The sequence below is a fragment of the Cardiocondyla obscurior genome, linkage group LG05 (assembly GCF_019399895.1).
Source record: "Cardiocondyla obscurior isolate alpha-2009 linkage group LG05, Cobs3.1, whole genome shotgun sequence".
Lineage (NCBI taxonomy): Eukaryota > Metazoa > Arthropoda > Insecta > Hymenoptera > Formicidae > Cardiocondyla > Cardiocondyla obscurior.
In genome coordinates, this window is record NC_091868.1 from 497,324 (window position 1) to 746,373 (window position 249,050).

The window sequence follows — 249,050 nt, forward strand, 5'->3', positions numbered from 1 at the left end:
TTATTTTCTCCCGAACGTCAAACGTCACTCGTGTTTGCGTGCTTTCGCGGTGCATCGATCGAGACGAGGATGTTCGCAACGCGATAGATTCCTTCCTCGATTCCCTGCAAATCGTGCGTTTCTAACATATCCACGGACAACGTAATAAGCAAACGTTTTTACTTTGCGACTCGCGTTCCTTTATCAAGCGTTGCCACGCGTAATTAAAATGTATTTTATTTATTATAAGTATTTCTCGCAAAATAATGATGAAACGGGTACGACATTTTTCCTTTCGCGTTGTCGCAGACAAATCTCTCTTGTTTTAACGTAATTTAAGTTCTCGCGGGTCTATAATTTCGTCAACTTGAGGAGTAAGACGAAGTACAATATTCGCAGAAATGCGCGCTCTGAAAATTGGAACGCACTTCTCCAGATTAAAGAAGAAAACTAATAACAAAAATTCCTGACTGAGGAGAAAAATCAATCAGCAAGAAATACATTTAATAAATAAAACAGTTGAGAGGGAACGTCTGACGTGTATTAATTAAAAAATAAAATAAAATAAAATAAAATAAAAAACAATATCGAATATTTTGCTTATTAAATAAACTTAAAATTAAATAAAAAAATGATATTAATGTCTATCGGGTTGTTACGAGTGGCCTAATAATAATCGATTCATTTCCGAATACAATATAAATGTTTTCAGATTATAAACGGATTCCAAATTTAATCGAGCGATTATCGCAGAGCGTGAGACAGTATTATCGAAAACCGGTGTTTACCGTCTCGCATATCTTTACAGGAATACCCTGCCGCTTTCACGGATAAGACGAGAGAGTTACCTCGGCGAAGGCGAAGAAAACGGAGGCGGTAGAGTACCGACGGAATCCGAGGTGAATCGCCTTTAATCCCGCGCGATCCGTTCTCGTCGCGTCGAAGCCGCCCTCCCGATGGCGATTATCATTGTCACTCGTCGCAAATTGTGCAACACTAGAACCGCGAGAGTCGCGCGAACGGCATATTCTTTAATCGATGCAACTTCCGTTACCCGTTCGACAAAAATTTTATCAAACGCTTTTCCTACGACGCGATAGTTTAATTTTCCCCGATACCAAATACCTCGACGAGACCAAGCGTTAATCAGAATTATTGAAATAACTCGCGTGAATATTTAACACGAGCCTTCCTCCCCCCCCTCTCAAAAAAATATTCTAATATTAACTGCGTTATTAAGTTCGAAAGTTGCGAATCTGTTAATAAGAAACCTAACCCTTTGATCTTTTTCTACCGGCGAAAGGCGTAACGCTAGGCTTCCAGGGTGTCGCAGTGTCTACAGTAAAACAGTACAAAGAAAAGAAAACGGTGGTATTACCGCAAACGATGACGCCAACACCGTAAACTCGACGGCCCACGACGTGGTTCTTGGTTGCCGCTGCTCAGCAACCGAGGGGGGAAGCCGGTTGACGCAGTGGGAGACCCGGCCACCTGGGAAATACTTCTTAATGCCCGCAAAGCTGCCTCGCTCTCGTACATCTCTTCGCCGTGCTCTCGCGGTATTTCCATTCCCCGTTCTCTTCTCTCTTCGTTGTTCCCGCTTCCTGTTCGCGAGCTATTCCCGCGCCTCCCTTCCTCACACTTTGCGAGACATTTTTTTTCACTTTCTTTTTCATCCCCTGCCTTCGCCTGCCCTCTGCCGGCGATATATGCGCGTTTACACGTATCTAAGCGTTCTTGAATTCTCACTAAAATTTATATATAACAAGAATAAGCAATAACGTAAAAGAATAAATTATAATTTAATTTGTCAGACGGACGAATAATATATATTTATATATAATGGTATTACAGAGCACGCGGCTTGAGCACGTTGTTCACTCTCGGTTTTTCTACGTTTAAACTAACTTTAACATTTAATAATTTTCAACGTTAAACTAAAAAAGACAGGTGTCGCATTCGCTTCGGCGACGGTGGTTTGCGTACGTGACTTTAAAGTACTGTGCGTCGAGTCTCACCAGAGTGCGCGCGTGGATGTTCCGACGAGCGTCGACGATTGAGAACTGAGGGAGAACGCGGGCCCATCTACGTCACCGAGTGAGTGGGAACGAGTTCCTTCTCAGTTCTCGACGGCCGGCTGTCAACGAAATATCTATGCACGTTACACAATGGTTACGAAGGTCAGCCACCGTCGTCGAAGCAAGTGCCGATATCGGGGAACAGTTTAAAGTGCCGTGTAAAATATTTACGTACATTTGTAGTGAGGACCGCCCGCGGCGGCCGAGGGAAGGGGAGGCGAGAGGGAAGGAGTCACGTAGCCGCCGTTGTCGCTGCGTAGCGGGCGAGTGAGGAGCCAGAGGAGGAGGACGGCGAGTCTTGCGATGTTCCTGTCGCCGCTTCGCGCATGCAGACTGCCGGGTACGCAGCCAGGGTTACGAGATAGTCTGCCTTTCAACGTAGAACGGCGTCATCGCTGCGTAGCGGGCGAGTGAGGAGCCAGAGGAGGAGGACGGCGAGTCTTGCGATGTTCCTGTCGCCGCTTCGCGCATGGAGATTGTCGAGTACGCAGCCAGGGTTACGAGGTAGTCTGCCTTTCGACGTACAATGGCGTCATCGTTGCGTAGCGGGCGAGGGACGAGCCAGAGGAAGAGGAAGAGGACGGGAGTCATGCGATGTGACGTCACTTCGCGCATGGCAACTACTGCCGAGTGCGCAGCCACGTTCACGAGCCAGTCTGCCTCTCGACGTCCGGGTTACCGTTGCGCAGCAGGTGAGTCTTGCGATATTCATGTTGCGTCGTGCGTGGCGACTGCCGAGTATGCAGCTAAGGTGACGAGCTTAGTCTGCCTTTCAATGTACAATGTGTTATTATTGCGTAGCGGGCGAGTGACGAGCCAGAGGAGGAGGAGGAGGAGGACGGGGTGAGACGTGCTACGTTCGTGACGTCACATTGCTCATGACGACTGCCGAGTAAGCGGCCAAAGTTACGAGATAGCTGCCTTTCAACGTACACCGTGTTATTGGTGCGTAGCGGGCGAGTGACGAGCCAGAGGGGGAGGACGGTGGGTCTTGCTACGTTCGTGACGTCACATCGCTCATGACGACTGCCGAGTACGCAGCCAAGGTTACGAGCTAGCTGCCTTTCAACGTACACCGTGTTATTGGTGCGTAGCGGGCGAGTGACGAGCTAGAGGGGGAGGACGGCGAATCTTGCGATGTTCCTGTCGTCGCTCCGCATGTGGCGACTATCGAAATACGCAGCCAACCAAGGTCCCGAGCTACTCTGCCTTTCATCGTACACCGGCATCATCGCTGCGTAGCGGGCGAGCAACGAGCATGAGGACGGCGAGTCTTGCGATGTTCCTGTCGTCGCTCCGCATGTGGCGACTACCGAAATACGCAGCCAACCAAGGTCCCGAGCTACTCTGCCTTTTATCGCACAACCGCATCATCGCTGCGTAGCAGGCGAGCAACGGAGCCGAAGGACAAGGTGAGTCTTGTGATATTCATGTTGCTTCGTGCATGGCGACTGCCGAGTACGCAGCCAACGTCTCGAGCTAGTTTCGATACGCGTAAAATAAATTTTTAAATCTTGATACCTGACTTGCGATTAATCTAGCAAAATTCTTATTGTGTTTCAGATGGAATCTCAAAGAAACAACGTTATATTCTCATCGCCAATATTCAGTGAACGAACTATTGCCATTTCGTCGGGCATTTTTTCAAGAGTGTTCACGAAGTAATCGGCGATCTTTTTGTGCGAAGCTTAGAAAGTCGAATTATTTCCGTCCATGGTCGCGCGAGAAAATAGGAGTGATTTTTTTTTTTATTAGCTTTCGCGATAGAGTCACCGGTCGTGGATTTCGCGAGTGACAAGTTCGTGGAAGGATGGCTCGACACGTCCCATCTGAGTGGAGGAGGAGGCCTCGGGTTGGCTCTTGCTTCAGCGGAGCAACGTTAAGGTAAATGTAATTTTAATTACATAAAATTAATGATGGTATTTCGTATAATAACTTAAATCAATGGTAAATCTAAAAATCAGACAAGAAATAATTTTTACAATAAAAGAAATTTAATGTATGAAATTTTGGATAACTTTCTGTTTTATTATTTAATTAAAATATTAATTAGAAACGTATACAAGTTTTTTTAACAAAATATATTTTTTTTGTTACAGCATCATCACATCTGAATAACTCCGCTGCTGCGCATCGAACCGGTGAGTCGCATGATTTTTTTTTATAACAATGAAATGTTCGGATTTTCTTAAATAAAAGCGAAGGCCTAGGCACATTTACAAACTTTTTAAAGAACTTGTAAAGTAACGTTTCCATGTCGATATAGTAAAAATTATAAGAAATGTAACAATTGAGTACACCATTTCCTTGCACCAAAATTTGGGAGATTCGCGGCGAATAAAAAGGTGCGTGAGTACGTAGGGCATTAAAAAGTTTAACGATTACATTCGTATCGTTGAATGTCTAAGAGATGAAAGTAGAAAACAATATTATATAAACGTACCTCAAAAGTACTATATTAAGAAGATAACAATGACTTAATAAAACACACAGTTTTATTCATTATTTTATCTGCGGGTGGGTCAAACTATTATTAATATCTCTTATCGATACAAATCTCTGTTGAAACTGACGAAAACTTGATTATGATTTCTTAGCGAAGAACTTTTTACGACATGTTTGTAGGTGTAACATTTTATTTTATTTTTAAGTCTTACACCACCTGCGCGTTGTTTAGACGAGTTTTAGTTAACGGTTATTCTTGGATACCATAAAATACTGCAAACTATCCGAGGATTAAACGACTTTGCCCCACGCCAGTTTTAAGGTCCGCACCTCCCAGAAAAGAAATTGCCGATAACAATTAAGCTAAAACCAGCCAACACACGCGGGCTGTAACGTACTTCTCGGCTAACTTTACGTAGAAATATTGAAAAAGTATAAATATCCACGGTGGTAACATTCGAGTTGAGCGTCGCTGCAAAAGCGTGAAAAGATTTAATGATAAATTATTGCGAGAGTTTCTTTCATTAAAAAAACTTCCCAACAATTCAGGTTTTTTTTTGTCTAGTTATTTAACCGATTAACTGAGTATTGTTATTCGGCACTTGATTATTTCGTTTTCCCCGCTTCGTAATTTACTCGTGATCCGATTGACGACACGCGAAATAAATTCTCTGCCCTTTTTCATCTTTAAGACGGTTTTTTTTTTTTCGCGATATGGCAATGCGACGTCCCATCATCAGTCCTTCTTTTTCCACCTGTTCCGTTCCTCGGTTTGGCTTCCGGGCTTTCCTTTGACGGTACCGCGTAGCGACAGCAGCAGCTTGATCAGCCGGAAGAGTATGTAGATGAACGTTGCGGAGACGATAATCAAAACAAGCGCGACGTCGATGAAATGCCTCTGATACCAAAATACATCCGCGCCGTCGCTGCGGAAGTAAAATCTGCCATTGCCCCGGGCGATATATTCCGTCCACCATATCGCCGTCTTCAACGGCGTGGCAGGTCGATCACGATAAGCTTTCGAAAGCTTCTGGGCGTTCTCGCGGTAACTGAAAGCAAAGGAAGATACTTGGATGAAATACATACTTGATCGCGCGCACTTCTTTCCCCCCTTCGACGCGGAAAAGGAAATCCTTTCTATTTTTTTGTTATTTGTTCTTTTTATCCTGCATACGTTCGGATATGCAGAGCAAATATGATAGAGCGACAGGCGTGCGTTAAAAATAAAAAATAAAATAAAATAAAAAATTTTTTTTAAACTGCTGAAACCTTCAGAGAAAGCGAATATCTATTTTCATTCACGTCTAATTCGCGGAGGACAGCTGGACGTGTGAGCGCCGCGGTTGAAACATTGGATCGATCGATCAAACCAGATTGGTCGTTTAAATCGGGATGACGATTTCGGGTTTCCCATAGATAGACGCGGGGTTTGGCAAAGTGCATATCGCATCACCGAGCAAATACATGCGCGTAACAATCGTCGCGAGATGCGTCGCGATTGTCCGCGGGGAAAAAAAATTTCACGAGGGCGAAGAATGAAGGGTGGAGGATGAAGAGGCGGAATGGCGCGCGGACAGCGAACGAACGATGAGGGAGGACGGTCGCGCTCGTGCAACTACCCACGGCAAACCCGAGCACACAATTTACCGATCGGTACTCTCCATTATTCGTGTTTACAGCTGCAGCCCGCGAATCAACCTGATGCACGGCCGCGCCGCGTTCATTCCCCCGTGCGTAACCTACCGGCGCTTCCCTTTTCCAGCGTACCGGCACCCTGGCCCTCCCGTCACCCGTGCCGATCGTGCCCCGTTATTTGCCTCGGTTAAATTCAGTTCGAGCCCCCGCGGTGGTTTTGAATTAACCATCAATTTTGAGCGCGTCCGACGCTCTCTTCCGGTTCGGAGCCGCACCTGTCGACGATCGGCCCCAAGCCATCGCTTCAGGCCTGTCACAGATAGAATCTGATGTAGGGAACAAGGGAGGAGGGCAAGGGAGAAAGGGGAGGGTATTTATTCGTCACACCGACGGGACAAACTCGCGTAACTGCATCGGCCGTAAAATGCAGACGAATTCTCTTTTTTTTTTTCCTCGCCGTGAGCTAACGAGTGAAAGAATATACTTTTTTTCCGCGAACGAACAAGAGTGGCGGACCGGGTGGGGGGGGGTGGCACCGACGAGGTCGGAGGGCACGTAGAGCCGTCGCGTGAAATTTAACATCGCATAAAACATCCCACCTTCTGGCTGCACCCTCGGGAGCGTTTTCTCTGCCCGTGTTGTGCTTCTTTTTGCGTTTACAAATTATCCGCGAGTACGCGAGACGCCAGTACCGACCACCAACGCATCAATATTGAACGTGTGACGTTAACCACGGTTTCGTGTTACGCCAGCACTCTGCGACGCGGTAAACGCATTTTGCGCAATTGCGCCGTTCGTTCTTCTATGACAGTCTACAAGTTAATTGTTTAAACAAATCTCCCCGAGTCTAGAGTGAAATTTTACTTACATACATACATTATAAATATTACAAGAACGTTGACGTTAACGCTATCTCTAGAATTAATTTTAGTTAATGAACTAGAGACAATTATCTATTCGACAAATAATTCTAGACATGATACAAGTAGAAAAAAAATTTGCATTATTATCGTTGAACAATATTATGCGAGTGATTAGAATGCTAATAGCGTCGATCGAATCACGTTGTCCCACTATCGTCCGTCCAAACGCGTGCTTACAACGAAAAGTGTTCGCGTACAGAAGCTGGAATAGCGGCTTACGCCATCGTACAGTTAATACGGTTCTTATCTTAAAACGGAGATCAAATTACGACGATCTGAGTGTCCCGAGAAGCCATTACAATCGGAACACGCCATAATGGACGGAAAACGGCGGTGTTATCTTCGGTTCGATTAGAAGAAATGAGAGATATGATTTAAAGCGTTCTATATACGTTCAAATTTTTGAATTGGAACTGATTAAATTTTTATATTGCTCTTCGTTTTTTCTACGTTATATATAACTTTTCCGCTTTAAATGCAATTTGTTAAAAAATAATTATGTGACGAAACTTAAATATTTCTTCTTTAATTTTTTTAATTAATATTTTTAAAACGAAAACGTTTATTTTGCCGACATAAGCATTATTTATCGCGCAAATATCGTCTTTAAAAATTCATCGTAAAAGAAACATAATTTACTTATCGCTTAGATAATTCAAAAAATAAAGAATGTCGCGGTCGATGTGCGCTACTTGTAATTGCCGAGAAGCAGGTTTTTGCGACAGATACGCCGAGTTCGTTATCAGAGGTCGAGCAAATTATTTAGTCAGAAAAGTACCGAAGCCAATGTCGCGAAGTTGCATCTCCCGCCATCATCTCCGTTTCCGGAGGTCGGCTCATATCTCCGGGGAATCATAATTCCAACGATATCTCCCTCGGATCGTGGCCGTCCGTCGCGCGATGCGCTATGCGAACTTACTTTCCCGACTTACAACGCTATCACGAAGAAGCCCTCATTCCGTAACCCCTCTTGTTCATCACTTTTAGATGAAACTTACGTCTACGTTCAATTCGAAATATGTGCGACGTGCACTTCTCCCGAAAAGGAAAAAGACAAAAGGAAAAAAAAAAAAGAAAAGAACTGATATGCATTAATAAATAGTTAACTATAATTAAATATGTAGCGCGAAAGCTTTGATTTTAATAAGAACGTTTTTTACGCGACTGTAAGCCTTCTTGTGCGTTTTTGCTACGCGTTTTTAAGTCATATATTCAATAATAAATGTGGATGTCGCGTTTTATCATGCAAAAGTGTCAAGTTTTATTGGCATGTTAACCATATGCATGATAAATTCGTCCCTTTACGCATCGAACGCGTGACTCGCTGTTGCGATAGACGTAGGACGGACCAAGTTTTTCCACCCTCCGGTGGACGAAGTTTCGAAAATAGTTTTCCCTGCAACTCCGAATTGACGTAATAGAAACTTCGAAACACTGCGAAGTCTCATAAGTTACACGTATTTTCATACCTCGCGCGCAGACCGTCCGCCGGCGTGTTACAACTTACTTTTCCAACCGGCAATGCATTATGTTTACTACCACGACTGATCTCGTTCACTCTTCGAAAGAAGATTGACTTTTTGTAAAAAAAAGAAAGGAAAAAAAAAATTAAACACAAGCCACCGACAGAACGGAATGACTTGAATTGAGGAATAAAAGACGTGTCGAATGCACCAGTAAAATAAATAGCAGTTTCACTCGTGCTCTTAACTCTCGATGAGATTTACATCGGTTGAAAATCAAATAAAAAAAATTAATTAAAATTAATTAATTAAATAATAAAATTAAAAAGATTTGATCGCGCTCGTTTGTGTTTTCAAAGACAAATCTGCAAGAACCTTCGAAAATCGAACTAAATTGAGAATTATCAGCGCGGAATAAATTCGAACCGAGTCTCCTAGTTTATACCCGCGAATTTTGCGCCGCTTCAGAAAGCACCCCGAGTAACACAGGGTTAACGACCGTACACGGAGAATTATAATTGTAACGCGTTCTCTCGCATGGCGGGTACGAGTGGGCCTCCCGGATCCGCGCGTTAATTATATTTATCATTCGCAGGCCGCGCGCGCAGTTGACGCAGAATTCCGTGCGGCGCATTAAATAATAGTCGTAACGGTGCCAAATGTCAGATGTACTTCCGGCCGATAACAATTTCATCGCGTACGCGCGGCATCGCCCCGGCCCGGCGATATCGTATTACGAAATTACTTTTCGGCGTGTACACGACATTATTACAATACCACCGTGGCTGTAGAACGGCATCGCTCATTCTCGCAATCAGCGCGCGCAAACCGTAAACAGCTGCCGACGAAAACGGCGAAAAACGAGCCAGCCGAGTGATCGATCTCCGATTTCCGCCGGAAATACGTTCCCGAGCGATCCGACGAGCTTGATTCGGAGCGGTATCAGGCTTCCCGGCTTCCGGAAGGAAATCGACCGCGCCGCGTATCTCGTTCTATAATTTTTTTTTCTCCATTTTTTTTTTCTTCTAATATTTTTTTCAATACTCAAATTCGCCGAAACGCAATTTTTTGATGAGTCGAAAAATTGACAAATGATTCCGAAGTGATTTGTATTGGCGGAATTTAATCTCCGGTGTTGAACGTAAAAAATAAATACACCGAGTTCAAACTTCCTGGTACTTTAAATATCGGCGCGATTTAAACGAGATTTGGATGTTACAGCGAAAATAATAATTTATTAACGAAACGAGAATCAAAAATAAATTTTGAAACAGTTCATATAATAATAAGTTTGCATTCTGCACTTGAAGTAGGAGAACCGTTAAGTTTATCGGGAGAAAATATAAATTTGACGCAATTGTATAACTTATTAAAAAAATGTACACGTTTGAATCTTTCTCCCTCGTCAAATATCAAATTCTTTTCTGCGTGTAAAAATAACTCAAAATCGCGTTTTGGTGAAGTTAAACCGGTAAATTGAGAGGCAAACTGGGCGGGTAAACTGGCTACATTTTCGTTTTCGCGTTCGCTCGCGCGTTGATATTGCTTGCGAATCGCCGTAACTGTATACTCCCGCGGAACCCTCGCGGAAATTCGCGCGCGCATGACTGGCGGCAGTGCGCCAAACTAATTGGAAGACCAAAAATAGAAAAGACCAATACGTTATGCTTGCAGCTGACGCAAACAACATTCAAATCCGCGATTACAATATCGTGCCAACGGTACGACCCCCGGTTGACGTGTAACAACCCTGCGCTAGTTCCCCTAATGCGCGCGGCTGCACACGCGTTTATGCGTTTGACAAGCACCATCTTCCATTCACAAATTCTGAAGTAGAAATATCACCCCGGAAATAATCCTTGAAAAGCAGCATTAATTATCTCTACATAATTTCTCACTTCATAAATTATACGCCGGATTATCTTTAGACAATTTATTTCACGATTTCTGTAGAAAGTGAATAAAATGTCAATTTGAAATTTGCAATTTGGAATAAAATCTGCAGCTAAAACCATCAATTTTGCGCTATTTATTATCAAACTATTTTCGCAATTGGAAGTGTGTTTTGGTATAACGAATATTTAATTACAAAAAAAAAAAAAAAAAAAATAAAAAAGTAAACCTTGTCGCACACGTTATTTGAAACACAAATTTTAATACGTCACGGGATCATAATTATGCGTTATAATCAAGTAAACAGCTTTCGAAACAAAAAAAATACACACGAGATTAATCAATCGTTTAACGCGTTGAAGAAAGAAAAAATGTTTCCGCAGCAAACAATATTGAACCAGCCTTTCGTTAGTCTCGTGCTGCAAAACAATTAAAAACGGATGTTGCGTTGTTGGCTATGTTGTTAACGACAAATATTTACGATATTTACTCGCGTTTGTTTTACGCCAATTCACGTGAATTTTGCGCGACAGTTACCTGCCAATTTATATCGATTGAATCATGTTATGCAACAGTAACATTTCCAACAAACTGAGCGAAACAGCACGTAATACCTAAGAAAAATATTCGTTTCGATGAACAAGCGAATCGTTTCGATAAATAAACGACTATGCAGGATAATAATATATCATATAATTTATAATAATTTTGATTAAACAAAATAGTTTGCCCTCGTTTAAGTTCCACTTTTTGTTACTGGTAAAATAATGACAATTGATTAAAAAATTGTCTTTCACTAAAAAACAAGTTTTGCTATTTTCTTTTTTTTTTTTTACAAACGAGAAACGATGAGGGTGGAAGCAAAATGTTTTAGCGACAGATAGTTTTACTCTACATTAAGAATTAGGTCGTCGATTACTGAAAGATGTTATCGGACGCGATCGTGCGCGAGTATGTGAATTTTAATCTTAGCGGAGCGCGTCGCGGCCGGGTGTCCCGCGATTTCGTTGAAAGATGGAAATCGTACTTGAGATTAATGAGATGCGGCAGCAAGAATAAACGGGACCCAGGGTCGGCGCCAAAAAGTGTCGGAAGTTGGCCGACGGGGTTAAGAAGCCGCGACGGATTTACGGACGCTGTCCTCTTCAGATTCTACAAAGAGGACACATAGATTTTTCCCAACGTCTTCGGGGCGAATGGCCGCGGGCTCTCTGAATTTTCGCGAATGAGGTGAAGATCGTTTCATTATGGAGTAACGCTTTTTTTATTTTTTTTTTGCGCCGTGAAACATATTCGTGAATTTATATTCGTGAAAAAAAAATTACTCTTGTTTTTTTGTCATTTATTGCACCTCGCTGGTTCGTCTTTAAATCGGAAGAATTATATTACTTTCCAATGATAAATTTAAATTTCTAAAATTTCTTACTGCAAAATTCTCAGACGTTATTTTCATAAACATTTAAATATATTTTTTTTTAACTATAGTTTATACGGCATAGACAACCGAATAGTGACGTCGCGCGCGCACATTTTCTTTTTCACACGCTCACACATACTACGACGGCGGAGTGGCCCCCGGGTCCGAGTTCCGATCCAATTAGATTTTTAATAAAAGTTTACCCGTCCCGTCGCGAGTCACGTACTGGTACGTCCCTACGGGCTGAGAAAAAGATTAACTGGTTCCCGGAGTAACCAACCTTTTGACACCGGCCATCGACCGAATGTCTTTCCCATTGGATTAGCCGGGTTAAAAGGCTCTTCTCGCGGCCCTCAACTGCATCGCAATACGAAGTTATCGCTCCGCACCGGTCTGTATTATCGCACAATAATTTCGTCGTGCAGGCAATATTCTGTCGATATATTACTTTGACACTTGGAATGTCGCGACAAAATACCTCATCTTAGCTCCGAAGTTGATTTCGTTTTTAGATAAAATCAAATTTCGACTTGAACCTCCGGGCCTTTGGCTTCGCCCGATGGGTATCGAGTGTCCCTCGATAATGAAAATAATTGTACAGTTTCGACGGAGTACACCGGGCCAATGAAATTGTTGTAACTCTATCCGTTTAATTTCATAATTATGCGCACTGGTAGTATCTCGATTAATTAGCGTTCAATCATAATTAACGGCAACTGCACGGCGAGTCGTCAACGAACCGGCAACGATACGATTTCGTTCGGTCGCCGATGATCGCGTATTGTTATACTATTTATCAAAATCGCGATAACGCTGACTGGATCACGTCCAGTTAAATGATCGAGCAATTACCGCCGAGCTGCCATTTAATCGGGAGCTTTACTCCACGTGCGATTCGGTTCACAAATGCATCTCAATTGCGTACGAAGCTGGGGGAAGAAATAAACTTTGAATATCAAATTTTAAATATCGATTCTATTTGTAAAAAAAAAAAAAGAAAAAAAAAGGAAAAAAAAGAAAAATTATACCGAGATATAAATTTTTCTGGTTCACTCGACTTTTGTCATTTAACTAACCGCGATCTCAGCTACTCTTTCGACCGCGATAAACGCGCCATTGCATCCGCATTCTCTATTTCTTCTTCTTCGCTGAAGATTCGACCACCCGCGGCTCGGTAGCCACCATGTGCCGGGGTGCATAGGCGCTGCCAATGGTGCGGCAATCTTTATCGGCGATTCGTTCGCCAGAGACAGCCGGTGTGCGGTGCTCTTCTCCAAATAAGTATTTCCAGTTCGAAGATTGGGCGGGACACTTGGCAACGGTCGACGATGCATAAAGATCGAGTACCGCGCCGATTCTACTCTAAATTATCATGTGCCGAGACATAAGATCTACGTGTATGCCAACCGAATGCACACTGGGTGTCTTTGAGCTCTCATTTATTTGTTTCTTTCTAAGTATTTTCCAATTTGTATATATTAAATATAGTACAAAGATTTAATATAAAAATAATTAAGAAATCAAATAGCATCAAAATAACAATTCTAATAAATAAAATGGATGAGACATCGCTTTTTAAAATATCTTTGCTAAGACAATTTTTAAAAATAGCACGCACTACAATTATTAATTTATAAATATAAAAATATAATACGCTCATCATTTCTCTAAATATATAAATTTAAAATCTCTTCTCACGATTCAAAATACGTGATCGCTTTGTCGGCATTTGATTGACGTCGGACACCCGGTACACTCATGCACGCATATATATATATATAAAACCGATCTCGTTCCCCCGAGCCTTCTCCTTCGTCGGGTGCTAGACGGCGGTCGGGAAAATCCAATCGCTTCCCGGCGATATACGTCTTTGTAACTCGATAAGTCGCCCGGGTAATGCGACCGAGGGAACGGGCTGGGAAAAATTTCGTCGCGGGGGTGGCGGTCCTCACGGTATTATGTGGGACGAGATCAAAATCCGAAAATATATATCTTCTAACGTCGCGGAGACATTCTGCCCGCACCCCTGTGCGTTTAAACGACCGACGTCGTCTTGAGAAAGTCGGCGCGGATTTCGCGTTCAAGAAGGGAGAATAATCAAACTTCATAGATTCAATGCCCGTGCATCAAAGTTGCGCCCGTCGTTCGGAAAATGTTTCGTCGATAATAAATGCGGGAAAAAAAAATTAATGCGATTGTTGTAAATAACGGGTTGACGTGACGGCAAATCCAATGATTTTTCTGCACTATTTTTCATAATTGTCCTCGTTCTATCTTTTTTTTAATAAATACTTATATTTAATCATTATATAAATGATTAAAAAACGAATATATTTTATAATTGCACGTTATTATGAAATAAAATGTACGGTTTAGAATTTGAAGAAAGGCCACATTACGCATTAATAATTAGAGCATGAACACGTTAATTATCTGTTTTTACGCTGAGAATCCCTTGTGATGGAAATTATTTCTCGAATACTCACACAATTTGTACAACGCTAATACTTTGTAATCCGCTCCGGAATCACCAAATTTAGCCCGCAACGTTTTTCTACCTCCCTCCCCTATGCACGAGTTCTATCGTCGGTCGTATCTCCGTATTTCCCGTATTAATTTGCTCGTAGCACGGTAATCACGCAAACGTACTCGCCATTTCGATGCCGGGCTAGATAACGTGGTTTCGCTCTCGCACGTAATCGAACGGATAAATCCACAAGTAAAATGAACCTAATCTCTCGCAGCTCGCGCAATTCTCTTCGTACGACGTGCATACGTCCGCTATAATAATTCGGAAGTAAATCTGTAAGGAAACTAGCGAAGCTTAACCTTCGATTCTTTCAAGTTATCCATCAAGAAATTTAACAATGTATAAAAATAATTTAAATTATAAAAATACCATTAAATAATGAGCTATTGAACGGTAATTTAAAAAATGTATACGACGTATTAAAAAATTACACGATTAAAAAAAAAAAAAAAAAACTACATTTATTAATATATAAGAGTTAACATCCCCTTCTTTTCTCGTTTTGCGCTAGTGATCCGTGGATCAAACCCGCGTAATCTTTTATCAAAGGCGCGGTGCGAAGCGAAAAGCGAAAAATGTGATCCCGATACAGAGCCGGAAATGAATATGCCTTTAAAGGATGAAATCCGCGCAATCTTCGACAAGGAACCGAAAAAAGAAAAAATAGAGAAAAAGGAACAGAGGATGAATATTCCAAAGATAAAATCCGCGTGATCTTTTCGCCGAAATAAAGGAAGAAAGCGAGCTACCGCACAAAGGGAAAATGAATGTCCTTTGAAGCTGTTCGTGCGAACACGGCGAACGTATTTGACAGCAGATCGTATTGCGCGTTATATCGAATGTGTTCAATGTGACCATCCGATAATTATATCATCTAGTTTTAGACTAAAAGAATTAAATCTGAAGTTCAAAATTAACTACATAACACCCTATTTCTATATACTAAAACGCGAAGCGTGAGCATGCTTTCTTCTGGTAATTAATAAAAAAAAAAAAAAAGAAGGGTACTAAACATTCTTTGTCCTCAATTAAGTAAGTCAGCCCTTTACTACAAATATATTTTTTACATTAAAAATATCTGAACTCATTAACAAGTCTCAAATTAAAATGCTTAATAAATAAAATGCTGTTAATCCTAAAAATAATGATGCGTTTTTTATGAAACGTCATCTTTACCGTTTACTTCGTAATTTTAGTGTTTCTCGTTAAATGGCACGTAATAGATATTATAGTCCTTTAATGACTGAAGGATCGTAAATCAGTTAAAATGCCTCCGGATGTAACTCGCGCGAACACTGCCATCCGACATAAAATTACCGGTACAATTCGAAAGGGGAAGAGAGGGAGTACGTGTACGGGAGAAATAAGGGGATGTTACCACCGATGTGCAGCTTGTTCGGAACCCGCGTTCGGCACCGTAATAACGGGGTTACCGAATTACGGGCGTAGCGGCTGTAGTATGGAATTTCGTCAGGAGAGACCGTGCGAAATCATTTCGATCAGGCAATTACGCCGCACAATGTCCGCTAAACAACCGCGAGTGCGCTATTATTTGCGAGGGCGCGCGCTCTGTTCGTCGCACACCACAAACTTTGCAAGGCATTTCGTCCGCAAACTGTGCAATATTGCCGTACAAACGCACGGTCGCGATTATACGCCGAAAAGCTGAATAGGCTAACGCAAGTTTTCTAAAACTCGAATGATGGTAAAAAAAATTTTTTTACTTCACGACATTTGCGTAGGTATATAAAAATTTATTTCAACGAGAAATATAACGGTAGTACCTGATTTATTATGTTATAATAATAATAAATGTCGAACGACAAATTTTCTTTTATCCACGGCACTTTTCAAAATGGAATTACCGTGCTATATTTTCGGCCTTCGATGAATCCGCTTGTTCGAATCAGAAAATACGAGTAATGGACAAAGGAAATTTAATTACGAAATTTGTTGCATACATATCAGTCGTAATTAATTTTCACACAATTCGCTATCTTCCACCACTTCCTTTATTAATCTATGCATATTACGACGGCGCGAAAATAGGAGATTGATTGATAATGGATTAAACACACATTGGAGCATATGCGCGCGCGGATTTATCGGCAATCCGAAATATTGAAAACGCAGGCATTATCGTGTAAGATTCTTTCGCAGCGTCCCGCAAATATTTTATTGTTCAAAATGGAATAAAGTCAAGCTGCGCGTAAAAAGAAGAGCACCGTCGACTCTCGGGATCGACGGATGCGGCGCGTTTTTCGATGCGTGTCACGAATTTATATACCGGCGTGCCCTAAACGCGCATCCCCGCGGTATTGCACGCACGGTGGCCCGGTGCCTTTACGGGATATTATTCGGTCGCGTGTGCAATAAAATTTCTATGGTATCCTAAAAATAAAAAAGAATAAAAAAAATACCGATTTCACTGGCGACGGCTCTATAGAGAAGATCCTTGATGTTCCATGCATGACGCGCGCGCCTCGCGCCGCGATGAAGCTCGCAAGTTTTACATACGAAGCGACAACCGCCGCTGTCACCGTCATCGTCCCGACCTTTCATACGAAGGAAAGAATTAATTATCGCGAGACACGGATGCTCGCGAGTATACGATGTGGACGTGCAATTTACAAACGTGACTGAAGGGACGGCGGGGCGCGGCCGCAAATTTCTAAAGCGCCCGGCGACCGCGAAGACTTTGTTACGACCTATGGCACAATAAAAGTAACTAATGAATTCATTTAGTTGAAAAATGCAAAATTACGGCGCTTGAAGTAAAAATTTTTATCAAACATTTGCAAAACTGCTTTTCCCGGCCGCGACTGCGCATAAATTCGTACTCGCAATATTTAGCGAAAGAATATTTTCCCGCTTGTATTTCTCTTGATCACTTTCGAAATTGATTTCGCACTCTTTAATCAGAGCTTTAATATTTCAATGAGTTTTTTTCTTTTTTAACACAATTTTTGTCTTATACCGGCAAATTTAGGAGCGAGAAACGATTAAACAACATTCACCGCGCGGCAAAATAACGCGAAATGCATTTAGGATTAAATAACAAAGTACACGGGGCGCAGGTGTCTGGCGTACAGGAAATTCCCTATCGGAGTTGTGTGCGCGTTACACACGTATGTGTCTATTGTTGCGCATCGGAATAGCGTGTACTTGTAATATAAAATTATTTAAACAATGCAGCGTCGCATCGGCAATGTTGTCTCTTTGCCGCTACCGCCGGGCGGACCGATATAATTACGGACACACACGATCGAGCGAGCATTCGATATTCCAACAAATTCGTGAAACAGACGTGAATACAAATCGGCGGACGGCGGTGGCCGACAAAAATAAACATATCGCATAAAATAATAGGACACCGGCCGGCGTAGCGCGGCATTAATAACGCGAGGTTACCCGGCAAACGTGCCTGCGATCACCGTTAAATCGCTCGTATTTGGTCGTTCTTACTTGGGCCACGTACGTACAATCGAATTTTGTCGTTAGGCTGCGTGATTAAGTAAAATAAAAAAGTAATTGCAAAGACGACGTATACGTTGAACGCGTTAAACCGCTTGGACGGCCAAGGGCGGTATACTCTGATGGTTTCGCAAAGCGAAATGTACCAGCTTCTACGCGAAAATTTGTTGCTTCGTTGTGAAGTTCCTTCAGTCGCGTATTTTTAATTGAGCCCGATAAATTAACGATACTAATAACGAGAGGCAATAGGGAAATTAGTGATATAACTATCGTAATGGTCAGACACTGATTGGTTACCGATTAAATAAATCCGACTAATAACGTAATCCTCAATAACGTGTATTTTAGTGTAATATAATGGATTATTACTAAACGCGTATATACATTGCAATCGAAGTTATATATAATAATTATGATGCGCAATTATCATTTCCATAATGTTATCTGCGCACATCGTCGCTTTTATCTACACGCGACAATTATCTGATGTTTGTCTGGGAATGCATTGTCTCGTGTCTCGACTTTATCGATGCTACTATTTAAAAAGGGAAAAAAAAAAAGGAAGAAATACCACGCGAGGGAGGATCGCGATGGCGATTCAGACACGAGGACGACGAATTGTCAGTCCCAGCTATTACGAGTAAAATAATGAGCGATACGAAATACCTTCTCTCTCGGCTCTCTTCCGGTATTTCTTTCTTTCTCTCTTTTTGCCGTTAAAAAGACCACGGCTGCAAGCACGTCGTTTTAACGTCGCGTGAGTCGCCCCAATTGTCGAACGCAACAACGTTACATGCATGAGTAATGTAAAATTGTCGAGCGATTTGAAAGCGCCGCTTTCTCTCTCTCTTTTTCTCTCTTTCTCTGTCTCTCTTTCTTCCTTTCTCGTTTCCGCAAGCCACCTTAATTGCCGCCCCGGTGTTGATTTACGAGCGCGCTGTCTCTCCCGGCCCGACAAGTAGGCAACCCTTACTTTCGATAATATCAGAATATCGGTACGGCATCGATGCAGCACGTGAACTTTTAGTTTCACGATTTCCCTTGATCCTTAGAAGCAATGCTGCGTAAATAACGTTGTAATACGCCGCGTTTATAATTAATATACTTGATGACTTTTATCTGTGACGACAAAATATTATATTTAAATAATTCGGAATATAATCTGATAATTTTTCCGTTTACATTAACCTCTTCTGCAATATTAATATATTTTGTAGGATTAATACTTATTAGTATTTGTTAGTGGACAGTTGTCAATATCTAACTCGAAATTTTGATCGGACGTGAAAGTAATAGGATAAGCTGGATTTTAGCGCGCGCGTTCTCGTGTTCACAAACGATTGCGTCATGCGTGTAAATAGGTGATTTGTATCGCGTGTACATGATTTATGTGCCTGGGGCACGAATAAGCATTTTCAGCTTCTCGATGTCTGTTCGTCGGATTCTCTCGTAAAAAAAAAAAAATAAAATAAAAAATTTTGGTAAATTACTTATCGAGAAAAAAAAACTGTCAGACGTGTAAAAATAAAAAAAAATTATTTTTAACGAGTAAATATCGAATTAACTTTAATAACGTTAACAAAATTTCATGTACAATTATATTTAATTGCGATATATTCGAAATTTATTAGTTGCGTCAAATAATATTAGTCCGAAGGAATTAAATTACATATAATATCCAAGATACCATCGGTTATTCGTCTGAGATGCTTCGAGGATGCTTTCTATGCGGTGCACGCGAAAATCTTAGATAGAATCGATCAAAAGGCAGTTGCCGGAGCACAACGTTGCTATGAGACTTCCGAAGATAACGTCTGCGCGTTTCTACAAGTGATAAATATAATCAGCACGATCTTAAGACCGTATTACAGTAATACGCTCTCGAGTACGGTTTACGACTTCTCGAAAGAGCCGTGACCCGTGCCAACGCCATATAACTCTAAGGTAGTCCTTTGCCCTTTACGTCCCATTCTCCTAACTTTCGCTGGCCCCCGCAAATACGGGAACGCAAAGTGGCCGTTCAATCCCCGAAGATCACTGCGTACGATTGCGCCTGCAAGCCAAACTTGGACTTACAGCTCTCCGGTACTACATGCCGGAGATGTATAATATTTGTGTTGACATGATTCCGGACTCGCGAAGAAGATTCGCAAATTCACAACCTAAGTTTGCCAAATGACACTCCTCGAATGATTTTGAATATAAACGACGTTGAGTAAAGTTGTGAAAAATTCTCGCTCGGGCTATCGCGAAAAATCACGAAGAAAGATTCGCAAACTCATTATTTGCTTGCGAAAAGCTAGCTCGTCTTTGATTGTTAGGAAACTTGGTATAAATTCCTTATTCGCTTGCAACATTTTAAAAAATTAATTTTTTTTACGTTATACAAAGGTGTGAAATAATTATTTAATCAAATTAACATAACATGTAAATATTTATGACGATATTTAAATTCTATTAAGATTCTAATTTGTTTAATTAAGATTACTGTTTTAAAATACATTTTTAGGTAAAATTTTGTTGAATTTTGTATAACAATTTTATGCATAAATAGTAGAAGCGGTTTGAAACCTCGGTTCTTTTTAAAAAGACATTTAGTTCAAGAATGATTGAAAGTAGATCGAACCATATTAATATCAGATTCATTGAGAAGTTTGTTTTTTCTAGGACACGCGCTACTTTATCAAAACGAAATTTATATGCCAAATTAAAAAACGATCGAAGTCAGTTCAATAAAAATCTTTTTTAAATTCTCCTTTCTCTCGGCTGAACCCACCAAATTTCCAAATACTCAAAGACCTGTCTAGGAACTTTCTCTTTCTCGAGTCTTATTTGAATTTTAGATTCAGCTGAACTCTCCACCAAATTGGAGCAACAATTCGAACATAATTTTCACGCGGACATAATTTTATTACATTTGGAATAGATAAGAGACGTGACAAAAATAAAAGTACATCAATTTTTTTTTTTTCTGGTCCTCCGTCTAACTCATAAATTGCTATTGGAAAAAAATGAACTACGTATAGTAATAACTTACTTAGCTCAATACAAGCATAACGTACTAGAGAGTTAAACGAGAGTATCGCGTAATAGGAGATCAGTGCTTAACGTCACTTTCTCCCCCCTCTCTCTCTTTCTCTCTCTTTTTCTCTCTTTCTCTGCTTTTCCCTCCACCGCGAAGTACGAAAGTACTTTGGACCCATAATCAAATTCGACTCCAAACTACCCCCATTCACGGGGGTAGACCTCGCGCGATAACTCGCAGGCGTTACTTAAGCGCACTGTGCCGGGTGTGCTCCCGCGCGCATGAGCTCGCTCCTGCACACACTCGCATACGTCAGGCTTATATAATCTAACACGCACGCACGTACGGAACATCGACACACGCACGCACACCGCAAAAGCCGAGAGGGTAGTACGTACTTACGAGCACAAGCTGGCACGTAAGAGCGGCGGCAGTCAAAGTTTCGGCAGTTTGTAAGGAGGTAAGGCAGCACCCTTCGCCCTTCTTTACCCTCTCCTTTCTACCGTGTCCACCCATCCCTCAGACTCTCTGCGCTTCTTCTTCGGTTACGGCTCAGGGATAACGTAGTGCGGTTCCGTCGCCAAGTTAGCCCGACGTCTCTAACTCTCTCTTTCCGCTCGTCCACCCCTCGCCGCCCGCCCAGACATCTCTCTCGTGCTCCATTTCCCCTATCCCGCGTTACCGGCCTCACCTTGTCTACTTTATTGCCATGTTGTTCTCGTCCTTACTCTTTCTCGCGAGCGAGTAACCCTTTCGACTACTTCCACTTCCGACGATCCGCCATTCCCGCGCGATCTCCCTTTTCTTTCTCGTCTCCTCGCGCCGCATTTCTACCGTTGCTCACTCACGGCTCTTCCGGCCGGATTTATTCGAGAGGCAAAATGTGCTGGGAACTCTTATTTTTTGCGGAGAAGGCCAAGAGCGTAGGAGAAAAAGAGAGAAGGAAGGTGACTCTTTTTCTTAAAGGCAGAAACGAGAATTGTGCGGGTCCTATGAGTGCTTCGGCGCACCTGCTCGCCTGTAAGGGATGTAATGGTCGACGAAGGTGGACGAAGAAGTTGGACGAAAAAAAAAAAAAAAAAAAAAAAAATGAGGAGAACTACTCTGTGGAAAACGAGAAAGTGCGGCGTCGCGTAACAGCCCGATGGCCAAGAAGATGGCCAGACGAAATAATTGGATACACTCGGTATCGTTAATTTATTTCTGCAAAATAACTCCTCTCGCGCTGCAGTTTACAATCCTTCGGTGATAATACCCTCCGCTTTTATCTCTGAAACTTGACGATTTTTTTTTTTTTTAACGCATGGTAGCTAATTGTATTACGCGGCATTGATTATCCCAGATTCTACTTCTCGAGTTCCATCGTTTGTTTACGGGTCTTTTTCTCGACAACTTTTATACGTACATAAACATATATTTAACATAAATGCATAAAAAAAATTTTTTTTAAACCCCACTTTCAAATAATTCTGTGGCAACTTTTGAATATACATCGATTAAAAAGCCGCGTGGTTCATTAGCGTCACGAATGTTTACGATTTCTGCCGCATATCTAATTAATTTCGACGATTCTTCGCGCAAATTGTTTGCATATTTTAAACAAAATCAAGAGAAAATCGCTTCCCGTCAATTTATCCACGCTCATTATTGCGACGGTTCGACGCAACTATTTTATAAGTTAGTGGAAAATGTAAATGTTTCAATCTGTGAGTTACACTCTCTCGCCAAACATTTGCTTTTTCCCAAACGTTCTACATTAATTAATTCCTTTCATTATCGGCAACGCGTGCAGTCTATTATTTTAACCGTTACTCGAAGTGAACATCATTGTAATACAAAATTGCAACATTAAATCAATCCCAGTTAGGTTTTCCACAGAGCAATCTCCATTTTCAATCGCATTCTCATTCATATTTGTTTCATCGTGTGCTTCACATTGCGATTTAGAGATCTCGTGAAACAATGACGCCTCGTTTCTTTATGCTAGTCGTTTCTTACATTTAATCGTAAATAAAAACTTATTTCCAAATTTAACGTTGCATTGAAATCAATTTTGATTTCTTGAGCAATTTAGTTTTACTTTCGTTTATGAAATCTATTGAATCGGGTTCACTGACCGCCGCGGTAGTGTGAGTGCGTGCGTGTGTTTACATCGGCCGGCAGTCTTCTCGTTCCGAGCTCGCAAGGTGGAGGACGCGCGGGCGGCGGACGGCAAGAACCGGTTTGCCCTGCAATTTCGGCAGTCTAGCATGCGTTAGATAGGTCAGGACGCGTAGTAGGATAGTCGGGGCAAAAATTATTTAGATATCTATTTAGATACATGGACAGTCCGCGCTAGAAAGATTTTGTTTCTTTTTTTTTTTTAATGACAAATTAATTTTTTGAAGATAGGAAATATATTTAATCTGCGCGATCTAAACCACCAGCTGCAAAATCAGATCAGCTAGATAAGTTTCCGCTCGGGTAACTTTTTTATTGACGGTAAAAATAAAAGACAATGACGATTAGTAAAAGACGGATCGCATATCGCAGTTTCAGTCGCTTTGTATTCGTAAATCTGCGATATGTATTAACACGTTATGGATCCGTATGACCTGTGTATGTATGCGATGATACGACATCATTGGCGAAATGATGTTAGCAGCGCTTTCAAACTGTCCAATAATTCGGCAGCATTCTCTCCGCTCACATAATATCGCATTCGAATAATCGTACCGTATTTTCTAAAACAATGCAGACTCGCCATAGTGCGTACAATGGCATGACGCACATCTGATCCATTTCAATAATCATACTCGTATTGTCGGTATGTGGAATATTGAATGCACATCCAGTTAGAGAATCTACACAACTAGAATGGTAATCCGTATTACTCTTTTATTAACTAATAGTTATTTTATATATATATATATATAAAGCAGTACTTAATTATTTTCATTAATCTAACGATCGACTAAAAGAAGAATAATTTATTTGAGAAAAAAATTTTTTTACGCTTGGCTACAATTACGTAATTACAATTAAATCCGGTTTAGACACTTGCTGAATTAAAAAAATTGGATTCAAGATAACCAACCAAATACAATTCTGTAATTAAACATTGACGTAATTTTTTTAATTTTATCAAGTTAACGAATGTAGCATTATAATTAATTCTCGTGTTTATTTCGCGCCGGCACTTATTTCGCGAGGTATATTTTATTAAATAAAATTTTTTTTCTCTCCTCTCGCGAAATCTGTACCGAGAGACATAAGAAGCGAAATATTATAACTTAAAGGATCATCTTCCGGAGACCCAGACGCATCGTGCGTCCGTGAATAAATTTATGTCTGCGAATGATATTATAATGAAACTAGAATCGCACGTATATCGCCTTGACTTTAGCGAGTCCCCGGTTAGAGGTCCAAGGCGCTGGCTCGTAAATCCGACGACATCGTGATTACACTGACGTTAAGGAGTGTCGTACGACGCGAAAACGAGTAGTTGGGTGCAACAGTTTCATATCCACTCTGATTTATTAAACTGGTTTTATCGCGCCTCGGTTGAAACGCCCGCGTATGCAAACGAACACATTGTCGATTTAACTTTATGCGAAAAATTATTCATTTGCTCATTTATACCTGTCGACATGTGGCATATTAGTTACGCGATTTATAGCGATAATAATACAAATTATTATTATTTTATTCTTATTATTATTATTATTAAATTCTTGAGCAATTTAAATTATGCGCGTAAAACGATAGCTTTAACACATTTATTATTATAGCTCTGCTTAGAGCTGCAGCTCAGAAGTTACAAGAAAGTTTGTAATCTCGATATATTTGTCAGGCATAATCAAATTAGTTGACGGTCATTAACAAAAAGGAAAAGTGATTAATTTCTACGTAAACGGATTACGGAGAGGATGAAAGGAAGTAATCTTCTTATAAACTCATGATTACAATGGCCCATTTCCGTGGTAATTAGCAACTCGCGAATTTTTGCACGATGATGCACATCAGCACCGCCTCGTTTCGCCGAATTAAACGTACCATATTTTATAACGATTTCGCGGCAAAGTCGCAGGAGTGTCGTAAAAAACGATTGCCATTGGCGAACCGAGATACCGGAAATGGTAATTGAGCGGATGAGTCGTACGTGCTTATTACTTCTATAATTTTTTGCAATTTACTTTGTTTAACTGACGTCGTGCACGGTTATTCAACAGACAAATGGATATACATATGTATTACATGCGATCTAGGTTTTCTCGTACTTAATCGCAGATCTTGAATAAAACAAAAAGATACGCTCGACAGCGAGACAAGACTGCGAATAACTTTCGGCCCCCTCGCTTCGTCAATCAAAGTACAACTAGACTCAAGTTTTTGCCGAAGTAAGGATCTCATTAGAGTTTACAGTAGGGGGGTTCTTTATGCTGTCACTCCCTCTCTAACGCGCCCCAACATTTAACAATGAACTTCTCGCTCAAACGTAAATTTTAATTAAATTGAAAACGTCAAGTAAATTTACTAATTATTTTCCCGTACATATATAATCAACAATAGTAGGTTTTCCGCGTTTCCTTGCGTTACGCAAGCGAAAAAGTCTAGTACTTTCAACGCGTGGGTTCGTGAAACCTTTTATTGTTGCCGTTCGAGCTAACATTTCTTTAAACACACTGCATGGGACTGTAATTATAATGCTGTCATTCCTCGGCGCGCTCCTTGAATACAAATCTCTCTTTAAAGAAGGAAAAACCGTTACCGTAAGTCGAGGCCTCGAAAGAAACCGATGTTAGTGGCGATTACAATGATACCAGTCGTCGTAGTTAGAGTCACGCACGTGGACGCGCGACGAAATGAAAGTTTTACAGTGGAAAACACTGGCATGCAGCCCTAGGTACCGCTGGTTTAAAATTGTATAAATTTTCTTGTCGCGTCCGATTTTGTACGTTGCGGCATATTTAGCGGAATGTGTCACGCGGGCTCGAAATATTACACGTTTAAATTTAGAAATGTTGAACGAGACATTAAAATAAAATAAAGCAGGGTGAAATCTCGTGCACGAAAATGTCTATTAAATAAAACAAGCAGTTTAATAAAAATGTTTGCCTTCTTTTAAAATTAAGATACCAGAGGAGGTTAAACGCTTATCGCGCTATAAATAATCACAGGATAATTTAATTAATTTTAAAACCGCGATAATTAAAATATCAGAAGTAATAAAGAGAGCTCATATCAGTGCCTTTTCTCACCGATAAGCGCTCGTATTTTTTTCTACAATTTTAGAAGCAACGTGTATGTTAAATGTTGTAATATAAACGTTTCTTATACATTGATTTATTTAATTCAAAAGGGTTAACGTTGCTTTCTTTACATATTAATTCGAGTTATTTAAAAGTTGAAAGACCGTACGGGAAACCTTAGCCAAAACATAAAATATCGTTGTAAGAGTTCGAAGGAGAAGCCTAGTAAGGTACCTCAAATAACTAAGAAAAGTTTCTTTACCTAAACCAAAAGCAGACACCGAGCCTTTCAAGCCTCGGCGCGTTCAACATCCCCGTGAGCGTACCACGGGGGATGGTTATAGCTCTCGCGGTTGGCTCGGTAACGCGCGTGCGGTTAACAAGGTAACCGTACTTGGTCAGATGAGAGAGCGAAATAGGCGCGAGTGGAAGGGGTGGGACAACGTTGAATAATGCAAAATTTCATTTCGGCACGCTTCCGCGTCGTCATCGACGGCGTGCCGTTCACCCGATGCTCCCGTGAAACATTTAATGCCCCCAGAATTTCCCCTGCGATTTCGCTGCGCCGGATACTCTCCGAGCACATTTGTTCGTCGATCCCACGCGTCCGTCAATCGACGAAGGCCGGGGAATTAAGAGGAGACTGGAGAATCATTCGGGAACACGTCCGCTCTTTCCGCGATTCGTGCCTCGAATTCGCGACGAAGAGAGCGACGGCGTGTCGAAAGGGAGAGGAAAAAAAAGAAATAAAAAAATACCCGCCGGAGGGCTACACCAAGTGCTGAACACGCCGTACCCCGCTTAACAATTTCCACCCCCTCTCCTCCCCCTGTTCTCCAGCACGTCTCTGTCTATCTTCTTGGAGAACAGGAGGCAGCGATACGCCGTGTCGAAGGAAAAAAAAAGGGACGGGAAGAGAAAAGCTGATGCAAAGGATGGGAAAAGGAAGAAAAGGGGTTGGGAACGAGTTGGTAACGCCAGTGAGCCGCGTTACGGATTAACGAGGCGCCTCGCTGCAACGACGATGCACTTGCCGGATATCCGGTGCGTCCGGACGGCTCGTGAGATATTCAACGGAGCGAATATCCGGATAGATTATGCGATTCTCCTTTTTTCGTTGCGATCCCTTTCCGTTTCTACGTCGCCGTCCTCGTCGTGACAGTCTCGCGAGCGAGAGATTTTCACGCGACCGATACGTCGCGAGAGTAGCGGCCCGCTGCCAGTAGATAGTTTCACATCGGAAACGCACCGGCGGAACTCAACAACGAATTTACGAGATGCTAGAGAAGAAACAAATTTTGGATTTGTTCCTACGAAATGAGTTTAATTTATTCGTCCGCGCAACGTTGCCCTCCACTTCCCTGCTGATGAAAAACTTGATTGCTAAACGAATTCTGATAATATTAATCTCTTTGCATTTCGAAAGGGAATTGTCTTTCAAAGAAACGTAAACGTAATGAAAATGTGAAACGCGAGATTTTTCTCACTCTAAGCGTAAAATTAAGGGAGAAAGACGTACCTGGTATTGTTAAAAACTTCATTTAGAGCGTGTCTCAGTGATTGTTCGTTTAAATTATTGAACTCGAGCACCACCGCGGCACCCCTCGACTTCGCGGCGGCGGAATTGTGAAATTGATCACCGTACATTGGCATCAGCACCATCGGTAGACCCACGTAGACCCCTTCCGAGAGACCGAGGAGTCCGCCGTGACCAAAGTAACACTTTACGTTCGGATGATCTGAAAGCAAAAACACAATTGCAGCTGAAATAAATTCAGTTAATAATTCGAAATAGAGGAAACTAGTAACATTTCGAAATTGGATCGAGATAAGGGAAGTTATTTTTTATTTTTGAAACAAAATTTTTTGCGCAAATAAAGGTTAAATTAAACAAAAAAGGGATAAAAATTAATTTAGACTATTGCTCGAAATCAATGGCAACATTGTTTCATTCAATAGTGATATTGTTAGTATTCCGTGGAGTGGTAGCCTTTTCGACATCTCCGTTGCAAACAACGGTTCAATTTACAAAGCCGACCGCGGCCGCGCGCTGGAAATATTCAAATCGCAATTTGCACTAAAAATGTCAGGGTCAGAGAGGCTCGTGTAACATAACGCACGTAACAGGCCGTTATAAACGACTCCGGCCCTAAATGGAATTGCCGGCAGTACCTAATCTTCCGCGTACGCGCGCGCACAGAGGCACTTAATTGATTAATTACGCATACATTCGCGCTTGCACGCACGCTTATAACGAAGAATCTATAATTTACAATGCAATTAACGGGCGAATTACGGATTCGACGCGGTAATTCGTAATTGATTGTGACGTAAATTACAAGTTTAATTCATTAACAGCCACGTATTGCGCCGATAACAGCCGCGGCTCGAGCCATCCGAGGTGTCGTCACGGATAAACATTTCTTGGCAATTCCATATCTCGCTAATTGCTGTCGTCAAGTACGTAAGAAACTATCACCCTCTATTACAATATATGTATATGATAGAAATTATATACATATAATAATTATATTCAATAAAAAAATTTAATCTTTGAGCAACGTAACAAAAACATGTTGATAAGATACGCATAATTAAGTGATCAAAATTAGGTTAATTTGCAGATTTACTTTTTTTTTTTTTTTTTTAATTTACTTAAGACTTGTTACCGAAAAGTATTTACGCGACCCACATATGGATGTGCCACTTCGCTGAAATAATTTTTTTTCGGACCTTCGTGTTTTATGTACGGTACACGCCAAAATTATATTACATTTATAATTAGCGCTAATGCAGCTCTTCATAATTAATACGAAAGGAGTAATGCTCCTCTCCGACCTGGGTAATTAGCATTCGCCGATATCATACTCTGAGATTTTCTAAATTATGATTTATGAACGCCTACGTCAGAATTACACATAAGGACAAAGAGCAAAACATATCTGTCAACATGATTAATACTAAAAAATATATAAAAAAAAATAAAAATAAAAGAGGAACAATGAAGAAAACCATATAGCGTCCATTGTGGACTTTGTTTAGAACCACGCGGGTGAACGGTATTATCTATCGCAGTCAATATTGAATATATTCGCAGGGAATTTTCCACGACCGCCAATATTCGCGATAAAAGTCTCTTGTCCCCTTTTCGTGGCTCTCTGTATTCGTTCCTCTCGCACGAGAGCCAGCGGCGCATCTCCGGCGTCGATCCTAATGTCAAATTCCATTACCGCCAACGTTCGCCTATCGCCGTGAAAAAGGGGGGGTCAGGGGGACGGAGGATAGGGTTCACGAATATGCACGGATATTTGCGATGGGTTTACATTACATCCGCACAATGTGTACGCGCCCGCGAATATATCCACGCATCGTATCGAGAGGATGCGCTTCTTTTGGATGACAAGTGCCGCAGCATCTCGAGGCTTCGGCACCCTCGATGCATCTCGTCGTATCATCTCCCGGCGCGCGTCAATACGTGACAAGGGATATCTATCGGCGTGGAATTTTTGCAAGCGGCGTGCGCTCACGGGAAAAAGAGAGAGGAAATACAGAAGTGGGGTGACGAAAAATCGGAGAAGGAAGGATTCTCGCCGCGAGCCCCCGTGCTCCGAGATTTCCGCCGGCGCGTGGTAAATCACGTGCGATATAAAATCCCCTGTGCACCACCGCGACGCACGCGAATAAACGTTATTCGCTGTCATATGACGTGCGGTAAAAGATAACATTAACAAGAATCGAATGGATTCCTCTGGGTGTTCCCAGACAGATTTTTATAGCGACCGACCGGGAGAAGACAAAGAAACAATTGTCGGGAATATTACAATCGTTATATCGGCGTATCTTTGTTTGACGATTCTTTTAAGCTGCGCCCAAAAAATTCGATAGCGTTCGACAAGCCGTGGAGCGAACTTACGTATTTATTAAAAAAGTGCATACTTCGTAACGCGATCGATATCGCAATTAAGGCGCAAGTAAGAGGTGATTCTTCTCGTCCAAGAATTTTTTTATCTTCCCGGATGTAATGCACCTAACTTTATAGTGTTGCATAAAAGATTGAAAAAAGAAATTACGAGCACGATCTCGAAGGGTACGTGAAGGGAAAAAAAAAATTAAAAAAAAAAAAGCAGAGAAAAGAACACGGAAAGTACGGAAGTAGCTTCGAACCAGGCGGCAGAGAGTAAAAGGAAGGGGATCGGTCGGAATGAGAGGAGATCAAGGTACAGCAGTCACGAAGGGAGATAATAAAATTAAAGCGATCGATCGCGGGAGTCTGACCAACTTGCGACATAGTTTCAGCAAGATTACCTGAAATATTTGCGTCAGGAACGCCTGTCTGGAAGGATAAATAGGAGAACGGAAAATTTAGGGTTGCCCGTTGTGACAAACTCAGATTTAAACGAATAATTACAGCACAAATTAGAATACTAAAAAGCGATTACGTATAACGACATGAATTTCAAAAACGTGAAACTACTTAAATATTTCATTGATTTCTTTTTACGATTATCCTGTTTTATATTAAATATACCGGCGCGAGGGCGATTGATAACGAAGGCAAATTCTTTGCATTGAACCGCGCGATATAAGTTTGAAAATGTCGCATACGTCGATGACAGATTTCTAAATATGGGAGGGAATCAAAAAAGAAAAAAAAATACAGAACTATTCTCTTTACTTATCAATCTTCCTTCTTTTTCGGAGGAGGTTTTTTTAAAATCCACTCGTATTGCAAAGTGTACGCGCGGAAGCTCGGTAAGAAGACGATATCCCCTCGCCGTTGGTGAAATCACTGTTTACGCTCGAACGTGTACGGAAATACGCATCGCATCGAAATCGAAGACACGATGAGCGATTTTGCCCGAACTCATTCTAGGTTCGCCCCGGGATATGCGAGCAACTCCCGGGGATGTGGATGTAAAGCACATTCGCGAACGAAGAAAACACGGGCGATAAGATTAGAAATCGCGTATACTCGAGGGGAGGGGGGATCTCGATTGCGAATCTTTTTTGGCGCTCCCTTGGTTCGCGGATTTTTAGGTCGAAAATAAGAGAGACACGAGAAAACGCTTTCCATCGACTGGCAAATTAACGGAAGGTATGAGAGTAAAATGGTAATAAGGGATGACTGGCGTAAAGAAAGAGAAATAAAACGGGGAGAGAGAGCGAGAAAAATAATCTAGTCGTTAATCCGAAAGCACATATGAGTTTCGCAGTTGTAATTCTGGAGCTTAATAAAGGTAAGCTCATTTTTCATCTCGGGGAATATATTGCGGAGATGTAATTTTATAGTTCGTACGTATTCAAAGCGAGATACGAATAGAATAAAGATATGCAACGGTATAGGAGGTAAAAAAAAAAAAAAAATTTGTTAATCTAATAAACTTCTGTTCCGCGAAAGAAAATGATTCTTTTAATGCCAACTTAACTACCGAATTTTAATCCGAGGTCTGTCTACGAAAACATTGAAATACTTCGAGTGGAAATTTATCTCTCTAATTCTGATTTTGCAGCTAATAGTTAGATCGTGCTGATTAGATATATTAGCTAGATATATTTTTTAGCTAGTGATTAAGTTACTAGCTATAATTATTTAAAAAGTATTACTAAAAAAAATTGATAATTCCGACCCCTGCTCGGGATGTTTTATAATGTAAAACGAGAATGGACAAAAACCGAGTATCTCAAAAACTACAAATGTAAAAATAAATTAATTTAATTCGCAATATAAAATGTAACAACGATAAATTATATATCTACATATATATATTTTTTTTTATTCTAAAGAAAAGAAATGCGAATTATCGTTCTATAGTGTTGCTAAAGAAGTCATTCGCTCGCCGGACGTAATTCAAAGCGAGTAACGGAGTGACATAGTAGGAAACGCGCGCACGCTTGGGAAGAGAGGAGAGAGAAAGTGAGAGATCGAAACGAGAGGACGAGGGTGGTTCTTGGCGTAGCCGGGGAGGTTTAACGGTGATTTATGTTGCCGTCGGGTCGTTAGCGAGTTGCCTAATTAAAGTCGTTTCACTCGACAGAGGCCGAGCTGCAAAACTGCTTACGCGAAAATTCTCATGGCAGACTCTTCGCCTTCTACTCCGTTCTACATCAGCTTTCCCTCTTTTTCCCGCCAACCCTAAGATACTCACGGTAGGCGCACAGTCCGCTCAGGTAAATGATCCGAGGCATTAAAACTATCCAAATATTCAAGACACGTTATCGAATGAATAAATTTACACGGCCGACGAACGGTGATTCCTAGCTGAAGAAAATGAGTTAACAAAGAGTTCTTAATTGGCACGAATTGGAAACAAACGATACTAATCTCATCGATGGTTAGACAAGACGTGAATCATCATCTTGTGATAATTTGTTAACGTTATCTTTGATAAGATTTTTTTTTTTTCTTGTACATAAACTTCGTTAAACGTTATATTAGTACGACTCTACAACGAGTAGAGATATAGACACGCATTTATTTGCTTTGCACTCGATCAGCCACAATTTAATTTTTAATTGATAAGATAAAATGTTACTCATTTATCTTTGGCGGAACGAAATTAAATATACGTTGACCTATTATTTAATCAAATAATATTCTTAATAATCTGAATGCTTATCTCCGATTTTCACAAAAAGCAAATTAATTGCTGATAATTTTCCAAGCTTTCCACGTCGATCGTCGCCATCGACTAATTAACCTGCCATTCGTTTGCGTATCGCTATTCGTCAGATTGGCGCGAATCGTTTTCAGAAACACCGAAAGCTTCTCAAATATGCCGGGGCCGCTTTCCGATTTGGCTGTTCAAAACTATTTGACGCTCAACCCCGAGCTGAATAGCACATACCGTAGCTACCAAAATCCCGGGTTTCAGGGATTCGAAAGCCGCTTTCGATGTTTCGCGCACGTGGACCGATTTCGCCGCGATTCGGCGCAATTAGTTTGACCGCGCGCGCGCTGGCTGGGAATCCTAGCTCTTGCCGGAAGTATTCCAATTTCTCGCGTTTGTAATCGATAAACGTCGATGGATCGAATGCCCAATACATTCTATAGAAATAATAACAACCGAGCGTAAATTTTTTATTTGACTTGCATATTTCATAGTCATTCAACATAATTATCTCTCTTATAACTTTATTACTTGAAAACTTATCTTAAAAATAAAATACAAAAATGGATGACGGTGTAACTTTGTTTCCTTACGTAAGTCGATTATATAAGTGGAGATATTATTTTCAGAGAGCTGCAATTGCTACGCGCTTGCATAATATTGTTGCATTAGGATACACGCAGGGCTATAGTTCGCGATAGCAGGGCGATAGCAGAGCGATACTAATGACAGGAATACGCTTATAGACTGTAAAATGATCTGATTCAGCGTAGAATTACGACTAGCGATTGTATTACTCGGTCAAAAATCTAACGTAACTCGAGAGAAAATAGCGCTCGGCCTTTAATCGTTATAACAGGTAGAGAAAGTTTATTTATTCTTTATCTTTTAAATGAAATTATAAATATTTTACCTGATCGCACAAATTACGTCCGTGAATATTTGCGCAATTAAATACCGCAAATTTGATTATACAACTTTTCGCAAAAAGTTAAACTTTATTCGTTTACCCGAAGAGAAATATTTTTGAAAAATAATTACCGTATGCCAAATATTAATCAACGTAACCAGGGCAACGTAGATTAAAGAAGTGACCGTAACAAAGCGGCGGGTTATCAATTTCAAAGGGATAACCAATAAACTCCCATCAGAGGTGAAACTCTTGTGTTACGAAAACGTGCGAGACCGGCCGGGGAAATTATTATTATTAAACAAAGAGGAGAGTGAAACCGGAAGAGAGTGCAAACGAAGCGAAAACACGCGTTACGTCGGCGGGTGCAGTTTAACCGCGAACTGCGCGATAAAAAGGGCAGAAACGGCGAAAAAAATACAGAGGCAAAAATGAAAGCACGCGCAGGTGCGACCGTCGATCATCGGGCGCGGCGCGGCGGCAATAAAATATGTCAAACGGTGTCTAAAACGACCCGGTTGAAATTTTTAGCAAGGCATTACCATTGCAAATCCGCGCACGCCGGCCTGCACTGTAAAATCCGCGATCGCCGCCCGCGGAAACGCCTGTCGCAAAGCAAAATTATCCCGCGGCCGCAATCGACGCCGCGCAAATTTGTCATGCGATCGACGGGATTGTTGATGCAAGGACGCCTCATTTCCATCTCCACCACACGCACAAATTGCTGGACGAAACTTATTACTATTGGCCCGTTGGCAAAAAAATTTTGATTGCTACTTATAGACTTTTATTACTTCCGTATTCGATTTTTTTTCAGAGGTTTAGAAAAAATTAATTACAGACTGTGAAGACTTATTTATGTTAATATTATTTTTTTGTACTGCTTTTTAAGTATTTTTCATTACAAAATATGTATATATATTTCTTACTTTTAGATAGATTCATATGACATTTGATAGCAGATCAAAATTTTATTTGCTTATGGAAATATTTTTAAAAATATTCGATCGAGAAGTTGTTTTAACAAGAATATTTTATAAAATAATTTTCTTGCGAATATCAATTATTCGTAATGAATATGTAGAAATGTCATATATTTTTTAAAGCTACTTATCGTTACGAATAATTAATTAAGCAAATATTAAACTAAATATTAATACTTTTTTTTTACAATTAAGTTACGTCGAGCTATTAGAACGACTCAGAAAACATTTGAATTTATTAATTATTTTTGTATATTACTCGCATTCGTTAAAAAAGTCTTGTAAATGTTATTTTTTTTTTTTTTATATTGTGAAATAATTTATAATTTCAATAAGCTAATTTTATTGACGTATAACTGTCTGAACAGTATTTAATTCACTACCAGATAAATCTTGACTTAATTTTTTATGTTCCCGCATTTAATATCTTCACATCATGCATGAATAATTTATTCTGTATGCGTCATAATATTACCTGCAAAATCTGGTAATTATCATGCAAGTGACGTAACACATACTTCACTTTAATGCAATATACAGATCATTATACTTTTTTAATATTATATTACAACCTTCCCATTTTGCATCATACTGTCAAATCTATTTTCTCTTTCGCATCCGCGAGTTAACTTTAATTAATAAAATAACTTTGCGCGTTATGCGGCAGATAGATACGAAGAAAATTTATCCGCAAATCTTGAAAATAAATAACCTTATTTTTATTTTTTATATAATCTATTTTTTATTTATAAGACTTTTTTAAATCTCGGTAATTTATTTCATATTTTAATTAAAAAAATTTTAATTGTAAAAAAAAAACTAATTTATAGTCCGATTTGTGTCAATGTGGTCTTAGACTCGATGAAAGAAAGCTTTATTCTTTTACTCACTCAATACATCGAACTGAGGTAGCCATTTCCTGACCATAACGTTGTCTAGCTTGCGCGGTAGCTCATCAGCTTCATACTTCCAAAGCACTTTTCGCGGTATTGAGCCGAGCACATTCAATATCGCGTCCAGCTTTTTTTGCGGCATTGTATGCATTTTGATCATAGAGCCTAAACTAAAATATAACACTCCTTCGTGGGCGTTATTAAGAAATTCGGCTATGTCTTTTGGCAACGGATTAATTCTAGACGGAATGTGAAGACCACCGATTTCCACTACATTTGGCAAGTGCGGTCTACTGCCATGTAGACTACTGTGAGTGTTTACGAGTAATGCCTGCGATTGCTGAGCGATTTCATTTAACTTGGGAAGGTCCGAACCAAAGACTTGCTCGGCGATAACCTGATCTTTATATCGGAAATAATAGTCGTACGTCATTTTCGTCAACAATTGACATAATACGTTTGCCATTCGATTAATAAAATTTAAAGGTTTAGTAAGGCCGAGAAATATAACCGGAATGTAGCTCGGATCGTCCGAGTTGGCCATATCGTTGTTCGTCCAAGGCATAACTTGATGTGACGACAAACTTATGAAAGGCGCTTTGAATCGATGAATAAAGCCTAAATAACAATCGGTGTTAAAGTTCTCCGTGAGAATCACGTCGAATACCTCGTCGGATTGAAGGAATTCCTTAATCGCCGAATTCTGCAGACCGGTATTGCACGCGTGATCGGCCATATATCTAAGCATAGTGAGTTCCTTTAAAACACGAGACCACGTGTGCTCAATATTTTGTAGATCTATAACGTTGACGAAGACACCGACTGAGGAATTCACCAAACTAATATCTTTGTAACTTGGTAGCGGCTCTTTCGCCTTAGCGCTGTCGGTTCGTGGAAAAAACGAAATCACAGTGATCTCGTGGCCTTTGCGTGCTAATTCTTCCAGTAGAGGCTTGAACACGTCGAAATGGCTTTTGCCAAGATGCCCGAAGACACCAAGTATTTTGAGTTTCGGTTCGGTGCTATTTACGAACGTAGTTTGATTACTTGCCAAAGAATACGTAGATAACACCGCGGTCAAAAGAAAAATTAAGAGGTGATGCATTTTCTGCATTTTGCAAATGTGTCTAAGTAAATCTAGTTCACGCTAATTGGATACAAGTAGTCTATAGCTTCTCTAAGCAACGATCGATCGTCCACTGTGAACCGTCATCGACGAACTGGCAGTCAGTCAATTAAACCATCTATGTATATATTCCTCTGATGCAGGCAACGATACGTTTTAATACAGTGGTAGGGGTATCCCACGTGCACTTTGCATGTATTTCTTGACAATCTACTCTCTAAATGCGATAACGATCAGTAAAGATGCTAACGACGAGATCGGCGATAATAATTACTAGCATGATAATAAATATCATTTTATCGTTGGAAAAAAAAATTGGCAGTAACTAAGAATTAATTGAGACAATTCTTTAAGTTTAAAATAATTACATAATTATCTCTAGTTAATTAACTTATCAAAATGTTTTGTAAAATTATTATTATCGACATTACTGAGCTAACAATATTTTTATATTATTTATTAACTGATGAATCGTTAAATCTAAAGATGATTTTATTCGTGACAGCTGATAAATAATTCGTATAATTTTTTATTTCTTTTGCTATTTATTATTTATTTAATATTATTTAAAGTTTGAATAATGAACTAATAACATTGTATCTGTTTATTTACAATTAATGAGAAAAATTATTACATATCGCATATTATGTAAAGGCAATGAAATCACAATGTACAAAGATACTTTATACTGTAATTAATGCAACTGACTAAACGTCAAAAACATGTATTTTAGCAAACAAATTAACAACACGCAATATCTTACTTAGGATGTAACATTTTTTTTAGTCTACGTGAGTGAAAAAGTAGAACAATAAATTACAACACAATAAATTCAAAATAAAATAATCAATTTTAAGTAATGAGTAATTAAATACAAATTATCGTTTTAAATAATTTTTATTGGAGCGCTTATGTATTAAAATATTTTGCTACACGAGATACAGTATAACGAAAAAGTTGTGATATCGCTTCTTACATATATTCGATAAATATTTGATTTTTATTCGTATCTCTGAATTTATTTCGCAGCTGTAAATTTCGTTAACAAAAAAAGACATTGCAAGTCAAATAGGCAAAATAAGTAATTACGAAATTATCGTACGATGCTTACGTTATATACATTTTTTGCTTCAAAAATCTAAAGTGAAAAGGTAATAAATCGTTCAAAACTTACGATAACTTACGATAACATGTTTAATTTATCGAACAAAACATATTTTTTCTGTCTTTTTTTTTTTTTCTTTTATTCGAACTTTTATAAATGTTCAGGCGATATTATTACGACATGACATAATTCCGATAAGAGTATTGCCCAATATGGTCCACGTGTTGTCGCAGCTTTCTTTCTCGTTTATTCTAAACTCTCTTTTTCTCTTCACTTGCGAATTAAGCTATTACGATCTCAAGCGTCTCTCAAAGAAAGGGATGGGTCCAAGGGGGATTCTGTCATGCGCAATTGTGACCTTAATTGTATCCGGAAAATCGACACGTGACTAATGAAGGAGCGAGGACTACGATCGTCGAATACCGCACGGATGTTGAAACGACAAACTTTGGCACATCCTCCTCACGTGCGAGAGAATGACAACGACGCTGGGAAGAGATAAACCGCGACGTCATCCCCAAGTGTCATTAGAGTAATTACCACTCGACGCCTCTCTGTCTTCGCTCGCGTCTACGCTAAGCTGCAAAGTTTTTTGTAAAAAACAGAATTCTCTATGCATACGCATATAAAATTATGTTTTAATTCACTTCTTTACTCTTCAACGCAGACAACAGCCGCAAGAAAAATTTATTTTTATTAAAAACCGTCTACAACTTTATTCGTCTTATTTTGATAACAGAAAATCAGCTTAATTTAATTAGAAAAAAAGAAAAAAAAACACAAATTAGTTTGCGCACAAATATTTAAATAGAAATTAACATATTGAGGAAACAAAATGTAAATGTTAGCCGAATGTTGACACTCGCCCACGCTCGCTTGGAAGATTCTCTTTCGAGAGATTTAGGTTCTTCTCGGAAGAATTAATTCAGATTGCAATTACCAATATTGTTATCGATCATTTTCGCCGTTTCAATTAGGACAAATTGCGTCTCGCCGAATGTTTGTGAAATTGCAAGTATAATTTCCTACCTCCATACATTGTTCAAGTTCGTGGGCGGATCTCGAAGGCTCTCGCCGAGGAACGAGATGCTGTCTTGCGGTCGCACTGGCGTCTTGCCGATGTCGGTGCGCATCACAGCGGCCCAGAGTAAATTGACGAGACACAGTGTAGAGGTTGGCCGGTATAATATACGTACGCCATACAATGTGACGAGCGTTAGCCGAAATGGTCGACAATGTCTTGCGACAAAGTCCCGGCCAAAGTTATTCGGTGGCGGCTATTCGCCGCTAGCATCCTCCGGTTAGATAAGCGCGGACACTCGGCGGATTCCGGAAACTTTGCTCCGGCAGTGATATCCAGCCACCTCGGACCAAGTTCCGGCAAGTAATCGCTAATTAATTGCATTCTGTAATCAACGGGCCGCCGCGCTCACGTTTTCATACGACGTGTAAACCCCGTCTGTTTGCTCGCAGCGCGGACGGTGCAAGTAGAGTATTATTCCACGGGCGTTCATTTACACGGCGGGAATAAAAAATAGCCAGCCAGAATCCCCACCGAGAAGAGCGGAGCACTGGCAACATTTTGTTGAAGAACAACAAGAAATATTTCGAGAACATGTCGCGGGTTTATATAAGTTTCGCGGGGCCACTGTCGCCGAACGTTTGATTCGATTGCTAAATATTTTTTTAATCAATTATTTCGACGTTCCTCTGCAGCGGATGTACGCAGCTAAATGGTTTCCTTTTTCCCCCCCCAAAAAAAAGAAAAAAGAATACCTTTCCAATAATCGATTTTCGATTATCAATTGTGCATATAACAAATAAATTATCACGAAACCGATAGCACCCACCATCGTAAGTAATATACATGACGTTAAACTAATAAGAAGAAAAAGAATCAAAATAAAATACTTTAACGAAATATTTAGTTGTAGATATTATACATTTTTTTTTTAAAGAAAACTTTCAGTGGCATATTTGTGCTTTAAAGAAAAACAGTCGAATAAAGTTATAAAGTCGAGTATTAAAAAAAAAAATTGAAAGTTTATCTGTTAAAATACTTTATAAACTCATAAATTATAAAAAGGTATAATAATTAAATAAATCCAAGACTTGAATTTAAAAGATTAATAAATTTTGGATAAGATCGCGCAGACCCAGTCTCACGCGCAAACACACACGTGAGCACGTTGCAAACCTTGTGCATGTTATTTCATGTACATACATGGTTTACAACCAGGGTAATATCTCGAAATCCATTAGCGCCATTTCCGCGGACCGCAATCTTGATAATTCCGCGTGGACTCAGGGATTCGAGAGTGCGGCGAGCTGGCAAGAATCAACGTCGAATGCGGAATACACATCGGTCGGATGAGAGCACGGACGAGGGGGTCGGTTGGAGGACAGCAGGGGATGAAGAGGCCTGAGAGGAAAGCGCGAAAGCCAGGTGAGAAAGGGAGAAACGGAGACGGAGATTTCTCTCTCCACGGAAAGAGGCTGCGGAGGAAAGAAGGGTAGAGAGAGAAACGGGGATGGAGGAAACCGAGAGATGAATGACTCCCTGGGGAAATTTAGGTGCGACCTCCATGTATCATCGAACCCGCCATAAGTAGGTACGTAACCGACGTACGTACACCATATACGTGCTGACTGCACGATTGTGTACGCGAACGGATCTTGCGTCTTCTTTCGAAAGGCCAGAACAAGGGAAAAGCTTTGAAATTCTCGAACCCTCAATCCCTTCACCGAGCATGCAGTGTTACGATACAATTAGGCAGCCGAGCGTTTTTCAAAATTAGAAAGAACTTTTAGGTATTAAAAAGGTGGCTTCAATTTTTGATAACGTAAGTACATTTCTTTAAAAGATTTTAGTAAGAAAGAGAAACTGCAAGCGAGAATCTTTTAACGAGAAAAAGATTTGTCTCGGAGGGTGACTTGCGAAAAGCCACTCGCGAGGAAATACGCGTGGAAGATGAAACAATCACTCTTTCGCGAATTAGGATAAATGAAAAAAAGATTGATGCAAATAAATAAATATATATATTTTTTTTCTTTTAATTTAATATATCGTATCAATCTAATCTCCCAAAATTTGGAGTTTGGTGTACTCTGTGCTTGATTAACGATCGCTAAAATCAAATAATACTCCCGAAAGTCAATCCTATTATCGCCTTGGGAACTCTCCCTCTCTTTCTCTCTTTTCTTTTTTTTTTTTGCTCTTTTTTTTTTTTTTTTCTTTTTTTTTTCAAAGTGAGAAAAATCGGATCGTAGACGACGGAACGAATAGCAGCGGGATGGTAATAAAATCGATGCCCGGGATCTACTCCGGTTTGTAATTGAATCAAATTAATCACCTGGACCTCGAGTCCGCGTCCCGTTCGGCTCGTTCGTCGCCATCCCCCAATTAATAGCGATTGAGAGGCTGAAGAACGATAGGCAGAAGCGAAACGCAAGTGTGGAGAGTCATCTCGGCTCGTTTCGTTCCTCGGAACTTCATAAAACGAATCCAATTATCGGCGGTCGTTTGTCAAAGACTTCAAAGCTGCCGAAAAGTTTTCGGTCCCGGAAATGACGTCGTCCTGTCAGCCGTGTTTTTGGGTCGCCGTTTAACGCTGCCGGTGGTGAAAATAAACGGGCGAAGTGCCGACGAAACTTGTCGCACGGTCTCTTCGACATGCGGCAGAAATCCCACGTGAAATCGCGCGGCGCGAAAATCGACCGCGACGGAATTAAACGCAGAGGTAGATTTGCCCATCAAATTAATTACCTCGCATTGAGTAAGATAATATAAATAAAGCTCGCAAGCCTCGCTGACATATCGATACAAAATATTAATAACACATTTATAATCGTGATAAAAAAAAATTGTTTTATTTAATTTTCCACGAATACGCAACGCATACATGCAGTTATTATTATCGTTATCACTTCTATACAATACCGTATTTAACATGAATTTTTACGCGCGTATCAGCTGCGTTTTTGATATTTCAAATTTCTCGAGATATTTTTAAGTCTTCATCGACTCTGCTAATTCACGTGGCTAGCTGTGCTAGCGCTGGAATTTGCGTCCGGTCTAAAACACGTGCGCGATAAGATATAAGCAATACGCGCTGAATAATCCATTAAAACAGAACAGAATATTTACTGTAATTTTTTTGTTTCAGATAAATACTCTACCATTGAAGAAGAACCATCCCGACATCCCGCGGACATCCTGAGAGGAGGAGGAGGCCCAGGAAGGGTATCCTGCCCCGGCGGAGCAACCCATGGGTATATATCAATTTTTTCTTTGAATTTTTAATAACGTTTTTTAATTTTTTTTATTTAATTAAATTTTATATCTACTAAATAATTGTTTTATTTTTTTGTTTCAGGTCAAGAGAAACTCCGCTGCGTCGCATCGCTCAGTGCCGCTCGCCGATTCGAAATTATACGAACTGCAGCCGGTTCGTCGGTCGTTCGGGGCTGCCGATAGTTACCGGGCGTTTTTTTACGATTCTTTTTAATACGGGAGTGTCGAAAAATTTGTTAAGTAATTTTCGGGATTTTAACTTCACCCGGACGCGTTCGCGAGTTACTTGTGCGCGGAAGGATGGCTCGTCACGTCCCATCTGAGAGGAGGAGCAGGCCCGGGATGGGCATCCTGCATCGGCGGAGCAACTTATAGGTAAGCATAAATTTAAAAAAAATAAAAAAAACTTTTATCTTTTTTTTTTAATTAATTTTATGAACCAATTTACACGTCTACAATAATATATTTTATTTTATGTTACAGCCAACGCCAGAATTCTACAACTCCGCTGAAGCTCATGCAGATTGGTGAGTCGCATGCTTTTTTTTCGTAGTTTGTGATTGGGTTATTTGAATTGGCGAGAAATTATTATAAATAATTTATGTTCCCAATAATAATGACGCGCACGAATTGGGACCTTTTGAGAAATAGCGCACGCAAAGCGTGCGCATGGTTCGTTCTAGTAAATGTAAAAAAATATACAATCTTTATATAAGAAAATAATAATTCTTTTGAAGTTTCCGACGAAGCTCGCGATCTAAATGGTACTTTTGTAATTAACCCGGCTCATTGGTGTAAAGTATACTTCAACGCTGGGAATATCGCGCGTGTAACACTCAGCGTAATTGTACCCGTAGATACGCGAATCGTAATTCCGCGCAATTGTCGCAGAATGGTCGAATTACGTGTCTAAAATGCAAGCCGCGAAAGAGCCGCTTCGCGGCCATTCCGCGAGACAAAGGCGCCCGTCCGACCGATCTACTTTAATACAAACGGTAAATGACCCGCGTAACTCTTCTTCCGCCGGTTCTGCCCCGGCGTTATCCCTTTTTGCAACCCGAGGATTTTCGTCGTCGCCGAAATAATAAACGATTATATCTTCCTTCGCGCCGCGCGCGCGAGAAACCGCAGTAATGTAAACCGAAAATTATAGCGTGAATTTATGGAAAAAGAAGAAAAAAAAACGAAAAAACAGGCGGAAAAGACTAGAGAAACAGACGGAAAAATATAAGATCTGTGATAAACGATGAAACGTACGTGCATTTCGCTAGCCAAATTGCCGCCAACTAAATTAGAATTATTTGAAGTTATAATATTATTATTTAATATTGAGAATCTAACATTTCAAATGTCCTTTAATTGAATTTAAATTACTAAAATGGATAAAGGAATGTTAATGGTATATTACGTAACAAATTAACACACCATTTGATCATATGATTCGTCTATTTGTAATCAGTAATATCGATATCACGTTACAATCCGAGTATTCGCGAGAAAAGAAAGTCGCCAGCGTTAGTTCGATGAAAAAAATTTCCGTCGAAGCTGTTTTATTCAAGTATTCTATTCCAACGAGATACATTTTTGAAATATTCAAAAATATTCTGTCGACCTGACATTTTTTTTTTGTCTACATTTAAATGGATAGACGTATAATTTGTAACCGCGTTGCGCGGAATGTACGATAAAATATAATATACATATATGTAAATCCTAAAAACGGTATATATACTTTGGCTAAAAGTTCCATGTCTACAGAAATTCAAACGTTCTCCATACACCACGACCTGATTTACAATGTTAATCCTACTTTAAGCACACTTTGCGAATCAGTAACGTCCCAGTATAAACGAATCGCTGGCAATACATTCGATTCCTTTATACAAATTAATTTTATCTACACCATTTCCGAGAGATTTCCAGTTCCTTAATAACAAACATTTGTTTCACATTTGAGTAAAGAGCAGACGAATACAGAATTATTACGGAACTTACAGTTATTATTTTTTATTATGAAACGTGTCTTACGGAATCTTAACTTTGAGTCATTTTAATTGTAAATTGTATATTACACCATTAAGATATTTATCGAAAATCGATTTAATAAATGGAATTTTTGTTTACGAAGTAAAACATAATTTTAAAAATTCGAGAATAATATGTGTACAAAATTATTTACAAAGAAAAAAAATATATTTAAAGCTAAGTCAAAAAATAAAACTTGATATCAACATAAATATATCTACTATTTTTTTAAATAATTAACATTTACTTTTAATTTTTTTACATATAAAATACTAATATTACATTTTACTTCTTAACTCTGAGAATTTTTAAGTAAAATATATTTATTGTAATATATAAATAATTATATGGTAAACATTTTGTACACTTTAAGTAAAAAATATTCTTTAAAAAAAATTTTTAACGCAAAATAAATTTTAAAAAGTTAAAAAATTACTAAGAATTCTTTCTATCTTGGACTGAAAACCATTCTGATATTTATCTCAGATTATCTATGGACGGTCAGTACTAAGCACTATTATTTAGCCCTGTTCGCAGCCACCCATTTGCTTTACCGAAAACTAAAGACTTGATCCTTTACAATACGCCAGAAGAAATAATCGCAAAATATTAAGCTACAGAAACAAATATCATTTTTTTAATAATAAATTGTATTATCTATTATGCAGAAAGTGCAAAGTTCATTCCATTAATAACTTATAGTAACCCGCATTCCGTACGAACATCTTTCCCCAAATAAAAATATATTTCATAGACGCAACAATCTTTAATGCGAACTGAAACGCAACCACTTTCAAAAATTAATATATTAATTTTATAGAAATAAGCATTGTTAGTAACATTATGAGATCTGTCTTTGTGCCGTAATGCAAAAATCGAGGTTCCGATCATTTGATAACTGTGCAAAACTAAGAACTTTACAATCACTTATCGCCATCAATTATTTATAATTCTATATTGTACAATAGATATATATAAAATTAAAAGTTCATAAAATCGTTAATTAATTCTAAAGTAATTTTGGCTTGTCGACATATTGTTTGCCGTGATGAATAATGGTAGCGAAAGTACCGGCCACCATAGCGCCCCAGAATAATATATAAAGTAATATTTCGGTTGTATATCGCGATGGTAAGATTATATGAGCGACCAACATTGAAGACGCGACTAAAAATACAAGAGGGAATGTAGTATAACGCCAGTTTCGCTCAGACTCTAAGGGACATTGTGCAGAAATGCATTCACCATCTTGAACTATGTAACGACCTAAAAAGAGCTCCAACGAATCCTATAACATAAATTATCGTTAAACCACCGAGAAAAAAAAAATAAATTTTTTTTTTAAAAAAGATTTATCTACCTGTCTATATCCATCGGCAAAGTTATTCTTGTAATATCTTGTCAAAGAATTTAAGCCATCTTTCATTGCACCCAACTTGGTACGCTTTCCAGTTCGCGTAAAGTCGGTCTTCAACGCTCCCGTACCTGAATACTGAATACTTATCACATCTGCATTATCAGCCCAAACCTGTAAGTATCAATACAATTTTTATCAAAATTATTTCTATTTTAAAAAACTAGACATTTATTTATCAAATTATATTGCGTTATACATATACAATTTACAACCACAGTATTCAACGAAATAACTGCATACATTAAATTAAAAAAAAAAATTTTTTATCGAAAACGTGAAAGTTTCGTTATTTTAACAATAAATTAAATACCTGTTTAAAAAGATTTTCAAACGCAGGATGATCTTCCACTTTTCTAAGTATCTCTAATCTGCTCAATACTTCGTTAAGAACTCGTTTCGCTAGCATACTTTGTACAACATTCGTCCGATCTAGACAATCGATACAATTTGTACGGAAAACACCATCTTGAGCTGAGAGCAATGCTCCATCTCTCATCAACAAAAAATATCCCATTTGTTCTTGGTCATGAGCTAAGCGATCCATTAAAATGTTTAGTTTATCCCACCTCAGTCTTTTACATTCGCCATGAAAATCAAAAGCCTCATATCGAACATTTTGGTTATTAATTTTTTGAATTAAATTGCGATATGCATCTTCAAGCATTGCTTCTGGTCCACGTTGATCAATCTATTCAAAATATATATTACCTTTACATTACAAATATAATAATTTTTAATAAAATAAAAAATTTTTTTACAATTATTTTAACATTAATTGTAAAAAATACAAGAGAAACGTACCAAATTTACCAGGATTTGCCTTCCATAATGAAAGGTTTGAACATCAAAGTGACGGGCACAAGCGCTTTGATGATCCTCATGTGGACTGATCTGAGGTTTTGGTTTGTATTTCAAGTTTGGTGCCTGACACCAAAATAGAGGAATAGATCCACGCGTTTGCACGAACGAACTGCGATCACCGTTCACCTCAATTAGTTGTTCTGTCTCCACATAATTAGATACATTCCCAGTAGCATCTATACCGCGCGAAAATAATCTTGTGCCAGCACGATGTATACTGCGTCTAGAGACAATTCCCCAGTTGAATGCAATATTGTTCACAACCACAGTATTCAACGAAATAACTGTATATATTAATAATCATTAAGGTTATCATAAAAAATAGAAAGCATTAAAAATTTTTGTGATATGATACACATTAAAGGATACAACCATGAATAATAGGTAAACAAAATTTATATTGCTCTGGTCTTGCACTCAAATCTTGCAGGAGATAGGCGTTCCAGATGAACCTAGGATCTGCCCTATCATGAAGCGGCATCTAAATAACAATAGATTCTTGCTACAAAACTGTTTATGACATTGCATAAAATAGTAATACATAACCATATATTTACTTGCAAAAAATCCGGTGGAGTATTATGTAACCTTTGCATAGTATGACTGAGGTCATAGGTATAACTGAAGTAAAAGTATGGGGTGTTCAGAACAGATTTCACCATGTCCAAGTATATGGCATTACTTTGAATCTGTTTCTCAGTCAAATGTAGAGAGGATCTAGTGTAGGGTATCACATCTGTTGAGGTTACCTTGTAGATGTTATGTCCAGCTATAGTTCCACACATTTGGGCATCAGTAATAACAATAAGATAACGACATGCTAATAGACGTATAGTTCCTACTAGTCCCCATATTTTTCTACGACTGGCAGTTGTTGGAATTTGACTAGCAGTACCAACTACAAGAGAGGGAGAGAGAACAAAGATTTATCAATGACTCATAAACATATTACTAGTACAAAAACATATTAATTACCTTGTGTATAGATCTGTTGACTCACTCTATCAACCACTAATAAAATTTTGGTTCCAACTGGTTCTACAAAAAATTTTTCTGGAGTAGCATACCTTGACAGAATAAGAAAAAGGACATAATTAATAATTAAACACAATGACATTAATAACATAGGTAAATTCTTGTAAAAAAAAAATATCTTGTAAAAAAAAATATCTTGTAAAAAAATCTAAATTGTACTTTATGGCTGCAATCTACTCACAAGTATAGGCTGTCATAGACATCTGTATTTGGCATCATATTGTCAAGTGACAAGTAGATCAGGGTTTTCTGGACAGACGCACGGATAAACGAAGAAGTAATTACAAAATAACAAGCGGAAAAATAAATTACGATCTTCGAGTAAAACTTGGCCCATATATATACATATATAGATTATACATATAAGAATATATGTGCAGATATGTAGATATGTGGATATATTAGAAACGCGAGAGTTAACAGGGGATAAAAACTATGACGTAATGTTCTTATCAACTCTGAGCTGGCATGATCAAAGCCTGTCAGAATCAATCGGCACCAAAAATAACCTTATCAATCAGCTGCCGCACCGTCGACTGACTTTTTTGTACTTTAGCCTCGTCTTTAGATATTCCATACTTCAAACCTGGTCCGCAAATCACGAATCGGAGAAAATGTTCCAACGCGCTAGTGTAATTGGATAATATGTTGGAACGCATCCGTTGTCAGTGTGCCGGAAAGAATCTCTAGAAATTTCCTAGAATCGCTTATAAGCCAATCGACATGCGCGCAGCGCGTATGCAAAAAGAAATATTACGATAGGAAATCCAAGGCTTCAGGTGCGTTCTTTTTATTACTCCCGATCTTTCTATCGATTTATCAAATTTATTTTTATTTCCCTTCCATCAATTCGATCGCTAGAGATACGATTATCGTGTATCACGAAAGTCACGTCCACGAAATAATCTGCAGGACATATTTTTCCGGCTGCGCCCTCGCGAACTAAGGTTATGCCGCGCGGAGGCACTCCCCAACAACCTCGACTCGGGCTCGAGCTTGAATCGTCGTCGAAAGTGATTTCGTAGTGGCTTAGCCGTTTTTCTTAATATACCGCCCCGGACGAAAATGTAAAACTCTCTCCCTATCTCTGTCGCGCTTCAAAAATTAGTGAAAAAGTAAACGGAACGCGGAGGAGCGAGTTTGAAAGTCGATTCTTGACAGCTGTCAAATTTACCTTGCGCGTGCATTTTTACGTACGAGTTTACATGCTTACGGCAAAAATCGCGTCGGAAATTTTGCAATCCGGTCAATCGGATTATATAAGTCCCCGGGGCATTCGTCGTTATACTCGATCAACTTCCGGCTCGATCAATCGAGGCTCAGTCCAAGTTGCGTCGTCGAACTGTCAAGCGCGTCTCGCTCGCAAACGCCCCGAGCGAGTGCCGGCTGTGCGTCGCACGCTGAAAGCATACGTGACGCCGAATTGCATGCACGTCATTGACGTCATCTAGCAAACTCTTTCCCTCCTCCCTTTTCTCTTCGCCCCCTCTCGTTTGCTCTCTCTCGCCCCCTTACCCCCTCGCGCATCCGCACGTACGCCGTACGCGTGCGTCCGTAGTACGTGCACATCAAACGGTGCGTAGTTTGGAACGTTTTTTTTTTCCGGCACTAAGTACAAGCGAAGGCACCGTCGAGTCCTTCGAGAAGGAACGCTCGCCACTTCGTGATCCAAGAAACATTACCGATGTAAGACGCACTTCCAGCGTGCATGCGTATATCCTTTCTCTCTGTCTCTCTCTCTCTCCCCTCCTTTATCTTTCTTTCATTCTTTTTCATTTCGTTGTGCTGCAGCGTTTTCTCACGAGATCGCCAATCCATCATCGATCAGGCTCGTGGAAAACATGTACGTATCAATTTGCTGCAGATAACAATGTCTCATTAAGTTATTTATTTTCCCCGTCGCAGTAAAGGTAATCCGTACGTCGATCAGGTTGAAAGACTTGCACTCGAACGCGGACTCGCAATAAGAAACAATGATTTGTAACGGGACCGTCGTTACGTAAATATATGTAAAATGTGACGTAAACGACGCGCGGTCCGAGCGAATTTACGCAGTGTTTCTTTTGCCGTTTGTTCTTTTTTTTTTTTCTCTCTCTCTCTCTCTCTCTCTCTCTCTCTCTCTCTCTCTCTCTCTCCTTCAGTTCGCGATTTCACCTCGAAAGAGAAACACTATATCTTTTGTAGCCTCTCTGAAGATAGCAGATTCATTATCGTCGTACAATTCTGAGATGCTAATGAATGTGAGGAAGATACTCAGAGTGGTACACAGTGGTACAAAGTCTTCACTTGTTCACAGGTTTTAGGTGGATTATGCATCAACTTCCTCTGCACATTCTTGCTGCTTTTCAGTTTGTTATTGCCACAACATGCCACCTAAACAAAGGAAAATAGCTATTATGGGCTATAGATCAGTAGGTAAGACACATATATGTGTTTCCTTTTTTTTTTTTTATAGATGTGTAACGTGAAACTTTGACAAGACTATGGCGATTTTATATTTATTAAAGAAACATTTTTACATTTATCAGTGTTTATATGTCACATTTTCACACTTTAAATGTATAAATGCTCTAATGCCATACTTGTTTAACAGGTAAATCATCTCTTAGCATACAGTTCGTTGAGGGACAGTTTGTAGACTCATACGATCCTACAATAGAAAATAGTAAGATATAATTTTGGTTTCTTCACTGATCCTTATTTTGAGATTCTAATATTTATGAAAATACGCACCCAGCAATATTACAACAGCACTGTTTTGTATATTACAGCGTTCACAAAAAGTACACGAGTAAATAGTCAAGATTATGAACTCAAATTAGTAGATACGGCCGGTCAGGATGAGTATAGTATATTTCCTACTCAGTATTCAATGGACATCCACGGCTACGTTTTGGTGTATAGCATAACCAGTGCAAAAAGTTTTGAGATTGTACAAATTATTTATGACAAATTACTCGACATTACTGGGAAGCTCCAGTAAGTATTAGCATCTTCTCGTTTACGCTTTGGTCACTTTACGCTGAATTTTAAATGTGAAATATTACATTTTTTCTCGACAGCGTTCCAATTGTATTAGTGGGGAACAAAACAGATCTGTACGTCGATCGTATGATCACGACAGATCAAGGAAAGCGTTTAGCAAACTCCTGGAATGCAGCATTTTTAGAAACTAGCGCAAAACAAAATGAGGTATATTCGCTACGACTTTTTCATTTTAGAGACGTACGGCGGAACTCAGATTAAACGTGGTTTCAAATAGTCTGTTGCAGATATTTTTCACACATTACTAAAGGAGATCGAGAAGGCCAATGGGAATGTACAAGAAAAGCCGAATTGCATTGTTTCTTGAATTGCCTGACTTACGGGCGTTAACAAAAATGTAAATGTGTAAAATTGGGTGGTAAAAAAAAACAACCATTGGCATTATACTGTGGTACCTTTAAAATCCCACGAAGACTGCTTTCCTTCTAGATCACCCCAATCAACACAGGTTAACTCTCTTGAATATAGTTAGCCGCGATTAAATAGAATGTAATATACGTATAAATATATTTATCAATTAAAATACATTAAAGTTGCTATTCCAAATAAAAAAAAAAGAATTCTTATGTTCAAGGAAAGATTACAGTAATGGAACGTTACTTACTTTAAATTTAATGTAAATTAGAAAACGAATAAACAAAGTTATAATTATAGTTCTAACGAAATACCGAGAGCACATGTATTCTTTTATCAAAAATACTCTAACTCTCCTTTCAAGCTCAGCCGAAGTATGTGTCGATTATGTTTCCCTAAAAGGAAAGCAGCCTGAAATAAATAAAAGTGTCAAAAAGCGTAAAACAAAAGTGCATGTAAAACAATTAATTTTCTATTTTTTTTCGCCATACAATATGTTGTAGATAACTTAGTTACAGATATACACATGACACAACTATGGCTTATGTTATTTATATATCGATGGTTATTATTTTATGAAATAATCACTTATTTACGTTCCGAATCGGATTATATAATTAAGATGATAATTTGACATATCATTATTTTACATTCTGATTATGTTCAGACTCCCTAATTAGATATAAAATTAGCATTAAGGTGAAACGCTCATAAGTTAACTTGTAATTTTAGTTAAGTTTATGATTTCTTTCCTTTTAATACATTTAAGTATACTTCTGATTTATAAAACAATTTATATGTCGAGGAATAATTAAAAGGAAATTCACACAATATTTACACGTGAATGACAAAAAATGTTCTCTTTATTTATTATATTATAATTATTACGATTTGTTGATAATAATGCATAAGAGGATAAAACTGCACGTGTAATGATATTGTAGCGAATATTTTACGTAAAAAATATTAACTATTTCCTATCCAAAATTAATATTTCGAATCTCCTTGCAACAGTATTAAAAAAAAAAAATTACGTCCAACGTTAGGCTTTTTTTATATACGAGGTTTCACGTTTTGCTGTTTTTTAATTTTTTAATTAATATCTTGACAATCAAATAAATAATATTTAATCCCCAATTATAATTTAAAATCAAGATTATTTAATCTATATAAGTGATCGACAAAATTCAAAGTAAACAAAATAATAAATTCGTCAATACCGTGGTTTTGTAGCACCGAGTCTTCGAAAACGCTCTGCTTCTGCTTTATTTTTTTTTTTTTTTGTCAAATCTTCCTTTATTTGTCTTTTATTTTATTTTAAAATATATATCTGATTTATTAATTTTAGTGACATGTGCTCGGAACTAACAAAAAATTTTGTTATCTGATTGATCCGTCATGGGCATTCAGATAACAGAAAATTTTATTAAGTAGTTCCAAGAAAGTTTACTACGGACCGCCACCAAGCAAATCAAGATTGGGTGCGATTAACCAACAATTCGATTTCATTGACTTGCGAATATTTCTCGAATTTCTTGTATTTATTGTGTCAGTTTAATCTGCCAGAATGCTTAATCACGTATTACGACCAATTACACGCAACTTGATCAGAAGCGGTAAGATGTTTCTCCCTTTAGAACCATTCTTCACGCGATTTACCTAACCGTTACATAATATTCGGTATGCTACGCAAATACCATTAAATATTACCCATTCTCGTAGCAACGTTTTAATAACAGTTTTTTATTTGCTTTTAATTAACATTTTTAGTTAGTTTTTTTTAACTCTGGATTTTAACAAAAAGAAATCTTTAACTTTCAAGAGTTGACGTGTGTATAAGGTTATAAAATAAATCAATCTTTCGCTTTAAATCGTCAAATATATTTAAGGATATATATTTTTTAATATAAAGGGACTCGATCGGGCAGTTCAGCAACACCTGCAGATATTAAACTGGCTACAATAAATGACATACCTGGATCATGTGGACCATGGCAAGAGCATTACGACTCGAGACAAAAGGTTTACAATACTCAATTAATTGCAGGTCTTGCAGTCTTGGTTGGGACTATAACTTATGTATGTATCCAATTTGTAATAACTCTGATAATATTTAATATACTAAATTATAAAATATTGTATTAATTTATCAATAGTCTTACATATTTAATTTTTTATACATATACTTAACATTATATAACTTTTATATTTTATTTTTAGATTAAAGTATCAGGTGTTATTTTCTTCAACTTTAATCCACCTGAACAGCCTGCTGAAGACAAGTAAACGATTGTAGAAAATTTAAAAAAAAATACAAAGATGTAAAAGCAATCTTGCTACATAGTTATTGAGAATATTATGTATTTCACTTGTGTATAATATGCAATAACTTGTAGTGTTCCTGAATAAATAGTTCATATTTATAAACGTTTTTATTTTTAACGAAATCTATAAAGACTTGTTAAAAAATATATATATATAATTGTACAATCTCATATAACAATTAAAATGTTTTTTATTTTAAATCAGAATTAAATTTTAAATTGATATAAAAATTAATAGATGTTTTAATTATTTGAACATGATACTTTGGGTTCAATTTAAACTTTTATTTTATATTTCCTTAATTTTGTAAGTTTTATTTAAAAAATATAAATAAAAATGTTTATAATGAAGTTTATCAAGTAAATAAAATTCAGAGAAGTTTTTTTTCTTTTTTTATTATTTACAATGCCATTTTAATGCTTTTTTTTATGTTGTGCAAAACATGTGTATATAAATAAGATTAATTTATAACTTTTTATACACTTTATCTCCTGCCTTTGCCTTTTCCCTTTTTCGATGTCGACGTAGATGGTTGAGATGTCTGTTCACTAGAACTTTGTTTTCCCTGGCGTGTTTTTAGCTTACAAATCGATGTGCCAACATATTCTAACAAGGAATCTCTAGTAGGATACTCAGATCGCACCGGAGTGCCGTCGTCGTTCTTCAATTGCACGCGAATACGACCGCGAAATAGAGGCTCCTTGCTGCGCTCTTTCGGATGCAGTTTGTTTTCCACGCCTACGTTAAAGCCAGCCGCTAGTAAAACATCTCGTATCTCCTGATGAGTTGGATTCTCCACGCATTTATTCTTGGCCAATTTTCGCCCTCCGGCTAAGCTCCTCTTGCTGTTCAAATATATTGGATAAATGCACACCCATCTGCAAAAACACAGTATGATAAAGAAATGTTACATTTACAGCTATCGTAAGACTTGTGATTCCGATTGATGTATGCTTTTAGTTTCAGCCAAAACCACACATTAATCAAATTGAGAATTTTGATATTAAATATAAACTTATTCAGCTTTATAAGTTAGGTAACCCAAAGTTTTAGAACACAACTGCACGTTTATAAAATAACACTATGTTTTTCTGAATCATTATCTCGTCGCTTTACCTCTCACGCTCGCTGTGCTTTTTCGACGGATTCCACGGAAGCGACATGTTGCTGCCAGCTGTAACATTTGTATCGCCAGAGAGCAGTGGTCGCAGATTTTAGACGGGCAACATATGCACACTAGGCACAATGCCGTGTCCGTGTGTGCCCGTAGCGCCTGCTCATGTCTCGGACGCAGAGAGCCCAACTCGGAATCGCGGCTTCTACGTGACAGATACAGAGGCCTTTTCTTCTATCCGACGGCAGCCGAAACGCTGACTTCACACGGACGAGCCTCTATATCTGAACGCGTGGAAGCCGCGATTCTGAGTCGAGCTCTCTGTTTGGGCGTAAGCGATAGCCAGCGGTAGCACTTGTCACTTTCGTGGTTAATTTTACGCAATTTTACGATGTAAGTAAAGGTTAGTAACAAAAACATTGCTATATCTTGTTTGGTATAGACTGATATGGAACGCCTGTTATATTTCCTATTCTTTGTAGATATGTCGACGTGAGAGAGAGAAAGAGAGTACTTAAAAGCATGCATATCGATATTGGTGACGACAAATTCACGCCAAGGCACTTCATAGTGTGCAGCTTTTACGATGTAGAAACGTGTTTCTGCTGGGACGGTAACAAACTCGTTACCTTTCCATATACAAAAGATAGTTTAATCCGTAATCACCGTGTCATAATTACGCCCGCCCCTATCAAAAAGATTCAGTTTTTTAACAACAGAGCTTTCTTAATATGCACGCCGCAGGGTGCCTACAAAGTATCGCGAAATGGTGAACTTGCCATTTTAAGCAAAAATGCGCTTGGCATGGGTGGTGAGTTTTTCCAAGTACTTGTAACTTGGAACAACTGTGTCTATCTTGACGATAAACAAGTCAAATCATCCTTGTTATTGTTCTCGCTTGTGCCATACTTAAACGAGACGGTATGTACATTTTCTCTAAACCCAGAGAACATTGAACTGAATTTTATGAGATGTTTTACTGCTGGTTGGGAGGTCAATGGTAATCTGTGCATCATCGCGCATCATAAGAAGTTGTACATATTGCGAGACAGTACCACACAACTGGTTTATACTAGTGAGAATCCTATTCTGAATATTCTGAGTGTAAAAAAGGTAGATAAGGTGACAGGTTTCTTACTTTTGGTAGAAGATATAAACATTGTTATTTTGGTGCATAATAGAAATAATAAATTAATATTCGAAAAAATATATCTTGGAGAAAATGTGAAAGACAGAATTGTACTTTGTGCTGGTTTTAGTTTGCATACAGAGAATACTCTATGGATAGTATGCTGTGATAAATTTAAAACTTACTTTATAAAAAAGGGGCTCTTTGACAGTGCAGTTCAACAGATGAGAGTATTGGAGAAGACATTTATATGTATGCAGCATTATAATTCAAATATAATTTTAGGTTTATCACAAAAAAAGGAGTTAATAGAATTGTCTGTGAAAGAAGAGGAGGAATTTTTATCTGCTGATAATAATATTGTCCTATGTACTGAAATGTTTGAAAATACAGATATTATCATGCAGAAAATTTGTGCTAAAGTAAAAGAATTGAAAGTTCTCTATGATGACTTAACAGATAAGCAAAATCAATTAAAAAAAATTAACCTGTATGCTGCAAAACAAAAACTGCAAATAAATACTTCCATTGAAGTGTCTAGGCTATACAAACATCGTTATATTGGATTAAGTATATCAGATCAACTACCTAAAGATAGTTATGTAGTATTTACTTTTACTTCTAAAAATCAAAATACATTTTGCTTGAAAAAAATCACGGAAACACCATTTACAATAAAAATGCCTGTTAATGAAAATCAGGTAGTGTATTCTTCATTTATCAATATGGATTTGATCACATTGATAAACGAACAACGTCCGTGGTGTCTTATACAAAATTTCGTAGACTCTCCACCACAAGATTTAAAAAAGAAAAGATATTCTAAGAAGGACAAAACTGCCTACATAAATACTAAAATAGCATCACTGCAACACTTAATAACAGAAAAAAAAGATTTAAATATAACCAAATTAAGCGAAATAAAAAAAAAAATACGTGCTGAGTTATAACTTTATATATATATTTTATAAATTATATATATATTTATATATAAATAACTATATGTATTCAAGTTTTATATAAATGTTTAAAAAAAAAAATCCTATAAATTTCTGTTATTCTATTAGAAAATTAATTGTGTTTTATTTCAGCAAAATTATGTCTCCTGCACACCAACGCGATTGACGTCGCGAGTGATACACGATGTCTAATTATGACATCTAATTCATAGATGCTATAATAAAGATAATATGATCTAAGGAAGAACATATTTATTGTGATAAATATTTTTTCATATAAAACTTTGTCACATGTCAAATCGGCTCTCTTTGTTGTTTAAACTTTTAATTATTGAAACTACATTTTTCTATAAGAATTTTCTCGCATTATAACTTTCGCAGCATACTAACTTTTGATATTTCTGAAATATAGTACATACATAATTAATTTTTAGTATCCTAGTAAATAGAGGCGATCATTTTCATGATTTATTTAGAAATGAATCTAAGTATGTTAAGCCTGGGTGATCAACAATTGCAGTATACTAAACATATATGGCAGTAAGTATAAACTTACTTAATATAATGGTTGTAAAATTATTTTTTTTTGTTTTTAATGACAGACATGACAAGTTTCAATAAATATAGATGTAAAATGAGGAGTATACACATTAACACGATATTCATTATTACATATACTATGTAAATCATCTGTGTAAAAAATGTCACATTTATATTTATGTTCCACGCTGTAACTTCATCTATTATATATAACATTGTATCTAAACCTATTATTCTGCAATAGAATGTTGTTTATTTTTTCTTTTCAGATGCAATATATTTCGTCTCTACACAAATTTTCGTTTACTCGGATAGTACAAAATATTATAATATTCATCGCAGTTTTCTGTTATTTATTTCCCTTTTTTTTGTAAGTACTTTGATCACAATAATCTATGGAGAACAATATCAGGTAACCTTTTTCTAATTTAATACATTCTACAAAATCGAAAACCAAATGTTGCGTTTTTTTAAATATTTTTAATATCGAGGTAATCCATGATTAGCAAACATAAGACTGCAAAAACATTTAATAAGTTAATTTATTAATCTTTTTAAATTAAAAAATTTTTTTTATTTCTCTTGCATATTTCAAATCTGCTAAAGTAGAATCACCTCGTGTAGAAAGGCTCGTTTTTAAACGCTTTATATCTAATAATTACAGTGCAGAGTTACATCACATCGATGTATTTAATGTACGTTATAAGTACTTAGTTAACAACATTTAAATTATATTGTACATTTGCCTGTCTTATAAAACGAAGAATAACAGTTTATGGAAATTAGATTTCTGGAAAAATATTAACAATTTTATAGAGCAAAAAATAAATTTTACCAAAACGCTTTTATTCCTAAAATTATGATATAAAGATATCAGGCAATTATATAATAAAAAGTAACTTTTCTATATATTTTCAATTTTATATACTCCAAATATTGTAAAACAAGTACACTACGTTAGAAAAATTGTTCTGAAAATAATTATTTTTTTTTTTAGCAAACATTTAATCTTTCATTTTGATATAATAAAATGTTTCAAGATAATAAATCAATCAGTCGTCAATTCACAAAGTAGTTACCTAATAAAATTCACTAGAAGGAAAGCTATATGTTTTCTATTTACATTGTATGATAAATGAATAATTTTCATAACTTAATTACAATATTGCATATATGGTTTGCTAATCGAAACGATTAAAATGTTGCTAAGAAAAAATCAAATGCAAATCAAGCAAAGAAAAAAAAATGTGTTGCTTTGTTTCTTAATTCTAACGGCAATTATAAGAAAAACAGTACATATGTCTTGTAGTTTATCTTAACATATTTTCATTAAAACAATGACTGTAAGAAAAAGTGATATAAGTACGTGACTGCCAGATACGATAAGAATGTAACTAATATATCAATAAAACTTCGATTTTTTAAACAAAAAAAAAGCGTGAATATTCAGAATAAAAAAAGATTTTAAACCACATAACAATATAGAGAATTTTTTAAGGCACATAATAAAATGTAAGTAATTATATCAATTACTAAATCATTTTTTGTTATTCACTAATTCGACTATTTTAAACTATCATAGGTATAAGTTTAGATTTGCATATAACTCAAAAAAGACGAAGAAGATGAAAATTCTGGTTTTCGAAAAGTAACGTACGTTAAATCTTCTTCAAACGTATTTTTTTCGTATTATTTGTACTGTTTTCTAATTCATATGTACATGTATATAGTGATAATATTCGACCGTGTGGCTGATTTATATACTTCAATTCTGTTCTATAATCTTTCTTACTAAAATATATTCAAAATAATGTCAAGGCATTATTGCAGCATGGTTTCTATCACTTTTTTCTTAATTAGCTAAAAACTGTACCCGTAATGCCATTCGTTTTATTACTCACAATGAAACAATTGTAATATACGTTGACAATGATTATAACAGCATTATACATATATGATACATACTCGGTAAAATCTAGAAATACATAAAATATATCTAAAAAAAAAGCAAAGAACTTGATATGTGCAATCATAAAATGGAAATTATTTTTTTATAAGGTAAAAAGTATGACACTAAATCACTTTTAGTTCTCTTTGTGTAATTAGAGCTTTAAATAGGATAGTTTCTAATCGTAAGTATATTTTGACTTTATTATCTAAGAAATGCTATTAACAACCGACGTACTATTCTCTTCTTTAAGGTAGTACTACATGCAAATTATCATTTTTATGGTATCTCATATTGATAACGTCATGAAAATGGACACAGTGGTAGATAAATGTCTTAAACTACTTCAGTTAAATTTTTGTGACTTGAGATTACCCCTGAGATATTAGCAATATAATGTTCTGGCTTTTTAACTATTCGCGCGATTTACTGAAACTTTATATTTTGTATTAATGGATGAAAAATTAATATTTATTAATTGATTTATTTAAATTGGAAAAATAAGCCTTTAACATTGCTAAATTAAATGCTACGCGAATGAAATTAAATTTAATTTGGGCATTTACCCACGTAGGTGTAATACTACCTTAAACACAAACTATCGATTTAAAGTAACTTTTTATACTAATGAAACTTAACGATTTACGAAAGCCGAGATCGGGTACAGCCTCCAAGCTAATCGCTAAAAATATGAAGCGCTTCTCACGCGATAAATATTTAAGTAATTCGTGAAGTACGTAATGTCACAGTAGCAAAATGTGTCATGCTAGCATGTTCCACTCTGTGTTGCTTGATGCTCTTAACATTACCGATTGCGCCGACAGTGCTGAATATCGTCGGCCGTTCTGCAAGTGTTAAGAATTATCCTGTTTAGGCAAGAGATTTGCTCGTTCCTCATCGCTGTTCATTTTCTTCATAGCGGGCGATATTCTTGCCATCTCGGATTGTCGAGCGAGAATATCCGCGTCTAACGTATTTAACGAGTCGCGTTTAGTTTGCATTTCTATTGGACTCGTTGATACCTTAAATGCATATGCATATCATAAATGAAAGAGATAAGTAAATCTCATATTAATCATATCTCCTTGTAGGATTTGTTGTACACTAAGAACGTTAGATATACAAATATAGAAACCTTTGCTGATGAATTTCTGATTTTTCCATCGTTTCGTGGTGAGACAAACTTTGAATTCGTGATCGGACTGGCGCTCACCGGAAGCGGTGACGTTGGAGCCGTTGCGCTGCGTACAGGCGAATGAATAACGGAATCTTTTCTTTTATCACCGTCCATCGATCTGTCCGTGGGCAATATAGGAGATTCAGGTACACTGCGATCATCTTCCTCAAGAGAATGCAGCAACTATATAGATTGATAAAATTATGATTAATTCATTAACGTAAGAGACGAAATTGTTCATAATAATTTATGATTTATGTAACAACCTTTTCTACTTCATCATCAAACTGTTCCTGACTAGGTAGCGGATCCTTTTGGCTTCTTTCTAAAAGCGTGGCGCGCTTCGCGGCAAGGTACAAAGACCTCTTGACTTTTACATAAAATACCTCAGTCACTGCACGCACTGTATAGTCCGGTATAAAAGTATGACGTAGCATAGAATCTAAATTGACAGATTGAATGCTTCCAACTGTTTGTGGATTTGTATTCGTAGGCGACTCAGCTAGAAACAAAAGAGCATATATTGTTCGAGAGCAAAGCTCTGTTTACACAAGCAAACATTATCAAGATCGTATTTCATTCTTACCAATTCCGATGTTAGCGGTAAGAGCTTGTGACCCAAAATACGTGAAAGGACCGCTTTCAAACATCATGTTCTCTTTTCCTACTGTCACTTCGACGCGACCTTCTAAAATTAGTACAAAGTAATCGACCGCTTTTCCTTGCTGATAAATTATCGCAGCTGGATCGGTTTTAGCTTTCTCGCGTGATTTGACTTTGACGTGATAAATAATATCTTGCTTCAGTAAACGTCGCAGAATCGTCTCCGATATAACATCGGGTTTAAACGTGTCCACAGCTGGAGATCACACATTATATAATTACAAATCAAACATCATAAGATATATGTGTAAACGTTTTGCAATCTGTTCAATATAGCTCCTTACTTGTTGATAAATACTGGAACATCGCCAACGTCAATTGTGGCGAGATATGAATTCGTTGATTTTCCTTTTTTTCCGCAAATATAGTGAAATCTGTTGGCATTTTCGAGCGAACCTGTCTCTTACGTTTACTTCTATTATCCGCTATAAGAATTAACATTTAATATTAAGCGACTTACTTATACTTGATATGTAACTCAAAATAAATTTTATTGTAGGATTTTGCGGCGGAACATGAATAAGTGATAACGTAAAACTTACTAAACACATCTGTCTCATCAATAATCTCAGCCTGAATTAATTCTTCGATGACATCTTCCAACGTTATCAAACCAATTACCTCATAAAATGGATCGCCTTCACCTTCGTTGTTAACTCTCTGCACAAAAGCCATATGGCCTTTATGACCTGAAAAAATATACGTATATGGTTGTTTTTATCGCTTTCTCATATATGTATTTAAAAAGAAATGTATTGCGTACCTTCTTTAAATTGTTTAAACATTATGTCTAACGTAACATCCTCAAAAATAAAATTACAGGGATTTTGGTAAAATTGGCAAAGTGTTTTGAGAGGCATATTATCATCGGGATCAACGAAAGCGAGATCTTTGATATATAGAATTGTTACTATATTTGTTCTTACATCTTCGTACACCGGTACACGTGAAAATCCTAAAAATAAAACAATTACATTCTGTAAGTTTTTTACATAGTGTAGAAATTAATAGAAAAATCTACATTTAATTATTAATAATTATTATTATCAAATAATTATTAAACAGCCATCATTAAGTATCTAATAATCAAGATTTAATAAGGCTAAATAATCACTGAACATTTATCTTCAATAAGTATTTAATCAAATTGATAATATTTACGAGAAAGTACAGCATTACGAGCAATAGAGATATGTGCGAACGTTATTAATATTCTGTTGAAATGTTAATCGTACCTGATTTCATAATCTCAGACACAGTTTCAAAGTCTAAAATAGCGTTATAATTCAACATGTATACATCTTCGATTCTGGTCATTACATCCAATACAGTCTTCTTCCGCAGTTCTAACGCTCCTGCAATTATATTTACTTCATCTTTTTCTAAATCGTTGTATTCGGTCGTTACCTAGAAAGGTTCCTGTATAGTATTAATGTATCAATTTTAAATACTCATGCAGTTTCAGGCATTTCTAATAAAAGTTTTAACGAAAAAGCAATTCTAGCATTGTTCTAGTTACAGATAGCAAAATTAAATAATTGAAACTAATCGTATAAAAAAATATTCATTAACTAAGTATCAATACAACTATAAGTTATTTTCTTATAACGATATAGCGCGAAAGTCTAATTAAATTTAATTATTATATTTAATTTCGTACCTTGACCAGTTCTTTTAAACGTTCTCGATTGTACACATTCCCGATTTCTTCACCAAGAATAAAATCAAGCAATTTGCTGATAGGATAGCTTAAGGGAAAAGTAATTGCCATTGTCAATTTGGTTAAATAGATGGTCTTTGCACCGACACATAATCCGTGCCTGCTGCAAATAGCCTACAACATACACATATTAATTATACCTTCATGATCTTGAAATTAGAATTTTAAATAAACTATAGAAGAAGCATTCGCGTAATAAAAAAAAAACATACCTGCGGCGAAATTTCGCCAAAAATGACAATAGCTAACGTCGAGCAGATAACAGCAACAATTCCAGATGTCAACTCATCCAGCAATATCGTGAATATTGAATTGACAAGAACATTGGAAAACAGAATTGAACACAAAAGGTAATTTCCATGATTTCTTACTGGCTGAATAGCTCTTGCATATTTTTTTTCCTACAACGTAGAAGTAACGCAACATAAGTGGAAAAGGGAAAACGGAAACAAAGATAAGATATTAAATAAAAAGAAAAGAAAAGAAAAGAAAAAAAAACGAAAAAAGAAAAAGAAATAGATTTGCTTACTTTTTCTGTACCAGTATTGACGAGTATTTTCAATTCGGTCCTATCAATCGCCATTAAACCGAGATTGAGACCGGAGAAAAGTGCGGATAAACTGAGACAAGTGAGAATGATCAAGATAGTGAGCCAGAGCGGTAGAAATTTCTCATATGTGCTGATCTGAAAGTCCCGAACTATAAATAATTGTTTCTACTCTGAATAAGGAACATTTTAATATTAAATTTTATCGCAAGTCTTAATTATTCGCCTAAAATCAAAATGTTGAAGGAGAAGAAAATGATCCCTACAGTATTATACAGTGCGGTGCCTTGGTGTCTGAACAGTACGTCTTCCTTTTTCAGCCTCTCTTTCTCATACAAGGGCCGCTTCGCACATATGTAAAACGACGTTCCCAGGGGAAGTACCGCACGTATGATTGCCGTCGTTTCCTCTATGTTCTCCACCTAATGCATTTTATAATATTTTTATGTTACTTTCTTTCGAGAAACGCGAACGATGGAATACTCACCGGAAACTCGTTGCTTTTAATTTTATCGCACACAGCGCCTCTTTCCGCAGGCATGTCCGTGAAGGCGATCAAGGTGTCCTTCGTGATACCGGTGCCGAATAACCGAATTACCGCCGAACCCCCGGCCAGGATCCTGGGAATACCCTTCTCGTCGTGGCTGGGTTCCTTATCAGACATGTCTATCCGCAATCCTTCGATATGTATGTCCGTATAGTTGTCCGGAATAGAAGTCTTGAACGACGGATCATCGCGTCGCGCGCGAAAGTATTTTCTGAAAATGACAAATTTGCTAGCTTACAATTTAATTGATCTCCCCGTTTATTGCGATATTGTTGTTATCGTACACTTTGTCGCCGTTATTACGGTCGTGACATTTTAAATAAGCGCATCCCACGAAAAAAAAAAGAAAAAAAAATAGAGGTCGATAAATGTTGATGTCGAGTGTCACATAAGGCGTTATCAAGATTCATTCCCGAGATACCAATGTAACTCGTTAATCTGCAGAATGAATCGGTGAGTAACGAGAACCCTTTCATAAATAAGGCTATCGTCTTAAGATATGGAGATAATATTTTAGATGGTCGATAAAAAAAAAATTACGTCATCGTGAAATGTGCTTGACTTGCATAACTCAATTAAATTCTTCGGTATCACGCGAACTAGTATTTCATAAAATATCAAGTGCAAACAAATAAGAAAACGAGTTAATAATTTACATTTGAATTGCTGTTTTATTAGTATTGCCTTTAAAATTATTTAAATCGCGAAAACAAGAGTTTAATGTCTTTTAACAGATAAATATAACTTAAACAGGCTTTATGTAGATCGGAATAACAGGAGATTATTTTGATTCATTAATCTGAAGATCGTATCATAGGAATAATGAGCACCTTTTTATAAATGAAATTATTATCTTAAAATGTAGATTGATATTAAGATAATAAGATTGACATTTTAGATGGTCGATAAAAAATTACGTTATCGTGAAATGTATGTTACATAACTTTTACTTAATCATCTTCGATATCTTTCATGAATTAATTTCATAAAACATAAAATTTGAATAAATTAGAGAACGTCGATAAAGTGTCTTTGCTCTCTGAAACATTTGTTTCCTATTAATAAGTCTAGACAAAATTAAATATAAAGTTTACGTAAGCGGAGTTTTCTTTTCCAAGTGAGTTTTAAAAATGTAAAAAGAAAAAAAAAAGAAAAAGGGGAAGAAGAAAAAAAAAATTTTTACTGAGGCAGCACTTTCGTACGTCGCAATAAAAGTAAAATCGATTATTTTAAGTGTTGTACTCTTTCGCTTCGTTAAAGCGGCGAGCATTCGGTGGCATGAATCCGTCGGATAATTTATCACAGCTGTGATTAATACATTCTACGCGTCGCGTGTGTGCGATGAATTATCGGAAACAGCGGGATATATAGGTCGCACACCAATTTCTATTTTTACTGATTAACGTGGGCCAAGTTCGAGTATTGAATCGCAGACTGTTGGACGGTTGCCAGCGGGGAGGAGGTGTGGTCAATGGTTTTAAAACGTCTGGATAAGCATGCGGCTGTTATCGCCGTCGCACATCGGTGTGTTCGACGAATTCTTTGGCGAGCCCAAACGTGCGCGTCTAAAGTTGCGCATTCCTCTCTCTTGCTAAGCGATAATATGCGGCCCCTAATCCGCTTTGCCATCGTGCGGCCATCCTCGTCTTCCATTACCTAAATCCGACGCGGTTTAGCTTCCCCTGCAATGTTGATGACGAGTAAACAAATGTTGAAGGGTAGGCAACCAAGGCGGTGATTTATTGAAAACTAAACGGTCCGCGTGCACGCGTAGAGTCTTTCGCCTTCTCATAAATCAGCGCCGTAATATTCGTGGGAATGAACGAAGATAATTCCGGTGTATATATACATTATATATTACTTTCGCTCTTCTCTGCCGCCAACATCAGCGATTAGACGACAGAGTAAAGAGAGGCGAATTATTGTTTGCAGAAATATCTAGGATTTTCTCCATGCCGGCTTGAAAATAGAAACAAAACAACGCTTGATAACGCGAGGAGCGCGGATCGATGTTAAAACTTACTAATTTTATTGGCGAGCACGTTTTCGTACGTTATCACACGAATATCTAATATTATTCGTCGATTTAAATGGAATTTAAATAAAGACGAGCGAGTGGTTGTGCGTGCAAGAAAAATCGACATTTTTCTTTATTCCGAAATAAGATATAAATAATATAAAAAATTGTCTGTAATTTTTTATTTGTTAAACAGTGGCGTGTGTGTTTGATAGTATCTGGTCGAAGCTACACGTTTCGTTGCAGCTTGTAATAAGACTTAATTAAGAAGAGTCCCTCAAGGCCTCACGTCGCTGTTCGAAATGTTAACGTCCGATGCAAAGTACTTATAGACTTTCTATTACTTCACGTTCTGTTTTTAGACACTCTTAGTCATATTAACTCCAGGATTAATTTAGATAATTGTTTGGCTATTTTCTAACTAATGTTAGTTTTCAGAATCGCTTTTTCTTTTCCCCCTTCGTGACTCGTAATGAACGGAAACAAAATTAGACAAATTAACGGAAAGTACACGAGCAGGAAAGGCCGACAGGATAACCGACTTTGCGTACGGTACGAAGAAGAGACAGGAAAGAAAAAGAAGATTAAAGTGAACCTAAATAAAAGGAAATAATACAGATAAAGGTGCAGCAGACGAAACAAAGATAATGAAAATAATATAGATTAAAAAAAAAAACAAAAAACTGTACAAAACGGAGAAAAAGAAGACGAGAAAAAAAAAAAAAAAAAAAAAAAAAACTTGAATAGCGGAAAGGGGCTTACTTATATTTAGACAGAAAGACGATCGTGAAAGATTACTTACTTCGGTCGTACCGGAGATTTTATGGAGAGACGGTCGCCGAGGGCGTTCCAGTTTTCGTCACCGCCGGCGTTTTTCAAGCAAAAATAGACTGCGGCAACCTTCGCGCTTTCCGGGACTGTGCGGAATCTGTAGATCGCGCGGTCGTTCGCCGACGATGTCCAGACCGAGTCGAGAGCGTTGTCCGCGTCCTGCGGGCAATCGCCGCTGGTCGGCGACCATCGCAGGGCGAGATCGCGGCCAAGCCCGGCGCCCAGAAGCACGACAAAGAGTGCGCGAGGATCGTCGACTAGTTTGGCACCGGGTGGTAATGCCGACCACGCGACCGTCGCTACGGAGTGCACAGCGAGCTGGACCACGCGTGACGGAACGTCGCCGTGACGGACGGCCGTCGTTGTCGTTGTCATCGTTCTTGTTACCGCCGTCGTCGACGGCACCGACGTCGACGTGCCGGCATTCGCTAGCTGGCCGACACACGCGGAAACAAACAGCAAAAGGATCGCCGTCGGCGCGAATCGCGGACGGCCGACATACTGCGCCATCATACGACCACTGTGACTCGGCCGACAACTTCACTCGGCTCGAGCGACGGCCTAGTAGTTGTATTTATAACGCGCCGCCGCGACGATTGCGCACGCACGCACGCCGCACCACCCGCACCGTCCTTTAACTTGCCGTACGGCTTCACCTCTCACGCTGGAAGTTCAAGGCCCGTTTCCAAGGAATACGACCGGGCCGCAGACTCCACGAGAAAAGTTTCGCAACTGACGTCTTTCGAGTACTCTTGTGAAGTTGAAAAAATGACGGCTTCGCATCGTCGGCTCGCCGGTATTGCCAGGTATCTTCAATTGCGACAATTATGGTAATATTCGTGCTTATAATTTCGATTGAATTCGACCGCAGCTCGTCCGAGTTTTACAAGAAAAACAATTTCCTTTAGCGACATTTGGTTATATCGACGTTTTTGCATTTACAGGTTTGATTATCCGGGTTCGCGTTGACAGGTGACGCCATCCATCGACAATCCGTTCAGTAAGAACACAACCGCTCAGTAAGCTCTTGCATCTGATTGGTAGATAATGTTCCGATGCGTTTAACGGTTGTATTTGCTAAACGCATCTTTTGCTTTGCTGCATCAATGATGATCAGTGACCAGTCCCACTGTTCAGTTTATATCTCGCGGCATGTTCACTCGAGTAAATTCTGCACCGAGAAAAATAACGGATTTGTCACTTCGCATGTAAGAAACGAAGGAGAAAAATATTTTCCTTACAATCTCGTTACTCTGGACAATGTTGAAAAGTGACGGAATATCGTCTCGACTGAACTGGTCACTCATCGCCACGCGTATGAAGCCATAAGTCCGGCTAACCTTTTAAGAGACTAAAAACGCGACTTGAGGTAATATTTGAAAACTTCGCATGAGTTTACTTATATTCGTACAGCTAAAATAACTTTAAACGACGTAATACATAAAACTTATTTTACAGGCGACGCAGTATGGCGCCACGTAGAGAGGCGAGATCCGGTCTCAATGCCGGCAGATCTTCGAGAAGAGGTAATAAAAGCTGGCTTGAGAATTACTTGGATTGGCGGCAGCTCGTCACTTTCCTCACCGACCCAAGAAAGCTGTCGTTGACGGCAAAACTGTTTATCGTTCTGGAAATCATCCTAAATGTGATAGTCATTCAGATTGTGCCATATACCGAGATCGACTGGCGGGCCTACATGCAGGAAGTTGAAGGATTCTTGAACGGCACGTTCGATTACTCGAAATTACAAGGTGATACTGGGCCACTAGTTTATCCAGCTGGCTTCGTTTACATTTTTTCCGGTCTATATTACATAACTTCGCGCGGCGTTAATATAAAGATCGCTCAATACATCTTCGCGGCGTTATATGTCGTCATGCTAACGCTGGTCTTCCGGATTTACGCGCGAACGAAGAAAGTACCGCCGTATGTGCTAATTTTAATGTGCTGCACTTCATATAGAATACATTCGATATTTGTTTTGAGACTTTTTAACGATCCAATCGCAATGCTACTGCTGTACGCGTCTATCAACGCATTCCTGGATAATCGCTGGTACTTGGGCAGCGTACTATATAGTCTCGCTGTATCTATCAAGATGAACATCCTGCTATTTGCCCCGGCACTTCTTGTCGCCTACCTGTGGACACTAGGACTGCTCAAGACACTAATACATTTATTCATCTGTGCTCTAATACAGCTGATTCTTGGTCTTCCGTTTTTGCTGGAGAATCCTGTCGCTTATATAAAGGGCGCCTTCGACCTGAGTAGAGTCTTTGAGTACAAATGGACCGTAAACTGGAGGTTTTTACCAGAGGAAGTGTTCGTTCATTCGTACCTACACATTTCTCTGTTACTTTTGCACGTAATAACGCTGTTATATTGCGCGCCCGTTTGGATCACGTACGTCAAGTCATACGCAAAACTGAAGCATATAGGAAAGGAACTGAAGCCTCAACTTCGCAAGAAAGAGAAGGTGGACATGTCTACTGTAAGTCAGCTGTTTGTTTATCCTCTTTTCATCGCGAATTTCGTCGGCATTATATTCAGCAGATCGTTGCATTATCAGTTCTACATATGGTACTACCATACGTTACCGTACATTGCATGGTGCACCGACTACCAGACTGTCCTTAGATTGACTATTTTAGGTGTGATAGAATGGTGCTGGAACACATATCCGAGCACAGTCTATAGTAGCGCGGCGTTACATCTGTGTCATATAATTCTGCTGTACGGTATTCTCAAGAATAGATCGAATAACGCGAAGGAGAAGTGAACAGTGCGCGAATCGTGTGTGATGCATTTTTAACTGAAACGTTTTTACGAATTGTGAGTTAAATAAAACGTAGAGTATCTTTATCTATTACTCAACATCCATTTTCTGATACGTGAGACACATAAGTGTTTCCCTGTCCATGATATAATAATTTGCATAGTGACTGTTCAAGATCGCATTTAGAATGCGAGTATATGTGTGTAATATATAAAAAAAAAACTATCGGTATGTAAATGGAATAAATTGTCAATAACGTTAAACCTTGTTTTCCATTATCTGGACAAGCATTTTACAAACACATGTAAGTAAAAAAAAAAAAAAAAAAGGAAAAAAAATTAGAGATGAGCACTTTGTTTGCTGCACTGTGCATAAAAAGTTAGTATTTGCAAGTAAAATTACCTCTGAAATATTATTTCAATCACAACGAAATTAAATTTGAGCTTTCCGCTTAAATTTATAATGATAATGATTTAATTAATAGTAATTATTATAGCTTATGTCATACCAGAAACTGATTAAAAAAGTAAAAATAATTGCACAATAATTATAATGATTTACACATACTATTTACGTAATTGTATTCTTGTACAGTCTCTCTACTCGGTGATTATAGTTTCGCATTTTTTAAATTTTTTATTGCATTTCCCGATTGTACTCGTTCATTAATTGTAATGACATAAAAATATGAAAATGTGAAGTATAATTGTCCGAGAATTTGAAAATGAAATTCAATACAGATATGAATATTTCCATTTTGAAAATAAATCAATTATTTCAGGAATTTCTATCGTTGGGTTATGCATAAAACATCATTTTCGCAAGAAAACGTGGATCTGATTTATCAGTGAAGTGGAACAGTCAGCCGACGTTAATTCCCTGCATATCCTTTACATCTATGAGAGCTGGGAGTGCACCGCAGCCGTCGGGGAAGTGTATCGCTATCGTCAATATCGCACGATCGAAGAAATCCGTTTCGCGCAAATTCTGCGGAAGGAGGCCGCGGCGAGGCCGAAGTGTGTCAAAGAGAGAATCGTCTTCTCTCTTCATCGGATCCCTCCCCACTGCCGTTTCTGTTCAGGACGGCGAACCTTTTGCTCGGCCACGTGGACGAGGATACCGCTATTTTCTTTCGTCGGGGCGGCACATCTTCTGTCAAAGTGGGAACGCCAGTTCTGCCCCTGACATTGCGTGCGTACGCGCCCGCGCGCGCGTACACGCTTTTCCGAGGCCTACGAGCGTCGCTGATAGCCCCCTTAATTCCGAACAAAGCATCGATCGCGACCGCTTTCGCAACGCAGTACAACGCCGGCAGTCACCTAGGCAAGTTGACAGGAGGTCGTCACCCCTTCCGAGGTGACAAGCTTTTTTATCTGCCGGTCCGGCTTGGTTCGTTTACCAGCCGTGGCCTTGTCCTTCGTACATTTTTTTCAATATAACGTGAGAGATAAACTGCAGACTGGTCATCGTTATCAAGGATTCTGTCGTCCAGATATCACATGTTGATATTCAATCCTCCGAGACGGGAGCGCGATTGCTATATCTTTCCCGTGAAGAACGGAGTGTATTAGTCGTCGTTGGATACTTGAAGAAAACGGAAGAAGAGCCGAGTACCAGCAAAGGTCGAGTTCAGGTGAGAAAGTGAGAAAGTGTCGTGGCACGATCGCCTCGCGCATTCGAGTATAAAACAAGCTTCGGAGAAAGCCGCGATTCGCGATGAAATTCTGCCCCGGGCTTGTGATAGACACAACGTATTATATTCATTTAATTTTTTGACGTCGCATTTTTTGTGTAGAAAGAATTTTCTTATTTTTAATTAATTTAAAAACGTAAGTCAGGCGAACTAGATAATTTTATTTTGTGAGCGCAAATATAAAGTATAAACGTTATCTAAGTAATGTAACGCTATTATCACTATGATAAGAGTTTTTTTTTTTTTTAGACTTGTTTTTGTGCGTAATTCGGTTTTCTACGACATCAAAAGGAAATAGAAGTTACCAATATAATGAATTAATATTAATGAACATGTTAATTTTCGTATTGTGTGATAATCCATGTTTCTGCTTATCATTCGACGTTATGATGATAAAGCACCTACGATTTTATATGTGTCAGTAAAAACAGATTGCAGTTAAAAAATTACAAATGCAATAAATTAGAGAATAAAATTGAGAATATGTTGACTGCACGTTTTGAATAAACTCGTAAGAAAAAATTTACAAGTAATGAGTTAAGTTCAAAATTTTTTTTTTAATTTTAAAAACGTTTTTAAAAGATTCATTCGAATTTGCTTTTATCTCACCAACACCGAAGTCTTAATTAAACAGAAAAGAAATTCCAAAAGTCTAAATATACTTTCACAGAATTTTTCTATTTAGTTTCTAAAAAGACTTCTTTTGAATTTATTTTGAATGGATTGTCGTACTGTAAAGAATGTTTTTTAAATAATTTTTTTAACTCTGCTACCTGTTATTGTCATGTAATGTAGAAAAAAAAACGTAACAAATTAAAAACGCTGAATATTCGTTCCGTATGAGCATGAATGCATATAGAATCATATAATTGACGTATTTCTATAAATGATGCGAGAATCACGGAATATCAATTATATAACTGTGAGTATATCTATCGCCTGACAGGAAATAAATTACGTAAGGTAGTCTTAGATTAATAGTAATGTTAGCGAAAAAAATACTCAAATAGTGATACGGTTAACTTGCGGTTGTGTATAATGCACGTTGAAAGTTAAATACGTCGATAATTAAAATGCAAGTAGATTAATGCAAATAACTGACTACGCGCGATAATTTTTTTTTTCCGAGTAAGGTAAGCAAGCTCACGAAGGTAACAAAAATACGAGTGATAGCGTTAATGCCAGTACGATTGGTTTATAACACGAGGTCATGAAAATCAAATCGACAGTGACTAGCAGCTATGCTGGTCGATCGACAAACAATAATCACATCGAATGATAGTTCATTAAAATACAAAGCGGAATATAAAAAATGTGAAATAATTTGCTTTTTTAAATCTGTTTTTTTTTTTTTTTTATGAAGTCAATTATTAGATGTGTTGTGCCTCACGTTTAGTTGTTCGGTCATGATTAAAATAAGCAACGATAATACGATGATAAATAAAATTGATCGAATGAACTTCGACTGATTATCATGTGGCATGCTCATGACATGTGTTGTTTGATTTTAGAATGGTCTGGTGGGAGAAGATATTTTTGGTGATAATAACACTCGTCAGTTTGAGGATTCTCGTGAAAATCAGCATTCTAGCGTGGAAGAAATTGCTTGCCCCGAGCCTCGGATTTGGAATTGACTTGCGATCACAGGGAAGATGGGCGGTCGTCACCGGCGCTACGGACGGGCTTGGGAAAGCCTTTGCGAAAGCTCTTGCCGAGCAGGGAATGAACATTGTTTTAGTCTCTCGGTCTTTATCCAAATTAAAGGACGTAGCTACGGAGATCGAACGGAAGTATCAAGTGGAAACTCGAGTTGTGGAAGCTGATTTAACCGAAGGTCAAGTCGTTTACGCTGAAATTGGAAAGGCGACTCAGGACTTAGAAGTAAGTAATTTAATTTATAAATACATTTTATTCTAAATTTTGTACAATTGATGAGAATATTTTACATATAAATGCAAGTAAAAGAAAACAACTTGTTTAATAGTAGTTAAGATGGAACATTTTTTCTGTTAACAAAGTTTTAAGATATTTCTTTTGAGGTATGAAAGAGAGAAAAGTAACATAATGGGAAATAATTTTTATTAGGTCGGCGTTCTTATTAACAATGCCGGTGCAAGTTACGATCATCCTGAGCTTTTCACGAACGTGTCAGAAGAAGTGCTTGCGAGAATACTGCAATTAAATGTTGCTGCAGTAACCGGAGTCGCAAGAGCAGTGTTGCCTGGTATGATGGAGCGAGGAAAAGGGGTGTTAATCAATGTGAGTTCAACGGCCGCGGCTATACCGAGCCCGTATTTATCTGTTTACGCCGCTAGTAAAGCGTATATAGATAAACTCAGCGCTGATTTGGCCACGGAAGCTGCACCGAGAGGAGTCACTGTTCAATGTATTTTACCTGGGCCGGTTGCCACAAAGATGTCCAAAATTAAGTAAGAGTCTTTCCGTATTATACATTTCTTTTAATGTATTTCTTTAATTTATTATTTGTTTCTATTATCTAACAGTTACGGAATTTGAAATTAATTCTTAACTCGCTCCCTGGTTTATATTTTTGAAACTTTGTCCCTTAGGAGACCAACTTGGATGGCGCCTACTCCGGAAACATTCGTCAAGTCATCACTAAAGACAGTCGGCATCGAGTCGCGTACAACTGGTTATCCACCACATTGTCTAATTATCGGATTTGTGAATGCGCTGCGTTACACATGCGAAACAGGCGCGGTATGGTTGGTAGCGAAAACTATGCTCAATATCAGGGGTCGTGCTCTTCGCAAAAAAACGAAAGCCTCAGACGCAACGCAGCAGGACGCTCTCTCTAGTTGACTCGCGTGGTTTCTCATGTAGTTTTTTCGTCAACGAACAAGGCGTTGCATTGTTTTGTCACTCTCAAGCTGGTGCTACTTCGCTACTTGCATGTAGCTAGGCTTTTTAGCATCTGTTCATGTTCAAAGAATATATTTTTTTTTTTATTTACTTTTATTACATAAAATTAACTTTTATAGAAATATGTTCTTTGGACATATGTTTTTTTTTTCTGTTGTTCACAAGATAACAAACTTGTGACATTGATTAATTTAAAATGAAAGAAGAAAAGATGAAAATTAATTATCTATTGAAATAATATTTGTTAAAGACCTTCACACGTGTAAAAACCTTAGTCGTAACTGTAAACAACTGATTAGTTAATCGAGCACTTTTAAATTAATCACTCAATTATAATCAATCACGTTTTCGTGACTTTGATTACGATGATTACGATTAAACTTTCATACGTGCCAAGACTTTAACACATGTCGATTGAAATACATTAATATTGTTTTTGTCGTTAAATTTTGTGACAGATATATCATAAACAGACAGATGAGACATCGATTTTTTTACATCATTAATGATAATGATGTCTTCAAATCGGTCTCTAATTTTTCAAAGAACTTTGATGTATTTTGTATCTACATATCTGCGACGATTGCGATAATAAAATTAATTATCCATAGCTGACATATTTTTAAATAATGTAATATTAAATAATGTTCACTTGCGATCTTGTATGCTTTAAAAACTGTCGACAAAAGAAAGGGAAGTAAAGTCCATTCGTCGAGTCAGTCTAAAATTTAAAAGCCAGGTCGAGAAAGTATTAAAATTCGTTCAATGAAAGTTTTAATAGACACTGGCGACCTTAGCCGAAAAGTTATCTCGGCATCTATGTCAATGGGACATTAGTTATCCATGACCTTGTTCCTGAAAAAAGAAACTCATTTCTTTTTTTTTTTATACTGAGTAATCCATTGTCTCTTTCACTCTGCTCCGTCTCTCTTTTTCTCGAACGCGCAAGTCGAGTTGCGCATCTCCACCAACGGCACTCACACACACGCCACAGCAACATGGCCGTCTGCACTAGCACGTTTTACGATTGAACACTCGTGAATTTCTACGTTAGAAGTGAAAGATTTCGTTGACCAAGGGCTAGAAGTTGATATTGACCGTGTCGTAAGCGAAATAATTGGTGGAGGAGCGTACGCGTGCCCCCAAGCAAGCGAGACGAGAGCAGGGAAGCGGCGGAGTGCGCGCCAAATCCACGTTTCGGCGCGCCCTAACCTCTTGAAGTGAGTGCAGAGTGTTAGTCGCCTCGGCGAGCTGTGTGCGCTGGTCGACCGTTAGCGAATCGCGTCGACGACGACAAGGAGAAGAGAGATCCGATTCCGGATTGCTCGTCGTTCATCCGTATCTGCGTTTGTGCGTAAGCGTCTTGTTCCGTCGCGCCGATAACCGATGTCCGCTGGCATGTTCCGCACGACGACAGCGAGGCCGTTCAACCTACGTTACATCCTCGCGTTCAACAAGCCCTACGCGCTTTCTTGGAGAGAAAATAAACTGAAATAGTGTTTACCGCGCGGTTCGATTAACTTAAGTTTCGCTTTTATATATATATAAATACAAATATATATATAGAATAAGCCTAGGCCAAATTATATGTATATATTGTACTCGTCTCTCATCTTTACATCGTCACGTACAAGTAAGAGCACGTATACGCATATATGTACATTTTGTATATAATCTATCGAGCATTTTTCCTTAATCGTTTTAATCTGAATAACAATGCGCTTTATCAGTGTTGAGAAGCTTAGCGAGATACAAAATGATGCGGCACGCATCAGGAATATATGTATCCTGGCGCATGTGGATCATGGAAAGACTACCCTGGCGGATTCTCTCGTCGCAAGCAATGGCATTATATCCAACAAGCTGGCTGGCAAACTTAGATATCTGGATAGTAGACCGGACGAGCAAATACGCGGGATTACGATGAAGTCCAGTTCCATAACTTTACATCATATACACGATGAAACGGACCATGTGATAAATTTGATTGATTCTCCAGGACATGTGGACTTTTCCTTTGAGGTTTCAACAGCAGTCAGATTGTCAGATGGAGCTATCATCCTAGTGGACGTGGTGGAAGGTGTATGTCCTCAAACACGCAGTGCTTTGTCTATAGCTTATGTTGAAGGTTTGAAACCTATTTTGGTACTGAATAAAGTCGATCGACTAGTTACAGAAATGAAATTGACACCATTAGACGCCTATGTGCGTTTGAGTCAAGTTTTAGAACAAGTAAACGCTATTATGGGTGAATTATTTGCGACCGACGTAATGGAACGTGAAGAACGCGAGGAGACTGTTGCAGTCACGTCAGACAAGGTAAATGAACGAGATTTGGCCGACTGGCAATCGATGTTAGAAGAAATAGACGATTCAAGTTTATATTTTTCTCCTGAACAAGGTAACGTTCTTTTCACTAGCGCAATTGACGGCTGGGGATTTGGTATCAAAGAATTTGCTAAAATTTATTCGGACAAATTAGGATTTAGTGAAAAAGTTTTGCGTAAAACATTGTGGGGAGATTTTTATATAAATTCCAAAACAAAGAGAATTATGAAGGGAGCACAGGAGAAAGCTAAGAAGCCACTTTTTGTACAGTTAATTTTGGATAATATCTGGGTGCTGTACGACACCATAGTGGTACGAAAAGATAAAGATAAATTGTCAAGCATAGCTGAAAAATTAAATATTAAATTAACAACGCGCGATTTGAGGCACACAGATCCGAAGGCACAGCTACAGGCCGTTTGCTCACAGTGGCTTCCTCTGGCGCAAAATTGCCTCGATACGGTATGCGAAAATGTTCCAACACCACATAATTTAATTGGCGAGAAAATTGAACGACTAATAAGTGGGAACAACGACTTCTCTGCTTTACCCTTTGAAACAAAGCAATTAAAGATGGCATTTTTGGCATGCAATCCATCGCCGGAAGCTCCGATCATTGTATTTGTATCGAAAATGTTTCCAGTGGAGAAGGACATGTTACCCGAGAACAGACCGAAGACTCTTACACCGGAAGAATTGGCACAGAAAAGAGAGATCGTTCGACAGAAGCATGCAGAGCGCTTGGAGCAAAAGAATTCTACGATCATAGAAAATCACGAAGAAGGTACGTGCGATTCATTGACCTCTAATAACATTCAGAACGTAACGAATTGTGAGGTTATCGTTGAGGATAAATCGGACGCATTAGTTGCTTTCGCAAGGGTATATTCAGGAACAATAAAAATCGGGGACGAAGTATTTGTCTTAGGACCGAAGCATAATCCTGCCATCGCCTTGGAACGTGAGAAAGCAGGTGAAGAAGTGGATCCGTCCCTCGTCCTTAAGGATCTGAAACCCGGCAGGCATATTACGAAAGTAAAAATCAATAAATTGTATATTCTTATGGGAAGAGAGCTTGAAATTGTTAATAAAGTTCCGGCAGGTAATGTTTTTGGAATCGGCGATCTGGAGGAGCACGTTTTGAAGACCGCGACTCTCTCGACGACAATCGCCTGCCCTTCGTTTACGGAGCTGACTTCGCTCGCAGTTCCTATATTAAGAGTGGCTATAGAGCCGAAGCATTCTAACGATTTGCCGAAGCTTATCAACGGCTTGAAACTATTAAATCAAGCGGACGTCTGCGCCATCGTTCACATGCACGAGACCGGCGAAATTGTTTTGAATACCGCCGGCGAGGTTCATCTCGAGAGATGCTTGGAAGATCTTAAACTGAGATACGCCAAAATCGACATCAACGTGTCTGATCCGATCGTGCCATTCCGTGAAACCATTGTTCCGCCTCCGAAACTTGACATGGTGAATGAGGCGATTGAGAAAAAAGCGGCGGAAATCAACCTTGAGATTTGGACATCGAATCGGCAATGTTACTTCGAGATAGACGCAAAACCTCTCCCGGAAAGTGTAACAAAAATATTAGAGACAAATGCAAATCTGATAAAATTGTTGCACAGCTGCGACAGGTACGCAGAGGAAAACGGCGAGCACGAAGATATTGTTGACAGTAATCAGCTCAACGAGAAATCTATATCCGATAAAAAACAGAAGGAAGCAAAGGCATTTAAAAACGAGCTGGAAGCAGCTTTTCTTGAAGCGGGATGGAATGATAGTATACTGGACAAAATATGGTCGTTTGGCCCACGAAAATGCGGACCAAATATTCTACTGAACGAGACTAATTATAGGCACAAGAAGTTATGGGAGCAGGAAAGCACGAATGCCGATTCTCGAGCAGTGTAAGTATTAAAAAAAAAAAAATATCAAGAACTTTTTATTGTATATATTTCGCTTGAATGGTAATATATATGTTACATAAATTTTTCAGATATGATAGCAGTATAATTAATGGATTTCAACTTGCTACGTTGGCTGGTCCTTTATGCGAAGAGCCTATGATGGGCGTTTGTTTTGTACTGAAGAAATGGGAAATTTTTGAGGCTCCACAAAGGTATATACATTAATAAATATTCGTTATTTTTATGAAAATTAAAATAAATATGTTAAACTGATATTTATGATCGATATTAATAAAATTAAAATTAATATGTTGAACTGATATTTATGATCGATATTAATAAGATTTATTAAATGTTTCAGTGATTCCAGTGGTCAAAGTCAAGGACATTTAGGCGGTCAATTAATGTCAGCGTGTAAGGAGTCCTGTCGACGGATCTTCAGTTTACGACATCCCCGATTGATGACAGCGATGTACAGCTGCAGCGTTTTAGTCAACTCTGACGTCCTCGGTGAGTAATTATTGAATTTATTTTTAATTAGAAAAGCGAATGAGTATTTTCGGAATATACATACGTCGATAATGAAAGAAACAGAAACCCAGATCTTAAGATTTACTCGTCGATAATTCAGGTATCACATATATTCCTATTTTTTCTTTTTTCTTTTTTTTTCTTTTTTTAAACGATACATAGATAGCTCGTTACATTTGTGTAGATGATAAAGAAGCCGTTCGTCTTTTTTCGTATTTATCAAATTATATATCATATATAATTAATTGACAACTTAAATTATAAATAACGTAGAAACCATGAATAATAAATAAGTATGATTAAAACGATTAATTAAGTAAAAATGAGAATACAAGTCACATAAATGATTTTTTTTTTTTCTATTATGTCTATCAACCCTCGTGCGGACACGTTGATTTGTATGTTTCTTTTTAAACGTTATCTTCACTTTTTAATTAATAGTCGTTGCAAAAATAATTTGTCGGGCGAGAAAGTACATTGTGTTCAATTAACAATTTGATTAACGTCAATATGCATTATTCTACACTACGATGCGTCCGTTTGAGGTTTGAGAAAGCGTAAGAATAATAAAAGGGAAACGGTATAGGAGTAAAGAGAGTTTGAGGACAATGGGGTTTGAATGGCTGGGAGAATTATAAATATAATAGCATTATAAATTAACGCGTAAACTCGTCGATGGCATTTACGGGGTGGGATATCGCGCGTCGCGAAACTATTCCCATACGGACGGCGTCGCCATTAGGTGTCGTACCTTGTCCCAAGGGAAGCGTGGCTCCTCGTTCTCTGCGAATTCTGAACGTTAGAAATTGTCAAAACTCGTATCTGAGAAAAGATAGCGGAATACTAAAGCGGTATGAGATATTAAAGATATACACCTGAAACGCTGCGCGAATATCGTAGCGGTCGTCCCCTTCTATTTCCCTGTACGCACATCATTCCGTACACGCGAATGCCTGGGACGCTGGCATAAGTCGGTTGATCGTGGCTCATAGGTCCCTCTGCAAGGAAAAAAAAAAAAAAAAGTAAGAGGCTCTTAAAAATTAAATCGGTTAAAGCAGAAGTTCGGGGGGTATACTGACCGAGTATGTTCGTGTCGGGACATCGGCATATTACAAGGTAGTGAGACTTTCCCGTGCGCACGTTTTGCAACGCTAACAGGGACCAGTCCCGCGACGCTCTGCACTCTCGCATCTCGGCGACCGGCTCGCACGTTTTCACCAAGGTCAAGGCCTGAAACAAGCGTGATTACAATCAGCGGTGTTTTGCATTTAAAAAAAAAATATCTATATTCTTCCTCGGTATCCGGTCGGATAAATCGCTCGTTATGTAATCCCGTTAGCACCGTCTTAACCGTTTAAGATGAGGCATTATCATGTCACCTGAGTGGGATGCGATTAGCGTACTCGAGCGATCATTGATTACATTGATTATCTCTTCTGAGATCATTGCTCGGTTCGAGAATTATTATTATTTTTTTTTTTTTTTTTTTTTTTTTTGGTTGCAAAGCTATAATGTTTGCCGGCGCGGTACGCTACGTTTTACGGTACGTTATAATAGTAAAGCCGCAGGAATATAACGATCGAGGCTGAAATAACGTGAATGCGTCGTATGCAACGGAGGGAAAGATGCGGGAAGTACGGGATGGTCGCGACTAACATTTTAGGCTCCTAAAATCGTGTTTTCGAACAGCGATTCGTCGGTGTGCAAGTCACGGTTAATACACCGAACGAAAGTGAACGAGTTTTTCTCGCGGCAGGAAACTCGCGTTAAGAGCGCTTGAGAGAGCTTCTCTTCGGGAGAGGAGGCTGACCGGTCATGCCGAGAATGGCGCCATGCTTCGGTACCGTTTCCGTAATCGCTCGGCGGTTCGAAACGTTAAAATAAAACATCGCGTTAGAGAAACGGCAACTTTTAGTTTTGCGACTCGAACGGAAACCCCTCGATCGTACGCACGTTCGTTTTTATTCGCGGTTCGCGGACGTGTAAACGAGAAAACGCCGTTCCCATGTGATTCCTTTTCGTTTTGTTGGCCGGATCGCGCGCGATATCCTCGAGGTTTTTTGTTGAGTAATAATAAAAATCAAGTAAAGAAGTACTGTAATGAACTTATTGCGTGTAATTAATAATAGCGGTCGGGCGGTCGCTAATCGCCAGGTAAAATCTTTACTGACCTTAGTCCGCGGATCGGTCACCAGCTCGGTCGTGTGCAGGTCATCGCTGTCCAGGGATGCGCTGCATGGATCCCGATACCTTCCGGGACAGGCGCACAGCGGTTGAGTAAAGTTCAGTCGGACGTAAACGGCGTTGCACACCTGCTGGACGGCGCACTCCGGTAGCAAGTAGATATGCTGATTGTGCGGATAGTAGTGATACTTGGTTGGTTTTGCTAGCGCCGCGCTCGCCCCCTCCGGCAGTCGTACCCCGGTCTATAAAATCGTCGATAAGGTACTCGGGCACTTTGGCAATAAAGCTCGTAATGATATATCTACGCGATTTTACGAGGAATGGGCGTGACGAGTAAACGACCTTCCGGGTATCGAGTGTAATCCCGTAGATCCGATTTCGAGCAAGGCTCTATGATTAGAAGAAGTCTTTTCTTAGAAAGTAACATCGCGCTCTTTCGTCGATTGACATAGCTGTAATCCACGTGTTTGCTCAACTTCCCGCGTTTGCATCCTCCAATCACGAATAAACACGGTCTCGAGAGGTTTTCTAGGAACGAGATGTTCTCTGAGAAAATAAGAGGAGCAGTCTCCGCGTACGGCAGGACGCCTGGTCCTGATCGTGAAAAATGTTTTCTCTTAGTCCGCCGCGTAGATCCGTATTCCGATAGATCACGAACGAGCACGTCGTTACCTGGGCGTAATTACCAGAGCCGTAAACGAATCTCTACATCGCGCGTAATGCCTCATTAACAATGTTTCTGTGCCACGGGACAATCGTGCGGCTTTTCACTTCTGCGAAATTGCACTTTCCCTTTGTAACTCTTAGTCGCTTAATTGAGATACGCAAATTAAAAAAAAAAAAAAAAAAAAAGACTCGATCAGATTCCACCTCTAGCGTCGATTCAGCCTCGTTCGGCGTCGGCTTAGGTTGAGAAAAAAAGAAGGAGAGGAAAAAAAAAATGCGTTCTTTGTCGAAAAAAGGGGGTCACCGATATTCGCTACGTCACGGAAATTTTCCGCTTGTCAATAATCGCGTCCAAGCTGCGAGATGCAACTATCTCAAAAAGTGACAAGTCGGCCTCGTGGGACGGGCCTTCGGTATTTATCTCGGGAGAGAAGTTATACGGTGCCAATCGCGTGATGGAAATTGTTAGAAAGGAGGCGAACTGCGGAGAGGAACAAGGCATGCAAAAAAATGCGGAATGCTCGTAGTTGAGAGAGGAGACGAAAGAAAGGCCACAGCGCCGGGCAAGGTACGCTCGTATCGATATAGTACAAGATGGTCCGTGCGGATATCCATCGCCGGCTAACTTCCTGGAACGTGAGACTATGTGCCGTCGACGATAGCCCTCTTTGCCTTCGCCTGGTCCCGCTCTTCTTTATGGCGTATCCGTTTATCTCGTTCACGGCGCTATCGTCTCGCCCGATCCCTACTTTCGGAAAGCTCCAGAAACCGAGGACAACGAATAAATAATTGCTCGCCCGCGATTCACGTGGACTTTACGGCTCGACTTTTTCGGAGGGGGGACGCTCGCGAGAGATCAAATATTTAACACGTTTCGAAAGCGATTAAGCGCCGACGACACGGGGGGGAGGGATGTTGCTGTCGAAACTGAGATTTCGGGATACTTTATGGCGGTCGTAAATAAATCCACGCCGAGTTTCTTCTCCGTGTATCTCGGCGGAATACGAAGGTACTAACTCGCGAGGAAACGCGAGGAGTGTGGCCGCAAATCGAGGTGGTTTTTAGCGCAGCGAGACCAACGGTGTCCTTACGAGAAAAGGGGTCGGGTACGCATCTCGGGAATCGACCGCATCCTGCGGTAAAACGTTCGGTCGAGCATGAATGAAGGGAAAAACCGCGACGGCGGTTCGCGGAAGAAACGCCGACAGGACGGTGGATTCCGCAGCTTCCCGGAGAAGCGTGTCCAAAATGCCCCGTTTCGGGTCTCTGAACGTCGCTCGCGCTGCCAGTCACGGGTGAACGCGCTAATTATGGATCTGAAACTTCGCCACGGATTCTCTTTCTTTCTTTCCTCACCTCTCTTTCTGTTTCCGAGCGTGGCTCAACAACGCGGTACGAACCGGCGATAATGTCGCCGGTGACCATAATCGGTCAGGATGATCTACGTCACCCGGCCGATTCTGCGGGGCCGGGTTGACCCCGAAGAGAGAGGCGCAAAACCGCCCGACTTCGAAAATAATGTCATCGCGTGTGCCGCGTAATCCACCGCGTAGCTCGAGCTACAAAACGCTCGTTTATAAAGCGGTCGTTGACCGAAACGCGATCGCGTTTCCTCAAGCTCCTCCACCTCACCTCACCGGATTTACTTTGCGCGATTCTTCTTTCGGACGTTACGATTCCCCAGTTTATTTTTTTTTTTTTTCTTCCTCTTATCTTTCCGCCTTCGCGTCCCATGTCCGCATACCTAAGTGTTTACTCTGTAAAAAAGTTCGTCCATCCGTTTGTCGCTCGTGAGTATATAGCGGTTCAGAGACGCGGCGAGATGAAGAAGAGATAGGTCTGAATAATAAAGTCAGGTAAACTAGGAGCGTTCCAGGTGTGAGATAAATGATCGCCTTAAGGCTTGAGCGATTAAAATTGCAAGTGTAATTCGATAAAAAGACCAATCTTCCGGAATAATTGACTGATAACTAATGCGTTCGCGGCACAATAATCGTCGATAAACCGAAGCGAGAAAAAAAAAAAAAAAAAAGAAAGAAAGAAAGAAAAGACACTTACAAGCGATGCAAGAACGACGACTATCTATCAGCCGCGAGACCTCTCGTGTTGAATGAAAAAACAAACATAATTAGATCGTCAAGATGACATTAATGGAATATTGTTATATGCTAATGGCGGGGCTTTTTTTTTATCATCCTCTCGTTTACATTTCGCACCTTCGCTTCCTTACGGTCGGTGAAAGCGCGAGATGAGACTCTTCTCTCGCCGGGGTTCTTTGGGCAAGCCGTCGCGGTAGACGTCGCGATTAAAGCGAGACCGCTAATTGATTCCGCCGTCTTTTATTCTGCCTACATGCGGGACGCGAGAAGAAAACGCTCGGGTCGAATTTGCCCGTGGACAGATGCAGCGCGAAGTGGCACACGGAGTGGAATCGATTAAAGCGCGGGAATAGACCGCGGTAAATTGTCCGTGGCAGATACCCATCGCCCCATCGTCCGCTATTCTCTCTCTCGCCGCGTTCCTATTTCTTCCTCCCCCGTCTTTTCGTTTATTTTCCTCCGCATTTTCTTTTCGTCTCGGCATCGTCACGTTCCACTACCGATATTAGCACCGGCCGATCCGTTTGCGTCACGACCGTGAACGCTCGCCCTCCTTTCGCCGTTTGTGTACCCGTCGAGCTAATGCATCGGCGACCTGCCAAGTGCACCGCGCTTGTCGGCGGGGACACGAATTTTTCAAACGAACGATGATTGATTAAACGGATCGATTAACGTGAGAAACGGCTGACGCTGAGTCCGGTTACGCCGGGGCGCGATGCAAATCTCACGACTTAATGTTCTGAGGTGCCTGGCCGGCATGCTCGTTTATTTAGATATATAATATTTCGAGGCTGTTGTTTAAAGTTTGGAATTTATTAATTTGCGTCGCTATATCGATAATTAAATTAACAGGTTTTATTTTATTTTATTTTATTTTTTTATTGACGTCGCGTAATAAAACGAATGTCTTTTTTTCGAGACCGGCGTTGTGGGATATCCAAGTGGAAGCCTGTCGCGAATCGCAGCGTATGGAATAGCGTCGCATCGTGCGTAACGCAAACGATTGTAATTGCGGGGTCCGTTTAAGAATCGGAATGATCATTACCCAACGGGTTATTTCTGCGGTTGTAGCCCCAAGTATTACGAGGCTCGTCGTGACCAACTATCGCGGATGTCGCGTTTCCGAGGTCCTTACAATAGAATTATTAATTCGAGGAAAAGAATCCAACGGTCCGTTTACCGTTGCGCTCTTTTCACGAGGGGGGTTTTTTTTTTTGTTGAATTAACAACGGGCTGTGCGTAGAAACGCTATCGAATACATACCCGGCGGCATTATTAGTCGCGCACGAAACGTAACGAGGCTCCCGCGCGATGAAGAATAAATGGAGAGAATGGGTAACGCACGAAATTGAAAAACCACGTGCTCCTCGCGGCGCTTCCCCGTCGTTTTGTGCTTCGCCTCAATTACGGCGCCGCACACTTTCTAGCACAAGAAGCGATCCCGAGATGGAATTACTTAATCCCACGGTGAAACGCGTGAAAGCAATAAATATTGAATACCGAAACGATATTACGTGCGAGCTGACTCGGCTAATGCGTGGCGGATCGAGGCATCGGTCAGTCCGCCCGATCGGAGAGCGGGGCAGCTTCTCGTTTCAAAAACCAGCTAAACGGCGCGCGTCGTCGGGCGACTGTAAATTTCGTGCCTTCCCGATGTCGAGCTAATCACGTTTACGGTAAATTCAATCCATTTCCCTCCGTTTTATTTTCGTTTCGTAATTCCTAATTTTGTTGCCCGCGCCGTGCGCCGCGCACCGCCTTCGGAAAACCGCACCGGGGCGACGCTCCGTTACGCGTAACTCGACGGCGCGCGTAGCGAGGGGCAGAATTCCTATTCGGGACCGTTAGCGAGCTTCTCTATTTCTATCGTGCTCGCTATCGCGCTAACGCGGCGCGGGCCGCCGGCTGAAAGAGGCCAATCGTAAATGTCGGGGGCATAGGCACAATGCTGACGCGCGGACGATTCCGGAGATGCGGCATCCCAAATACTCGCGGGAACGGAAATTACGGGCACTTTACATCGCCGGCGTTGCGAGAGAGCCGGGAAATGCTTGCACCGCGCTCAGGAGATATCCGCGCGGCTAATAGATTTCTGCCTTATAGGAAGCGGGGATTATTCCAATCTTAATAACGTTCAGGCGGACTACTTCGATTCCGCGCCGCGGTCTAATTGCGATTCGCATCGTTTGAAAATGCACCTTCCTAAAAGCGTGCGCGCCGGCCGCCGCGCGGAAAATTCCCCGACGATAAAGACCGGCGTGCCCACTTTATTTTGCAACATAGTTTTATTACGTATACAGGATGTTGGTATTTTATACCGCTAGTCGAAGGTAGGGGTAATATCAACCAGGTGTTTGCCCTCGATAAATGTTTTCGATTAATGCGGGAGACTCAGGCGCGCGTTGAGTCCCCGGCCGCGGCGGCGGCGGTCATCGTTCGCCAAGAAGAAAGTACGATAATAATGATCGTGCGATAATAAGTCAAACGGAGGGTTATATAACAGACGGAAATAGAGCACGGTCGGTTACGGCACGCGGTAAAATCGGATATTCGTGCCGATCTCGAGCACGCGCATTCGAAACTTGGCTCGACGACACCGAAGATACAATCGTTACCCTTAGACGTCCGTGACTGATTGCAATGCACGCGTGTGCGCTGTAATAATCGTGCCTGACCGAGCGTGCTTCCTTTTCCTACGATACCCCACGTAGAAATCGGAACAAATGCCGCCCCCTCGTCTGTAGAAATGCCCGTGGAATTAAGCGTGCGCTCGGCGTGAAAGAAACGCGACTCTCGTGGCCTCGCCTCCTTTTCCCAACGACGAGGAATATATATAAAAAAAAAAAAAGAGAAAAAAAAAATATTGGCCTGTCTTACTTCACTTTTCCCGCCCTAGTGACGAAGGATATTCAATTTCTCATGGTGCCAGAACCAGGGCGAAATCGGTATGCCCCGACTGTGCGGCACACGCTCGCGCACGCGAACGGTTCCCAGCGATTTTCATTCGATATCGGGATGAATGGTGCGACTTGCATCACCTTTCTAACCCCGCAATTACGCGCCGAGTCCTTCTTTCACATGCACACATTGTATGCTCATTTGTACCAGTTTTGCGGCGAAGCTCCGACGTGACTTCCCCCCCTCCCCCTCTCTTCGGTTGCGCTACGACGACCTCCCCAATTAAGCTTTCCGTCCGCGGGATTTTCACCGAACCGTCCAGGACGGCGGTTTAATCGCGGCCTATCCCTAGCTCGGTTTCCTCAATTCAGATAGCGCCGGCCCAGGATACAACTAGAGGAAGTTAATTCAATTAATCACGGATAATTAAGCCGCGGTTAATTGAATTTTCTTCCTGTCTCTATTATATCACACTCGCCGGCAAGTGTGCTACCGACTGACGGGGGAATTAATTAAATTGCAGTTGATTAAATTTACTCCTAATTAGACGCATATCTTGTTCTCTTCCGAAGGGAAATTTCCTTTCGTCCGCCTTCCTTTCCCTATTAATACGCGCGAGATTTATGTGACGCTGCGAGAGCACGCCGAGAATGGACTCGTGCTTTAACGCGGAATTCATGTAACTGTTTGCGACATAACGTGACGTTTCTTTCGACGACGAATTGAGTTGCGACGTGATAGAGGCTCTTTTTTTGTTTCTTTTTCTTTTTTCTTTCTTCTCTTTCTTTTTTCGGTGCAATTTCGTCGCGGCGCGCAGCGGCCTAGCGGATAGGACAGATAATTCCATCACGCGAGATATTACATACACAATTTACGCATCGCCGTCGTTAGCGTTCGCGCGCGATTATTACGGATACGTTAGAATACTTAATTATTATTAATGACTCCGCGCACCCCGTTACGCGGCGTATGCGAGATCCGCGGCGCATTTACCGTATTCCGCTGGAGCGAAATACGTTCGTTTGTAATCAAGTCGCGTTGCGTTCGCTTATTTGATCGTAAATGAGTCAACGGTTTCATATACCATCGATACGCACCGCCGTTACCTCGGCCAGGATGACCGTGGAAGGGAAAGAGAGAGGGAGGACGGCGAGATCGCGAGAGGTAGGTCTCCGAGACGTGTGAATTAGAGACGGCCTGTGCAGAGGTCCGCGATGAAAAACACGGGGGGGAAGAAAAGAAATCCAAGTCTCCCCTTGGCCGTAAAAGATTTGCTTAAAGGTGCGACCCAATTGCCTGATTCATCTCGGTGTAACGCGAGCGGGAACGACCCACACTCGATTAACTTGGATAATTACGACGTGGACGCGTCCCGTAACGACGTCCAGTTCGCATTCGAATGCCCGAACGGATTACTTTCCTCGTTTTTGCCATTTTGCAGACGCGTATCCGTCCGCGCTCCTCGGTGCGTCGTCCACGCGGGGCACATTAGATACGTATTTTCTACGTACGGCCGAGGTACGTTACGGTGCACACGCTACTTTCTCGGTCGACCTATATGGGATTTTTTTCTCAAACCCCATACGATCCTCCATGTCGGCTGTATAACTTTGAATCTGGGTTCCTTTCTATCGCGCATCATCGGGTACGCGCTTTTCCGCGCTCGCTTAAAGTAGGAGGATCGACCAGGAATGGCACGCGGTGGATTCGGCATTTTTTTTTTTTACTCACTCGATGAAAGAAAAAAAAAAGGGGGAAGGAGTACTGTCGGCGCTTCAGGAATTTTACGGCACGTCTAACTTGCTCGATAAGCGTGAACGTTATGAAGTAATAAATTTCACCGCGGCTCCTCCCGCTTCCATATTCCTTTCCGATCTACTTGGAATAATTTGTAGGATCTGGGGTACTGACGCTTATGAGAACTGCGGAATTTTTTTTCTCGCTCGCGGCCGCGGCATTATCCGACGAGCAGTCCGGAGTTTTAATCTCTCTCGCATCGCATAAATTAAAGAAGGCACTCTAATTACGGAATTATCCGAGTTACGGCGGGCATAAAACGTAATGAAACGTATTACAACTTATCCGCGTACCAGCGAAACGGCGCGAGACGCGAGCGTACGTCGGTAACGATCGGGAATATTTCTCGTTTCGGTTTTCTCTCGCCCCGCTGTTTTCTTGAGCACTTCCTCGCACGTCTTCCGGAGGATGATTTCTGATTTCCTAGCCACGGTCCACCGGAATGACACGCTGCCTCAATCTTTGCGTTAAACCGTGCAGGATGTCGACGTTTCGAAAATCACTCGGCGTTCGCGGGGCTGCGTGACCGTACGGAAGCGGCCGGCCGTCGCGGAGTTTTGCGGAATTCGCGGCGGTTACGCGGCCGTCTTAAACGTATAAAGCCAATTAGGACTCGATATTCTGTTGAGCTCGCGACCATTCATCATGCAAAGCGATTACAAGCCGGGGAATCTGTGCCGTGGTAGTTAAGACCGGCGGCAGTTAAGGCAAAATAAACGGAACAATACGAGAAACACGAGCGGGCAGAGGCTGGTCGCGGGTAGAGTCGACCGGGCTCCCGGTCGGCTGCCGGCCGATCGGTTGGAATTAATGCGCTTACCTCGCTGGTGGCGGTGTAATTTGTTGTCAATTTGATTTGCGGTCTAATCTTGCCGGGCGATTCTCGCGTTTCCTTGGCCGTTAAAGGCGCGGCGGTGGTGACATCGGCGACGCCGGCGGTCGCTGAGGCCGCTGACTTCCTCGAGGACAGCACCGTGGCCGCGGTGTGCTGGGTGGGCGAGATTATTCTCGGCGACGTCTCGGTGATGTAGCTGGGACTCGAGCCGTCTTGCGGGTTGCGGGAAGTCGGTACGCTGGCCGTGGACGACGCCGACGGGGACGCGGCTGTGGTCGCCGTTGTCGCCGTCGCCGTCGTTCTCGCAGTCGCAGTCGCTGCGAGTGTCGTCGACGAAGCCGTTGGTAGTTTCAACGTCGTGGTGGCGGACGTCGCGATCGTTTTAGCCGCGGTCGTCGTCGTCGCGGCGGCGGCCGAGGACGACGCCGAGTGAAACGTGGAATTGGCGATTGGCCTCGACGCCGTCGTCGCGGTGGTCGCCGAGGTGCTCTTGCTCCCTCCGGTCGCGGCCGTGGTTTTCTTCACTTTGCCGGTATCGCCCTTCGACGACGCTGGGACCGCCAACGCGGTCGTCAGCAGCAACGTCAGGCAAAAGCAACTCTGAATAGCGCGCATTTTTAATCTTTTATCCTAGGCGTCTTTCTTCGAAGAGTTCTTTTTTTTTCCCCCGTACGATCGACGCGTTTCCTGTAGACGGTTCGTTTAAGACCTGCGAATAAAACGTGTACCGTATTAGTAATCGTCGGAAAACATGGTTGTAATTTGTTTAATATTTTTTTTTATCTTGTCAAATCTGTTTTATACAAGCGATCCGTGATTCAATCGGAAAGATAATTTTCGAAAAGTAGTTCAACACGCGTCGTCTTCACTTTTGCGTTTACTTTCTTGTGTTTGCTTCGAGTCTCCTTCTCTTTTCCCCTTCCCTCTTTTTTTTTCTTTTTACTCGAAAAATTGTCACTTTCGCTTTTTCGCATCGTCGATGTCGTCGAATGAGGGAAAGGATTTGTAGATCGCGTATCTCTGCGGTTTGCCGAGAAATTACCCGCCATGCGGATGGGGCAATGTAGAACATAAGCGTAGTTTAGTGCCGTCCGAATGTTTGCCTCGGAAACGGCCTTAACCAGGAGCTCTCGCTCTCGCAACGGTAATTAGATTTTTCTGAGCGCGGTTCAAGTTCATGCCAAGGTACCCTGATGAGTGGACTTGGTTGTTAAACGACGCAGACTTGAGCAGTTAATCTTATCGCGCTACACTTTTTATGTCTGTCGTTTAATTTTATCTATCAGCATTTTATGTCTTCGTGTTTATATTGTGCAATTAAATGAAATCTTTTCACTCAAACATGGAAATATAAAATTAATGGCACACGAGGAAATGTAATTTCTCGTTCGTAGGAGAGAAAAAGGCCGTTTATCGTGCGAAATTATGTAAATACGGAGACCGAGGTAATTGCTACGTGTCAAGTTCGACTCTCGGAATGAAACGGAGATATGGAAAATTTCATCGTGATTAGAATGCCGGGATCTAGCCGCGGTTTGCGTTATGTATCGGCGAAATCGCGGTGCCGCGGTGTGTGAGACGTTTTCCAATTACTGCGCTCTTCCTTCACGTGTGCCCCTTTCGGCAACGAGCCCGAGGTCGTTCTTCGTTCTCGCGAACAAAATTTTTTTATTTTTTTTTTTTTACGACGGCCTTTCGCGCTCGCCGGCGGAATCTCTTGATTTTTCTTCCGCGGTCGAAGCAGGTCGAGCTCGTTTTTCTCGTCCCGAAAACATTTACGTCGACAGATAGGAATTAGGTGGGGCTCTGGGAGATAGATGGCTGGGAGAGGCACCGGCCGTTTATTTGCTCGTCTTCCTGGATGTCCGTGCATCGGTCCATGGCGGAGCTGACCGCTTATCTGCCTGCCTGCCTGCCTACCTACGTATTTTCCTTTCACGTGCTCGATCTTGTCCGCGCGTCGGTGCTCGGTGCCGCAACAGTTATCGCACGTATGCCATACGACACTGCTGAAAATTGGGTCATTCGGTACAAACCGACCATGCGAGCCGTTATCTCGTTGCATTTGCAAGGCCGTATCAAACTTCTCCCGCGCGAGAGCGGACCGCCAGCACGCTTCGAGCATCAGATGTTAGACATTACGCTTCATTAGAATATGTATCTCACGTTGCTGAGTATGTACCCGCGACGGATGCGCGACTCGGTATAACGGAAGCGAGTAGCGCGGACCCGCGAGAAAAAGAAATAAGCGAGGAACGTTTCGAGTGGGTAGACACGCGCCGAGATACCGTGCGATAAAAGAACCTTGATTAAATACGATCGACGGGTTTTCAAACCGTAACGTGCTGAAATCTCTCACGGTCGTTCCTCGGGGGGAAAACGCCAACTATTCCGCGCGTTCTAAGTTTACTCGTGTTCCATTCGTCGGAAGGAGGCGCGATTGTTTCCTCGGTGGATGAAAATTTACGCACAATGGAGGCGTAATGTTATTCGGCAATTTTTCTTTTTTTTTTTCTTTCTTTTTATTTTCGTACCCGCACTACTTGTGCCATTTTGCTCCTTCGTCGTGGTGTAAACGATCTTGCGGCGGGTGGTTGTCACGCTTAAGTATTCGCGACCCATCGGCCACTTAAAAACGGCGGAACGATTATTAAAAATTATTTTCTTCATTATTTTCTTAAGGATGCGAATAAGAGAGAGAGAGAGAGAGATATCTTGCGGAGTTATAGAGGCGAACGGTAAACGCCGGAGAAAATGAGTAGATAAACAGAACGTACGGTGTTACGGCGATATGAATCGCTGAAAAAGGAGATAGCAGAAGGAAATTAAGTAGAAGATATGCGAGAGATGAAATTATACAATTAATGTCTACTCTCTCTCTTTATCTTCCTTGCATTAGCAATTCGTTGCACGTGGAGTTATGGGCGAATGGTGAATAATTTCACCATTAATGAACGGCTCGCGAGAGCAACGAGCATTAATTTGCTTGCGCAAATAAAACGGACGTTCACGGATCGATGGGCGTGCGCGTGTTTCGGCAATTTGTCGGACTAACGAGACCGAAAGGAAAGCGCGCGCTCGCGGCGGTCGACTGTGCACAAAAGCACGTGCAATTAGTGATGGATATAAGCACCGGGCCGAAGAGAGAGAGAGAGAGAAAAGGTTGACGGATCTCGTAAAGTCGTTCGCGTTTCACGTCTCGTGTCCGCGCGACACATAAAGGATCTCGCGCGATTCAAAAGCGCCAAGACGTAAGACAAAGAAACGGCGGCGATTCGCGCGGCGACTCGCGTCAACGCCGCTGACAACGTAACCGCCTAACGGATCTTTTGTTAAATTGGCTTAACGCGCCGCGTGGCCCTTTTCCTCATTGTAATCCCCGCGGTTCGTCGCGTCATTCGCCACGGCAGTCGGTCGGAGGCTGCCCGAACACGCGAGGCCGTCAAAGAAACGCGCGTCACGCGTTCCCCTCGTCGCCTCGAAAATAAATATGTGAAAAATCACGTAGGCCATCAGCCGCTCCGTAAGCTGAATCATTTTTTTTTTTTTTCCCCCTTTTTTTATCATTTTTTTTTTTTATGACGCACGAGGAAGTCGGAGCCGCATGAAAAACGAAGACGGATTTCTTTTCTCGAGTGGAAAATCGGCTGATTCCGCGAATGATCCGCTAGAGATGCGGCGATAATAATATATCATCGTCGCGTTTCCTTCCTCCCGCCTCTTCTCCGGGAAGGAATGAGCGATGTACGCGATGAGAAAGAGGATGAGAGCGTGCAAGAAGAAAGGAAGACGCGATTATCTGGGATAAAAACATCCAATAATGAATACACCCACCGGCTCGATTCGCATCGGTAGCGCCCGGTAGTTGGACACGTAGATTGTAACGGAAGTACGCGAGGAGCAAAGTCGGCGGTCGCGATCGGAATGTTGTACCCTCGGTATCTATCTGCTTCGCGGCGGAATCATCGATGTCGAACGAATATTGTCCGCAAAAAAAAAGAAAGGAAAAAAAAAAACGCAAATAAGGAGGAACGTGCGTCTGCTTCCTGGTTTTTCCTCGATCGAGTTAATTCGTATATCTTACGACGTCGCGAATTTGCAGACACGAAATATCATTTAGATATATATCGTAGAAATTGAATCGGTTGCAAACCGCCGCTTTGCGGCTACACGACGAGATAAAAAAATAATAATAAAAAAAAGATAGTAATCGTTTCATTGTCAATTACAGTAAAGCAGCTGTACTTATTTCACAGTTCCGTTATCTCTAGTATAATAGTAGTTACGAATAATAGCTGGTAGATAATAAAATTGCTTATCGTGCATATACGTATCTTTTCATACTTATTACATTTTATGTAATTCACATTTCTATATATAATGCATTAACGGATTAGAATTTTGTTGTCAATTATACCTATTACATTTATTTTATCGAATAAGCCAACTGTTTCTATTCGAAACTTCTTGGTTTATTCAACAGAAACTGGAGACGGAGAATAAAAAATTATTAATAATGTAATATAAGCCAGCGACCCCCGTGCCGTATTAAGAAGAAGATAAAAAGAGAAGGCAAGCGCTAAACGAATCGATTTTCTCACGAATTCGCAGATACACCGCTGTTCTGTATTATTGTGCTGTATTAATTATTAATGTTTGAGGTGAGAAGCAGTAAAAGAGTTCATACCTAGTGCAGCGTGTAGGTAACCTGACCCTCGACCTAGACTCTCGTCTTCGCTCCACCTTGACCGCGACCTCGACCGCGATCCCTGATAGGAAAGAAGGCTCCTGTCTCTGCACGCCACTGACAAACCGGTAGATCAGTCGGTTCTAATCCAATCGCTCTAAGATCTCACGTAGATCCTGTCGGTATCTTCTCGAAAGCGAATAAAAAAAAAAAAATAGAAACCTCTGAGCAATTATCGCACGGCACCGAATGCACGGATCGATCGCTTAATAATCGCCGGTGATGATAATTTGGCAGCGATCGCGCGACAGGCGTTGCACCGAAGAATCGCGACGGCAACGAAATCCCGCGTTTGCACCCCTCTTCCGCGTTCCGCAGCTCTTCCGAGGCCGTGAACCGTATTGCTCGCGAATCGCCGGTATACCGTTGGTATCGTTGCTGTTGTTGCTCGGAAGGCCGGTTGTAGATGGTAGGTAAAACCCGCGATGAGATTGTTTCGGAGTTTGCGCCCGACTGCGGCCTCGCGTAGGACGCTACGTGCCTATGAGTCCCCGCTAGTCCCACTTACCAACCAACCAGAAACTGCTCGGGTATACTCGGAATCCTAAGCTGCATCTCCGCCAATCCACCTTCCACTCTTCTTCCCTCCGTTCCCTCTGGTCGTGTTCGCCTCGGGGTTCCTCGGTGCCCGCGCTCGTCCGGGATTTGCTTGTGCTTTTCATGTTTCGGCCCTGCCGGAAAAACCGACCCGATGATAGACGCGGGGTGAGCTTCGCGGCTGGAACCGGTCGTTTCTGGACCACCAAGTGTCTCTTAATCAACCGTGAAGGCGGTTTCGCGGGAGCTATTAATCGATATTAGTGACAAGTTACGAGGAGAGAAGTCCTTCGTGTCTTTCGCCTCTTCTATTTCTTTAGCATAATTGGAAATCACGAGAGATACTTACGCGATGAGAACTGTTCTTTGAAGTAGCCATCGGCTGTCCGCCGCTTTGATCTTAGGAATATTACGCCGGGACCTAATAGACCCTGACTCAACTCCCACGTATCTTCACCTTTCGAATAGAGAGAAATTTCCTACGCGCTGCCTAAAGCCATAAACTTTCTGCTCATCTTCTGCTCATTTCTGTATAGGACTTATAGTCTGATAAATTGATTTATATATGTTTGTTGATGAGAACTAACAATTACGCCGATAATGAAACGGCAGAAAATAACGCATAGACAAAGATTTATCTTCTCCCTCGTCTTCCTCATCCGGCCCGGTGGAATCCTTCAAGAAAATCCTCTTTTGAAAATGCGGAGGCAAGTGTTACGGCGGATTTATCCGACTTCATTAACGGGCAAACACAAATGGCGAATTATTTTAGAAAGTTCAAATCCACACCGAGGAGCAATCTGTCGACGCGTCGAATTGCATTTCCTTCTTCGTAAATTCAACACGTCGATAATCATTTTTGCAAATCGTACGAGAGAGAGAGAGAAATAGAGGATATTTTACGATTATTATTATTACTTTGCGGTCATCGTCGTCGATGGGCTCTCGCTTTATCGCGAATTTTTTTTTCTCTCTTTTTTTTTATCGTGGACACATCGTGGATGTCGAGTAACACGTCGAGGGTACAGCGCGGCCTTTCTCCGAAGATCGAACGCATATTCTTCTCGGCCGCACGATTCATCTCGGTGAAAGTCCACGGCTATCTGTTAGGCATAAGATTTGACGTGGACGCTAATCATTGTCTGCGGTGCGCTCGGCCATAGTTCGCGTGTTTTTCTTCGCCGCGAAGCAGAGAAGTCCGAGATTCAGCCGGCGATATATCGACGTCCGCGTCGGGATCGCAGCCTCCAGCCGACCATTAGGAATCGGAAAAACCGACCCGCTCTTTGCGCCAGTGGGTTTTTGCGCTCGAAACGGGGCGAGTACGGTTCACGCCTTCGCGAAAGAGAGGAACGAACAACGTGCGGCAAAAAGAAAGAAAGAAAAAAAAAAGAAGTAAAAAAAAAAGAAAAAAATCTTTCTCTCTTCAAGGAGAAGTGTGTCGGAAAAGATGCCCGGCGCCGCGATGTGGAATCGCCGGTCGTTTTTCTTGAGCACGGGCTCCGAGGATTTTTGCAGAGAGAGATTCGTGACTAGTAAAGATTCCTCAAGGTCCATAAGGCGCAAACGTTACGAAGACACGCGATGCTCGAATAAATTTTCATCGGAGAAAAGCCCTTTTCATTATTCATGAGAGAATTCGCTTTCTAGGCACTTCGTCCGTTGGATACGCGACTTTTACATTAAAATTTTTTTGCTTTTACACTAATTTCACACTAATTATTGCTGCGCACGATAATACGTGTTTTAATGCTGCTAAGTTATTTAGATTATTTCTAATTAAAATTAACAAGCGGTAAATTATAAGGTTTTCGCGGGCGAACGTAGTTGATGATATCTTGATCGATTTACGATATTTAATAACTGATAACTAGAATAAATCGGTGTAAGTAAAGAATGTGGTTACGATTGAGACATTGATGCACTTGAAGAAAGTCCTGATTTCCGGTGACCCCGTTTGACAGGCAGACGGAGGCGGCTGTCATTCGGTTGGAATCAGGACTGTCTTTTAAGTGCATCATTGTCTCAATTGTAACAGCATCCTCTACTTACAAGTTGCCATTGCTTGTCGATGTCTTTTTACCGTAGCTTCAATGTTTATCGCTTTCTCTGAACCGATGGATAAGTAAACTCCACCTCTTTTTCCGCTCAACTTATAGGTCTTCGATTGCAAATACACTGTGGTCGCTAACCAGATCGTTTTTTCTCGTGAAAATTCTTGCCATTTTTATATAAAAATATGAAATTATTTCTTTATCTTTATTTGATTAATTTTTCGAAAATGTACAATTAGGGGGAAAGATTGCATCTTCTTAATCGCAAATTAATTTCAGGCAATTTAATCAAGTATTTTTTTCTCTTTTCTTTTTTTTTTTTTTTTTTTTTTTTTTTGGGCTGGCCGTTCAAACTCATCTTCGGCGCGATTGCGCGCCGCGTAAGAGAACTCGATTCAGAACTCGAACCAAGACGGCGCGGCGGTAACGGTGCCGTGCAGATGGTAACGTGCGAGAGTGGAGCATCCGCGAGTTGCGGGTGATGGACCGTGACGTTCTCACAGATAACTCACGGCTTCCGACGTCCACTCGCGTTCTGCTTATGTCGAGTTATCCGGGAGAGCGGCGGTCCTTTTGTGGCCCTCCCTCCTCCCCCTCGTGAAAAGGAGCCGCGCGTATACAGGGAAATCGTACTCGATTTCAAATTTGATATCCACGCTTCTGCTACGACAGATGTCGGAGACTTACTTTTACCGAAGGGGGAAAACGTGATAAGGATAGAAAATTAGATTGAAACACGGTAATATATATATATATTTTTTTTTTATCACAGCGCGAATCTCGTCGTGTTTAAAAAGAATTTTTTGCTTTGCAGAACGAAATGTATTTTATATATATAATCTGATTTATTTGAATAATCAAGTGCTTTTGGCACTAAATTAAAAAAAAAAGAAAAATTATAATTAATCTTCGGTTTGCAAACGGCTTATTAAATACGGCAAAGAGTTTTTACATGTTTAAATAACGAGATTCAAATAATATTGTATATTTTCACACATGGTACAATAATTAAATATAAGATAGCAATTTTTTTTTTCTTTTTTTTACGAAATTAATGAATATAAATGCTGGGGTTTTTTAATTGAATTTATTGCCATCAACAAGAAATATTCGCTAAAGTCCACACATTGTTTAATTGACGATTATTTTATTGATATTGTTACAACGATATCCTCTTTATCGACCTGCGATAGATCGCTAGTTTCCCATCTTTATTCCTGACTCTTACCTGTATCCTCAGCGATCTCGGAGATCGGTAAACTACCACTTTATCACATTTTCGTGTAAAAAAAGAAAATACGTATTTTCTTAATCAATTGTAATTATCCAAGAATCATATATTTTTATTATCTAATGGCTTTTTTCGTTTCTCCGAGAAAGAAAGGATTTAAAAAAAAAAAAAAAATGGCATATATGCTCGCGCGCACTACACACGTGTATAGATTTATCTTTTTATTAAGTTAAAGTAAAAGTAACAAATAACATTGAGAGATTCTTTTAAATCGCGTTGCGATGCTACCATATACAATATACTCCCCGAATTAGACACTTTCGAAAGGGACGAATATATACACGAGTTATCAAACGACTACAATAACTGCAACGTGCAATAAATTCTACGAAGCAACGTAAAGGTTTGGTAGCGTTAATTAAAAGGAAAAGAGGGGCTCGCCGTTGTTGCGACCGGGGTATGCGCGAGGGCGGAAAGGCCCGCGTGTCACATTGCGGGAATACGAGGCGATCGAAACGTTCTGTACAAAATTTATAGGCGAGCACACGATTTTTTTTTCTTTTTTCTTTTTCTCTTATCTCTACGTATCTTCTGTACATTACTTTTTACACTTAACACTCGCCAACCGCCGCTGGGGATTGTACATGGCACGGCATCACATGGCTGGTACAAGTCGACCGATCGACACGTGTGTTTATAATTTATCGGTTGTTTTCTCGGTTCGTAGAGAGTGGACTCATGGGGTGAGTGTGTCGAGAACGAAACGGGGAGGGCAGAATAAGAGAAAGAACGTTCAAAAGGATTATTCGGAAGAGCGCGCGAATGAGCTCGCCGAGAGATCATCCGGACGCGCGCCACGTTCGGAAATTGGTCGGAAGCCGTCTCTACGATTTTACGACAATCGGCAGGTACCAAATGGCCAATTGTTGCGCGCCTGAAAAGACGGACAAAACCCGCCGGTTGGTCTCGGCGGGCAACCGTTTTTTTTTTTTTTTTTTTTTTTTTTTTTACGGGGAACACGCGGCAGCAGTATTGAGAGTGGTCCGTTGAAACTCGATGTCGTGGCGGATTTGCGTTTGGCGGACGTCTCCGGATGGTCGTCGTCGCGCTGCAGCGAGAGATGTCATTTCCGTGATCGCGCCGCTTTTCAGATGCCGTAGGTCATCTTGTCGTAACCGTGGTACGGCACGCAGTAGCCGCTGTAAGTCTTGATCTCCAGGACTCCGGCGTAGGACCTCGCCGGTGAGGAACCGGGATCCGTGTGCCTCCGTGGACATCGGTGCCCACGGGGGCACTGGCAGAGAGGCGAGGCGTTCACCTCCTCGAGCTGCGAATTGCGTCTCTTGCGCACGGTGAACAGGCGGCAGGGCTCCTTGTGCTGGCAACGTATTTTCTGCAAAGCGAACGGCTAAAATCAATCCCGTAATACGGCGTACAAGTATATAAATTTTAACTCATTCCGGGATAAATAAACGCTTTCTGGCGTCAATTTTTTTTTTTTTTACTCCGCTCGCTGCAACTGATCGAGCGTGTTTTGCGCGACTTACGCTTTGCGGGGAACAGGCGAAGGCGTAGACGAAGCCTTGATTTCCGTCCGGCGACCTATGCGGCTGTCTACGTACTAGATATGGCACGCTGTTTGGTCGACATCGACAGTAGACTCGTTGCACCGTTGCGTTCGCCGGTCCACCGCCCGGTGCCAGGGTCCACGTAATGTCCCTGCGGTTAAAGATCATCTGGTTATCTCAAATGCGAATGACGTTATTCTTCATTGTCTCTTTCGCGAGCGACTTGCTCGGATTCAACAATTTTACGCAATTGCGATTGCGGCAAAAGTTAAAATTATTAATATTAAAAAGATAAATTTTCTTTTTTTTTTTTTTTCTTTTTAATTAACGTCAACTTGTCGAATCCGAGCGATCGGCGAAGACGCGTGTCGTGAACGAAACTAACTTGAAGTAGTGACAGATAGGAAGCCGCTTCACGGGTTCGCAGAGCTTGTAGCGGCGCGTTTTATCGACGATCGTGTGTCCGTCGTCTCCGTGAAGACTGCTGGGGCAGGCACGGCCGTTCGGGCAACGACATTGTCTCTCGACCCACGGTGCACCATATAAATCCACCTTGCTACATACCTCGCTCCGGTCCGCGCACTCCGGCAACTCCTTCTCGCTGTTCTGTGCAAACAAGCACCCGCGTCATTAATAAAGCGATTGACGCCGGGGTTCACCTTTCGCGGAAATTCAATTCCGAGATCGGCGATTTTATCACTTTGTTTATTTCGCCTTATCGACGGGTGACACGGGCGCAAATACCATTCAATTAGATCGCATTGAATGCGAGCAGCTGACCGATATATCGTCCAGGAAATCACCACGTTATTAATAAACAGTCTGGAGAACGCGTTTATCTTGTCGGATACAGTAACGGAATTATTAGTAGGACGATTACGATCGCGGCGATTGTACCGTTGCGTAATAATAAACGTCTGAACGCGTCGTGTCGCGCTATGGGACCACGGTGCTTAATGAAATAAACGGGACGATTGCGCACAAGACTCGTAACTGAAGTATATCCGCTCTTTCTGCCGGCGATACAAAGTCTGCTATAACTGGACTATTTAGATGTTGCCAGTCCATTCATTGAGGCAATCGCGTACGTCCTGTCCGGCCTAACGTCATCGACGACGCCAACTACCGTAAGGCGACTATCGAATCTCCCGGGGATATCGTTTCTCTTTTCCTTTTAAGTATTTTTCTTTTTTTTTTTATTTTCTTTCCCATTACCGTGCGACCGTGCACTTTGCATCTCGGTCCATTCTAACTTTCTAACTTTTTCCTGAAATCAAGGAAATTTGGACTGTCGTTTGTCGTATTTATAAATTATCCGCTTCCGCGTCTCGTCGATTCTGCGTTGAGAGTAAATCACGGCTTTACGAAGGAGGCGAAAAAAAAAAAGGCAAAAAAAATTCTTGACCGATCACGCGCGCGGTTTCTGTTAATGCGATACGTCTTTATCAAGATGCACACTACGATAGCGCGTGAACCGAAGCAGTTTGAAGCTACGTGGCCATTCAGCGAAGAAACGCTCTCGAGGAAATGGTCTTCCGCCGTTTTACCGCCGACTGTGAGCATTCGACTTTTTGCTACGCCATCCGTTCATCTCGTTTGTCTTTTTGTCGCTCCCTCAGCTGTAGTTTCTACTATTACTACTACTGCCACTATTTTACTATTATACTACTTACTACGATCGCCCGTCACGGCACAATGGATCGAACGAATAGCTTTTTACGAGGGAATCTTAATCCTCCTTTATTCCCTTTATACGCCCGTTTTGTTTGCGCGTTTAAAAGTCCAGAATCTTTACAGCTTCCGAATAGTTGATTATCGCTATGCCGCAGTTTGACCGGTGTTAAGTCCCTAACCGCGTCGAAATGTACAAATTGTTGAAAGATGACGGACACTTCTTTTTATCTAAACAATCTTTTTTAAAAAAAAAAAAAAGAAAAAAGACATAATAGTGCGTTTTAACAATTTGTGAATAATTACATTTTTTCTTTTTTTCGAAATAATTCGCTCGAACGCGTTGGCGGGGACGTGAATAATTTACAATTACTGGGAGGATTCGCCTCGGGGGGATGATGTTTTTAAGCCGCGCCCGATCCATCTCACGGCATTATGTTCCGATTTCAATCGTTTCCGATTGTTAATCGTGTTTGCCCGCGCGCGGGCCTTCCCTACGCATCTCTTTATCCCACTTCCGTCGGCTCTCTGCGAGCGAAAGAAAAGGCGAAGCGGAACGAAAGGCGAAGGAAGTTTTTGAAGCTGATATAGCGACGGCCGTAGCAGAGCGGGATTCACGCACGTGGGTACATACACGCGTGCGCGCGCGGTACGCACACGGTGAACGGCGGTAAACTAAAATGGGATAATAGAAGGACCGGAAGGGCGCCGTAAACCATCCGGAAGTTCTCACGCGTCTCTCGCTTCTCGCACGGCCGCAATGAAAATGACACCTGGCACTCGGGATAGACATACTACACGAAGGCAAAGGAGAATGAGGAGGAGGAGGTGGAGAAGAAGCCGCTAGGCATCGGCGACGACGAGGAGAGAGGAAGGGCCGCGCGAGACGAGGTACGAGATGCGGAACAAAAAGAGAGAAGACGCACGGACGACGCGGAGAATCTGGTCGGATGGATGGATGGACGGGATAGACGGACGGATGGATGGCGTTAGTAAAAAGAAAGATCGGCTCGCTCATCGTTCCATATAGCGTACCGGATGTCTCTAAGCCTGGAAATCTCTCGGCTGCGATCGAAAGCGTAATAGCGCTCGGTGCTACGTATAATCGCCAAGATAATTAATCGCCGCCTCGATAATCGCGGTATCTGCTAATTGCCCGGGGAGAAATACGCGTGGATTACGAACGAGGGAAGGGAGGAGGGCTTCCCTCTCCGAGATATCGGGCGGAAAGAGATTACTTTCCTCGATGAAATTATTCACGTACCGGGCGAACGTGAAAATTGACATTTCCACCTTTTCGCATTGAGCTTTTAGAAAATATCGTTAAAGAATGGAATTATTCACGAAAAGAAATAGATTATTCTCTTGAAGAAATTCTTTTCAAGAAAAACCTGTTCCTTAACCGTATTGAAAATGGCATTTTCGGCCATACCGGATATGTCCTCTTCAATTGTATTTTTCTGCTCTTTTCTTTTCTGCATTTAAAAGGACAGGTAGGCATACGATTGTTGTAGATTATTGAAAGAGAGAGAGAGAAAGAGAGAGCGAGCCAGAGACAGAGAGAGAGAGAAAAAGGAGCGAGAAAAACGGGGAATACAATGGAAAGGGAAGATTTGTTTTCCCCGAGAGCGATCTCGCTCGACGCAATTTCGTAAAGTCGCGCTGATTCCCGTTTCGATATATGCAACGAGCAGTTTTCTCTCCTCGACGATCCCATCCCTCCCACCGTATCTCGGGGTCTGTGCACGTACTCTCGGCCCACGTGCGAACGTACGTATCTACGATACGTCGTAGTTGGGTGTCGCGCCTGTCCGCACGTGTATACCTACGCGCCGTGTACCCCATAAGGGACATACGCACACGCGGATACGCCGTCGGCACGTAGGTGTTTACAGCAACGACAGCAGCAACAGGTTCGAGCATCGAGTGGGCGCCGCTCTTTGCTAACGGCTACGTTTCCCTCTCCTTCTACTTCCTACGCCTGTAAGCGGACGATTTAGCTTCAAATCCTCGGAATGCTACCCGAGAGCGTACACCGCCTCTTGCGTATGTATATCGCCGGGTGAATTGTACGCCGAAAGATCTCGTGATTCACTCGTGAATGATTTTTAAAATTGACAGACGGACGGACGAACACCTGTTTGAGGGGAGGGGAAAAAAAAAGAAGAAAAAAAAAAAAAAAAAAAAAAAGTCGATGGTCGAGAACGCGTTGGCCGCGAGAGATTTGTTCCACCATTCATATTCCCGTCGCGTCGATTCAATTGCGTGACTCAATGAAAGACAGACCTCGCCGGGATTAGCTCCGCTAAACGTTTAGCCGCTTTCTGGAGCAATTCCGAGCGCTAATTCGTTCGGGGAATTCAATGGAGCGAGTAACGTAATCTTGGCGGAAGAAAGTCCGTCGTGCCGCAACGCGGCTCCGTGCGGCACGTACAAATTTTCAGCTTCGCCGCGAGAGCGGAAGAAAAGTAGAGGAGCGCGCGATTCCGAGCGATATCTGCATCGTTATTAATATAAAGCGCCGCTCTGTTACCCGAGCGTGCTCAAACGCGTGACATTAAATTAATCTCTCGCGTATCGGTCAGCTAGTCGTTCAACATATTTTGCATCAGCGGCTGCATAACAGTTACATAATATATATATGCACGTATAACAAATTAGAGACTGTGTGCGCGCGGGCGTGTATGTGCGCGTGAAAAGAGGAAAAGAGAGAGTCGATATGCACAAGATACATAGTTGAAAAAGTTAAAGGTGGGGAGAGAAGTGGCTTACCCCGACTTGGTACAGCACCCTGGGCTCCTCGTGCGACAGCCTGTGCTTTCGGTTACGATTGATCAGGTCGATCTCGACCGTCGTGTCGTCGAATTCCTGCAGCTCGGCGTGGTACTTGCTCTCGTCGATGAACAAGTACTCCTTTAGGTACTCGTCGTGCTCGACTCTCAACGGCAGATCGAATACCTCGCATTTGCTCCGGCGGACGACCGCGGCGAACGCCAGCAGGGTGTACAGCAGGTGCCGTATTGTTTTGCTGGTCATCGTTGTCGCGGTGAAGTCCCACCCGATAAAGAATCCCGATCGAGAGAATCGGTGCTCGGCCGACTTTGTCTCTCTTTCTCTCTCTCGGTCTTTTTCTTACTTCTCCGGAGGGAACGTTTGCTGCGTTAGGTGTTTTATTCCGCGGTGGGGGGATGCGATAAAAAGAATGGTAGGGAGTTACGTTCACCTTCTTATTTGCGCGACAAGGCGTTCGAAACGAGCGGGAGGAGGAATACTCAGAGAATACTCATGGCAGAAATTCAACACGGATCGAGAGAAACTCGAACTGGAAAAGCTAGCTGGGCCGGGTCCGTCGTCCGCTACCACTACTTGAAGTCCATCTTGGTGAATTTCACTGACGCGAATCTTCTCATTGACCGGTTTGATTCGGCACCTCGGGTGGAGGGAAGACTTTCCCCGATCGTTTCACGCCGCGTACTCTTTTTTTTCTTTTCTTTTTTTTTCCTCAAATTCGCGGCTCGCGAAGTCCAGCTTCCGCAGGAATCCCGCACAAACTTGAATCGGTTCCTCCGAGTTTAAATCTCTTTCTTTCGGCTGCGGAAATTTAAGCCTCACGTGTCTCTGTTTACCACGGTTTCCTTATCTTTTTATTAGGTATTCTCGCTTTTACGGATTTTAGAGACGCGAAAGAGCGCGAGATCCTCCTGGATCTCGGAGGGGGAGAGCCTCCAGAGTTCGATAGAGCGTATCGCACTCGCGCACTCTCACCGAAGTCCCTCGAAATCTGTCGTCCCTTCGTTCGTTCGATCCTTGGTTCGTTCGCTTGCTCGCTCGCGCGGTGCTCCTTTTTTTTTTCTTATCTTTTTTTCTTTTTTTTTTTTTCGCGGCTCCTGGCGAGGTCTTCCTCTCTCGAGAAACGGAGCGCGATCGTTAAAGACTGAGAAGAAACGGAATGTCCTGACGAGATCGGCCTATGCGAAGGTATGCCGTCCGCTCGACTGGACTCTTAAAAGCCAGAAGTAAAGCATGAATGGATGCTCCCACCTCTTTTCCTTCGCCCTTCCCGTGCCCTCTCGCCCGTCGGTGCCCTCCGGCATTGCCCCCTCCTCTTTCTCTTCTCATTCTTGACTGCTCCCGTCCCCCCATGGTGCCCCTTGCTCTTACGTCATCCCCACTACTACTCTCTATCCGGGGCTCCTCTCGCTCTCCCTCTTTTCCCCCCTTCTCCCTTTCCGTCACTCTCTCTCTTTCTATCTCTCCTCCACCGAACGTTTTCATCGTCGCCGTTTTTTCTCGGGACTCGTCGCCGTTTGCCGCTTGTCCTTGTATCGCATCCTCTCTTCCACGGGCGCTCCGTACGAAGCGCGCGTTGCTCTCCCCGTTCTTCCCGGGAGCGTATTAACGACGAGTGTTTTACTCTTTCTCCGGAGGTCGTCCCGTTTGCTTTCGCGCGCGCGAGCGCGCGCCCGCAGTCTGTTTTGCCATTATCCACTATGTTTTCTGCTCATTCCGCGTACCACAAATCCTTCCCTCGCTTTTGCCCGGAGAAGCCCGCTTTTTCCGCCGACGATTTTCCTACCTCGCGATCTCCCGATCGTACCTGAATGAGACACCGTTCGCTCCGTTTCGATCGCAATTCCGAATCTCGTTTGCGCTCTCGTATTTTTATTTCCCTCCCCTCTTCTCCTCACATCCCCCTTATCTTTACGCGATATCGTTCCACAAGAGAAATATAGTACTCAATTCTTTTTTTTTTTTTTTCTAATCAGAATATTTATGGATAGATTATGATTTTTTAATCTGTTAAAAAAAAAAAAAGACAGTTAAAATGTTGTCGCGGTGGAACAAGCTTTCAACTGGATACTTATTATTAGGAATGCAAGGATACCGTGCGAGGAATGTCGCGATGCAGAGGCCAACTGCAATCGTTTTGCACTTAGGCGAGGTATCAAACTGACGATTGTTCTTATTCTGCTTGCAGGGAGACTGTACGCTGTGTTCGGCAAGAGACAAGGCCGTATTGTATCTACGGAAAATGCACACGGCTTCGGTGGACAATTCAGAGTATTGGCCACCCTACCGGTTCTGGAAAGCTTCCACCTCGCAAGAGAATTGCGGACGCAAACGTCCGGATTGGCTAGTCCGCAACTAGTTTTTAGTCATTGGGAGGTAAGCGTGTTTTCTCGTGAATTAAAGTGTTTATAAAGACGTTCTTGGAAATTGCAAAATGTTAATTAAAATTAAAACAATGTTTCGTACGTCTTTTTGATTCTGCAATTTAGCAATTACTGATGTTTTTGGAAGTAAATTACCTATTGGCGATCCACGGTGGAAGAGTTTTCTCTATTATTTTAATATTTTAATTATGACGAACCTCAATGCTAATCAAACACTTCTGCGTTATAGGTAATCGAACAGAATCCTTACTGGGTGCCTTCCACGGAGGAGGAGTATCTCCATTTCGGTGAAAAGGCTGACAGTGATAATCGTGCTAAGCGTTACATGGACACGGTTCGTCGAAGAAAAGGCCTCCCCGTGGACTCCCAATTAGTTATGCATGCCGAAAAACAACGCACTCTTTCGAAAAAAAAGTGATGCACAAATTCTCGTTAAAGCAAATCCTTCGAGAAGCGCAATTACTCCAAATTTCATCCTAGTCGTACAAGCTTAATTGTCTTACGTTCATTAAATCTTCGAAAATGTAATAAATATAAACGTATTTTCCCTCCCAGCTCCTATATATTGAAACAAAATTAAATATTAATTGACTGATCATTATGTAATGTTAATAATTAAGATTAATACTTAAAACTGTCTTCGTTATTATTTTTAGCAGCTTATTCTCATTTGTTCGACTAAAAGTTATTCTTAAATATGTTTGTATTATAATATATTCATATTTTTTGAAAGATTCAATGCTTAGACGTAAAAATTCAATTCAATTGCATTTTATTGAAAATTATATCAGCTATTTAGAAATGAAGACGTAACGTATATTATTTACATTAAATAAATGTACATATGTAAACATTTTTGTTAAAGCAATATAACGAAATATCTGCATTTGCATTTGCAAAACACTTTGCAAAGTTATTGATTAATTTCTTTTTCTTATTTCACGCAGCATTACGTCTAATCATCCGTAAATACAATTTTCTTGCCCTGAAATCCTTTGCTCATAATTTCTTGTTCTTTCTTCTTAGCCATCCAAGAAGGATGCAAATTACTAGAAGAGTTCCCATCTTTTTTATCGACGATTACGTTTTCATTTGCGTTATTCTTATTTATACTCTTGTTCATTCTGTTGCAGATCTTTTTATTGGGCTTCACGGAAGAAAACTGCTGGCCTGAGTTTTCTTTACGGAAATTTGTATCACCTTTTCGATTTCCACTCTGTTTGTTCATTCGGTCGTTTGTTTGGAAAGTCTTGGTTCGCGTACTAAGTCTGAGAGATCTCGTGTACGATGTCGAAGCGTTTCCTTGACAATCCTGCTCATTCCCCGTAATGAAAAAGTCGTCAACCATGTTTACTTGCTCAGTCGTAGTGCCCGAGGAATTTTTGTTTTCGGCAGACGTTTGCGCAACTTCGTTGGTTTCTTGTTCCTCCAACAGGTCAGCAAATTTTTTCACCGTTGCTTCTTTTGTAACGTTAGATTGTTTAATTATATTCGATTGCTTGTCTGCAACTGTAACTTCTGACGTACTATCTTTCTCAAGTTTTATTAATTTCTGTTCTTTCGTAGACGAACCGTCTTCGTTTAATGTCTTCTTACGCTTACGTGAACTACTCCTTGCTTCAGACAATTCTTTATTACAGCTTTCATCATCTTTATTACATGAAGATTGTTCCACCTTTTCAACTTTTTGTTTCTTTAAACCCTTTTCTGCGTTATTTCTTTCGGATTTCCTTGTTTTTGCAGCACTCTTGTTTCTCTTTGTAGTCTTCTTTTTCTTATCAGTCTCTGCTAAATACTTTTTACAATCTGGAAATCTTTCTTTAAATTGTGTCAATCTTTTATTTAGAGTCTTGTAATGAGTTACTCTTGCCATTATACGAACGCCAGTACTCGACGACTGATCCTGTAGTATCTCGGGCAGGTTTCTCTCGTCCAAGATTCCGAATTTCGAAATTTCGTCGTCTTTGATCGTTTTTAACGCGAAAACCTCGTCAATTAGCTTGTCAGCCTTCTTCCTGCATTTTTCGCGTTGTGCTTCGTCCCCATGTCTATCCCTCAAGAGTTTAGCTTCTCTGATAAGCTTGTTTATTGTACAAACACGTGCCTGACGGACTGCATGGCGTAGGAGAATAAACTGTAAAATTTCACGCAGTGAAATACAAGTAAATAGCATGCCTCTTGTAAAAATAAATGTAACTTACAAATAACATATGCCACAATGGAACATTCAAACACCGTATCTTACCTCGTTATTCACCTCGGATTTAGACATCTTGGATTGAAAATAATTTTTCTATAATTGGTTAACGAGCGTATAACAAATATTTGAGATCTTTACTTTCAGTAGCTATCAGCTCACTGCGACAGCCTTGTTAATCGCTCCGAAAAATCGTAAGTAAATCTGAGAGAGGTTAATATAGTTTCATCCGAGAGTTCCGTGCTCTCCCTCGTGTTTTGTACAACTGAAATCCTTCAAGAGCAACGCCTAACAAGCTGTCGCTTTAACAATTGTTCCTCAATATTACCCGGCGGTATTAATTTCGGTTTACCATTATTATTATCGAGTAATATGCAACTCCAGCTTATTGAAATGCAATAGTTCGTCTGATAAACTCGAGTTTTAATGTACTACAACTACTACAAAATAAAACGTCTGATTTTGGCATTAGTCGACTCGCAAGTCTTCCAACTCGACGGTCTTTCATTGGCGTTGGTGACGGTGGCGTCTTGCAGCGGATTTTCACGGAATAAAAAAAAAAAAGTTTTAACTTCTGGTCAAGAGTAACCGGAAGTAAAAGCAATTTTTTTTAATTTGAAAAAAATTTAATACAAGCTGCTACCGTCGCCACTGAAATCGAATAAGTAATAGAAGTCTAAATTAAATAATAAATCAGACGTACTGATAAAGTTAGATATTTTTTTTACCAACTTTGTTTAATTTTAATCAAGGTTTAAATATATTTATTCGATTATTAATGTAGTTTTATAGTACTTCCAACACTTCTCGTTTCTTTAGCGCGCGCTCTGTAATATCTAGTAAATAGAATTTGAAAGAACACATGATTAAATAATTTAATGTATTTAAGACCGCGATTTTTAATTAACAACATACTCTTAACAGTAAGAGTCAATATTTTATTCTATACTTATATTAATCTAGCACATTGTTATAAAGTATTTAATGAGTTGGAACAGTCGGTGGATCTGGAATTGGATCAAATTCGCTCAAGCTCTGCATATAATGATAATCTTGACGGTACGGTTTCAACTCCCAGTTCATTCGTGATTCCATCGTCGTTAATTGAATACCAAGATCTTCTAAAGTCGGTAATTCTTTCGATATTTTATCGGATAAACTTTCCTGCAAAATACATAAATAAATTTGATAGTATAATTCAATTCATTATCTAAATTGTCTTTTCATTAGTTTTCACGTTCTCATAATAAAATTAAAACGTACTCTTTCCAAATATTCCCATTGTAAGCCTCCTATTGGATACGCAAGAGAAAATGTTTCGTTCAAAGTAACTTTAATTTTAAAAAGTGGAGCGTATTTCAAGTTTATTCTCTTTAACCCAAACTGTTCTGCATCACGTATTCGTAATCGAACGAACCAGTCAATTAATTCAGATAGTTTATAACGCTTCGGCCTGTACACATTAAAATAGTCACATTTTACGAATATAATAGAGATAACGTTAGAACAGGTGTGTCGGATTTATACTTACCCGACAAACTGGTAAGTCTTGCCGGCCGTATTTTTAGGATCTTTTGCAATAGCTGTAATACCTCTGGCAACATCATACACGGCCACTGGCTGTTTTTCTGTTTTTTCACCTTTTTCCCACAATGGTAAGGTGCTATGAATAAATATATTTAATTATTAAATCATAAAGTTGTAACGTGTATATAAGTTAGGGTATTTAATTATTAATGTGTTAAGCAAATAATTCTTTATGCAAAATTACCCGAAATTTTGTCTCATCGTGCCATTTATTACACGCAAAAATCGATCTTCTTGACCCCATATATCCGACGGCCGGATAATTGTAGCCTCCGGAAATTCTTCTCGAACTGCTTTCTCGCCTTCCCATTTCGTGCGAAGAAATTGAGAGCCGCCATCCAATATATGTGACTTAACACAATATTATTTTCGATATAAAAAAATTATAAGTTATCATTATTTATTATAAATAAATTTTAATATACCTCTATATTGTCACCTAAATTTAAGGCTGACATATGAATAAAGTGCTCAACATTAGCTTCCTTGCATAATCTAGCAAGTCTTCTAGCTCCCTCAACATGCACTTCATGAAAAGTAAAATTTTTTGTTTCATAGTCACGGCCAATCAGATTAATAACAACATTGGAGTATTTAATACACTTTCTAATTGATTCTTCATCTCTTAGATGAAATGGATGAAACAAAATTTGTCCCAAATCTCCACAGAGCTTGAGAGGCATGCAATCATACATATCACCTCTATATGGCAATATTAACTGTAAATCAAGTACAATAATTAATATGTGAATTATATTACATTTTAGTTACTGTATTGTGGCAGAAATTAGTACAGAAATTGACATTGTCAAATCAATTCTTTCCTTTTTATTCAGTCTATTATAAATACCTGAGTGCCAATTTTTCCAAGGCGATTGCACACATAGCGTCCAACAAATCCAGTTGCACCAAACAGAGTACACACTATCCCATTGAAAGAGCTACGGCCACCTGTGCCTCTCTTTAAAGACGCGGTGGTGGGATCTTTGATAATTCGCGGTTGTGACGAATAATAACACTTCTGCACCGCAACCGCGGCGATGCATGTTGTCTGCTTTTCTAAAATTCACAGGAAAGAAAACAAATGTTAATTGTGTGGTTACATAATTCTGAAAGGATAAAAGTCGCAACGTGTAGGTAAGAAAATTATAAACGTAATTTCATACGTAAAATATTTGTGCAACGCGAATTCGAGACATAAGGCTCGTTATTATACAGAGTACAAAGTAAAATAAACATCTTACTTGCTGCATGTAAAATACACCTCGGTATCAAAGCGGCCATCTTTTGCGGCCATTCGCGGCCATCCATATGGTATATGGACAGTATGGATGGAGCATGGAACTCCAATCCCAATGTTTTCCGAAATAAACGACATCTTCTAGCAAAATTACAAACTATAGAGACGTAACATTAAAAAGTTCCGACAGATGTCTCTAAATACTATTTTTACTGCATTCCAAAACAATCGAAGGAAAAGCGTTGAATATTTTCTATATTCTCAAGCTATTTAAAAAGTGGTTCTTAAATAATTATTTCAATTATTACGTTAGAAAGAGCGTAGTTTAAATTTAATTCAGCTCACGTGTAAAGATTAATTCCAGTAAGATTGAAAATTTCTTAAATATTTAAAGTATTGCAAACAATAGAGCTTATAATTTTCTACAACTTAAATGTTTGTAGTAAATTATTTCTTATAATTTATATTTAATACGCGATTTGCTGTGGTTAAATGTTTAAAAATAATTAGTCTTTTTGCAATACTTTTAATATTGCTGTTACAACCAATACATATGCATCTTGATGGTTATGTTGCAGTTAATTAAAGAGATAACAATGGCTGTGGAAGCTGTATATAATTACATGAAAACACAAAATAGACCTTACAGCGTGAATGATGTAGTCACGAATTTGCACAATGAATACAATAAAACTGCAATTCAAAAGGTTATGGATAAACTGGTGACAGAGGGAAAGCTGTTTGAAAAAGTAAAACAATTTTAACAAATAATGAAAGAATAAATTACTAAAAATCAATGCAACTAATGTTTTGTTTTCAGGTTTATGGTAAGCAGAAGATTTATTGTGTCACCCAAGACTCAACATATGACACTAATGAACTGATAAGGATTGACAAGGAACTACAAAGTCATGCTTGTGAGGTTGAAAATAAATACCAGAAGATTGTGAAGGAAATGAAAGAACAGGAAACACTTTTAGCCTCTCTGAAATCAAGTTTAACACTGGAAGATGTCCAAAAGGAAAAGATTGCTTTGCAACAGAGTGTAAAACAATTAACTCATAAATTGGATAATTTGATGGAAACAACTAGTGCTGTTGAGGATTTGCAACAATCTAAACGAAAAGCACAGGAGTCTCTAGATGAATATTCACACGAGTATTTAAAAAGAAAAAGGATTTGTGTTGAAATAATAGATTGCATTTTGGAAAGCTATCCTGGTAACAAAGATGAACTCTATGAGGAAGTAGGTATAGATTCAACAACTGTATAATAATTATTGATAATAATTGATAAAGAGTCTTTGGTTCCTTAAATTAAACTTCTCATATTATATTTTTTTTTATTTTATGTCTTAGTTTCCTTGTAAAGAATTATTTATGTTTAACAAACTAAGCTAAATATTACGTTTAAATAATTAATATATATATTTTTATATTTTAAATTTAAATGATTAACTTACATGTAAAAAGTTGTACTTTCATTACTACCAAAACTACATGTAAAAATATTAATGTGAAATAAAATCTTTCGTGAAGATATAAAAGTAGGAGGTAATAATACTATATTAATTATAATAATTTAGCTCGTCTTTTTTAAATGTAACGAGCTGTTATAATTATCATTTATCATTTTTAATGTGAGACGTATAACGAATATTGTTATAGCGATAACAGTAATTGCACATAACAAAAGAAATCCAATCACGTCGACGAGAGATAATTGCCACCAGAACATATCCATCGCCGGCGATCGCAAAGAATCTTCGCCGTATTTAATAACATATTCGATCCAATAAGTGGCGGTGTCGATAGCATTCAGTGGTCGATCAAGAAATTGTCGAGACAAGTTCCGTGCAGTTTCCCTGAAATAAATAATGGACAAATAATTGTAAAATTATATATTGCTATACGCGTTTGTCTTTGCATGACAATTCACACTAATACGAATGAGAAGTAAAATCTGTTTACCTGTACAGAGGGTTTCGTAATATCGCGTTTAAAGCTGCGTCCATCCGTTCTTCCGTAATCGTCTGAATATCTAGTCGAATGGCAATATTTTTAGCGACATATTTATCGACGTTTGTAAACTGATCGGCAAACAGTGGTATACCAATCATAGGTACACCGTACGCTATCGCTTCCTGCGTGCCCATAAGCCCGCCATGAGTGATAAAAGCTCTTATATTAGGATGTTCTGTAAATTTTAAGTAATTAATTTCAGAAAATATAATTAGCAATAGTTGAATTTAAAAAAAAAAAAAAAAAAGAGAACGCGAAACGCGTATTTTTGTCAGTAAAATCTGAAATAAAAAATTAAAGCAGATTATGTAGAAAGATACACACTTAATATTTTTATCTGTGGCATCCAAGGTGATACATATATGTTTTCAGGTAAATGAGGCGGCAGTCTATCCGGATTTGGTATCTTCATTAAGACCCTTGTAGGTGCTATTTTACCTAAGGAAGCGTAAAGCACTTTCAGAAATTCTTGTGGAAACGATTCGATTACCATCATCGAGCCGAAAGTAAAGTAGATGAAACCGTCTGTGCTGTCGTTCATCCACTTTTCTAATTCCTATGAAAAAGGCTGTGATCTTTTATGCTAATCAAAAATGCAAATAAGATAAATGAGAGAAGTGAGTCGTAAGAGACAATTTACAGGCTTCAGCGTTTGCTCGTTGTCGTGGACATGAAGTCCTCCTACATCTACCGCAGCAGGTGTCCTTGACTGTATCCCATTCAGCGTGATGTGAGAGTTGATGAGGACCAGCGACAGCTTTTTTTCCAATTCTCGTACGCTCGGCATGTCCGGCCCGAAGTGTTCTCTTATTATTCTGTCTTGCTCTCGTCTTGTTAGATAATCAAAGTACAATTTGTCCCAGAATGTGCGGACTACGTTGTTAAGACGTTGCCAGAAGTTCATGCGACCGTGAAAATTTAAAACGTTGCTCGGCACTAAGGCTAAGTCTTCAGGCTGAGCTATCATCGGAGGTAGCCATGGATATAAAGACGTAGTGCTGATTCCGATCAAAGGAATATTTAATATATGAGCGATGATAGCAAAACAATGCGCACCAAAAACCTAAAATAAAAATAATAATCCGGAGATTGTTCCTAAAATTGTGTTTCTAATATAAACAGATTTCTTTAAAGTGCTTTCAAAAATATTTTAATGAGTTATATTAAGTACTTATTTGAGGGAAATTTGTCCTTTTAATTGTGTACCTCGATGAGCACCGCATCGTACGGAGGATCTCTTGGTTGAGCGAGCTCTTTTATCGCTGGATTTCCTAAATATTCACAAAGATCATTTCCTCCCACCGTCGAAATTGCGTATGTCGGATTTGCGCCGAGTAATTGATGCATGAATTCAAACGTCATATTGTTCACCAGAACCATAGGCGTTGGCAGCGTCACGATATCGGTGTAATTAGGATAAGGTTTTGTCAATGGGAACTTGCTAACTACATCAACCTGATGGCCTTTCCTAGCCAGACCCTTCATTAGTTGTTCGAACATGATAAAATGGCTTTTGGCTTGAAAAGGAAATAGACCGAGTATACGGTATGCATGGCAAACTACAAAAAAATATAACGAAAAGAATATCACAGATAGCACCCGCATTTTCTATTCGTAAAGCTGCATTAACTTGAATTGTATCAAAAAGTAAATTAACTATAAGCTAACAACCGATTAAAAGTCACTCTAATTAATGAGAGAACTTTTGTATTCGATTGAAAAACTGTTCGTCAAAAAGACTTTTACAAGTAGGATCACACACGCTTTATGATATTGTCTCATCAACTGAACATTACTGCATGCGATGGTAGACTCTGACAAGATACGTTAATTATTCTTTATGTCACATGTATGTATGCATGTAATATACATACACATTAATGATAGTGGGAGGAAGGGGAAATTGCATGCCACTAATAGATACTACTATTTAATTTGAATTTATACGAAAATTATACACGTGCTGTATTATAGAATGCGTCATTCTGAACAGTCAGGTGGCAATCTGTCGATAAATGACATTCTAATTGCTATAATTTAATAGGCGAATGATAAGAAAAATTACAAATAATATGTTTTAGTGCTTTTATTGTAAATGTAGTGATGCGCATACGCTACAAAAGCATCTATTACGTTGCAATATTGCAAGTTGCAACGAAGAATTGAACAGGCATGAGATTGCAATATATCATCGAAATGATACAACGACATTGGAGAAATATACGTCGTTAAGTATGTGTTACTTACAATGTTAAAGAAAACGCTTTATATTTTATTCTTTTTACAATAACAAACTAGGAATGTATAATGTATTATATGTTTTACATAGTATATATAAACCTCTTTTGTTTTTTTAAATCTAGGTCAAGCATATATGCAGACGTTATCATTTGTCTGCATTAGATAAAAATTAATAGTTTTGTTGTTTCAGTAACAGAAAACTTTATTTTTAATTACTTAACTGATAAAATAATTGGAAGCGCATAAAACATTTTTTTTTCTTTAAATACTTGAAATAATTTTTAGCCTCTACAATTTAATTTTTTTCATTTATTTGTTACAGATTATTGCAGCTGTAACTTCGCCGTTGCGCATCGATGAGTCCAAGTTTTAACTTTACAATCTTAGCGTTTTGGAAAAGTTCAAAATGGATACGAACATAATACCACATTATTATTAACAGATAATTTATTCTTCCAACAGCATAAACGATATCCCTATAATATATTTTTTTCCTTTGTTCTCTGTGTAATATCCCATTGAAAAATAGTAACAACATAAAGCGCGATGACAGATATATCGGCGTATACGGTGTTCTGCAACACAAATTAAAATATATTAAAATTTATTACTTGTATATTACAAAAAATATAATTTTAACAAGCCGGTTCTTACCACAGCAGCATCGATGCTTCTCTTCACGCGAAAAGTCTCTTCTTCAGTCTGTCTTTTAGTTTGTCCTTTAGTTTCTTCAACAATTGCAACCACGGAATTTTTCTGATTTTTTGGGAGACGAATTTCGGTAAGAATTTCTCGAGCAGCTTCTTCTTTTCTGTGTCTTTAGGTATTATTCCTTCAAGCACGCATTTACCATTGAGACAGATCTAAAAAAAGAAGTATTAAATAGGTATTAGTCTCGTTATAGACCGTATTTAAAAGAAAATAAAAAGAATATTAAAAATTATTCTCACCAAACCGTCGCCGCAAGAAGAACCTTCCGCTGCTGGTGCGGATGCTCTGCAAAAGCCTTCAATTCCAGGATATTCGCATTCTAAGCGGATGCATACCGAGGCGTCTTGTTTCTTAAAAAAAAAAGAGAAGGAAAAAAGAATTAAATTGCAAATATTTTCTATATGTTTCTGAGACAAAGCATGCAAGTATGCAAGAGTAAATTAAAATTCTAGTTTCAACTTACGTTACACGCCGGTGTACCGAGAGCCTTCATACATTGATCGTCTAAAGACATCAGAGTTCCTGGCAGAACGCGCGTTATCGGAGCACCCATTGTTACAGGCTCGTTGTAAAGACACTTTGCTCTTTCTTCGCTGAAATAATTTTTTAATTAATATAATTAATTCGTCTTCCTAATATAAAACCAACGGTGATTGGTTCTCACAGTTAGCTCGTTTCGCGCCAAACGAGAATACATTGAAAGACATATGGCGTTTTTTACGACGACGGCGTTTATCGCGTATGTGATTTCCCCCTCCCAGCCTACTTTCTCGGCCGCCGAGGATGGGGAGGGGAGTAATGAGTGCGCTCCATGCGTTCCCCCTCAGTCCTTACCGACACTCCGCGACACACACGCGCGCTATGTGTGAGACTCGACGCACACCACGAAGGGTTCCGTACACGGTTACGTACGTGTAAGCCAGCAGTCGTCGGCGTCGTCGCCGCGGTAAACGCTATATGTGTCTCTCGGTATACATTTAATGGTAGATATGGCGCAGCGGACGCGTAGCGGCTTTCCAAAGTCAAGAGAATCTCCCTACTGTGTCAAAGTTCAAGATGGACCCGTGTCGACCGGTCGGCCGGCCGCTAACTGTCCGGTGTTTCTAATCGCTTCGCGACTACGCGTACTTTTTTCGGCTGCGGATAACGAGTGTCGCGTACGGACAAGGCTCGTCTCTGGGAACGAACTATTATTTCCTGTATCCCCGCGAGATTCTCATCGTTCTGTGCCTCGGAAAAGTGCTTCGGAAAGGAAAGGTTATGTCATGAACGAAAGACACGAAGCGCCCGGCATTTTCTACCCACTTCACTTGTCACTTGCTTCAGTCGGTTCCGGTAACCGCCATTGTCAAAGCGCGGGATCTTCCGTGTACGTCGCGTCCATCTTGTTCGTCGCGTCCGTCTTCTTCGTCGCGTCCGTCTTCTTCGTCGCGTCCGCGATTCTCATCCCATCTCGAGCAAGAGGAACTCTAGGAAGATAAAGTGCGCGGGGAACATTCGATATCGCGGCCCGTCTCATTCGCCGATTCGCGTAAACTCTTGACATCGTTCGTTCTACCGAGAGTCGATCGAAGAATCACAAGTAACCTCGCTTTACGTCGCAGCCAGTCTTTTGTTTCGCGATCGAGGACTCTAGTGGAAGATCTGGCGGAAGCGAGCAACGCCACGAATATCGGGAGTGCAAATTTATAGAACAAACAATCGTTCGTCGCGCTTAATTTTTATTGTAAAATAATTGCCGCGAGAATTCATCGGCATTCTTTCGGCCGTTCGTCCCTCGAGTGTTAGTGATGTGAAAAACACGTCAAGATAATCCAGAAACTGCGACAGAAGGAAGGAAGGAAGGAAGGATGGAAGTGCTACAATACGTCAAGATAATCCAGAAACTGCGACAGAAGGAAGGAAGGAAGGAAGGATGGAAGGATGGAAGGAAGGAAGGACGGACAATACCTAACCGAATCTAACCGGACGACACAAATGTAAGTACATAATAAATATAATAACCGGCAAAACGTCGTCAGCCGTAAATCACTCAATTGCAATTATTAAAAAAAAATTATTACAATTAACTAATGTTCAAATGTAATAACGCGCGAGGAATTGGGTGGGATTTCTCGAAAAACAACGCGTGCATGGTTTTTTCTAGTAAAAAAAAAAAAAGAAAAAAAGGGGGGTAATTGGTAATAGTCATACATACGTGATAAAATCGTAGAATGCGTTTATGCTACACGAGGACCATTCGAAGCCGTTCTCGTGTAACATCAGTCCGCTCGTCATGATGAAACCGTCGTGAGCCGCGCAATCTCCGGCGCCTTTCGGATTGCCATCGTGTCGCGCTCCTATTCTGCAATGTGAACAAGTTATTTTTTATTTTTAATAGTAATTAAACAATTCTTAATTATCTTTATAAATATATTTTAACGACGCGAAAACGATCCGCGTGTTAGTTTCTCCGGAACAGATTTTAATACATTTGACTCGATCACTCGTACTACATTTCCAAAACGTGTGAATACGATTCTAGACAAATAGTGTTAAAAATATTTTTTTCGGGAGGGAAAATGATTGACGACGCTTACAAGTGACCGATTTCGTGAGCCGTAGGGATGATACCGGAATATCCACCGTTGTCTTCGACGATTCCCACGGCTTCGGACGATTGTTTCGTTGCGTTTCTATCACACGCGCCAGCTACGTACGCATATCCTGTAATCGCAAAATTTAATATTCCGCCCTTCTTTGCCCACGGATAGTTTCAGCTATGTTCACGTATTAATAAACTCACCTAAAGTCGACGGATCGCAAAAGTCGTCGGTTATCATGTTGCACATATCTAAACTGCAACAAGAACACGTTAATTATTAGTCGTTCGCGCGTAAAAATAATTTTTAGGTAATTTGAGAAATTAAATGATTAGTTTTGTCCACCAGACACACTTACTGCGTCATAGTTATCGCCATGTCGTAAAAATCTTTTGGAAATCTTTCTTCGCGATAAAAGTAATCAGCCATACTGCGTAAAGCACGATCCGCGTCCACCGATGAAACCTCGACGCGGCTGTTTTGCATATACGGAGTCGCATCCCAATCCTGAAACACAATCAGGTAGTTAATTAGTCAGGTAGTGGAAGTATATTTTTTTTTTTTTTTTTTGCGTTATACTTTTCTTCGTGGACAGCGAAAAGTATTAGAGTTAAACCTTACCGTGCCGATAATTATTCCCGCGATGTTGAATCGAATTTTAGGCGTCGTTAGCAAACGATACCTCAAGTCAACTCCGTTCCAAAACGAGACTAGATATTTCACGGTCTGTTCCATATTCTCGCCGAGTAATCTGCAACGCAAAACGGACAAATTAATTGAAAGATAATATTTGCTATCCTAATTACGATTGTTCGTAAGCTCACCGCTGACGTCGCTTATCATTTAACTTACTTGTACAAACTGTAATCGGCTACTATTATGAATTCTGGATAAATCGTATCCGGAGAGTCGCGTTTTACTCTGGAGCTATTTTCGGGATCAGTAATCTCTGGAAGAAACAGACATTCGATTATTTCCAAAGGACGCGTACGCTCGAAATTTTTAGACGCCCAATTAACTCACTGAAGTCTTTGTACGGTTCCGAAGTAGGTACTTTGTACACCACGTGGTGATGCGTGTATGCAAAATCTTCGTCGTCCGTCACGTTCTTCGTATGATGCGGTTCGTAGAGATTGTGTCCTCCGTAAAGAACGTCCTTTAAGATTCGCCGCGGCAAAGATTTGATAGCGTATATATTATTGAGCACTCCGTCCTACAAAATAAGAAAAAAGAAAATTAAGAAAATCGTTTGTTTTAAGAGAATAAAAAAAATATATTGACTATCAATAATTTCGTAAGGCAGGCGGCACGAACTTCGATTATAATTTGAAGAAATCTAAATCTTACCAGGTGTATTTGACCGTTGGGTGTGGGAGTTAGTAAAACCGAGCTCGATGAGCTTACATCTTGAAGCGGGATTCCCATGTAATCCATAGCCTGCAATAAGAAAATAATTAGGAACATATTTTCCACATATCTGTCTCGCGCACTTTTTATTATTGTAAAAATATTAGGAACTTTCTAAATCAGACATTTATTAGATATTATTATGTACATACGTTTGCTAAATTTAATATCGTGAACCGAACGTACCCTGGGCACTTCCTTGTACTGCAATCCTTCTGGCGCTTCCGAATCCGAGGATGCGGTCCACACAGGCGTATTCTCACTTGCTAGAATACCCTCCGTGGGATTCAAGTACAGTCTAACATCGTCGTTGAAAACTTTCAGCTTCAGCTCGTTCGTAGCTTCTTTGGAATCGTCTTCCTTCACCGTGCGATGTAATACAGGCACTACTTCATACTCGGGTACTGAAAGTTTGACACGGTTCGAGATTATTGTTTAACAAAAGAGTTAAGAAAAAATATTATCTCGTAAGCAGGGCGTTGTCCAACTCACCTTTATCGTGGGGCTTATGAAAAATAGACATCACTTCGTCCGGCGTCATGTACTCGTGAAGCTGAAATTATATCCTTTGATTTCGAACATCTCCGTTTTCGCCACGTCCACTTGGACAACTCGAGATATAATTAGACTATTTAATTAAATATTCCAATCTTTACCTGCTTGCATTGTGAAAACGGTATTCCGGCCAGGCATAGCAAAAGTATCGTGCGGAACATTCTCTATAGATGCCTCCGCGAGGAGATCGGTCTTCGGATTTTTTCGTCGTCGGTAGTTTTTCGTCGAAACGTTTGAGCGATCGTGTGGCGGGAGTCGCAAGCCGCGATCTCTCTCTCTCGCGTATCTTGATATTCGTGAATGTCCCGGATTCGGCGGCGAGAGAGCCCGTAGCCCGAAACGAAAAGGGACCATTTCGAGCCTCCTATAAATTAGTTGGCCGGTGTTTGATCTGTGCTCGCGATTACGCGACGAAACACTTGTACATATAACGCATGATTTGCACGCGAGTAATGAAGAAGGAATTATACAAATTCATAATTTTCGCACGTGACAGGCAACGACATACGCGAGGATCCGATCGATGAATCAAATTGACCTCTTGTCGAAGATCCAAGCTCGGGAATCTGAGTTGCATTTTTTTTTTAATCGCTCAAAAGCTGTATAGGTCACTTACGATATATGCAAATAGGCGTAGGCTACTTTTTCCGTAAAAAAATTTGTAAGAAATGAGGGAACTAACAGATAAACTAGCTCACGACACGTGCTCACTTAACGTGATAGACTTGATTGAAATAGAATATATGCTGGGCACCTCTGTATTGGTGAACGGTCACTCGGTAACTAACTGCTCGGTTACTCGGTCCGGCGAACAGTCGAAAAAACAATAGACATCTATCTGCGCCAGTCAGCTCGTCCACGATGCTTTGAAAACAACGTACACGTTGTATTTAGATCTATATCCCGTTCATTCTTTGCTACAATTTGTGAATAAAATTAATTTTAAAAAGTAAAGAATTGATAACTAAAATTATTAAAGGGTTTAAAGACCAAATTATTGAATTAAAAATAGTTATTTATGATAAACGCTTTGATAAGAAACTATTAATAATTAATATGCAACCTATGCAATTTTTTTTTAAAAAGAAGAGAAAGAGAGAGAGAGAGAGAGAAAAAAAAGAGAATTTGCTAAGACGTATCGTGTGACGTTTGATTCATCTGATTGATGTATGTACTTGTCTGAGACGTAAATTCGTACATAAATAATAATTATTTTCTTTTTGCGAAAGACATTTTTTCGTACTGACGTTCGAGCGATATTTTTACATCTGTTCGTTGCCAAATAAACCGTTTATCATGCGTCTATGGATGCTGATATATGCACCTGTAACGCATAGGGTACATTGATTACGTTATTTAATTGCACATCCATGTAGATTGTATATGCGACAATTAACGAAACGCAGAATAAAAAATATTATGTACCGTGTATGTTACATCACGGCATTTGTTCACGTTAGCATCGATCAATCATCGATCGTCGGCAGGTATTTCACTGCAGATCTTAGTAACAGCTGATTTCGTCATTAAAATATTTCGAGAATTACAATATTAGATATTTAATTTTCATAATTTTTGTATTTAAAAAAAAAATAGAAAAAAGAAAACTAAATCATTAACTTTCAAATTATATTCTTTCAATTTTATTCTTGTCTTTATCTCTCGTTAGCAAAAATATTAAAAATAACTCAATAAATCATTTTTTTTTTTTATAAAATTCAGATTTTTATATTTCGTTTTTTTCTTTTATTAAATAATTGGGACTAGGAAAAAAAAAGGGTAAAGCATGTCTTAATTATTCCCATTTATTATCTTGCGCTATACAATTTCAGTAATTTCCAAATGGCTTTATTCGCTCGCGTTTGTACGCTCGCGAGAGTTATACGCACGACGCCTGTGTAACGAGTCTTTCGCGAGATCGCTTCTTATCAAATAAATATGAACGCAGACGAAATCTCTATCGTACCGATCGAAAGTCCGCACTTTTTTACTTATTTATTTATTTTTTTTTTCTTTTTTATGGATTCACTACATCGTTCGGTACCTCGTCGAACATTTTCACGGGTACCGTATCGTAAGAATTGAATATCTGGAGGTAATGCGAAACACGCAGGCTACATTTGAAAGCCGAATGTGATCGTCGCGATCAAAGAACCGCGCGAGAATCTGACGGAGATTTTCTTGTCCGCGAAAAAGGGAAAGGGGAAACGTAACAAGCAAAAGATTCTTTCGCCAACTTCTTTCGTTCCTGTTCGCGGGTCTTCTCCGAATGCTGCGAGAAGGGATAAAATCTTTATCCGTGGCCGGCGGCGTCTGTAAGCGCGACGTCTTCGAGCTAATTATTGTATCGGTTTTTCTCATATATTTTTTTTGTATTTTTTTTTTTCTTTTTTCTCTTCCTTAGTGTTATTATTATTTAATCAGCACAGATCGTTTTGAGGGACGCGCAGCAGCGACTCTTCACAGATTGCAAATGGCACAGCCATGTTCTCAGCCTGTCGATTAGCTCCGCGCAATCTGACCCCACGTCCGTGCATTCACCGGCCTCTAGTCCTGAAAGCAAAACAAATTGTTCCTGAAGCGCGATTTCAATTAGATATCACTCGATTAGAACAGTCTAAAGAACGTCTGGAATAGGATTAAAGTGATGCAATTACGTAGAATTAGTAGTACTCCCATCCGTGAAAACCAGAATACACTTATCGTCCCTTTTACGTCCACATATATTTCGTAAAAGTATTATACGTGTATTTGTTTTACTGTCCCACCAGTAAAATTTGCCAGAGAGATATATAAAGCGACGGGACGCATTTGCAATGCTTTTGTGCATCTTTGTCAAAGAATAACCAAGAGAGAGGTGCTCTACCTCCATCGAATCGATAGGTCGCTTGTTCCTCACAAAATTGATCCGATAAGAGAGAAAGATATTTATAAAAAAAAAAAAAGAAAAATTGTACAAGATATATACATATAGGATGGAGCTGTTAAATTTCCGAATTGATTTAATCGATATTTATATTTCGGAAACTCGACAACACTTCTGATAGTTAATTAGTAACATTAAAGAAAACGGTACAGAAGTAGAGGCGTATATTACACAAAATAATGAAATAGCTTTTGGGAATCAGCAAGAATTATTAAATATATTATTAAAAGAATCGATGAGAGTGACAATGAGACGGAACTGATGTCTCGAAAAGTTCCTCGCGGGGTAAGGGTTCGCCCGTCGGTAGATTTAAAGAGAGATCACCTGAAATGTAGACGATCGAAATTCCGAAGATCCGTGTTAGCGACGCGAGGCGAAATATTCATGCAGGTCGTCGCGAGAATCGGAGAAGAGAACAGAATAGAGAGAAAGGGGTAGAACGATGGTGCAGGATTCTCTTACCGCGGCCATCGTTTCGAAAGCCGTTTTGATATCCTTTGGTCGTCGTGGAAAGCGACATTGCGCTGACCGTGCTCTTATACTTGAACGGAATAAGTTTCGGACCGTAAGTGACCTTCGGTGTGGTACCGACGGTGTAATACGAGTTGAAGAAATTGATGCTTTTCCTGGTGGTGGTGTTGACGCCGCCACCAATGCCGCTATTACTATCGTTACTGATATTACTGTATCTAGTCTTGTACCGATCGGTGTATAAGTTATTGATAATTGTCCGCGTGTATTTCGACGCCGTGCTCGCGAACGGATTTGTGACACGCTTGTAAGTCGTCGCTTTTATTGTCGTCGTCGTCATCGTCGTCGTCGTCGTCGTCGTCGTAGGTGTCGACGCGGATATGCTCGATAATGGCAAGCTCTGTGTCGATTCCCAATCTTGATACCTGTGTGGCATATTATTATGGTATTATTACATAGTAACGGTGTATTCTCTCTTCACGTCGGTACGCTAAGTAAAAGCGCCAATATCGGCAAACTGAAAACTAGGAGTCTTTTATAAATATGTTAGTCCCCTAATTTTTTTTTTTTTTTTTTAATGAAAAGGTACAGTATACTAAAATATACGAATGGGTTCAGGGATATATTCGTCGATACTGTCCAGTAAATATTTGCTCCAACTCTTAAGTTTTTTAAATTCTGCGCATTACCACGTCAAAATTTTAAGTTTTTTCTTTAATAATCATCGAAAAAAAAAATTGTTTAAAACGTAGGAAAAAAAAAAATAAAATAAAATAATAAGCTTTTAATTGCGCGCAGAAAATTCAAAGATTCACAAAATACGTGACATATCCAACTATGTTTTTGGGTAGCGTTATAAAACAAGAAGAGCCACTCGAGTTCTCAAAATATTACCTGTAGTCTGTGTTGTTGTAATGAGCGAATATCGGCCGGGCATGTATTGCGGAATTGAATATGCTGTCTCGGCGCACGTACGTCGGAATGTTTTGCGTATAATCCGGTATTATGTTCTCGTGCTCCGCCACGCACTTCCCGTTGAGGCAGTACTGGAAATCAATGTCAAGCGATTAAACAATTGTGCAAAGACATTTCGCGAAGATATATGCCGGATTGTTATCTCGGGGCTGCCATATAAAATTACGCGACATCAGCGTCGCGTATGCTGCCGGTACCGCTAGAAAATTTACGAGATCACTTTTGATGTAACTGCGCGTTACAATTGCAATGGGCATGTCGTCACGGAAGTAATACCTTGGCGTCATGCAAGCTACATTAGGAATATCAAGGTAGTCTGAAAAGGTTTTTTTTCTCCTTTTTTCTTTTTTTTTTAACGGTAATAAGATATAACAAAATCTTTCTCATTTTACCTGACCATCGCCGCACGGTGAACCCTCCGCCGCTGGACGATACGCGACGCAATATCCGGATCCGGCATCGAAGCAAAATAGCTGAGCGCAAACTCGATCGTCTTTCTAAAATATCAAATATGCACAGTTGAAAATATAGAAATATCTATCTGAACTAATTAATCGAGCCTTACGAAAATAATACTTACGAAACAAGCGCTTGTTCCGCGATCTTTTCGACATTGCGCATCTAAGGATAGGAGTTTTCCCGGAAGTACTCGGGGTAGCGCTTCGTCTTCGTGAGGCGCATTGTACAAGCAGGTCGCTGTATCACCACTAAAATAAAAAAAAAAAAAAAATTAAAAATTAAAAGATTAGCATAGACATAACTTTTCGTTACTTTTTTTTTCCTTTTTTTTAATGCTTTAAAGTCAATTAAGCGCGCAGCCACTTACTTTAAAAAATGGTGGAAGGAGGATACACTGCAGTGGGACCATTTAAAGCCCTTCTCGGTGTGCCTAAGGTCGCTCATGATGTATCCGTCTTCCCAGCGACACTTTTCGGCGCCCGGTCCACCCAGGTAGCTGGGCGGCGGTGAACCATCGTGAACGGCACCCAATCTGCGAATTCGCGTACGGCATACGTTTTATTTTCTAACGTTAACACCGGTCGCGCGGTGATAGACAAAATAGAGTTAGGCTCGCAAGATAAATAAGGTACTTACAGGTGGCCGACTTCGTGCGCGGCGACGATGATACCGCTGAATCCGCCGGTATCCTCGATTATAGCGACCGAATTCACTTTCTCGAGTCGTTTATTCACGACGCACGCCCCGCCGACGTACGCGAATCCTGTGCAAAAGAAGCTCTTTAGTCCTGTCTCGCGTTTTCATTCTAAACTACACGTGCGTGGATCGAATACGGTAGCGCTACTTCACTACTGTCATAATCGTATTCGGTATTAACGTAAGCTGTCTCGTTAAATTAGCGAAGCGTGTCTCCACCGTAAATATATTATTTTTAAACCTCGAAATTTAAAAGAAAAAAAAAAAGAAAAATCACGTGCTTTATATATTGCACTTTTTATATTGCAAATTCGATGTGCTTTCGGCATAAATTCGCGCCAAGCTTAATTTACGGCGAAGAAACGCGTCTTGTTAATACACCATAGATGTTGGTAGTATAATATCTCGAGCTTTTTATGAGGATTATTATTATTAATCCGCTTGCGAGTAGGGGTTAAAAATGAGTGGTCACGTCGACAAAAATGCGGCATGCATTCATTAATCCGCATCGCCCAAATGGTTAACGAGAGAGTTAGCTCAAGATACTGCGACAGGGTTTTACGTTCGAGACGTGACGAATCGGCCGATCAACGGATCGGGATGTCGCCTTCGCTTTCTCGTTTCTCCGATTCAGTGTCGATCGATGATGAAAAAGATAAGCGTATCTTCTTTTAGCGTTGCTCGTGATTTCAGAAACTTACCAAAGACCACGATCCGTGACAGTATAATGCAGCCAAAAGTACACAAGAATCATGAATTATTGTTCGAAAGAGAATAAGGAGCGCAGGCGATGTAAAAAAAAAATAATAATAAAAAAAGGGGGAGGAAAATTATAGAAAGAAATTGAGTTTTGAGCGATTATTCCATTCGAGTGCTTCTCGCTGCGAGGCGAGATGCGCTTGTATCATCGAAATCGCAAACGCGATAGTCGATGCGCATAAAAGATGCAAGATAATAGTATATACATAAAATGCGGAAATAGTAACAGTTGTGTAGATACAGTGGCGGATTACGATAAAATTGCCACTAGATTTCATTAGATTTCCCGTTCGTTTCTTTTATCGGGTTTCTTTTTTTATCTCAGTTTGTTGAATCGCCTTAAACCTTTAAAATATTCTCGATCCGCCACTGTACAGATACCGAAAGTTGGCGCATATGCGAAAATAGATAATTAATAATAATAAAAAAAAAAAAACACATATAGAAATAGGTTGAAGCAACTGTGCAAGGGAACAGCAGAGTTCGAAATAGGCAATTACTAGATTCATTCTCGTTGATTGAATTGCAATCTGTATGATGCGTATGTGATATCGAAATTACGTAATGAGGCACATGAAATAAAGTATTTGGTGGTATAAAATGTGTAACAAGAAGTTCGCTTAAACATAACTTCTAAAAAAAAACAATGTACAGAGACTCTAAATCATTTGTATACCGATCTTGAACTTTCAGTTGCCAGATTTCCGGCGACTAATTTTTATTTGACTCGCGTAAAATTTCTCGAGACTAGAAATCTGGAAATTGAAACTTTGTAAGGTGAGTGCATAAATGTGCAGAACTTAAAATTGAGAAAGCTAAAAGAACGATTGGGTTTTCTTTCCTCTTGGATTCGATAAAGAACGTACCTGCGGTTCCTCTATTGCACACATCATTCGCGTATTGCCTCCTGCACATATCTAATCTGCAATGCAATAACAAAAAAAATACTCTTTATCATGTTGATTTTATGCTCGGTGACATTTCTGACCTGGTCACGGGACAGATAACATTTAGGCTGGCGAAAATCTCAGACGCCTCTCGTATTAATCCTTTTGCACAAGTAAACAGTTAAAAAAAAAAAAAAACTCAAAAAATTATAGCCGTACAAAGGACAGTCGCGCGGATATTATAATCGACTCTCGAACAAGTTCGAAGCACTTTGTCTCGAGTCGTGGCTCCCTAGAATCGTGAGTCAAAATACAAATAATAATTATTCTCTCGAGAAATTGACCGCCACGTATAAAAGTGTGACACAGTACCTTGTGTTTTAAGAAAAAAGAGTTCCGTCATGTTCTTGCAATAATGCGAATTTGCGTGTGGTCGAAAGCAAACACACCCACGAAGCGAGCGAATATCCTCGGTAGAATCTCCACATACGAAAAATAATAATTTAAATAAAAGAAAAAAAAAAGTCGCGCTTGTTCTCGAAGGCAGCCTCGGGAAAACGCGTGTTGCGGAAGCGCGTGTGTGATTAATAAAATAGTAAAAAAAAATATATATATATTAAATAAAAAATATAAACGAAAGCAAAGAGAAAAGAAATTCGCTGTACACGTTTGGTGCGTAAAAGAACTATCGAGCGGCAGGATCAATTAATCAATTTTGCGCGATGGCGAGCTGGCATTTCAATTAAGCGCGACAGGCGTCGCGAGTTCGATTTATTGCACTCTTTCGCAATCGAAACAGAAATCTGCAAAATTATTCATCTAACAAGCTATCAATCACATAGATCTACGTAAACGAGGACTCAATGTGCATATGTATCGTTGCCTCGTATTTTCTTTATTAATTTGGAATAACTCGTGATAGAATTTAGACGAGATAAATTCACAGATGATGCACAAATGCTAAAAAGCTGAAGTATCACACATCGATATGCACTACAAAATTTATACATATTACGTTACTAAACATAAAGTTTGTTTAAATAATATTTAACAAAATAATTTGCAACGTTATAACTTTCAGTTTTCATTTACTTTCTACGTAAATTTTTTTACGCTTGATTTGCATCTTCTGGAAAAATAAATTAATAAATAAATAAATAAATAAAAAAGAAAAAAAAATAAAAGATTTATATTGTACTCTAGCTCGACCTACGCAGCATTATGTAACTTACGCGTACGAATAATTCTGCAAATCATTGTATAAATACATTTTGAAAGAACTACAGGAAACTCGCGTCGATTTTTACGACTTTTCGATGCAAATGCTAAACAGGCCTGTCCGGAGATGCGCGACATTTTACGTATATTCGTCTCGATTTTTATGGATCTACTAATCGATAAGTGTTCCGTGCGTGACGCAATACGCACACGATTGTCCGGCCTCACGGCTATTCGGGGCCACTCCGCGGTCGCTGATTATGCGTTATTAATTGAGATTAGTGGTACCATACCCGCTCCTTTCGCATTCGCTCCTCTTTGCCTCGAATATGTGCGTAAAAAAGCTCTGGTGGATTATAAAGTGCATCGTTTCGCAAACACCGCGGTCGCAAGTCCCTCGGCAAGTTTGCTTGATTATTATTTGCTGCATGGACTCTGCGAGAAAGATATTTCTGTCCGTGTATAACTCCGTGCGAGCGTCTTTTCGCTTCCAATAATTGGCGCGTTCTTTGCCTTGACTCTCGGACGTTTCTCAACGCAGTTGAATATCTTCCCCTCAGAATCCCAAGGTATCCCTTGACAACGCTCTACTGTGCCCGTTAGACTAAATACCATTACTTCGCGTACCGTCAACTATATACAAGCTAGTAACAATGCTGTACGTTAAAAAATAAAAGAAAAAAAAGAATTAAAAAAAAAAAAATTAAGGGGCTAAAAAAAAAATAGTAAAGCGTGATCACTATGTAATAAACCATACCGGCAGTTCCCTTAGTGCAGCGGCCGCCTTTCCTACGACGGCACATATCATACCTGTTTTGCGGAATAAAAATCGAGAGTATGAAATCATCAGAGAGAATAAAACGTGAAGATTATAATAAATATTATTAGTCGTAATGCGAAAAAGGAAGAAAACGAGGTATACACATGTACAATATATTGAAATTAGCTGAATGCTTCTAAGGAATCCAACGCGTTTCATTCGCGGCGCATCCACGCTCCTCTCGTTTGCGTCACGTTAGCCGCTAACGAGTGCTCGTTGGATTGACAAATAATAGAGAAGTATAAATTATCAAGCGAGCATTATCGTTTTTTGCGGGCGTCTTTAGCGGCCTGCCGCGACAGGTTACAGCACCCGCGGTGCCGCTTTACGGATCGGACACTCTTACTTTGTAACGGCGACGGCGATGTCGTATACAGGAAGTCTCCTCTCCCGGAAAAGATATTTGCCCATGTCAGTCAGAGCGGCCGCCGAGTCGATTGCGTCTCTTCCCACGCGATTTCTTTCTAAATACGGTGTCGCGTCTCGTCCCTGGGTACAATACAATTTTACCTTTCTTTATACATTTGCGGGGGTGAGGTACGCGCCGTCATCAACTGCAACTCTCAACTTGATTGCAGCTTTTATCTTCGACACATTTTTTTTTTTTTTTTTTTTACTCTATTGCAAAGTCCAATTAATAGGATTTATAAAAAAAAAAAAAAATTAAATCTAGATTACAATTATTTAAGTTGAGCGTAAAATTGAAAAAAAAAACGTTTTTAAATATATTTATCGAATCTTACCCGTGAGATAATTATTCCCGCTATGCTGATACGTATTTTTGGCCCCTTCAGCAACTTGTACCTCAGATCGACCCCGTTCCAAAAGGACACGAAGTATCTTTTTATCTGCACGTTATCGCCGCCGTGCAATCTGAAAACGAGAAGATCGCGTGCGTTAGGAAAACTCGCAAGTGTCAATCCGCGGAATGTGTTCGCGTGAAATAAAGAGAGAAATAAAATTCTCGTAGGTAGTCGTACGCGTTTCTCTCGCGATGAAGTGACATAAGCTTTACTCTCACCTGTACCCATCGTAATCCACAATGCAAAGGATTTCCGGGTAAATGACGTACGGTGCTTCGCGCCTCGATCTGCTATTAATCGAACGCTTAATTCTATACCTCTTGGCTAAGTGGTCGGGTTCCATAAGCGCTGCGAACATGTGCACTTATATTTACAATCTCGTAATTTTGTATTTTTTTTTTATTTTTATTTTTTCTTTTTTATTTCGATCGTTCGGTCATTCGGTAATTCGAATAAACGCGAACGAAGAAGCTTCTACATGTTGCACTCACAAAAGTCGCTGTACTCATCGCCAGTGGGTCGATCCACCTTTTTAAAAACGATGTGATGACTTGTCGGTTCCAAGTCTTCGCTACTAGTTACGTTAGGCAGTAGTTCAGGTTCGTGAAGGGCTGGCGCTTTGCTCACTACTTCTTGCAGAACCCGTTTTGGCAGTGGCCGAATAACTAATTCCGAACCGATGGTCCCATCCTATTAAAAAAGAAAAAAAAAAGACATACCCTTTATAACGGCGTAATTAATTAGATAATTAATTTATCGTACATAGTCAATGTGAAGTCGTTAAAATTAAAATTAAGAAAAAAAAAAGAAAGAAAAAAAGAAACAGATATTCAACATTGAACATTAGGTAAAATTAAATTGAATAAATAAATTAAAATTAATTATCTTGTTAAATAATCTCGCTATTAATTCGGAAAGGACTTGAAATAATTAGCCACGGGTCTTCGATTTCGCTGAACCGCTTCCGTGTGTAAACCGATAGCTCAGTATCTATAATTATCAGACGACTTAGGCCCGTACGCGTCATTCTCCAAATTATGCAAGGTTTCAATATCGCGCGTGTAAATATCGCCGGGGCATGAATCACGGTGGAGCTGAGGGCCGTGTTAAATCGAGCGTTTCCATCGAGCCGAAGTGAAGTGTTTCGCAGCGAATTGCTCGGTATTCCCGATCCGAACGCGATCGCGCCGGTCTTTCTGCAGCGTACGAGACTCGCGAGAGGTGCACTGGTCAGATCTCGAACGGAGGGGGAGTGAAAGCGAAAGGTCAGGACGGCATAAGGGTCACTTAAAACAACGCTTTTACGGCGCGGTTATGTAACCAGGCGGCATTATATGTAACGTGACCGAACCTGGACGACGTTACGTTTATGCCTTTCGTTAAAACTTTATTGAGGCTCCCACGCGCGAATAAAATCGTTGAGAAATTAATTCGCGACTTCTATCGCAGAGCTCCCCGTCGATCTTTTCCGGTAAATGACAGATATTCCGTATACGAAACAATTAACTTTCACGACTCCCGCAAAGTGTAACGCGCGATTCTAATATACTCTCGCCCGCGTACCAGTTATATTACTCGTTCGCGAGTAATGATCTCGCGCGTAATAGTGCAATTTAGATCGTCCCGACCTTTCGGGTAAGACACGCGGACGTTCGACACGTAGTGCAGCTCGCTTGCGAAACTCAATTCTGTTCCGTTGCAAAACAAAAAAAGGAAGAAAATAAAGCATCCAGAGTACGCTTTGTAACGGCAATTAACATTAACGAAATTGAGAAATTACGAAATCGGAAAAGCAATTAATTCATGCAATCAATTTTAACTGTATGGCAGAGCACACGTTATATCACACGATTCTTGAAAAAAATTCATAAAGTTCACGAATCGAGAGTCTCGTCTGCGATCGAGTCGCGGATAATCGTGACATCCGCTGGCGAATAAATTGCGAGAATTTCGCGTATCGTAAAAATTATATACGTGATAAGTATAAATATGGGGAAAAAAAAAATATTATGCGCATAGCCTCTTTTCTAGACAGCCGATTAAGACCTTTGTAAGTGAAATCAAGTCACGCTTGTTTGACCACAAAATTATTGGGCATGCAATGTCCTTTTTTTTTCTTTCTCTTTCTCTCTTTCTCTCTCTCTCGAAATTGCAAGCGAAAGGAGGACTGATGAGCAAGAGTTATTGGCTTTTATCTCCGCGGACACAATACCCTTCGCGCAAGACTTCGTCCCGACAAAGGTAAAGAAAATATTAGTTACGAGTGGAAGAGCGAAATGTCAAAACTGCGATATCGTTGGTATTTAGGTAACTTGAATGCCGCGGTCATATATAATAACATTTCATTCAATTATTTATTAACAGACGTTGAAATAAATTTTTTTTAAAATTAAATTAACATTTTTTTATAAGAGAATTTTCAAATTTAAGTGACGCGGCCACTTGTTAAATATGCGGGTAGCCTTACTCATTTATTGAAGATCAGTTTACGACTGTTTCGTGAGGATAACGAAACTCGGTAGGTGTCCATAAAATATCGATGTCATAATTTATGAAACGATGGTGGCCGTGTTCGGCGGAGTAGCACATCGGGCGGACGCGACGTTTTAATTACTTGCAATAAATCTTCATCGACGTCGTCAGACTTACGTGAGAGGATTGTTGTTTTCATTTCCGCTCGTTCGTAAATTAATCTCGCAGCGAAATAAACGATTTAGTAATATTTATAAATATAAAAGCGAGGCACTCTGTATTCTTGTGAATCGTAATCTGAAATATAAGTCGGTCGTGCATCTAGCCAGCGTTCGTCGCGAGTTTCTTTCGTTTATATCTTCGCGCTGGCGATTGCCCTTAGCTTGGCAGTGGCTTACCGCCCATTGTCATAGATAGAAACGTTACGCCGTGCGGCACGGCGAATTGCGATACTACTATAATTATAACACAGGTCCTAAGTGAGTCGCGACGGTTGACGAAAGACGACCCGCAATAATGGGGTGGTGATGAAAGGAACATTAAGAAAGAATGGCCGCTTACAACGCGCACTTTCCCATTCGCGTCTCGATGCAGCAGAATGGAAGCCATGTTCTCCGCGTCTTGATAAATGTCACCGATGTCCACGTCGACCTGGAACAATTAGAATCTCGGTTCATTAGACAGAGATCAGATGTGAGATATTTATCGAGCTGAATAGATTTTTAGATTATTACGTTTTGCGCGAGGAAGATTAAAAAAAAAGAATATGATTAATTATCTTTCAAGTAGTTTTAACTCGATAGTAAGTGACGAAGAAATCCTTGGGAGGGCCATGAAATTTTCTGATGATTAAGTTGCGGGGGCCAAAAAAAAGGAAAAAAAAAAAATAATGAGATCGCTTACATCCTTTACCCTCTCGTAACGAAGGCCGTCCGGTTGCGACGCGTTTCTGGTGACGGTCCACATCGGCAGGCTGTTGGCCGTCAACAGTCCTTCCGTCGGCTTCAAAGACAGGCTGATATCTTTACCGAAGGCTCTCAGGTGAATCTGCGGTTTCGCGTCCACGCTTCTCTTATGCACCGTGTGCAACACAGGCACGACTTCGTATGGCGGCACTACGGTTTTCAGAATGAAAAGTGCGTTTATTATACGTGACATTAAAAACTGTCCGAGTCCTTGTTTTTTTTTTATTTCTTTTTTTTTTTTTAAATATTAAAAAGAAACCCTTTCTAAGATCGTCAGCTCGGTGATTCTCGAATGACGGAATCGAGATGAATATTTATCGGGTGATTCATGATTCACGACGTGGAATTGGAGTTTAACGGCCCGTCGTTGAGCATAAAATATATTTGCGCTTCTGATCCTTCATTTCTTTGTCAAGGACGAATTGAAAAGGTGGATTGACGCGAGAAAGGCGGAAATTCCACGTTTATAGTTAGGATATTGAAAAATAATTATTTTCCTCGTTTCAAGCATCACGGTGTTAACTACATTAAATATATCGCAGGAAAAAAAAAAGAACCGGAATATAAAAAAGTACAAAGGATAACGCGTGAGGGTTTTTTTTTTTTTTTTACTATTACCAGATTCGTGTCCCGTGTAAAACACCGATAGCATCTCTTCCCTTGTCATGTGCTCGTGGATCTGAAACACAAATGGGTTTAGGTGAATGTGCGGGGGTGTCGCAACACTATTACGTAATCGAGATCGTGACCGTATCGTAATCTCGGTGCGCGCTTTATCGATCGCCTCATGAATAAATCTGCGATGAGATAAACGCCGCAAATCGATCGCGATATTTATTACTCGCGATTAGATTTCATAAATACGAAATGACGTGTAACACGACAGCGGCGAAGCGAACGTACGGCGCATCAATCGAAAGCGATAAATCGAAAGGAACATTTGCTAATTTGTCTGATGCGAAACGTTTCCTGCGCACAATTACTCGTAATTGCTCACACAGAGAAATGTACGCGATAGGCAGGAAAAGAATATGCGAGATCTTTTGTGTAAGCAAATCTAGCTTCCGGGACTCGTAATTTAGTCATTATTGGTCATTACGCTAACTCACAAGTGTTTTTTTTTTCCTTTTTTTTACTCACGCGTCTTGACAGTTCCGTGACTCCGGTTTCATTTGCTTTATTTCATTATTATTTTTTTCTTCTTCTTCTCCTTTTTTTTTAACGACTTTTCGAGCGATTTCTTGGCGGGGTATTGTCCCAATTGTACCAATATCGTGGGAATAGCAAAGTAAAATGGATACGGTAATCGGGAATGGTAACGCCGCCGGCAAAAAGACATCACGTTCCGTGTTGTAAAAAGTTACATCACGAACGGTAAAGCTATCGCGGCTCGGAATTTGTAGATTAATCCGCGACTGAAATTTCGCGTTTCACAATGCAAGCAATAAGAGCGACTAAATAACAACGTTGTTCCGACGGGTGTAAGAGACTTGTAAAATAAGAGAACGAGACTGTCACTTCTATATAGAGTAGCGAAATAAACTAACCTACTTTTCTCGTACACGTACACCCACGTACACAATATATACGTGCGGTAAATACTTGAATATAAATTCAATACGAATTTTGAATTAGCATTCGTCCGAAATCGAATAAATTACATTATTAGCTCGTGCATCAATATGCAAATTTTATTTAAAGTGACTATTTAAAGTCTCTTTTTTTTTTTCATCTCTTTTTTTATTTGCGACAATCGCTGTAATTGACTGAGAAGCTCGCTCAGGTCAGGACGGCGATTTTTCAAGTGTTCTCAGAAATCGTAGCCCGTCCGGTTTTACAGTGGCGGCCGTAATTAACGAGTATACTCGCGCATTCTGTTTTCCAATCGCGTTTCAAGGTCTGCTTCTACCATTTCACAGCATTGCTTTGCTTGCGCGGCGTGTCACAGGAATCGTGCTGCAGCTGGAAATCGTTCGAAGCCCCTGGGAGTTCTAAGGTCGATCACTTTCGCTCATTATTGCCGAGCCTCCGATCGATCGGTTTGCGCCGCGATCAATCGTTTCCCTCCTAACAAAGCGTCGACAAGATATCTACTTGCTCGAACGCTCGCAATTCCCATTTAAACGCAGCTGCAGTTAAAAACACCTAATGCTTTCGTTGTATTTTCTTAAACTTTCATGCGCGATACGTGTATATTAATTAACTGTACTCTATGTACACGTAACTCTTTAGAATTAGCTGTAACCTCTCTGTTAAAAGAAAGGAAGACAAAAAAAAAAGGAAAAAAGGAAAAGAAAAATACTTTCTGCTTTATATTAATTTTTAATAATAATTTTAATAACGTAACATTAATTTCTTACTCCGGTTTTAATTTCAACGTAAGGATTTTCTTAAATCTGCCTTGAGCTACATATGCGGGAGAGGGATTTTACGCCGGGTCGAACGGCGAACAATCGTGAATTTCTCAGGACAGTTCTAAACTCGACAATGAATTTTGTAATACCCGTCAACCGTGACACGAGCCGCGCGATTTAATCGTAATGTATTTCACGCGTCTGCGAGCATAACCGTCAAAGCGATAGAAACGCCGTCTTTCTTTCGTTTTTTTTTTTTTTCTTTCCCCTCCTGTGAAAAGTAGATTACTCTCTCGACTTAGGAGCATTCCGGTTTTTGCTTTTGATCCTTCTCTCTTTCTCTCTCCCGTTTCCCCTCGCTTTCGGTGCAACAAGTACATCGCGAAATCATGTAAATCATGTGGAACGGCTGCCGGAAATCGCCGGAGCGCGTTTCTCATCTGAAAGTAATTATTTGTACCGTTTCCTAACAACCGAAGGCTTACGTAAGCCGGCGGGCCGTCGACTGGTCGGTCCGCGATGACTATCCGCGAATGATTTAACGACTATCGAGAGAAGCACCTCTTTATTTGATTACAATGTTTAACATATCCATTATCCATCGCACTTCACGCTTTTCCGTAGACGAGACACGCGCTCGCGCACGTAAGACATCAATCACGAAGGTGCGATCTCTCAATATTTTTTATTATCGATGCGCCTTTGTAATTTATTACGCGTCCTAGTGTGCCTCGCTTTAACAGAACGCTCATCTCGACGCGGTTGTTCCTTTCTTTGTTAATCGTTATCACGTGTGCATCGAATTTGGCAATAAGATGAATTACGCGATTTTCTTTTAATTTTTTGAGGAAAAAAAATAAATAAAAAATGAAAGCACGTGGGTGAATACCGTCGAACGGTTCAACGGTTTTATCGCAATTTCGAGGTGCACGAGATTCTTACGTAAGCTAGAGGAGAGCCGGCCGTTGACCACGCTCGTGATGATTATCTACGGCGAGATGACGCGCTCACCCAACACGTGCCGAGATTCGTAACGAGCCATTAATCGTAATTCTTTCCTTTTTTTTTCTCTCTCTCTTTTTTACACGTGAATTCTTAATTACGAGGCAGTTACCATTGGTTTGTGGCAATTGCGAGCTATTAATCTCAAACTAACGAGGCTTTATTTCGTGAAACGTCCCTCTAGCGCTTGTATTTTACTTGCCTCGAGAATAACTTCGGTAAATCTACGTAAAAAAAAAACTGTGTCGACTATCGAAATTGTTGCCTGTTAAAACTTATGCTGCGCGAGGGCGAGACGTGCGAGGGGAGCGCGGGGGGTGGCGGCAGGTAGGGAGATAGGTGGTGGGAGTACGAGCGGTAGGCGGCTCGAGCCGCTTACCGCTTGCACGTACGTAACTTCCCCCACCACACTCATCCGGCACAGGTAGACCACGCATCACGTAAGAAAAAGAGCACGCGGTCGCGCCGGAAGTGAGGTGATAATTCGATGTATCCGAGGACGTATCCCGGCACGAGTTGCACCTTCCACGCTTCTCTCCACGCGGAGGATACGGGCGAACAGTCCCTTTAAAGTAAGTTCGATCCCCATTTACGTTTCACACGTGTGTTACCGGGGCGGTTATCTCGGCTCGTTGAACGCTCGCTGTAGACCCTCTTCGAGGCAGCTCGGTCAAAGTGAGAGACTTGATCGAAGTATTGAACAGTTAAAAATCCGTAGTGCATTCCGAGTAATAGGGAATAGAATATTCGATATAAATTCCGCCGTGCAATGCGTACCGGGGTCGAGCGGGCGAGATTGAGCAGCGGTCACGACACAAAACATCGCTCGGTATTTACGTAATAATCTCGAGCGCTCTGGCTGCCGTCCGAGCACGCGGTTAGGACACACCGAGAAATATCGTCATTTTAATAATCGTTGTTCTCGTTTTTGTTGCAGATGAGGAGAAGTTGAAGTACCACGTGCCATTCGAGACATTCTGAGAGGAGGAGGAGGCCTCGGAAAGGCATCGGGCATCGACGGAGCAGCTCCACGGTAAGAATTTTTTTTTTCACTTCTCTAATATTAATAATTTTTCAATAAATATTAATGTGAACGCTCCTACAATTAAAAATTTATTTTTATGTTACAGACTCTACATCCCCGACATCCTGAGAGGAGGAGGAGGCCTCGGATAGGCATCGGGCATCGACGCAACAACTCGAAGGTAAGGATCACTTCGGTTTTACGTAAAATTTATAACTTATTGCTTTTTCGATAATAGAAAACTTTTTCCTTTTTTTAATTATTTAATTGATAAATGATTTAGAAACGCGTATAGATTTTTTTTTAAGTAACTTAATTTATAGCACATATCACTAATTTTTATTTTGTACCTTTTTTCTGTTACAGATATTATACTGCCGTTACCGCCGATATTAAACGAACCGGAGCCGGTTCGTCGGTCGTTTTTTCGCGAAAATCGATAAGTATTCGGGCGTGTAAATTTATTTTGCGATTTTTATTAAAACCGGGAGTGTCGTATGGAGTCGCGCGTAAGACAGTGTTTAATAATTTGCTCTCGCGGTTATAAAATCACGGTCGGGGTGTTCGCGAGTTACTTGTGCGCGGAAGGATGACTCGTCACGTCCCAACTGAGAGGAGGAGCAGGCTCAGGATGAGCATCCTGCCTCGGCGGAGCAACTTTTAAGTAAGTATAAATTTTTTAAATAAAATCTTTTTTTTTTATCAATCTCTAATTAAATGACATGTCTATATTAATGTTTTCTTTTTTTGTTACAGCCAACGCCAGAACTCTACAACTCCGCTGAAGCTCATGCAGATCGGTGAGTCGCACAATTTATTTTTTCCTCGTTTATAATTGGGGTCTAAAAAAAATAGCGCGCGCCTAGCGTGCGCGTGATTTCTTCTAACACTGATAAATAACGCGACGAATTAATTAAAAAAAAAATTGAATCACCCGCGTGTTTAGCAATCCGCAAACACGAGATTACTTCTTTCATTTATATTTCTATCCTTTAAATTGAGTATCGGACCGTAATCAAGCGATAATCAATAATCGTCGGCATAATTTCCCTCGTAAATAGCCGGCGCACCCATTAATCACGAGTACCCCGCGGAATTATGAGGAATAATGATCGTTAATTCCTTCTCTCCCGCGTTACCTCAGGCCGGCTAATTTCCTTCTGTGCCGTAATCGCGCTAAATAATATTCAAACGTCGTAACCGAGCGCGAAATAAACGTGGAATCGTCGCGTAGGAACTCTTTGGAAACGCAGGCTCGCGTTAAGATGATATATTCCGCAAAATTAACGCGGCAGCCAGGGAAAGGAAGAGAGGCGGATATATTACTCAAGTAAATAAAGACGCGTGCGTGAATCAAACGACGGGATGCTCGCGTACCGTGAATTCGCCTCGCGGCGAAGGTGATTAACGTGAATTAGAGTCGTCACTCCGCGGCCGTTCGCTTTAATTCAACAGAATTATCCTCTTGCGGCGCGCGGACACGTACGCTTTGTCTTAAAGAGGTAATTGCACGGAATAACAGTGTCCTTGGGCGTCTTGGCGTTCTTACCTTGTGGCATCGTACGAGAGGTAGAATGATGGCCATGCAGAGAAGGACAAGGGCGCGAGTCATTTTGCATAAAAGTATTCCCGACTGGTTGCGTCACATCTCTGAAACAGAAAAAAATAAAAAATATATATCGTTGTCTCGTAAATGAGAACGAAGCCAGGCAATTAGCGCTCGATACGGCCATGCGGCCGAGTATTCTTGAAACCTCCGTTCACGTTCTTGACATTTCTGTATGTAGGTGGGCTTTACGTACTTTAGGTTCATTGTCTTCTTCGAAACTCTGAGAAGTTAATTAGCACGGCGGCATATCTGTCTACTTATCGAGATTGATAAATTAAAATTGACCGTTCAACGTCGTTATTTTTCTAACGTAATTGATATATGATTAACGAGAGAGAGAGAGAAAGATTGTATCTGTTATATTCGTTGAGTGAATGAATACGCCAGCGCAATAAAGAAATCCTAAGGTTATATAATTTTTTTTCCTACTGCAAAATGTGAAAATAAAGAATCAAATTTAACCGCGATGGGTTCACGCATGCATGAAACCGAGAACTCCCGTGCGGAGAAACGAGAGTGCGCGGCGTTGAATATAGGCGCGCGCGACGGCGCGAATACGACGGGGGCGATCCCGGAAAGAAAGTTTCATTGCATCGGATTAACGCCGAATAGACTCGTGTCAGAAACCTCAGACGTAGAGAGCATGCAAGATATCCGCGGATAGACGTTAGCGCTTCGTGTAGAAGCTCATCTTTGGATCGCGGAAAAGAAAACGATGCCCTCCGAACGAATTTCAGAAATTTCCCAAGAGTTACCCGAATAGGCTCGTCGTCGAAATTGTTATCGGATAAGATTAATTGAAATTTTAATAGTCCTTCGAATGTAGGTAAGCTCTAGCTGTCTTTTTTAAGTGATTCAGTTATACTTGAGTGGATTTCAATAACGTAGAAGCGATCCCGAGTTACGACTTAGTTATGACTTACAGAAATATAAAAGTAGCATTCGTGTGAATAATGCAACGCCGTTTTTGTCTGACCTTGCGGAAACGAGTTTGGGCGATGGCTTGCATTAACGGTGTGACATTTCGTTTACCTTATTGCTATTTGATGTAGCCGCGCGAAAAAAGTAGTATTCTCACGGGGAAATTGCTTCAACAACGACCATTTTTTCCCATGAGAAAGTGACAAATACGCTAAATTGTCTCGGGATTAAACTGTTATTCAATTTAATGAAATTAATTCTGGTGTAAGAAAATTAGGCGAGAACTAACTGCCCGGAAACTAAAGTGCATTTCACAATCCTGGCAAACGACTCTGTGAGAAAATAACGGATACTAAATTATCCTTAAAAAAAATGTTACAAAAATCCAGTTTACGAGAACAAAAGAATATCACTTTGGTCTGACCTCGAGGAAATGAGTTTGGTCCGCGGTTCTAGATTCGCGGTAACGCCTAGCTCGTTTTATTGTTTCGCGTTTTGTGGGTGAGCAAAACGAATGCTTGGTCCTCTTTTTTTACGCGGGGTGTTAATTAACTTAACCGATAATTACGAGTTATATGCATATCGGCGTTACATTCGGAAAGCCGAAGATATTATTTTTTACAAGTTATATACGTTCCGTTATTTGACGAGTTTCAGAATTACAAGCAACTATTTTAGAGAAACGACAATTACGAAACTTTCATTACGGTAAAAAAAAAAAAAGAATTATTATTTCTTGCGGGGTCAGTCTAACATTATTATAATAGCTCGGTCACTTTTAAAAATATCCAATTTTTCATCGAAAAGGTTCACGTAGAGGTAATATATCAAATTAAGTTTCCTGGAAGTTGTTCATTTTATGGACGTCAAGTATTTTAAACGAGTCTCAATTTTTACTGCCCGTATTAAAGCGACCCGATATATTTCGAACTACGTGATTTGGCGGAAATTTATGGTATTTATTTTGTCGATGGCTTTTTATGATCGCGGCGATCGCTAATTTTATTACAACGTGCGAACGCGCTGATATCCCGTCCGCAAAACGGATAAATGCAGTGAATAGCGAGCTAATCGGCGATAGCATTTATCCCGCGTTCAATGACTTTCCTTCGATCTATCGTCCGCTTATATACAGCAGGAAGTAATGAAAAGTACCTACTTCCGGAACACGAGACACCGGTCGAGAACAGATTGAGCGTCGTGAGAAATCGCGCGACTACCGGAGCTCGTATTTCTGCTTATTATATTGTTACGCTGAAATTTCAGCTGTGCGCGAATTCTATTACGAAATAAATTGTCAAAAGAAAAAAAAAAAAAAATTATACGTATGTAATTCGAACTACGCACATGACTTTGATATTAAGAAACCTGTTTCGGAAAATAAATCCTCTCGTAGATTCTGCACACCCGTGGACTTTTACGTTTACGAGTTCTTGATAAATTTCAGCATTGCGCCGGATGTTTTCCGAGTTAGATTCCATCGATACTTCGTACGGACATCGTAAAATTAATGGCGCATAATTTAGTTATCGCTCTCTTGACCAAGTTACTCTCGGTCTCCGCATAACTTTCTCGCGACTTTTTAATTTGTAATCCCCCCCTTTCGAGAGCTCTATAAACCGCGAATTAAACTTCTTATTAAGCAGAGTTCGCTTGAAATTAAATAAAGCCCAAGGTTTCCATTAGAGTTTGAACCCAATTAAAGTTGCGAAAAGCCATTCGGTCGCTCGCAATATGAAAAACACTTGACATTAATTTTCAAATGACGAAACTCCTCGGAAAGTGTTTTAGGTTAATAGGAAAGTATTTCAGTGTAGGTAATAACTGCGGATGATAGAGATGGATGATTCTCAATCTTACTAATGTGCCGTAATATTTCTATGCGATAGCCGCGAAATTTCTCTCTCTCTCTCTCTTTTTTTTTTTCAACCTCGCTATGAACGCGAACCCGAAGATCCCCCGTGATGAATTACATTACTTTTCTTTTTCATCGTGAGAATGCTACGCATTCAAACGGATTTTCTCCTTTTGCTTTCTTCTCGCGCTGCAAAATCTTACTGAATACTCCCGTCTTCAGCATCCTACCAAGAAAGTAGCAGCAACGTGCGATCGAGCGTGACACGAGGTGTTGTTGCAACGCGCACGTTCGCGAATTAATACATTGACAGCGACGAAGAGTGAAAAGTTAGACAGGGAAAGAGAAAGAAAAAGAGAAATAGCAAAGAGACTAGATTGTATCGCGCGAAGTAGGAAGATATTTCGAGAACTCGTCGATCACGTCGCAAGTGACGTTTTTAATACTCGTACCATAAACGCACCTCGATAAGAATTTAACGTGTGAGACATATCGTATTTCAAGGCTACTACATTTTTTCCTCTTTTTATTTTTTTATTTTTTTTTTGTACTTGTGTATGTACGAACGATTAATTCTGCTTTCGTAGCGGCTGTTCCGCAATGCATTTAAAACAACTCGTGTCTCGAGGAAAGATTGTAGAAAAGTTACAGTAGTGACCGAAGGTCGGGTTTAATCAGCGAACGATATCAAGAGACTTCAATGAGGTATTATTGAGCAAGTCGTTAGATTTCTATGAAACAATAATCGTCGCGGTTTACTGATCGATAAATAGCGATCTAAATAAATATTTAACAGACTGACCGATAATCGGATAAAGATCAATATTGCAATAGCTATTTCCTTAGTGATATCAATGACGGAATCTTAAGAGATTGTCCAACTGACGAGGATCGTTGTAAAATATTGCACTTTTTATTTGTTTTAAATTAAGATAAATGAATATATATATATATATTTTTTTTTATCTGCAATAATGTACGCCAAATGTCCTAGATATTTTTAAATATTTATAGCTTCGTAGATTAAATATTTAATGCGCAATACTCTGCACCTTGTAAGTGACTGGTGCATGCATCGCGCAATATGGTTTACTCGGAGTATTAACGCATGTTCAGCGGGACTTTCTCTTATGGTCTAAACGAGAGGACAGTGCCATAAGCGGCATTCGGAACACATAGCTGTTCTCGAGGACAACCGTGAGGCATTGATTCCTGTCACCGCGAGCATTAATTTATACATATTTGTCCGTCTAGACTCTGCGTTTCCGGTTAGGTTTATCGGTGGAAAGAAATATAACTTCTTTATAAACACGTTTATCAAGCAGGAAAAAAGCAACTGTATGACGTACGGTTGTCACGTTGCTTCGTAGCGTCAGATGACCAACGGGCAGTCGTGACGAATCAAAAACCGGCTGTTTCTCAGCCTTCGTGTAATAGAAAGTAGAAAAGATTTTATAAGACTCTAAAAATATATTTAAAAGATTCCCGGAAAATAACATCGAAGTATCGGCCATTCCTTTCGTCGTTATAGGTACTTTAAAAAAATAAAATAAAATAAATAAAAGAATCATAAGTTTTATTTTTAGATAAAATTTTGTTTAAATTCTCAATTTCAAAAAACCGCATAGAAACGTACTGAAAGTCGTCATTAAGCTTGGCACCTGCATTTGGTGTTTAACTACGCGTACATTTCTCCAACCTGGATTATTATCTATCCGCTTCCGGTTTTATCAATAAAAAAAAAAAAAGACGAGGCGCGTATCGTGACAAGATAGTACGTTGTTGCAGATATGTTCGTATGTACCTACATATGTATGTCGCGGTTCGTGGCCGCGCACATCCATAACCGTGAAATTATAGTCAGACATATACTTATTTACTTTTATTTAAATAATATTAAATCGACTGAACTCGAGACGATCGGCGCTTACTTTCCCGTAAATAAATGATGGTGAAACGGCATGGGCTTCGTGCCCACGTTGGGTATTTAAATCGCATTAAGAAGTATGACGTATAGGCAGAAAAGTTTTAATTATTTTTATTCGGTCGTAAGTACAAGTTGTACATTAGTATTCGAGTCTTTTCCTCGTTTCGTTATAAAGCTGTACCGGCGAACGAAGTGGCCGCGACGTCTCAGGGACACAGTTTGTAGACTGAAGCCGTCCCTTCCCGCGTTTTATTGTGAGCATTCCGCAGCTTGGCGACGCGTGGCGTCGCCAATATGGGAACTGCTCCGCCTTGATATATTTTTCTGGTCCAGTCCGGCCGACGGTCAGTCGTGGTTCAAGAAGCCCGGAAATTAGTCTTATGAGAATCGTGAGTGCATGCCGTTCCCTCGAGAGGGAAAGAGAGAGAGAGAGAGAGAGAAAATCGAGATCCCACCGGCTTCCCTTGAGCATATGGGAAATGCGCTTCAAGCGCAAGATTAACGTACGAGTACGTACAAGTGCACTTCCGGTAGAATTCCCTTTCACCTCCGGAGAGTCTTTGACTCCGTGATTTTTAGTCACCTCATAGTTTTCTCTTGCATGTTGAACGCGCGTCGCTCGTACATTCTTACGCCATAATCATTATTATTATCGTTATCGTCTGGTTATAGAAAATGCGAATGCTTCAAAATTTTTTGTTGCAAATATACCTCGTTCAAGATAAGATTAGTTTCGTTCGAGCCGTAATTATATATCGCACTTGTTAGATTACATATCGACAGTGTAAGGGTACCGAATAAGGTTCGGCAACGTTAATGGACTTTTAATTAGTTTAATAAAATAGCGCTTGCTGTAGCTTTCTATTTATTCAGTAAATAACTCGATCTGCTGAGCTTACAGCATCAAATCTTAGGTTTACATTAATAAACTGTAAATAAAATCAAATGTAATTTTATATTATTCGACTAATTAGATTTAGATAAATTATTAATACCGTGTTTAAAAATAAAGTAGGAATAAAATTTTTTTTATCGATTTAGTGAACGTAAATATAAAAAAATATCTACCAGTAATATCTTTTACTTTACACGACAAATCAGACCTTCGATATTTCCGTCACACGCATCAAAATCGCTTTAATAACGGAGAATTTCAATGAGCGCAACAATGATGTCGCAACGCGGCATCATTGTAAGCTAATTTTTTATGACATTTTTAGAATAACAATGTAATATTATCGTGTAACAGTTAAAGTCACGTTTGCGGATCACAAAGTAGGTGTACGATAACAATCATTATTTCGTATCGGCAACATTAAAAAAAGAAAAAAAAAGAAAAAAAAAAACACAGAGAGCGGATAATTAACGTATATTTTATCTAAAATTGGAAGTCGTGCGTATCACGTATTCTTTTATACTGCGATATTTTATGAGTGGTTCCTCCTTAACTATCGCCGTGAAACCGGTATATGACTCGAGTCTTTAGAAAAACCACGTTTGAAATGTGCCTGGAAACGGCGGTTTTATAAAAATCTGGATTCTCGTTCTAACTACGCGTCTCTCGTTATCCATGCGCGCAGCATAGCTGCTTAATTTCCTACGTATAGCCATCGATGCCGTAAATATCAGTGCGCGTAAACGGGCCTTTGAATTTTTATATTTAGAAAAAGTGCCAACGCCACCGCGATATTTTTGGAAACCCTTTTAATAGGATTATTGTATGAAATGATGTAAGTAGAATGTGAATCGGGAGCTGCTTGATTGAACAACGCGCTAAATTATCGCCCACGCTTTAAAGCCGTACGTTTTATAATTTACGCAAGATGATCTCAGGTTCCATTGAACAATTTGCGAGTCAATGAATATCGTGACCGATGCCAAATTTGTAAATCTCATTAAAACCGGTTTGCACATATATATACGACGATATTCTGTACGCGATGGGAAAAAGAAAGGTGTATTTCAATGAAATTGCGATGACTAAACATCAATTTTTTGCCAATTTTATTGCCGGCTGATGCTTCGTCGATGATACGATCGGACGAGTCCGATTCTACGAAGTTTGAAAAAGATACGGGCAAAAACGCGACACGTCCACCGAAATTATGAAAAAAAAGAAAAGAAAAAAGTCGCGTCAATGTGTTCGCCTGCGGCTTTTACCTAGTCTTCCCCTTCGGATCGCACGACAAAAGTTTCCCCATATTCTTTATTAGGCTTTCAACAAACATTATTTTCGGTTGACATCGTCAATTATGAAAAAAAAAAAGAAATTAAAAAATAAAAATAAAATAAAATAAAGAGGAGAATTCGCGCGCAGTCTGGACAGGCACCAAATTGTCTGAGGACCGAGGCGAAAACATATGATTATCATTTTATTTCCTTCTTGTCTTTTTGCTGATGACAAATTTGGCAGACCGGTTCTTCGCGCTTCGTGGAAAAGTTGCCACCATCTAAGATACTTCGCTCTTGTTTGCCATCGAGACTGTCCCCTGCATTTCGTAGCGGAGCTATAGCTTATTTTTACACGCGGGGCGAGAGCATAGAAATTCTTCCCTTATCGCGTAAACTACTTGGCGGGCGAAGTTACAGGAATTTTAGAGAAACCGGCGAAAGACAATGTAAATCGAACGATATACGTGCGATTTATCGTTATATAAGTCACATAAGTCAATGTGTATTTCGTGGGCCGACAAAGCTTTCTCTTTAATGAAATAAATGGCTGCGCGTTTACATAAGAAATACCATGTATTTATGACATTTAGCAATTGTGCACAGTACGTTGCACGAGTATTCTAGGCACGTTTCAAAATAGTTTGTTTTATGTGTTTCACGTTCGTTTAGACACTTTAGACCTACCTCGATAATACGCTGGCTAATTTAATCATCGAGTGCGAATATTATTTTCGGTGATATCTAACGTCAGTCAAAAATAACAATTATCGCAACGAAAATTTTACAAGCGAGTCGTTTGCACAATTTGCACAAGGCCGACTTTGGCAAGAAATAAAAATCGGCGTCTCGTTACCTAATTTCGACACCGCTTAATTTAACTTTGAACCGAACTTCTCGCGCACCCATCGATCGACTTCTCTTACTTTTAAACTCAACGATGCAATTGCCCTTTGGCCCAATTAATTAGCCGATTGTTACCTCATCCTAAAAATAAAAACTAATGGCAATGCGCTGTTCGTGAATAATTCATTTGGTTCGCGATCGGCGATAAAATAATATCGATACGAGTGACACTTTCAAAATTGCTCATTTGAACTTCTTCTTTTCCTTTAATTCACCGCGATACAAAAATGGCCAAGTTTGCCTTGAACGGACGGAACTTGGACTATTTGGACGATCGATGATGGAGGGAGAGGCTGTATGTAAATCATAATTTTTTTACATCCATTTTAAATTTATCGACAAGCTTCGATGTATGCTCTTTCGAAATTAAACAGGAAATCTAACTAAACAGATTTTTATTAGCTAATGTACGGGTTATTCCAGATCTGTGCGCAAAACTTTTACGGGAGATGTGCAACCGGATAGGGGGAGAGAAAAAAAAATAATAATAAATGTTAAAAATTTTCAAGCATAATAAACGAGAATTACGCGCACTTGCGCAAAGTAGATATTATTCTCTCGGAATGCGGATGAAACTGTATCGAATACGCAATACGCCGTAAATGATTAATTACTTGAAAAATGTTCTCGCTAATGTTGGAAAGCACCGGTGTTATTATACGTGTAACCGTAACGAGGGGCGAGAATGTAATTCAATAACGAGATCGAGATTTAATAAACTCGCGATGATGCACGATAATGAATCGCCGATGCGCGCACGTAGGGTAATCAGCGTGTAATGAGCGCGATGAGACGTATAAATTGACTCACGTAACTGACGGCGCAATTGGAGCTCGAACTTCGGGAGAGAATCTTATCCGGGCTGGATTGACATGCAGACATGAAGACACTGTCGCGAACTGTCAGGCATTATTACTTATATACGCGTTCTTATATGGTTTTATATTTCGCGAAACACGTGATCTAAGCCATCATCCACTCCGCGCGCGGCAATAATATTCGAGGGATGGGTGACGACGAACTCCGGGGAGCGATATGGTATTTGTGGAAAGTGTGCACATTTGTTTTTCTATTTTTTTGTTCTTTTTTTTTCCCTCTTTCGTCCACGTGAACTGGTTCTACCCGTTTGCGCGCACAATAAAGCGACTTTATTTCTCTTTTCTCTGGCAAAGTCGATTGCTTTTAACCGCACAATAGGACATAAGTCGCCGATCGGCGGTAGTTTCCCCGACGTTCCACGAACTAATCAATAATATTCTAATTAGACGCTCGCGGTCATCCTTGCCTCACATCCTGTGTTAATGCGCTTGAAATTAATTACCGAGGTAAGATAAAAAGAAGAGCGTGAGAAGAAGGAAAAAAAAAGAAAAGAAAAAAAACTCGTCTCATAATCGAGAAATTATTTTGCCGTCTACTACTTTACATTTATCTTAATTAATCACGAGCTTGCTAAAATGCGCCATTACTATCGAGGATTCCGCCGAGATTGACTTTTGTCTTAATTGCGAGCCATTCGTCGCGATCGCAGAACGATAAATTCATCTTCTCTCTCCTCTTTTTTTTCTTCTTTTTTTTTTTACGGATTATACGAAAAATAATAATGATCGCGTCGCGAGTCTCTCTACCGGACTCCATTAACTCGCATAATATCGTCGTCTTAATTAATTAATTAATTAATTAATTCTTCCGCAATCTTCCTGGAATATTCCATGTTTTCTGCTTGCCACTTGTTACCCGCGGATCACTCTATTTTTTTTTTCCCGCGCCCGGCAGCTGCGCGAGCCGCGTTATTGTAACGCACGATGAACGACGTGGCGAAAGATAACGAGGTATACCGTAAGTTAATTTACGGTATATCTGCAATATAGCGCGTTTCTCGTCGCGATAATTATCTCGGCGCACCTCCTGTGCGATTAGTTTCCGCGAATGCATTAAAATAACGCGCCTGTCTATTAATCGCTTCTTGGACGGCCGATACGCCGCCGCCGCCGCCGCGTGTAACGAACGGGCGTAATTACTTTGTGCAAGAGGTAAGTGACCTTTCGGTAATCGGGCGGCTTTAGAGAAATTTCGATTGCGTAAGGGATGTCAACGGGGGAATCGTCACCTTTGCGGGGCGCGGGGGGGGACGGGGAGGAGCACAGGGCAGGCCGTAATCGCGCCTCGTGCGTTATGCAAGGTACGCAACGATGCAGAAGTCACTCATGCGGGACCCCTGTCTACGCAAGGACACTCTCGGGAACAGCGAGGCTTTCAGCCGGCGATGCGGCGCAACCGCGCGTCGTTTGTTGCAACGTTAAAGACCTCGACAATGAGGACAGATATGTATGTGAAGCAGAAATTAGTTCACGCGTTTACGCACGGAATTGACTCGGCGTTACGCTGCCCGCGTACGATTCTATCGCGTACTCTGAATAGCGCTCGTCACAATATAAGCGTAAACGCGATTGCAAGAGAACGCGCCGCGCGATCCCTTTGAAAAAACCAAGCGAGCGATTAAACGTTTTTTTTCTGATTTTTTTTTCTTTTTTTTCTTGCCGCCTGGCGTTCGCCAAGTCAACGCGGTTGTACGTTCGGATTTTGCCAATCTAAAATTACAATTGATAAATCCGTTAAAGGCCCTTGCTATTACGCGAACGCACAAGCTGCCCGTAAAACGTGACAAAAAAAAGATATACTTTACATCGTTGTGTAGCAATATCGAGCGTTAAAATCGCGAGCCATTGTGGGCCTTGAAATCTCACCGTCGCAAGATCGACGGCAAGTATACTTGCCGAGCTGAAGCCGCGCGATCGCGGAGTAAACGGGGAGCCTGGAACGATTGCGCCACGAGAATAAAACGCGAAAATTTCAAGCCGACCCCGATCCGTTTCGCATTATTTCCGCGGGGCGATTAAACGCGCGAGCGTTAAACGGTAATCGACCTCGGCGCTTTCGTTTAATCGTCATCGTGTCAATCGGATCGATTCTCGCCGGGTTCGCGATGCGGCGACCTTGACCCGTAATCGAACTAGACCGATCCTTAAAGTAGGTGAGCTAAGTATGTATGCATATTTCGCAACGCTGCTTCCAACACCAATTTCACTTCGACCGTGACTCGAGTCGGAAAGCGACGGTGCGCCGTTCTTTTCGTACCGGCCGAATGCGTGCCGCCTTTTCCAAACGCGGCGAAGCACCGAGTTTACACACACGTTCTCTCTCACCCGAGCGTGCACTTTTATGACTAATAACACCCGCATTCTGCGTCCGTTCCAGATACGTTTTCCAAGTTCGTTTGCGCTTTGGCTTTCAAAATTATCCGAGCAGTCTAATTTCTCTCGTTTCCTTATTTAATGACTCATTTATAAAAGCGGGTGTCGATTGATTTCTGCATTCGAGCCCCGTCATCTTTACCTGGAAAACGTATCCCGTCGCCTTTCGTACGGTAGCGTTAGGAAATCCGCCGACGGGAGGGAAAATTGCTGTCTTAGAACTGTCCTTCAGCTGCTGTAGGAAGAAATTAAATTTCGAAGCCGCGTCCTTTCTTTTCTTTACACAATTCCGGATGCCTGTTAATCAACGTAATACACAGCTTAGCGCTGCCGCGGATGACGAAACAGAAGCTATTGACGGTAACGGCCGCGGCTGTTTAATCTCTACAGTCAGCAGGTTACAATTAGGATGGTAGTGCGAAATACTCGATATGTACCTAACGCGTAATGAAATGTCGTTTTCAAACGTGCGGCAATGTCGACATTGAACGCTGCCGATGACACACACCGGGGTCTCCTCGTTGCGATTGTCAACAGCGATCTTTCAACATTCGTGCATGGAAATCGCAATAAAAATTAGCTAATGTTCCCGCATCATATTAAAGAAAGATAAAAGAAAAAATAAAAAAGGGAACTGACTTTTCCTCCATTGTTTTCATTAAAACTACTTTATGTAAAAGAATAAAAAAAGAAAAAGAAATTAATTATCGAAAAGTTATCTGGAATAAAAAGAGGTGAGATCTATAAACTCATGTCTTTCAGAATAACAATATTTAATAGTCCGATCGCCGATTTCGCCCGCACGAAATAAAAAAGAAAACGCGCGCGCGTATCAAATTATATAAAAGAAGGGTTGGCTATTTATATGCTTGCCACGGGGCATAGATAAAATTAAATGTCACCGTTTAAATTCTTACGTAAACTACAACTGCGAACTGGTTAATTGCATCACCTTTTTATATAAATATAAACGCACACGTTCGCAAAGGCGCGTATTTGCTTATCCGGCAGAAGACAACAGTCTCGAATGTCCGACGCGTGATTCGTTTGAATTTTCGTGTTTTTCCCATACACGGCCAGCGTAAATCCAAGTAGAAATCCGAGTGGGAGCAGTCAGCATTTGCATAAATAAATTTTAATTCCCTTACGGGCTTACTACGACGAATCGCCGATCGGCGAGCGGCAACGTAAAAGAAAAGAGAGGTTCACACTTGGCATCTGTCACTGTACAATATATATTTTTTTTTTTCTTGTCAATTTCCTGTAGAATAAATTGCGATGACTGTTACTACGTCTTCGCACCTAACGGCAAAGTATCTTTCTTTAACCGGTGCAGCGATTCTCAACCCTGACCTGTATTCGAACGCTAAGTATTCACTCGCGACTTGCGGCCCGAGACGGTATTCAACCGATGACGAAACGAATCTTGCATGCATCAAATGATGTACGCGTATTTTGTGCAACGTTCATCGAACGTGCAATCGGGGGAAAAAAATATTAAAAAAAAAAAAGAAAAAAAGAAATACTAAACAGGTAAAAAGATAAAGATGCTTAAAGTGATTAAAGTTAAAATAAAAAGTTTTATCAAGAAGTTAAAAGAACTGCCGGCGTGAAATGTAAAATAGATTTTCACCTTTCTTTTTTTAAGACTGAAGAAACAACGTATTTGAATTACGATCACTTAGCACGGTAATTTCTCGGCAGCGCTCAAATACGTGTTTGTAGGAATCTCTTTTCTTCTCTTGAGTGTAGCGTTATTTCACGAACTCTAAACGCGCCGACGAATTAAACAAAACGATGCTCAGGAAGGAAAGACCCGTGGTTTGTCGCCGTTGAATTGCGTCGAAGATCTAAGATCGATATCTTTTTCGGTGGTTCTCACAGAGCAAAGGCTTAAAAACTTGGTGCATAAGTCGCCTCGTGCGTGACACGCATGAAAAATTTGTCGAGCTAGCGAGAATAAATCTTTGTGGATCACATGGCGCATATCCGCCTTGAGAACGTAAAGGTCATTGGCCTAGAGTTACTAAACTTTCTGAAGAAATAAGTTTCTCTCTTAATAGAAAATAATTTTTTTAATTAATTTTAATACCTTTTCCGAAACCGTGATTGCTAATTTCGATCTGATTTTCAATTCTTTTCATTCTTTGTCTCTTTGTTAGTAAACATGTACGATAGAATAATAATCGTGTGCGCGCGATGAAATGAAAAGAACAACGCGAAATCATTTTTAGATATGTACGTGACTCGGGAGCGAAGCCCCGCCGCTTTGTACAGAACCGCGGTGCAGTCATTAAAGTTCCAATTGCAAGTGCTACCTCTAAGTGTAACTGACGCTATAACGGCGGAGTTATTAGTAGTAATGACAGACAAGACCGTACGTAAAAATAATAATCGCCGCAAGAATGTCCGTCGCTGCGCGAACGTTTTTCCTTGATTCAGGTGGATTTTAAATCCTTGCTTAAATCCAGGTCAAAGCTGTAACGCGCGCACATAAATAAATAGCACACGCATTCTTGCAAATAAAGATCATTAACCGTGCGATCGTGAGTTATGCGCCGAGCTGATGGCTCCATTACGGAGAAAAAAAAAAAAAAAAAAAAAAAAGAGAAGAAGAAAATTGCCATCCTACTAATTTCGGTTGCTACACACGACTGCAATCTTCTTTGATAAATCCTCCCCCCTTTCACCCCCCGAAGAGCTCTCGCTGAGTAGTTTCCATTGAGACGAATAGAACGTGTATAAGCGTGAATGTAACGGTACAGATGAATATAAATCAAACTTCTCAATGATTATTTCAATCTTAAATTCAGATTTGGTGCGAGAGAAAAGGAATTTTGTAGACGGCACGAATCCGGATTTATTAGTCCGCGTTATCATTAATAGTTCCCTACTTATCTGATTCGTTTAATTCAATGTAAGCTTTCTTGCGATCGCGTCGTATCGGTCGCGTTAATTTTTTTCACGCCCTTGCAATGTTAGCGGCACAATAACGTTACAGTCGTAAAGCGGCAAAAGTACGTGAAGTAAAGTTATCCGCGCAAAAACGCGCAACCCCTCTACGGGTCTTCGCGCTCGGTTGAACATAGACGGATATCCATGATGTCAGATCTATCTGAACTCGGTTAAAGTTAATACACCCAACGTATCTGAAATGTAGAAAATCGCTTGGCGGGATTGTTCCCTTCGCTATGTGTATAAGATAGCAATTCCCGGGAATTCCTCGCGATCGAGGACACGTTATACATAACCAAGGTGCAATGAATCAATCGTTTGTCGAGCACAAATTATAATTCGCACCTCGATACCGAGACAACAAATTAACACCCGCGCTCTAATGGGTCGTGATACTTGAACTATTTCCGATCGGTAACTATACATATTTGCATGCTAAGATATTCTCGAATAATAAAACTGTTAATAAGCTGCGACGGTCCTTGATTGTCGCAAATAGAATTTATTATTTAATAAATAGGAATAAGCGAAAAAAATAATTAAGATAAGTAAGAACCATTATAATAGAAATTTATTATAATATAAAAGAAAAAAAGTAAAGTAAAATAAAATAAAATTACGTATATGTTACATTCGACGTATAAATTCATGTAGAAAATAAGGAAACGAATCGCGCCTGCTTCTTAATTTAATCAATAAAACGTTCTTTTCTAAATTAAGTCTATTAAAGAATTAATTGTGCGTAAACGAAATAATGGCCGTTAAATTTGGAGCGCGCATTGATTGCACTAGCGATCGCAACCAACGTTTGTGCAAGTTGTGCAGCAACCGCGTCGACTCGATATCTTTCCGATACAAAAAGCAGAATAAATTTATGTAACATTGTTATTTAATGTTACACAACCATTCTCTTGGCTAAAAATTCTACTAGTTACACAACTTCCACAACGATAGCAGCCAATAGAATTCTTTTTCAGAATAATAAAATAAAAAGATTTCTTATTAAAAAAATAAATAAAAAAAAACATATAATCTCTCAATAACAGATAATTTACCGTTACACGATGACACGTTCAAGACTGATTCCACATATTTTAAGGCCTCCGATTATCTTAACTGTAAATTCAAATTAACATCTCAATATTCGCCGGCGGAGTAAAAATTTTGTGATTAGCTTGAAAAATGTAACATCCACGACATTTATGACTCGTTTACATATCTTTTTAATTTACGAATAGCTCGCTTTGTCGAAGGAATCACGAGATTCTATAAAGCGTAAAAACTTAATTAATTATTCATTCGATCGCGGTATTCTCGATAAGGATCGACGGCACGATTTTTGTACTTTAGACCTCTATTAATATAATCTGCGCACTTGTCGCTCGAAACATGTTTCGCCATGGAGATCCGCGGTCGAAAAGGCGCGTGTCAAGGTTACGCGCATTTTTCCGACGTCGAAATTTTTAAGGTGAACGTCGGACAGTTGATCGAGTACCTGCCGGAATTTGATATTTCAGTCGCGCGACTTATTCCCCCCCCCCGACTTTGACGATCGACGTTGAAACGTTTCAAAATTCGTTCGCCGCTGCGGCTTCGTCGCCCGCATTTGTCGCGCGTTGATAAGAAATATAATAAATTGCAATAAATTATTAATACATAAACCGCGATCGTTGCTAGCTCTTTGCTGCCCGTAGAAGTATCCGTTCCGCTTTTTTTTTTTTCTTTTTTTTTTCCTCGATTCCGCTCCTTACTCTGTCATCATCGCGGCGTGCTAATCGAACGTCGGCTTGTCGCGCGCCTTCTCGACGACTTGTCATCTTGTATAGACGGACAAACTATCCCGCGTTGCACGGCCGCGAGAATCTCGCGGAACGGGAGGGTAGGTAGGGGGAGGGAGGGAGGGAAAATGTATTCTGGGTGCGCCTGCCATTGTGCCGCCGTCACTAGGCTCTCGCATTTGATTACGAGAGACGATTCTCGAGAGTGTATGCGACGAGAGAACCGAGTCGGGGAACGAACGGACGGCTGCAGCAGGGCAATACCACGGAATGGAATGGAATGGAATGGAACGGAATAGCAGGAGCGTGTTACAAAATATCAGCTTTCACCGTATCGCCGCTACGATACCGGGACGCGGAGAGCGCGACTCCGCGCGTCTTGTCGTCGACGGCGTCGTCGCCCGCCGGCCGACGGCGCTCTCGTCTTCGTCATTATCCTTGACCCGGGGATGCTGCGGGCGGGATTATGTGCCAACTGATTCGTCAGTAAAACACACTTCTTACGCCGCGAACCTTTAGCTCTAAGTAGGTACTCCGAGGTACAATCCGCCTATATATTTAATAAATACGACCGTTAATAACAGGTAAAAAAAAAAAAAAGAAAAAAAAAAGGACGAAAAGTAAATTTAAGATAAATCCTTTTCTCGTTATGTTCTCTCGTTATATCGCGAATGGGGCAATGAGCCGCCGGGAAAGGAGATTTAGAGCGACCGCGCATAGATGCAATCGCAAGAGGTTTATAAACAACGATTGTAGAACTCGTCGTATAATAAGAGCGAGACTGTCAGGAATATCGATGGATATTTCGCAAAATAAACAGGCGCGCGCTGGGCTCTAGGGGGACGCCGCTTTCAACGTCAACGTCGGTTTATTGATAACCCCCGAGAAAAATCGGTATTCCACCGGGAGCATTCGTGCAAAATGTATGAGAGGCCACGCCGCGTTGCGCTGCCTCGCGAAAAGAATCGTATCGCGAATAAACATCTTTGGTGCAGGGATCGGACGGCTCGTTGCGTAAGAGAGAGAGAAGCAATGCTTCGTGCCGAGGTCGCGAAAGTATATCGCACGTTGAAGAGCCACGAGTCGCTCGTCCCAACGTCAAAGGATTCCCCCTTCGCGGCCGTAGATCTGTTAGACATCCGCGATCGCAAATCTCTAATTGCAGGTGAGCCCCGCCGCTCTTTCGAAGGCGGCCGTTCTCGCCACCTACGTTTTCACGTGGTGTTCCACGTGAGCGCCGTGTCTCAATGCTACGGCGATTGAAAGTAAATTCGCATTTTTATTGGCGGCAGGGCCGCTCGTAAACCCGACACTTCGCGCTGTTTCTCTAATCGCATCACGTTATTTCGCGCACTATAATTATTCGCGGCTGTCTTTTGTCCTGCGTCTCTCTGTGTGTCTTTCTCTTTCTTTTTTTCTTCTACAAGTACAGAGATGATAGCTCGATGATAGTGGCCACTCACAACCGCTTCTTTATATTCGCGTATCGTTTCACACCTCCCTCATTCTCGATTTTATGACGCGTCTTTATTAAGCATTCTGGTAAACAGGCGCAAAACACGGCGATAAAACGAGAAGAGTCTACTTGAAATTGACGACTTTAAGAGGTGGTTATCGTGATTTCGCGGCAACAAAAATTGAAAAAAAAAATAAAAGAGAAAAAAGTTCAAGCGTGACAGTACATATAAAAGTACATTATACCTCTTAATTGAGCGATGAAAGTTTATAATCCGCGTAAATTTTTCAAGACGAAAGCTCCTCGAGAGCGAGTTTCGCCTTTTTCATTCGCGAGGCTCATTAATCGACTTTGTTCGTTTGTACTTGTGACACGGCGAGTAAGCCGACACTGATTTTTGTATATGGGTCAATGCCCGTGAGTTCTCGAGTACGATTCGCGCCTATGGTTCTTTTTCTCTCTCTTTCACGGGACCGCGTCTCGACTCGAATGCGTACCGAGTCCCGCGACTCACAGTCTCGCGGGAAAGGACTTTCGACGTTTAAGAAATCGGCAATTCACTTTTGCAATCGCCGAGGGGGTACACGCTCGATCGTGGCGGACGCGCACAGCTGATTCAGCTGGCTGTGCTTTAAAGGCAGGCGAGTCTGTAGACCGTAATTTTCTGCGCACTGGCAGTGACGTGGTCAACCATCACCCGTGTCATCTCGTTACGATGACGAGTCTGCAATCAGGGTCTCGGGCTTTACTGAATCGTACCGTTCTTGCACGAAAGTTTCCAGGCGTAATACGCTAAACGACGACGACAGCGACGAACTGACCTTTGATCGTGAAAATTTCACGTAGGCTCTGGCGCGAGTCGCGATTTTTTATTTATAACGATCGGAAACGTTTGACGAATTTTCGAGACCGAAGTCGACGATGATAAGATTTGCGATGCTGCGGATGTTCAACCCTTTTCGAAGACACGGGCGCAACCGCGCGGGTATTGCGTAATGGAGAAACAGTGAGGCAACCGTGGCACTTAAAACGGCGATTTCAATTTGCGATATATCAAACGGGACACATAGCCTTTTGCATCATAAATGCAGTCCTCGTAATACCAATACGGCTTATATCGCGGCGTTACATGATAATTGGCATTTTCAAGGTTCCACGCATTATATTAGAATATTTATGATTGCGATTTATGATTTAATTTGTTTACAATGACAGTAATCGCGGAGGCTATCCTTATTCACGCTTGATGCGTCTAATCATTTAGTAATTAATACATACGATTAATAATACGAGTGCCATTCGAAGGTATGCGCAACCGGCGTTGCAAAAAGAAGATTCTCAACGTACTTTACGCACGTGGAATATTTCGCGCTTTGCGTTCAATATACATATATTATATAATATATAAACACGGAAAGAATCTGGATTATTGCCTCAAACAAAATTTAAAAAAAAAAAAAAAAAAAATTACGACGGCACGATCGTAACCTTTTCCTCGGGACTGAACTCGTTACTCAACGATGATTGTCAGAAATGTCCTTTACGTGCTCGAGGAATCGCCAGGCGGTAAAGCTTAAGAGATAACTGCCAACCCGGACGTAGCGTCCATACATCATATGTATCTTTATTATCATATCATCGGCGGGATCGCCTGCGCGATTTTTCCGTCACTTATGACGTCTCGGGAGACGTCGAGTGATCGACGATAACCGCGATTGCGAAACGGACTTAAAACATATCCCCGGTGGAAAGTTTCGCAATTCGATATATCCGTCTCGGGCGGAATCATTAACCGTTAACCCCTTCGTCGTTAGAATGATTGTTTTTGATAAATGAAAGCTCTCAGGTATTTCTAATTCTACATTTAGTTAGCCGTATCATTACCGTGCAAATAAGCCTCGCGATAATCGCGCGTTTATATATAACGCTTCTCAATATATATATTTTTTTTCTTTCTTTCTTTTTTTTAATTTTATTTTATTTTAGAACGGAATAAATTTACAGCAACTAGGAAATAATCGAGAGAGTAAGATTAAGCTCTCGAGAAATTATTTTACAGCCCGCTGATACGCTCGGTGATCAATTTACGTCGGAAAGACGAAGGCGCGATATAAAATTTCTGCTACCGAGAGTTAATGGAGACCGACGCAACACTTGCGGCGTCCTACTTCGTACGTGAACTATTCACCGCGAATACTTATCGAAACGTTGCTTTTCTCCCCGGCGTGAAAGTGCCCACCCTCCGCACCCTCCCCCCTTTACGATGGAATGGCTCGGGACTTTAAAACGAATGTATCGAAACTCTGATTTCATGAGTCCCGTTAATACAGCGAAAGACGATCGAGGAAACGGCGCGCCAAGCGGAAGGAAACTTCACGGCGCGTCGAATATTTCCGCGCAATTAGTAACAGCTTTGCCCACACGTGAAAGCGGCGGTAAATTAAATCAGCCGTTAGAGCAAAGAAACAGAAAGCAACCTCGGCCGTGCGGCGTCGCATATATCAGTCTATAATTGCACGGTGTTATGCAAAAGTGAGTTAACCCGCGCGGTTATGGCGAATTACTCTGAGTAAATCGAGTCGAAATCAAGTAGCGACGTGTGATTTTCTTTTCTTTTCTTTATTTCTCTTTTTTTTTTTTTTCTTTTCCTCTTTTTCTTTTTAATTCCCTTTCGAGTGGATATATTTCGTACATGATGAGACTGCGAGATGGAAATCGATCTGCGGAAAACGGATCTGTACGCGGCAAAGTTTTACGCTGCCTTTCCTTCTTCGAAGAAAGTTCGCGGTTTCGTTAATTTTCGCGCGTAATGACGTCCCATTCGTTGATTTCGTGTTCGAACGAAAGAGGAGATTGAACGAGAGGCTACTCGGCGACTAAAAGGAGTACTTTATTCCGTAGATTGCGTCGAGACCTTAACGGCGCGGCGAAACTCGTAAGGCGGACTGCGACAACGTCTAATCTAACCACCAGACGGTTATAAATAAAACGAAAAATCAGCGCGCGGCTATTTGAAAAGTATAATCGTTACGGACAAAAAGCCCGAGTGTTTCCTACTGGGATTACAGTTTTCCGCATTTACTTCGCGGCTGTATTTTAATCCCCCAGACGTTGACGAAGCGTACCTTTCCTCTCGCAAACGAGATCGAATTCTTTTGCTTCGTAGGCACCGATGCCTAATTGGAACCGATCGGCAATTCTCAGGTCAACGTCAGTAGAGACGGTATCAGCCATATAAGAGCGCACTTACGTTGTAACATTATACAACGTGTACGATCCGCGGTGGTTGCGGTTCGCGCGTACGAGCTCGTACGGTCGCAAATATTGAAAACGAAAGTTTTATTCCGCCCTGCTTTTACGCGCGCGTATGCTTTTCTCTTTTTGTATCCGCTCTCTCGCGCGGATTCGATCGTCGCCGATGTTAACCGCGGGCTCGAGGACAATGTCCGCGAACCTGAAAAAAAAATAGTAAAAAAAAAAAATGATATATCCTTTTAATGGAATCAATCAGATTAATCTTTCGACATTGGCTCGAGCGCGAAGTTACGAGACACGTTTGTAACGAACGAACGCTCGAGAGATCCGCTTCCTCCTGGAAAAAGAAATCAAGACCGCGTTTCGCACGCTCGTCCGGGAGGACGTTCCGTTTCGCGACCGCGGGAGACCCCGTCTGGTGAGAAGAAACGAGAGTGATTAGATCTCACTTTCGACGCTGTGCGTGCGCGACGAGTTCTCTCGAACGGGAACGTTGGGTGTACTCTTCTTCCCGAATCGTTCGAAGCGCGCGGATCTTTGATTAGTCGCGTGCTGCACGAAAACGGATCGGCGATGTTTCTTTCTTTCTTTCTTTTTTCTTTTTTTTTTCTATCGTGTGTATTAATTGGAAATCGAAATCAGAATTTTCATCGATCAAACGATCGATTAAATAATTAGATGAACAAGAGCGATAATGTGAAACTTGTACACGCCGTATGCTACGCTGCGCGAATAATATTACTTGAAAGTAAATAGCAAGCTTACGCTTTTCGAATAAACGTAGAACTGAATAAGAGCGGAGGCGATTAATGACATTCCTCGCTGCATTTTTCACCGACGTAAGTTTCGCAACGTCTCCGGGAATGCTATCTATTAGCTCCTAAAAGCTCATATAATCTCATGTGACTTTTAATTAAGCGTTTTTTTCTTTTTTTTTTTTTTTTTTTTTTTTTTCGGAGAATCCGCGCGACATTACGCAAACGTGTGCCAGATAAACTAGACAGAGTATTCCCTATAGACCGTCTCTCTCGACTTATTTGGGTATCACATATGGAAATTGCACGCGACAGTTATAAGACAGAATTCGAGACTTTTAATTTCATGTAAACAGAATTACTCTTTTTTGTTTGTAGAATTTGTAGAAAAAAATTAATCGTGATCCACGCGGTAAAAAAAGGAAAAAAAAAACCAACTCGCAGACTGCTTTACATTTTACTTCAATTAAAATTGTTGGCCACTAAATTAAGAAACTTGAGAAAGAGTGTTACAAAATACTCTCGAATTTAAAAAGAAAAAGAAAAAAAAAAGAAAAGGATTGCACTAATTTATCACCGTAGGCACAACTTGCGAGATCGCTGTAAATGTATAATACGAGATTTACAATAACTGTCGCAACCTCGATTTTTGCGAAATGTCGTTTTTGGTGCAAGACGATTTGGAAACAAAACGGTCCCCAATCGTGCCGCGAATTCGTACCGCCGCGTTGTTTTGCGACGTGCCGAATCGTTACGCGGGTACATGTGGCGAAATGAAGGAGCACTTACGTCATTTATGGTCGGTAAGAGTGGAGCTACGTCGATCGGATGCGCGATCTGTCGCGGTCTTCATGTTTCCATCGCTGCGGTCGGCGAGATCTTCAGCATGACGAGTAGAGTAGGGTAAATAAGTGGTCGTCTGTGGTGTAAACTGCCCCTCGTCGCACGATGCACAATGCGCGCCGATCGGCGCCCGCGATAAGGTACCGAGGGTGGCTCAAGATACGACGGATCACGGCGTCACGTGCCTTCTCGATCCGCGCGCGTTTCCGGCAGCCGTTTTCTCGCTTCCGCGCGATTCCGTATGCATCAATTCTCCGTATGATCACTGTACACCAGCACACAAAAATTAGGAAAGCAACGGTGAAAATAGAGAAAGGAATATCTTCGTAAACGAAAAACCGCGGGACGTCACAAACGTTGACTATTGCAAATTTTAATTTGCCGCACCTTTCACTTGGGGCGGGAAAAAGAAAAGAAAAAAAAGAAAAAAAAAAAAAAGAGGATGGAATTAGAGTATGACTGATTTATTAGGCAACTTTGCTCGAGGCTTCCTCTGACGAAAAGATGAAAGAAAGTAAGCGGAATTGTGAAATAGGAATATGTATAAAGAGTATAGAGAAGTAGGATATATGATGAGGAGTGAATATCGAGATCATAGGTGTTTAGTTTGTCGAAGACACCCCGATATCAAAATGTAAAGAATCGATGAAAATTCGTCCTTTTTATTCCGCGTCTGTCCACCGGTCGAACGACCTGGGAGCGGAGAGACGCGTACGGAACTCGATTAAGCGAGGTGGGAAAGAGAAGAAAGAAAGAAAAAAAAAAAAAGAAAAAAAAACCGGAAAGAAGGAAAGAAGAGGAACGGTCGTTTAAAAAAAAACTCGTCCTCCCGGTTACGCAAAACCGCGGCGCAGCCAGAAATAAGAGTCGCGCGCCTTTTACGACGAAAAGTCAGCGGGGAAGAATATAAGCGCTTATTTCGTGCCGTTCGCGTTTCGCTCTCGGGCGCATGCGTTGCTTCGCGTTGCATTAATCGGCTCGGAAGTTTAACCACGTAAATCGCAAAAAGGTTACAGACATCTTTATAATTTTCTCAATTAAAAAACGGCAATTTAACTTACTCGTGGATTTAGGACGTTAATGAATATAATTTCCCCGCTTTGCTCCGCGCACTTTTCGCGGGTAATTTTCGAAATTGTCGGGGCGAGTTTTGCCACGTGAAATTGACCAGCTTTGTTTCTTCACTTCGACTTGCGCGCGGAAAGTATACACGCGCCGCCTGTGTAATTTTCTTCATTGAAATGGCAATTTAATTTATTCGCCGTTTTATCGACGTTAATGAACGTCATTTTCTCGCGACGGCATAATTAAGTTACGTTTCGGTAATCGCCGGGCCTGCGAGTTTTACAACGTGAGGTTTGACGAAATCGAAGTTGAGAAAGGATCGAGCATTCCATCCGTGGTTCAAAGACGAATAGTCTGTCACGTCGTCGCGAAAATGTAGAACACGTTTGCTTTTCCACACACGTGAGTTACCCGTTGATACACGCGAAGCACATACTTGACTCTCATCGCGCGACGCGAGGCGCGCGCGGCTCTCGAATTTCGGGACGCCACCCGCGCGAAACTTTCTCCCTTCGGATACAGATCGATTTCATTACGCTGGACAACGGAAGTCCGTTCTTCTTCTAGCGTCGAAGAGACGTCCAAATTTAATCTCCAACTTAACGAAATCACGCCTGCTGTTCCCGTATGCGCGATCTCGTCACTCGGGTGGGAATCGAAGGGAATAGGACGTGACGAAAATGAGCCTCGGGACAAAGCGCGAAACACGAGGCGCGGTATTTGAACTTACCGTAACCCGCGCCAATTTCCTCGATCTCTAAATCCGTAAAGTGTAATCGTATCTCGTATCTCGCACGGTCACTCGACGGGGAATTTCGGGTTACACGCGGTCGCGGTGCGGACGACGGACATATCCTCCTCTCCCGATTACACCCCGCCGCCAGACTGACGCGAAGATATGACGGTGGACGGCGCGTGGCGGTGAACGATGGCGGTGGTGGCGATTCGAAAACCCCCTCACGCGAAAGAGGAAAACGCGGCTAGGGGGAAGGGAGAGACGCGGATCAGATCGGCCGAACGGATGGTGCTCAGGCACGCGCGCCGGCACGGATTCGAAATTTAATGCGAGTGCGCGAACGGACTCGGTGTAACTGCGACACACACCGCGCCGACGGCGGCGGCCGTCGGCGGTCGCCGGTCGGCGGGTGGCGGGTGGCGAGAGTCGACGCGGGAAGTGGGGAAGTCTCGGGGCCCGTCCGAGGGACCCCGCGTGCTCCCGGCGCTCATCGACGCTCGAATACGCGGCCTTTTACGTGACCGGATGTTCAGAAGCAGCCGAATTCGATGATTTCGTTTCATTTTTTTATCAATGCCGACGAGGCCAGCGAAAGACAAATTCACTTTCCTCCACTTCGCGAGCAGCGTGCGAATCGCCTCGGTACCACTCGCGGTTCGGACTTCGCCGGTGTCGAAACTATTTTATATTTATAATTTTTTTTTTTCCACGCGTGACGCGATACGCGATCTGGACGTTTAAAATGGTACAAAAATATATGAAGCGTGCACTGGAACCACGATACGTAAAACTGCGGCTAGTTTTACTCCCGTAATTAAAGTGCTAATTACAATTACAGTTGTGTGTTCTTGCGTGGCGGAACTCCGGCGTTGACCGTAGATGTTTTTTAGCGTTTCGAATCTGCGTTCAGCATTAACAATCACGTTGCGAGATAAATAATAAGAGAAACTCGTTACGTCTGCCTTGTTAAGGCGCGAAATAGATCCTCTTAAACCGCATATACCTTGAAATAATCAATGTCATTTAGCGACCCGGCGGAAGAGAAGGAACGTTACACGCGCGCAGATATAGGACATTCGTCCTTTTACTTTCGAGCCGTCGGGTAACACGGTTACTGCTCTCGCTTCAAGGTGCTGGATTACAGGCCGGCGTTAAATCCGGCGCGGGGATGCCGAGGGGAGATCGCGTAACCGTCGGACGAGCGTTGAATCAGCATCGCGGAAACTTTAATTATCGGCGGCTTTCCACGGAGCGAGTCGCGCTTATCCACGAATTGCATCCACGGTTGGATGGCCGCTTACGGCGTTACGCAACAAGTAAATGGCTAATAACCTCGAATTGAGAGATTTCCTTTCGAATTCGTGATTCCGTGTCGTAGAAATGCGCGCACGTGTGCAGGAACGGGGCTGACCGGAGCTTTATCGGGAAAGCGCGGTCAGCTCTTTGTCACTTACGAAAATTTTCGCCGTTCGACTTCCCAATTTTTATTTTCACCGAACAGTCTTTCTCGCTGAGAAAATTATTTGTCCTCTCGTGCGAATTTCAATCGGCTGACATTAGCTGCAATTTAGTACGTCAAAAGGATATAACGATTTTATTTCCGTTCGCGTCTTTCTTCTTGAACCTTTTTTCCTTTTTTTTTTTAATGCAATAATTTTTTTTATTACTTTTTATTAATTAATTAATTAATTACTTTTTGTTATTTTTTTATTGACGTCGTTATAATTCTACGTCTTATTTGAGGTACGGTTGTTAAATTTGAACGACCGGCACCGTCGTGCGAGATAAAGAACGCGGGAGGAAATGAATTGCGGGATCGCGAAGAATTACCGGGCTTCTCGACCGGAAGCGTGTTTACAGTTCGCGTGACCGGCACCGCGGCGAGGCCGGCGCGATGGTTTTAAAATCTCGAACGCGGACTTAAAACGCACGCCGAAGGAGGAAAGGCACCTGAGTACACCCATAGATGCAGACCCGAACGCATACAATGGCGGGGGTGGTGTCGGGCAGGAAGGAGAGGAGAACGGGGGAAAGAAACGGATACGAGATAGAGGGAGAAAGAGATAGAGAGAAAAAAAAAAGGAGACGCGTGAGGGAGTGGTAGGGAAACGTGGCGTGGGCCTTTAGCTCGGTGATCGTTTTCCGGTTTTCCGTTCTCGCGAGAGGCACAGTTCTCCACCTCTTTGTCCTTCTTTTCCTCTCTCCTTTCCTCACTCTCTCTCTCTCGGGTATTCACTCCAGCCCTGTCTCGCGCGCGAGAGCGAAAGTATTTTATATCACGCTTGGCTTGGCAAGAGAAAGGGGACACGGTTCGCTCCTAATTTCTGCTTTAACTTTGTGAACCTATATCTCGCGTACTTATACATATGCACACACGGCGTCGTGTGTATATCGTGATAATTCGAGGCGCTATGGTTGAATTGTTATCTGTGCGCTCGCGCGCGCTCTCGTCGCCAATGTAATGACATTAAAAAGAAAAAGGAAAAAAAAACAAAATTAAAAAAAAAAGAAAGAGAAAAAAGATTCCTAAAAAGAAATATATAATTTAGTTTATGTAAATGCTCATTTAAATGTATCTCTCAATGTAACTTATGCATTATTTCCTGCTAAATATTAATTAGAAACACGCTGCAATATTAATTTAGACGCTGCATTTATTTATAGCATTTATATTGAATATTTTATATTATAAATTTTTAGTTTAAAAAAAAATTTCGTGAACTTTTTTCTTTTTTTTTTTTTTTCTTTGAATACAATTTGCGCAGGACGGAAGATTAAAATTGCGTCGCTGAACAAAATTAATAAAACCAACGTGTTCTTTTGGTTTACGGGAGAACAAAGCTTGAATTAATTACTCCGTGCGATAGTATAATATTTAAAAAATGTTTTTTGAGGTACAAGTTTGGCAGCTCCTTATGAAACACCTCTCATGTCGTCGGAAAAAGTTCTATCGTTTGCGTTACGAAACCGGATTGGCTTGTTCAAAATGACTTGTACTAAATCGGAGCTCTTGCAGTGTTAAAACAGATGATATAACAATATCCAAAACCGTATTGTATTAATTTAAGCCGCTCGTTTCGAAATATTCTAATTAGCAAAATTTTTTTTCAAGCTTGTTGGTATTTATCTAATTATCTAATTAAAAGTAGCAACGGTATTTCTCAGCAAATCGGGGGGCACATTTTTCTTCTTTCATTTTCTAAACGTTCGCACGTTGTAACTGTTGATTATTCGAGACAATAGCTGGGTTTCAGCAGAAAAACCCAGCTTTGCAACTGTTGTAAAAATGGTGAATTCGATCGGCGTATTCTTTTAATTATCAATCAGATTCATCACTTAACAACAGTTGCAAAACCGCTTTTTCCGCTAAACCCAGTCATTTTTGTACGGTAGAATAATAATTAATTTTTATTTATCAAACGTTGATATGTTATATCAGTTAGATAATATGTTAAATAATTATTTTGCGTTGAATAAACGTCATCGGTTATCGATTACACGGCCAACAGTTACGATGCGCGAGGCGAAGTCATTATTAGACAGGAAGCACGCGTCCCGCATATGCGACATGCGTTTAAATTCGTATGTTAAGCCATTTACGATCGCCGTACGTACCGACGGGTTATTCGTATAATAAAACGTACTCCCCAGATACCGAATACATTTCGCAATCCTTATACGAGATGAAAACAAAGCGAATTCTCGAGACGTCACATAAATTCCACCGGCGATGCGATTAAGATTCCGCGATACTCTCCCCGCGCTTTTTTCTCCTCTTGTCCCTCCTCCGCGCGACAAAGTCAGCGTCGTGAATTCTTATTTGCGACGTCGATTAAATCTGGTGCGAGGCTTTAACAGAGTTCAAGAACGTAGGCGAGGTAAATTAACGAAGCGTCGGAGGAGAACGGGAGTAGAGAACACGAGGCCAAAATGAGATGCAGTAGCGGCCGCTGCGAGTCCGCCGAAAGTGAAATCGACTATGCATACACCGTCTTGTATCACAGCCGTTATTATGCACACGTTATTTAAGTCGAGTGGAGGATACGGAATCGGGGAGGTCGTCGTTACAGGAATTACACACTCGAAACGTAACGCGATACAGCACACCTTTTTGCGAAACGATCCGCGGACCCGTGATTATCGCGGCATTGCTGTAAAACAGTGGAGTCAAAGATCTCGCGAATACGATGCTAAACTCTGCGGTTCTTCCTGAATCTCCTTTTATCTTTTTTTTTTTCTTTTTTTTTTCTTTTTTTTTTCTTTCTTCTCGGGGAGGATCTGCCGGAGGATACTCGACTTAGGAGCACGTACGAACCATTGCCGCGCCGCGCAGAGTCCACGTTAATTACGAAAGTGAAAGTACGGTTTGCGATGTCGGATACGAGCTAAAAAGAAATCCCCGGGCCGCTTCTTCTTCGTCTTCTTCTTTCCGCCGCTCTTTACATAACTGCGATTCAAACCTCGGATCTCGTTACCGTTTCCCATCTCGATCTCTGGCAATTCAGAACTCTTTCGACTTAAAAAATTTTTTTTTTGATAATTTAATCTTTTATTATAATGCCATGTAACTTAAAAATTAAACGCTTAAATTATTCATATGCATCATTTTATTTAATTTTCAAACACAATCTCGTATCTTGTCTTAAATCACAAATCATTTTTCCACGTTTCGCTTCACGTCAGATTACTGAATTTCGGTAACAAAACCCGGAAAGATATTTTTCTGGCGACAGATCGTCTCGTAATCAAATTTCTAACGCGACCTCGCAAGATTGATCAACCGAGTTAAAAATTTCGTAAAGAGATTTCACCGTGTTCCCAGCCGTTACTTTCATGTACACGTATTGTTTGCGAAAATGCTTACGAGCCAAGCGAAATAATAAATATCAAATTTCTTCTTTAAACCAAAATGTAGAAAATTCGCATGTTCTTAAAGTTGCGTGATTCGCAGCCTCGAAAATGTCTCTCTTAAATTTTTTTTTTTTTATATATATATATTAAATTATGAGGCACCCGGCTGCCTCAAACATCGCGTGTAAATAATTTTCTATATAGCCGGATTAGTAATTGTTGTGTAATCATCCGGTTGGGCAGTGCGTTGCTAATAAAGCCTGCAGTCTCTACCTTTCACAATGCATAACGGGGACCGTGACTGCTCGCGCTGTCGACTTTACAAACAAGCCGACGAAATGTTAGTTTGTACCCACCATGCGAAGCAGCCCAAACGTGCTATATAAAAAGATGCAGAGTTGTGAATTTTGTTCGACTCGAAAATATTAATTTTCAAAATTTCAACTTTTGAAAAGCACGGCTTAGATCTTTTCCAGGTTGTAAGATACGTGCGCCCGTTGCCAACGTCATCCTTGATCAACAACGAGAAGCTTGAGTCTCGCATTACCTAGTGATAATAGACCCGATGATAATTTAACTCCATCGGGTAATAGGCAGTTCGAGCTTTCCGCTGTTGATCAAGGATGACGTTAGCAGCCGGCGGGAAACGGCACCCTGACTTCGGTCATCTCTTTACTCGTTCTAAACTCTTGTTACTTCTCGGACGCTTTAGGAGCCTTGGAATTGAAAAATCTCGGGATTAATACGGATTTATCGTTTTATTTACTCAGTATCTGTCACTCACCAATTTTTTAAGATAGGATAAATAATGTAATGTAAATTTTTTATGTGCAATGCAACAAAAATTCTCCGTCCCACTTAAACAGACTGCGGACTGTCGGTTGTACGTACTTTTAATATTTTCTGTAAGTACAACCGGTGTGGTTAAAAGTTTTTGATGCATTCTACACATTATTTCTCTGAAAGAAATATAATATTAGTACAAATAAATATATGTATACAAGCGCGCGCGTAGCTCACGCATGGTTTCTTCTAGTCGTAATAAAATTTAAATCTTCGTACCGTAATAAATTTAAATCTCACAATAAAAATTTAATTTAACAAAAATAAATATCAACTAAACAAAAAACAAAAAAATTATTATTAAAACTTACAAATTAATAAGAATTTATCTTAAAATAATTATATAAATAATATTTGTGGAAATTGTACGAGTCGGTATATTAATATTTTATTCCATTTATTATATGACGGGACATTCTAACTACAATGAAAGATTACAATTTCAATAATCGTGTCTATTAAACGCTATTTCAAACATTGGTAAAAAATATAAGCTAGGTTGGTCCTCGGTTATTATGCTGACCGAAGGCCAAGCAAATCTTCCATTATGAATGGCAGCGAAACACGCTTTATATAATGTTTTTTTTCTTTTTTGGGTTTTTTTTTTATTATTTTTTTTTTTATTGTAAGCATAGTATAGCATTATCTTGTAACTCTGATTCAGTTTATATAATAGCCTTTGGACGCCAATGTACTTTTATCTATGAAGCAGTAATTTTCTTTCGTGTTATGCGAAGAACAAAATGTTCTGTGGTATATATCATGTAAATTTTCTACTTGATACTTTCTTTTTTTTCATTTCCTCGTAGTACTTATACTCTTAAGTATTCACCTGAAATACAGTGACAGGTAAATGCAAAAGGTTGGCACAGTAAATGTATTTATACAAATTGTGTATACGACTGTTCGCGGTATCAAATGTAAGTCGGAAGCATTTTGTATCGTGACATTTTAGGGAGTCGATGCCTTGTTTAATTAACGATGCGCCATAGTTTTGCCGGCCTCGATGAAAGCAAAGTTTTCGCATGCGATTTCTAACGTGTGAGACGATAAGCGATTTCTATGATAACGCTGACGAGATGAGTCGCCAAAAGATTTCCACGCTAATGGAGATCCCCCGCTTCATCGACATTACGATCAACTTTTATACGCATACATAGGCGTATAAAAAGAAAGATTTTTATTATAATTAATTATTCGTCTAAGGAGTTGAGCATGTGATACACTGCTATTTACTTGCATTTCGAAATACATTGCATTTTTCAAGAAATACACGGATTAAAAGGTTTTGATGAAAGTGCACATCGAACCAAATTGGTTACGATCAAAAACATTTTTTTGTTTTTTTTTTAATTAATTGGTTTGATCAATCTTTTTTTTTTTTTTTTTTCTTTCTTTCTCTCTCTCTCTCTTGTATAACATGTTACATTAAATATAATTTTAGTTTTTTCCACAAACGAATTAATTTTCCATTTATTTTAATTCCTGATATTACATTTTTTTTTTTTAATTAAAAAATTAATTTTCCACGACGAGTTCTCATCGATCCCTTTTAAACCGCGTGATTCTGTGCAGAGTATCTCGATCTCTCTTCGATAATCTTGCGCGCGCATCAAACGCAATGAAACGTATGTACTTAATCGCTAGATACTTTCATCTCATTATTTCATCCGAATTATTTAAATAATCCCTCGACTTAGTATACTAACGGGATCGTGTATAAAGCAGATGTGAACGTACAGGCGCATAGCTCGGATTCCTGGACCCGGAAGTAAAATTTGTGATGGGCCTAGTCAGAGATAAGACTCTCGAAAATTATATACTGCATCTAGCTTTTTCTTTAACATTACATTTTTATGTCGAGATATGTCGTATTGCGCAATTTTGTAGGTAACTAATATTTAAATTGTGACGTCTAGACACATGTATATGTGTACGCTGAAAGGCAGATATGACGACGACAGCCAGCGAATATGACTTTATTATAACGTCGTGTACGTCGAGTTTCACATGTACCGCATGTACAATATATACCGCGCCGGCCGGTTTGCCGATGACTGATTTCTCCCTGTTATCTCATCCCTTGCCTCTGCCGCCTAGAATTACGTACGCTAGCTGCTGTTGCCGCATAAAACGTCATATCTACTTTTCGGTGTACGCAGCATTAAAAAAAAAAAAAAAAAAGATTTAGAAGCTTTTCGTTTAGCGAGTAAAATTCCATGTACTTTCACTTTTTTTTTACTTTCCCAATTTTTTAATGCCCCCAAAAAATGTACTCTTTACGACGTGTCCCATGTAAAATTCAAAGCCTCGAGTAAATGCGACAGTGCTGGTCCATTACGCCGGCCAGTTAAAGCTCGTATGACGTTTTTATCTCTTATGACGCCATCCGCGATTGACGATCATGAATTTGTGGAAATAGATTGATTTAAAAAAAATGCACGTATGTATGCGTTTATATGTATTTTTGAATTTTAGTTGAAAAATTAAGTCGTTTCGGATGTAATAGATAAATATAGTAGAATAATACGCTTCTCGATCATTTTTTTTTTTAATATTCTATTAAAATTAAATAATTAACGACGAAATTATGATATTTTTCACGCTAGATAGACGATCTTCTCGATATGTAAGATCACGTTCGTTCACTTTCATATGTTCAAAAGGATATGTATCCATTTGGTATTAATGACTAATAGCCGCGTTCTTTTTCCACTTTCGTACGACCGTAAAAATGACGACTTGCGCGAAAAAAAAAATCTCTTCTTACGTGCGCGAATGTCCATTCGTATACATTTCAATTGTATATTATAGAGAATAATATTGCGGACAAATGTTACATATTAGATAGAAGCTCTTTTATTGCTATCTTTTTTTCTTTCTTTTTTTTATTTTTATTGATTTTATTTTTTTACGTCTTTACGTCTGTGTTCCTTCAATTGTGCTGTATTTCTTAATTAACAACGGAAAGTTTCACAACATGCATCAATGTATAAAAAGTTGCCATTTACTTGATTCCGTCTGAAATTTTTCTGTGACAGAATACTGATTCCATTTAATGAAATTAAATTAAAAGTAAAAACTATTGAATTTCTTTAGTCATTCAATTTTTAGATTACTAAAATAGCAGTCAGTTTAAAATAAAAGAGATAGAAGTTCTTTCAAAACTTTCAAAAGTCGATTATTAAGCTAGAAAAAGACAAAATTTTTTTACGATAATTGAATTATGTTTTTGCGATAAAAATAATTTCTCTACAGTATTGGATATAAATTTTTATTTTTCATTAATTGGTCAAATGAATATTTTAGTACCGAAATTTCGTTTGTCGAAATCGATTTAGATTTTGATGCTTAATTAAAACTTGTAGCGTTCATCGGTTATTTCGAACCACCAGACAATTCTCCTTTTCTTTTTCTATGCTATTATATTTTCATGTCAAGTCATAGAAGATCGATATTATACTTTATGGCGATAATATGTATAATGTAATTCGTAAAAGACGTCTTTTCGTTTAGTCAACGTTATCTGTATTCGATTACGAAAACCTGCTGCGCGCAGCAAAAAGAAAAAAAGAAAAATTAAGTAAAAATGTCAAAGTAAAAGACTTCTCGATACCGTAAAAAAAAAAAAAAAAAGTAAGCGCGCACGTAAATATGTGTATGTATACGGTCGTATATTCTGATCTACGTCGCCTCGAGCATGAAAGAATCAGCGCGGAAATGATCGTCGGAGAATCGAAAGAGCTGGAAGCAGCTCATCGGAAAAGATTCGTCGTGAAGAGGAAGACGATCAGCAGCAGCGCCGAGAAACGGGACACCCCGAGGACACCTGAGCCCAGGTTATCCTGGATAACGTTGTCGTGACATCGCGCGACGAGATCGAAGTCGACAACGTTCATGGGCTTGCCATTGTACTCGAACGGGGAGATGCAATAGTTGCGCCGCTGAAACTCGACGCTGTTACCGCGGGCGAAGTCGCTCTCGAGGACGTTGTGCGCCTGACAATCGCATGGAAAATGATTATCGACCGCGCTGATCGTCTCCACCTCGAGGATGACGTCCCGGGCGTGACGCGGCGCCTCCAACACGTGATTGCCGTGAAAGCGCAGGATCTCGATGTAGTTCTCGTAGCGTAGATGTAGGCGTTCGATCAGGTCGACCTTGTTGTTGAGTACGTTCAAGCGGCTTACGTGCGCTAGGCCGGCGAAGGCGTTCCTCTGAACCACGCCGAGATCGCTCTCCTGAATATAGATCGAGTGCACGTGAGAAAGGCCGCGGAAGGTGTAGCTCTGCAGTCCGGAAAGATCCATGTAGCTCAGCTTCAGCTGGCCGACGTGCTGGAGCCCGTCGAAGGCGTCCTGCTCGATCGTGCGAATACCGGACGGGAAGATGAGATTGTTAACGTTAGTGAGGCCGGCAAACGCGTGGCTGCGGATCGTCAGCAGCGGGTTATTGCTCAGCAGGATCACGTTCACGTTCGACGTGCCGGCGAACGAGTAGCCCTCGACGTAGCGAATCTTGTTGTTCGCCAGTAGCAGCACCGAGATGTTCTGCAACGCGGCGAACGAGAACTTCTCGATGCACGGTAGCGGGGTATGCTGAATCGAAAGCTCGCGCAATCGGTTAAGCCCGCGGAACGCGAACGGTCGTATGGATGAGATATTGTTGCCGTCCAGCGTGAGTTTACGTAAGACCCGGAGGCCGGCGAACGCGTCGCCCTTTATCACCGGGAAGTTGTTCTTCGTTAGCGAGAGCTCCTCGACGCTTTCCGGCAGATTTTGCGCCGGGATGTCCTCGAGGCCGCCTGTATTGCACAGCACCTGTAACAGATGATTTTTATTATACGCATAAATCTACTCGTTAAGATCGTTATACGGCAATAATCGCTCGACATTTACAACGAATCATGCGAAATACCATTGCGATTTATTATGGGAAATTTTTATTTCAATCACCTTCGAAGATGCGAGGAATATGTGCCACTTAGAACATTTTTTTTTTTTTATCTCCCATTTTAATTCTTTTACCATTGTAAAGTTCTTATGATTTAAAACATTGCTTCCTACCTGTTTTGGAGAAAGGCAAATGCATTCTGGTGGACAATCCCGGCTTTTCGTCGTAGTAATCTCCAGATCGGAGGTGTACGTTAAATTCACTGCTGCTATGCATAGCAGGTAGTAAATGCAGATCTGAGAAATTACAATACGCACAATTTATATATAAATATGTGAGAAAAATATCTTGAATATGCATTGCGCTCGAAGCATCGTTGGTATATCTCGTCTTAAATTTAAATCCAATCGACTCGTACAAATAAAACAAATAAAATAATAAAATAATGATCGAGTAATTAAAGAAAACGATTAAAAAGACAAGTTAAAAAATAAAAGAAAACATGCTAAATAATTTTGTTGCACACTTTGGAACGAAATTAAAGCGGAACCATCGCGAAAGGTTCCGATAATTTTTTACTATGTTTAAAGAAAAATCTTTTAGTCCTCTCTTTCGATTAAAAAAAAAATAAAAATTTAATTCAATATATCAGAGTTCGAACAGAAATAAGACAGAACCTTCGTTCGAATCATCGATCTAACATTCGTATATATTTATTCGAGTGTCATGTTAGCAATGCTCGTGCAGGACAAGCCGATTGAGGCATACCGAACGACGGCGAACGCATGCAAACGCATGAGACGCGGTGCGTATATGCCGGGGTGCGTACCTGCGCCCTGCGATACATCAATCCCGGGATTTTTACGGCGCATGCCTCGGCATATCCGGGGTGAAAACGTCACGCGAGGCGATGTAGGATAGGTACGTGTATATGCGGGTGTGTGTATATACATATATATATATATCTATAAATATATATATATATATATATATATTCATATGCCTATGGGTAAAACGAGGCCATCGCCGACGAAGAGTATCGCACGACGTGTAGCACGACGCACCAGCGGCCACTGGGTATTAATCTCTTCCTCACGCAGAGTGACCGCGCGCGAGCACACGCACCCTCCCCGCACGCACACACGCACGCACGTACGCAGGCACGCACTCACGCGTGCGTATCTGCCCGCGTTCGAATCCACATTCGGCTCGCGCCCTTTTCCTCTTGCTCTCGCGGAAGACGGTCCGCGGCGGTCGGTCTGGACGCGAAAACCACGGGCGACTAGGACGTCGACGTCGACGTGAACGACAAGCGGGCGGAGTGAGATTTCAGCATCCGCGCGCGCGGCTGCATTCGCCGGCTGGGCTCGGGGCTTTATTTCTCCTCGGCCACCCTCTCGGCAATCCGGCTCCCTCGTCCTGCCACCCTCTTCCGACCCCTGCCTCCGTCCGAAGACTCGAGCGCACTGCGCAAGCCCATAATTATTCTCCCCGCGCGCGTATCGAGGAATGAGGCTTATTAGCGGGAGGTAACTGTGTTTCACCCTGTCTATCCTTTTCTCCTCCATTCTCTTTCACCCCCGGTGTCGCATCTTTCCTCTTTTACGCTATATACTCCCGCAATCCCTGCCGCGAATCCGAAAACTATGCCGCGGAGTGCCACGCGAGTCGTTTCGTCATTTAGAATTTGCTCGGCGCACCTGATGCACCGAAAGATTTGATTAAACCTCGCTTGATGACCTCTCCGACATCCTCCGGAGTTTCCCTCTGGTTTCCTGCTTTCGTAAAATCAATTTTACGATCACTTCCTCATTTCTATCTGCTTATTATTTTAATTTTAAATAAATCCGTAATTAATAAAACCGTAATTTCGTTTAATTGTTCCATTTTACTTGCCGTTTAAACCGAAAATATTACGTGCGGCTGCACGTTTTCTAATTATTTAATCGAGAATTTTATTCGTACCCTTTTTATAATTCACAAAAAAATATACGAGCTTTTGTAAAAATAACAGATAATCGATCAATCGCGTAAGATATAATTAAATAGAAAATTCTACGTGACATTGCGCAGAAGAATCAAATATATCGCATTATGCATGACGTTGGACTTGGAGATCAATTCGCCATTGCGCTGGCGTGCACATACACGCACATTAGATGTAGATACATGTGTAGGCAGATACGAAACGATCGGTATTGCGGAGTACGCTGCAGATCACTGAACTCGACATACCGCGCGTATATGTCCTCTAATTAAGGTAAACTTAATTAACGGGATCGGTTAATAAGCAACAACGGTGTATAAGATTACACAGTTTATTTTGTAACAAACTTGCACAATTATTCGTAACATACATTCTGTGAGAGCAAGTGTGTAAATATATATATATATATATATAATATATATATTATAATAAATGCACAAATATATAAATGCGTTTATACATCTTTTGATATACATATATATATATATATATGTATATATATATATGTGTATATATATACACGCGCATTATATATGTGTAGGCGCGCATTGTGCGTGTGCGTGTGAGTCAACGTAAAAAAAATCAGTCTTACAATCAGTCTTACTTCGCTAATTATTAAAGGTCGTCTACTCGTAATTATTTACAATTACTGTACGGATAGATGACCGGGGGAAAGATCAAACGTCGTGGTAAGATCCAATTGTAATTTTACCGGGCAAACAGTACAAAATCAACGTTCGTAGTTAAACGCGTCATAATGATTAATCAACGAATGAAGGCACGTACCGGGGAAGAAGCCCCATCGCAATGCGTGTACCATTTTTAAGATACGCGTGCAAGCGCGTCGATACATCCAATTTCCGTAGACACACGCGGATTAAAATACATACGCCGATTGCATAAAATGTTTTAATTGCGTCAACACTGATATATTTCGATAAACTAATCGGCTCTTTAAAAACAACGTATGTCGTATCCGTACATACGATACGTGTATACCTTCTTAATTATTCTACACGTGCATCTTACAAGCTGTTCCAAGATTCGCAAAGTCCGATCGACATTTCGGGACCGTAATACGTGACAGAATCAAACGTAAAAAGAAGACGAAATATATATCGTAATTATCGTCATCTCTTTTACGCGACAAAGTCGCTGAAACGAAATATCTTGCGTTTATAGATTCTTTTGAATATATATAATAGTCTTTTATACTGTCGCATTATTTAAATCGCATTATTTGACAAATATCTAATCGATGCACGGTATATTATATTCAATTAGAGTAGAATTTATTAAAGCCTAACAATATAATATATCTTACTAAATTGTGATTGTACTATTGTACTTACAGTGCACTCTGCAATCAGTATTTAAAAAAAAAAAAAATTAAAAAAAAATAATAATAATAATCATGCGTATAGTAACAATGACTATAAAGTAATATATACGCACTCTTAAATAAAACATATATAATAAAACTTCAAGTTGCCTTACTTAATACAGTAACGTTTGCAGTTTAACTTCGGGAATCTATGACATTATCGGTTCTATTTTATAAAATAGTGGCATTTGATCACATGGCGGACAGGTACTGTATCATCATTGCATTATTTTCTACGTATTCTGTAAATATCTTTTCTCGCGCTATAAAAATCCTGCTGCGATAAATATGGAGTGTCACTTACATATATTGAGGTAATATTGCTGGAAGTAGCTTTGGTCTGCGTTTAGGGAGACAAAGTATCGATGAAACGTTATCGTACGCTGATACTCGTTCCTCCTTTGTTTCAAAATGAGATATCGAACAATTAAAAATTATTTAATAATTGATAGAAAGGCTGTCTTTTGCTGTCTTTAATTACAAACTGATTATTTTTCTTCTTTTCTTTTTTCTTTTTTTTTTTTTCACGATACTTTGTCTCAATAGGCTTGTGTATATTATATGATAATACATTTCAAATCTGCATTTTATCAGTCTTACATTTAATGAACACGTAGTTTACGAGGTATTTCGTTATTATCATCACTGCTGATATGCTTGAGCAATATTGCAATCCTATCCCGGAACTGTGATCAGTAACGAACAAATACAACGAAGTACTTACAATTGTTAACAAATTAACAGCGATATCTCGATTACTAAATAATTGTACGAAATAATACGAGGCTCATTAATAAAACGATCAGTCGGGTAAATGTAAGAGGTAGCAAATTATCAGTCTATCATCCCGAAAATATGTCGGTTATTTGTACTTATTGTTGATACGCTATCGTTGTAGAGCATCGCGTCATTTTTATTTCGTCGACGCGATAAATGGAGAGAAGGACAGTACATACGTAGCGTCAGATTCATGGTCATGAACGTCATATTATTTCGCTGTCAATTTGTTAAAATATTAATAGTTATTACGGTAAATGAATAAACTGCACAAACGAATATGTCGTAAGAAGCGAAAAAAAAATTCCAAACGTGCGGTGTAATATCCAATTACAACAAATATTTAGTATAATAATGAGGTTAGATAAAATTTTTTAATATTATATATATATATATATTTTATATATTTATTTTAATGCTTTATTTCATGGTTCTTTTTTTTTTCTTTTTATTATTTTTTTTTTTTAGTAGTTGTTCGCATTGAAAACTCTAAATTGATGAATCACTGACCAACGACACGTTCTTTTGTACAAATCATTATTTTCAAACCGTAAATTTTTAAACATTTTTATCTCGAGCGAATATACCTTAGGGCTAGCACTAAAAATATATGCGCGAATCGCGAATCACGAACAACGAATCAATAAATTTGCAATAATTAACAATTTTATCATTACTTTAGTAATGTATTTTCTTAAAATAAACGCGCATTAGACGATTGATTATACCTTATTTGCGAACAAGTTCAAACAGGAATAAATACATTTACGTTCGCTTTCTACATATATCAAAATTCATATTCCGTCGAACTAAGATATAAAACGTCCCGGCAAAAAATTACCAGTGGGCTAGTTGTTCGTTTACCAGCACATTCGAATAGAATATTGCGGTAAATTGGCATCAATTACGTTCGTGTTAATCTCTCGCGTTCTACCGACGTAATTTGACGACAAATTCCTAGCAAAAATCGAGTGGAATCAATCATTTCATTAAATTCATAAACATGGAATATATCATTCAAATGATTATGATTAATGATTATCGTTAATTTTAATGATTATTTAATTGATCGATGATAATGTTCGATTTTTACAGGCGATCCAAGTCCTGCATATATCATAACGATTAAATATCTAACAGGGATCCTGTAAAAATCTGCTTTAGATTCGATTTGAGATAAAAATATACATTCGAAAAAAAAGAAAAAAAAAAAAAAATTACAAGAAGAAAGTTTCTTCTTAATTAGATAAAATAATAAGATTGAGAAATTAAAAGCCCCCGAACATCGCAATCCATCTTAATTTGGTGGAAATTAAGAACATTAACGAAAAGTAATAATGGAATAACTATTTCGCGATAATTAAACTGACGGATTTCCTTATCATGAGTCATAACTTTACAAAGATCAATGGACGAAGAGAAAGGCGAAGTATCTATAAAGAAGGCAATTGTGAGAAGCAGCTTGGTGAAATCACATCTTAATTATTACCACTTTCGTAACGGCGTTACGGCGCAAAAGTTAGCTATAACAATCGTTATTATCGAGACCTGCGTCCTCTTTGATCGTTTCGTCTTTAATTGCGACCGACGACGGGGTGGACGGCGGACGTACTATCACACGTCGCAACGACGAAACGTAGGGTTTGCGACTCACCGACAGGTCTTCCACCTGGTCGTCCATATCCGGTTGTTGCTCCTGCTGTTCTTGCTCCTGTCTCTGTTTAGCGCAGCTTATCACCGGACTAGTGTTGCAGTGGGTCATCGAGTCTGACATCGAGTCATAGTCCGTGTCTTTTGTCGCCTTCGCGTAGGTGGTGTCGAATGCCGCGGTGCTAGTGCCGGTCAGACCTTCGACGACGCTCGTGTTACCGCCGCCGCTCTCGTCGGCCTTTTCGTTCTCGGGCTGAGTATTTTCGGACTTGATGATGCCGCTTCCACTGTTGTCGTAAAGAGCGCCGTTCACGTTAGCGCCAATGCCGAATGGGAACCCGGCGCCGCTACCTCCGTTGCTCGCCGAGCGCTTGAAGGGCCGCGATGTCGGGATCCCGAGCTTTTTCACTTTGTCGTAAAGCGTGCGCGATGGCACGCCGTATTTACGCGCTGCCTGAACGGCGCTCATCCCGTGTTTCACCGCGGCGATCGCCTGGTCGATGTCGTTTCGGGTGTACTGTTTGTAGCGCTTCCACTCTGGTTTCGGCTGGACGCAGTCTGTAGCAGCTGCAATCAGTCAGTTAATACGTCGTTCGTTAATATTTCAAGTTTTATACGAATCAGCTTGTACAAAATCTAATCTATCGTCGTGATAATGAAGTAAAAAGGAATATGTAAAATAAAAATAGAGCTTTCGTAGCAGGGAATGCAAGCTTGTAATATTGTCGCTAGTTATTTTTTGACGCGGTAAAATTTTTTAGTATTATATAATAATTTAATAATTTTATATTTAATGAAAGAAAATTTTTTTTTTAATTGTCGCGTGACTGTAACTCAGTTACAGTCGATACCTCGAACAGTAAATACCTCGTTCACTTTTGGCATTCACGTTAGTGCCTCTATCATCTTCCGGTGAGTTTTGTTCGCACGGTGCAAGGGATAAATTTGTCAATTGCGTTCCAGCTTGCTTATCTTGCAGGTATTTATAATACGCAATGTATAAGTGTAAAAAGTCTGCAGTTGGAATTGCCGATGTGATACTTGAGTTGCTATCGCTACCTGAATTTCTCACGATATTGCTGGCATAAGACTGCGGGGACGACTGTCTCTCGTTTTCGTCCATGTAGGCTAGGTCGCCGTGGATGGTATCGCCGGAAGCCAGATCGCTGCTGCGGCGGTTGTCGGCGTCGTTCGCGGAACCGTTGCTGCTCAAATTGCGATAGTGAACCGGCTCGTGGCTGTCCGGCTGCAGCAACGGCATCGGCTGCGACTGCGAGCTGTCAACGTGTGCCTGGCCGAGCACCGTGCGCAGTATCGGAGTGTCATTGTTCATCAGCAGGGACGAGTGTATCATTTTTCGGCGCTTGAGCGACGCGGTGGCCTCGACGCCGTTGTCGTAGGACCCGCCACCGAGAACGGACGGGGAGAGCGACGTCGGGAACTGATGACTCGCCCCCGAAAGCAAGGGCATTGACCACGAGCTCGCGAGGTGGTGACTTTGAATGTGGTCAAGCGAGACCCCGGATTTCCCGTGAAGGGACGAGTAGACGCCGGTCGAGTGCGGCGGAGACGAATGGCTCGCGCAGTTACCGTCGGTGCTCGTGCTGATCGCTGGCGGCGGGGACGACGTTGACGCGTTTATCGCATCCTCGCGCCGAAGGTCGTGTGCCGATTCGCTTTGAGTCTGTCTCTGATTACCGTGCTCCTCCACTAGGCCCTTTACCTTTAGCACTTGCGCGATCTTCAGCAGGTCGGGTAGTTGATTCTGCGCCACGTTCACCTCGCCGCGGTACATATACTCCAATATTGCCTTAATCTCCGCATATTTTACGTCCTTCAATACGATTATCGGATGCTGCTGGCTTGGCAGCTCGTGGAACAAATTCTGAAAGTACGTCGAGCACGCGGCCAGCACGATTTTATGGCACTTGATCGTTAGACTGTGGTCCACGGCAAGGGTGACATCGGTGAACGCCCCGTTGTGTAAGAGGTCTTCGAAAACGGTCAGCAAGTTCGAGCGATGATTGGTCCAGCGGAGGCAGTACTGTTGAAAGGAAGTCATGATGACCGGCGTGCTGATGAACCTACGGCAAAATCAGTTCTCATTTTAAAAGATATTCTTGCTCTCGGTCTCAACTGCAATTTGGCTAGCCCGGTCGTAAAACGAAATAGAAATTCACCCCCATTCTTTATTATTTCTTCACATTAAAATTCCCACTGATGACGTATGATTCATATAGGAAATATCCAAAATTTCGTTGAAAAATAGAAATACCGAATTTATCTCGCGATAAGGACTCGTGTTGAGGATCAAAGTTCACACATGCATTAACTTTTCATTTGCGCGCAATATGACGACCTTTCTCTTCGTCATCAATTGATGCTTAATATAATATCATTTAAATTAATTTAAATCGATGAGAACGTCATCGACATCGAATCGTCGACGTTAAATTTTATGGAAGTAAATCTGAAACTGAAACTAATTTCGTAACAGATAATAGTAATAATCATTTTTTTTTTCTTCCACTCTTTTCAGTATAACCCAAATTAAAAATCGATAAAATTGTTATATTTAAATATGCAAATAATATATTTTCTTCTCTAAGATATTTATAACGTCTAAAAACTTGAAATATCTTATTAAATAAGCGTCCCTTCGTATCCTGGATGCAAATGGCTTTTGCATTTCAGGATAACAGAGTTTAGAATTATTGATCTACGTACGATTAATGACGATTTAATAGATACCCACGGTAAACGTATTCACTTTTTCTTCTGCATACCTCGCTAATCTACTTCGGTTAATATCAGAGTGTCTAGTCCTAAGACTGTTTTCGAAACTCGTATGGCAAAGATTACGTATCTTAAGGTCCGAAAGCGATTAGAAAAAGAAACACTCGCCTCTATACAAATACGAACTGGAAAATGACCACGATATAGATAAGTTAAGACTGTCGAGACGTCGCAAAATATTTATTTTACATTGTGTACCGAAATAGTATTCTTTTGTATTAAAAAGAAAAAAAAAAAAAGATTCAAATTCAAATAATCACAAAGCTTTATCTCACGCAACGAATGCGTCGCATTATATCGTGATATCATGAAAATGAGTCGTTTCCGATAAAAAAAAAATGTTTAACAAAATTATACTGCGCGAATGAAAGAGTATTACTCGTAAGCACGGAATTCGAAAATGTATGGCTAGCATTTGTGTGCAATTCTCACCTATTCTTATGAGATTTAAATGCACCCCAGCATCAAAATGGTGCTATTGTCGAGAGAAAAAAAAAAGAAAAAGAAAAAAAAAAGTTTTGTAACCCTTACCATTGTGACCATCGCAAAAGTTTCAAGGCAAGGTCAGCGTGAAAAGGGTGAACAATTTTCTCAAGCCTGTTATTTATCGGTTACGCATTAAACTTATTCTGCTGATTTATTTATAACGTTTTATCCGCGTTAAATATTCGTGAACATTTTCGCGGAGATTTTACAAGTGTGACGAGAGGAATTACGAAACGAAAATATTTAAAACTACAACTTTGATTCCGTGGATAATTACAAATCATATCGAATCGAATAAAAAAATAATTTTTTAAGTACGTCGCGCACCTACAGCTTACGTTTGCGTGATTAATTTTTTATTTAATACGTACACCCGCTTGATCACTTTAAGAATATTTCTTTACTTTATACCGTCTCTTTAAAGTGGAGTTTCAGAACTATCCGTTGCAGGTTTATTACTTTTACACTCCGATTTTTACTCTTCCCTCGTAAATGATTGGGATAATGAGGGTAAATGAGACGATCGATGTTCTCGTGGCTGGGGTAAAATCGCGTCACCGAGGGGAGGCTAGTCGATATTTGCATTTCTTTCGTGGGGTGAGTCACAGGGGCTTTCACAGGCTCGCTATTCGATCGGCCAGTCGGTCGACCCAGTAGCAATTAAGAGCAAGCACGGCGATAAGAGGAAGATAAGGAGGTTCTTCGTGAACTGAAAGATGCATACGTGGAAGCGATTAAATATAACTGTCTAACGATGTCAAAAGCAACCAATAAATACATTCTAATGTAATCTTAATCGGTCAGTCGGTCGACCTGTGATTTATCCTCGACCGATTTCCTCGTTAAACTAAAGAAAAGTTAGTTGTTGCAAAAGAAATTTGCAAGGGAGAATGAGATAAAAGGAAAAAGTTAATGGCAAGCGTTTCATGTGCAAATGAAAGCTGTAGATAACTTGGCCGATTTAATAATTTTTTTTTTTCTTTTATTTTTTGGAAAAAGAAAAAAAAAATTTTTTTTTTCTTTTTCGCGATAGGCAGTGTGGAAATGTAGCGATATTAGAATAAAATAAACAAATTCGATTAAATAAGAAGAACTCAAAATCATTGGCGACCGATGTATAACTTTTTCATTTTAAATTTATTACTCAATGATAATTTGAATATCTTTATGTAACTTTTGATTAAACGGCCAAAATTGTATGTTAAGTTGAAGAAAATAGTTGCAAGTGCTCTCGACACACTTTCCACTTGCTAAGTAGATGCGGAAGAATTTAATCGCGCCGACTTGTCGAATCGTTAGAAGCGGGGAGGAAGAAAAAGTGCGTTGAACTTACTTGGCGACTTGGCGGACGTTCCTCTCGCGACGGCGAAACGCTGGGTGACGGTCTAATAAAAGCGAGCGCAGCTAGAGAGATGCGGAGGAGACTAACGCTCCGTTCTTAGGTCGCGTGCAGTCTGGAAGATTTCACGGGCACAGGGCGCAGATCGTCAAGGGACGGGACCACCTCACGGTCGTTATCAATGTCGTGTCCAGATACGATTTTTTTTTCTCTCTCTCTCTTTCCCCTTCCCCCCCCTGCCCCTTCCGCCGCCGTTTGTTCCACCGGTCGAAATTCTAATCTCCGTGAAGCGCGTACCGCAAAGTGCCGTGCACTTGGAGCGCGGGACCGACGGATGTTCCTCCTCCCTTCTGTCGCTCGCACTCCTCCTCGTGCGTATCTACCTCTACGTATATACGTACGTAATGCGCGCCTCATGCGGCGAACAGACCGCGCGCGGAGGACGCGAGTGAAAGAAGAAAAAAAGGGCACCTAGCACACACACATACACAGAATCGTGCACGTTACTCCTTATTTCACGCACACCCAGCCACCCCGTGTCCCCCGTAGGCGATCGGATCAGCGTGGAGGACCATGCGCGCTCGCACGCGCGAGAAAGCCGCACGTTCTCCAATATACGGGAGGAGACGGTGGGACCCGTCCGCGTACCAGGAATTAGAAAACCTCTCTTCCTGCCTGCTCGACGACCACTGACGCTTGCACCATGCCGTTGCCCGTACAACTCGGCACACTCGGCATTCGGCACTCGGCCTAGCCCGTCACGCGGCGACAGTCATTGGGGTGGAAGTACATCCATGAGTTTCCCTCTTTCTTCGTGTTAGGGCCAATGGCGTAACCTTTCCTAAGGCCACGGTCCCCGCCCAGGGAACAGTTTCCACGCGATTCTCCCCGCAAGGGAAAAAAAAAAAAAAAATTAACGCAGCTGAGGATCGAGGCTCGAAGCGAGAGGGATGAATTTTAACGTGAAACTCTGAAGGCGCGCGGGGGCCGTCAGTCCCCGAAAAAGATTTCAATCCGAACGCGAAATCTTAATCTCTCTGTTACAACGTCGGGAAAGATGGGGGGGGGGTGGCGGGGAGGGCAGACCGGGGTCAAAGTTCGCGACCAGAAAAAGCCGAAAGAAAATTCAGACGCGCACTTACAGCCGCATCTTCGAACGAACTACTCGCGTCGAAAGACAGAACGCTTACGCGAAATAGACGCTGCTCCGAACTGCGCTGCGTTATCTCTTCGTTTCGACTAGTAACTCTTTCGCATTTTCGCAAACACATTTTTAATTTATTCTTTTTCTTAATTTTTATTCAAAAATTTAAATCGCAATTTGACGTGTTAAAGCGTGCTATTTTTTGCACTGCAAATAGACCGTAACGATGCTGTAATTAATAACAAATTTACCAATAATTAATCCCGATAAGATTAATTTAATAGAAACAAAAAAAAAAGAAAGAATAAAAAAAAATTATCGCGTAGTTTCGAACTGACAAAACTAACAGGCAAGTAAAGTTAATTTGGTAACATTTTTTTAAGGTAACGAACGATTCTCGGCAAAATGTTCCTCGTTGAATTTGACTTCTCTGACGTGCGCGGCGGTGAAAAAATACGTAAAACTTACGCCTTTGTATAGTCACGCGTGTGTGATGGTTTCGGCGCATCGGCTCACACGTGTGCACGCCTAGCACACGCACTTATTCGCCTATGCTCGCACTATCGGCCAATCACGCGGCTCCTAGGCCAATATCCTGCGGGATATATCACGCGCGCGTTTACGCACACAGCCAGGCAGATACGCGCGCGCGGCTCTAAGCATACAAACTATTCCTACACCCACAGCGACTCCCGCACGAAAGGTCTGTGGTGGTACCCAGCGATATACGCATTCGCGCGCCCACCAGGCGAGGGTAGAATCGTCCTAGACGAACGCACGGAAAAAAAGAAGAAAAAAAAAAAAACTCCCCGGGAAAATATGTTTCACCATGTGTGCATTATACGTTCACGAAAATTGCGACCACAACTAAACTTTATGACGAGCCCTCTGTTCGCTTGCCGCGTGCGTGCGTGCCTGCGTGCGGGCGGACGTGTATGCGTGTATAATTTCGGCGCGTAGCCCTCGCGGGTAGCAACACGCGGGCCGACCCCGCAGCACACACACGCGGGCCCGCTCCACACGAATTGGGTAACGTTACCCATGCGGGGGTTGCTGGCATGACGCTTCCACTCGAGTATCGTGAGAAAATTGCAAAGTTCTAGGAAGAGCGAACGAAAAACGCGGCGATGCGGGGCGAGGCAGCGTAAAATGAGGGAACTCGTAATTAACGGATCTTCGATTTGTCAAATTTGTAGGAAAAGATGAAAGTTATTGTAAAGAAGAAAAAAAAAGAAAAAAAAAATTTCTTTGTTTTTAGCACCACGAGATTTCCTTGGATATAATTTTTTTTTTATACAAGTATAAAGTAGTATTTTGTATAATACGAACAGGGCCTTCTTTTCTTTTTTCTTTTTTCTTTTTTATAGAATTTTTGAATGTTATTTATCTTAAACCGCGTGTGCAGTCGTTCGCTCGGAAATGGCTGAAAATATGCGCCATCGTACCTCTTATCTCGTGAGTGCGTCTAAAAACTCAGGAAAGAGCTACGATAAAGCGTCGAAGGAAAAATCGCTTCCACGGCCATGCGTGCGAGAGGGAGCGTGTGCATTCGTATGTGTGGACGAGCGTGTGAGCGTATGTATGTGATACGTGCAACGGGCGTTTTTCTCAACGCAACGATGACGACTCCGATGATGATTGTAGAGGGGATCGAAAAGACGAAGAAAACGAGAAAAAGGGGAGGAGGGAGGGGGGGGCCAAGAAAGGAGGGAGATGAAAGAGAGAGAAAGAATGCATCGATGGCAAGGTGAATCTTTGTCCTGTTGCGCCATCGAAATTCTACCTTATACTCCGAGGTAGCGCAGGCAGATGCGTTATACGGAGCTATGACAACAACCGGTGCAGCATAAGCGGGTCGATCTGATCGTCGCAGGGTGCGTCTTTCGTACTTTGTATCCTGGCACATCCCACGATCGCGTCATGATATTTTTATAGACGTGCCATGCATAATTTTGTCCAAGAATCGACCTCGTACGACGTAATGACCGTCGACGGTAAATGATTCCTCCGAGATACCTACGAGAAGATTGCTATAATCGCACAATTTTCAGTTTAAAAAAATATATATAATTAAGACCGATTAGCTAGTTAAAAATCTGTTTGTGTAACTTGAAAACGTAATTTGTAAAAAGTCCCCTTTCTTCCCAGTAACTTACAATTGTGAATCGACGTCTGAATACGTGCGACGAGAAATATCTCGCTGCGAACTTTTTAGAGAAGCCACCGTAAAGATTATATCCCTTGTGCGAAACACCTTTGTTCGGTTACCCCGGCCACATCTGCGCCGTATCAATTTTATGTCTCCGCTGTAAAAGGTACATACACGTGACCGTGAAGCTAATTTGCGCTTTTGAAATAAGAATTTTTTTAGCCAACAAAGCAAAAATCCTATCAAAAAGGGGAGAAAAAAAAAAAAAAAAAAGAAAGAAAGGACATAATTTACCTTTAAAAGCTTTCACTTACCTTGCGTTTTTCCGTGCTTGCATGATGACGCACTTTAGTCCATGGAATGCAGTAATTAAAGCTTTTTTACCTGAGAGCAAAAAGAAAAAAAAAAGAATAGTTTTTTAGCCAAGGCTAACAAAACATTGCACGGATCCGTTGATACGGACAAAAAGAAAACGTCACGCATACTATCATCAACGTGAAGCGACACATCTTGGCGCCGACTGTTTGCCTTATCTCATAGTCGCTCGAATATGGTTGATAGCCATAAAGTTTCTATGACCGTCGCATATCTTTCATATACTAATAACGATAGCATGGCAATGGCGAACGATATCGTTTCTTTGCCGCAACTGTGCACACAAGCACCGATATAAGTGCCGCATACAACAAATAAGTGATTGCTCGTCGAGCGACTCAGAAAAAAAAAGTGTAATTAAACCTCATCATATCGAAGGATATCCGCATTTCTCAAACCGATCGACCTAAACGTGCCCGCTCGTATTCTAAGTATACACGTAACATATTTTCTGATCCCGTACGCCGAAGTTGCCTCAGAGCGAAGATCGTTAGCGCTTTTTTTTTCACGATCGTCGATCGCAATCTTCGTGAAGCACCGTGACTCCGGGATCGAGATCGAACTTTTGATCGACACAAAAGTCGGCGAGCCACGATCAAATGGAAAGGGGACGAGAAATTTTTTTCTCCTTCAACGTCCTGAAAGAGAAGGCTCCCCCTTCGTTACGGCGTTACGCCGACGGACGAGTAAGGACGAGGTGGAAACCCTATGAAGGAAAACAGGTTCCTCATAAGCCCTGAAGCTGTTCGGTATCGTGCCATTGGCTTTTCGGGTTCTCGCCTCTCTTCTTTCTTTTCTTTTTTTTTTCTTTCTCTCTTTCTCTCTCTCTCTCTCTCTTTTTTCTCGTGGGCGAGGAGTATGGAGATGCGTGCGATCGTTCCTCTGCGCGTTCAATGTTCATCGCGTGCGCGTGTGTGCACGTACGATCGGACGGGTTAATGAATCGGTTGATAATTCTTTACGAAGGATGTCTCGCAATTATCGCGCGCGCGAATCGTCGACACGTCGTACGTATCTCAGGTCCGCGCGGTTGAATCATCGGAACGTCCGCGGCTCTTCAGGTTTCCTCGAGACGTTCGACCAACGATCGCGCGTCCATTGTGTGCTATTAACGCGCACGACTGTACCCCGACTATTCACGGGCGTAACGACGCGGCCTCGCCCTTTGCCGGCCACATTGCAAGGTCATTGACCGCGCAGACCCCCGATCGATGATCAGCTACCTGCTGACACATTGTCGCTAGTACAATAGACCAAGTATCCGTCGTCTGGTGGTGCAGGCGTCCCCCTTTCCCCTCCATCTCTCTCTCTCTCCCTGGGGGCACGCACCCCGCGCACACCCTTGCGTGCGTCAAGTGCAATTATTCCTTATGCCTGAAAAAAAGAATTAGGCCTCCGCTTTCTTTTTCTCTCTCTCCGGCTCTCTGCATATCCATCCGGATCCGTTCTGCCTTTCGACGCCTTCACAATGCTGACCATAACCATTGACCGTAATACCCTATTTACTGAACGGCTGTAACAGGTGTTATGTAGGTCGATCTCCGTTCGCGGCGTTATGCGAAATGCAGAACGTAACGGGGGAGGGGAGGGGAGGGGAGGGGAGGGATGCTTCCGGGTGAAATGTGGGTCACGCAACGACGACGCGTACGACCGACCGCCGGGTAGGAATTTTCAACTAATTCTTTATTATCCCTGCGATTACGTAATTGCGATTAACGAAGGAATACACCTGTACGCCAGGTGAAGACTTGAAACGTTCGCGCAGTAGGATAATTTTCGTACTCTTGTAGCTTTTTCTAAAACGATGAGAAATGAGTGCCAAAAGATACCGGCTTCGAGCAGGAAAATCCACGCGCGCGCGACTTCCGCCGATCATCATCCGGTCACGAAAAAAAAATACGAAACGCTATCCTGCCTTCGGTCCATTAAATTTCTAAACAACCGCGTTCGTGTTAAACGCACGCTTGCATCCAAAAGCGCGTGACGAATCATAAGCAGGATCTTTTCTTTTATTGCATACGTGCATTTCTCTACAAAAGTCGTATGTATGCGTTGCATATCTGTCCGTCACGTGCATTTGAGAAGATATAAACATATCGCGAGCGCAACAATGAAACGGAGCGATTATCGCTTTCGTGAATCATTAACGAGATAACGCGTCTTTTCAAGATAGTGAAAAAAAAGCGGGGATAATGGATCCCAGTAACAAACAGGAAAATTTCACGTTCGCCGACTTCCGCCGATCCGCCATCCGGTCTCACAAAAAAATATGAACGATATCCTGCTTTTGAGCTATTGAAATCCTAGATAACTGTATCTCTTTCACGTAAACGTATCGCTCATATCTGAAAACATGCGGCGAATTGCAGTTTGTTTTCTTTTCTTTTTTTCTTATCGCGTACGTATTTCTTTTTTGTTTCTTGTTTTCCTTTTTTCTTTTTTCTTTTTTCTCCCCAAAAATTACGCATCGATCCCTTACGCCCATTAAATGAAAAGCAAAATCATCCAGCGACCGTAACAATGAAGTGGAACGATTATCATTTCGGTACATCATTAATAAGATAACGCGTAAAGATAACGCGACGCATACATATTAATAATCTGTTATATAAACGCGATTGCGTCACTGCATGTAGTATAATTTAATGTAGTGTAATGTAGCGCAATAATACAGCGATAGTAACGATAACAATTATGCAATACTTACGAATATAATCTCGCTAATAACAGTGAACGACGAGATAATATATTCGGAACCGGATTTCGGGAGTAAAGCGCATGGGAGAATTAGAGAATGGCTTGGAGAAAATCTACCAACGAGACGAAACGTTGAGTAAAAAAAGCATTTACCGTTTACCTCATATTTTCAAACCGCTGGCAGATCCCCTAGATGCCACCTATAATTTGGATTAGATGAAACAGCAGACGCGAGCAGCTGTATCAAACGTTAACGTTATTACGAGGAATAGCACTTTTTAAAAATGTATCGTCGAGTTTTAGCGTAACTTTAATTTCAAAAGCACTTTGAACCAAGGAAATAATTTTTTCTTTTTTTCTTTTTTCTCGTATCTTTCGAAATTCAATCCTGTTGGTTTGCGATCTGTTGTTTAAATGTGAAAATTTCAACCGGAATCGTAAAGCGCGTTCGTCTTGTTAACCGTAACCGCGAAACATTGACAGAAAATACAAAGACTTGGGCAATGTTACTTCTCTTCAAACTTATCTCTCCGATCAGTTATAGCAATGAAGAAACGCGATAACAGATACGTCTTGAAAAGTAAAGTTTCAAAAAAAAAAAAAGAAAAATAATAATTATAAAAAAATCAATGGTTATATTTCCTGGAAAATTATTACAAATACATTAAATTTACTCCGTTATCAAGAGTAACTACTATTATTAAAATCAGTATCGGGGATAGAGTCGCTTGCATTATTAATCAAAGCCGACATCGCCAAGTGGCGTCGGGACCAACCGCTGGCCCTACTCGAGCCGCATAATTTTAGGTTCCCGGCTCGTTTCTTCCTTCTTCTTCTACTCTCGATGGTTTTTTTTTCTTCTTCTTCTTCTTCTTCACTTTTAGTGACTTTGAAAATTGGTGAAGCGCCGCGCCGCGCACCGCGGCTACGGCGCGCCGAGTCGCAATAAAAAATAAGCGACGTGTACCCCACATATAGGGCGTGGGTTTATCTGCATTAGGCGAGTGTTAGTGGGTCGGCAACCCGCAAACCGGTCCTGGGATCACATGGAATGTTAGCTCGCACCGTGGCGACGTTGCCACGTGTATTATGCGTGATTTCCTAAAACTGCATCTACGCAGTGCACGCAGCCCGGCCGCACGCACGCACGCCCGCGCGCTCCCTCACACACGCGCGCGTACGCATGTGATTTTTCCCGACCTATTCGCTCGCCGCGGCCGATGCTCCTTCGCCCTTCTTCCTCGTCTTCATTTTGGCCGGCAGCCGCGCGCTTAGGCACCGAAAAAAAATTCTCGTACGATTCTCCAACGCGAGGGTTATGCCTCACGGCTTATATAACATTCGTAGAGTTTATCAAATTAATGTGCACGGTATATTTACGCAATGTCGTATTTCGTGGGCAATTGCATATCGATAGGAAAGAAAAGCTACATAATGTATCGCGATAAGAGCGTAAAGAATGTAAAGTTATGGTTTTCTTTTTTCCTTTTTTTTTTTTATGTAAGCACATCTGACGATGTGTCTCGCGCTTTCACAATCGGCATCGCACACATATTTACCGCGGCAGTATGATTCAGTAACTTCCCTTCAGCCTTTGACCCTTTTTTTTCTTCTTTTTTCTTTCCTTTTTTTTTTTTTTTTAAATCAACAGAGGGGAAAAAACATTATCTTATTCGAACAGAAGAGCGGTAGCGAACAATCGAGATTAAATTTGTTTGCACCGCTCTGACTTTGTCTCGGTTTCATCAGAATTCGTCGCTGTGTACTTAGAAGATATTGCATCGAGCTTTGAATTTTCATTATCAATTTTCGTACGCCCGTCGCGATAGATTTTTTTAGTTCACGATGGGAGTGTATCAAAGTCCCGTGGCGGGATAGCGCGCGGGTTGCATTTGGCGGTTAGGAATGCGTTAACAATGTTACGCATTTGAGATTCGGAACGTGTCTGACAGCTTGCCCGTACGTGCTCACCGTGCGTAAAATACTAACAAGCACAAAAGTCACGAAACGTCAGCGACAGATTGCGCAACGTTCGAATAAGCCGAAAGTAAGACATACGTTCTGAGCTTTAAAAAAAAAAACTCCCCGCGAGCTACCATGAATATTATACGCTGAGCACTCTACGCGGTCGTATCTTTGCGAGAATATTTCTACACAGCCGCCGCTCTATCTCTTATCAGTCTTGAAGGATTACAGCTCTTCCCGGCTTAGGATTACACCTATCCGACGGCCGAAATGAGCAAGATCCTCGTCTCGCGTTCGGAAAAAAATAAACAAATAAAATAAAAAGAAGCAAATTAACATTTGCTAAACCGTTAATAAAAAAAATAAAAATATAAAAAGGAAAAGAGAAAAAATCTCGTGAGAAAAAAAAATCTCGCGCGTTGAACAAAGAAATTCTTCGCGCCCGCCTCGGAATTACAAAGCAACGTAGAATCTTGCGAGTATTATTTTTTCTCTCTCTTTCTCTCTCTCACGGAAACAATACGTCATATCGTCACGCGATTGAGAAATAAAAGGCACATGGAATATATGCGACGCGAGGTATCGTGTAATATCGAGGAAAAAAAAAAGGAGAAAAAAAAAAGAAAAAGAAAGAAAGAGAGAAAAAGTTGAAGAGAAAGAGAAGGTTCGATGGCGATCGTTTATACGAGAGGTGGACTTCTCCGGGAGCTTCCGGAATGCAGATTCGCGGAAGGAGCGTCTCGGTCATGTGTTCGCGATTTCAGCACGTAACACGACCTTGTAACACTTCCACGTGGTGGAGGCAATCTGCCTGAAGAAAAAGAAAAGGAAAATAGAAGAGAAATAAGAAGCGAGAAAGAAGGGCCTCTTGCAATCGGGGAGAAACTGGTTTCTATTTGCGGGCTTCCGCCCGTTCGACAACCCCGAGGCCGATGCATCGCACGCTCTCGTTCGACGACTTTCTCAGCCGAGCGAGCATTGACTCCGCGCGAGGATTCCACCGTCTAAGAGAGAGAGAAAGGAAGAGATAAAGAGAGAGGAGAGAGGAAGAGAGGCCCTCGCGGTCATTCGAATAGTCACGGCAATTTTCGGTCTCCGTTCGTTACTTCGCTTGCTTTCCTCCCGTTAATTATAAACGCGCAAAGTTGCATGACCGATTTATTACAGCGTTCGACGCTGAATTTGTTTGACACGCGTATTATAAAAATACACAAGCGGTTTCGCCATCCTTACTTACTGATTTTAAAAGTAAAAATTCTATCGTTTTAATTTCCCAAAGAGCTACGTGAAATTAAAAATAAAAGAAGGAAAAAATTAATATCAAAAGTAACTGTATGAACAGTAATAAATCTATGGTGAAATTAATATCGTCAGGAAGTAGATGTAAAATTTCGAAACAAACGCAAGGCCGTGAATTTTGAAAAAGAAGGAAAAAAAAAATGCAGGACTGTGGAAAGTGGCATTGTCCCGTCAGGGATCGACGCCCGTAAAAGGAGTGGAGGGCAGAAAATCGATGATCGCCAATCGGATTGAAAGGAGCAGCGGCTGTAACAGGTGCCGCGTTTCTAGATAGCGCAGGAAACGCAAGCTGGTCATTGTCGGTTCCAAGGGCATGCCGCTATAAAAAAAAATATAAAAAAAAAAGAGAAGAACCCCTTCTATCGCATCCAGGAACGCGGTGTATAAAAAGAAGGCCCACGGGAAAACGGAGAGATAGAAGGAGAGAGAAAGAAGGGCGGAGGGAGGATGACCTTGAACGATAGGGTTGTCCAATGGAAGGCTCCGAAAGGAGTCGCGTAGATGTGCGTGAATTGTACGGCGTCGATTGTTCGCGTGTAAGTCACTTTCCCCGTGTACGTGTGGACGTGCGTGAACGGGCGTGAGCGTGTCACCACTTATACAGGGTGTCCCATCGCGTTTGTCTTAACCGGAAAGACGAAACGCGGGATCGAGCCAAATTACTGTCTCCCGTACTTGATTTGTCGTAGAATATTTGTTAACTGGCTTCCCTTTTCATTTTTCCTTCTTCTTTTCTCTTTCTTTCGTCAACGTACAGCCGCTAACAAGTGTTTTCGCATAGAAAACGCAACGAAAACCGTAAAGAAAGCCGTTTTGTTCGAGACGCCCTTTTTCTCAACGGGGAGCCTTGAATCGTGGAAGAGAGAAAGAGGATGAAAGGATCAGAAAGTAACCCCTTTGACTAAACTCCAGTTTAGAAAGAAATTCTTTCGGGAATTTCACGTGTAGTATTCTCTCGTAATTGATGCGCGCGCGCGGTTATCGAACCTCTCCGTAAACAAGTAGAATTTAAAGCGAAGCGGAAACGCTTACGCATATTTCACGGCTTACCAAGCGCACATACATACATCTCCAGTCAATTTTTTTTTTTTCCTATTTAATTATAACGAATTGATTTTTCACACTTAACTCCGGGATCGTTCGTGCGAAAAAGCGAATAAAAAATTCGAAACCGAATCGGCCATCGTTTTATCTATTGAGGTTACCTGCGTTTCTTCGGATAGTAGACTTACCGAAAACATCCAACGGCGGTGGAAGCGAGACACCCCGTAGTTAACTGCAATCCAGAGCCGGTTTAAAGTTTCCACGCTAGCCCGCTATCCCTAAATCGAGTTGGCATCGGGGCGTCCCTTCGCTCCGCGTGCAGGCGTCGTGCAGGCAGCATCAGCGGCGTGCATGTGCCTTTACGAGTATACAACCGGGTGCGTTAATGACGTTACAGGATGCGCGACTTGCAGCCGGCGGTCGAGTTTCCTTGAGCGAAACGAAGCTCGAGGAAACACACTTACGCGCGACTCGGCCGCGCGAGAAAAACACGAAGAAGCAACGCGAAGTTGTCTTCGTACGAAGCTCGAGCGCGCGCCATTAATACGCTCGATGACATCAATTGCTTCGTAATTGCGCGGGACAATAGCAATGACGCTACGAAGGGCGTCTTTATCCGCCTCCGCTTCGCCGGAGGCGAGTCTCAAAAAGGGACGGTCATATCGGAATGCTTCAATATTATTTTATTTATACTGAACAAATACGCAGCGGCGGGATAGCGCGTTCTTTTTAAAGAAATTTGAAAAAAAATTTCCACGACTTTGAATGAACCATATCGTGAACGAACGCGAAAGCTAGAAGGAAACGAGATAGTACCGTGGTTACTTTTTTTTTTAACGACCCTTCAGGCTATTTTTGCAACCAGAAAAAATATATTTGTACAATCTTTGTATTTTTCTTTTTATTTTTTAAAATTTATATTTTATAAATTTTATTTATATTCTACACCTATTACGTCTTATTTATGTCTTTAACAATGTACTTCTTTGCTTTTACGTATTTTTACGTAAAATATTCCTAAAGGGTTGATCGTAATTCTTTCAACGACCTTCACTTTTTCAAATGTAAAGAATTGCGATTTATTTACGGTAATTTTCTGTCCGATCGTTACCCAGATCTCTTCGCAAAATTTAGGATCCTTCACAAAAGGAAAGGGATAAGAACGACTACCCGAGGAACTAATCGTAAAACTATTCTTAGCATATTTCGACTGCGACAATACGTAATATTCGCAACAATGAGGAAAAAACTATCCTATGGGCACGCCTATTATGTTCGCGTTGTTTCGATCAAGGGCGTGTGTTCTCTGCAAACAATTTTAGGAAGGAGTTACGCAAAAAGATAGCTCAAGAATAAATGCGTGAAAGTTAGCTCTTTCTTTTGTAAAGTACAGAAAATATGTGTGAAAAAAAAAAATAGTTTGAAAGGATTGAAAACAGCTTAAAAAACTCCTTTCACAGGAGGCTGAAATTTACGTTTTAGCAAAAATATACGAGCGCCAAATGTCATTCTTTTTTTTTTTTTTTTTTAATCCTTTAAAGTATACTTTTCTACTTTAAGATAAAAGCCAGAAAACGACATTCAGCTACATATATTATGTCACTGTTCCTTAAATAAATTTTGCACTTTGTACATAAATGCATGAAAATAAAACACATGATGATAATAGTTTTGTAATAAAATTAAAAGTAATGAATACTTAAAATTATAAGATAATTATATATTGCAAACGGCTTGAACAATTTATTTTACAAATGTTTAATACGCATACGTACACTACAACTTGCACATACATTTTTTTATCTATATATGTAACAGATTCTATCTAGTAAATAATATGTCATGATTTGTGTGTGAAATAAATACTGATCAACTTTTATAAAAAGAATCAAAAGCTCTAGCATATTTTTAAATACTTCTTTAATCTATTGGATCCGGATCCGTTTGAACAGTTTTACTTTCTACAGAAGATTCTTTGTTTAAGGAACCGTATTTATTTGCAATGTTCATTATTTCTCGAAGGGTGGCATTTTCTTCTTTTAAAGAATGAAGCATCTCCTTTCCTTTTAATTCGTTCTCCTCATCTAAGACAGCGGCTGTTTTCATTACGGCTGCCATTTCATTAATTTTTTCTGCTTGATTGGTTATTATCTATAAATTGACAAATGAAAATATCTATTAATCACATATATGCGTAAATATCGTATCTTAAAATTTTTTTCTTATTACACTTTCCATTTAATTAATTAATTAATTTTAATTTATAAATAAAAATATTTTTAGTTTAATTTGTCGATTAAAAGGATTTTTTTTTTTTTTACTTACGTTAGTGTATTTAGAATTATGCATGGATGAATAATCAGTTTTGCTAAGACGTAACAAAGAAGCAGTTTGCTGTCGGTATTTAGACATTATAAGCTCAAGTGCATGCTGATGATCTTCTAATGCACTTCTCAATTCCTTATTTTCTGCCTGTATTTCTCGTAGATGTTTATTTTCCCTTTGAATTCCAGCAATCAGTTGCAAGTGTGGTCTTTGCTTTGCCTCTGTATTTAAAATTTCTACTTCCTCTTGATACTATAAAAGTAATTACGAAAAAAAAACATGTAATACAACAATTAGATAATTTTAACATTTTTAATTTAACTTGTAAAAATAATATACCTGTTTCATGTTATCAATTTGACCACATACAGCTTCTACTTCGCTTATCAGGGTATCAGCAGTGTTTTCATGATCAGATATTCGAATAACCAATTTTTTGGCATCCAATATAATCTGCTGAAATGTTAATGACATCTGCAAACAGATATAAATTTTATTTACTTGCAACAAGAATATCATATTGTACAAAAAAAAATATATATATATATATTGTTCAGTTTAAATATCAATTTTAAATATTAAAAGCAAGAACCGGGAAGCAAGGATAATCAATATTTTACGTTAATACTTGGCGTCCACCTTGCCTCTCGCAACTGACCCGATCACCGCGTGCTTTTTTCCTCTCGCAAGTCGTCGTCGGTGTCGACTTCTCCCATCGTACATTAAACTAAGTATACCACTCACCTTTCGGGAAAGGCAGCTTTATCAGGTTTCAACGGTAGCACGGGATTTCGCAGCGCATTCGGCAATTAAAATCCGGGTGAAGAACAGCCGAGCCACTCGAACTGAGGTTGAGGAAACGTCGGTCCGATTCACCTCTCGAGAGGGCCGCCTTGCGCGCCTTGCCCGTCGCGTAGCGATGCTCCCGTCTCGACGCTTTCCTCGTGTATCATTCCACTCCACGTTCGTTCGTGCGGTCGGGTCGTCGGTACGCACTACGCACGTATACACGTCAGCTGTGTGACGCCACGAGATATGAGATACGAGATATGTGCATGCGCATCCGCATGCCGTGATTGCCGTCGTACGCACCGTGTCATGTGTGCGCGTATCATTCCATGCATGACGCGAGGTGATAAAAGGAGATAGTCGACTTCGATCAGAGGATTTTTTTTACGGTTTATGTTTATTACGTGCTCGGTAAAATTTGTGCGCGAAGTGTCTGAAAGGCTCGTCTACAATGGCGGCGAAAATATGGCTGTAAGGTTGTAAGACGCGGTTGCGAGAGCTCGTAAGCTTATTCCGTCTATACGCTTGCAAGCGTATTCCGTCACACGCTCTAACGGAAGTGTCAAAGAAATTTCGTAATTGATTCCGTGATTGATTCCGGCTGCATGAGTTTGTATCTTTAGTAAAGCCTTTGCATTTGATTGGTCCACGAGCTGAACGCAGATGACGCCTCGTATGATAATGAAAACGGCACGCAACATTCGCATCTCTTATTTATAGTCACTAGATGGCAGTGTCGGGAGACGATGATAATTCCTCTGCCGACATAATTTCGTACTAAATGTTATAGCAATTTGCAACGAATCAACCACGAGCGAGAGAAGTGATCAAAAAATGGCATCCGCGCCGACGTCGCACAATGAGGTTTCCCAAGAATTTTCTGTCAATAAACTTATTCGTGTCGGTTATTACGAGCTGGAAAAAACTATTGGTAAAGGAAATTTTGCTATAGTTAAAATGGCCACTCATGTCGTAACAAAATCCAAGGTAAAAAAACACCATAGAAACCTTTCAGTCGCAAACATGCAATCCGTCATTTTGTCGTTAATATCGTCTAAATATCTACGCGAATAATTCTTTAGCTTTATATCGTAGCATTTAACTATGATACATAATCGTATCGACATAATTATGTAGTTGTGTCCAACGGTACACACTACTGCGAGAATATATTTACTTCATTAAAGTAGATACATTGTCTTGTTTAAAAACTCAATTTTTATGAGATTTATAAACCTAGTTATTTATATTTGCATATCAGATATTATAAACAACCATATCAGGAGTAACAGTAGCGATATGTCTGTAACAGAAACGCTTCTTTTTCTTGTAACATAAACATTGTTTTGTGATAATTTTGTACATCAATCTTTAAAAATTAGCTTATATTAGTTTTTATATACTTACATTTTTTCTTATTAAATCCAGATATAACATTGACAGGAAAGAAATAAATATAAATGCTATGAGCTATTTCATATATTTATATATTACATATATATATATATGTACAGAGTACAATAGTGAGGTTATATGTTTGTTATATATTTTTAATTAATTGGATTAAAAAATTTAAGTTTACTTACCATTATAAATCATTTCTATGATTTCATGTATTGATGTATTATTGTTGCATGAGTGTAGTAGTAAACAGTTTTACAATAATCATATTTCATCAGAAATAACAGCTAATTAATTTCTCTACATACAGATTGTTCTAAAAGCATTGGAAGTTCTCTTAGTGGCAGATTCCTTAGAATATTTCAAGATAAAAATTCTAATACAAAGATGTTAAAACTATAACAATTTTTTTAATGAGAAGCAATTATTTTTTATGACTTACAGCATTGTTTTTCATTGTAGTAGAATATTTTTAATTTTAAAGTTTTTAAAATAAAATTAAAATAGTTTTAGTGTTAAAATATAATTTTTATTATTTAATAATACAATATTTTATTTTTATTTAACATAAATGTGAAAAAAAACCTGTATGTTTTAGTTTAGCACCTGTCAAATAGTTTTCTTTGATTAAACACTTTAAATTTATTAATTACTGAATAGTGCAATAAGATGAAAAATATTGATGTACTTTAATAAAATGGGTTAACAAGAGCCTTAAATTTTTCGTTACTTTGCATTAATTATAATTCTTATACATATAACAAAGAAAGTGATTAAATACTTTTTAACTTATAATTTGTGAAATTAATATACATAAAATTCCACTTAAAAATTATTTTTATAATAAATTTCATACTTTTAATATTAGATTTATATTTTTCTTTTTATTTCTTGCAATTAAAAAAATCTAATGTGTTATTTTTATGGAAAATTTAAGCATTCTATTTTCTTGAAAATATTAAGTTATATTAATATTGTGTTTATACTGTTATAGGTTGCTATAAAAATAATAGATAAAACTAAACTCAATGAAGAAAATTTAGCCAAAATTTTTCGTGAAGTACATATAATGAAAAGGTTACGACATCCACATATTATAAGACTGTACCAAGTAATGGAAACAGAAAAAATGATATATTTAGTGACAGAGTATGCTCCTGGAGGTGAAATATTTGATCACCTTGTTCGAAATGGTCGAATGCCAGAACCAGAAGCACGAAGAATTTTCCGTCAAATTGTACTTGCTGTTCATTATCTGCATCAACAAAGAGTGGTTCATCGAGATCTTAAGGTTTACTTTGTTGTGTTATGTCATAATTGTTTTACAGTCTTAATTATTAATAAAATAAATTACAAATTATGCACAGATTGTTCTAAATGTATAATTCACTTATTTTTTTTTGTTTTAGGCTGAAAACTTATTACTTGATGCAGACAATAATATAAAACTTGCAGACTTTGGTTTTAGTAATGAATATACTCCTGGTGTTCCACTTAGTACCTGGTGTGGTTCACCACCATATGCTGCACCAGAAATTTTTGAAGGAAGGCATTATGATGGTCCAAGAGCTGACGTATGGGTAAGTTATCGCTTATGCATACCCCACCCGTCCCCGCGCTTACAAACGTGCATTATTTTATTTTTAAAACTCACGAAATTTTAGAAAAATTTATAAAGTCAAAGGGAACGTAATATGTTGCTATTGATCTGACTTTGGACAGTTTTTTTTAATTATAAGGCTTGAAAATTACGTCAGCATCCGAGATTTACCGCAGCAAAGAGATCCCACTACTGTTGTACGTGTGTGCAATCGCGCGCGTGAATGTGTGTGCATGCACGTGTATGTATGTGGAGAGAGAAAGGAGAAGAAAGGCATGCGTGTGTATGTACGTTTATGTTTGAATTAAAATGTGTAGACCCCATAATTCGTCAAGCTGCTGATATTTTTTTTATTTTAATTCTAATTGTTTTTTAAGGTGAATTTACGTATTTTACGTATTATACATATATATAAAATGTATAAAATATAATTATAATATTATACATATATATAAAATGTATAAAATATAATTATAATATTTTAGAGTCTTGGCGTTGTCTTATATGTATTAGTGTGTGGAGCTCTACCATTTGATGGACCTACTATGCAGTTGTTACGATCTGTGGTTGTCTCAGGGAAATTCAGAATACCATTTTTTATGTCTGCAGGTAAATATATTTAAATAAATGTACATATATCTCTTTTTTTGTCTTCCATTTTTTTATACGTTATAATTTTAATAACATTTTTATTACTTTTATAGATTGCGAAAAGTTAATTAGACATATGCTAGTGGTAGAGCCAGAACGCCGTTTAAGTATATCTCAAATCTTAGTACATTCATGGATGGGTGGGGGAGGAGTAACAGAATTAGAACCTGGAGGGTATGTAATGATTTATATTATATTATTTTTTTTATGTATAAATTTTTATTCTTTTTAATTTTTTTTTCTGTATTTTCAGATGTAGTCCCGACGTAAATGTATCACCACCATTAAATCAATTAGTAATAGAAAATATGTTAAGATTGCCTGGACTCAGCACAGATACATTATTACAAGCTATTAAAGGAAATAGGTTTGACCATGTATCGGCTATATACAATTTACTTGTTGACCGATTAGAATCGACAATGCCTAATTTAGCCAGTATCCAAAGTATACCAGGTGATTATTTGCCCGATGGTGCGCATCAATTGGAAAAGGTAATTATATTATTTATAAAAAAGAAACATTTGGCTTTATTAATCGATGTATTAAAAAATTAGACGGACGAAAATAACTGGATTTTAATAATATGTAATAATAAATTTATCGTACTATATAAATGTACTTTTTTGTTAACAGTTTGGTGAGACTGAAGCTGAAACGGAAGAAAAAAGTGGTCTTTGTTTGCCATCTGGAACACCTTATCATACAACAAGAAGGCATACAGTTGGTCCTGGTGATGCAGTGCACCAGTCTCCTTCATCATATCCTTACAATCACCTATCAGGCTATCAAACTTTACGGCCTCTTCCTATATTCCAGTGTAATATAGATCCTCAAGTTTTACCACATACCAATTTACCATTGAATCTTCCTTTAGTTCAACATCAGCCGCCACAAAATTTCCAAATAAAAGATCAGCATTTGTTAAAGCCGCCTCCTGTAATGGGTGCCAGTAAGTTACGATTTTTTGTATGAAAAATATTTCTAAATAATTAACTTTGATAAAATTAAAATATTATCAAGATGGTAATGTACTCGCGTCAAACGTACGTTCATCAAGATCAACCATGTATTTTTACGTGAGCCGCATTTTGCATAATGAAATATAATTTAACTTCGATATATGTTGTCTTCTACATATAAATGCTATCTGTTTTAATACATTATACATATTTTCAGCTGGCGGTTTTGGTCGACGAGCTTCAGATGGGGGGGCAAATCTTCACATATTTCATCAACAACACAGTAATAACACTAATAATGATGAAGATGGTGGTTGGAGTCAACCTGGTAGCAGAGAACAATTACAACCGGTTAGTAAATATTATAGACACGTACTAAATGTAATTTAATTATGTGACGTAAAGTATTTTGTATTGGTATACTAATTTTAATCTTTAAACAATAATGTATTAACAGTTACAGAGTGACAGTACGGGATTAGTACAATGTGTTCAATCATTAAATGTTGCTGTCAGTACTTCGACGGGAGAAGGGAGTAATAACAATAGCGGTAGTAATAGTGGAAATAGCGACAGAAGAAGAAGGAGTGGCCTTAGTACTGTTATGCAGCGACCAGGTATGATGTAATTTAATATTTAATAATTAGAATATCAAGTCTCACGATTTTTTTTTATAATTGTATAATACATATAATTGTATGGCTTATAGCATTCTTTAATAGTTTTTAATATTTATATTATTTAAAATTAGCTTTACATATTGTGCGTTTTCTGTTCATTTTTTTTTGTTGCGGACAATCACCCAATTTTCCTCTATTTATAAATGCTTTTTTTATATAACAAATTATTGTGCAGAGAAAAGTAAACTAAAGTGATATAGTGTAATACGGTAATATATATTTATTTAAACAGAAAATAAATAACAAAAAGATTATTAAATTAAAAAAAAAATCTTAGGTACATAGATATAAATTTTTGTAACAGAATGAATAAGAGCGCGTTGATAGAAACGATCGATCTATAGAAGTATAGCACGGTCTTCTCAATCAAAGATTAGATGAGTGATCGGTTCCTAAGCATTGAAAATCGGCAATGAGTCAATCGGTTACCAAGCATTTTTATGCAAAAGAAAGTCACATTATTTTAGAACATATTATGTGTGTTACACGTAAACGTTTATGCATACATACGTACATTTAAAATTTATTTAAGTAAGTTTACAAGCTTTGATATTTTTATATTGCGGCTATTTATATCTTATTTTTTAGCATTTGCACATTATTTATATTTTATTGAGTTTTAATTTTGATTTTGCATGTTTTTTGTGCCCACTGCACTTCCGTACTGTCCTTGGTTGGTAAATATGCATGTAGTTATAAATCCGGAACTGGTAATGGAGGTAGAAGCTAGGATGAATAGATCTTATCTACCATCGCGACTGTTACCAACTCACCTTAGAGGACCACCACTTCCACACCACAGGAAATCTTCATTATATCATACTAGCACTGGTAATAGAGATTTTTGCATTATAGTAATTTGTAAAATTTTTTTTATATAATTGAAAGGTATGATTAGATGTAAAAATTTGTCATTTTTGTATTAAAGTAATGTTATAAATTTTAATTTTATATATGTACGAATGCACACGCGCACATACATTTTTATATATATTAAAAATAGTATACGAATGTTTAAACATATTTCCGTGTGCATAAATCATTTAATAATATCGTGCAAATAATTGTGTAACTGAATATGGAAATATAAATTAGTTAACATATTATTTATGAGTAATAAACATTTTTATATTAAATATAACTAATAATCAATTTTTTTTTAATTATATACAGAGACACAATTCTTTGCACCGCGCATTGTACGTGAATATATGCACGCATACATGTGCGTAGTGTATGATATAATGATATTACATATGTGATATAGCTTATACAAATTAAAAAATATGTTTTATTTTAACATTTTAATATTTTTGATTTAAAAAAAAAAGATATTTTTTCTTTAAATTTGATAAAGACATTTTATAAATATTAATAAATATTACAACGTGATTTTGTTCTTTTATGCAGTTTAGATAATTTATAATTTTATACATGTGAACATGCATATACATACATACATACATCATGTCTCCCATACATACTTATGTCATATTGGAAAACATATTTCTAATATTTTTATTTATTTTAGTAAATAATAGGGATTCGTATAAGGAACCAACCAGTCATGTTCCTACTGAGAGATACTCACCTGTTCGTCGAGCATCAGAAGGATCTGGTACTTCTGGGCCAGGCATCCAAACACTTCAACAAGAATATCAGCAATTGCAGAGATTAGCATCACCTTCACATAGTCCTGCAAGTATACCAGGTTCTCCTGTACATGAAAGAGGCGTAGCGGCAATTACACAAGGTATTCATTTTTTTTTTATGAAATATTTGCCTAGACGTTTTAATTTATTACATTTATTAATTTATTAAATATAAGCACACACTAAAATATTTTACGCGATATAAAAATTTTACTTACGGAATTCAGTGATTAAAATGCATAGAAAATAATATATTTAATCGATGTAGATACGTTTAGTGTCAATCTATATTATTGCGAAACTTGTAAAACCGTACAGAATTAATTAATTTAATTTAATTTAATTTAATTTAATTTAATTTAATTTAATTTAATTTAATTTAACCCATTTTACATGTCTACGACAGACGACTCGGTTTTCCTTAAACATTATACATTGTATATCGCAAATGAAAAAGAAATCTTTGAAAAAATATTTTTTTAAGTTAATAATTTTTTAATATCGTTAATAGGTCTCAGTGGTTTAACTACAACGTCGGTACAGGGTAGTATTGTACATGGTACGCCAGCGCAAGCACCTGCTACACCTTTAGATTTAAGTCCACTGAGGCATCATAGATCACCTGCCACTACTCCTGTGAGTTATTCTCCCAGCAATAGTCCAGCATTGGATATGATACAAGAGGAACATCCTGTAGAAATATCGAGGGTATGTAATAAGTTATGTAATACTTTATTAAACATGCGCAACAACCCTAGGCGGCCGCGATAAGGGGGGTGAGAGGCGGCCGACGCTCCACGACACATGTGCTGTGCCTTTCGTGTGATACTCGACGCACACTACGCTAAAGTTGCGTACGCTAGTTGCTATCACCGTAACAAATGCCATATCATTTTCAGTGTATATGTGTTACGCGCTTCGTGTGAGACTCGACGTACACCATGCTAGGGTCACGTACACCAGCTGCGGTTACCGCAGCAAATGCCATAATATAATAATACATTATCTTATTATTTTATTTAGATTTTTCTTTTCTTTTTTTTTTTTTACTTAAAGTTTAATTTTGAATTTTAATATTTCCTTACAGGTACCACCACAAATTTCAGTTACGGATGTTCTTGGAGGACAAGTGACATTAATTAGCTGTTCTCCTTCTCCATCTCCATCACCGGATTCACTCGAAGATGCATTACCTCAGTATAACACTCTTCCAAGTTTTATTATTTCAGAACCATACGATCCTTTAAGACCTAGTATAACACGCGGCATTGGTAGACCACACAATACAATTCCTACCGAAGTCGAGGTTCCTTTGTCTGACGAGTCGAGCAGATTAAATTCCGAAACTATTTTAGGTCGTGTCAAACAAATAATAGATGCAAGAGCGCCACCGAAAGGTTTCATATTTTCAAGAGAAGAAGTGAAAGGTAGTGGACTTAGTTTAGAATATCCCGGTGGCGTACAAATCGAACTTAGGGTATGTGAATCAGAACAAAAAGAAGTGAAGGGAATAAAAATGCGTAGGATTAGTGGGGACCAATTGCAATATAGTCAACTTTGCCAGCAATTGATTTCTTGTATTACTGTTTGACGACAACCAGCATATAATACGATATGTTTTTATACATTACATTACATTCCTAGTGTAACATACACTATTCATCACAGTATTGCACATGCTGCATATACACTATATATATAAATATATCATTATTATGTTATTATATTCGTGCAACATTCTATGTATTATACATTTTATAGTGTTTGTTTTAAGAAATAAGATCAGAGTTATTTTATTTATAATATGAAATTGTAAATAAGAAAATATATTAGTTGTATATTCATACCTTTTAAAACATTGAAGTATCATGTACGTTTAATAACTCCTTAAAAAAAAAAAAGAAACATTTATTTTGTTAATTTTTTTTACATATAGTAAATGTTATATCAGGTATTAAAAAATTAAAATAAAAACTTGTTTATGATCCTGAAATTAATAATAGCATCCAGTGTAAATGCACAAAAACGATTTACTGATTCGTCCTATATACAGTATATTAATTCAATATACATCTGAGTGCTATTTATATTTTCTATTTTACTCGTAAAATTTCTCTTTATCAAATATGTTTTTAATGTTAAAATTAACTAAGATTTTAAATATTTTAATTTGCATTATTTTAAATGATTCATAAACTTAATTATATAAAAAGTAAAACATATAATAATTTATAGACAAATTAATAAACGCAGTTATCTTTCTTTATATCGCATATAAATTTTATTTTTAGCCGCAACGTAAAATTCGTGTAAATTTTTATAATCTTTTAAATTTAAATTTACGCGATAATATTAATTTTTTATTAGGGCGTAGGAAAACTGTGTAAAACAATTTTTTACAGTTTATTAATCCTTTAAGCTTTAAACTATATATTTTTGTATTAAATTTATATTTCTAAAGTGTTTATCTAGAGAATTTTCGAGTTGCAAATTACGAACATAGGATCAAAGTTAATCCTCAAGCGGCACGCGTTATCGTGGTCACTTAATTTGTTTTTGCTTATATCTCAAAACATAATATATTAATTTTACGTTCAAGTAAGAGCGATAACAATCAACGATTTTTTATTCTTCTTTATACTCTTTCATCGACAAATTTATATAACGTAAAACTTTATTGTTAACAATTACGTTGTAATATCATCATTTATCTTAAACAGAAATAAATGATAAAAATGTATACATTAAACTCCTTTGTATATATTATAGTAAATATGTAAAATTCAGTTGTGTACACTTAAAAACAAATGTTATACATTAAAATGTTAAAAAAGATAAAGGTACAAAATAAACATATTTATTATTATTAGTGAATAGATACACCGACAAAAAATTTAGTTAAAGCATATTATAATATAAATCACGACTTGTAAATTTCGTTAACAAATGGTATATTGATAAAATTGTGTGCAATTGTGTGATATTTTTTATAATTGAAATAAAAGAACCAAATTGATTCTTTTTGTTATACATTCAGACTTCTTTTCAGCAATATTTTCTGTTAAGTAAAATATACAAATTTTTAATTTGTGGTCATTTATTTATTATATAATTATAAGTGAAGAACACAGTGATTCAAATATACACGTGTAGAAACTTACGGACAACTTAGAGAACAACACATTAAAATCTAGACATTGATTGATTTATTAGCACAAAGATCAAAGTTTTTGATACATTTTATGGATTTACAGTATCATATACAAATAATAATGTGTGAAAAAGCTAAGTTATTTCAATATTGCAAAAGAAACTTAATTTTTTTAAAGAATTAAGTCACAAAACTTAATTGATTATTACAGGTTTATGTAACAATAAAATTACAAGTATTTGATCATTTAGAAATATTCTTAATTATATACTTATAAATCAAATTTAAAGTACTATAAAAATCTTCATTTTATGTTGGACCATCGAATGTACATAATGTGTACAATTCCATTTATCATAGCAAATTTTACACTAGCCATTTACGTCTGGAACTTGATCCAGTTGTTCGTCTTCTTTTTTCTCCACGTTATGATCATTATCAAAGTTTTCATTTATTACAGATTGCATTGAAATATCATTGATGGCAGTATCATCGTTGATAGCAGCTTCAATATTATGTTCTGGATTAGGATCTCGATTTTCTTCACCCTCTTCTATTAAACGAGGAGCTTCTATTGTATGTACAGTCGAAGATGTTTCAAAGTTTTGTGAGTGTTTGTTTAATCCTATCTGAGCTTCTATTAAATTTAATTCTTCAATCAATGTTTTTTCTCTTCTTTCAATTGTTTCTGAAATAATATGAGGAAAATACATGACTTTTCGTTACAGATTTCCATCATCTACCTATAGTTTTCAGCTTTAATACAATTTTTAAACACCCTGTATAATATTAATAAAAATATACTATACCGTGAAGTTCTTTTGCAGATTGTGCCAATAACATATCCGTCTGCGAATCTTTATGCTTTGGTAAGTAATAAATAGGAGGTTGAGTCTGAGTTTTTATAAATGAAGCAAGTGGTAATTGTGCATTACGCCAATCTTGAAATTGCCGACTACGTGCAAGCTTTGCTTCTAGTACTCGTACTTCAGCTAATTGTCGTTTTCGCGATGAAAATAACTGTTGTCTCTCTTTTCGTAGTTCTTCTTTTTCTCGTCTTCTAGCTTCTTCTACTCTAGCCTCTACCTCTGCCTTTTTATCCTCCTGCAAAAAAAAAAAATTTTTTATGAATACATCGAATTGTTTAACGCTTTGATATTATTATTTTGGGATATTATAACGAAAATAATTAAAATTAATCTTACCTTTGCCTTAAGTTTAGTTTCCTCTTGTCTAAATTTTTGTAAAGTACCCAAAAGTGCACCAAACATACGTTTATTTCTTTGCCGACTACGTTCGTCGGTTCTTTCGCGTCTGATAACCTCTTGACGCGAAGGAATTTCTCGAGGAGTAGCTATTACTCTGGATGACACAGCAGGCTTTAAAACATTAAAATAATGTTAGCTTATATTAAAATATATATACGTACATGAGGGTAAAACATATCAAGGAGTATATAAAATTACATTATGTGGGCTGAGATGCAAAACGTAAAAAATTATATTTTAAACTTTAAATAAATCAATCGAGTAATTTATCGTTTTAAGTTAAATTTTATTACATTATTAAAAAGCACTACTCTTAAATAAATAGTTTGATTCCCCAAGATATTAACTGCATGCATAAATAAATTACCTTAGTAACATTATCGTCTTCATCAGCGCTATCATCCGCAGTAGAAGGAACACGTGCGCTTAATCGACTAAAAACTGTTTTTGGTTCCACGCTAGAATTACTTTGCCAACGTCTTTTACCTCCAGGTAGTTCATTATTCACAAACTCAGTTATAGTTTTACGACGATCTTCTTGCAACAATCTCTTTTGAGGTATTCTAAAAGAGAATGCATTAAAATAAAATTAAAATTATATTCATATAAACCTAAATATATCTGTAATAATCTTAAAAAAGAAATTAATTAAAAAAAAAAAAGAAATACGTAAATTAAATATAACCTCGATTGCAATGGACCGCTTTCGCCGTCAGGAACATCGCGACCTAAGATTTTACGAATACTACGGTCAAGACCACGAAGCCCGTCACGAGCAAGTTCTAATTGAGCCTCTAATCTATCGGCTCCCCATAACTCCTGATAATCTAATTTTCTCATTATTATTTCGTTGACCATTTAATAACGCGGGAAATCGATATCGGTAGGAAAGAATTACAATATCACCATCAGAATTTTTTAATTGTGTATTTAGACATAAGAGTAATAAGGTCACGGTGATACTACATATATGTAATACTTCTACATTACTAACATACTCTATTTGCAATACGCGACACATTCGTCGACGAGGCAATGGAGAATTCACATTGAATGCATTGGGTGCATTCAGGGAGCAACCGCTCAGTGAGCTCTTACATCTGATTGAGACATTCTTTAAGATCTGACAATATTCACCAATCAGATGCATAACTCACTGAGTGGTTGTGTTTGCTGAACGCAACCGCTCGGTAAATTTTCATGTCTGATTTACGTATAGTTTCAGATCCAGAAGAATATGCCAATCGAATGCAAGAGTTCATTGAGCGCTCAGTCAGAGAGCCCAACTCGAAATCGCGGCTTCCACGCGGCTTCTGAGTTGGGCTCTCTGCGCTCAGTGGCGCTCTGGCATCGTATGCGTTTTACTCGTATCACATTTCAGTGGGTAATTCTTTAGTGATGTGTAGTCTGTGCCTTTAGTATAGCCGGTCGAACTATCAGTTTATTTAAAAGCGCTCGGAACGTTCTCCCTTTTTGTACGGATCTTGAGTTACAGCATCTGAATTTTAAGGATATATACGTACTACATATATTAAGGTATACATAAATTCATTTTTACAAGGTATAGTAATACGGATAAATGTAACATTGTTTTAATTACAAAGTGATCGGCATTATTTTACCGAAGTAGCGCGCCGCATTAAATCTATATAATTTTAACAACGAAAGCCGCCCCATCACTGTCGACGAAGCGCAAAAACTCCTTTCGTTATCGCATTATTGGTATTGCTTAAAAATTCTATTCGTTTAGCTTATATAAAAAATTAAATTCTAGCTCTCGCATTCTTACTACAATTATTAGTTATAACAATAATATGAAATTTATTACTCTTACTATTATCATTATATGTGCGATCGATCCTATTTTTATACCAGATAAAATACTTTTCAAGCCAGGTAGACATTTAAAATAGAAGTAAACGACTCTTCTTTTTCCGCACGCACACAGACCGAGGAATGCCGCAGGTCGGTTTCTTTATCTTGTGTGAACCGCTTTACTTTTGTCGACGCATCGGAAAGTATATGGATTCGCGCGTCGTCGGTGCGATAAACGTTTTTCATAAATTCACGAAAACTCTATCATAATTCTCGTAACACACAAATGTTACGACGGACGGAAAGCCGCGATAACCGCCGTTCTTTACGCATGAATATCTCTCTTCTTTAGATTGTCTGCCTGGCATATATTGCTTATAAAATTATCACAGTATCGTTCGTACTTATACTTATTGTATGTACGCTGAAAGGCAGACGTGACGACGGCAGCTAGCGAACTTTAGCGTCGTGTGCGTTTTCACACGCATGTATTTACCGCGCCGGCCGGTTTGCCGATGATTGATTTCGCTCCGTTATCTCATCTCTTTGCTTCTGCCGCCCAGGATTACGTACGCTAGCCGCTTTCGCCGCAGAAAACGCCACGTCTACCCTTCGGTGTACATATTTTTTTCAGACTACGAAGGACGTTATTTCGCACAGAGCAGCGAGCGCAGAAAAATGAACAATGGTATCTTCTCTCGTGTGTCGCCAACCTCGAATAGCGCGGTGAGTTTTAATACAAGATTTAATACGAGAAACGCCGGAGTGATATCGATTTAAACGTTACGCGGATGTTCCTGCTTTACCGCAGAGTTAAATAAATATTTGGACAAGACAAAAATTTGATCGTGCGTCTACGACATATTTAACAAAACGCCTTTTAAGTTGCATTTTAATTTTCTTTTTTTTTCTCTTTTTTCAGACGTCTCCTAGTCACTATCGTGTGGAGTCTACAGCATCCTATTCGCCTAGGATATTTCCAAGCTGTTCCTAATACAGCTCTTTGTTTCACATCTCTTTGAGACGTATGACAAACAATATTACATGTACGTAATATTGACACATCTGAGACAAATTTCAGATATATGCATAAGTATACATATATGTATGCACCGAAAGAAAAGTATAGTTACTTTTGGACTCAATCATAACTTCGATACTTCGAATTATGAATATGATTTGTTCAATTATATTTACAATTAACTTAATCATCATAAAATTATGGTTTGGTTTGAAAGTGACTATAATATATGTATATATGTTTTCTCTCAGCGTATACACTGCAGTATTTTTTCTACTTACTTTTCTTTATCTAGATTTTAAACTATATTTAAAACCGTGGGCTTTTGAACTTTCAGGCATTATCGTTCTGGTCGATAATATTTTCTACGTTTGACATCGCCGTTTTCATTATTATCCGGAACTTTAAGTTGCGAAACTGACGATAAATGTATATTACATACAAGTTCCTTTACAACTTCGTTTTCATGGCGATTAAAATTACAAAGATTTGTTGATTCTCTCTCAATCGAGTCAACTACAACGCGAAAGAACTAAGAGATATATTGAAAAGTCTCTTTCTCTCTCGCGTATTATTTGGTAATCGTCCATTACGTTCAGATAACAGCCTCGAGGAACACGGTACGAGCGTACGAATACTTTTAAACCGTAAACGATATATTGACTGCTCTATTTGACGTAACCCTTCTCTTTCAGCAGATCATCTAGCGTTTCCTGGTTGTAGTAGACGACAAAGTCTGTTGGCTCGACGCCCTCGAAGACGGCGTAGACCGACGGTTTCAAGTTGTAGAAAAAGAGTGGCTGGCCTCTCTTAGCAAAGTCCTTCGTCAGGATCTCGATCACCGTGGCGGCTGTGAAATCCGCGCCGTAAATGTGCGAGCAGTCGATCACCACCGGCGTCTCGATGCTCTCCACACGTCGACTGTACTTGGTCACCAAATTGCGAACGTAATCCACCGACGGGAAGATCAAGCAGCGATCGGGCGTTAGCATTAGGTACTCTATACCATGGTGAGTCTGCGGGCCAAACGAGTAAAGATATCACGAGCTCTAATCAATCCGCGAAATTGAACATTAAAAAGTTGAAACGTGAGCTTGAGATGTTAATTTCGTATTTTGAACAAATCAATAACTTACCTTGAGCTTCTCCACAGATATTTTCGGCCTGGCTGCGTGGTACAGAATGAAGAGAATATTTATTCCAACCCCGCAGAGGATGCCGATCTCCAACTGCAGCACCAAGCACGCTATAAATGTGCCCAGTCCGGGGATGAGGTCGGATTCTGCAAATCAGAAGCATATAGTTTATCTTGCGCATTTATCGCGAGCTTATTTAGTGCTTGCGCGCTCTTACTTTTTGTCCGCCACATCGGCCTCACCACTTTAACTTCGACCATGAAGATAACCGCGGCAATGATGATCGCCGCTAATGAGGCACGCGGGATATAACTGAAGTACGGGGTAAGAAATAGCAACGCTAAAATGACTAAGACACCTGAAATATTTAAAGTACAGCTTTGTTTAATCGTAACACATTTTATTTTATAATTATTTTATCGAACGAACGGTATGCTTTCGCACGATTTTAATCGAACTTATTTAATTCTTGCAGATCGTAAATAGATGCAACGATTGAGCCGCGGAATTCATGTGCGGAACTTACCAGTATAAATGCCGCCGAACGGCGTTCTGACTCCGGAAGCGTTATTCACCGCACTCCTGCTGAGAGATCCCGTGCCCGGGAAAGCTTGTACGAAAGAGTTTCCGATGTTCGACATACCGATGGCTATCAACTCTTGCGTTGCGTCCACCGATTTTCCATTAGCTGCAAAAAGGAAATTACAATTAATTGTTTTAAAGGATAATAATAAATTTACAGGTAATTCACGATTGCGTTAAAAAGATGTATATATATACATATATAAAAACGAGCGTTTAGTCAATGCTTAATACAACAAATTAATCTTGCAGTTTTCCGAGGTGCTCACCGAAAGCCTTGCAGATAGCGATGTCTTCCATTAGAGAAATAAGTGGTATTACGACGATGCCACTACCCAGATTACCAAGCATATCGATAAACGTGACTGTTGAATTGTCATCTTTGACAAATCCAAACGGTGGAAGTTGTACAGTAGGCATGCCACCCGGTATATTGCCTGGGGTAAAGTATTTTATTTTATTTTTGGTATTATTCAACCGTGCTCTTCGGTATTTAAATTTTATATCACATATTTGAATTCAACGAAAGAGACATTTTTATTTGCATCACATACCAATCAATCTGACGGGTGAGTTATCTTGAAAACTCCAGCCCAGAATACCGCAAATTACTACTAGAAGTGCGTTCCGCGAGGTGCCGATCAACCATATGATTTTATTAACGACGTGGTGCTTTGTAGTGCGAAGTTCCTCCTTTTTCGGGCCAATTTTGTATGAAGCCAGTAACTGTAATAAAAATAACAGCATAGATTAGATTTAAAAGAAAGATAAAGAAATTGCAATTACAATAATGTTAATATTAAATACGATAATATTAAATTTAAATATTAACGTTACACGCATTGCAAGATTTTAATTTCTCGCAATACATTTCAGGTAATGCCGCATTAATTAATTACCCTTAGAATTAATAGCAATGCTATGCAGGACGCTCCAAGAGTAGCATCCCAGGCGGATGTCTGATGTATCAGCCCACCGATACTCCGCCACATTTCAATAAATTGAGAGCCCTTAGCGGGAATACCGAGAAGGTCCTTTATCTGCGACGTGACAATTATCAAAGCCACCGCCGAAGTAAAACCGGAGCTTACTGGTCCCGATACGAAATCTATTAGGAAACCTATAAAAAACGAGGTAACGAAATATAATCTTAATATTCGTTTTTTTTTTTCTAAAAAAAAGTAACATTTTAATATCGAATAATGACTCTTTCAAATACAGAGATGTTTTATGATTTCAGATGAAATTTAACTTGGTAAATAAACTCACCAAGACCGAATATACCCATTATTAATTCCACGATTCCAGCCATAAAGCACAATAAAATTGCATGCGGTATCGGAGAGTCTAAGTGAGACACTGTTTGATAAGTCAACAAAGATATTATGGCAGTAGGGCCCATAGGAATATCTTTGCAAGATCCAAAAATGACGTAAATGAAACAACCCAGAAAGCTGCCGTATAAACCGTACTGAAATAAAAAGGTAACACACTTAAATTATTTATACGTATAGAAAATGTACTATTTTCAAATTATTTCAAAGTAATTTAGGAAAAAAAAATTCTTTATTCTATTAAAAATAAATCAATTTTAATTATTTCTCTTTTAATTTTTCTTTGTTTAGCTCGTTTATCTTAAATTAAGTTGTGTACCTGCGGCGGTAAGCCGGCGACATTTGAATATGCCAGTGATTGAGGAATTACGGTGAGACCGACGGTGATCCCGGCAACCAGATCTCCGAGCGCATCTTGTCCATTGTATCTTGGCAGCCAGTTTAAGATCGGTAGCCTCTTGTAAAGGGTTTTCTTCGTGCATATGGCTCTGGCACGCCGCCTCGTATGCTGCAACATTGACTTTAGAAGACCTTCCTTTTGCTTGGTCTCGTCATCTCCAGGTTCTTCAATCACTATTAGCAAAAGGTAAATAATTTTATAACAAAAATCATAATTATTGAAAGGTTTACGTGATCCTTAATTTTAACTTTTATTTTATATGTATATACATATATTTTTTTTTGAAGAATCTTGAAGAATGATATTTTTGTCGATTCGTTTATCGAAACTGAATCAATTTCTTATTAGCATTACCAGTTTGAAAATCATCAATTATCAACGGAATTTTATCGGAGTTTATTTTTTTTTATCAGCGATTATTAAAAACGATGCACCTGAGGCAAGATTTCTTATCTGTGTTGAATAAATTAAGGCAGTGCTAACGTAAAACAGAAGTTTTGCAACGCAAAGATCGATATCAATGAATTTGCATAAATAATGTTATAATCAGATCAGAAAGTATTCATTTTTGTTTCCATTATACGTTGATGTGTGAAATTGAAATAAAAAATCACAAAATCTTTTGCATTTGATAATTTAATATATACGTAGGTGTATACACTATCATATTTTGTTATTTTGCGTTTCAAGATGACGTAACTGTCAACAGAATTAATAATTCAAATTATCTCCGTCAACTTGTGTTTAAATACGAGCCTTTGTAACATTATTACCCTCATAAGGCACGTTCAATGTAAAGATACACGCAAGATTCACAACTGATTTCGTAAGACGGCTCGTTAATTATTAAATGCTTGCTCGAACAATGGAATTTTACGATACTCACTTTTGAGGAATCCTCGCCGCGTGCGTAAAATAAATTAAGTTTCAAAATACGATTGCACCGGTTATGCTAAAAATATCTGCTTTTTTCCGTTTTAATTTCTTCGTTTTATTTGCACACGAATAGAAATAAAACGTTGAGAAAAGGAAAAGAAAACGTGGACAGATTTTACATACGAAATATATGAAAAATTTGTTCCCGGAGCATTCCACACGACAACTCGTCGAAAAATGTGATTTTATTTTAATCTTTTTGGTTATATTTTAGAACTTACAGATGAAATCTGAAGAGCCCTGTATGTCACGATGATTTCCATGCGAATTGTGGAGAGACTGAAACGAATGAATAAGATCCACGTTGTTGGTGGACCCGCTTAATCCATGATTCACGTAGCCCTCCAAGCCCTGCCTGCCGTCCGTCGAGCTGCTGCTGTCTTTCATTCTGGAAACATGAAACAATCAATTGGCATAAAATTAATTAAGAGGTAAGTGATCAATTTCCTATTAAGCATAACTTAATCATTTCTACAAAGAGATAAAAGAAAAAAAAGAGGAAAAAAAGATAAGACGTGTATGTAAAGAGAAGGGAAAATATTCCCATAAAGAAGAAATGTTTGCGTTTCAAGGAATTAAAAATATCACGAGCTTTCGATGGCGATTAGATTAATCGTAACATGTGACAACGCGATCGCGATGCTTTAGTCATCGTTAGTTAAAACGATTGGAGATGATATTCATTGGGAGACCACGATCACTCTATTAAACTTGGCCGTGAACCAAGTACTAATTGCAGTCAAGGCGATATTGTCACGAGGATGTTTTCAATCCACCCTGTCGTAACCATTACAGGAAAAATTTTGTGCGTCCGCCGCAGTAAGATGTTCCGCGACAAGCATTATCCGTCTGAGTGTCTTTTTTTTTTTCTTTTCTTCTTGCGGGGGATTGCCGATCCTCTTTCGCTAAAAGCTTTGCTTAAACGTATCGTGAACGCAGACTCCGGCTGCGTTACGTGAGCGCATCGGTAATCGTAACAACTCCAGTGTCTCTATTTTATATAAGACGCTCAGTTTCATCACTTTTAAATCTTGCGCCCTGGCACGCGCGGAATCGATATTGCGGCCGCCGCGAGTGGTTTGCTTACGCGTGGACCCGCGGGAATAATCGCGCGCGCGTTTCACTTTTATTAAAAATCAAAACGAAAAGTACCGTCTTATTTATTTTTAAGCCGCAGGGAAATTGCAACTCCCCGCGATTTAGGGACGTTTAATTTTTAGAAATACTCGGCGCGGATCTCTCTAAAACTGTTTGCGACTTTTTCTCGTCCAGGATTGTCTTTGACTTTATAGTCGTCTGGCTCGAATTTTTGCGAGTTTAATTTAGAAAGAAGAAGAAAAAAAAATTACATTTAGGAGGCTCTTTTTTTCTGTCCTGGCAACGTACATATGCGCAATGCACGTGACGGTGCAAAAGGTAATCCGTACATATCCTCACTCGAGATACGCTCCGATATCGAAATCGTTTGCATTGCGTAAGTGTACGACATGCAAGTACAATTTTTGCACTTATTATTGCAATTAGACAAAGAAGTAGGGAGTACACCCAGGTGACTGGATTTTTATTGACATATTTTCCGGCTCGGTTGCAATTATAAGAGCAGATAAGATCCCGGAAAAATCAGTCTTTCCATTCTTATTTCTGCGGATTCACGTAACCACGCCAGGTTTCATGGATCTCTCTCTTTCTCCGTCTCTCTGTGTTGCGTGCAATTTTTTCGTAAAAGATAAACTTCTCTCGTACTTCTTCTATCCAACGTTAATATCACAAAAATGTTAAAAAAAAAGAAAGAAAAAAAAACAATTACCTTCTTTATCACAAGTTTACACCAAGCTCCCAAGTACTTTCTTTTTCACTCACGGATTAATGCCTATCTCGAATTGAGGCTTATCTTTTCGACGTTCGTTCGAGGGGGAATCAGTCTTTGGGCAGTCGCGTCCAAATCTGAACTGAAATAAGACATTTGTCTTATACGCGCGGCAAGTACGGACGTGCCGACGAACACGATCGGCGTTTGATCTTTGATAAAGCCGGCGTAATTCACTGTTAGAAGTCGCAATTACTACAAGTAGGCTCGATTGATCGGCGTCACTTCGTCTGATTGTTTCGCCAATACCGCGGCGTTTGCTTGCAAATGAAAGCAGAATGATAATGAAAAAGGAAAATGTCTATTCCGCGATTATGCTAACGCCGCCGGTCGCGTTTCTCAACGGAATTTCGCAACAATAACCATGAGAAGTTTTCCGTCTTGCGTACGAGGTTTTTTTTTTCCTTTTTTTTTTTGTCTTTTTTTCCTTTTTATTGCACGGCAGGTTATTACACGCCGGAGCATCGTGAGAAAAGTGATGATCTGTTTAAATATCGTGAACATTGAGCAATGCGCCAGATAATCCCGCAGTTTCCTCAACCGCGTGTCGTATACACGTACTTTGCCTGAGATTTATGAGTCACGCATAATACGATTACATACTTTAATAAACGTCAGCGGAGGCTTAAGAGGAAACAAATGTAAGAATATCCCATCGTGCATTGAATCATCTAATGAAAATAGAAAGGGAATTGATACGCTGAGCTTTAATTGTCCTCATTAAAAGAAATTATTTTACGTCCTCGGTTCCGTCTTATGTAAATTTCGTTAATCCTATAATTGCTAAATTATTTGATAAATTAATAAAATAAAAAGTAATTTTAATCGACCGGCCGGTCTAGTTTATAAATTACAGAGACTCGTTTTGCGATAACAATCTTGTAAAGTATTTTTAAATTGAATAAGTTAAATGTTTTAAATAACACCTTACAGGTTCTTCGAGATAAAAACACTGACATTTATAAAAGGCCTTATAATGTCGACAGATATTTTTTTTTTTTTTTTTTTACACCAAACCGCGAGATGATGTGATCGCATGTAATTTGTTTCACCTGTGTGTCCATCACGCGCACCTCACGCGACTCGAAGATGATTAATGATTTCGATCGTCGTCGTAGCCGAAGTCGTAAAAAAAAAAAAAAAAAAAAGAAGAAAAAAAAGAAGAAAAGGAAATATGTCGCATCGAAACTAGTTCCTTATCGTATTAACGACTTATTTCGCTTCGTACTGCCACATGCTAATTATTTAGACTTTAATCGTGAAGGACGTTTGTGCGAAATTTTTTTAATATCTACTCATACCTGCGGTAATTATATATATAATTATATAGCACTGAAGAGAGAAAAAAAAAAGCAAACGCCAAAGAAATTACGTCGTTTAAAATAGATAATGCGGTTTTTCATTCAGACTTTACTAATATAATTTTACGAGTTTTTAATTCAAGGCCTGTTATTATCGGTTTTTGAAAAAAAAAAGAAGAAGAAAGAAAAAATATATATATATTTCTGCGATTTCCAGAGTCTTAACAGCAATCTTGTTCAATTTTTAATTAATCACAGAGCCGTATTAGCGTTTTAAAGCGTCACTTAGGACGATCTTTCGAACACAAGAATGAACCACGCACGAATACCGGTCTATAATACTTTAAATATATAATATCTCGTTTTCTTCCGCGTATACGTGCGCGCCGGCGTGCGTATCGTGTTTTCGACGAGCGGCAATCTGCACGGATTACATTATCGCGTATCATAAAATGTAGAAACTCCGGTGTCACGTGCCCCGGCTTGTTTTACAAACGTGCAGGCCGAGCACATATCCGCGTGGCTTTGGTTGAATTTACGAGCATTAGCCTCTGAGCGAACGATTGCAAGTGAAAGGGATCATCAATTGATAAACGCGCGCTGTAAAACGCGTCGCTTATCGAATTCGACTTCCTCGCACCCAAGGTCTATCCAAACGCGCGAACTAGAGTACGCGGAGTAATCGCTATCAATTATGCAGGAGACCGAAAAGCTAGATAAACCCGCCGAGGCGGATGGATTAATTTCAGATTGCGCAAATCGATGAGAAGGCCCCGATCGTTATCGCGGCGGCAAAGACACGCGAGTTCTCGGTATTTTTCTTTTATCGAGAGCAGAATCGCGGAGGGAACTTATCGTCGGAAATACGACCTCCCCGGGCGAGGATTTTCCATCGGGGAATCACGAAAAGGATTCAATAATTGCCGGCGCGAATCGACGAGCGAGTCCCATCGTACGGGAGATGCGAACGCGTACTGGGAAGTGGAATTGGTCAGAGATTAGGCGGACGGCTGTTGACACATTTTATTTAATAAACCGGCCTCTCGTAATCTCCGCATCAGGCTTTGCGATCTGGCGTCGTTAATCTAATCGAACGCTAAATGAAAATGTTATCGAAAGTTTGATTGCGCCTTTATTTTCTTTTCTCGTTTTACCTATCGATAACCGCGTATACGAAATATTTCGTTGGGAAACGTCGCCGTTTGTAATTACGAAAGCTTAACGTCATTATTATTTCGCAATCGAGCAATTCGTTTTTATATTTTTAAGCCGTAACACTTAATCTGAATTTATTGTTTACCGAGATGTTTAATTAAAAAAAGAGAAAGAAAAGAATAAAAAACAGAATTAAAAAGCGCCGAGTTATTAATAAATTACTTTTTAATAAGTTGCTTTTATGGAAGCTTCAGCATTAGGTTCTGCATTTCAACGCGTCTAATTTTAAGACTAAAGAGAGATCCTATCTATAAAAAAAATATCGTTGACGTTTATTAAATTATATAGTATATTTCTTTTTTTGTTACAGATCGACGCAGCTGCATCCGCTGCTGTCAACTTTCGTTAATATCGTCACCGCCGATATTATTAATTATACGAACCGCAGCCGGTTCGTCGGGAGTTCCGGGAGTTCCGCTAAGTATTCGGACGTGATTTTTTTGACACGGCTTTATTCGAAACGCGAGTACCGGACAGGAACGCGCATAAGTGATCGATAATTTTCGCGATTATAAAATCACGGTCGGGGTGTTCGCGAGTGTCCAAGGCGCGGAAGGATGACTCGACACGAAAACTGAGAGGAGGAGCAGGCTCGGGAAAGGGCATCCTGCATCGGCGGAGCAACTTTTAGGTGAATATAAATTTTTTTCTTTTGAGAAAGTCTTTAAAAAAAATTCAAGTTTTATCTCTACATTAATTTAAATACTAACGTGTCTACAATAATACGTTTTATTTTATGTTACAGTCACCAGCAGAACTCTAACTCCGCTGAAGCTCATGCAGATTGGTAAGTTGCATGATTTTCTTTTCGTAGTTTGGGGTGTCTTAAAAAATAGCGCGTGCATAGTTAGGTTTTTTAATTTAGTAAAAATTACACTCACTCAGATGTTCGCTAAGAAATTCGCTGATGTAAGCTCCGCTTTCCTCCGGTGCTTAGCGACCCTGTCCGCTCGAGCGTAGGATGAGTCCACAGTAAGCGCGTTTCGAGCTTCCCTCCTCGCGGAAATCCAAATAAAATTACAATTTCGAATATTCGTCTCCCCGTTACTTTAAGATATCGCGCGGATCGAGTCCCACCGAGGCCTCGGTCGACATTTGTTAGCGGCGCGGGAATGACGTGAGACGCTCGGACTTTACTCCTCTCGTTCTACCGAAATAGTTCTCCAGCCGCCGTTTTTCGCCGCTCGGTTGTAGAAGACGTCGGAACTAAGCGCGAATAGGTGCGAAAATTCCCTGCGAAATGTAATATCTGCGGCAACTAGGTAATACGGTCACGAGTGTATAGAATTTCAGACCGGTTTTCGCGGCGCAATGACGAAACTGAGTTCCCGGCGACGCGCGACCGGCCATTTAAACGCATCGCGCGGGGCAAACTCCCTCTCTTTCTTCTCGGCGGCTCCTCAGCCTCCCTCGCGACCGGCGATGCCGAGGAGAGCACTCTAATCGTCACGTGGTGACTCGGTCCTGATCGAGAATCCGACGCGATCACGCGCTATCCAAGTGTAATGCCCTCGTCGCAAGAATTTTCTAGCATACGGGGCCGCGTCACGTGTTTCGCGAGTACCAGTTAGTAATCTTCCGATCGGCCAGCCAAGTCTTGCCGGGGCTCGGAATTATTTATAAAAATTAATTTATAAAAAATCGAAGCTAAACAATGGCGCGAGCAATCGATTACTACGAGATAATCTGCCGCGGAATATAATCTCGCTTCGGCACTCTTGTTTTCCCTCCCCGGTTTTAAACGTCGCTCTCGTATCTGAATTAGTTTCGATAATGATACAATCGTTAGGAGATTCCGCACCGTCCCTCCGCTGTTACATATAGGTACTCGACAATCCGACAATGAGATGATATATTTGCTTGCGTGAAAAGCGTGGAAACCTGTTCGCTTTGATATCATAGGTATCTACGAAAGTATACGAAAATAAATGTACTTTCGAATTTTTATATGTTATCTGAATATTACGAACACCTGCAACGACGTCTGTATTATTTGAGCTTACCAATAATCTTGAGACGGCGTTCGTAAGCCGTCTATAAAGCGTCAAAATTTTAATAAGATCATCCTTATAAGACATTTTGCTTTCGATACAGAATCTAACAATAGTTTCAACTGTGGCATTGAAAGATAATAGAAAATAGAATTGTTGTGAATTGCAAAATGTTCGGTATTTCGACGTAGGTGTTTATTATTTTAAGTCGTGCGTACGGGCAAAATTTTTAAATAAGGAATTTTCTAACAATTTACGCTACGCGCCAACGCGAGGAAGAAAATTTTATAAAATATTTAACGCGTTAAACGCGGTCGGGAAGAAAATTTCGATGTTCCTTCGATAAGGCATTCCTCGCGTTTGACCATTAAGTTTATCGGTAAGTTTAATCGTTTAACAGACAATTACAAAGTCAATTAGGCTAACCATAAGTATCGACGGTCATGTCGCTGATCCGCTTGTGTGCGTTAGGCGCAGTATATTTTGTAAACAGCTCTTGATAAAGCTAGTTGATAATGCAAACCCAAACGATTAAATGCGTTCTTAGCATTCTCGTTACCTCTCGCAGCGAGGAATTGTTTTTACCGCAAACATAATTCCGTCGGATTCAGGAATTGACGGTGCACAATCTCAAATGTTCGCCAGCTGCAGATATACGAGAATATAAGCTGCGAGTCATCGAACGAGAAGGGAAATCCGAATAATCGCGAAGTACGCGGTTACGCGAAAAGAATATTCCGATTACATTTTCGCGTGAAATCTGCCGAACGCATGTGGTGTTGTTTAAACAACCGAAATTCCTCGCGTCGATTTTTAAGAGTTGAGAGTCTCTGATGTAATAATATATTGCGGCACAATGTCGTGTGCTAGAAAAATAATTAATCGCTCAGTTAACATTTCGCATCCCTAATCAGTTGCCATAAATATTGATAATGTTCTTAAATCATCATTAATGATCATTGGTTCCGCGCGAATTAACGCTCTCCCAATAAGCGCGATTTTACTTAACATTCGGGACGTCAAATATCGGCTCTGTTGATATTCAATTAAAATATCATTTATAATTTGTTTGACAGCCCGTTAACTAGTGACGTCATGCCGAGGAAAGTCTCTGGCAGCCGAGTACTTTCTGACGTAATAAATTGACGTACGAACCGCTCGGGGAAAGTCGCGTAGGATTTCCCGTCGATGCGAATCCGAGTCGTTAGTTTTTCGCAACTTTCGTCACATTTACGCGGCGCAAAAAATATTTTCTTTCACTCGTTGAAAAAATTTGAAACATCTAGAGTGCTTTTCAAAAATGCACGATTAAATTACATTACAATATTAAAAAAAAAAAGAAAAGAAAAAAGAAAAAAAAATACAACGCAACTATTACGCGTTAAACTATTTAAATAATAATTGTTCCTTCAATACAAATTATAGAAAAAAAAGAAGTAGTAATAAAATAAAGATAATTAGTACGTGAAAGAATCGTACGTCGGATTAAACGTAAGCTAAGGATTAAAAACGTGTGTTGAGAACCACTATGACGTACGAGTGTGAGTTCAATTTCTTTAAATATTTATACTGCATTATGCAATTATATAAATGTTCCGTGAAATCTTGTGACTGGTCCCCAATCACGGGACAGACATGTCTTTTCGCGCTCCGCGCGAGCAATAAGATTTCAAGGTAATCCCGTTGTTTTGCGGCATTTTAATCGGTCACGTGCTTTCAGTTGATCTACCAATGTGATAACACACTGGTGCCAGAGAGCCGCTTTGCGGTTCGACAATAAATCCATATCGAACCGACCCATATAGAGATACAGGAAGAATACTATGCTAGACACTGCACTTGTCGACGAGCCAATCGATACTAGCGTTCGTTCATTTTTCAATTCATTTCTCTATCGAATATACTTAACGTTTTACTTAATTTTAGTCGTCGACTTTTTGTAAAAAAGAAAAAAAAATATAATAAAATAAAAATAAAAAGTAAATTTAAAATAAAATATTAAATAAAATTATATGACGAGAAAATTTAAAACAGTTTTCTTACACTTAAATATAAATGTTCACACGTGGAAGTTAATTAATTAATTTTTGGTCATTTCCATTATCGGTCGATCTATCCCTTTATCTTTCCGCTTTCTAACTCGGAATTAAAAATTCAACACGGTCTCGTTTCTCGCGCGCCTTATTTCTCTCGGTTTATTAAATAAAATTGAAGACGTGCCTCTCGATATTCAAAGGGAACGAACCGCATTAAGATACTTTTTATCGCAGCGCGGGGGTTCATCGTTTACGAATTCTCAGAACAAATTAACGCAGCCACGAACCTGTCGATCGCTCTAATTCGCCGAATATTTCATGACGCATCCCGATATTGTTGGGTACGAGAAAAATTGACGCAACGAGCACCTAAGCGAAAGCACGTGCTAGGAATTTCGCACATAAACAGTGATTAGACCGGGATCGCCTTGGAATCTAATGCGCCGAGCAAACAACGTAATATACGACCCCACGAGGGAGACGTTGCATATTTCAAAGAATAATTAGAAGACGTCATTATTATTGACAAATTAAACAGCCGGCATTTTGCACGCGGGGCACGTCGAGCCGTTTTAATTACGCAATTATACTTTTACCGCAATTATCTCGCGTGCTTTTCTCGCCCCGCTGTTTCCTCCCCGCGCGAATTCATCTATCGAGCACCATCCGGAGCTTCCATCTCGTCGCCGTCTTTGCGATGCCGCTTTTTAAAATCGGTTTCCGACCAGCGTTACCTTCGCGGACTTATAATTTTAACGCAACGACACGCGACGCAAGTGAGGCTGTATACATGTTTCACAAGCGCAACCTTGAATTCGAAATATCAATTTTTGTGGTATTCTCGATTTTTTTTTACGCGCGGCAAATGCTAGCGTGCAACCGCAACATTGCCCAATGCGTCGCGAAAAATAAAACAATTATCGTACGAAGTTTTCCGGATACGACGGAAGTGATTAAACACTTGGGAAACGTTTGTTTCTTCTTTTTTTTTTTTTTTTTCAGACTCGTAGATTAACATCTAATTAAGCGTCATGTTTGAATCAGTAGGTATCATTTTCTAACGAATGTGTCGGAACGGATATATCGCTCGGTTTGAAAGGGGAAATTCTCGCGAAGAATCAAGCGCGATGTGCGATAAATTCAAAAATCCACGTGGGTCTGTCGAGGAAGACGAATAATAAAGACGCATTGCTGATCCAACATTTTGCGAAATCTATCACGTGGACACTCGTTGATTATCCACCGACATTTATCACAGATTATAACACATACACGTGCTTTCGCGAACTGACCGGCCTTTATTAAATTATTTCGGTAATAATGGACCTCGGCTAGCCGCAGTTTTCCGTTTACTTACGAAATTATCGTCCCGCAAATTTTCTATCGATATTTTTGGCCGATCTGCGTGTGTGCCTCGCTTTTTTCGCCGAACGTTACTCTGGGTACAATAATCCTCGGACATTCGTTATTCAGTTCCGTTTTAACGCGAAAACACTGTCCCGCGAGTTACTTCTCATTAAAATTTATCACATGCATAATTGTGGTAACAATATTTTTCATATTTTTCGATCGAAATCGACCAAAGTGCGATGGAATGTTACTAGTTTTAATAGATATGCATTTATTAATAATTCATAGCGCAGTCGAACATCCATAATGTATATCACGAAGCTCTGAAGTGGCTAATTATCTTGATATACATTCGTCGCGTAAAAAGTTTTACATGCAGCATTAACAGCTCCGGTTCCGCAAACGGAATGTTAAGAATTAAAAAAAAAAAAACGAAAAAGAAAGAGACCGATCGTTTATTGCCTATTTTAAAAACGTTAAAAGGCATACCGATACATGCTTTACAAAAAAAAAAAAAAAAAAGAGAAAAAATCCCTTGCCAAGCATAAAACGTATTTATTATAGAGAAATCAATTCGCAGTAATTAATGAGCGTATTAGTTTGCGTGCGTTTGTTTTGTCAAACGTTGGATAAGATTACATTCTCTATTGTTTGAAGAGTTATTAAATTCTATTAAATACATAAGCGATGACGTTTATCATCTGCTTTTTCAAAGATTTAAGGATTAATGGTTAAAGACATCTGACAAACAATTACGTTCAAACCAGTACTAAAACAATAAATGATAAAAGAAGCGATTAAAGCTCTGAACTAATGAATAATAGAGAAAAAAGGAAATCTAAAAAAAAAAAGAAAAGGGGAAAAATTTTTCAATCTCAATTTCTTACCTGGTAAGAGTTTGAGTTTATGTTGATGTTGATCAGGATTAGGTTAAGTTGTTAGACTAGCCAAGCACTTTATTCTGATAATCTGATCTCGGCCGCGTCATTGTAAAAAAAAAAAAAAAAAAGAAAGAAAGAAAGAAGTGATTTAGACGAGATGCACTTACGTCACTCAGAAATTCCACGATCTAAGTAAATAGAGGACATTCAACCTTTCGATCAGATACGAAACGCGCCCGCCTTGTAGTACGAAATCGTGTTTAAGACTGACGTCTCTGTTTACACATTACATTGTACTACCATCCTAAATTTCGTCTAATCCGCATTTATCTCTAGACCTGTTTAATTTATATGCGATCTTCACGTGACTCGTAATGTAACCGTGAGCAAAGTGAGCTCGCACCGCGTAAGAGAATAATACTTTTTATTCCGACTTATTCAGCGAGATTTTTTTTTTTTTTTTATATTTTTTCGAGATATTTATAGTTATTATTGCGGGATCGATTAAATTCACGCCGTTTTGCACGTACTTCCTCGATACGAGGAACATCAGAAATCTCGCGAAATCGATTGTATTTATTATGTATTTTATTTTAGTTTTTTTTTTTTTTTTTTCTTTGGCGAGAGTTTTCGTTTTCCTTCTTTTCCTGTTCGTGATATCGCGATTGATGTTAATCCATCTTGTGAAAATTGTGTAATTCAGATAGTGGTTTTATATTGTGGAATTTCCTATGCGTTAGAAAATAATACTGCAACAAATAAAATGTTATTAATAACATAACGCGATACAGACTTTTCTTAATTATCTGTGTCACGAGATAAAGCCGGATTTTCCTTATATATTGAATAATCGACGTTTTTAGAGAATAATCGATTGAACAGAGAAAATAACACGTGTCGATTGCACAGAAACACCAGCGAGGTAAACGTTCTACATTAACAACGTGTTGGAATGCGGGAGAAAATTAATACGGTATTAAATATACTTGAATATTTAGATTTGATTGATATATTTTAGACAATAATAGCTCACGAGTCGTTCGTCTAGCGGGATTAATCATAAACTTATCAAATGACAATTTTATGAGAAAATATAACATGTACTTGTATGATCGTCTATATTACAATATGTATAAATAGCTTATTAATAATTTTCATCGTTTTGCACGTTACATAATTATTATAATTATAATATCAGACCTCTGAATGTTGCCAATTTTGATTTAATATTTTTAAACCGCTGTTCTATCAGTTTATATTGCTATCCCATATTGCTCGTAATTAACTAATGAGCATTTCGTTCGTGCTCTTACACTCAGCGGTGAAACCGTTTAAAAATTACCATTGGCTTTGGCAATTTCGTATATTCGAGTCATGTTTCTTGCAATGTAACGTACATTGTAACAATATCATAAACACTTATGTACATTACATGCTCATGTGAATTATTTACTTTTACATATTTGTTTTCTTTTTTTTTTCACCCTGTACAATTGAAAATTCTCGATGTAAATATACTAAAAAAGAAGTTCCAAAATTTTATGTACAAATTCCCAAGACTCTTTTTCGAATTATGAGGACTTTTTGGAACAACTTGTATTAGAACAAGGCATTCATATCTAGGTTTGCAGAATATTGTCGCAATACAAAAATTATCCCTAATATTAAGACAAGGCCTTAATTAATGGCCTTAAAATAAGATCTCTTTAAAATAATAATTATATAGTATGTACGAAATTCTTATATATATATATATATAAAACGTAATGAAATATCTTTTGTAAAACTTGGTGAAAACAATCCATTTGGTATACCTCGTGAAATAGACAGCCTTAGTTTTTGGAGTTTCGTGAAGCACCCTTAAGAAATAATACAAGCGCCTTGCGGCGATGAGTCTTCCGTAACATTGAGATTATTGTAACTTCCGTGGAATGCCGACTCCTCGACGGTTAATAGAGACTCGTGCGAGCGTTCCTCTTCCAATGGTGCTGTATTCGAAGCGTGACTAATCGACGAATGTCTCGAACGAGAGAGAGTACCACGTTGATTGCTGCTGGCGGATGGAGCCGGGCTTGGTGAAGGGCTTTCTGGTATTTGTTCCTGTTCTTGCTGTTGCTTAATTATCACCAATCTGTTCAATAATGATATTTGACCTTGGATATTGGACATAAAGGGACGGTAACCCAAACTGAAATTGAAATATGCAATTAAAATTTGCTTAATAATACTAAAATACATCGTAGATATATACACGATAATGTAGACGCACCATTCTGAATGAGACCATTTGATTAATGTAAGCAGACCGTCCCTTAGATTAATTATAGAGTCAAGAGTTTGCATTGGAGCATGGGCCGTTCTAACAGTTCTAGTTATTGCCGCAGCATCTCGAAGTACAGTAGCTACCACTGCAGCCCATCCTAGACAGCTTCCTTCGAGAAACAGTTGCAATAAATACCTGCCGAAAATTTACAGATAAATATGCATAAATACAAGATATAATATTAATTGTTAATTTAAATTTTTATTAAAAAAAAAAATATAAGTATTCATACCTAAGTTGCACTTCTGCCCGACCGATTGGTGCAGAGGTCGAAGCAGAATTGACTTCTGTAGGTCCCACTGATTCCGGTGAGACCCAGCATACAGAGCTAACTATCGAATCTGCGTCATCTCTCCAAATTGTACTGGTATCGCTAAGAACACTATTGGCGTCTGAAAATCAAGCAAAAAAAAGATTAATACGGATTTTGTCTACTTAGAATTTCTCAACCACCTATACCAGCGCATGTTTAAATTACCATTTTTATTTAATTATAATTTAGGGTTTAGAAAAAATTATTTATTTCGAGTATACTTACCGTTTATCATATTCGGTGTCAATTTCGCTTCCGCAGTCGGAAATTGCGTCTCTAAACTAGCGACAGGTGAAACTAATGTTGTATACGGTGGCCTACCGCTTGGAAGACTAGTGTATCCGCTGTCAGGTACGTCCACGACCAAATTCGGGGACAAGGTCTCGTCGTCAGATATTATAGAATGTAGGGAAGTTAAGCTAGATCTTCGAAATTTCTGTAGTGTTGGCAAGAACAGCATCGGGTATGGAAATGCAAAGTCTTCATGGACTGCTTTTAACGTACCCACATAATCATCAATTTTCGCTGCTCTATCACGTTCGCGAGCAAACCATGTTACTAAATGAAAATCGAGACGCGCTGCAAATCTACCTAAATCGGTCAAGCGGCGAGCCGAGAGTAGCCGACGAGCGTGACGCTGTAAAATTACATCAATAAAAAACTCCTCCGCTGATCCCTCTCTAAAAAAGAATAAATATATTAATTTAGTTTTATTAGTTCTAATTTAATAAAAAAGACTTTATAATATCAACCTTTAAATAGAAGAAAAAAGGGAAATACTTACTTGTTTTCACTTTTTTCACTGCTTTTTACCGTTGGAACAGATTTTTTTCGTCTCATAACGACATTTCGAGTTTTTTCGAGCATAGAGGATGGCGTGACGTCTTTCTCAGATTGCATTTTAGGTGTAATTGTGGTGCTATAGCTACGACTTCTCGAAACTTGCATAGTTCCTAATACTAAAGCGAGATCATCCTCGTGTGAAGAAAGGGGAGGTGTCTGGGGAGGACCTACTAATTTCGCACTGCCACTCCACGACGTACGCGGTGACTCTACGTCATTTGGATCTAAAGTTGAAAAATAAATTTAACGTTAATATTTCATGAACAGATATTCATAGATTTATAAAAATTTGTGAAATTATATTTACCGATTGCCCTAAGAAATCTCACAAGATCTCTTGATAGTTCCCATCTACCTTGTTCTAATGCAGCATCTAATAATAACGTTGCGTGCTGCCGGCTGACAGATGATGGTTCTAAATTCTGTAGAATGATCAAATAACTGGCGGCGGTATCAAGTTGCTGACGCTGCAGACAATCTTGTAGTAACTTCTTTGGTGGACCGGCGACAGAAAATAAATAAGGCCAAAGCGCGATTTCGGTTTTGCGAGCGCACTGTACAACGGCTCTGGCCCATACACCAGGAAATTCGCGAATAAATTCGACGACGGATGGTAATTGAGCATCCGGGATGGGATCCTTGCTTGTCGCTTCTTCCTCGAGTACTTCATGTAGCAATAATTCTAGTGAATGCGGAAAATATGGTAATGCAGAGCATGAACGTGCTATTTCCCACGCGTGATAACCCAAGTTTCGATGTATCAATTGACGTAAAATTTGATGTAGATACACTTGGCTCTGAAATATAATTATTCATTTAATTAATATATTTAAAAATAATTATATAGTTATCTTAAATCGTTAAAAAAAAAGAAAGGGATTAATACCGTGAGCTCCAATAAATTAAAGGGCAGTGAGAAAGGAGAGTTCGTATCCGATGTGAATAATACGGTATCGTTTTCGGCTCCCAGTAAAATCGCGTCTTCAAAAAGTATCGCTAAGGGATAAATGCGTAGATGAAATGGTAACATTATTCGCTTGCTCATAAAAGCATGCGCCTTTTCTTGATGATTACGAAATAGTGGCAGCCAAACTCGCATGCCGTGTGCTCCGCAAAATAACCACAGAGCCTCGGTTAAGTGTGGTTTGTCTCTTCTTGAGCGCGATGGTACCCAAACGTTTTCGACGTAGGATGCTAGTACTGTCGGAGCGCCGCATGTAAAGAGAACCTCCGAATTATCGGTAGAATGTTCGCGTTGAACCATAAGAAGACGTCCAGAGACGTTCAATAGGAGACTCTCGGGATGAGGATGACTGCCAGCAGTCTCCGCGCGAATCGAAGTTAACGTAGCGCTGACTACGCAAGCGGGATGTACGCACAGTCCGCTGACATCCACCGTTTGTATTCTCGTTAATTCGATGCCACCAGCTTCTAAAATAGCATACGCATTTTAATGACCAAAAATTTATTATATTTTTTAAAAATTAATTTCAAAACGTAGAAACAATCGCGTACTTACCTACGTCGTTTTGCAATATCATATCGTAAATACTAATTTGAGCATTGGCACAGAAACTTAGAAGTCTATCTTTCATCGTATTTAATAATAGCACCTGCGAGGGCATTCTAATATTTTTGACATAATTATTATCCAGTCGAGTATCGCGTGGATAAATTCTAATCTCATCTTTGTCATCCAATTTAGAATAACTGCTGGTTATGAGATATCCCTTGTGCCACAACAGTCCACCAGTTACTATAAAATCCCGCTCTTGACTCTCATTGCCAAACAATTTCCATTTTCTCGAGAGTAGAGAATAATGTGCTAGTCCCGTTCGACCGGCTACTGCAAGGCTTAAACCTTCGCTATCTATTGCAGTGTACTATAAACATAAAAACATAACATTATATGTAAATTAGTGTATTAATATAAGAAAAAAAATTCCCAAGATATTAAAACAGTAAGAATCTTTAAGATTTCTTTACTATCAATACTTAGTTAAAAATCGTTTATGATGTTAACAAAAATTACATGAAATAACGATATGTTAAAAAATTATTAATATTTACCCGAATCGGCCAATTAAATCCACTGTATTTAGTAGGAATAGGCACAACAAGCCACTGTTTGCAACCAGCAAGTGTCTGGAGCATGCTATCATTGGGCATTTCGGCAGCTAGATGGAAACCTGAAGCGGTTGAGGATATTCCAGCACCCAAATTTATATATAATCTATCTTCGCCTTGAAGGTACAAGTGTCCATGGTGTCCCATGCATGGATTTATCGTTAGAGGACTTTTCGCGAAGTCCAATTGAATAAGAGAGCGATCAGAATTATTCGCTTTGTTACCGTTTTCATTTGTAACTAAAGATCCTGGAGATTTTCGTAGCATCCATAATTGATAACCCTCCGCGGACCATTCCATTGTTTGAATATGCAGAGGATTATCGTGCGTCAGATCTACACGTAGGCCGTAGTCCCATTTTAAGCTACAGAGTAATAAAGCACCAAAAGTACTCCATAACGCTAAACCGCCGCCTTCCCAGGCTAGAGCAATAGCACAACTATCGGGCGTCCATCTGAGACACTTGACGCTACCTGGTCGACCTGGATAATCTTTGGAAGATAAGCTTAAAGTATGCGACATCTCTAAACCGCCAGTTGTTTCGTCCACGTAATATACAACACCTTCGGAGCTGCGAAAAAAACAGACGTTTGAATTACAAAATAAGAATTAATTTTATTTATTAATTTGCAGAATTAAATAATACTTACTTTTGCCTGCCAATGGCAATTAACCGATATTTATGATTAACGGCGGCACAAGTAGCATCTTCTAAGTCTTGAGCCCAGATTCCTTGCACTTGATTAGGATCAAATTTTAAAGATTGAGCAGTGAGAAACGCAGCTTTCCCATTATTTAGCACAATAGCAAAACCTCCTACAAGAGGTGAATATTCGATATCGGTAACGTAAATGTTGTTTTCCGTGAGTGGTACAGCTACAGTAGAGATTTGCTGATCAATACTGAACGGTATGCGTCTTAAATCTAAGGAATAATCACGATTTACGGTGCCATCCCATTTATGGCGCACTACATGGCTAGTTTTGGTTGCTACCATAAGCTCGTCTCGTATACAAACTAATGAACTGATTCCGCCATCGATCCAGGCCGATTTTTCCTGTACAGTAAAAGGAAAAAAAAAAAAAAAATTAATTGCCATTTACATCTCTTATTTTATTTTAATTTTTTTTAAATTTTATTGCATTTGAATAATAAAATAATACTCACGAAAGTTAAGACATGGGATGGAATGACTTTTGTAATAAACAATTCATTGCTATCTCGTTTCAAGCTGGTAACTGGCGAGTCACGTTGTTCGTAGAGTCCCCGGCCCTCCGCACTGTTGTCCGAAAGTTTATAGAACAGCAGATAGCTGTCCGACGTCGCGATGACCAACATACTCGAGTCTGGTCTCCATTGCACCAAAACGTTCTCTCCGTGCTGCCATAAAGAGTTCGCAGACCTTCTGCTAAACACGATCGGAACGCAGGGCTGCAAATATTAATTCTACTTTAGAATTTATCGAATTACCGCGGACAATCTGTCATCGTAACGTTAACGTTGACGAAGCTTTCGCTTGGAAGCTGCTTTCGCTCGTATCAGTTACCTTGCAGTACCAGATGACGAGGGCATCCGCGGTGAGAATGGCGAACATAATTTTGTCCCTGTTGCATACCACAGCGTTTATCCTGCCTTGCTCGCAGGTATTGAGAACCCGAGGCCATCCTACGGGGAAAAACATGATCTCCGTGAGAGTGTCCCACGTCGGGCCTCAGATTTCCCGCATTGTCTCAGCCACGGTCTTCGCCACGACGCCACGAGCTTGACAAGTAAACAGTGCCTAACCTCGTCGACATAGCGGTACTCTCACGATCAGATCATCTCGGTGGCGCGCGCTGTGCGGCGGATCTATGCATCCAAACGGTGCACGTTGTAGCGTGACGCAACGTTCACAACGCTTCCTTATTCCCGCATCTTCCATAAATATCTATCTGTCTCTTCCCAGTTTCTCTATTTCTTCTCTCCGTCGATTTTCGAAGGCTTGTAGGCGTTCGTTCAGATCAGATTAAAAAAAGAAAAACTTTGAAATGTGTATTAGTAACCTTCTTTTTTAAAATTAACGAAAATAACAGTATGAAATAAAAATAAAATTAGCAAACGTTCCGATTAAATTATAAAATTATTCGACATAAATTACAATACATAACGATTAATATAATTTTATGTATTTTTTTTTTATATATTTAATACATCCAGCGTACATCTCGATTAGTTGAAAACAGAATAAACATTGAATTCACTCTCAATTAAATGCCTGCGTTTAAAATGAAATAAATCCTTTAACTTATAGTAAATGCATCTGCACTCGAAGTAAAGTTTTTCAATTTAACTTTTAAGAGCAATCCAAATGCTGAGGTAGTCCCATTTCTTTTCGGTATTGTAATCCTTATTCCTATGCAGTATTTTATTTTTACTTTTTATCTTGTTCGAAAAAACATCTCCGGTTGGGTTATGCAGGCACGGCAAGTTTAAACATTAAACAGGCATCGAGGAATAGTTTTTGGATCGATTATTTTACTCCCGTCTAATTAATTAAGTCTCAAGTCGTTAAAGTGCCGAGAGCATCCGAACAAGTTGAAAGGAAGACAAGGTTTTGCGTACTGGTGATAGTGAATCACCGGTATCTCGTTTCCGCAGCTTCTTTATTTTCGCTCTTATTTGTCACCGCTGGTATTTATATGTATGTACAGAAAAACTGTCAACCAATGCGTCATTTATAGAAGAATCGCAAGGAGATGAAGGATGTTATAAAGTTATTAAAAACGTTTATTCTTTACGCATGCACTTTCCGTTAGTTATTAAAAAGAATATCTCTTGAAAAAGGTCTTCTTCTCATCAGAATGCTCGAATTGATCTTATCTATAATTGAATGGAAATATAATTAGAGGAAACAACAGGTCCCATATCCCAACAAAATCTATCTGTCAAGGCCTACTACCGTTGTCTTCTCTATTCTAAGTTATCAGAATTAAAATAGTTTAAATATAAAAAAAAAATAAGCTACCGAGAAGACAATAAATGTTACGGACATCACCGCGACGTATATAAATTATAATTTTTTTTTTTCTTTTGATCAAACCGTATCAGCTCTACTGTAGATTAAAGCAACAATAAATGAGGAATTGTTTTTCTTTTTTTTCAAAGGATGAAAAACTTTACAAATCACCAATCGAGTAATGATGTCGATAAAGAGTAATAATGACATGCTTCTCCTCGAGTATCGGATATATACAGAATTTATTTCCGTATAGTAATTAGAAAATATAATTAAGCCGCGCTAAATTATGTTGATGTTCGTTATGAAGTAGTTGTGTACGTTGTTTACGATAGTCCGCGCGAAGCTCGGTCTTCCTCCTAGCGACTCCCACGAGACGAAAATACGGCCAGCGGTAAAACATCCCGTGTTCTTTCCTGCGAAACTCCTTGCGGTGAAAAAAATGCCGAAGCCATTTCGACGAGCGAAATGTCCGCGTGTCCAGATAGCGCGGTAAACGCGCGATCTCGCATGCACGATGAGCCAATCTTTGCGATTGAATTGTTTTTTCATTTCCGATCGTAGCTCGTATTAAGGTCCCCACCACATGGAACTCCGCTATGGGCGATGCTGTTAAATTCGTCTCTCGTGAGTCGTGCAGAGGATGAGATACGTTGGCCGATGTACGCCGTTGTCCGCCCGGTGGCATGTTCGCATGGAGACTATCGGTGTATGCACGGAAACTATTACAATAGTTATTTCTTCTTCTGGGCTTTCTCAGCAGCCTTGGTGACTTTGCCCGTCTGATCTTTGAAAGTGACAGCCTTGATGACACCGACAGCTACAGTTTGACGCATATCGCGGACAGCGAAACGTCCCAAGGGCGGAAACTCCTGGAAAGCCTCGACGCACATGGGCTTGCTGGGAACCAGAGTAACAATGGCGGCGTCACCGGACTTGATGGCTTTCGGATTTTCTTCGGTGGTTTTGCCGGTACGACGGTCGCACTTCTCCTTGATCTCTGCAAACTTGCAGGCGATGTGGGCAGTATGGCAATCCAATACAGGCGTATATCCGTTACTGATTTGACCCGGGTGATTGAGCACGATGACCTATGTAAAACAGGCAATCTCATTAATCACATTGTTCATAACTTTGAAGCGGTTTAAAAATTAACATTTAATTTTAATATTTAAGACACTCAGACGCATTCAACCATCATAGATATCTCCAAACCTCTGGTGGAAACCACGAATGAAATGTATTAGCGTCTCATCACAATGTCGAAAAGGTTGAAATTAATTAAGCATATGTAATTAAGCGAGATATCACTGTGTACCTGTGCAGTAAAGTCAGCGGCACCCTTCGGTGGGTTATTTTTTGAATCTCCAGCAACGTAACCACGACGTAATTCCTTAACAGACACGTTCTTAACGTTGAAACCAACGTTGTCACCGGGTACAGCCTCCTGAAGGGCTTCGTGGTGCATTTCGACAGACTTAACTTCAGTAGTCAATCCAACGGGTGCAAAGGTAACGACCATACCAGGTTTCAATACACCAGTCTCGACACGGCCAACGGGTACTGTTCCAATACCACCAATCTTGTATACATCCTATAATTGGAGAAAAAAAAAAAAAATTAAAACGCTATTTTATTTCAATACAATTTTAAACCTAAATTTTACAATATCGCGCAAAATTAGATAAAATTTTGACCGTCAAAGAATTGTAAATTTTTCAAGTAAAAATTTATTCAATTAAAATTATATCATGTAAAAATTAGTCATAAAAATGATAATTTAATATTACCTGAAGAGGAAGACGGAGAGCCTTGTCGGTCGGTCTGGTGGGTGGCAGAATAGCGTCCAGAGCTTCGATAAGACATTTACCTTCTGCCTTGCCTTCCTTGCGCTCTACGGTCCATCCCTTGAACCAGGGCATCTTGCTAGATTGCTCCAGCATGTTGTCTCCGTGCCAGCCGGAGATTGGCACGAACGCAACAGCGGAAGGATTATAACCAATCTTCTTAATGTAGGAAGAGACTTCCTTCTTAATTTCTTCGAATCTTGTCTCGGAGTACGGGGGCTCGGTAGAATCCATTTTATTCACGCCAACGATCAATTGTTTTACGCCGAGCGTAAACGCAAGAAGAGCGTGCTCACGAGTTTGTCCGTTTTTGGAAATTCCAGCCTCAAATTCACCAGTACCGGCGGCAACGATCAACACCGCGCAATCGGCTTGCGAGGTACCAGTGATCATGTTTTTAATAAAATCTCTGTGTCCCGGGGCATCGATAATTGTTACGTAGTACTTAGAGGTCTCAAACTTCCACAAGGCAATGTCAATGGTGATACCACGCTCACGTTCGGCCTTGAGTTTATCGAGTACCCAAGCATATTTAAAGGAACCTTTGCCCATCTGAAAAGTATTTATTTTAATTAGATCCATTTTTGTTTTATATTCCTATCGCGTGCATTTTACTCTAACAAAAAAATAGGAAGGGGAGAGAAAAGAAAATTTTAGATTATTGGAAATATGACATTCAGACACTCTAGGCCTTCAACAGATTTTAAAATCCTCAGGTGGAAACCACGAACGGAGAATAAAAAGTGTATCATCATAAGTCATCTCGATATGTAATTTAAATTTATATTCTTTCCACGTCATATATAAATTATTAAAGATAATACCTCCTGGGCTTCTTTCTCGAACTTCTCAATGGTACGCTTGTCGATACCACCACATTTGTAGATCAAGTGACCAGTGGTGGTGGACTTGCCAGAGTCGACATGTCCAATGACGACGATGTTAATATGAATCTTCTCTTTGCCCATTTTTTTAGCTTAGAAGAACTCCTTTAATATTCTGAGAAGAAAAAAAAATACATTAATTAGAAATAATTGTTAAAAAATTCAGATCTGGATTAGTCGATTAATCTGCTTCAACTTGTTCATTTTTTCATTCTTAAAAAAAAAATTACGGAAAGCGTAAAATCGATATAAGAATTAATTAATTGTTAGAAATAAATATAAATCGTGTGTCGATAACTATCCGACAATCTCTACCGGGGATTAAATGGTAATCACGTTGCAATATGGAAACGAGCAGGAATATTCGGGGTACCCCTCGTCGTCTCGCCGACTTCGCGCCGGCCTCGTTGCACCAAATGTTGCAACAGCGGTTATCTAACTTGCGTTTCAAGCACACGGATTCTCGGTCAATCGGAGGGGCAATTCGGCACGTCACGGCGGTCTTTGTCCGTCGTCCACGTGGCCGAACGTGAACATTCGAGAATGGCAGTCGGCTGCCATTTTGTAAGTAACGAAAGGAGCGGTGCGCTGTTGCCACGATTATCGCAACGCTCGGCACCGCGCGCGATGCCACGTTATTATCTTCTCTTTCTTTTTTTTTTTTCCCCCTTTCCCTTCTTTCCGTCCCTTCTTATGAAACTTGCGAAATGGACCGAGGCGCGCGAGCTTTCCCGAGATTCGGAATCGCGGGCGGGTGTTGCGGATCAGATGGCCCGACGTTCCTCCGCCTTCCTCGTGGTCCGACGATGGAAAATTACGGCGAGTCTCCGGATGCCAATTACAGCCGGCGTGGCTCGCGGCGGGCGTGATGGAACGCGATAGAGCAACGAGACCGACCGACTGTTACTGCCTTGTAGTTTACGGAACAGAGGCGATCGAATTTCTTCCAGCTGAGATACCGTTCACTTTTTTTTTTTTTTTCTGATCTAAAGTTTCCTTTGCCAGCGCGATTCTTGTCGACTTCGCTCTCTTTACCGGAGGTTAAGCGTGATTTTACTATAAAATTAACTTCTCGGTAATAGAACACGATATGGTCTCTCGTTTTCTAGAAACTGGCTTTGCGAATCGATCTTCAGCACGTTCCAGAAGTTGCCAAAAGCGTGCAAGGTCGTCGCGTTGCACACGGACCTCCGGACACGAGATCGCGGTCCCGTGCGAAAAAGAAGGAGAAAGACGAAGTAAGGACCACCTTTAACCTCGCGCTTCCGGTTTTTTTGGCCTCGCCGCTATCGCGCCGCGTCCTACCGCGATTTTCCACGACTGCTCGCGCGCGGCCGAGCGAACGGACGACGATCGCGAGATCTCATCTCGTCTCGGACGAACGAATTCCAGGAACGCGAGAATCGCCGCGAGCTCCAGCGCCGTGACAAGCGCGGCCGCCATAATGCATCCGGTCCGCCTCTCACAATTTCGGCGTCCGGCCGGCTTTGCTCGATCAATTTTTACCATCCGTACGATCCCTTTTCGGCGTCGACGACGATCCCACGGAAGTAACGCTCGCCATGGGGGAGTGCCGGCACGAGTTCCTCAACAGCTCGGGCAACGGGAAGCGAAAAAAGATACGGTTTGACGACCGGCCATGCGGCATCTTGTCGTGCGCGAGGAGAGGATTACGGGACCTCGAGCGGCCGCGATTTCCACGGGTGATCGCAACGATAACCCGAAACTATACGCACAGAACAGCCCGCGGTACCGCGGCAATCGTTTTATTCCGTACCTGCTCTACGATGCTATATCCTCGGTTGAGATTCGTCGGATAATCGACCGGGCGCGCGAACAACGAACAACCACTCACCTCCAGGTGCCACGACAGAAAGAGACCGTGGTCGCGAGTGACATGCGCACCGCGGCGCCTCGAGCTCGGCGTCGCCACGCCGGTGGTGCCCTCGTTCCAACGAGGCGCCACTAGCGACGTTGCTCCGCCGTTATTTTTCCGATCGGGATAAAATTGTTAATTCGATGACGGCAAATATTACAAGGTACGTTTTTTTCGCGGTCCTCATCGTTCCCTTCAAGTTTCCACCGTAATCGAATCCCTTCATCTCTCTTTTCCTTTCCCTTGCCTTCCCGTCGTTGTCGTCAAACACGTCTGGGTTCGAGGCTAGAGTTAGCTCGCACGCGCGCCCGTACGCACACAGCTTTACGCGTCGCGAGTGCAGTGCGTCAAGCCCTCGTACGTGTAACATACGTACATGTACATACGTCCGTGCGAGGACGTCTCTCGCTGCGATCGGATATGCATTTATGCGACCGCGCGCAACATTGCCTGCACGGCTCCGAATGTCCCGACGCCACTCGAACTCGCTGTATCGAATCGCATCGCGAGGTTTGCGAGGTAACCCAACGTTCGAGCCCTGTCTTTCTCTCGCAATCCACGAAACGCAGTCCTGCAATCCAGCCAGCCGTGTACGGCTTCGTCTCCCTGATCCTTTGACGCGCCGCCACGCCACACGAGGTACGCTTTAAAGTAGCGCACAGACGCCGCACTTTCAGTAACTTACCGAACTCTGATCTACTTGACCGGTTGTAAAGCTGATTGCGAAATTTTCGACTGAAGAAATATAATTTTTTTTCTTTTTTATCTGCGTATATTAACGTAAATTTTATTTTCTCTATTAAAAAAGGAAAAAGAAAAAAAAAGAAAAAAAATAGGAGTTACAGTGCGATGTCGTATAAAATCTCTGCATCGATCTTTTTTACTATTGAATGACAAGATACACTTTGACGTATTTCGTCTTGCTCTATTTAAAAGATATCAACGCGATCAATAATTCGGTCATCGAGATAAACGGTGAAAGGTAAAAGAACGAGATCGCGTTCTCTCGGAACGTTAACGGATACTCGTGATAATTCCGTAAATGTTACGAAACGAATCCATCTACCTGTCCAGCAGTGGCATTCTTCTGCCTCGACTTTAATATTTATATATAATAATTAATTAATTTACAAATCCATCATCCGGTTCAGTTATCGTTAATTTTTTCATGAAGTTCATTTACTTATTCGCCCAACGATGATCATATTTTTTATTTTACTTTATTTTTTTATCAGCAGAGTAAGTCTTAAAATAACGATTTAATAAATACACATATTTTACTCAGATTTGGCAAATAATAATGATTTTACCGGAGCAGTCTTTGCAGAACTTCGACGGTGACGTTACTCGCGTTTGTTCAGCTTCTCGAAAATATTTGCGATAGACGCGATCACGAGGGATTTATTTTTCTCGGAAATTTTTCCCTCGTTATTGATCGAATTCCGACTGCAATCCGTAAATTTTATTGGCCTCTTGGTCCTCAGCGTCCTGCTAGTACGGCGGACAAAGAAAGAGGGGCAAGTTCAAACTCGCCGCGTCTTTTGTCCGAAGGAAACCGGATCCGAATGACCGAATAGACGTCGCGATTACAAAAAGTTACGTAACTGATTCAATGACCGTCGCAGCTGAATCGTTAAGACGTATTTTTCTCTGCCTCTTTCCAAACGCATCGCTATTTACTCTCATCTTCGGAATGGATCGCGATACCGCTTGTTATCCTTTAACAATTCCGAGCCAAGTACTTCCGTCGCATGCATTTATACATCACGAACTACCTTTCCGTCTTTCTTGAAACATTTTAATCTTATGACTTTAAACAGCGCGAAATTAATTCGAGCGGCAAACGATAAACGCGCGCGGACCCCCCAGCTGCGGGAAAATCGTAGGGGAAATTTTTTTTAGAATCTCTGGTAAATGAAAAAAGCCTACCGTGGTGCGGTCCACTTCAATCGTCTATTTATATTTCATGATTCCTACTGACACCCGATCGTACTGACACTCGCACGCTTCTTGCGGCACAGCTAAATTTCGAAAATTTAAAAATAACCTTCTATCGTCGTAGGAGAGAACAGATATACGTGTAGAAATGGACAAAAACGCGCGCGTACAATTATGCACGTACGCAACGCGTCGGTGATACGCACGCATCCTGATCCGTATTACAGAATCGGTCACTCGCTTCATATCACTCTCGCACACACACACACTTTCCTTTTTTCCCCTCCCGTCCCCGTATGTCTCCAACAAACTCGCCGTCTCGCCCTTCCGTTTATTCTTCACCTCGCTCGTTACTTTACAGCATTGACTGCCTTTCAACATAAATAATCGTCGACATTTTGGTCAGTTAACCGAAGTAAACTATGGCTAACACCGTGGCTCTTCTATTCGCGTACGTTAATTTGCTCGTCGCATGCACACGCGCAGGCACACACATACGCACGCATACACGCATTTGCTTTCTGTCTTTTTTTTTCTTTTTTTTTTCCTTTTTTTTTTTCTTTCCCTTACGCAGATATAGGTATGCGTTTCTATCAGGCTTGTCATCTCTTATTGGGCGATCGTAAAATTGTACAGGACAATTCGGACTCGCGGTGCACGCTAAATTGATTCTTCAAATAAACGATATCGACGTTCTCAAAGCCGGACAATATCGGGGACGTAACAGCGTAGCAAACTTCGATCAATCATTTACATTCCGTCGCGAAAAAGTCATCGAGTCACCGAGCTTTCCCCCGGCGTTCCACTCCAAATCATCCTGCACAAGTTCTCATATATATATGCAATCGTGTATCTTTATATTTGTTATATTCATATTTACAAAAGGTCGTTCGTTAAATGTTAATATTCAATATCGCAACTGTTATTACATTATAATTTTATTCCTGAGTAACCATTCATTAAGAGCCTTGTCGAGAGACTCGTCCCTCCCCTCTGTTTCGTATCGTGTTAGTACGGGGATAGATTCGTTTAATGCTAAGCGCCGTGACGTGTGATCGAGGTAGCGAAATGACGAAAATGCCGAGGAAACGCGTGGCGGAAAGATTTTTTTTGTTTCCCTCCTTTCTTGGTTCGCTGCACGGAAATCATATTCTAGCTGTGCCATGTGGATCACGTTTGGACTACGAGGACGATTTAATTCACGCGAAAACGATAATTGCCCTCTCGTCCTTTCCAAGCAATTGGTTTAAGGACGCGTCTGAGAAACGTTCGAGTTTCTTCAGACGCCTCTCGTATTGTTATTCGCTTTAATTAATTAAAGTCCGAGAGTCTTCCCGCTGAACTGTTGGATACATACGGCTGTTTTATACGTAAAATATTCGAAGATGTAGTTCTGGAAAACGCGTATGGAATATCGTACAGGGAGGATAAAAATATAATTTGGTACTGCGACGGTATCTAAAGCTTGCAATTGCTATTCGGCTGCTGGGAAAAAAAATTCTTCGGCGATCTACGTTGCACTTAGAGCAACGCCAAACCGGAGGTCGTGATATTTTTAATATCATCGAGTAATGATATTCTTTTATAGTGGAGAGAGAAGTCTATTGCGTGACGCTCGAAACCGATTAACTTCGCGATTGTAGAAACTTAACGAAAATAAAAAGTTCGTTGTATTTCTTCGTACATTTTCGCGGCTTATCTCGCGATAATTCAATCTGTCTCTATAATTAGATATACAACTCCAATTTCATAGGGTCAAACGTCGCTGAATCCGTGGTATCCTTTTAACAAATCCTTTCTTTTCGAGTTTAAGAAAAAGAAAAAAAAAAATTCGAGATAATTTATCTACGCGATTCATTTAATATCGCTTCTACGACATGCATTCCTCTAAATTGAATATTTATATTCTCATCAGTAAATTCTGAAATGACACGTACGACGAAACAACGACGTTTCTAAAACCTATTGCAATCGCTGGTAAAGATTTTTTTTTTCTTTTTTCCTTTTTCTTTTTTGTTTTTTTTTTTTTTTTTTTTGCTTTTTGTTAGTTACCTTTGCACTTCTAGTTAACGAAAATTTTTCAAGATACGAAGAAATGGAGAAGATTTTATATAAAAATGTTGAAATGTTAATAAATGTATTTTCACACATACTCTTTGCCATCCGATATGAAATAGTAAGCGCATTGAAGCATTAAGGATTCCGTTGCATGCATGATAGCAATATATATTAAAGGCAAACCGATTATTACTGTTTCTGGATCACTTTGTGGAGTTGATACCGATGTAATCGACTTTGTTTTATAATGGAAGAGCGTGATATACAATTATGACCGCTCGCCACCGTGTTTATTATAATTAATTAAAAAAAAATTATTTAAATCTAATGAAAAGAAAAAAGAAAAATGTTAGATTATTCTTGGCACACATACACAATGCGTGCACACGATTTTTTTTCGATATTTGCACATATAATATTCGCTGCATTTCTATTGAACCGCATCGATACTATAATGCGTGCGAAGGAAGAACGTTATAAAACTTGGCACTGCGTAAATACGCGTTAAAAATTGGCTCGACGAGATCCACAAAATGACCAGAAGTCCCACTGACATTTTTCACGTTAAAGATTATCTGGTTGTCGAACGTTCGACTACGTAATGCGTCTATTTAAATATATGCAAAACTTGTAAATTTGGCCTTATAAAAAGTCGACGAACAACACGTGCATCGTATGCATAATTATCGAAAACACGGTTGTGAAACTTTTCTCCGATAATCGATATGACTCTTTTTTTTTTTTCTTTTTTTTTCCTTTTTTTTTTTCTTTCTTTCTTAAGGGAAGGCTGGACTTGGAAATTGTCGTTAAAGTTAAGAATCGCGGACGTTGAAACGTGACGTTCGATCCTTAGATGTATTAGGCAATGGAACGTGCAGTCGAATTATGAGAGAAAAAGAGACGGGTGTACCGCACGATGGATGCGCCGAGTGGTCAGTCATTAACAAGTTTTCCCTTACTTTGTAACGCACCTCAAACGTTACGGCTACATAAATCTCTGGCGTTACCTCTCTATACATATTTACGTCGTCTGTAACACCGATAAATATTTCAATAAACTCAATATCGCGCGAACAGTGTCACGTGGGTGTCACCATGCTAGAGAAGATGATCCGAATGATCATTGATAATTGATATCGATCGCGTAAGTTCGCATCGTATTCCAAATCGTAATAAATGTATTGCGCTATATTGGGAAAGTTATTTTACATTTTCCTTACAGCTGGGTCTTTTCTCTTTTTTTTCCCCCTTTCTTTTTTCTTTTCTACCCGGTTCAAACGACTTGGAGCAACGCGTGATTGTAGTCGGTTGAACAACTGTTTAATCCAGGCGGCACTTAAGATCCGTAAGTCGTTTAATTGCGCTAACAAATTTAACAAGTACGTCATAACCGCGTATCCGATACTAATAATAACAATAGTGAAATTATGAGTAATCATTATAATGTACAAATTTCAGCTGTGTTTAACGGAGTAAATTACCGCTCCGAAAATTCGCAGAAACAATTGCCGGGTGCCGCAAATTCAGCAAGCAGATACCCTTTAGCGAGTACTCGACACACTTTGATCCTCGCGATGCTTGTAATCGTAAAACGTATAGGGTACGCAATTTGTACGTTCAACAGGGTTAACATAGAGTATCGCTAATCACAATTAAACTCTGAACATATAAATATCACAGCCAGTCAAACAGCGTAAAATATACAGCACTGACAACGCTATTTACATGTAATCATTAACGTTAAGGTGATCGGTTGAGGACAGAATCCTGAAGCTCCGAACGCAAGATACTTCTTTTTGGGGACGAAATAATGATATAATCGCATATGCACTACAATACGCATGCACCACGTCTACGTTAGGATCACACGTTGCTCGTAGATTATCGTTGTCCACCGCGCATACCGAGGGTGTAATTTGTAATTAGGGTACGCCGATGTACACGTACTCGAATCGCTCACGTTATCGCATATAAATTTAGTACATAATAATGTAAATAGATAATAATTGTCTAAGTAAGGCTGATTAAACGCAGCTTCATCCCTTTACAATGAGCATCTCTTTTGCTATTGCCATTCAATGACTGATTTTAAACTAGTCGCATAATTCGCAATATTCCAGACAATACGCGCGGTATCGAGAGACAATGCGTACAATTTGAATAATTTATCTTTCGCATCGCATGAATTTGGAAGTGATTTCCGTCGATGAGAGGAAGATAATATTCGTAATTAAATATGAAAATTACAACACGCCTGATCTCGCGTAAACGCTGAATTATGGGATACACCTGAAAGTTGTGCTTTTTGAAAATAGTTTTCAACAAGTGACTCTCTGGCGAACTTTGAAGCGGATAGCTTACTAATGCGATAACTGCTCGAGAGTTTCAGTCTGTAACTTCAATAATAAAAAAGCTCGAAAATTGAGAGCTCCCCGAGAGCTTTTTACTCACGAGTTCGATTTTATCCTTTGCGTTTTCTGCGCGGTGGAATCGAATATTAACACTATACGCTGGTTATTGTACAATTCTTTAGACATCTAAATTGACGAATATAATATTATGATAATCAATAATTAGCAATATTTTTAAACGCCTACAAATTCTTTCGAATAATCTGTATTCGACTCGATAAAATTAAATTGAAGCGAAACTCAACTCTCACTCGGTCGCGAAAAATAGTTTAAACTCCAGAGAGTCAATGTTGTCGTTCCCAGATACACTTTCGAATGCACTTTATCTCGATACCGAGCGCCTTGCGTGAATCATTCATTCCCTGGCCCTTTTCAATCTGATCGTCTTTAGAGACGACGGCAAAGAGACTCGAGTATCTCGTTTATCTCGGGATCGCACGTGTGGGAGTAAATGTAAATCTCAACGGTTCGTCGAAGTGTCGCCGTAACGTGTTACAAATTCCTCTAACAAACGCACAGAGGTGTTCTAAATCAACATAGCTGGCAGTAGAGTGATGTTCCCTCTCGGCCGCGGAGAGCGCCGTAACTCGGAGCGGACGAGACCACGCGGGACACACGCTTGTAATCCTCGTGAAGCATATAACTATATAATATCTTTTTGTCTTTCGTAGTAAGAGCACTTAATCGCTACGTGTTTCTGAACTGAACTACCGGCCGCGATGTTCCCTTCGTCTCCGCCTTTCTTCTACACTTTCTTCTGGTTACCGCGACTTCACAACACGGCGGGATCAGTTTATCGGGTTACTGATACTTCCTAAGGATAATGCCTTACGTGGTAATCATTGTTCAGTGAATATCTTACAGATGACGTGAGCCCAGCCCCGCGGGATTAACGTTGCTCTTCCACCCCCTCGAGTTGACCGAAGCTCCTCGAGCTTTAGAGATTGACACCGATGTAATTCAGATGTAAAATGAATTATCTGGCATGCGGCAGGTCTATACCAAATTCATATTAAATTCGAGCGGTTCTTCGACATCCCGGAAAAATTTCAGACACGTCGGGATACTCGCGAAATTTGGAAGTGAACATTAAAAAACGTACACGTCTAGTAAAGGACCTTATTTCATAATTTATAAAAAAAAAAAAAAATAAACCGCCGAGTGCTACAAACGTGGGAGGAGAACGAGATCGTCCCTAATATCCTTCCTACTCTCTTTTTTATGAGATCCGCTGGAATCGCGCGCTCGTGTATCGCCTCTAAACGCGTTCTTTTGTCCCGCCTTCTTCGCTACTGATTGTGAGAGAATAAAGTACTCCGTTCGACCGTCTCGGTACATTATAAAGATGCTGCTGATTTTCAGGATCAAAAGGTTATCCGGAATTCAACGTATTTTAAATTCCCCCCCTCTGCCTCTTTCTTTTTATCGAATTAATAAGTGAAGATCACAGGTGGAAGCGGAAGTCGGAAGCAGCGATGTGGGTGATGGCTTTAGTTGGTCCCAAACATGAGTCAGTAGAAGTTTGTGCAAGAATCGTAATTACTTGCGATCAATACCTCTCCTCTCTTTAACAATTTTTGCAAACCATCAAGCCTTAACATATTAGAGAAAAATGTTGAGCCAATTAATGAAAAAAAAAAAAAAAAAAAAAAAAAAAAAAGTTAAAGTTGTTTCCGATTACTAGTAACAATCAGCAAGCTATATTCTA

The 249,050-nt window shown here is 39.8% G+C and overlaps 26 protein-coding genes across 38 annotated transcripts; 8 read left to right on the plus strand and 18 right to left on the minus strand.

The window, feature by feature from the left end:
* Window positions 1–4,050: 4,050 nt before the first annotated feature.
* On the minus strand, window positions 4,051–37,075 carry LOC139102398 (UDP-glycosyltransferase UGT5-like). The gene is made up of 3 exons (XM_070656260.1): window positions 35,485–37,075; window positions 27,613–27,832; window positions 4,051–5,551 (listed from the first exon to the last, which is right to left on the minus strand). Exons 1-3 carry the CDS (start codon window positions 36,599–36,601, stop codon window positions 5,239–5,241), a joined length of 1,650 nt encoding a protein of 549 aa, XP_070512361.1. The 5' UTR covers window positions 36,602–37,075; the 3' UTR covers window positions 4,051–5,238.
* A 6,364-nt stretch (window positions 37,076–43,439) lies between these two features.
* On the minus strand, window positions 43,440–48,110 carry Sac1 (Sac1 phosphatase). The gene is made up of 8 exons (XM_070656986.1): window positions 47,532–48,110; window positions 47,291–47,382; window positions 46,873–47,213; window positions 46,685–46,796; window positions 46,256–46,599; window positions 45,765–46,142; window positions 45,398–45,565; window positions 43,440–45,325 (listed from the first exon to the last, which is right to left on the minus strand). Exons 1-8 carry the CDS (start codon window positions 47,567–47,569, stop codon window positions 45,047–45,049), a joined length of 1,752 nt encoding a protein of 583 aa, XP_070513087.1. The 5' UTR covers window positions 47,570–48,110; the 3' UTR covers window positions 43,440–45,046.
* Rheb (Ras homolog enriched in brain) lies at window positions 48,103–51,582 on the plus strand. Of its 3 annotated transcripts, XM_070656999.1 has the most exons (7): window positions 48,432–49,036; window positions 49,142–49,193; window positions 49,647–49,765; window positions 49,944–50,015; window positions 50,122–50,329; window positions 50,413–50,542; window positions 50,613–51,582. In XM_070656999.1, the coding sequence occupies exons 3-7, from the start codon at window positions 49,717–49,719 to the stop codon at window positions 50,700–50,702; spliced, it is 549 nt and encodes a 182-aa protein (XP_070513100.1). In that variant the 5' UTR covers window positions 48,432–49,036; window positions 49,142–49,193; window positions 49,647–49,716; the 3' UTR covers window positions 50,703–51,582. The 3 variants fall into 3 exon arrangements, with proteins under 3 accessions (XP_070513101.1, XP_070513100.1, XP_070513099.1); XM_070657000.1 differs by lacking the exons at window positions 48,432–49,036; window positions 49,142–49,193 and adding an exon at window positions 48,103–48,129; XM_070656998.1 differs by lacking the exon at window positions 49,142–49,193 and having other exon boundaries at window positions 48,433–49,036.
* Window positions 51,583–52,189: 607 nt separating this feature from the next.
* On the plus strand, window positions 52,190–53,176 carry Cox7b (Cytochrome c oxidase subunit 7B). The gene is made up of 3 exons (XM_070657002.1): window positions 52,190–52,365; window positions 52,662–52,828; window positions 52,970–53,176. The coding sequence occupies exons 1-3, from the start codon at window positions 52,317–52,319 to the stop codon at window positions 53,033–53,035; spliced, it is 282 nt and encodes a 93-aa protein (XP_070513103.1). The 5' UTR covers window positions 52,190–52,316; the 3' UTR covers window positions 53,036–53,176.
* Window positions 53,177–53,329: 153 nt separating this feature from the next.
* Srp19 (signal recognition particle 19) lies at window positions 53,330–54,284 on the minus strand. The gene is made up of 2 exons (XM_070657003.1): window positions 54,191–54,284; window positions 53,330–53,952 (listed from the first exon to the last, which is right to left on the minus strand). Exons 1-2 carry the CDS (start codon window positions 54,235–54,237, stop codon window positions 53,559–53,561), a joined length of 441 nt encoding a protein of 146 aa, XP_070513104.1. The 5' UTR covers window positions 54,238–54,284; the 3' UTR covers window positions 53,330–53,558.
* A 40-nt stretch (window positions 54,285–54,324) lies between these two features.
* LOC139102838 (uncharacterized) lies at window positions 54,325–56,382 on the plus strand. Of its 2 annotated transcripts, none has more exons than XM_070656990.1 (2): window positions 54,325–54,581; window positions 54,671–56,382. In XM_070656990.1, the coding sequence occupies exon 2, from the start codon at window positions 54,711–54,713 to the stop codon at window positions 56,265–56,267; it is 1,557 nt and encodes a 518-aa protein (XP_070513091.1). In that variant the 5' UTR covers window positions 54,325–54,581; window positions 54,671–54,710; the 3' UTR covers window positions 56,268–56,382. The 2 variants fall into 2 exon arrangements, with proteins under 2 accessions (XP_070513091.1, XP_070513090.1); XM_070656989.1 differs by having other exon boundaries at window positions 54,326–54,591.
* Window positions 56,383–58,686: 2,304 nt separating this feature from the next.
* Window positions 58,687–66,804, minus strand: Uex (metal transporter uex). The gene is made up of 14 exons (XM_070656985.1): window positions 66,238–66,804; window positions 63,359–63,629; window positions 63,138–63,293; window positions 62,854–63,009; window positions 62,537–62,725; window positions 62,265–62,438; window positions 61,840–62,011; window positions 61,368–61,559; window positions 61,147–61,293; window positions 60,889–61,029; window positions 60,528–60,800; window positions 60,208–60,443; window positions 59,900–60,124; window positions 58,687–59,786 (listed from the first exon to the last, which is right to left on the minus strand). Exons 1-14 carry the CDS (start codon window positions 66,777–66,779, stop codon window positions 59,619–59,621), a joined length of 3,042 nt encoding a protein of 1,013 aa, XP_070513086.1. The 5' UTR covers window positions 66,780–66,804; the 3' UTR covers window positions 58,687–59,618.
* Alg3 (Alg3, alpha-1,3- mannosyltransferase) lies at window positions 66,804–69,383 on the plus strand. Its single transcript, XM_070656991.1, has 3 exons — window positions 66,804–67,072; window positions 67,211–67,635; window positions 67,725–69,383. Exon 3 carries the CDS (start codon window positions 67,735–67,737, stop codon window positions 69,043–69,045), a length of 1,311 nt encoding a protein of 436 aa, XP_070513092.1. The 5' UTR covers window positions 66,804–67,072; window positions 67,211–67,635; window positions 67,725–67,734; the 3' UTR covers window positions 69,046–69,383.
* Window positions 69,384–70,229: 846 nt separating this feature from the next.
* On the plus strand, window positions 70,230–74,228 carry LOC139102842 (very-long-chain 3-oxoacyl-CoA reductase). The gene is made up of 4 exons (XM_070656995.1): window positions 70,230–70,675; window positions 72,247–72,616; window positions 72,821–73,164; window positions 73,306–74,228. Exons 2-4 carry the CDS (start codon window positions 72,248–72,250, stop codon window positions 73,556–73,558), a joined length of 966 nt encoding a protein of 321 aa, XP_070513096.1. The 5' UTR covers window positions 70,230–70,675; window position 72,247; the 3' UTR covers window positions 73,559–74,228.
* A 134-nt stretch (window positions 74,229–74,362) lies between these two features.
* On the plus strand, window positions 74,363–106,754 carry LOC139102834 (elongation factor-like GTPase 1). 2 transcript variants are annotated; one of them, XM_070656984.1, is made up of 6 exons: window positions 74,363–75,251; window positions 75,349–77,859; window positions 77,949–78,071; window positions 78,221–78,369; window positions 105,656–105,843; window positions 106,081–106,754. In XM_070656984.1, the coding sequence occupies exons 2-6, from the start codon at window positions 75,542–75,544 to the stop codon at window positions 106,267–106,269; spliced, it is 2,967 nt and encodes a 988-aa protein (XP_070513085.1). In that variant the 5' UTR covers window positions 74,363–75,251; window positions 75,349–75,541; the 3' UTR covers window positions 106,270–106,754. The 2 variants fall into 2 exon arrangements, with proteins under 2 accessions (XP_070513085.1, XP_070513083.1); XM_070656982.1 differs by having other exon boundaries at window positions 74,363–77,859.
* Dsx-c73a (doublesex cognate 73A) lies at window positions 78,367–90,318 on the minus strand. Its single transcript, XM_070657005.1, has 5 exons — window positions 88,855–90,318; window positions 80,562–80,816; window positions 79,470–79,620; window positions 79,266–79,388; window positions 78,367–79,182 (listed from the first exon to the last, which is right to left on the minus strand). Exons 1-5 carry the CDS (start codon window positions 89,482–89,484, stop codon window positions 79,103–79,105), a joined length of 1,239 nt encoding a protein of 412 aa, XP_070513106.1. The 5' UTR covers window positions 89,485–90,318; the 3' UTR covers window positions 78,367–79,102.
* Aos (protein argos) lies at window positions 96,634–105,425 on the minus strand. The gene is made up of 4 exons (XM_070656996.1): window positions 103,450–105,425; window positions 99,392–99,612; window positions 98,986–99,157; window positions 96,634–98,831 (listed from the first exon to the last, which is right to left on the minus strand). Exons 1-4 carry the CDS (start codon window positions 103,711–103,713, stop codon window positions 98,586–98,588), a joined length of 903 nt encoding a protein of 300 aa, XP_070513097.1. The 5' UTR covers window positions 103,714–105,425; the 3' UTR covers window positions 96,634–98,585.
* Window positions 106,601–108,526, minus strand: LOC139102841 (serum response factor-binding protein 1). Its single transcript, XM_070656994.1, has 2 exons — window positions 108,097–108,526; window positions 106,601–107,985 (listed from the first exon to the last, which is right to left on the minus strand). Exons 1-2 carry the CDS (start codon window positions 108,121–108,123, stop codon window positions 106,807–106,809), a joined length of 1,206 nt encoding a protein of 401 aa, XP_070513095.1. The 5' UTR covers window positions 108,124–108,526; the 3' UTR covers window positions 106,601–106,806.
* Window positions 108,527–108,911: 385 nt separating this feature from the next.
* Nd-39 (NADH:ubiquinone oxidoreductase subunit 39) lies at window positions 108,912–111,028 on the minus strand. Its single transcript, XM_070656993.1, is given in 8 exon segments — window positions 108,912–109,212; window positions 109,312–109,501; window positions 109,580–109,711; window positions 109,820–109,986; window positions 110,061–110,354; window positions 110,486–110,694; window positions 110,880–110,922; window positions 110,924–111,028. Coding segments are annotated over 8 exon segments (1,308 nt in total). The 5' UTR covers window positions 111,014–111,028; the 3' UTR covers window positions 108,912–109,029.
* A 35-nt stretch (window positions 111,029–111,063) lies between these two features.
* Window positions 111,064–112,299, plus strand: LOC139102844 (homologous-pairing protein 2 homolog). The gene is made up of 3 exons (XM_070656997.1): window positions 111,064–111,238; window positions 111,454–111,624; window positions 111,696–112,299. The coding sequence occupies exons 2-3, from the start codon at window positions 111,472–111,474 to the stop codon at window positions 112,146–112,148; spliced, it is 606 nt and encodes a 201-aa protein (XP_070513098.1). The 5' UTR covers window positions 111,064–111,238; window positions 111,454–111,471; the 3' UTR covers window positions 112,149–112,299.
* Window positions 112,300–112,456: 157 nt separating this feature from the next.
* LOC139102837 (UDP-glucosyltransferase 2-like) lies at window positions 112,457–114,670 on the minus strand. Its single transcript, XM_070656987.1, has 5 exons — window positions 114,103–114,670; window positions 113,537–113,959; window positions 113,221–113,452; window positions 112,846–113,071; window positions 112,457–112,739 (listed from the first exon to the last, which is right to left on the minus strand). The coding sequence occupies exons 1-5, from the start codon at window positions 114,499–114,501 to the stop codon at window positions 112,457–112,459; spliced, it is 1,563 nt and encodes a 520-aa protein (XP_070513088.1). The 5' UTR covers window positions 114,502–114,670.
* Window positions 114,671–115,566: 896 nt separating this feature from the next.
* LOC139102848 (A disintegrin and metalloproteinase with thrombospondin motifs like) lies at window positions 115,567–121,266 on the minus strand. The gene is made up of 15 exons (XM_070657004.1): window positions 120,494–121,266; window positions 120,330–120,390; window positions 120,024–120,241; window positions 119,778–119,867; window positions 119,454–119,643; window positions 119,283–119,379; window positions 119,052–119,181; window positions 118,789–118,937; window positions 118,634–118,686; window positions 118,428–118,554; window positions 118,046–118,192; window positions 116,312–116,441; window positions 116,088–116,198; window positions 115,792–116,000; window positions 115,567–115,712 (listed from the first exon to the last, which is right to left on the minus strand). Exons 1-14 carry the CDS (start codon window positions 120,551–120,553, stop codon window positions 115,815–115,817), a joined length of 1,749 nt encoding a protein of 582 aa, XP_070513105.1. The 5' UTR covers window positions 120,554–121,266; the 3' UTR covers window positions 115,567–115,712; window positions 115,792–115,814.
* Window positions 121,267–122,181: 915 nt separating this feature from the next.
* On the minus strand, window positions 122,182–164,055 carry Sona (sol narae). 3 transcript variants are annotated; one of them, XM_070657359.1, is made up of 18 exons: window positions 163,699–164,055; window positions 161,850–162,168; window positions 139,773–139,873; window positions 134,462–134,522; window positions 133,791–133,993; window positions 133,440–133,529; window positions 130,898–131,096; window positions 130,625–130,754; window positions 130,347–130,476; window positions 129,950–130,092; window positions 127,545–127,600; window positions 125,860–125,986; window positions 125,591–125,755; window positions 125,345–125,471; window positions 125,157–125,261; window positions 124,684–124,835; window positions 123,781–124,214; window positions 122,182–122,945 (listed from the first exon to the last, which is right to left on the minus strand). In XM_070657359.1, the coding sequence occupies exons 3-18, from the start codon at window positions 139,833–139,835 to the stop codon at window positions 122,809–122,811; spliced, it is 2,322 nt and encodes a 773-aa protein (XP_070513460.1). In that variant the 5' UTR covers window positions 139,836–139,873; window positions 161,850–162,168; window positions 163,699–164,055; the 3' UTR covers window positions 122,182–122,808. The 3 variants fall into 3 exon arrangements, with proteins under 3 accessions (XP_070513460.1, XP_070513458.1, XP_070513459.1); XM_070657357.1 differs by having other exon boundaries at window positions 133,782–133,993; XM_070657358.1 differs by lacking the exon at window positions 127,545–127,600 and adding an exon at window positions 129,541–129,593 and having other exon boundaries at window positions 133,782–133,993.
* Window positions 164,056–169,778: 5,723 nt separating this feature from the next.
* Window positions 169,779–176,100, minus strand: LOC139102467 (chondroadherin). The gene is made up of 3 exons (XM_070656365.1): window positions 175,121–176,100; window positions 174,465–174,587; window positions 169,779–174,218 (listed from the first exon to the last, which is right to left on the minus strand). Exons 1-3 carry the CDS (start codon window positions 175,136–175,138, stop codon window positions 173,154–173,156), a joined length of 1,206 nt encoding a protein of 401 aa, XP_070512466.1. The 5' UTR covers window positions 175,139–176,100; the 3' UTR covers window positions 169,779–173,153.
* A 3,085-nt stretch (window positions 176,101–179,185) lies between these two features.
* Window positions 179,186–185,150, minus strand: LOC139102567 (longitudinals lacking protein, isoforms H/M/V). The gene is made up of 3 exons (XM_070656565.1): window positions 184,705–185,150; window positions 181,149–182,173; window positions 179,186–180,656 (listed from the first exon to the last, which is right to left on the minus strand). Exons 2-3 carry the CDS (start codon window positions 182,149–182,151, stop codon window positions 179,959–179,961), a joined length of 1,701 nt encoding a protein of 566 aa, XP_070512666.1. The 5' UTR covers window positions 182,152–182,173; window positions 184,705–185,150; the 3' UTR covers window positions 179,186–179,958.
* An 11,741-nt stretch (window positions 185,151–196,891) lies between these two features.
* Window positions 196,892–198,736, minus strand: LOC139103005 (FGFR1 oncogene partner 2 homolog). Its single transcript, XM_070657309.1, has 4 exons — window positions 198,453–198,736; window positions 198,048–198,182; window positions 197,709–197,960; window positions 196,892–197,534 (listed from the first exon to the last, which is right to left on the minus strand). The coding sequence occupies exons 2-4, from the start codon at window positions 198,180–198,182 to the stop codon at window positions 197,304–197,306; spliced, it is 618 nt and encodes a 205-aa protein (XP_070513410.1). The 5' UTR covers window positions 198,453–198,736; the 3' UTR covers window positions 196,892–197,303.
* A 149-nt stretch (window positions 198,737–198,885) lies between these two features.
* On the plus strand, window positions 198,886–208,459 carry LOC139103002 (serine/threonine-protein kinase SIK3). Of its 3 annotated transcripts, XM_070657302.1 has the most exons (14): window positions 198,886–198,968; window positions 199,288–199,484; window positions 200,893–201,189; window positions 201,308–201,478; window positions 201,984–202,107; window positions 202,203–202,323; window positions 202,403–202,643; window positions 202,786–203,101; window positions 203,329–203,462; window positions 203,569–203,728; window positions 204,485–204,622; window positions 205,323–205,544; window positions 205,955–206,151; window positions 206,531–208,459. In XM_070657302.1, the coding sequence occupies exons 2-14, from the start codon at window positions 199,332–199,334 to the stop codon at window positions 207,032–207,034; spliced, it is 2,778 nt and encodes a 925-aa protein (XP_070513403.1). In that variant the 5' UTR covers window positions 198,886–198,968; window positions 199,288–199,331; the 3' UTR covers window positions 207,035–208,459. The 3 variants fall into 3 exon arrangements, with proteins under 3 accessions (XP_070513403.1, XP_070513404.1, XP_070513402.1); XM_070657301.1 differs by having other exon boundaries at window positions 198,934–199,484; XM_070657303.1 differs by lacking the exon at window positions 204,485–204,622 and having other exon boundaries at window positions 198,928–199,484.
* A 173-nt stretch (window positions 208,460–208,632) lies between these two features.
* Window positions 208,633–210,912, minus strand: Pnn (desmosome associated protein-like protein pinnin). Its single transcript, XM_070657308.1, has 5 exons — window positions 210,548–210,912; window positions 210,230–210,425; window positions 209,800–209,973; window positions 209,404–209,698; window positions 208,633–209,282 (listed from the first exon to the last, which is right to left on the minus strand). Exons 1-5 carry the CDS (start codon window positions 210,718–210,720, stop codon window positions 208,966–208,968), a joined length of 1,155 nt encoding a protein of 384 aa, XP_070513409.1. The 5' UTR covers window positions 210,721–210,912; the 3' UTR covers window positions 208,633–208,965.
* A 353-nt stretch (window positions 210,913–211,265) lies between these two features.
* Esp (Epidermal stripes and patches) lies at window positions 211,266–228,105 on the minus strand. Of its 3 annotated transcripts, none has more exons than XM_070657307.1 (11): window positions 227,734–228,105; window positions 217,308–217,474; window positions 216,070–216,323; window positions 215,686–215,887; window positions 215,316–215,536; window positions 214,971–215,142; window positions 214,686–214,853; window positions 214,361–214,522; window positions 214,052–214,192; window positions 213,835–213,980; window positions 211,266–213,714 (listed from the first exon to the last, which is right to left on the minus strand). In XM_070657307.1, exons 2-11 carry the CDS (start codon window positions 217,471–217,473, stop codon window positions 213,367–213,369), a joined length of 1,980 nt encoding a protein of 659 aa, XP_070513408.1. In that variant the 5' UTR covers window position 217,474; window positions 227,734–228,105; the 3' UTR covers window positions 211,266–213,366. The 3 variants fall into 3 exon arrangements, with proteins under 3 accessions (XP_070513408.1, XP_070513405.1, XP_070513406.1); XM_070657304.1 differs by lacking the exon at window positions 227,734–228,105 and adding an exon at window positions 222,351–223,045; XM_070657305.1 differs by lacking the exon at window positions 227,734–228,105 and adding an exon at window positions 218,894–220,780.
* A 615-nt stretch (window positions 228,106–228,720) lies between these two features.
* Window positions 228,721–235,202, minus strand: Rich (guanine nucleotide exchange factor subunit Rich). Of its 2 annotated transcripts, none has more exons than XM_070656862.1 (12): window positions 234,880–235,202; window positions 234,501–234,764; window positions 233,984–234,390; window positions 233,277–233,904; window positions 232,726–233,089; window positions 232,093–232,634; window positions 231,514–232,003; window positions 231,148–231,430; window positions 230,589–231,043; window positions 230,283–230,442; window positions 229,997–230,185; window positions 228,721–229,915 (listed from the first exon to the last, which is right to left on the minus strand). In XM_070656862.1, exons 1-12 carry the CDS (start codon window positions 235,012–235,014, stop codon window positions 229,588–229,590), a joined length of 4,245 nt encoding a protein of 1,414 aa, XP_070512963.1. In that variant the 5' UTR covers window positions 235,015–235,202; the 3' UTR covers window positions 228,721–229,587. The 2 variants fall into 2 exon arrangements, with proteins under 2 accessions (XP_070512963.1, XP_070512962.1); XM_070656861.1 differs by having other exon boundaries at window positions 232,093–232,637.
* A 754-nt stretch (window positions 235,203–235,956) lies between these two features.
* On the minus strand, window positions 235,957–241,020 carry Ef1a-f2 (elongation factor 1-alpha F2). 2 transcript variants are annotated; one of them, XM_070656872.1, is made up of 5 exons: window positions 240,915–241,020; window positions 239,000–239,174; window positions 238,119–238,727; window positions 237,647–237,922; window positions 235,957–237,419 (listed from the first exon to the last, which is right to left on the minus strand). In XM_070656872.1, exons 2-5 carry the CDS (start codon window positions 239,141–239,143, stop codon window positions 237,063–237,065), a joined length of 1,386 nt encoding a protein of 461 aa, XP_070512973.1. In that variant the 5' UTR covers window positions 239,144–239,174; window positions 240,915–241,020; the 3' UTR covers window positions 235,957–237,062. The 2 variants fall into 2 exon arrangements, with proteins under 2 accessions (XP_070512973.1, XP_070512972.1); XM_070656871.1 differs by having other exon boundaries at window positions 240,837–240,968.
* Window positions 241,021–249,050: the final 8,030 nt, after the last annotated feature.

Excerpts from the sequence above, each read along its gene's own strand:
- LOC139102398 (XM_070656260.1), bottom strand. The coding sequence starts at position 36,601 with ATGCAGAAAATGCATCACCTCTTAATTTTTCTTTTGACCGCGGTGTTA. Across the intron at positions 27,833-35,484 it reads ACCTCAGTTCGATGTATTGA|ATCATCCGAACGTAAAGTGT; the intron begins GTGAGTAAAAGA and ends TTTTGCTTTCAG. Across the intron at positions 5,552-27,612 it reads GAAGTTTTTAACAATACCAG|TTACCGCGAGAACGCCCAGA; the intron begins GTACGTCTTTCT and ends CTTTGCTTTCAG.
- Sac1 (XM_070656986.1), bottom strand. The coding sequence starts at position 47,569 with ATGATGCCAAATACAGATGTCTATGACAGCCTATACTT. Across the intron at positions 47,214-47,290 it reads TCAACAGATCTATACACAAG|TTGGTACTGCTAGTCAAATT; the intron begins GTAATTAATATG and ends CCTCTCTTGTAG. Across the intron at positions 46,797-46,872 it reads CTCCACCGGATTTTTTGCAA|ATGCCGCTTCATGATAGGGC; the intron begins GTAAATATATGG and ends ATTGTTATTTAG.
- Rheb (XM_070657000.1), top strand. The coding sequence starts at position 49,717 with ATGCCACCTAAACAAAGGAAAATAGCTATTATGGGCTATAGATCAGTA. Across the intron at positions 50,016-50,121 it reads CGATCCTACAATAGAAAATA|CGTTCACAAAAAGTACACGA; the intron begins GTAAGATATAAT and ends TGTATATTACAG. Across the intron at positions 50,543-50,612 it reads CTAGCGCAAAACAAAATGAG|TCTGTTGCAGATATTTTTCA; the intron begins GTATATTCGCTA and ends GGTTTCAAATAG.
- Cox7b (XM_070657002.1), top strand. The coding sequence starts at position 52,317 with ATGCTTAATCACGTATTACGACCAATTACACGCAACTTGATCAGAAGC. Across the intron at positions 52,366-52,661 it reads ACGCAACTTGATCAGAAGCG|GGACTCGATCGGGCAGTTCA; the intron begins GTAAGATGTTTC and ends TTTAATATAAAG. Across the intron at positions 52,829-52,969 it reads TGGTTGGGACTATAACTTAT|ATTAAAGTATCAGGTGTTAT; the intron begins GTATGTATCCAA and ends TTTTATTTTTAG.
- Srp19 (XM_070657003.1), bottom strand. The coding sequence starts at position 54,237 with ATGTCGCTTCCGTGGAATCCGTCGAAAAAGCACAGCGAGCGTGAGAG. Across the intron at positions 53,953-54,190 it reads AAGCACAGCGAGCGTGAGAG|ATGGGTGTGCATTTATCCAA; the intron begins GTAAAGCGACGA and ends GTGTTTTTGCAG.
- LOC139102838 (XM_070656990.1), top strand. The coding sequence starts at position 54,711 with ATGCATATCGATATTGGTGACGACAAATTCACGCCAAGGCACTTCATA.
- Uex (XM_070656985.1), bottom strand. The coding sequence starts at position 66,779 with ATGATGGCGCAGTATGTCGGCCGTCCGCGATTCGCGCCGACGGCGATC. Across the intron at positions 63,630-66,237 it reads AAATCTCCGGTACGACCGAA|AAAATACTTTCGCGCGCGAC; the intron begins GTAAGTAATCTT and ends TGTCATTTTCAG. Across the intron at positions 61,294-61,367 it reads GTTTAAACAATTTAAAGAAG|GTCATAAAGGCCATATGGCT; the intron begins GTACGCAATACA and ends ATATTTTTTCAG.
- Alg3 (XM_070656991.1), top strand. The coding sequence starts at position 67,735 with ATGGCGCCACGTAGAGAGGCGAGATCCGGTCTCAATGCCGGCAGATCT.
- LOC139102842 (XM_070656995.1), top strand. The coding sequence starts at position 72,248 with ATGGTCTGGTGGGAGAAGATATTTTTGGTGATAATAACACTCGTCAGT. Across the intron at positions 72,617-72,820 it reads AGGCGACTCAGGACTTAGAA|GTCGGCGTTCTTATTAACAA; the intron begins GTAAGTAATTTA and ends AATTTTTATTAG. Across the intron at positions 73,165-73,305 it reads ACAAAGATGTCCAAAATTAA|GAGACCAACTTGGATGGCGC; the intron begins GTAAGAGTCTTT and ends TTTGTCCCTTAG.
- LOC139102834 (XM_070656982.1), top strand. The coding sequence starts at position 75,335 with ATGCGCTTTATCAGTGTTGAGAAGCTTAGCGAGATACAAAATGATGCG. Across the intron at positions 77,860-77,948 it reads AATGCCGATTCTCGAGCAGT|ATATGATAGCAGTATAATTA; the intron begins GTAAGTATTAAA and ends TAAATTTTTCAG. Across the intron at positions 78,072-78,220 it reads ATTTTTGAGGCTCCACAAAG|TGATTCCAGTGGTCAAAGTC; the intron begins GTATATACATTA and ends TAAATGTTTCAG.
- Dsx-c73a (XM_070657005.1), bottom strand. The coding sequence starts at position 89,484 with ATGCGCGCTATTCAGAGTTGCTTTTGCCTGACGTTGCTGCTGACGACC. Across the intron at positions 79,621-80,561 it reads TGACCGATCCGCGGACTAAG|GCCTTGACCTTGGTGAAAAC; the intron begins GTCAGTAAAGAT and ends CGCTTGTTTCAG. Across the intron at positions 79,183-79,265 it reads ATATTCGCGCAGCGTTTCAG|AATTCGCAGAGAACGAGGAG; the intron begins GTGTATATCTTT and ends TCTAACGTTCAG.
- Aos (XM_070656996.1), bottom strand. The coding sequence starts at position 103,713 with ATGACCAGCAAAACAATACGGCACCTGCTGTACACCCTGCTGGCGTTC. Across the intron at positions 99,613-103,449 it reads GGGTGCTGTACCAAGTCGGG|AACAGCGAGAAGGAGTTGCC; the intron begins GTAAGCCACTTC and ends TTGTTTGCACAG. Across the intron at positions 99,158-99,391 it reads CCTATCTGTCACTACTTCAA|GGACATTACGTGGACCCTGG; the intron begins GTTAGTTTCGTT and ends CTTTAACCGCAG.
- LOC139102841 (XM_070656994.1), bottom strand. The coding sequence starts at position 108,123 with ATGTCTAAATCCGAGGTGAATAACGAG. Across the intron at positions 107,986-108,096 it reads AATCCGAGGTGAATAACGAG|TTTATTCTCCTACGCCATGC; the intron begins GTAAGATACGGT and ends GAAATTTTACAG.
- LOC139102844 (XM_070656997.1), top strand. The coding sequence starts at position 111,472 with ATGGCTGTGGAAGCTGTATATAATTACATGAAAACACAAAATAGACCT. Across the intron at positions 111,625-111,695 it reads AGGGAAAGCTGTTTGAAAAA|GTTTATGGTAAGCAGAAGAT; the intron begins GTAAAACAATTT and ends TTTTGTTTTCAG.
- LOC139102837 (XM_070656987.1), bottom strand. The coding sequence starts at position 114,501 with ATGCGGGTGCTATCTGTGATATTCTTTTCGTTATATTTTTTTGTAGTT. Across the intron at positions 113,453-113,536 it reads ACGAGCAAACGCTGAAGCCT|GAATTAGAAAAGTGGATGAA; the intron begins GTAAATTGTCTC and ends CCTTTTTCATAG. Across the intron at positions 113,072-113,220 it reads GCCACAGATAAAAATATTAA|AACATCCTAATATAAGAGCT; the intron begins GTGTGTATCTTT and ends TAAAATTTACAG.
- LOC139102848 (XM_070657004.1), bottom strand. The coding sequence starts at position 120,553 with ATGTTCCGCACGATACTTTTGCTATGCCTGGCCGGAATACCGTTTTCA. Across the intron at positions 120,242-120,329 it reads TCATAAGCCCCACGATAAAG|TACCCGAGTATGAAGTAGTG; the intron begins GTGAGTTGGACA and ends TCAAACTTTCAG. Across the intron at positions 116,442-118,045 it reads GCATTCTACGATTTTATCAC|CGAAGAAAGAGCAAAGTGTC; the intron begins GTATGTATGACT and ends AAATTATTTCAG.
- Sona (XM_070657357.1), bottom strand. The coding sequence starts at position 139,835 with ATGACTCGCGCCCTTGTCCTTCTCTGCATGGCCATCATTCTACCTCTC. Across the intron at positions 131,097-133,439 it reads CGAATGGGAAAGTGCGCGTT|GATGGGACCATCGGTTCGGA; the intron begins GTAAGCGGCCAT and ends CTTTTTTAATAG. Across the intron at positions 125,262-125,344 it reads GCGGAACAAGCGCTTGTTTC|AAAGACGATCGAGTTTGCGC; the intron begins GTAAGTATTATT and ends TTGATATTTTAG.
- LOC139102467 (XM_070656365.1), bottom strand. Across the intron at positions 174,219-174,464 it reads TTTGCCTTTCTCCAAAACAG|GTGCTGTGCAATACAGGCGG; the intron begins GTAGGAAGCAAT and ends CATCTGTTACAG.
- LOC139102567 (XM_070656565.1), bottom strand. The coding sequence starts at position 182,151 with ATGACTTCCTTTCAACAGTACTGCCTCCGCTGGACCAATCATCGCTCG. Across the intron at positions 180,657-181,148 it reads CAATATCGTGAGAAATTCAG|CTGCTACAGACTGCGTCCAG; the intron begins GTAGCGATAGCA and ends GACTGATTGCAG.
- LOC139103005 (XM_070657309.1), bottom strand. The coding sequence starts at position 198,182 with ATGTCATTAACATTTCAGCAGATTATATTGGATGCCAAAAAATTGGTT. Across the intron at positions 197,961-198,047 it reads AAATTGATAACATGAAACAG|TATCAAGAGGAAGTAGAAAT; the intron begins GTATATTATTTT and ends TTACTTTTATAG. Across the intron at positions 197,535-197,708 it reads ATAATTCTAAATACACTAAC|ATAATAACCAATCAAGCAGA; the intron begins GTAAGTAAAAAA and ends GTCAATTTATAG.
- LOC139103002 (XM_070657302.1), top strand. The coding sequence starts at position 199,332 with ATGGCATCCGCGCCGACGTCGCACAATGAGGTTTCCCAAGAATTTTCT. Across the intron at positions 201,190-201,307 it reads TGGTTCATCGAGATCTTAAG|GCTGAAAACTTATTACTTGA; the intron begins GTTTACTTTGTT and ends TTTTTGTTTTAG. Across the intron at positions 204,623-205,322 it reads ATTATATCATACTAGCACTG|TAAATAATAGGGATTCGTAT; the intron begins GTAATAGAGATT and ends TATTTATTTTAG.
- Pnn (XM_070657308.1), bottom strand. The coding sequence starts at position 210,720 with ATGGTCAACGAAATAATAATGAGAAAATTAGATTATCAGGAGTTATGG. Across the intron at positions 210,426-210,547 it reads AGCGGTCCATTGCAATCGAG|AATACCTCAAAAGAGATTGT; the intron begins GTTATATTTAAT and ends ATTCTCTTTTAG. Across the intron at positions 209,699-209,799 it reads AAACTAAACTTAAGGCAAAG|GAGGATAAAAAGGCAGAGGT; the intron begins GTAAGATTAATT and ends TTTTTTTTGCAG.
- Esp (XM_070657307.1), bottom strand. The coding sequence starts at position 217,473 with ATGAAAGACAGCAGCAGCTCGACGGACGGCAGGCAGGGCTTGGAGGGC. Across the intron at positions 214,523-214,685 it reads CGCTATCTGCAAGGCTTTCG|CTAATGGAAAATCGGTGGAC; the intron begins GTGAGCACCTCG and ends TCCTTTTTGCAG. Across the intron at positions 213,981-214,051 it reads GCCGATGTGGCGGACAAAAA|AATCCGACCTCATCCCCGGA; the intron begins GTAAGAGCGCGC and ends TCTGATTTGCAG.
- Rich (XM_070656861.1), bottom strand. The coding sequence starts at position 235,014 with ATGTTTTTCCCCGTAGGATGGCCTCGGGTTCTCAATACCTGCGAGCAA. Across the intron at positions 234,391-234,500 it reads CATCCCATGTCTTAACTTTC|GAAAAATCGGCCTGGATCGA; the intron begins GTGAGTATTATT and ends TTTACTGTACAG. Across the intron at positions 230,443-230,588 it reads GACACCGAATATGATAAACG|ACGCCAATAGTGTTCTTAGC; the intron begins GTAAGTATACTC and ends CTTGATTTTCAG.
- Ef1a-f2 (XM_070656872.1), bottom strand. The coding sequence starts at position 239,143 with ATGGGCAAAGAGAAGATTCATATTAACATCGTCGTCATTGGACATGTC. Across the intron at positions 237,923-238,118 it reads CTCTCCGTCTTCCTCTTCAG|GATGTATACAAGATTGGTGG; the intron begins GTAATATTAAAT and ends CTCCAATTATAG. Across the intron at positions 237,420-237,646 it reads CCGCTGACTTTACTGCACAG|GTCATCGTGCTCAATCACCC; the intron begins GTACACAGTGAT and ends TGTTTTACATAG.